Source organism: Phoenix dactylifera, chromosome 3, assembly GCF_009389715.1.
Source record: "Phoenix dactylifera cultivar Barhee BC4 chromosome 3, palm_55x_up_171113_PBpolish2nd_filt_p, whole genome shotgun sequence".
NCBI lineage: Eukaryota > Viridiplantae > Streptophyta > Magnoliopsida > Arecales > Arecaceae > Phoenix > Phoenix dactylifera.
This window is the reverse complement of record NC_052394.1, coordinates 5,090,893-5,359,254: the sequence shown is the minus strand read 5'-3', so window position 1 is coordinate 5,359,254 and position 268,362 is coordinate 5,090,893. Positions and strand designations below refer to the sequence as shown.

General features: G+C 39.6%; 17 protein-coding genes, 5 non-coding genes and 3 pseudogenes across 35 annotated transcripts; 18 read left to right on the top strand and 7 right to left on the bottom strand.

Moving 5' to 3' along the window:
• The first annotated feature begins 28,287 nt into the window (after positions 1 to 28,287).
• On the top strand, positions 28,288 to 38,131 carry LOC103702228 (annotated as a pseudogene).
• LOC113462420 lies at positions 35,741 to 35,825 on the top strand. Its single transcript, XR_003384693.2, has one exon. It is a non-coding gene; the product is annotated as a small nucleolar RNA SNORD34 (small nucleolar RNA).
• On the top strand, positions 36,202 to 36,286 carry LOC113462421. The gene has a single exon (XR_003384694.1). It is a non-coding gene; the product is annotated as a small nucleolar RNA SNORD34 (small nucleolar RNA).
• LOC113462419 lies at positions 37,138 to 37,220 on the top strand. Its single transcript, XR_003384692.1, has one exon. It is a non-coding gene; the product is annotated as a small nucleolar RNA SNORD34 (small nucleolar RNA).
• A 5,579-nt stretch (positions 38,132 to 43,710) lies between the features above and the next one.
• Positions 43,711 to 47,298, top strand: LOC103702153 (mannan endo-1,4-beta-mannosidase 8-like). 2 transcript variants are annotated; one of them, XM_039124364.1, is made up of 6 exons: positions 43,711 to 43,929; positions 44,044 to 44,314; positions 45,282 to 45,476; positions 45,983 to 46,105; positions 46,285 to 46,496; positions 46,611 to 47,298. In XM_039124364.1, the coding sequence occupies exons 1-6, from the start codon at positions 43,742 to 43,744 to the stop codon at positions 47,047 to 47,049; spliced, it is 1,428 nt and encodes a 475-aa protein (XP_038980292.1). In that variant the 5' UTR covers positions 43,711 to 43,741; the 3' UTR covers positions 47,050 to 47,298. The 2 variants fall into 2 exon arrangements, with proteins under 2 accessions (XP_038980292.1, XP_017697071.1); XM_017841582.3 differs by having other exon boundaries at positions 44,035 to 44,314.
• Positions 47,299 to 52,342: 5,044 nt separating this feature from the next.
• LOC120110332 (low affinity inorganic phosphate transporter 8-like) lies at positions 52,343 to 53,944 on the top strand. Its single transcript, XM_039125157.1, has one exon. It carries the CDS (start codon positions 52,343 to 52,345, stop codon positions 53,942 to 53,944), a length of 1,602 nt encoding a protein of 533 aa, XP_038981085.1.
• A 1,817-nt stretch (positions 53,945 to 55,761) lies between these two features.
• LOC113462408 lies at positions 55,762 to 64,206 on the bottom strand (annotated as a pseudogene).
• A 2,171-nt stretch (positions 64,207 to 66,377) lies between these two features.
• Positions 66,378 to 74,358, top strand: LOC103702152. 3 transcript variants are annotated; one of them, XM_039124363.1, is made up of 7 exons: positions 66,379 to 67,262; positions 67,632 to 67,712; positions 68,418 to 68,492; positions 71,004 to 71,048; positions 71,176 to 71,265; positions 71,355 to 71,456; positions 73,744 to 73,791. In XM_039124363.1, the coding sequence occupies exons 1-7, from the start codon at positions 66,540 to 66,542 to the stop codon at positions 73,756 to 73,758; spliced, it is 1,131 nt and encodes a 376-aa protein (XP_038980291.1). In that variant the 5' UTR covers positions 66,379 to 66,539; the 3' UTR covers positions 73,759 to 73,791. The 3 variants fall into 3 exon arrangements, with proteins under 3 accessions (XP_008782688.2, XP_038980291.1, XP_008782687.2); XM_008784465.4 differs by lacking the exon at positions 73,744 to 73,791 and adding an exon at positions 73,942 to 74,358 and having other exon boundaries at positions 66,380 to 67,262; XM_008784466.4 differs by lacking the exons at positions 67,632 to 67,712; positions 73,744 to 73,791 and adding an exon at positions 73,942 to 74,358 and having other exon boundaries at positions 66,378 to 67,262.
• A 1,242-nt stretch (positions 74,359 to 75,600) lies between these two features.
• On the bottom strand, positions 75,601 to 75,674 carry TRNAI-AAU. Its single transcript has one exon. It is a non-coding gene; the product is annotated as a tRNA-Ile (tRNA).
• Positions 75,675 to 79,038: 3,364 nt separating this feature from the next.
• On the top strand, positions 79,039 to 83,927 carry LOC103702151 (protein NETWORKED 4B). 4 transcript variants are annotated; one of them, XM_008784462.4, is made up of 4 exons: positions 79,039 to 79,229; positions 79,524 to 79,591; positions 81,724 to 81,876; positions 82,072 to 83,927. In XM_008784462.4, exons 3-4 carry the CDS (start codon positions 81,783 to 81,785, stop codon positions 83,736 to 83,738), a joined length of 1,761 nt encoding a protein of 586 aa, XP_008782684.1. In that variant the 5' UTR covers positions 79,039 to 79,229; positions 79,524 to 79,591; positions 81,724 to 81,782; the 3' UTR covers positions 83,739 to 83,927. The 4 variants fall into 4 exon arrangements, with proteins under 4 accessions (XP_008782684.1, XP_008782683.1, XP_038980289.1 ...); XM_008784461.4 differs by having other exon boundaries at positions 81,721 to 81,876; XM_039124361.1 differs by lacking the exons at positions 79,039 to 79,229; positions 79,524 to 79,591 and adding an exon at positions 80,041 to 80,172 and having other exon boundaries at positions 81,721 to 81,876.
• Positions 83,928 to 87,109: 3,182 nt separating this feature from the next.
• LOC103702149 lies at positions 87,110 to 91,688 on the top strand. The gene is made up of 3 exons (XM_008784460.4): positions 87,110 to 87,244; positions 88,672 to 88,960; positions 89,061 to 91,688. Exons 2-3 carry the CDS (start codon positions 88,843 to 88,845, stop codon positions 91,148 to 91,150), a joined length of 2,208 nt encoding a protein of 735 aa, XP_008782682.2. The 5' UTR covers positions 87,110 to 87,244; positions 88,672 to 88,842; the 3' UTR covers positions 91,151 to 91,688.
• Positions 91,689 to 94,245: 2,557 nt separating this feature from the next.
• On the top strand, positions 94,246 to 136,144 carry LOC103702148 (E3 ubiquitin-protein ligase SHPRH). Of its 4 annotated transcripts, none has more exons than XM_008784459.3 (20): positions 94,246 to 94,308; positions 94,877 to 95,757; positions 96,198 to 96,404; positions 102,264 to 102,325; positions 102,438 to 102,933; positions 104,337 to 104,537; positions 109,954 to 110,209; positions 111,939 to 112,182; positions 112,263 to 112,423; positions 112,538 to 113,140; positions 115,291 to 115,448; positions 116,844 to 117,057; positions 117,137 to 117,298; positions 117,874 to 117,990; positions 120,174 to 120,419; positions 125,410 to 125,614; positions 131,139 to 131,356; positions 133,831 to 133,982; positions 135,117 to 135,381; positions 135,492 to 136,144. In XM_008784459.3, exons 2-20 carry the CDS (start codon positions 94,940 to 94,942, stop codon positions 135,747 to 135,749), a joined length of 5,043 nt encoding a protein of 1,680 aa, XP_008782681.2. In that variant the 5' UTR covers positions 94,246 to 94,308; positions 94,877 to 94,939; the 3' UTR covers positions 135,750 to 136,144. The 4 variants fall into 4 exon arrangements, 3 of the variants coding, with proteins under 3 accessions (XP_008782681.2, XP_008782680.2, XP_038980288.1); XR_005510942.1 differs by lacking the exon at positions 135,492 to 136,144 and adding an exon at positions 134,575 to 134,831 and having other exon boundaries at positions 94,268 to 94,361; positions 135,117 to 135,305; XM_008784458.3 differs by having other exon boundaries at positions 94,268 to 94,361.
• Positions 136,145 to 137,224: 1,080 nt separating this feature from the next.
• Positions 137,225 to 138,508, bottom strand: LOC103702147. The gene has a single exon (XM_008784457.4). The coding sequence runs from the start codon at positions 137,879 to 137,881 to the stop codon at positions 137,420 to 137,422; it is 462 nt and encodes a 153-aa protein (XP_008782679.2). The 5' UTR covers positions 137,882 to 138,508; the 3' UTR covers positions 137,225 to 137,419.
• A 1,088-nt stretch (positions 138,509 to 139,596) lies between these two features.
• On the top strand, positions 139,597 to 142,883 carry LOC103702146 (high mobility group B protein 6-like). The gene is made up of 3 exons (XM_008784456.3): positions 139,597 to 141,138; positions 141,286 to 141,354; positions 142,561 to 142,883. Exons 1-3 carry the CDS (start codon positions 140,731 to 140,733, stop codon positions 142,633 to 142,635), a joined length of 552 nt encoding a protein of 183 aa, XP_008782678.2. The 5' UTR covers positions 139,597 to 140,730; the 3' UTR covers positions 142,636 to 142,883.
• A 4,524-nt stretch (positions 142,884 to 147,407) lies between these two features.
• Positions 147,408 to 148,771, top strand: LOC103702226. The gene is made up of 2 exons (XR_003384682.2): positions 147,408 to 147,576; positions 148,436 to 148,771. It is a non-coding gene; the product is annotated as an uncharacterized LOC103702226 (transcript).
• Positions 148,772 to 149,292: 521 nt separating this feature from the next.
• Positions 149,293 to 158,280, bottom strand: LOC103702145 (transmembrane protein 87B-like). Of its 3 annotated transcripts, none has more exons than XM_008784454.3 (6): positions 157,915 to 158,280; positions 155,956 to 156,889; positions 154,025 to 154,120; positions 153,350 to 153,486; positions 151,843 to 152,045; positions 149,293 to 149,650 (listed from the first exon to the last, which is right to left on the bottom strand). In XM_008784454.3, the coding sequence occupies exons 1-5, from the start codon at positions 158,139 to 158,141 to the stop codon at positions 151,889 to 151,891; spliced, it is 1,551 nt and encodes a 516-aa protein (XP_008782676.1). In that variant the 5' UTR covers positions 158,142 to 158,280; the 3' UTR covers positions 149,293 to 149,650; positions 151,843 to 151,888. The 3 variants fall into 3 exon arrangements, with proteins under 3 accessions (XP_008782676.1, XP_008782675.1, XP_008782677.1); XM_008784453.3 differs by lacking the exon at positions 149,293 to 149,650 and adding an exon at positions 150,362 to 150,986; XM_008784455.4 differs by lacking the exon at positions 149,293 to 149,650 and adding an exon at positions 150,362 to 150,731.
• Positions 157,053 to 205,395, bottom strand: LOC103702143 (probable inactive serine/threonine-protein kinase scy1). 2 transcript variants are annotated; one of them, XM_039124359.1, is made up of 23 exons: positions 205,203 to 205,395; positions 203,040 to 203,138; positions 200,892 to 201,043; positions 200,083 to 200,155; positions 197,144 to 197,266; positions 195,158 to 195,266; positions 189,932 to 190,011; positions 189,549 to 189,630; positions 186,271 to 186,410; positions 186,049 to 186,159; positions 185,840 to 185,956; positions 185,620 to 185,709; positions 182,644 to 182,697; positions 182,364 to 182,438; positions 182,030 to 182,105; positions 181,729 to 181,828; positions 180,257 to 180,326; positions 177,262 to 177,335; positions 176,231 to 176,340; positions 175,716 to 175,964; positions 174,959 to 175,355; positions 167,715 to 167,719; positions 157,053 to 157,063 (listed from the first exon to the last, which is right to left on the bottom strand). In XM_039124359.1, exons 1-21 carry the CDS (start codon positions 205,326 to 205,328, stop codon positions 174,985 to 174,987), a joined length of 2,481 nt encoding a protein of 826 aa, XP_038980287.1. In that variant the 5' UTR covers positions 205,329 to 205,395; the 3' UTR covers positions 157,053 to 157,063; positions 167,715 to 167,719; positions 174,959 to 174,984. The 2 variants fall into 2 exon arrangements, with proteins under 2 accessions (XP_038980287.1, XP_008782670.1); XM_008784448.4 differs by lacking the exons at positions 157,053 to 157,063; positions 167,715 to 167,719 and having other exon boundaries at positions 174,684 to 175,355.
• LOC103702144 lies at positions 163,267 to 164,186 on the top strand. The gene is made up of 2 exons (XM_008784450.3): positions 163,267 to 163,456; positions 163,532 to 164,186. Exons 1-2 carry the CDS (start codon positions 163,289 to 163,291, stop codon positions 164,027 to 164,029), a joined length of 666 nt encoding a protein of 221 aa, XP_008782672.1. The 5' UTR covers positions 163,267 to 163,288; the 3' UTR covers positions 164,030 to 164,186.
• Positions 205,396 to 208,202: 2,807 nt separating the features above from the next.
• LOC103702142 (trans-cinnamate 4-monooxygenase-like) lies at positions 208,203 to 213,227 on the bottom strand. The gene is made up of 3 exons (XM_008784447.4): positions 212,373 to 213,227; positions 211,909 to 212,042; positions 208,203 to 208,999 (listed from the first exon to the last, which is right to left on the bottom strand). The coding sequence occupies exons 1-3, from the start codon at positions 213,155 to 213,157 to the stop codon at positions 208,401 to 208,403; spliced, it is 1,518 nt and encodes a 505-aa protein (XP_008782669.2). The 5' UTR covers positions 213,158 to 213,227; the 3' UTR covers positions 208,203 to 208,400.
• Positions 213,228 to 228,346: 15,119 nt separating this feature from the next.
• LOC103702225 (WRKY transcription factor 55) lies at positions 228,347 to 230,834 on the top strand. The gene is made up of 2 exons (XM_017841568.1): positions 228,347 to 228,897; positions 230,363 to 230,834. Exons 1-2 carry the CDS (start codon positions 228,347 to 228,349, stop codon positions 230,832 to 230,834), a joined length of 1,023 nt encoding a protein of 340 aa, XP_017697057.1.
• Positions 230,835 to 232,162: 1,328 nt separating this feature from the next.
• Positions 232,163 to 233,978, bottom strand: LOC120110331 (phosphatidylinositol transfer protein 3-like). The gene is made up of 4 exons (XM_039125156.1): positions 233,833 to 233,978; positions 233,373 to 233,549; positions 232,828 to 232,926; positions 232,163 to 232,285 (listed from the first exon to the last, which is right to left on the bottom strand). The coding sequence occupies exons 1-4, from the start codon at positions 233,899 to 233,901 to the stop codon at positions 232,163 to 232,165; spliced, it is 468 nt and encodes a 155-aa protein (XP_038981084.1). The 5' UTR covers positions 233,902 to 233,978.
• A 6,196-nt stretch (positions 233,979 to 240,174) lies between these two features.
• On the top strand, positions 240,175 to 244,244 carry LOC103702224 (WRKY DNA-binding transcription factor 70). Its single transcript, XM_008784557.1, has 3 exons — positions 240,175 to 240,488; positions 243,199 to 243,303; positions 243,707 to 244,244. The coding sequence occupies exons 1-3, from the start codon at positions 240,175 to 240,177 to the stop codon at positions 244,242 to 244,244; spliced, it is 957 nt and encodes a 318-aa protein (XP_008782779.1).
• Positions 244,245 to 248,629: 4,385 nt separating this feature from the next.
• LOC120110172 (probable WRKY transcription factor 70) lies at positions 248,630 to 250,764 on the top strand. Its single transcript, XM_039124358.1, has 3 exons — positions 248,630 to 249,081; positions 249,941 to 250,045; positions 250,174 to 250,764. Exons 1-3 carry the CDS (start codon positions 248,750 to 248,752, stop codon positions 250,583 to 250,585), a joined length of 849 nt encoding a protein of 282 aa, XP_038980286.1. The 5' UTR covers positions 248,630 to 248,749; the 3' UTR covers positions 250,586 to 250,764.
• A 3,863-nt stretch (positions 250,765 to 254,627) lies between these two features.
• On the top strand, positions 254,628 to 257,220 carry LOC103702223 (WRKY DNA-binding transcription factor 70-like). Of its 2 annotated transcripts, none has more exons than XM_017841584.2 (3): positions 254,628 to 254,972; positions 255,222 to 255,326; positions 256,523 to 257,220. In XM_017841584.2, exons 1-3 carry the CDS (start codon positions 254,650 to 254,652, stop codon positions 257,013 to 257,015), a joined length of 921 nt encoding a protein of 306 aa, XP_017697073.2. In that variant the 5' UTR covers positions 254,628 to 254,649; the 3' UTR covers positions 257,016 to 257,220. The 2 variants fall into 2 exon arrangements, with proteins under 2 accessions (XP_017697073.2, XP_038980285.1); XM_039124357.1 differs by having other exon boundaries at positions 256,774 to 256,902.
• A 7,870-nt stretch (positions 257,221 to 265,090) lies between these two features.
• Positions 265,091 to 267,541, top strand: LOC103702139 (annotated as a pseudogene).
• The last annotated feature ends 821 nt before the right edge of the window (positions 267,542 to 268,362 follow it).

Genomic DNA, 268,362 nt, shown 5'->3' with positions numbered 1-268,362 from the left:
CACGAGTCACATAGTTTATGTATCTTGTGTAATAGTTCTGAGCATCTAGTGGAGTGTTGTCCTAGTTTACCCAACATTAAGGCTGAGCAGGTAAATGCTCTTAACTCATATAGTGCCTTCAAGAAGCCCACTCCAATTCATTCAGCCCAGTCTACCACCCTGATAATAGGTTCCACCCAAATTTCTCATACAAGCAAAATGAACCTATTCAGCATCAAGGTGGTCCACCAGGTTTTCAGAAGAATTTTCCTAGGATAGGTCCATCACAAATAAACCAATCATTGGCTCCACCTATTCCTACTATAGTGCCCCTATCCCTCAGCAATAATCATTGGAGCCATGATGGCTAACATGATGAAGCAGCAACAAGACTTCATCCAACAACAACAACAGACCAACATGGCTCAAACCCAGACTAACCAATCATGCGCAAGCGATTGCAAAACATGAGGTTAGTCTGAGCCAAATAGCCAATCTCTAGGGGATAGGGAAAGGTGAATTGCCCAGTCAGCCAGTACCTAACCCTAGTAGACAACAGAATCAAGGACCGAGAGGCCAGTTTCAAATTGATTCTAATGGAAACCCTACCCATGAAGTCCAGGCAATTACCACTTTACGGTCTGGCAAGCAAGTGAACAACAAAGTCCAACTTCCTGTGCAAGAAAAAGAAGAAAAGCATGAACCAAACCCCACCCAGAAAAAGACACAAGAACAGAGAACACAAGGAATAGAGGAGAAACCAATAGAGACGTACACACCCAAGGCTCCCTTTTCTAGTAGACTACAAGACTCAAAGAAAAAAACTCAGTACGATGAAATCATGGAAGTCTTTAAAAATGTCCAAATAAATTTACCCTTCCTAGATGCCATCAGACAGATCTCCTCCTATACAAAATTCTTAAAAGACTTAACCATGGTGAAAAGGAAAACCAGTATTCCTAGGCAAGCTGTGATGGTGGCACAAGCCTCATCTCTTATTCAACAACAGATTGCCCCAAAATACAAGGACCCTGGTTGCCCCACTGTTGAAATTAAAATAGGAGAAACTATCATTCGTAGAGCCCTATTAGACTTACGAGCAAGTGAACTTATTACCTTATTCTGTCTACACCGAACTAGGTTTGGGGGAATTAAAGCCCACAAACATTACTTTGTCATTAGCAGATAGGACTGTGAAGTATCCTAAGGGAATTGTAGAGGATGTAATTGTAAAGGTAAATGAGTTTTATTACCCTGTGGATTTTGTAGTCATCGAACTGAACCAGTGAAAAACCCAGGTAGTCACATTCCGGTAATCCTTGGTAGACCATTTTGGCCACTTCAAATGCTGTGATCAGTTGCCGAAATGGGATAATGACCCTAGAATTTGGAAACTTGACCGTCCAACTCAATGTCTTTCACAGTAGTAATCAACCATCTGAGATGGATGATTTAGAAGAAATTCACATGATTGAAAACATAATCAGTAAGTCCTTCGAGGAATCAAGTTATTCTGATCCACTAGAAAGATGTTTGGCCCAATTCAGTCAAGATTGTGAGGAAAGAGAGTCGAATCAGGAGGTTAATGCATTGCTAGATTCCATTCCTGTAATGGATACTAGCAGATGGGCTACTAAATTTGAATCATTACCTATACCTGAATCCCAGCTAGTACCTTCAAGTGTCAAACCTCCCCAGCTTGAACTTAAAGATCTGCCTGAAAACCTAAAATATGCATTTCTAGGGGACAACAACACCTTACCTGTTATTATTGCATCAAATTTAACTGAAGAACAGGAAGAGAAGTTGTTAAATATCCTTCAGAAAAATCAAGAGGCGATCGGCTGGTCTATAGCTGATATTAAGGGGATTAGCCCTTCTGTGGTCCAACATAAAATTCATCTAGAAGAGGATGCAAAAACCTCTAGAGAACCACAAAGGCGACTTAACCCAGTCATGAAGGATGTGGTTCTAGCTGAAATCATTAACTCTTAGATGCAGGGATTATATACCCTATTTCTGATAGCCAGTGGGTGAGCCCAGTTCAAGTCGTACCCAAGAAATCTGGAATTACTGTGATCAAGAATGACCAAAATAAGTTAGTCCCAACTCGAATCCCAAACTGGATGGCGAGTGTGCATCGGACTACAGAAAGTTGAATGCCATGACTAGGAAAGACCACTTCCCACTACCCTTCATTGACCAAATGTTAGAACGTCTAGCTGGCCACTCTCATTACTGTTTTCTTGATGGTTATTCTGGTATAACCAAGTTCCAATTGCACGTGAGAATCAAGAGAAAACCACATTCACCTGTCCTTATGGCACTTTTGCCTATCGCCGCATGCCTTTTGGGTTATGCAATGCACCAGCTACATTCCAACGATGAGTATTTTCTCCGACATGGTGGAGAAATTTTTAGAAGTTTTCATGGATGATTTTTCTGTATTTGGATCCAATTTTGAGGAATGTCTACACCACTTGACACTTGTTGTAGAACGCTGTAAAGAGAAAAACTTAGTTCTTTACTGGGAGAAGTGTCATTTTATGGTAGAATCAGGTATTGTTTTAGGACACATTGTGTCACAAAGGGGAATTGAGGTGGATAAGGCCAAAGTAGAATTAATTGTTAAACTGCCACCTCCTAAGACTATTAGGAAAATTCGATCATTTTTAGGGCATGCGGGTTTTTACCGCCGCTTTATCAAGGATTTTAGTAAAATATCAAAACCCTTATGTGATTTGTTGGCCAAAGATGCTGTTTTCAATTTTTCACCAACTTGTGTAACTGCTTTCGAAAGACTGAAGTCTGATTGACTTCAGCACCCATCATAAGGTGTCCTGATTGGAGTCGTCCTTTTGAAATCATGTGTGATGCATCCGATTATGCCATAGGTGCTGTCTTAGGTCAGCGAGTAGAGAAGCTTCCCCATGTTATTCATTATGCGAGCAAAACTCTGAATGACGCCCAACTCAACTATTCCACCACTGAAAAAGAATTGTTGGCAGTTGTTTTTGCCCTAGATAAATTTCGCCCCTACCTGATAGGATCTAAGGTTCTTGTTTATTCCGATCATGCCGCCCTTAAGGCAAGGCTCATCCGTTGGATCCTATTGCTCTAGAAATTTGATCTTGAAATTCGAGACAAAAAGGGATCTGAAAATGTAGTAGCTGACCACTTGTCCAGACTGATTGTTGAGTCATCTGCAGAATCATTACCTGTATCCAAAACTTTTCCGGATGAACAACTAATGATGATTTCCCATACCAATGTTCCATGGTATGCTGACATAGTCAACTACCTCGTTACTGAACAAATGCCTAGCTCTTGGACCAAACAGGAGCAATTTCGCTTCTAGCTCGTGTGAAGTGGTATTTTCGTTACTAGGCTCCCTTTTCTAGTAGACTGCAAGACTCAAATAAAAAAAACTCAGTACGATGAAATCATGGAAGTCTTTAAAAATGTCCAAATAAATCTCCCCGGCAACGGCGCCAAAATTCTGTTCGTCCGATTTCTGTCTACCTAAAAATATGCTAGACAGATCGTTGTTAGAACCGACGAACAAAAGTTAAATTTAAATTCTACTCTTACCTTTCCTACTCGAAGAATAGCGATTGTAAGAGGTCGATCTACAGGGAGACGATTGGAGTTGCATAAAAATTAGAACGTTCACTCGAATTCAAAATCGATTTTTGAATAATAAAAGAAAAATATTATGTTAGGGATGTTGACTGATTTTCTGGTCTACCAGAGAATCTTCATTATTTTTAAAATAAAGAAAAGACAAGTACTTAGAAATCGAAGAGGATTTATAAATTTTCATGAAATATTTAACTATTCAAAGGAAAACGTTGGTATGGATGAAAACAGTGATTAAGAAGATTAAAGCCTGGAACCTAGATTGCATGAGAGAGAATTTCATATATTGCATGAAAAGAAAAATTATAGAATGTGAAAAACATAAATTAAAATTGCAAATCTAAAGCTCTTAAAATAAAACTCTCCAGCACAATTGCAACAGAAAGAATTACAAATAAAACTCTTAATTAAAATTAAAAACAATACTGCTCTTAATTAAAATAAAACAAAAAAAAGTAAAAAGAAAAAGAAGAACAACGTGCTCTGTTTGAAAACAGAGCACAAACTCAAAACTCTTTTTTTCTTTGGAACAGAGCTTCCCTTCCCCTGTTTCTTTGGCCCACAACCGAGCGCTCCCCTCCTCCCTCTCTGTTTCCTCCCCCTTTCCACACCTTCCCGCTGGCCTCTTCTTATAGGAGTCTTGGAAACGCGTTGAAGACGTGTTGGAGATCTGCCTCGCTGGGGGAGATCTTTGCCACGCGCGGATGGAGTTGGATGCGGTGCGGGATGCGGTGAGATGGACGGTTGCGAGGCGGGGATGACTCGATCGGACGCCTGATGCGGAAGGCGCTAGGGCGTTAACCGCATGAGGAGCGCGGCTGCTGGCTTCGCAGATGGGCTGGCACGTGGTTGAGGAGCTGGAGATACTACATTTGCTCGGCACGGCAGCTGGGAAGCACGGTGATTGCGGAGGATTTGGAGACGCCTTGCAGCTGGGATGCGGCTTCGCCAGCGCACGCGATGGACGATCGCGTGGAAGACGGGGACGACTGCTGATGGCGGAATACTCGGGAAGAGCTGATATCGCGGTTGGGCTGGCACGCGGGGATACGCTGAGGCGTGTCGGCTGGTACGCTACATGGCGGGGACGCGGGCTGGGGACGCGGGGACATGTGCTTCGGTTGGGACCTTGCTGAGAAGAACCCGGGGAGTTGATGAAGAACTGTATGGAAATGACTGAAGAAGATGGCTTGACTTGAGCTCGGGCTGCCGGGCATTGGGCTCAATCCTAATGTTAATTGGTTTCTTGGATTACTGCACTCAAACACAAATACCACGTTAATTAGTTAATTTTATTATTAATGATTATATAATACACATCATATGTATATATATATGAAATTTAAATCGGGTTTAATTTGTATTGTATATATTATGTATATTATATATGTTATATTATATATGTTAAGTTAAATATGTTATGTTAAGTTAAATATGTTAACTTAAATATGTTAAGTTCTTCCTCTTCCTGTTCCTTGGAAAGATCGCTGCGGGGATGGAGCGACAGAAGTATTGAGAATCAAGCTTTTGAGACAGTTCTAAAATCGGACTTTTGTGCTCTCATCACACCTCCCAACCAGCTTATTGCTAGTCTCTAGCAATTTAGTGCGACAATGATAAAATGAGAGTGCAAAAGTTTTATTTATTATATATATATAAATATACATGAACTAAGATAAATACTCACTTTCGTAGAGCATTACGATTGCACTTAGCACGTGCAACAAGCCGTTAAACCCCTAGGTTATCCTAGAGGACGAGTGTTGTCTCGTGAGGGTTTGCAGTGAAGTTACCCACAAACTTCAATCCCAAAACAAAATTTGGTTTATGAAATAAAAGTCTAATTTCAAGTAAATAACTGATAAGAATTTCAAAAGCACACAAGGTTTTAATTACTAAGTAGCCCAATTTCTAGGTTAGTATGCAATTTAAGTTGAAGTCATTAAGTTTTCCGTTAGGAAGTTGTAATACTTATTTATACTTGAGTGCTTAGTGAAGTCTAAACCATGCACCAGCTAAGGTTTCGGATCTCCAAAATATCGCTAATATTAGTAGTTTCCAAGAATTGGTCGGACAAGACCTATTTGCTGATTCAAAATCATCTTATATGCAGGATTTCGAGAGCTGTGGATGTTTACTTTAATACCTCATGGGCTTTATCTGTAATATTCCAGTTTACTCGAATTTTTACAACGACGGCTTTCACACTATTGTCTTTCTTAAGGTCAATATACATTTTTTTTTCTTTTTTTTGCATTAAAGAGAAATGATAATGTATATATTGTGCACTTTTACTCCTGTGATGATTCCTCCATGTAGCGAGCAATTAGTCGACAATTCTCACGCCAGTTGGCATGAGGTGTCGGGCATCAAGACTCCCCTACGGACCTATGCTCGGGTTCCTCATCACAAGTCCGCTGACCTTTGACAATAGGTAGCCCTTTTCGATGTACCTGACTAAATCCACCATTTTTTTTTTTTGGATCAGAAAAAGATGGTTCATCAGGATTCGAGGTAGCTGTTGTCCGATTCCTGTTTACTTAAAAATACGCTAAACAGATCGTTGTTAGAACCGACAAACAAAGTTTAAATTAATTTAACTCTTACCTGTTCTACTCGAAGAATAGTGATCGTAAGAGGTCGATCCATAGGGAGGCGATTGGAGTTGCATAAAAATTAAAAAATTCACTTGGATTCGAAATCGATTTTTGAATAACGAAAGAAAAACCTTACGTTGGAGATGTTGAATGATTCTCTGGGCTGCCAGAGAATGTTTTCTAATTGAAATTAACTATAAGACAGGTAGTCAGATTCAAAGAGCATTTATGTATTTAACTAATTAAAGAAAAGCTTTAACATAAATTAAAATGGATGAAAATAGTGTTAGAAAAATTGTAGACCGGAATATAGATTGCATGAAGAGGATTTAATGGATTGCAGAATAGAAATTAAAATTGCAGAATAAATATAACTTTCTACCCAAATAAACTCTCAAAAATTAAAACTCAAAACAAAACCTAAAATAAAACTAAAAATAAGAACAATATGCTTTCAAACTCAAAATATACTTCTCAATAAAAACTTTCAACTAAAGTACAACTAAAACAAAAAAATAACATTGCTCTCCTAAATAAAAAACTAAACTCAAACCGAAAAACTGAAAAAAATTGCAATGCTCTGTTTTCAATGAAGTTGAAAACAGAGCAATGCTTCTCTCTTTCTCCCTCGTCCGCCTCTTCCCCTGTTTCTTTGGACAAACCGAAGCAGCCGAACTCCTTCTTCTTCCTTGGACCAGCCAACCACCACCCCAACCGAGCACACCCTCCCTGCTTCTCCTCCGTTCTTCTTATAGGCTCTTGGAGACATGTTGAAATTGCTGGGAGGAACGGTGATCGCGGAGCTCGGATGCGGCGTCAGAGGCTGCGGGATCGACGGGAGGAGCTGGCAGCGACGCGGATGGAAGGCACGTGATCTACGGAAGGATTTGGACGCATGTGGAAGGTGAAGACGCGGATCCGGGCGCTGGAAGGAGGCAATCGCACGCGGATGAGGTGGAGGGAGCTGATCTGGATGGTGATCCGTGGCTGGGGCACTGCGGGATTTTGCTGGGAGGCGAATCGTCCGGGATCGCACGCGGAAGAGGAAGGATGCTGGGGTGCTCTTCCCTTCTTTGGGTGCCGGATTGGAAGCGGGATCGACGGGAGGAGCTGTTTCACGGAAGAGCTGGGATTTGAGGGCGAATCACGAATTAGGGAGAGCCTGGATCTCGGGAGGAAGGAGAAGGCGGTGATGCACTGCGGACGGCTGGAGCGGCTGCTTGGATCACGAAAGATGAATCGCGAGCTAGGAGACACCAAGTTCCGTCCAATTAGTCATATAGATAAAAAATAGTATGATATGAAAATTTGGCTTGTAAGGTCATCTGTTCTGACTGGAGGTTAATTGCATGTCTTTCAAGTCATGGGTCACCCAGTACCTCATAGTTATGATATGGCCAAATTAGATTTACCCAAAATTCTTTCCCAAAAGCATAGAAAATTAGACCTGATTTGGACCCGAACCTGACTCGGACCTGACCCGATCTTCAACCGGGTCGGATCTGGGAAGGGATCCTTCTGAAGTCAAATTTGTACTCAATGTGCATTTTATCTCTAATTTATGATAATCTGTGTCAAACCCAAATATAATATTAATCCAGTGAATTTATCATTATCTGTTAACAATAGCACTAATTTTAGTGACATGTAGGTCGCACTTTTGTGCTCTTATCAGTTGCTACCATATTCTCAACACAATGTCGAACCTATACCTTAGAAATGCAGGCCAGATGTGTTGTGAAATTCCAAAGCACTAATTAGCTTACAACTTACTAAAAGGAACTTAATAAAAAGAACTCACTTTGCACTACTTCTGACTAGTCATTGGGCTCTTAGATTTTATATACCTTGTGTGTTGTAATTTAATTTTTTTTTTTAAAAAAAATTTAACTAAAAAACTTTTTTTTTAAATGCTTAAAAATACCCCCAAACTAAATCTAGCATTGTCCTCAATGTTAAAAAAAATTTAAAGCAGTAAGAGGACAGAGGTGAAGTTACCTGATATGGGTGGGTAAATTAAAAATTGGGGCAAAATCCCCCAATCCTGCATGTTAGTAATTTTTTTTATTTTTTATTTTATAGAAGATATTTATATGTTGGGTTGCCTCCCCAGAGTGCTAAGTTTTATGTCTTCAGCCAGACAATTCTAATTCATTCATGATAGACAAGGTCAGTCAGAAGTGTCTCCTCAACTTCTGGACTCAGATACTCAAGGTATGGTTTTAAACGATGTCCATTGACTTGAAAGGTCCTACCATCCTTGGTGTTGCATATTACTACTGCACCATGCGGGTGTACTTTCTCTACTGTGTATGGGCCAGTCCAGCGAGATTTAAGTTTTCCAGGGAATAGATGTAATCGAGAGTCATATAAGAGAACTTTTTGTCCTTGGTAAAACTCTTTACGAGTAATCATTTTATCATGCATGACTTTCATGCGATCCTTGTACTTCTTAACACACTCGTAAGCATCGTTCCTAATTTCTTCAAGCTCGTCGACCTGAAGCTTTCTATATTCTTCCGCCTTGTCGAGGTCGAAATTTAGGCGTTTGATTGCCCAATAGGCCTTGTGTTCTAACTCGACAGGTAAATGGCAAGCCTTGCCATAGACAATCCTATATGGGGACATTCCAATTGGTGTTTTGTAGGCCGTACGATATGCCCACAATGCATCTGTTAACCTAAGGGACCAATCCTTTCAAGATGGGTTGACAGTTTTTTCAAGGATGGTCTTGATTTCTCTGTTGGAAATCTCAACTTGTCCACTCATTTGTGGATGATATGGTGTACCGACCTTGTGGGTGATGTTGTACTTCCTAGCAAGGGCTTTAAAAATTCTATTGCAAAAATATTTCCCGCCATCACTAATGATAGCACGAGGGGTGCCAAAGCGAGCGAAGACAGACTCCTTAAGAAACTTGATCACTACTTTGTGATCATTGGTCTTACATGCGATAGCCTCAATCCACTTGGACACATAGTCAACAGCTAGGAGTATGTACTGGTGCCCAAATGACATAGAAAAAGGACCCATAAAATTAATACCTCAAACATCAAAGATTTCTACAATTAAAATCGGGTTCAGGGGCATCGCATTTGTTGCCCAGATAGACAACCCAAGAGGGGGGGGGGGGGTGAATTGGGTTTTAAATAATTTAGCTATTTAAAACATTGTGGATGACTAATTAAAACTATTGCAAGTTGTTTAATTAATTGCTATGTGCTGTGAGTGATATGAGAGTAAGAGAAAGAGAGACAATCAATCACAAACACCAAGTTTTATAGTGGTTCGGAGCTAACCCTTGCTCCTACGTCCACTCCCCAAGTCTCACTTGGGAATTCACTATAACCCCTTGGATTACAGCCGGTTGTTTTCCAAGCTCACAACCAAACTTGTTGTTTTACGAGCTCACAATGAACTCGGTCGGTTTTTCCTGGCTCACCGACTAGAACCGCCCCGATTGTTTTCCCGGGATCACAATCGAACCCTTACACACGTTGGTTTTACACTCGGATCACCAACCAACCTCAATACCCTTGATTCAATCCCCCGATTGAACCAAGTAAAGACCAGGTGAAAAATAAAAGGTACAAACAGAAAACACAGCTTCTCAAAAAGCAGATAAATAACAATATAAACAGAAGAAAAGTTAGAAGCCCTCAAACACGTTTGAGTTGGAGTTGAGTGGGGCTTCTCGAACTTCGGGTCTCCTCTTGAATGTGTGGTCGACTTGAATGCAGGAGGAGGCTTCTTTAATTACTGGGAAGAGGAAGTTGGATGGAGTTAATGCCGCTCTTCCCTCTTTTCGTTGAAGAACAGGTTGCAGAGATTGAATGCTTGATTACTTTGAGTGGAATAGTTGTTCTCTACTTTGCTACAGTCCTCTGTGGCTATTTAAACCAACCCCCATGGAAACTAGCCGTTAGAGACCTTTTTCTGCTCGTTCTGCACACTCTGCACAGCCTGACAATATGTCCGTTGGTGGGTTGGAGTCGACTCGCGCGATCAGGAGTCGACTCGGCTGTAGCGGGAGTCGATTCATGCTTTTCTGGAGTCGACTCGGCAACTGTTTTGGATTTGAATTAAAGTAGCCTCTTCGACTGGGAGTCGACTCGCCAACTTCTGGAGCTGACTTGGCATTTTCGGAGTCGGCTCATCCCATGAAGTCCACGGAGCCAATTTTCAACTTGGCCAACTCGAGTCGACTCGACTGTCCTGAGAGTCGACTCGGCGCTCAGAGCCCGAACTCCCGATCTTCTGTCTTTTGGCTCGTCCAGTCTTGGAGTCGACTCGAACTTCCCCGGAGTCGACTCGGCTCTCAGTTTCCGAAACTAAGTCTTCTGCCCTTTTGGTGTACCGCTGCCTTGGAGTCGACTCGAGCTTTCTAGGAGTCGACTCGGCTCTCAGACACAGCAGATTGGTCTTCTGTCTTCTTTGGGGTCGCGGTGTCTAGGAGTCGACTCGCGTATTGCGGGAGTCGACTCGAATCTCAGAGTCCGAAAAACGTTCTCGAATCTCAGATTCCTCTGAGAGTCGACTCTCACTTTCTTTGGAGTCGACTTGCCAACTATCGGAGTCGACTCGCGTTCCACTGGAGTCGACTCGAATCTCAGACCCGAAAACTGCTCTCTGACTTTTCTGCCTGTGACTCCTAGGAGTCGACTCATACTACCCTGGAGTCGACTCGGTGAACATCGGAGTCGACTCGCGCAGTTCAGGAGTCGACTCGCTGACAGGTTTTGAGTTGATGCTTTCTGTTCGTCTGTCTGTTCTCAGTCGGAGTCGACTCGTACTGATCCGGAGTCGACTCGAGCTCGTGCCAGTGAACTTGATACGCTTGGAGTCGACTCGTGATACTCTGGAGTCGACTCGAGTCTCAGACTTTGGTTCAAGCTGACTTCTTAACTTATCCAAAATATTATGAACCAAGTCTAGAGACACTTAGACAAGATTTTCACTGAAACACTTAATTGAATTCATTAGTAAACAAGAGATATACTCAAATGCTTTGAGCTCATCAAAATCAAATAGGGTTTTAATCAATCACTCCACAATCTCCTCCTTTTTGATGATGACAAAATATTGAGTATATGTAAAGTGAATTGCTCTATAAACAAGGAAGTAAAATCCATAAATGAATTCAGATGTCTGGTAATTTAATTTATCCAAGTTTGAAAGGTGTGAACAATAAATTTCGGAGTTAAAGCTCCCCCTTTCATTTGGAATTATATAAGCCTTCATATCATGCAATCAATTGTTTGGCTTATATATCTTTAATGATTTAGCTTGCTTAAAATTCAGATTCTCCCCCTCAACATATGCAATCTACTTTGTTTTGATTCTAAGAATTTTGACTTTTAAATTTTTGGTTTTTAGAGGAAAAATCTGTCAATTTGTTCTTGAGTAGGATTCAGCTAATCTCTGAATATCCCTTGAATAGATTCTGGAGATTACTCCATTAGGAGCCCCAAAAGAGAGATAATGAGCCTCGAGGTACCAATCCACTTAGAACAAATTTTTGTGTGTTTTAAAAGTTTTTCTTTTTTTTATTGATTTTCATTGATTTCTTTTACATATTTTATACATATTTCTCCCCCTTTTTGTCATCGTATCAAAAAGGAGGTAAGCACACACAATCAATCATAGATCAAATGGCACAGAATTGAAGAAGATATGGTTACTCATTGTATTGATTACTGTTGCTGGTGGTCCAAACCGAGAACGATTGGCACAGCGGTGTGAACGGGATTCCGTCTGAGTTGCCTTGGTTGGTGTTGATTGTGCTCCACCTTCCACCGGAAAACCTGCAAGCAAGCCTCGCACCACCACTGGGGTAGTGGGGGCCCTCCGACGATCAAGTCAGAGGAGATTGGAGGAGAAGGAGAGATAATTGCAGGTAGTAGGAGAATGCTCTGGAAGTTCTTGCTTACCTCCCCCCTTCTCCCCCCTGCAGCATATATACCAGGCTGGGGGGTCCTTCGGGGGGGTTGGTCATCGTGTGGCACGATGGAGTTGCCACTGACATGGCCGTTACAGGGCGTCGTGGGGCAGCGCTGGGTATGGCCGTGACAGGGCGTAGTGGAGCTCCGCCTTGTACGGCTGTTACAGGAGATCGTGGAGCAGCGCCGGATACGACCGTTGCAGGGACAGAGGGTCGTGGCGTGCTTCAGGGGAACAGCCTGTCGTTGTCGAGAGGTTGCCGACTCGGGATCGGATTGCCTGGATCAAGGGGCAGCCGACTCGGGGTCGGGCTGCGAAGCCGAAGATATCCGACTCGGGGTCGGATTGCTGGATCAAGGGGCAGCCGACTCGGGGTCGGGCTGCGAAGCCGAAGATATCCGACTCGGGGTCGGATTGCTGGATCAAGGGGCAGCCGACTCGGGGTCGGGCTGCGAAGCCGAAGATATCCGACTCGGGGTCGGATTGCTGATCAAGGGGCAGCTGTAGTCTCTTGGGCGCGCGTGTCGGTCCACGTGGGGCATGGTGGCTGAGTTCCCCCGTAACAGTAGCCCCCCACTTCCGAGCCTGGAACCAGAAGGGGAACGGGTGAAGGAAGTGATGCTTCGAGATTGCCGCCATCCCTCGGAGAGGCGCGCGCGCTTCGAGCTCCCCGCCTTCTTTATGGCGTATGGCGGTTGTTGCTGACCTGGCAGTCTGAGGATTTCGGCGGACATCCTTCCTTAATGGCGTCGATTCGCCTTTGGGGCGCGAGCGACCCTTCGGCAGCCAGGCGTCCTCTGGCGTCACCGAGGCGTCACCCACCTTTCCGCCTATTTAACCGGGGGTCCTCCTCCGTCCGCCTTTCTCTTTACAGACATCTTCGAGTTTCTCCTTTGCGCTGCCGTCATCGCCGTCGGACTGTTCGCTTGCTCCTCCTTTGACGCTCTCGGAGCTTCTTCTTCTCTTCCGGTGAGTTGCTCCATTCTTTAATTTAGGGCTCTCCATACTCTCCTTTTGTATTAGTGTACTCCAGTCGTTCCGGTCTTTCCCCCTTTTGACCCTGTCCTGACCGTAGATTCACTGGCCATTAGGGATGGGCGAAGTGAGAGCAGACCGCATTAAGTCGGAGTTGGCCGCCGAAGACCTAGATAGGTTCGTGGCTCGATACCACCTTCCCGAGGCCTGCAATGTTACTCCCGGGGCCTGAGGAGAGGATGTCCCATCCTCCTCCAGGGAAGGTTGCCATCAATGAGGGCATTCTTCAGGCCGGGTTCCGCTTTCCCCCCTCGGACTTAGTCGTTCAGGTGCTTCGGGGTTTAAGAGTGGCGCCGACGCAGCTGGTGCCGAACTCATGGCGCGCCCTGACGCCTTTCAGGTTCTCTGCCGCATGCACGAGGTTCCGCCACCCTGAATGTCTTTTGGGAATGCTACGGCCTGAGTGGCCACCCCCAGGATAAAGGGTGGTGGTGCTTTGCGGCGCGGCGAGGGTGCGGCCTCGTCAAGGAGGCTCCCACCTCCATTCACGGCTGGAAGGAGCGCTTCTTTTTCGTTGACGCAGATCCCTCTTGGGGAATCAGGGCAACCTGGGAGACGCCGATGAAGTCCCCGATTGGCCTATCGAGGTTGTCGAGGGAGGAATCCGACGGCGTCGCCGTCTTGAAGGAGTTGGTTGCCGAGGGCGGCTCCCCCCGGTGGCCCTTATTTCCGAGGATACCTTGGTGAACGTCGGTCTGAGCTCGGTCCCCACTGACCGTGAGCCCGCCACCATTTCTTTTTTAGCTCTTTTCTCCTCTTTCGTCTCGTTCCTTTCCTTCAGTTTCTCAACCTCCGACCACCTCGTCCTTTTTGCAGAGATCGACGACGTCATGCGGTCGGACAAGGCAACGGCTGTTGGTAGGACGTCCCTACTGGAAGCAGTCCGGAGGAAGAAACGAGCTCCTCCGAGCGGGGCCCACCGGCGAAGAAGTCCCGCCGGCAGGCGATCTCCGACGCCCGACAGACGGGTCCGGACCCACCGATCAGGGGGACGCCGCGGGCGCGGACCGGGCAGTTGACGCTGTATCAGCCCTCCGATGCCGAGACTACCGTTTTTCCGGAGGCATCACCCGGGCGCGCCAAGATGGACGGGTCGGACGTGATCGGTCCCCAGCCCAGCCTTCGACTCGGTCGGCTCCGGATGATACGAGGAGGGACGCGCCGAGGCCCCGGCCGAGCGGGGACCCTGTCAATTCCAGGGGCGGTCCCCGCCCCGAGCATGGTCAGCATGACTCTTCCCCAAGCGATGGGTAAGGGTAAGGCTGCAGGAACCACCGTCCGACTCCTGGGAGAAGTCGGGGTCGGCCCTTCACTTTCCGCCGCGCCCGAAACCTCATCGAGACGGTGCTGCTGGAGAAGGACCGCAGGCAGGTCCGGGAGATGAGGGTCCCTGACGTTGGGGCTGCCAGCTGCGTCTGTCTCATGTCGGTGAGTGTTCTTTGGTCGCTTTCATCATTTATAGGCTCTGTTGATCCCCGCCTGACGCCCCTCGTTTTTCCTATCTCTTAGCTCGCCCAGTACATGATCCGCCTGGGAGGAGTGCTACGAGGAACAGGCGAGGCTTCTGGCGAGGGCCGAGAGCCAACTGAAGGCAGTAGAGGAGGGAGGTCAGGCTGCGGCGGGGAGGACGACCAGGGACCTCGAGATGAGGCTCCAGGTGGCCGAAGAGCGGGCACTCGGCTTTCGTCACCCTCGAGAAGCAACTGTTGGAGGCTCGAGGAGCAACTCAAGGTTGCCTCGGGTCTCGAGGGCGAGATCAAGAAGGCGGAGGAGCGGGCCGAGAAGCAGTCCCGAAAGGCTGCCGGACTACCGGGAGAGGTGGGAGAAGGCCCAGCGGTCAGCCGACAACGCCCGCAACCGAACCCGGTCTCTTGAAGCCAAGCTGGGTGAATTGGAGTCGGCCTTGGAGAAGTCCCGCGCGAGCGACTAGGAGCTTCATTCGCGCCTGGAGGAGGCTGAGGCTGCTCGCATTGCTGCCGAGGCGAAGCACAAGGAGGCTCAGGCTGATCTGCTGAGGGTCTCCTCCGAGGCGGACGACCGGATTGTGGCGAAGGTCTTGGAGGCGAAAGCTCAGATTATGGAGCGGGCAGAGGCGGCGCTGGCCGAGAAGAGTGCGGAAATCGGGCGTCAGGCGTACAGGCTTATCGTCAGTCCGCCGAGTTCACCCGTGATATGTCGGAGGCAGTACAGGCCTATCGTCAGTCTGACGAGTTCGTCCGTGACATGTCGGACGCGGGGTCCGACTCCTTTATCTAGGCTTCGAGGAAGGCCTGACAAGGGTGTCGGCTAAGTACCCCGAAATTGACCTGAGTGGGATCTCTCTTCTAGACTCCTCTCCGGCGCCATTGCCTGCTGATTCTCCAACCGCCTCCTACCCCCTGCGGACGTGCCCGGCGTTCCCGACCCGGGGGTTCCTCCAAGCTGACCTTCTGTATTTTGTTCTTTTCTTTGTGTGTTGTCGTTTTGCCAAGTTGTATGGGTCTCGGCCCTGAAACAATGAAAGTTAATGCAAATAGAGTTTCTTCATTTCACTTTCGTCCTTCTTCTTTTTAAACTCTTGGTAGGCGTCTCGGCTGACTCCCGAACTCTTGAAAATTCTTCTGGCGCTAGGCCCAGGTATCTGGAGGGTTAGGCCTCAAGGAACTTCCATCCGGCGCTAAGGCCAGGCATCCGAGGGTTAGGCCCTCAGGAACTTCTTTCCGGCGCTAAGCCGGGCATCGAGGGTTAGGCCTCAGGAAAATTCCTTCCAGGCAGCTAAGCCCAGGCATCCGAGGGTTAGGCCCTCGGGAATTTCTTCCGGCCGCTAAGCCAGGCATCCGAGGGTTGGGCCTCAGGAAATACTTCCAGCCTGGGGGGGGGGGGGGGGGTGGCGGGGGGGGCGGGGGGGGGGGGGGCCAGGCATCCGAGGGTTAGGCCTCAGGAAAATTCTTTCCGGGCACTAAGCCAGGCATCCGAGGGGTTAGGCCTCAGGAATTTCTTCCGGCGCTAGGCCCAGGCATCACGAGGGTTTAGGCCCTCAGGAACTTCTTCCGGCGCTAAGCCAGGCATCCCGAGGGTTTAGGCCTCAGGAACCTCTTCCGGCGCTAAGCCAGGCATCCGAGGGTTTAAGGCCTCAGGAAATTCCGGCTCGTTGGTCGGCCAAGGCTGGCGCAAGCCGAGGCGACCGGTCGGGGCTTCAGGCTAGTTTGCTCCCGGGATGATCATCGGGTTTAGCCTGGCATCCGAGGGCCAAGCCTCGGGAGATTCCGCTCGTTGGTCGGCCAAGGCTGGCGCAAGCCGAGGCGACCGGTCGGGGCTTCAGGCTAGTCTGCTCCCGGGATGATCATCGGGTTAGCCTGGCATCTGAGGGTTGTCAGGCCTCAGGAAATTCCGCTCGTTGGTCGGCCAAGGCTGGCGCAAGCCGAGGCGACCGGTCGGGGCTTCAGGCTAGTCTGCTCCCGGGATGATCATCGGGTTAGGCCTGGCATCTGAGGGTTGTCAGGCCTCAGGAAATTTCCGCTCGTTGGTCGGCCAAGGCTGGCGCAAGCCCGAGGCGACCGGGTCGGGGCTTCAGGCTAGTCTGCTCCCGGGATGATCATCGGGTTAGCCTGGCATCTGAGGGTTGTCAGGGCCTCAGAAAATTCCGCTCGTTGGTCGGCCAAGGCTGGCGCAAGCCGAAGGCGACCGGTCGGGGCTTCAGGCTAGTCTGCTCCCGGGATGATCATCGGGTTAGCCTGGCATCTGAGGGTTGTCAGGCCTCAGGAAATTCCGCTCGTTGGTCGGCCAAGGCTGGCGCAAGCCGAGGCGACCGGTCGGGGCTTCAGGCTAGTCTTGCTCTCGGGATGATTCATCGGGTTAGCCTGGCATCTGAGGGTTGTCAGGCCTCAGGAAATTCCGCTCATTGGTCGGCCAAGGCTGGCGCAAGCCGAGGCGACCGGGTCGGGGCTTCAGGCTAGTCTGTTCCCGGGATGATCATCGGGTTAGCCTGGCATCCGAGGGCCGAGCCTCGGGAAATTCCGCTCGTTGGTCGTGCGCCTGTTGCTTGCCGCCCGACGGGATTTCTCCGTGGCCAGCTGCGATCGTGTTTCTCCTCCTCTCCAAGCGTCGCCTGGGGAACACCAGATGGGCATTAAATACTAATTGAGGGGTTACCTGGGAAATCGGATCGCCAGTTGCTGCTTGCGAGGAGTGTCAGTTAAGCGGCCGCGATACGCGCGTTCTTCGAGGCGGATGCGGCCTGGGCGCGAGCGGAGATATGTGGACCTAGGGTACAGGCCACCCGGAGTGTCCTGCACAAAGAATGCGATTAAGGAGAATAACGCTTAGGAAATCGCGGAAAGATACGCCTCGAGAGCCGGATCGGCTTCGGATTCAATGCGCCCGCATTTATTGGAGCCACCCGCATCGGAACGACCGGGGGGCCGCAGTTTGGCTATAAATATAGGTGCAGGTGCGATGGAGCCTGCCAAGCCGGAGCTGTTCAGGTTGCCATGGATCGTGGGCCTCCTCTCCGGCGCATGGTTGAGAGACCCCTACCGAAGGAACGGGAGGCGCGCCCTTCGCGACTTCCGCCAACTAGCCGTTTCATCTGGGATCAACAAGGAGGTTCTCCCCGGCGGAACTCCGCTCTAGGCGTTTCATCCGGGATCACGTCTCCCCTCCTTGAAGTTCAGCCTCCCGATTGAGCTCCGCGCCAGACGCTTGATCCGGGACCGCGCCTCCATATGCTCTTCTCCCTTGTATCCCTTCTCTCCCCTAACACTGGGGAGGACCGGAATATCCCTTGGAGGTGGCGTTCCCCTGGAGGCAGCGGGAGCTTCTTCTGCGGCAGCTCCTCGTCTTTTTCGTGAGGCGTGGATGGCGCCTCTGGGTAGGAGCAGTGTGGACTTCTCCTTCGTCCACTTCTTCTTCATCCGCGCCGGCTCTTCGTCTTTTTCGTGAGACGTCGATGGCGCCTCCGGTTGGAAGCACCCACTTCCGGTGGGATTGCAGCCGCTTCGGATGGAGGTTTCGGGATCCCAGATCTTCAGCTCCTCGGAGTCTCCACCTCTTCTTTACTTTCTTTACACCCTAATTCCCCTCTGGGAATTCCTTGTAATCACACGAGCACGCCATTGTAACCAGAAATTATTGAAATGAAAAGTGTTATACATTTTTGAACTGTCTTTCTGGCATTGTTGTTCTACTGGTAATACATCCGCAGGTTAGCGGAATTCCAGCTCCTTGGAATTTCTCGACCATCTAGGGCCTCCAACTGGTAGGAGCCAGGTCGGTTTACCCAGCGAACCTTATACGGGCCTTCCCAATTTGGCGCTAGCTTCCCACCTTCCGCAGGTTGAGATGCTTTAGCTCGCCTTAGCACCAGATCTCCGATTCTGAAAAGCTTCGGTCGGACCTTGGAGTTGTAATATCGGGCCACCTTCCGCTGATACATCGCCATCCGAACCTGCGCCATTTCCCTCGCTTCTTCCAAGAGATCCAGGTTCCCTCGGAGTTGCTCCGAATTGGCCTCGGGTCGGTGCACGGCCACCCGAGGTGAGGGGAGTCCGAGCTCCACGGGGACAACGGCTTCCGTGCCATAGGTTAGGCTGAAAGGCGTTTCCCCGGTAGGGGTCCGATGCGTGGTCCGATACGCCCAAAGGACATTCTTGAGTTCTTCGACCCAAGCTTGCCCCGTCCGACCGATTCGCGCTTTGATTCCTTGGAGGATTGTCCGATTTGTGACCTCGGCCTCGCCGTTGGTTTGGGGATGCGACACAGATGTGAACCGATGCTCGATCCCGAACTCCTCGCAGAAGTCACGGAAATGCTTGTTGTCGAACTGTCGACCATTATCCGAGATGAGGACCCGAGGTACCCCAAATCGGACAATGATGTTCTTCTTCACGAACTTCCGGACTTGCGCCTCCGTGATAGTGGCCAGCGGCTCTGCCTCCACCCACTTGGTGAAGTAGTCGATTGCAACAATCAAAAATTTCCGCTGGGCTGAAGCGACGGGGAATGGTCCGAGGATATCCATTCCCCACTGTGCGAAGGGCCAGGGTGCGGTGATCGGGGCCAAGGGGACAGAAGGGACTCTCTGGACGTTGGCGTGGCGCTGGCAGGCGTCGCATTTCCGCACGTGATCCTTCGAGTCCTCCAACAAGGTAGGCCAATAATAGCCTTGCCTCATGATCTTGTGCGCTAAGGACCTAGCCCCCTGCGTTCCTCACGGGCCGGGGGCAGCCTCCAGTGATAGTGTGGATCACGCCCGCGACGGGTCGATTCTGCTCCCGAGGCTCCTGAGGAGCCGGGTCGGCCGGACGCGGGTCTGCGGGGGGACGTCGGTCGTTCACATATCGACCAAGACGCCCTCGGCGGATGAGAGCCTCGATCTCGTCCCGAAGCTGGAAGCAGTCTTCGGTGTCGTGGCCGTGGTCCCGGTGGTACTCACAGTACGCCCGAGAGGGCCTCCTCCCAGGAATCTTCTTCATCTGTCTCGGGACCGGGAGGTCCTCCCGCCCCTTGATTTCCATGAGGATCTGGGCCCGGGGAGTCAGGAGAGGAGTGTACCGGTTGAAACGTCGGGGCGGAGAACGAGGGCGTAGGGCGCCGTGGTTCCTCGCCGGCGACAGGCTTCTGCGCCGACGTTGAGGCGTCGGGCTCCTCCTCTGGCGTGCCTCTTTTCGCCTTTTCTTCCCGAGCTTTGGAGGGATCTCGGCGGCCTCCTTGCTCCGGTGGGCGGCCGCCGCCTCGGCGTCCGCATACTGGTTCGCCCGGGACAACAGCTCCGGGAAGCTCCGCGGCAGGCGTTTATCCAGGGAGAAGGTGAGTCTGCCCTTTCGGAAGCCACGCTTCAGGGCTGAAAGAGCCACCTCCTGGCTCAGGTTTCGGACTTCCAGCGTAGCCTTGTTGAAGCGGGTAAGATAATCCCGCAAGCTTTCTCCCTCGTTTTGCCGGACATCAAAGAGGGAGTCGGAGACCAGTCGCCGCCGGCTACTGACGGCGAAATGGGTGATGAAGAGGCGAGTAAACTGGTCGAAGGACTGGATTGAGTTAGCCTCCAAGCCGGCGAACCACGCCCTTGCCGGGCCACGGAGGGTCGCCGGGAAGGCCTTGCAGAGGAGAGGATCTGATGCTCCGTGGAGGAGCATAAGGGTCCTGAAACTCTCGACGTGATCCCGCGGGTCCGCCGCCCCGTCATAGGGCTCGATCGCCGGCATTTTAAACCCCGGCGGATTCGGGGTCCGCAGGATCCTCGAGGCAAGCGCCGGCTGGGAGGAGATCTCCAAGTCGGCGAAGGGATCTTTGGAGTGGCCCTTCAGGACCTGGAGTTGTCGGTGGAGATCGTCCACCCGCCGGTCCAGGGAGCGCGACCGATGGGTGGGAGACAAGGAGCACCGAGAGGGGGACCGACTGGAGCGCGGGTTCCTTGAGGACTGGGGGGTCTGGGAACGCGCCCGGGCCCGCCTCTCGTACCCCGCGCAGCTCCGATGGGAAGGTCCCGGCAGAATGGACCGTGCTCGAGAATCTTCCTCGCGCCGGCGCTCCTCCCCATGGGAGAGGAAGGAGCGCGGGTTGAGGAGGACAGGTGAGCGCTCAGGGAGCAGCGGCTCCTGGGCCCGCTGCGGCGCCCGAGACATCACACCCTGCAGGTTCTGCACTGCCTCCGCGAGGGTGCGAACCTGCTGGGCTAACTGGTCGAACTGAGCGGCTTCGACCATCTGAATGGGAGGTGGAGCGGTGGAGTGTTGCTGAGAATGTGTTGGAGACGCAGCGACCTCCCGGCCGGAGGCGCGAGAGGCCCCGCGACCGGAGGCATTGGAAGCTCCACGACCACCTCGCCGTGCCATTACGATCGCTCTGAGATTCGGGCCCTTCCTCTAGCGCCAACTGTTGCTGGTAGTCCAAACCGAGAACGATTGGCACAGCGGTGTGAACGGGGTTCCGTTTGAGTTGCCTTGGTTGGTGTTGATTGCGCTCCACCTTCCACCGGGAAACCTGCAAGCAAGCCTCGCACCACCACTGGGGTAGTGGGGGCCCTCCGACGATCAAGTCAGAGGAGATTGGAGGAGAAGGAGAGATAATAGTAGCAAGTAAGAGAATGCTCTGGAAGTTCTTGCTTACCCCCCCTCCTCCTCCCAGCCGCATATATACCAGGCTGGGGGGTCTTTCAGGGGGGTTCGTCATCGTGGGGCACGATGGAGCTGCCACTGACACGGCCGTTACAGGGCGTCGCGGGGCAGCGCTGGGTACGGCCATGACAGGGCGTAGTGGAGCTCCGCCTTGTACGGCTGTTACAGGGGATCGTGGAGCAGCGCCACATACAACCGTTGCAGGGAGTAGTGGAGCAGGAGGCTGCGGCGTGCCTCTGGGGAATAGCCTGTCGTTGTCGAGAGATGTCCAACTCGGGGTCGGGCTGCGGAGACGAAGATGTTCGACTCGGGGTCGGATTGCTGGATCAAGGGGCAGCCGACTCGGGGTCGGGCTGCGGAGCCGAAGATGTCCGACTCGGGGTCGGATTGCTGGATCAAGGGGCTGCCGTCTCGGGGTCGGGCTGCGGAGCTGAAGATGTTCGACTCGGGGTCGGATTGCTGGATCAAGGGGCTGCCGTAGTCTTCCTGGGCGCGCGTGCCGGTCACGTGGGGCATGGTGGCTAAGTTCCCCCGTAACAAGTGGTATAGATCATGTTAATAATATATAACATTTTGCAAAGTTGCAGTCCCCTCCATGGTGTGGCAAAGCACTCGAAGCCCTTTGGAGGTGGACCAGGTGGTTAGCATCGCTCCTTGGACTGCATATCGAAGCTAGTCGCGTATCATCATGTACTTGCAGCAAAACACAGCAGAAATGGAGCTGTTGTTGTGAAGGAACCTCAGGAAGTCTCGTCACCACCGAATTAAAAACCTACCATGGAACGGGCATTGTAATGGAGATCATATAGCAGAGCCTTTTAGAACATGCCACGCAAGCACATTTTCGCATCTCGAAGCGTACCTGAAATGGAGCTTCCCGATGGTTTATCGGAAGCCCGACAACCCCGTCCCTTCCGTTGTTCCACGGCCCCTCGCCTCGCAGGGTCATCGTTTTCATGCCTCCCTCGGATTCCGACGACCTTGTCGCCATACGAGGTGATCCATAAAGAGAACTTCCGCTGCCAAAAATGCTTTTTGGCCTTCTAAAAATTTTTCCAAACGGAATCTAAAATAAAACACACTTCCGAAACCGTGGCATGCCTCATGGTAGGACCCAGCACACACACACACACACACACACACACGTACCTTAGCTAGATTGGCCGTTTGTTAACTGGTCTTCACTCGTGCAAGCTCGCGCCAAGCTCTTCTCATTCAGTGTTCACAGGTGCCCCGCCTCCGCCGGGTCAAGCTTTCTGTCAGCCGCAGCAGAAACAATAAATATTATATGTCCAGTTTAATCTGAATTTAGTTTGTTTTATAACAAAGTGTAGACCATTAAAACCATCATTACTGATAAATAATAAATTAGCCATGCTATATATTCTAACCGCATCCCTCATCTATTGCAACGTGTAAGGCTGCCATCTATATTCAAACATAGATAGTGTTGGGGGAAAAAATAGACCACCCCACACGTACAATTAAAGCACCCAAATCTGACAACAAGCCTGAGCTCACCATACAGGCCGAGCTCATCATGCAGGCCGAGCTCAGAGAGCCGTGCCGAGCTCATCATGCAGGCCGAGCTCAGAAGCTGCCGAGCTCATCCAGGCCGAGCTCATCTAGGCCGCCGAGCACAGAAGGCTGCCGAGCTCATCCAGGCTGCCGAGCTCAGAAGGCTAAGGCCCAGAAGGCCGAGCACAGAAGCTGCCGAGCTCATCCAGGCCGAGCTCATCCAGGCCGCCGAGCACAGAAGGCTGCCGAGCTCATCCAGGCCGCCGAGCACAGAAGGCTGCCGAGCTCATCCAGAAGGCTGCCAAGCACAGAAGGCTAATCATAGAAGGCCGAGCACAGCAGGCCGAGACCAAAAGGCTGAGCTGACCTCAGAAGGCCGACCTCGTCGTCTATATGCTGCGGCCATCCCCTGCAGCAGCCTCACCGCACCATGCTTTACTTGCCGGCCACGCCACGACATATTAATCAGGGACCATACCCTGCTACGACTGTCAACACCTCACCATTCCCAAGAATGTACTGCACTGCGCGCCACAAGCAAGCTCTGGCTACACGCCATCTCCTCCCATGATGGAAACGGGCCATCCACGGCAACTCATTACTTCACACGCCCACGTCCAATCGTGACGGTAACCCATTAATTCGTCTAGTCACATCACAGGTAACCCTGCCACTCTCCCTATAAAAGGGGAGCTTCTCCCTCTAAAAAGGGGGCTGGAGGCTTCTTCCTCCCAAGGGAGGCTTCGGACTTGGAAATACAGTCCCTCTCTCTTCTCCAAAATTAAGCCCCCCTCTGACTTAGGCATCGGAGGGCCGGCGCCGGAAAGCCCGGCCACCGGCTTCTTGCAGGTTCCCCCGGAAGGAGCCGCACGCCGACGATCCACCGCCTGCCGTTCTCGCTCACAGGCCACCTCCCGGAGGACGCCGCCAGACGACGAACCGCCGTCCGCCGATTCTCCCACCGGAGCTCCTCCTCCTCGGTTCGCGGCCGCCCCCGGGTCCAATTTCCAGCAACAGTTGGCGCTAGAGGAAGGGCCCGAGTTGTGGCCATGAAACTAAGGAGCAGAGGAGTCTCTGATACCTCCCGGCATCATGCTCCAAGCTCCGGGCGCTCAGTCCAGAATCCACCACCAAGACCTCCGGCAGATCAAGCTCCACAAGTCCAACCCGAGCACTTCGACGCGCTAGTGCAGCAAGTCCAAGCGCTAGCCATTGCAGCCCAAAGCCTGCAACAAGTGGAGGCTCCTCCTGTGCCGCCTCCACGGGTTCATGTTAAGCAGAGGAAGAAACTTTCTCCCGAGCCATCTCGAATCAGGCATGGCTCCCGCTACAACGACGTACGTGGGGGCAACTAGTGAGAAGTAGTAGCCCAAGTCTCACATCAACGAGTTGGAGGGAAAGAGAAATAAAAGCTGAGGTCTGGAGAAGGAGAGTTATGTACTCCCTCCTCATGGGTGTAAGTCCTTACGACGGCGCTCGTGACGTTGCTCTCCTTCAGAGCGTCGCCATCACCGAAGCCCCGGCCGTGCACAGACGGCTGCCGAGCTCATCCAGGCCGAGCTCATGCAGGCCGAGCCGAGCTCAGAAGGCCGAGCTCGTCATCCACATGCTGCAGCCACGACCTGCAGCAGTCTCATCCAGGCCGAGCTCATGCAGGCCGAGCTCAGAAGGCCGAGACCAGAAGGCTGCTGAGCTCATAAGCCCGAGCTCAGAAGCCCGAGTGCAGAACACCCCTCCCAGAAAATCGAGCCAAAGAAGGCCGGTGCTGAGCCAAGTCCTGAGGGACTTCGAAGCTCGAGAGCCATCAAAATATCTCCAAAAGGTACAGGATGCCACTTTGGCTTCAAATAATTTCAATATTTCATCTATTTTCAGGTCGGAGAATCCAAAAAACGACCTACGGGTATCCCTATCTCCAACGTCGCCCCGCTCCGAATAAGGGCGCACGATCGCCAACGAAATCCATCTCCTGCATGCATCTCCAATGATGCCCCGACTAAGTTCGGGATGCCCCGAGTGTCGACAGTGCGTGCCCAGACCCCTCGACACTTCGGGAAGACGGGGTAGTACCTTCGCGGCCCTCCGTGGCGCTCAACACCAACAACGGGGTAGTACCTTCGCGGCCCCCCGTAGCGCCTCCTCGACTAAGGTCGAGATGCCCCGAGTGTCGACAGTGCGTGCCCAGACCCCTCGACACTTCGGAAAGACGGGGTAGTACCTTCGCGGCCCTCCGTGGCGCTCAACACCAACAACGGGGTAGTACCTTCGCGGCCCCCCGTAGCGCCTCCTCGACTAAGGTCGAGATGCCCCGAGTGTCGACAGTGCGTGCCCAGACCCCTCGACACTTCGGGAAGACGGGGTAGTACCTTCGCGGCCCTCCGTGGCGCTCAACACCAACAACGGGGTAGTACCTTCGCGGCCCCCCGTAGCGCCTCCTCGACTAAAATCGAGATGCCCCGAGTGTCGACAGTGCGTGCCCAGACCCCTCGACACTTCGGGAAGACGGGGTAGTACCTTCGCGGCCCTCCGTGGCGCTCAACACCAACAACGGGATAGTACCTTTGCGGCCTCCCGTAGCGCCTCCTCGACTAAGGTCGAGATGCCCCGACGAGTCGACAGTGAGCCCGAGCTCCCTCGACCTCGGGATGACGGGGTAGTACCTTCGCGGCCCCCCGAAACGTTCGTGATTGACAACAAAGCACCCTCAAAATGTTCGTGGATAACAACAAAGCAACGCCCACACAGATCTCCAATGCTGGGAGAAGTGCGACGCGGAAGATCTGCCGCGTCGTCTCGACGTTCTCGAGAGCTGAGTCGACCTGAAGCACTTGACTCCAACTGCATGAGAGGTATACCCTACTTGGCACGCACATCTCCATATATATTTGGCTATATCACAGGATGATCAACGACTGGACTACTTCCTTCGTCCGAGCCAAAAAGCAGCTCAAACTCGGAAGTCGGGGGGTAGTGTTGGGGGGAAAAATAGACCACCCCACACGTATAATTAAAGCACCCAAATCTGACAACAAGCCTGAGCTCACCATACAGGCCGAGCTCATCATGCAGGCCGAGCTCAGAGAGCCGTGCCGAGCTCATCATGCAGGCCGAGCTCAGAAGCTGCCGAGCTCATCCAGGCCGAGCTCATCTAGGCCGCCGAGCACAGAAGGCTGCCGAGCTCATCCAGGCTGCCGAGCTCAGAAGGCCGAGCACAGAAGCTGCCGAGCTCATCCAGGCCGAGCTCATCCAGGCCGCTGAGCACAGAAGGCTGCCGAGCTCATCCAGGCCGCCGAGCACAGAAGGCTGCCGAGCTCATCCAGAAGGCTGCCAAGCACAGAAGGCTAATCATAGAAGGCCGAGCACAGCAGGCCGAGACCAAAAGGCTGAGCTGACCTCAGAAGGCCGACCTCGTCGTCTATATGCTGCGGCCATCCCCTGCAGCAGCCTCACCGCACCATGCTTTACTTGCCGGCCACGCCACGACATATTAATCAGGGACCATACCCTGCTACGACTGTCAACACCTCACCATTCCCAAGAATGTACTGCACTGCGCGCCACAAGCAAACTCTGGCTACACGCCATCTCCTCCCATGATGGAAACGGGCCATCCACGGCAACTCATTACTTCACACGCCCACGTCCAATCGTGACGGTAACCCATTAATTATTCTAGTCACATCACAGGTAACCCTGCCACTCTCCCTATAAATGGGGAGCTTCTCCCTCTAAAAAGGGGGCTGGAGGCTTCTTCCTCCCAAGGGAGGCTTCGGACTTGGAAATACAGTCCCTCTCTCTTCTCCAAAATTAAGCCCCCCTCTGACTTAGGCATCGGAGGGCCGGCGCCGGAAAGCCCGGCCACCGGCTTCTTGCAGGTTCCCCCGGAAGGAGCCGCACGCCGACGATCCACCACCTGCCGTTCTCGCTCACAGGCCACCTCCCGGAGGACGCCGCCAGACGACGAACCGCCGTCCGCCGATTCTCCCACCGGAGCTCCTCCTCCTCGGTTCGCGGCCGCCCCCGGGTCCAATTTCCAGCAACAGATAATAACATTTTTGGTACTAAAGAATAAATGCTAGTTTTGTATGACAAAGTATCGTTTTGACTTGGGATCGATTCATTGGATATTATTTTACGTATAAAATAATATTTTTGGTAAGTAATAATAAGGTTTTAAATAACAATTATTGTGCTCAAATTGTAACGTCTGTTGCTTTAAACTCTCCCTTCATCTTCAGAAATGGAGCTGTTGTCGCGAAGGAACCTCCTGGAAGTCTCGTCACGTCCAACCGAAAACACCCAGCAACCCACCGAATTAAAAACCTACCATGGAACAGGCATTTGTAAAGAAGATCATATAGCAAGACTTTTAGAACATGCCACGCAAGCACATTTTCGCATCTCGAAGCGTATCTGAAATGGAGCTTCCGGTAAACCCGACGACCCCGTCCCTTCCGTTGCTCCACGGCCCCTCGTGTCGCAGGGTCATCGTTTTCATGCCTCCGCTCGGATTCGGACAACCTCGCCGCCATGTACAAGATGATCCATAACCCCGACGCGGAAAATCAGCAAGCAAAGCTTGACGTTTTCTTTAATTGTCGTTGGTCGACAAGCAAAGTATGACACGATAAAGCTAAAATGTACGACCATGTGAGCACATTTATAGATGCGGTTGTGGGCAAGATCAAGTCCATTAAGAAGTTGCATAATATATTTGGCGAGGTTGGCTTGGCGGGTGCTGAGGTTGGTCTAGTCTCTCCGATTTCGAGGTTTGTTCGGTAGAGTGCCTCAAGCACGAAAATCGGGGTACGTTGTTGGTTCGGGGCGCGTCATCGAATATCAAGGATGCTCCGAGCTCGGATCAGGACGTGTCGGCGAATGTAAGGACGCCTCAAGCTTGAGTCGAGACGTGTCGACGTGTATAAAGACGCTCCGAGCTTGGTCGGAGCGCATCGGCATATAGTCCTGTGGTCAAAGAGGCTCTTCGGCCTGCAGCAAACGCAACAAGGTGTCCGGAGCTCGAGCCCGGGACGTCGTTATAAGCATAAGAAGAGATTGTTGCAGGTCGTAGCAGCGGAGAGATTCGACCGAGGTTGGTTGAGCCTTCGGCTCTTAGCAGAGCCGAGGTTCGGTCTGGTCGGTGCCGAAGTTTGCTCGACTGGAATGGGATGATCCTTTGTCCCGAGCAGGACGATCCATTTTGCCCCCCATCAATACTATATTGGTAATACTATATTAGTAATTTGAGATGCTCGATATCTACTATTTCTAAACTAATTGCACATTAAAACTCATATAAGTTAGGTATCTCTAATTTACATATGTAGTAGTAAAAAAACATATATTTTATATTATTGAAACTATCTAATTTTGCGAGCGCTGGTTAAAGATCTTTAAATCAAATAATTTTTGATGAATAAATAATTTCAAGCTAATAGATCGCATCGAACGGATCAGATTATTAATATAGTGTGACGGCCTGGTCGGGGCTCGGCCTGCTTGATCGATCCGACTATATAGCCTAGCCAAAGTTGGGTGTGCTGGCGCGTAATGGATGAAAGTCTCCCGACAGTGTCCCATCCTTTCTTCTCTCTCGACAATGCCGGCTGGAAGTCGAAGGTCCAGGGCGGCGGGAGCGCTGGGGCGGCGGGAGCCCTCGGGCTTCTCTATAAATAGAGCCTACCCCTCCCTCCAACAATGAGAATAGCCCCATTTTCTCCCTCTTATTCCCTTGAATTTTCAGCATCCTGTTCTTGTGCCTGCCGAAAATCAAGGCGTAAAGCTCTTTCTTCCTTTCTCTTTACCCTTCTTCTCCAAGCTTTGAATTGCCGCTGCATGCTTCGCTTTGCCGAAAATCAATCGAAAGGAGAAACCCCTTGTCCCACCCTTGTTTTTGGTCATCTTCTCTCTCTTTTTCTGACCACCTACACCACCACCACTCCTTATTGATGAATCTCGCGTGAGCCTTGATCCATCCATGAACCTCCATAGTAGAGCCATGGTTGCTAATGAGCAAGACAGCATCCAAATTTATCGAGCAAGAATCCCTTGTTTGCTTTATTTTTGGGATTCTTTTCTTCGTCAGACTTCCATCCCGGCCTGCAGCTCTCTGCCACCTACCATCGTCGTGTGCTGTCGCTTTTTAGACCACCATCTCTGACCTTCCCTCTCCCCTTTCTAAGAAGGATGCAACGACCCTCTCTTTCCCTTGTTTTCTTCCTCTTCCCCAGAGACACAAGATAAGGCCTTCCTCCTCCTCTATGATTGCCAAAAAAAAACCATCTCTGCTCTCTCTCTCTCTCTCTACCTAGTCCATGGGCTCTAGTGAAGGGTCCGTCTTCCTTTTTGTATGAATCCAAGTTGGCCCAAATAAAGAAGCCCTGAATCACTATAGTACCTAAGCAGCCTGTCAAACCAATCACCTTGGCTCTTGCTGAGCATCCCTGAAACCCACTATTGATCCTCATCAAACAATTTTAGTCTTGATCGAGTTCTTGCTTCATGATTCATTGATTGAATTAGCTAGATGTAACCCACCTGAAGTCATCGAACACTGTTACCCGACAAACTGTGCCCTTTTTTTTGTTGAAATTTTAGCACTATTAAGATTATTGAATAGAAATTAACTATGCCTTTATTTTTTTAAATAGGTTTAGCTAATTCGCCTAATGCATTTTGAAGGGACGATTAATATGGCTGAAGAAAACCCAGCTGAGATGAAGGAGGGGGTGCCGGAGGTAAATTTTCTGTAGTCCTTTTTTCATCAATTTTTTTTAAAGATATATTCTTTGTGTATCAGACATAGGCTTGCTTTGTTGTTTGAGTGCAGAACACATACTTGGTTACTGTAAGACTAGGGTTAATGTTGTACAATGGCAATAAGAATCACACTTGTGGTTTTTTTGTTAGTGCATCTCTAATAACTTGCGACAATTTTGCAGGGATAATTGTGTTTTTGTTTCTTTTTCTTTGTGGGGAAAAAAATCAAATGTCATGTATTCATGGTGATTTCTTGTAGGTTGCCCCCTTTGATCCTACAAAGAAGAAGAAAAAGAAGAAGGTGGTAATTCAGGATCCTGCCGATGATGTGGATAAACTAGCTGAGAAAACTGAAAATTTAACAGGTGCGCTTGTACCTGAACTGGTAAAAAATGTTTCTAGAGCCGAGTTTGGTGGGCAGAATGAGTATATTTCTAAATAATTATATGATTTTTTTTTAATGATGCATAAAGATGACAATTTATGAAGTTACCTGTGTTTTTCATGATGCAGTTGCTGATTCCGGTGATCTTTTGGAATTGGCTTTTGCTGTTCTTGCTATCATGGAATTGTATAGCTTTTTGTTAGCTAGTTGCTCCATTAATGTTTTAACATCTTCTTTCATATAACACAAAGGTTATAACTGGTGCAAAAGTACCTAGTGCTTAGTATTTAATTCCTAATACCATTCTTTGTATCATTACTAACAAACTAAATTATATTGATCATTTACAAAAGTGATTCAGAAACTAGTAACATGCTAATTTTTGAATTGCTTCATAGAAATGATCACAGTAAGGTATCTAGGGAAGCTAAATCAGGGTAAGTTTTGCCCTTCGCTAAGTAAAGAAACATCTAAGGATTTGTGCCAAGCAATCTCCAGCTTAGTAGTAATGAGAGATTTAGTAGTAACGAGTGGGTTTTCACCTTGAGTTCCCGACCAAGATATATATAATTGTTTCTAATTATAGTGCACTTAAAGCGGTTGGAATAGGTTTACCTAAACAACAAAAAGTTATCTAAAGCCCCATCCCTCCCCTCCTAGGGAGTTTTGATTACAAATGTTGTGAGCTTGCGAAGTGGGAGCGGGGTCGGCGGAATTGTCCCAAACCGTCCGGTTTGGGGCATCTCGAGCCGTATCGGCGGCAGACCGGGATGGCTCCGGCAACGAAACCGAGATGCCGTCACCAGAGAGGGAGAGGGAGAAGGAAAGAAAAGAAAAGAGAGCGAGTGAGGGAGGGAGAGGAATCTGATGGCCTCTGCCACCCTCAGCCAGCCTCCTCTCTCCCTCCCTCTCTCCCCCTTCTCTCTTTTTCTCTCTCTCATGGTCTGCGTTCGCCCTCTTCTGTATCGGTATAGGCCCAGCATGGCACAGTGTGGCCCGCATCGACTCGTGTCGCCAGACAACTGGTACAGTGCCCAGTACCGGTATAATAGATTGTGAGTGGGAGTATAATGTATGGTAGTGATTGAATTAGGTCTTGAATATGCATGATGGACCATGTAAAGAAGAATCTTTGATTTTTTGAGCATATATTTGAATATATGTATCTATATATTCAAATATTTTGACCAATGGTGTCAGGTCTCATTGGAATGACCTATAATGTATTGTGCATTGAAAAAAATTTGAGCTAAATCCTACTGATAGGATTCAAGATAAACTTTCTTTGGATATGTGTATTCACCTTAGATTGAAGTTTCACGACATTTGATATGAAGTTTTCCCAAATTCAATACATCTTACTCATTTATATTTTTTAGACTACAATGTGTTGATAATGAATAAGAACTTTGCGGTTCCTTACCTCACAATATTACTCTTACAAATACTCTTATTGTAATTCTTGGCTTCTAAGTATGAATCTTCTATCACCGTGAGAACAACAAAGAGCTACCTGGCATTACTTTTCCTTTTGTTGGTTTTTCTAAATCTTGGCATACATTTGATACAAGCGCCTTTTTGGAATACTTTTTTTTCCTTGTACTGCTAATGAGACAAAATGGAATTAAGCATGAACATCTTTGCCACCTATTCAAAATTGATATGATACCTTTTGTTGAACATTTTTGATGAAGTTTCGGGGCATAAATGCAATTTTGTGGTCAAGAGATATGCAAAGACTGGCCATCCTGCGGCACATGGTGCATTATGAAAAATTTTGGCCTTTCTCGGCCTTCATTATCAAGGTTTTAATACTAGTATTGAAGACTATGATTTTTTCATCTTACTGATATGGTACCGGTATCAACAGTAAGTACCGAAATTGATAACTGCAAAAAAATTAAAATCCATCAGTACCAACCGGTATGGCCAATACGGTACTGCTGATATGGATTGGTACAGATCGGTATCGAAAATGTATTGATATAGCCGGTTTCAACAACTTAGTACTTATACCAATGCCAATTTTGCATCAGAACGATATGGTATTGGTCATACCATCCTGCTCTGGTGGTTTTTGACGCAATATCATGCGCCGATTGGTGTCAAATTGTTTCTCATTATTCGTCACTCCTAAATCATGCGATATAGATTATAGGTTGAGATACAAGTCAGGCAAAATTATCTGATGTTGCATGACTGATGGTTGATTTTTCATAAACTAGATGCATTATTATTCTCAAAAAATGCTGCAATATCAGGAAATTGGACTCGGCTATCTAGAGTCATTTATGATTGCCATTTTTAAGCCAAGGTTATGTGGATTGTCTTTGTTCTACTATATGTTTGATATAACTTGATTGTTCTTGGTTGTGAACTACAGTTTTTCTTTGTATACCAAGCAAAAGAGAGATTCCTTATTGTTGTTATTTGAACCTTTGCAACACATAAACTGGATGCTTGTTTGATTGTTTTTTTAGATTTATTCTTCGTTTTTTCCTCTTTGGTGAGATTGTCACTTTCATATGCAGCACAATCTCCGTGCATAGAATCCTGAACATATTCACTAACCATGGATGAATATAACATGCTTGAAGGACAGTTGTTTTTGAATTTAACGTTTTGAAAATCTAGTAATTTTTTTGTCTTTATTTTTTCCATTTCTACATTTTTTTTGGTTATTCACATAATAATGAGATTTTAATTGGTGTCCAGGATGCACAGGCAACCTGAGCATGTTATGACTTTCTTACTTGCTGAGATGGGAACGAGTGGATCCCTTGATGGGCAGCAGAGATTGGTTATCAAGGGAAGGTTTGCTCCAAAGAATTTTGAGGGTATCCTTAGAAGATATGTCAGTAAGTTTACTATCCTGATGTTAAAACTTACATTTTTGAAGTGATATAGCACTGTTACATTTTTCTTATTGTCTATTATGACCTTGAAGGAAGTCTACTTATATATCAGCACCTTTTGATGAGTAATTTGTTATTGGCAGATTTAAGTTTTTTTTTTTTTGGGTGTGTGTGGCAGCAATTGTTTTCGTGCTGTGTGTTAGTTATATTCAGCCAACCGTTATTGTTATATAATGTAACTCTGGTTATTTTCACTATTCTAATGTATTGACAAGGCGGAGACATCAGCAGAACCAAAGAGACATTATGTTCATAGAAGTAATAGTTCATCATAAAAGACTTTTCCTGCCCAGTAGGAAGGGTAGATTTTCATCATGCTAGTTTTAAATTGCCATCCTCGAGTTGGTGCATTTTAGTTGAAATGGACTGGAGCCTAGAATAAAGGGCTCAAAAAATAAGAAATCTTGAAAAGCTATTAGAATGATATGTGGGGGATTATGATAAAAACTAAAAAACAAGGACACAAGCTTTTTCCATCATCTACTACAGTTTTAAAAGTGCTTAACATCCTCTTACCAAAAAAAAGTGTTTACCATCCATTAATATATTATAAACGATCGACAGATGATTATACATGATATGTTATGCATATATCCTTAAGGGCCGTTCTTTGGAGGGTAAAAAACTTACCCAGGAATCTGTATTTTTCTGGGTAAGTATTTTACACACAACATTTAGACAAAAAAATAATTTACCCATATTCTTTTATGCATTGAAAAATGGCTCCAGAATCTATTACCTAAGTTTTTTTGCATTATTACTTTCTTTGGTAAGTTACTAAAATCTATCAATATTTCTCATTATACCCATTATTATATAAATATTAATATATATGATAATATTATATTATATCATGTTACATATAATATAATATAATATGTTATAATAAAAATATATTATTGTTAATAATATGTTATATTATAATAGTAACATATTATTATATGATAATAATATTATATTATATTACATTTTAGGTTATATTATATTTTATATTATATTATATCTTATTATATTGTATAGTATAATATATAATAATATATAACATAATATAATATAGAGAATATAATATATTATGTTTATAATGTTATATAATATAATATAATAAAGAGAATACAATATAATATATTATAATATTATATATATTATATTATATTTTATTATGTTATATATTTTATAATTAATATTATTACATAGGGTTAGGGTTATTTTAAGAATAAAATAAAAAACTTATTTTTTCAGCTGATGGAAAATGACTTACCCACCTCCTAAGTGGATAAGACTCCCCCCCCCAACCTTTGGGAAAATAACTTACCTATACAGAGAAGCATAAGAACATGGGCAAGTTGGTCAATGAAAAAGGTGACCAACTTTCCTATGATATTTACCCACCAAAGAATGAGCCCTAAATGTGTTAAATCATGTTATTTTAGAAGTGTCTTAATGTTATCTTTTAAGTAAAAGTTGTAATGCCTGTCAATTCTGTAAGCAATTGTCACATTTTAAAATCATTATGAGTACCTTACTACCTTTTTACTTTTGCAAGGACTAATTATTAGTGATGTTATAATACTGCCTGGTCTGTTAGGAGAAAGATTTATGCTGCTCGACTTCTGGATTGGTCAGTTATGCCAGTTTGTACTTGTTCACACATATGATCAGTTTATTATTTCTAGTTATGGCAACACAATCATATGAAGTGTATAAAGTGCACCTAGTATTTGCAAATACTTCCGCACAAGTAGCTATCCAATGTGAAGGACAACATCATGAAAATTGAATGATGTGTGAAAATGTCAACAGCAATATCATTCGTGAGGGTTTATATTTTTATAAATTGACTGCTTCGCTGTTAATTTTGGATAACTCACACATAAATGTGATGCAAATTAATAATTTGCTTTCAAAGTTTTGGGTGCTTTCCATTATGGAGAAGAGGAAGCAAAGCCTTGTAATGTGATACTATCTAGGCTCCAGACTTTGAAGTTGACAAAAGAAACGGTATAAAATTGAAAATACCATGAACTTCTCCATAGATGCCAATAGTTTATTATGTTGGTGCTAAGTTTTTATAGAGCTTAAATTTTGCCAGAATGGTGCTGTTATGTTACACTTTAACACTACTTGGAAATTTTTCTGTACTTTTGGTCCCAAAAGGATGTTGGTAATCTTTAATGTGTAATTTTGATTCTTTTTTCCCAGATGAGTATGTCATATGCAATGGCTGCAAAAGTCCTGATACAATCCTTTCTAAGGAAAACCGTTTCTCTTCCTCCGCTGTGAGCAGGTAGCCACTTGAGTTATTGTTTTCTTTGTATATATTTGTTAAATTTTTGAAATTTGTTGTTCACACTCACTTGGCAATCAGCGTACTTGTTGCTGCATTTGTCTTGTTTTTTTGTTTGGTGAGGCCTGTTGTGATTGACCAATATAGTGCCTACATATCTTGAGGGAGTTTAAGGAACTGATATCATGCATGCACGTACCCCCTCCTAGCACACACAAGACACAAAAAGAGAAGGAAAGAGAAAACCTCAAAATATCCTAAAACTCATTTTGTTTTATATGGTTAGGTGTTTTAGAGGTTCAAATGGTCAGATTGGGTCTAGACCTCTTAAGACTAATATCCTATATCACTAGGATCAATATGAATGGATTTTAGTCCTTTCACTACCTCAACGAATTCGGTGGCTTTCTTTTCCCTTTCTGTTTTCTCAAAATGACAATTGGTCTTAAAGCTAGGATCCAACTATGTTTCAGTTCCAGTCGGTTTGGTTTTGGCTTTGGCAGAAAAGGGAATTTAGTAGTTCTGGGATTTTACTATTTCTATTTTTTTAAAAAAACTATTTTGGATTCTTTTTACTGCTTCAATCCTTACTTGATGAGGCCTATGATGATCAACCACTATATAGCCTACATCGGTTGATTCAATTGTATGATAAGAATCTCCTTTTACTCTGAGGCCTTCATTAAAAAATCAAAAAGAAAAAAAATCATTCTGTTTTTATGGGTAGATATTTCAGAGGTTCAAGAGGTCAGATAGGGTTTGGACCTTTCAATACTGATGCCCCACATCGCGAGCATCATTATTATTAGATTTTAGTCCTTTCACTACCTCAATGAATTGGGTGTCATTTTTCCCCTCTATTTCCTTCAAAAGTTCAGATTGCTGTTACAGATTGGACCCAACTATTTTTCTCATCCTTTCTGTTTGGTTTTTGAGTCCTTTGACTTTGGATCCGTAACTCAGAAAACACATTATAAATTTGGCCATATCCTATTTCTTTTTTTTTCTTTTTTAAAAATCAGTTTGGATAGTTGTGACTGCTTCTGTCCTATGTAATGAGGCCCATGATGATCGACCAATATGTTGCCTACATTGCTTGATTTATTTGTATGATAAGAATGTACTGTGATTCTGAGTCCTTCTTAAAGGGTATACAGCCAATTGATGCCCTAATCTGCCCTCTCTCCACCCCTATCCCCCTTCTCTGTGTGTGTGTGTGTTTCTCTCTCTCCCTGTGCGTGCATGCATGCTGAACGTGGGCATGTCAGAGGCACTGTCAGGTTTGGTGTCTCTCATGATTGTAATCTGACACCAGTGGGACATAATATCAGGTTCTTTTATTCCTGTCATTGCCTGAGTGTGTTAGGGGGGGTTTCTTTATGTCTTTTCCTGAAAAACATCGGTTTGCTGTTATCATTTGAATGCATTTGTTTTTAGGTCCAGTCAGTTTTATTTAAAGTTGGGTTGGGTCTGAATATTTTAGAAAGCGCTGACTAGTTTTTGGGACTTCCTGTTTGCCTATTAATCAGTGTTGGTTCATGTTACTGCATATAGCTCCTTTTTTTCCCCCAAAAAAAATAAAAGTCCTACAATGATCAGCTAGTATATTGCTTAGATCGCTTGATTTATTTGTTTGATAAGAATATCATATCATTCTGAGGGCTCTTGGATGGAATACAAGGCATGCATGTCATAATGTGTTGTGTCTTGCAACTCCAACATGTTGTTCATATGATTTAGACCTTCCAGATTTGCAAGGGTTCATGTTCCGTTTGGAGGATCTCACTTAGGTCTTATATCGAGATTGGATTTTCTGACAGTTTAGACTGCTTTTTTGGCTTTGATAATTTTTTTTCAGATTGGGTTGAGTCTTGGTATCTTAGAAAAGGCAGTATACTTATACTCAGTTTCCACCTTTTCTCATCCGTGCTTCTTTTTTGTTTTTGCAGAGATTGCTTTTACTGTTTTGCATGTGATCATCCCAGCCCTCTGTACTGGCCTTTAATGATTGCAAAATTATTGCCTACATTGTTTGACTAAATTGTGATAATTGTTTGCTACCCTCCTGAGGCCAGTGCATTGCTGACCTGTTGTGCTATGGTTCTCTTTTACAAGTTTGCTGTTCTGTTATTATGCAGAAATTGGGAGTTATTATATACATCAGTTGAGTGCAAACAAGTTGACTGCATCAGGCTTGTCATGGCAGTGGTTGTCTGGAGTACCAGGTTAAGTAGATATAAGTTTTCTTATTGGATATTTTGTAGTAGTGATCAGAAAGGTGTGCCTTCAAATTCCTCTAACATTTCAGTTTGATGTTATTTAAACAAGCACCTACATGAGGGCACCAAATCTATATTGAAAAAAAAAATGGTGAATTATACATGTTTTGATCCCGAAAAAAGTTGTATAGAGAAGCTGCCATGCATACTGTAGTTAATTATTGTCCTGTTCTTTTTTAGCTCACATAGCATCAAAGAACCTAACTATTGTATTAGCTTGTTTGAGCTTGAATGATTTACCCATCATTTTTGTTCCCCGTAAGCATAGGGTTCTTGTTGCTCAAACATTTTTTCTTTGAAAGAATCTGCAGTTTTTTCTTGGTTCTCTGATGCAATTGATGTTTCTGAATAGTGAATTGTTGTTTCTGTATTTTTGGCTTCTGAGTCTGATATTCAAATTCCTTTTTTTTCATTGAATCAATTTGTTTCTTTTTTTCAGTGTGGTTCTGCAAGGTCGGTTGCACCCATTAAGGCTGGCTTTGTTGCTAGAGTCGGACGTCGGAAGGCAGGAACATGATTATGTATTTTCTTTATATCTATTGATCCATGACCATTGGGAAACAAATGTAGTGGTGTTTCACCCGTATATTTTCATTCAAATTTGCTCATAGTTTTGTCCTCGAGTTTTTGCTATAATCTTCTCTTTATATGTTTTATGTACTTGATTTTAATTTTTAACCAGTTTGACTGGTGATGCATATTGCTGAAGGTGCCTTTTGGTAATTTTAGATAATTATTGCATGGTAGACCTTAGTTAAGATCCTTATGATGTGGAATGAGATTCAGAAATTCTCAGGCCGAGTTTCAGCCTTTTAGCTTCATTTTTGGTGTTTGCAACTTCACTGTTTGTGGGACAAAAGGTACCAATTGTATGAAGTCTCTTGTATCATATCTTTTGTGACCTGGTTCTCGTGCTTTTGACATTCTTCAGGAGCCTTGTTCAAGTATTTCTCGTAGGTGGATGATAGGCTGTAAAGGCATTGGAGAAGCTGTAGACTCGTGTGTATTTCTACTTGCTACCGCATTCCGATTTATTTCTTATTTTGGATGTTCCTGTGAGCCATTGGTGAATTTTTAGGATGAACGCAAGTGGTGTTGTTTGTTGTAAGCAAATTATACGTGAAATACCTGAGTTTCCATTAGACATCCCTGAGCAGAGACTCTGTGCCATTCAGGAGTTCTAATAGCAGACAAATTTGTTTGGCTTATCTTTAGTATGAATCCAGCAAACTAAAGATTGGATCATTCTGTTTGAGGACTGACATGCAATTGGGTCTTAATTAGAACTTCGATGCTGAGCAGTTGTAATTGCTGTACTTAAATTTGATCATATAAGCCTCACATTTCACAAGTTTGTAAGTTCGTTCCCCCTTTGATAAGGTGGCAGCATGTTATGCGGCTCTCCCTATTTGAACTGCAGCTGATGTTCATCAATTCCCCCCTTGAATCGCAGTAAGACTGCTGCTATTTGCGGAATTGGAATTTTGTACATTTGGTTGGAGGGATAAGTTAATTAATTGGTGTGGTCGCATTATTAGGCATTGGATTCCAATGGGCAAAAGAGAGGGTGTTAGACCTTCCAAACACTGCCCTAGTGAGTAACTGCTGATAAGTGAAACTGAAGTGAGAACAGCTGGAGAAAATGAACGAAGGCAGCTTCCAATTTCTCTCCCAACATTTTGTTAAATACTGTTGATAATGGAGGCTGACGCGAGAGCCGACTCTAAAAATGCATAAAGCAACTGCAGTCTCTTGCACCTGTTTTTTTTTTTTTTTTTCTGGAAAAAAAGGGAAGAGGAAGGAGAGGAAGACCTCTCCCGTGTAGCAATCCCACACTAGGCCCTCCCTCCGCAGAAGAATGTTCGATGCATGTAGACAAATTTTATTCATACCCTTCTCTATTCGTAGGTTACCCAATGTGTGAGTACGTCATACCTGTACCACCTAAGTACTGGTAGACTAGATAGCAATTTCATCGGATAAATCATACGGGGGACATCCGGTCCCTACATTTAATCGATGTTTGCGTATTTCGAACCTGAGCCACTCTGGCAAAATCAAAGCTCCGTTTCTACCGTGCTACCACCTCGGTGGTTCTCTTGCACCTGTTCACCGACTCGAGGTAGAGGTCTCTATGCTTCCTCGTGGTGCTCGTCTTCATCCTGTTTGACCAGGTCGCACCAGTATCAGCTAAACTAAAAATGGGAGGCTTTTATCCGCCAAGATTGTAATCGGAATGTTCGTTCAATTTTGCCCCAACAGTTGGTACCTGGTAAGTCACTATTCTTCGGGGTATGTCGTGTGAGGCATGCCATGCATGATTTGTGGGTCGCATGGATGTGGTGTTTGCTAGAAGTTGCGATGCAGGGCCTTAAGAGTAGATGACATTGGATAGCCTGCCGTTCGCCGCATAGATATATGGTTGGACAACTGAAGTGGTTGGATGGTAAACTGTGTTCTTCCAGTGGTCATACCCCCGTCCCTAGCAACAAGGATGTGTGTCCCTACACCCCCCACTAGTCCCCTGTCTCTCTCTAAAAAAAAATATTTGCAAAAGAAGAAAAAGGCCTGATGGTTGTGCTATAAGATTATCTACTACCACATATTGTCTTGTTTTATACATGTGTGAGTTGAGTGATAGTTGCAGATTATTTTTCATGAATCGCCGGGTGAGATCATTGCAGAAGGAAAAGATAAGATTAAAGTCGATTTGCTTTCTTCTTATAATATTGTATGTTTTGTTAAATACATAAATATTCAGTTGGCAGAATATCATCATCAAACCTCGACAACTTGGGTATTAGAAGCTACTGGGATGATATAGACTGGTTGATGCGACCAATATTTGCAGGTTCTAATATTGTATCTTGGTTTGCAGAAAACAGCACATAGGATTCCATTATGGCACTGAAGTAGAGCATCGTGCAATTGCTTCCACAGTTACTGGGATACAAAGGTTACAGCATATATATTTCATGGTACAACTAAATATTATTTGAATCGACATTCACTTTGCAGAATGGGTGAGAGATGCTTGCATCATGACCTCACCAACTTGAGTTGTTAGAGGGCCAGGCTTACCACTCAATCTCCACAAATAACTCTATGATAAGATGCAGAACATCAAGATATGCTTAGTCCAACAATGCTTTCCATAAAAACAAAACAGCTTGTTCTCATGCGTGTATCTAGCTACCATCCTGCCCTCATCCCAATTTTTACTTGTTTCGAGGAAGAAGAGCTAACAACCAGCTTCATGTAAATTTTCAACTAGATTTTCTCAAATTCTAGTTCTCAAAAAAAAGAAAAAAAAAAAGGGTTGGCAAATCTCTTGGCCATTGTATCAAAGATTGAAGATCAAATTATACCTCGAGGGAAAAAATTCTTTATCAAACTAACAAACTCCTAATAATTGTGGATCAGATCTATCCATTAGTTGCTATTTTATTTCTCGCATCCACAGCTTCAGTGTCTAATGGAGCCATCTGAAACCATTGCACTTGCGGCGACCGTTTCTTCTAACATTTTATCCTTTAGCGCCAATGCCTTGCACTCATCTGCCATCTTTTTTTTTTTGCTTTGAATGGAGCCAACTTAAGGCCAGCCTACTCGTTGAGAAACTGGCATGTGAGGACACCGGCCCAAGTACGTCCAAACCTTCTTCCTTTTTTTATTTCGTTCCCTTCCTTTTATTTCTTATTTTTGCATGGAAACCAAATTCTCCTTGCTTACACGTATCATGGCTACTTGGCAAGTCGGCATGCGTCTCCCTCTCTGCATCCTTCTTTTCTCTTCAATTCTCTCCCTTCTAATCAGCAATACAGGAAGAGAGGAAGGAAATATCCGGAGCGAGCATTGGATACCCTTTGATTTGAGCTATTTCATGTACAACTTCTTCTACTCTTCTCATTTTTTAATTCAAATATATTGATGTCCTTTTCTTCTCGGGTCTGCTCCTCCTTGGCCCCTCTTACAAGTAATATTTTTCACAGGGATTGGTGCGTGGATCTTCTCGACTGTTTGATGAAAGGGTTGACACATGGATGCAGGTAAGACGTATAGAACTAGTCTCCAATCATCTGGTCCTTCGTTTGGGACCTTTGGGCACGCTTAGAACTTAGAATATTAAGCGTAATTCGTGAAATGGGATGGGATCACTAGGAGGACCAATTTGCTTTGATACCTTCTATATATTGTCCTCCGTATCCATTTTTTTTCACTAAATAACAGTCAAAATTGCGTTTCGCTTGCGTGCGTGCGTGATCACGAAATCTCTCTCCGGTGCATGCGTTCTGAAAGAGTTGCCATGGTTATATTGATACTAGTGACCTCAACTAATAAGAATGGCTGCTTCCTCTTTCAATTCGTTGGTATTTTAATACGCAAGTTATATGGTAAAATATAAGAATGGTTGTTCCCTTTCTCTGTTGTGTTTAATTAAGTGGTATAATAAGATCGGTTATTCTTGAATTTTATTGTCCGTCGGTCCAGTTTCATGAGCGAGTAACAAAAAGCTCGAACTTGTGAGAAGATTGTGGTTCTCACCATCTTACATGCAAGGAGTAGCTACGATGAGTTGGCTAATACAATTTCGACAAAATGGCTAATAAGTATTGGTATAGAGCTAAACCAATTTGTGGTATAATTTTCGTGGGTGTGCTCGGTCATGTCTGAGTTAAATGCTTTTCCATTCGACGGATTTCATATCATATCTTCTGATCCGGATTTTACATGACCGGGCGTGGGTTGGAGGCTTAGAGCCTATAAGGTAAGAGCTTTATCTTGGGTTGGGCTGGAGTATGAGAGTCAAGTTTTCTTAGCAGTCATTGATCTCTTTTACTCAGTTAATTTGGTGATTAATTTGTTTTTCTTTTGTTAAATGGTAATTTATTATTGGGTTATGTTAGAATGGGTCAAATTGGATCACATCAAAAAGGTCAGGTTGCACTGGGCCACGTAGAGTATTGTAAGTTATGAGTTAATTGAGATAGGATCTCATCAGGACATGATTCCAACTTGCTGGTATACGTACCGAGTTTTGATTCCATATTGAAAAATTAAAGTAGTTTGCTCGTTAAAAGTTCACTTCTTATTATCAAATAAAAATTGATCCTTTCTTGAACATCTAAAGAATCAACTCATTCAAATTATCTTCAAAATTTTGCAAAACTAATCTCAAATGAACAATATTTACGAGAACCAGATATCTTAGCTCCAGTTTAAGTTTGATTTGCCTCTATCGAGTGCCGATGACCTTATTGTTATTAGAATATTATAATATTTTTTCAAATTTTTCGCTAATTTTCTCTTCTTCTTTTTCTTTTTCTTCTTGCTCTCTTGTTGACAAAATTTTCTTCTTTTTTTTGCCCTGTTTGTCTAAACAATTTATACAATGTGATTTTAGCCTGCCGATCTCTATCATTTCAACCCATTCATGCATTCAGAGAAATACTCGTAAAAATCTCACCAATTTTTCTCCTTAATACAGTATAAATTATTCCCAACCTATTATTCTCTCATAATGAACCATAATATCTACCCTAACTTTAGTTTAACATACATAAACCACCTCGGTGGACCTATTAGAAGTAACAACCACCATGAAGCTCAAACTTGCGACCAATGAAACCTACTTGCTTGGGCTAAATGGCTTGTGCATGCACTGCTGACCTTTTAATTCCTATCCAAGCATGTCTTGCTCTTCTAATACTTTAAATGCTTGCTTGTCTAACCAAGTTTCCCACCGTTCAGGGTGACACTTAAAGTGCCAAAAATAATAATACTAAAGAGGGGATGATGAGTGATGACATCAGAATTTTTAAAGGGCCTAAGTGCAAAAGAAACCTTTGCGTAAATCGCTAACTCCTCTCCCGCGAAGGCAGCCGCGACGTGAAAGGGTGATAAACTCGTAAGCTGCCACGTGGATTGGCGCCACGGCTGAATAGCGATGGGCCCCACTTTTTTATCTTACCTCCCAAAGACATCTTTCTTTGCGCGCAATTTTAAGGCCTGAAATATGACACGTCGGACGGTTAGATTCTCTAGTTGAGATATGGGTACAACAACATCGTATTCCTCTCAAAAAGGATCTCATATAACCCTGACCGGACCCGCTCCTTTTTCTTGAACCCTACTTGTTCAAATACTTCAAACAACAAGAGTGTGAGCTCACACGCATTGTCTTGCTTCCAACTGAAGTCCACAAATTTCTCCAACTACAGTGCAAGCCTGATCCCTCTTTGCGCATATATAAATAACTCAAAACCGAGAAAGTATTTGCGATCCCAAGAAAGCATTTAGTAGAGTGATTAAAGAACTATGGCCACCATGCAAGACAAAACAATCAAAACCTTCCTCCCTTTTCTATTTCGATTCTTCTTTCTAGTAATAAACTTTATGGCTTCCATTGAAAAATCAAATGCCCATATTCATGACGTTCATGAAAATATGGACATGGTGGATGACATGAAGGACTACCTTCCTTTCTCAAGCTATGGTCATGGGTGGTCAGTCTATCTTTTAACTCCTCTTATTGCTTCTCAACTCGCAGAATTTATTAGGCTTCAGTGTTTGGTGGCACTGTTGAGCTTCTTTAATTTGAAATTTTTTAGGACTCATAGCTTCGATGGCATGGAGGATGAAGGATGGGGGATGGTGCAAAGGAAAGGCAACCAGTTTGTAGTTGGAGGCCAACCTTTCTATTTTAATGGATTCAACACCTATTGGTTGATGATCTTTGCCGTCGACCAGTCCACCAGGAGAAAGGTCACTGAAGTATTTCAGGAAGCACTGTCAGTTGGCTACACTGTGTGCAGGACTTGGGCATTCAACGATGGCGGGTGGAGAGCTCTTCAGAAATCTCCTTCAGTTTATGATGAAGAAGTTTTCAAGGTAATATGCTATTCTACATGCATCAAATGCGCACTAATATGCAGCACGAGTATTAGAATATAAGTAGGTGTATCTTAAAGTGTGGCCACAAATCTTGTAGGTTGGCAGATTCAAATGGTAACTTGGAGCTGGTGGTCACATATATCGATATTTTATTTGGTGTTAGACTTTCTGAGAAGAATATAATCATAATTATTAAGATGGACTGCTAAGTGATAGCACTGCAATTTTTGTAAATTTATATTGTATAGCCAGTACGTCAGCCTAATGTCACATAATGGTGATTGGTCGGAATCTCTAGAAAAAGTGACTTAATGACATGGTGATTATTGATAGCCCACCTGCATAACATGAGAGCAGCCATCTAATATTGTGGAGGTCTTGGGATGCATGCTTATAAATGTACTGAATATTAGGGAAATTTAGGAGGTCCATGATCCATCTTGGATTTAGAGCATAACAAAATTAGGAATGATTTGTGGCTCTTAAAAGCACAGGTTTGTTTGTGTATGATATCTATTAATTTACAAAGTGATGATGTTCAACAATCATCTAATAACTTGTAAGCCACAGATTATATATGATCTTTTGATAGATATAATTTGCAGGGTAAGCAAGTGATATCACTGAATATGACAGCAAAAGCGACTTCTCAATCAAATATAAGCTGTTCGTTCCTTGGGAAATTTGCATGATAAGTAGTATTGAGGAGATAATAAAAAAAGAAGTTAAATACCTTTTAGGTGGGCTTTCCAGTCCTCTTCACTCAAACAAAAGAAAGAAAGAAAGAAAAGATAATAAAGATACTCTCTTTAAGAAAAGAAAAAGATAATAAGAAGGATATTAAGTTTATTTCTGATTCAGAAACTTTACAATTATCATAATTCTATAGTGATGCCAACTAAATTATGGATGGTTCTTTTATGATAAAAAGTTATTTTGCCCTTTTCTCCTCCATTCTATTCAGGCACTAGATTTTGTGGTTAGCGAAGCAAGAAAATATAAGATCAGGCTGATCCTGTCATTAACAAACAACTGGGAGGGATATGGAGGGAAAGCACAGTACGTGAAATGGGGAAAAGCTGCTGGCCTGAACCTAACTTCTGATGATGATTTCTTCTCCGATCCTACCGTCAAAGGCTATTACAAAGCTCATGTCGAGGTAGTCATTGCTTTTATATTTGATTTCTGGTCTACTAAATCATTCGGTGCATGATATTGCTTGCTGCACCGTATCCATTTTTTGAGGAACAAACTAATAATTCATTCATAAACGATAGAAGGAACTTTATAACCAAAATTCACCGTCTCAGTACCGAACTCTATACCGGTATCACACTAGTACAGTATCGGTACAATATAGGATGGTACGAAATTTTTGAATGTACCAAGTATCGATATACTACCCATACCGAATATTGATACCGAACTGGTATGGTACGGTACGCTCCGTACCACTCGATTTGGCCGTTACAGTATACCATTCTTATAACCCATGCATCCAGTAAATCCAAACCACCAAAGCATTCTCCATAGTCTGAATCAATTTCAGACGATTAATTACCCTATCATGATCGGTTAATTTTATTCATGAACTTGTTTTTTTTTTTTGTAATACTGTATTATCTTTCTTTTTTTTTGTTCTCATTGCTTGTTTATCTGAGTCAGGCCATCCTCACGAGAGTCAATACATACACGAATATTACTTACAAGGATGACCCAACGATCTTCGCATGGGAGTTAATGAATGAACCGCGCTGTCTCTCCGATCCCTCGGGTGATAAACTGCAGGTGTGTGTTCCTGCATCTGCATCAAATGCTACAGCTATTTCTCTTGATGGTGTATAGCTACCAATCCACTTGTTAGAGATCTTTCAGGCTACAAATATATATGCTCAAGTTTGTGCATATAAATATGAGTCTAAATCTTAAGAGCAGCATTATTGAGTGCAATTTTTGGGCTTTTCTAGGCTTGGATACAAGAGATGGCGTTTCATGTGAAGTCCATTGATCCACTGCACCTGCTAGAAATCGGAGCTGAAGGGTTCTACGGTCCCTCTACTCCCGAACGCTTGCAGCTCAATCCCAACACTTTTGCAGGGAAAGTAGGAACCGATTTTATTAGAAACCATCGAGCTTTGGGTATCGATTTTGCTTCAGCGCATATCTACCCGGATTCTTGGTGAGTTCTCAGACCCCAGCAATAACTAGCAATCATTTACTTAACGCATCAAAAACTTAAAAACATGCACATATAGCTTACGGATTTCTTATTTGAATTTAACCTCTTATGAAGGATATCAAATTCGATCACCGATGAGCACATTCAGTTTGTGAAGACTTGGATGCAGAACCATATCGATGATTCAGAGAATGTGCTTGGAATGCCAGTCATATTTGGGGAGTTCGGTGTATCTTCGAAGGATGATAGATTTAACTTGACATTTAGAGACAAATTCATCACTACGGTGTGCACCACCCAACTGAACTCCACAAGGAGTGGGGGGAGTGGAGGCGGCTGCCTTCTGTGGCAGCTCTTTCCTGAAGGTGCTGAGTACATGGATGATGGCTATGCTGTGGTTCCCTCCAGGTCTCCCTCCACCTCCAGCATCCTTTCACTGCACTCCAGGAGGCTTCAGCTCTTCAATTCCAGGTGCTCTTGGAGGTGCCACTGGGGTTGCAGGAAGAAGAGTTCTGAGGATTGGAACCATGTCCTCCCACATGATGAACTCTGATGTCATGTCTCATTACAAGAGGGAAGATGGAGAAATATACTACACATTATAAGCTATGGACTGAAAGATCAAAAGTACATGTTTTTGAATTTAATGTGACGATCGACTACAGGTGAATTGTATGTCTCAAATAAAGAGCCAGAGTGAAACATATATACATTGTTATTCTATGTGGAAGCTTATTTCTTTTGTGTAATATAAGAAAGATGAGGTTATAGGTTATGAAAAACAATGCTCTTAGAACTGCAACATCTGCTGAGGTCTTGCTCCCTTGAACCATTTTCGCATTGCTCACGGGGAAGGCTTTTCCAGTGGAACCAGTAATGGGAAAAGGTGCCTGCATTATGTGTGTAAAATACTTGCTCCTAATTTTTGGGAAATCGTGCTACTAACAAATTAGTGAACTATTTTTTTTAAAAAAGAAACCAATGAACTATTTAAATATGAATTAGTGTAAAATAATATCTATTTATATCAAGACTTATTTTTATTTATATTTTTACAACCTTACTTATGGGTCATCCATGGTCACTTAATCTCCTTGTTCTCTGCACCAAATGTTTGAACAAAAGACGACGAAGTCACGGGCTTGGTATCGTATTTTGGTCATCAAAACAAGCAAATGATGTAAGAAGTGTAAGGAGATTTTCATCAAAAAGAAGTGTGAGGAGATGACTTGGTCTCCATAAAGCCATTTAGAAGACGACCCCAAAAGCGTCCCTACAAAAGCTCCTCCTCCCTTCCATCTAACGACTATATATATCTATACCCAAAGCTTGCCACCTTTCACAAAACAAATTTATTAGAAGATGGAGTCGCCAAGTGGATGGATTCGTAGGCAAATGGTTTTACATTTCTAGCCAACTCTAAGTCATACAGAAAGAAGTTTTACTGACTTACCTCCTCCTGCATCACAAATCTAGTAGGTTATCAGAGTTGTTCCTCATCACTCCTTAGACTAAGGCTCCGTTTGGTAAGATTTTTGAAGGACCAAAAATTAATTTATATCCTCCAAAAATACTTTTAGATGAAATAGAAGTATTTGATAAAAATTTTGAAAAGCTGTTTTAATTTGGCCAAAAACTAAAAGTAGTTTTTTGAAAAAAAAAATTCTGAAAAAGCTGTTTTAGCTCCATCAGAAAACTATTTTAAACTATATATTTTTTTAAATCAAAATATTTGTGATAAAATATAATAAATCCAGACCGACGAAATCACCATGAGCTCGTTTGATCTCCCCCTCTCTCTCCTCTCTTCCCCTCTCATGCCATGACAGACTCCGGCCATCGCCCGGTCCCCATCTCCGGCGACGTCATTAATTCTGTCCAACAACCAGACGTTACAACTTGCGGGGCCCCATCCCTTGCTCTCCTGTTCTCTCTCACAAGCCCTAGGTGGCTCCAACCACGCCACGGCAATCATCTCTCGCGGCCGACGCCAGCAATGACGATGACCGTCGGTGTCTCTTATTCTGAGCGATTCAAGAAGCTCTGGCCCATCCACAAAGATGGAGACAAGAACGACAGCCGGCCGCGCCATCCGGCGTTGGTGGTGGGCGGTGGTGATTGATTCGGCTTTCGCCGCCGGCAATGGAGGCCGTGATTCTTCGTCTACCGCCAGAACAACTTCATCTTCGGGAAGAGCCTAGCCTTTGGCTTCAACCCCGGATGCCGGCGAGTGTGTTGCCGTCTCCCGCGTGCCTCTCCTCCCCCATCACCTTGGCCCGCCTTGTCAACTCCTCTGGCACCGGCGAATTCTTCGCCATCATCTTTCCTGGGACTTGGATGGTGCTTTGAGGTTCCCATTTAGGTGACGTGGCCTTCGAGAGAGGGTCCTCTGTATGATGTTGTATTAATATTATAGAGGACTCTTTATAGAATTTTTATTCGCTAAAATGGCAGATCCGTTCTTGAAGAAGACAAGGCGCGGTTCATTCTATTACCGTCACTCCCACTCCGCAGGATCAGTACCGCCGGCGACGGCGAGAACACAAGTCCTTTGGATCCTCAAAGCAGCACTCAGGTGAGCGAGTCCCCTCAAACCTCCTCCTCCTCGACCGACCCCATCATATGGAAGAATTATTTCCATCAATAATATTCAAATCGAATGCATCTTTCGTTCGGTATGCCATTTTTTTCCTTTTGGCTGCCAGCTGTTTCGATTATGCCGAACATTTTTTTTCCTTTTTAGAATCTGACATCGCCTAGCATTCACTTAATTGCTGTGTAAGGAAGAAAGACGTTGAAGTATCTTATGCAGTTTAACTTTATCATTTTTTGTTGTCTTTGAAGAAATTGGCTGTGCACGCTCATCTAAATAATAAGCTAATAATTATAATATTTTATATTTTTAATATTATATTATACTTTAAATATATTATATTATATTATATTATATTATGTTAAATAATTTAATATTATGTTATATTATTATGATATAGTATACAATATTATACTACTATATTATAATAATATTATAGTATTAAATATTTATATATTAATACATATTATATTTTATTATGCTTTATTGTATTATACTGTAAAATATTTTTTTTTTATCATTTTGTCATTTTGTCATACCAAAAGTATTTTTTAAATTTATTTATCAAACACATAAAGTTCAACAATACTTTAGGAATATAATTAACAAACATCAAATAGTTTTTTTGTAAAAGCTCTACTTAAAAAAGCTTTATTTTCGAAAGATCTGCCAAATGGAGTCTAAAGTTCATTGCAAACCCTGAATAAAGAGATATCATCATATCAAGTTAGTTACGGTCCAATCGAAAAATCTAGAGATTTAGATGGATAGGCCCAATGATATATAAGCACCACAAAAGTTTCTAATCTGCCTGATATGAAATTATTATTTTTCAACAATTATCAACTCTCTTGTCGAACCTGTAGAATGATGCTTGGGTCTATTACTTGAATTCAAACATAAAATATGTCATTCCCATGGTATCCCTTTTTTATTAAAGAAAAGAAAAGAAAAGAAAAAAGAAATGATAAGTTTTCTTAAAAGGATGATAGATATATTTTGACAAGCTCCGACGATAGATATAATTTGACATGCTCCCTGCTATGAAAACAAGACTCTGTTTCTACTTCACAAGAGGGAAATGACATGCGCGGCCTTCCATGGCAGCTCACCGGGGACACACAAAAAGTGAAGCCCTGTACAAGTACTCCTAGTCACGTAGAAATGAAGAAATATGGTAGAATGATGCCACGGGATGATTGAAGACCAAGGGCCGTTTGCTTAAACCATGAGCAGGTGAAGAGTTGCAGTGAAAACTACGTAGTTGAAGGCATACGGAACTTTATTTCTTATTTAATATGTGGACATAATGCAGTACAGCTTTATGTTGTCCCGAGGTGGGGATTCATCACATCAAATCACATTGTCATATAGGTTACGAAAAGCCATGCTGCTAAAACGGAAATGTATGTTGCGATCTTGCTCCCCAGCAGCGTTCTTGCATTGCTCGCATGTAGAGCTTCTCCAGTGAAACCTGATAGGAGAAAAGAGATCTTTATAAAATTTGTTCAAATAAACTATTTGTGTCTGCAATGGTGCACGCATGTATCTTTACATGCATGAATTAAATACCTGCATGTCTTTGCATACCAGTGTCAGACCAAACAAATGATTTATTAAATGATAGGATGACTAGTTTGAGCTATCAAGGTGCAAAAGAATTTTAAATTCGACTCCGAGTTGCAGAAAATTTTTTTTACCTACTGTTTCCGAGAGTAATGCAAATGCTTTTTTATTTTATGTTTAGAAAAAAAGGCCAGCTTGTTTACCATGCTAGTCTTCCGCATAATTTTGTAGGGGACTAATAACATTTGATTCAGCATCTGTATCTAGATTAATAATTTAATATGGTAACCGAAAGAATTAAATCTCTGAGGTAATCCCATATTAGCTCCATTTGGCCTCTATAAATAAAGCTAATTTCAAGTCATTTTTCTCAAATGAAAAAAGCTAAAATTAATTTCAAGACTTCCAGAATTTTTCGAACTTAGAGTAATTTTTTTTTCTATTGATAATTTGATTTCACTCTAGCAATCAAAATTCATCATCTAGGTACCGAATCTGATATTGGTACCATCCTATTAAAATGTTGACATGCGGTATGGTACAAAATGATGAGATGCATCGGTCAATACTGATACGGTATGATATATTCAGATACTAATCAATATCGTAAATTTTGCTAGTAATTCCCTTATATTGCAAATGAAGCAAGATGTAAGATCCAAACGGTAAGTTGTGCCAAATTTTGACCTTTCAAGCACCCATCTGTAATCGTAAGGCTGATGTCCGCCACTTTCTCGCCACTTTCGAATTTGTAGTGCTCCGTCCGCATCACATCTTCAAGGCACGCCAGAACAATTATCGTGTGATCTTTGCACTTGTCACAGTAGAGCCCGGTCTCGCCCTTGGTTACATTCACCCATCCCTTTGCTGTCAACTGGTATTTCTCCGGACAACTGGTTGAAGTCTGCGAGAACAGTCGAGAAGAACAATTGGAATTAGTAATAAAATCTTGATCTATGACTCACTAATTCTTATCACACACACAGAGAGAGAGAGAGAGAGAGAGAGAGGGAGGGAGGGATGGCAAGATAGCATAGCATACATTTTGCAGGCAATCATAAGCACTCCTCCATTGCTCAAATGGGGCTAGGTTGGGATGGGCTCTTGGATCCTTGATTCCCTTTTCCTTCAAAGCATCTGTTATAGAGGACTATTTAACATAAAACCATCACCCTCATTGGAAAGAAGGGCAGAAACATACCTTGGGCTCTGGTGAAACCAATCAGAAGAAAAATCACAAGAAAGGTCCCTGCAAAAATCCTCCTCCCTTCCATCATGTAGGAAGCCTGCCTCCAAAGTCAAAAGCTTAATCGCCACTTCTTCATAACATTTAACTATATATAGAGAGATCGAACCAACCAACTCAGATTTCTGGAGAGCTGCCACGATAATCCATAGGCGATATGGCTCCTGTGAGACCCGAAGCATATCCTCGGAATATATCTTGAGAAACCTAAGAACAAGAGAGAAAAAATGTCGGTTGGCTAGCAAACAGAAAGAGTAAAACAAAGCCAGCTTAGAAGCCACAGCTCAAGCCAAGCATCCATGCATGGTTTGTGACGACCACCGAGGAAAAACTTCGGCAGCCCCTAAGCCAGTCCCCTTTGTGGACTCAGTCCGGCAGCAACATATAAACTCGCGGCTCCTCTGCTACTCCCCCCAACCATCGCCACAGTTCTCCCCAAAGATGACTCAGGGGACGCCATCCGTCTTCTCGGCCCTCGACAATGCCAAGACCCAGCTCTACCACTTCAAAGCGATCGTGATCGCCGGCATGGGCTTCTTCACCGATGCCTATGACCTCTTCTGCATCAGCGCCCTCGTAAAGCTCCTCGGCCGCCTCTACTACTACGACCCTACCACCGGCAAGCCCGGCAAGCTCCCGGACGACGTCAGCAACGCCATCCAGGGGGTCGCCCTCTGCGGCACCTTCGCAGGCCAGCTCTTCTTTGGCTGGCTCGGCGACCGCCTCGGCCGCAAAAAGGTCTACGGCATCACCCTCGTCACTATGGTCGGGTGCGCCATCGCCTCGGGCCTCTCCTTTGGCTCCACCGCCCGCTCCGTCATCGGCTGCCTGTGCTTCTTCCGCTTCTGGCTCGGCTTTGGCATCGGTGGCGACTACCCCTTGTCCGCCGTCATTATGTCGGAGTATGCAAACCAGCGGACGCGCGGCGGCTTCATCGCGGCGGTGTTTGCGATGCAGGGCGTCGGGATCCTCGTCGCAGGGGCGGTATCGATGGCGGTGTCCAAATTCTTCCTCCTCGCCTACAATCCGCCGGCTTTTCAGGACAACCAAGTGCTGTCGACCCCGCCGCAGGCGGACTTCGTGTGGCGGATCGTGCTCATGCTCGGGGCGGTCCCGGCGGCCCTCACCTACTACTGGCGGATGAAGATGCCGGAGACGGCGAGGTTCACCGCGCTCGTGGAAGGCGACCACAAGAAGGCAGCCGCCGACATGATGAAGGTCCTCGACACCGACATACCCGTGGAGGAGACCAAGAGGAACCCCGAGAACTCCTACGGATTGTTCTCCGTGGAGTTCGTGCGTAGACATGGAAGGCATCTCATCGGGACTTCGACTACATGGTTCTTGCTGGACATCGCCTTCTACACCGGCAACCTCGCACAGAAGGATATCTTCTCCTCGGCTGGTCTCGTGCCGAAGGCGCCAGCAATGAACGCGATCACGGAGGTGTACAAGATAGCCAGGGCCATGTCCTTGGTGGCGTTGTTCGGGACCGTGCCTGGTTACTGGTTCACGGTGTTCCTCATCGACAAGATAGGCCGCTTCGTGATCCAGCTCGGGGGGTTCCTTATGATGTCGTTGTTTATGGCGATCATCGGGTTCCGTTACTCCAATCTCCGGGGAGAAACATGCAAGACCAGCAAGACCGGGTTCTGCCACGGGCACCCGCATGAGTTCATGGTACTCTATGCGCTGACCTTCTTCTTTGCTAACTTCGGGCCTAATAGCACCACGTTCATCGTGCCGGCCGAGCTGTTCCCCGCGAGGTTCAGGTCGACGTGCCACGGGATCTCGGCGGCATCGGGGAAGGCGGGGGCGATCCTGGCGGCCTTCCTGGTGCAGAGATTCACGCTGGACGAGGACCCCCACAAGATCAAGAAGGCGATAATCGGACTGGCGGTGGTGAATTTTCTAGGGTTCTTGTTTACGTTCATGGTGCCGGAGACCAAAGGGAAGTCGCTGGAGGAGATATCCGGGGAGGACGGAGACTTCGGGAAGGGCGGCGAAGGACAGAACGGGCTTCACAGCGATGGCATGGTTTGAGATGGGGTTCATTCATGCAAAGTTTGAAATAAAGAGTATAAGACGGTCGTGGGACATGGATGACCAACCAATATATAATTAGCGTGTGTATGGGGTTTAGGGGCCGAGTGTTTCAAGTTTCAGCCTATAGTAGTGGAATGTGGTGGTGTCCCGTTAGCGAGTGATCTATTTCTCGCGACTTTCGCGTTTTCTTTAAAGAATAAACTTCTCTTCGGAAAAAATGCCAGTATCCATTACACGTACATGCATTATTCTTCTTCTTCTTAACTTGCCAACAAGACAGCATGTATGCGAATGGAAACCATTTGCTGTATTTGATTCTAGAAAATATGCTTAGGTATAACATTACCCCCGTTTCCGTAGGCTTAATTTGCGCTAAACACAATTACGCTCAACCTATGGATGTTATAGCAATACACAATACACACACAAAAAAAATTCACGTACTCCGAGTCCTCCGCGCACAGCAGCACGGCAAACCTCTTCCTCCCCTCCATCTCTCCTCCTCCCATTTCTTCTCCTCCTGTCTTTCCGATTCTTCAAACTTTTCCTAAGAAAAAAAAGTTCCAGGGACGAAGAAAGAGAAGGAAAGGAATGGACGCCTAATCGAGGAAAGAGGGTCGCCCCTGAGGATTGTGATGGACAGAGTCGTGACCCAGGCTGCGGAGGTCTCTTCGGTGAATTCATCGACTTCATCTGAGTTGGCTAGGAATATCTGGGGCACATTTTCTGGTGTTGCAGCGCCTAGGTATGCTTCTCTTTCTTGGGTACCCCCACCTCTTAGTTATCTTAAGGTGAATTTTGATGGCGATATGGCGATGGATAGAGCTTTCGGTGGAGTGGACTTTGTTGTTAGGGACCATTATGATAGATTGATTGCAGCTGGAGGTCGGAGCACACCAGACTTGATTGTTGTTGGGGCGGAGCTACGAGCTGCCTGGAAGGGCATCCGGTATGCGAGATGTGTGCTGGGTGTCGACAAATAGTGCATCGAGGGAGACTCTGCCATGGTGATTGACTGGATACGGGAAGTGGATAGATATGGTGATGGTCACCCGTTGATTCGGGATATTTGCAGAATGGTTCAGGAGATGTTAGCTGTCCAGATTAGTCATGTGTATCATGAGGTGAGCAAAGCTACAGATTGAATCGCCTCATACGTGGCACGTCACTCTGAAGACGTCATCTGGACGAGTCTAGCAAATGTTCTCCGCCTTTTGCATGTACCAAATCTTTGACTTAGCAAGATGTACCCTATCTTGATTTATTGGAAATGAAATGCCTTTTTGGACCTTTCTTTTCCTCCTTTCTGCTGGAAGCAAGCATGCAAGAAAGAATGCTCCGGTGGAGGAGGGATGGAATGATGGGTACAAATAGAGATTGGAGGGCGCAATGAAGAGGGATGGGAGGGAAAGGGAGACGTTTTAAAGAGGAAAGGGTGTCTCGAAGCGGCCATGTTTCACGGATTAATTTACGCACGGGCGCACGGCGCCACCCATGGGTTTGCGTCCGGTATATAGTTTGGTCCGGTTTGCCGGAAATGCCCCTCTTTTGTGGTGGGTACAAAACGGAGGTTTTTTTGGTTTGTTTCCCACTTTGTTTCGAGGGTGGCGTGCTTTTGCCGCCGTACTGGGGTCGTTCTGGGAAGGAGAGTGGAAGGCTCAAACGCGGCCCATCGACACGTCGGTGACGGGGATATTATGGGAAGATGAGAGTGTTTTATTTCTTTGTAGTTTTTAAGTATTAGACTTCGGTAATATCCTCCAAAACACACACAATACACACACACACACACACACACACCCACAAAAAAAACGAGGTGGAAGAGTATCGTGCGTGTTTATTCACTAAATCAGAGTAAGTAGGAATAACTGAAGTGAAAGTGTCCAAAATTTCAACTGCCTAGCCTGTAGCTGCCATCTTCTACTCGCAAGCAATTTTGGCTGTCTTTCAGCCCAGAGGACTGGGCTTCTGAAGAAAAGGAGCAGGCCTCACATAAGAGAATCATGCGAAATCATGAGAATCTCCGGCAACTGGACTGGCAACCGGAGAATCCAATAACAGCATGCTGGTCCAACGCTCCTCAAAGTTGGCAACACAGTTCTTGCCAGCGACATTGGGTCGGAAGCTTGGTTGGACTTCCCGAGCCTCCAGTTTCGTCCAATTGATCGATTTGAACCACTTGTGGTTCTTTATCTCGTTGCCGCCACGAGGTCCGCTGCCAAGGCGTTTGCCCGCTTCTTTCTGCAACAACTGAGGCAAAAAGAACAGAGACTATGAAGGATGGAATACAAGTGTGGCCATTGAAGTTCTGAAGGGAAGAAACATATGATGCGGAATTACGCCTTTCAACAGGGAATGAGCTTCACTGGACAGGTATGCCGGCAGTTTTATCTTGTCCTTCACTATTTTCTGCTGAACCTTCTCCCGGTTGCCACCAACAAAAGGTGGCTGCACGAATATGGAAAAAAAAACATGACCAGATGAGAACATCAGGCAAATTATTAGCATCCTACTTGTAGTTGCTTAAATACATACCAACATCAGACACTACCACTTGTAGTTTGCTTAAATACGTGATGCAAATAAAGGACCTGGTAGGCAATATTATTAGCATCCTATTATCCTGAAACTGTCCCTTGTAATCGCTTGAATGAATGACGTGAATGAAGATCTGGTAAGACAGTTTAGTAGCTAGCTGGAGGCATGGATAGAGAATAAATCTAACCTTTCCTGTAAGCATTTCAAACAACAGGATGCCAACACTCCACCAGTCAGCAGCCTTATCGTGGCCTTTTCCGAGGACAATTTCTGGTGCCATATACTCTACCGTGCCGCACATGGAATTTGATCTAGTGTTTTCATCAAACTCCTTCGCGAGGCCAAAGTCAGTCAGCATGGCCTAACCAAAGCATTAGAAACATTTGATCAAGGTGATGTCAGACAACAGTAACAAGAGGGATGGAGAAAGAATGAAGACCACAAAATATTGATGCTCACATGTCCATCAGCATCCAGTAGTATGTTCTCAGGTTTGAGGTCCCGGTGCATTATACCATTTGCATGAAGGTGGGAAACAGCACACACTATTTCAGCTGTGTACATGCGTGCCAGATCCTCTCTGACAAAAAAAGGAGTAAAACCACAAATGAGTTTCATATATTTGATCATTCTTGAAATACCTGCAAAAAAAAATCAGAAAATAACATTCACCTGAACAGACCATGATGATACAGCTGAAAAAATAAGTGTCCCCCATTTATAAAGTCCAGCACTAGATATAATTGGTATTTTGTCTGCATGACATTATACAATAACTATCAGTTAGTACATCTCATCAAAGTAAAGCATAAACCTTGACAATCCAAATAAAAAACCAATGACTTCTATGGATATATGCTAGCTGCTGCAGCTATATGGGGAAATCGGCAGAATAAAGAGTGAAGCCAGAGCCATAAGGCCTTCAGTATCAGAATTTGATAAAGGCGTCACCAGGGCCAGGTGCTCTCCATAGCATGTTATAGGAAAGGTATGTTCAATTAAGTTGGCCTTTTTCAAGTGGAATTCCCACTAAAACAAGGTAAAAAGAATGCACTTCTTAATGTACTTCACCGCATAGTAAAAGATGTTAAGTCCATGGGTAATATACGAATGGTTTTGATGGGCGAGAGGTCCAACACAGGTTAGGCTCCTGGCTGGCAAGAAGAAAAGCTTCTGCTGATCAGAAATGACAGCTAAAATAGAATGGTTTTAATGGTCAAGAGGTCCAACAAAGGCTAGGCTCCTGGCTGGCAAGAAGAAAAGCTTCTGCTGATCAGAAATGACAGCTAAAATATGATAAGGTGTATGCACGCTCAAGAAAATCCATGCCTAACTGACTCAGCCAGCACGTCTAGAGACTGTTTGCAAGATATGTTGAGAGGTCTCACTCTATGCTAACATCAGCAGGTACCTTGAGAGTTTTCATTCTGCACCTAATATCTGCTGTGTTAACTCGTACTCTACTCCTTGTGTGATAGCCCAGCATCACTTGGGCTAATGGGCCAGCTTGAGAGGCTAGGACCCGTTGAGTTTCACATGCGCTGCACGTGAGGGGCGCAGGGAGGAAGACTCCGGTTGGGAGTCTTCTTCCTCCCCCGATTCCTGTGGACTCCGAGAGTCCTAGGGCGAGCTAAGCTTATCCAAAAATCTAGAAATTTCATCTATTTAAGATCCTCCTCCTCCGCCATTGAAAGCCATCACCCATAAGTCCAAGAATCGCCGCCGATCTCGATGATTCTTCTCCGAATCTCTTCCTTGAATCCTCGCCGAGAAGGGTCGCTAAAACTTGTCGGACTGAGATAAGGGGTCGGACTTCTTCTTCTTATTGGTTTTTTGGCTTGATGGCTGAGGTCACTGCTTGTTTCGGGCCAGAGAGCAACCGAAAAAGCAAGAAATAGGGCCATCCCTGTTTCCTTCTCTTTTCCCTGGGTTGCCCCGCCCCTAGCTGCAGCTCGTGCTTGGGACTGCCACTGTTGCCGTTGGGTGAAGGGATTGCTGTGGGCCACCGTTTTTGCTTTGAAATCCGGCAGGTGAGTCGCCGAAATGATTGTGAATAAGGTCTCCCCTATTTCACATTCTTTTCTTTTGTTTTGCCGGTCGTCACCGGGTGTGGCACACCGCCGTGGGTCGTTGGCCGCTGGGGGTCGCCGACCACGAGCGTTGAGAGCCTTCCTCTATATTGGGAAGGAGAGGGAGGGAAGGAGAAACAACCTCACGGCTCTCTTCTTCTTCTTTCCACATTTTCTCTCTCCACTCTCTTTTTTTGTTCTCTTCCTCTCTTTCTCTCTCTCTCTGCATGGTTCAACGGACGAGCAGGAGGGTCTCAGATGCTCTCTTGGTAGACCCAGGCTAACCACAGTAGAAAGTCTTGGACCAGTATTGTTGCGACCATCCGTCATAGTAGCCTTCACTCTGTCATTCGTCAACCCTCTTTGGACCCCCACCATCAGCAACCTGGCATGTTATCCTTGTCGTATTTGATACCTATTCCTTGATCTAATGATTTGGAAAACATTATTTTGACTGATTTGGGCAATCGGGCACCGCTAGACTCTATCATCACTAATCTCTATTATGTTACTTGTACGATGATCTGATTTTTGTTTCATGAGTTGACTAGTTTCATTGGCTAGAGCGGTCCGATCCGGATCGCCGGACACTGCTACCTAGTCGATCCTGTCTTTCCTTCACTCCGACTTTTATCGGCTATCATTGAACCCATAATTGATAACCCTTGATCTATTATCCCTTTCTTGATTGGATATATGTTGCTTGATCAAAAAAATTAAGTAACATTGTGTTGACCAATTCAAACAATTGGGCATTGTTATCTAGCTGGCCTCGTACTTCATTCTATATGTATGTATTTCCATTGTCGGTCCTAGTTTTATATGGAGGCTACAGTCATCCGGACAAGAAGCTCAACGAAATTCTACACTCCAGTTCTAAATTGAGGTAAGGTCCTGACCCTTTATTTATTTTAATTTTTAATTAAAGGAGGATAGAAAATATAGGTAATTCAAATATTAAAACTCTATAAAATTAGATAATTACCGAATAATTAATTCATTAATATGGTGAGTAATTGATAAAGGATAAGTTAGTTTTATATTGATATTAAATTAACTGGATATCTTAGGTGCGGATTAGCAGCGTTGTAGCTGCATTGGATTGCGATAAAGATAAGAATGCTTGTATTTGATCGCCAATATATTTATACATGTTCATTGATTTGTACTGCTAGATTTACATTGTGAGATTTTCATCGTGAAATTTACATCGATAGATTTAGTTGGCATGAGATGATACATTTTATATGATTTCTGGTACGAACATACTTGTACGATTATTATATGTATCAAATATTGAAAACATGATTATATAAACAATGATATCTTGAATTTGTGAGAAATATTTTGTGTAAATGAAAAGTTATTTGACAAGAATAACATGCAAATTAGACGGATAAAATATGGTTTGGACTAACCTCATCATGGGATAGCTTTTACAAACTTATGCGTGAAATTTTGTTTAGCAATCTTGGACTGGGTCATAATCTTAGTTAGTCCAAAATTGGAAAGAAAATTGTTATAGAATCTGAAATTCAGATAATGAGAAACGGATGATAAGACACATGAAACCAATGTTGAATAAAAGAATTTATTTGCCGGTATGTCGTAATTTATCTCTTTTGATAAGCTGGATATTTGATGCATGTGTATGCGGACATTTGTTGGTTTGATTGAGTTATATTGGATGTTTAAAAAGAGGTTTCATAATTTATATTTTTATTTTGGTGTTGCTTATTGCTATTTTCAAACTATATTATTATATTGGTGTGAATGTGCAGAGATTCTTACTACAATGTAAAGCTCATGACCCTCCTTTCCCTTTTCTTTTCAGAATTGTAGGTTGCAAGTTGCTTAGTACTTAGTTATGGTTGCTTGACTATGGTTGAGATTGCAGGAAAAAGGAATGAATAGATAGAGCATCATTGTTACGAGTTGGATGAATGGTTTTAATTCTATACAAGTTTGTTATTTGTCATGAACTAAGGTCATTATTGTTTATGGATACTGAGGTTGTGACAAATTTTCAGGTCTAGCAGATTCTCTAGAGCCCCGCCCTAGGGAGTATGCGGCCGTGTCACATGGCTAGACCCGAGTGTTGGGTTCGAAGCGTGACACCTTGGGATAAGTCAGTAGAATCAAGCATGCAACATACGCTTCAACCCTAAATAAAAACTTCTAATGATGACTCTCTAAGGCAAAAATGAGGAATCATGTTAGAAAGTGCTTTCTGGCTTTCCAAAAGCTTTGCCAAATGGAGCCTATATCAGTTTATGGAATGAAAATCAGCAAGATGACACTTTTGGTTTCAAATACACATGAAAGAACACACATAAACATCACCTCTAAGCATAAAACTTTTGATCATATCTCCAAGTGCAACCTATTTAAAGATATAAATGTGGAAAGAAATAATTGGAAAGACATAATACCTGGAAAGAGTATCTGAGCTGGACAATGAAAGGATGATCAATTTTTGTCAGTATATATCTCTCAGCTTTCATGTACTCAGCATGATTCTTTTCCATAATCTTATCCTTTCTCATGACCTTCATTGCAAATATTTCTGAGCAGCCCTTTTTCTTCACCTGAAACACCTTTCCAAATGCCCCTTGCCCAACAACCTTCAAAACTTCGAAATCATGAAGCCCTACATCCTCACTCTTCTCAGATTTGGTATCATGCTTTTCAGCACTGCAGATGGATAGCTCTCGATGTCCTGTCTCTGCAGAAGCACTCTCTCTGAGTTCCAATGAGCTCTCAGTCTCATGTAATGTGAGCTTGCTGAGCTGCAAGGACTGACTAACACGAGATGTGGGCCCCACCAGAGAATGTGATCACTTGCAAATGACCACCAGGTCATCATAAACTTCATCATTTGAATCTGATGCAGGAAGAGAATTCTCAGAGGTCAGTTTATTTACTTCAATCGAGGCTTGGACAGGGGCCAGACCAAATACATCAGAAAAATCGAACTCCATGTTCTCGGCAGGCACAACATCAGGGGGAGCCAGAGGAAGAAGTATCTGTCTCTTGACGGACTTGTCAACATGTGTCCTGGTTAGACCAGGTATCTGGGAGGAAACCATCTCTAAGAACACTAAGAAGATGGAAGATGTAATATTAATAGTTGCAGACTGTTCCTACTAAGGCTGGCTCCCTCCACAAATCTCCGAGACAACAACCGATGAAGAAGGAATCCTGACAATGGCCTTGACCAACTGGAAGGTCACGTAAACAACAGAAGCTCCCAAGAATCCTGGGAGTAAGCAAACCAAAATCCAGAAGTTGCCCTTGTTTCCCGATGTACAGGAAACAGTAGCTGCCACCGTGCTTCTTGAATTCATCAAGAACAAGTTGACTGGAGCTGCCGAGCAAAGCAAGAAGATTATAAGTTATATGACATAACGACATCAACAACTAGCAGAAGCACTCTAATGTCATAAATGCAACAGTAGGAGAAAACAGAAATGCAGCAAACACTACCAAAATCCTACCAGACTACAACATCAAGTATGACAAGGGCTCATGATGACACTACACAAATCACAATTACTACTTCTGATCATGTTGTCATTATACAACAACATGCACACATAGCAGGTTCCTTTTCTGCATCCATGTTGTATGTGAACCATGTTCATGGCCATAGTCCTCTAAGAATCAGATGTTTCATGTGAGCCATATCGATGGTTGTAGTCCTTTGACAATCAGAAGTAGGAGGCACATTTTAAGCACATTGCGTTTGTCATGGTACACACTTCGTTGGGGTACTTTAAAGAAAAATATGTCTACGATCATGTACAAAAGTGGTAAGTGAGTCATGGGCTGAACCAAACAGTGAGCTTAGTAAAGCATGCAAGTGTATGCAAACAGATACATGGAAATAAGAAGAGAACAAAGAGCCAAAAGCAACAGAAGAATGAAATAATAGGTAGAAAAAGAAAATCCATAATAAAATTCAAAAATATCTAGCACATGCTATGCTAGAGGTATATAACTCTTGTTCCATCAATATGAAATGGAATGATAACAACAAGGAGGGAGAATGAAACAAAGTGATGTTCAAACAAAAAATTGCATCATAGGTTATGGGAAAAACCACAAAACTAAGGCAATAATGGTCTCCTTGCGAATGCTAACAAAACAAGCAGCCTATATAGATCCGGGTATTAAAGAGTTTGTGAGTAGTTAAATTATGACAACTTAGAGAAATAAATGATTGCATGAACAAATAATGCTTTAACATAAGGATGATCAGATCTGACAAGTTTTTAAAACCTAATAAATAACTTCATGTTTGTTGATTTGCAAAGATATGTGCATTGGCGCCTCACTGAAATAGCAAGTATGAAGTGTTTATGGAATGCCCATCTATAGTTTTACTCCCAAATAACTTGATGGATGGAAAAACAAAATTTAGATGAAGAGAGCAGGGGTGTCCAATTTGGCAAGAGAAAGTCATAGGAAGAATCTGCACCACGTAGATAAGAGTCAGATCTTAAAGCATCTCATATGTAACTCAAGATCTAATGTTTACCTTCTATACCTCAATTTTTCACCCAACCCATGCTAAAAATCCAAGGTAGATGGAAAACCTTTAGAACTTCCATTGTTCCCTTATGCATAAGTCATGCCCTTATGCCCAATTTGCTCCACAAACACCTCACCAGCTCTGGGGTGAAGGAATAGCAACAAGAAGAAGAGGTGGGGAAAGAAACACACTAAAGCCAAAAGCCCTCTTTCCAACCGCAATATCTAAATGACCACGCCTCTATTAACGGTTAACACATGATCGCTCACACTAACGACAAACCTTCATCTAGAGTAGTCACCTTTGCTCTTTCCAGGTAACCAAAGGCCATGAACATTCCGTCCAACGGTTGGGCAAAAAGGGGCATGCCAAACCTCCACAGATGCACCCCTCTCTAAACTTTAACCTGAAGTGCGATCAATTCAACAACACTGCTTCAAAATCTTCCCTTTTCTGTCCTGATCACTCCTAAAAAAATCTACGGAAAGAACTAACCGAATCGCAGGGATCTCCAAAGAACAATTTTTGAGGAAACTGGAAAGAAGAGAAATTTTATTAAATAAAAGAGAAAACACCTTCTTTGCTCCATTCTTCATAAAGAATATACAAATTTTCCACGAGAATGAGGTTACAGAACCGAAGGCACCATTATGAACCAGAATTTGTGTTTCAACTGTGCAATCCGGGAAAAAACAAAGAAACCCTCAAGAGTAAACGATGCTATGAAGTATTAATCAAATTAGATCAGATCACAACAATTTGGGGAATTAAAAGAACAAAAGATTCAAAATTTACCTACAAGAAAGCAAAACAAACACTATTAGACCGATCAGAATATAAATCTCACGTATGTAATTGAACTGAAGGCCGTTTAAAAGCCAAAGATCCCGATCCGATGCCCCAAAAACCCACAATAAATAGCGACGAAACGAAGAGTGGAAAAGAGGGCAAAATTTCTAACCTTGGAAGGGAGCGACAATCGGATCGAGGAACCGAGCGATTGCTCGACGACCTCCTCCCCCGATCCACTCCGGCGCTCTTATTCGTCGTGGCGTCCTTCAGCGAATCGATTAGCACCAATGAAGGACACGTGGCGCGATGTTGCCGGAGAATCCTTACTCTCCGATCGGGCATTTCGTGAAATATGCGTTCGAATCAGCTCGCGGAATGCAACGCGAACATCGTGAGCCGTCCGATGGGGAATGCTAGACTAGATAATGCTGAGATACTTGGTGTACCCCAATTTGAAATCACTCAAGCCTACACCCCCGATGGAACTTGTGGGGGCCATGTTGGGTTGGGCCGCGTGCTAGTGAATGGGTATGGTATTAAGCGTCTTGAAGAGTATTTCTTTTTTCTTTAAAGTATCTTACAGCATAATATTTTTGTCATAGATAAGATAATTTATATAATTGAGTTGGATTTATGCAAGATAGTGGTTGTTTAAAAATAATGGCAGAGGATGGTGCAGTGCAACCATTTAAACTATGGCCCCCCTCAAAAGATCAAAGATGTCATTATCAATCATTATGTTAGCATGGATGCATTCAAATTGCTACGAGTATACTTGCTCGGATGAATAGTTTTATTAGACTCGTCCATTTTCTTATTCCATTTTCAAGTGATTTTTAAAATGTTAGCAACTTTGGTAAACGAAATAAGAAGTACGCCCCATTCATCTTTCAATCATATCCATCTCTTGTAACAAAATTTTGTGAGGATGGTTGCAAAAGACTGTGCTACAATACGTGCATAAGAGAAATTACTTCAATGTCAAATTGAAAGGATACTCTTAAAAGTTATAGAAGTCGAAGTAATGATGAATATTAGAAGACCATAAGCGGCTCTTGTCATGGGTGCAAAGCATCGGGAGTAGCTAGTTAATGTTCTTCATTTATTATTAAGTCCATTATGAAACATTGGATGGAAATGTATATTTTTGGAGATTCTATTCTAGCCCAAGTTGACTAGATAAGTTAATTTAAAATTAAAAACATGGCTGAATATGAATTACTCTACCAGCATGGTGATCGGAACCATGTCAAGTAATGTGCAGAATTATTCCTAGGTTTCTATTATCGTCGTCATTATTATCATATGTCCATTAGAAAAGAGATACTTCAATTAATTAATTAACATTCGTAGAAAAGAGATTCTTCAATTAATTAATTAACATTCTTAGTGTCTAAGACTAGGGCTATTAATGAATAAAGCTGCTCGTAAGCTAATAGGGTTTGGTTTGATATTTGCTCATTCAAAATCAGCTTTGCTGAAAAACAAGCCAAGCTCAATCATTTTTTAGAGTTGGATTTATAGGCAATTTGAGCCTCAACAATAGGTCTATCCAAAAAGAACTAACGGAAAAGCTAAAGTCAAAGCTTAGCCGAGGCAAGCTTGAACAATTTCAAAACGTGGATTGGGCTCAAGCTCAAGTTGAACCCTAAACCATACCATGCATCATACTAGCATGTTCATTAAAAAGGATGCTCGTAAAATATCATCTTCTTGATTACTTTTTTTTTTTTTCACACCGTTCATGTGCTTCACTATTCCAATTGCTAATAACCTAAATTTGTCATCTTATTTTCAATTATCTCAACTTGTCCATTTTGCAATGCAATAGAGTATTGCTCTGTCAATAGTGGGCAATGGTCAATTTATTAATTTTTCAAATATTTATAACTAAAGAGGTGGTCTTTTATCAAAAAAAAAAAGAAAGAAAGCAAAACAGTGGTCCCTATGTTGCATAAATAACAATAGCTACCTCTTGTCTTGCAAGCTGTTGTCAATAATGCAACAATATCATCCACTCGTATTACTGTTCATTAATGGAGGAATGATCCATACAATCATGGCTAGAGCTGCAATATGGTCAACATAATTCATATGGATCCAGTTCTCTACATGATAGTAGGTTATAAAACGAGGGTGGATAGAAGAGGAGCTTGCAGTAATGGAGTCCATATCTAGCAAAAAAAGTTTAATTAGATTACATTAGTAGAATTAATGGTCTACATAAGGGGCTTATATGCAACATATTCTTTCAAGGATTTCATATAAAAAATAGTTATGTCAACCTCGAGTTGCTGCCAGCAATTAGTTTGTCAATATCAATTCAAATATATCATAAGAATTTTTAAAAATAACACAATATATAAAGATAAGATTTTTATATAAATGTCACAGTTAATTCACACGAGAGGCCAATAGAAAGTCGGTCAATAATTACGTGACAAGGATTTGCATGGGCGTATAAGAAGTCTGAACAAATTTCGGCAAATATATGCCGATTAAAGTCCGCTGAACGGTGTACGGACTCCGGTGGAGGCTATCTTAGGTTTTTTGTCTTTCCGTCTCGCCTGTCCTGCGCCCAAAACCATTGCGGGGTTCAAGGGCTTCGTCACTCCACGGGGCTCAACCTTCCTCCGATCTCGGACGCTAGGATTTAGCGATGTGCGATTGCTATTCTCTAGCTCCTTTGTCGCACGAATTCGGAACCCTAGCTCCAAGAATCCGTGGAAACGAGCTCTCAGGACGGATCAATGATCGAATCCTTGCACACCGGTGGAATTCACGCGACTCGGATCGAGAAACCAATCGACAAGGTAGAATCTTGTCTCAATATATCTTGAGAGATGGTTTCAAGCCAAGAAGCAGTAGTACTGGGCTTTCAAGAAAGGCTTCTGGTGGATTTCTTGGAACCTCTAAAAACTGCGGTGCCGCGCGAATTAGATCGAATTCTGAAGGTATTAGCGGTAATTCAGGTGATAACAAGCCCAAGAAGTACGAATCATTTGACGAATTCGTTGACGGACGGTCGAGCAGTAAAGATGGCTTGAATCCGGCAACTGAATCAGGGGATAAGCAAGAAAGTTCGAATATTGGTGATTCGGTCCCATCAAGTTTCGATTTTCTTGAGTTGAAGAGGGAGTTAGAGAAAGAGGAAAAAGAGAAGGGCATGGAAGATCTAAAGGAGGATGAGTTGATTCGTTCTGAAGGTCCGGGGATTGACACATTGAATCACGAGGAAGTGGAAGGTCTTGTTGGGCAGCTGGGCGTGAAAGGTGGAAGGAAGCTGATGAGAAGATCGAATTTATTAGCGAAGCAGGTGATTAGCATTCAATCTGCTCGTAGTTTGGGATTTGTCTCGCAGCTCTGGGTGGACACGAGATCAGTAAGTGAGGTGTTATTATTCAAACAATTTTCGTGAAGAAACAATTTAGATCTTTTCATTTTTTTTGTCAACAAATGAGATGCATTCACTGGCTGGCAACAGGTGTGTTAATATTCAAATTCAATTAAAAAATGGTGATGGAAGTATTCCAACTTGTACACATGCTTTAACTTTTAATTTTCTTTTCCGAAACTTGTCATGAATGATGGTCATATGTCAGCAGATTTTTTCATCTATGTTGTTCTGTTATCTTCTTAGTCATCATATTTTCCTTCTGCTTGCAATACAGATTTATAAAGGAAGCCACTGAGGCTGCTTTTTGAGGTTCACTCACTTATTTTTTTTTCTATTCTTGAAAATTTAATTCAGTGGGTCGTAGTTTTGGTTGAAGTGAGGCCAAATTTGCTATCTGGAGAAATTGAAAAGTTTTTTCTTGAGGATATATGTCAGGTAAATTTTTAATTGAACACATGCTACTGCTTTGTGTGATGTTGCATGGAGCATAACTGCTTTTTTACCATTGTGTTCATAAAGAATCTAAAGGTCTTCCTTGATCCATTCATAAAAAATGTAATATTTCTGCACAGAGTTTCAATCCACAAGGACCTTCCAGGTCAGTCCATGATTGGTAGTTGGTTTGTTCCATGCTGCCTTAGGGACATGTTTAGAGTCTAGATTTATTTAAGAAAAGGTGTTATTGGTACAACAATAGTTTCATAAAAACAAACATGAGAATAGTTCCACTGGGTGACTTTAAAATAACAATATACTCCAAAAAAATCAATAAGATCTTCTCTAAGGGAACCTCAATGGTATTGCGATGGGTAATTACAAAGCTGTCAGTACAAGTTAATTGAGTTAGATCAGTCAACACATCAGAAGGATCATGAAACATAGATTTCATAATTTTTGCATCCAGAAAGTCATATAATTATGACAATTTTTTTAAAGCAGTTTTTTATAGATTGTATAGTTTTACATGATTATTTGGTTTATATGACATTGGTAGTTCATCTCCTTAAGCAACAGGATATGCGAAATCTGGGCTCTTTCTAGAGCATCTTGATTCAATAGCAGCAGTACATCTTGTCAGTTGTACAGACAGATATTTTTGTTTATCATATATCTGATATGGTCATGTTACATTATTTGCAGATAGGGGATGTTGTGCTTGTCAAGGATGAGAGCGTGATGGAAAATGAACTTAAAATGATAGGCCTGGAGACATTGGTATGTCAGTTTGTTTTCCTAAATAGAACTCAATATTTATGAGCCTCAGATTTTTTTTCACTGGCAAGTAGCACTATTAGATACTGAACCAACATTGTCCAAGGAATTCTGCAGTGCTAAATTATCCTTTGAGACTCTTTCTGATTTCATTGTATTTTGTAACAAAATTATCTTATGCATTTTGTGACTTTTCCTTGTGACTATCACCTGTCACTTCCGTAATTCTTTCTGCTGCATTTAGGTGACCAGGATATTCTTTGCCCAATTGTTGATATTGTTATTCCGTTACATGTTAATGGTATATTTAAGATTTTCTTCGGATATGATAGTTTGTGTAGTTGGACAGTCAAACCTGCTTTGGTGCTCCATCCCAGGGATTCATTCTGCTTCTCATATCCAATTTAGTTATTTCATTCCTGCTTCTGGTTGTTCCTTGTACTGATAAAGGGATGAAGTTTGATGCACTTATAAAATGGTCTACTTGATAGAGATTTAGCACATAGAAAGGAAGTGGATGCTTTTTGTCAAATAAAGTAGTATTAGCAGAATGGTTGAGGCTTGATGGATCGATATTCTGAAGGCTTAATCATGGCATTGATTTTTTTAGTAAAACAATGGAAAGACCTAAAGCCATGCATGTTGGCGTAACCTTTTGTCAGAGAATAGTTTCTTTTCTTTGATATCCCTTGAAATCAAATTTCATAATTCTGTATGGGCTGAACATGATTGGAAGGTTCTTTTCCTAACTGTATTAAATAATGATTGGACAAATAGTGAAATTTTAATGATGATGTCATGGATTGTTAAATAAAGGTTTTAATATTTGAGTTCCGTGTCAGTTTGGTCCAATCCCAGCCTAAAAAATTCAACAAAAGAACAGAAGACATCCACATAAAAACATGAAACAAGAAAAATTAAAGTGGGTGAATTTACTTAACTTTATGCGTCATGCAATGGGATAACCAAGAAGATAGTAATTTGAAAGTTTGAACCGCCTTTGTTTTTTAGGTTTTTCAAATGACTTGATCCAAGCTGATTTGATGACATCCATCTCAACTGAATTCTTACAATTATAACCTGAGTCGAGCTATTTATTTAGTTCAAACTCAGCTCATTCAGTTCCCAGGTCAAGATGGGTAACATCAGGCCTCTGCAGGTTTTGGCTTTGTTATTAGCCTTCACATGCAGGTGCCTGCACTCAACAAGATATCCATGGTTGGTGGATAGTTATGATTCCAGCAAATGCCAAATTCAAGAGGGAGCACTTGATGGATGACCATGATCCATCAAGCAAGGAAATGTTTTGTACGGGGAATGCACATGACTACTTTGATAGGAAAAGAATGTGGAGATAGTCATGAGGGGTGAGGAAACTCTTGTTATTTCTTTCTTTATTTCTTTTTTTTTTTGGTTCCATAGAACAGGGTGAGAGAGATTTTATTTTTCATAGAATGATTGAAAGAGTTGCTAAGCCTTAATTTTTTCCTTTTTTTATTTTAAAGCAGTATTTTCTCATCTTCCTAAATAAAAATAGATAAGATACAATATATTCGTTTTTTCTCTCCTCTATTCTTTATATATATTTTGTACATATGTTGAGACCTGAGTTAGTTCCTATCATTTGGGTTATTTCCTTGAACGGTTATTGGATCGTATATTAAAGCCATGTTGCAAACTGTTACATATCATCATTGTATAGTTGTCTTCAAATTTGTCATTTATATGCAAATCATCTTTCATGTCTATTTGTATCAAAATGCATATATATTGGAATTAGGCATTTAATTACTTGTTCGATACATAATTTCCAAGTGTGGAAGTTTGGTCCTTTGGTATATTCAATTACATTTCTGCTGTGGTATTTCTTCAAGGAAATTAATTTTTCTTGTCCTTATCAAAAGATATTGGTTTTGAGCCTGTGGAAAAGTCAATTTGTTCTGATGAATATTCAAATCATGTTCTTCAGTTTGTTGCACAGCTTTGTAGGATTTCTATTTTGGTACTTTAATAGCAAACTTTTCTCTAAAAGCCTTTAGCATATTGGCCATCTAGGACACTTCCTTATAAGAGAACTCCTTGTTATATCATATTGAGTTTTATGTAAAAAGATGAAAACCGTTCTATAATTTATACCATGGCCCAAACTTATAATTTAGTATAAAATTTCTGATAGCTGCAGCTTGCTAGGTAAAATGTTTGCTACCCTTTCTGCTTATATAATATTAGTACAAGAAATCAGAAGTAAAGAAACATCTAAAAGTATTAGGAGAATTAGATTTTCTTTATATTTTGCATAGAAATGCTCATAGAATTTTTATTTATTGTTTTTCATCCCCAGATTCAATTTTTTTTGCTATAAAGCCTGCAACTTTTTTCTTTCTTTATTAGGTGTTTAGCCATTACATTATTTAACATGACATTGTTGTTCCTTTACTTGAAAACAGTGTTGGTTGAGATGGTGTTTTGCGTTTTAGCTATCAAAAGAAATGCTTACCATGTGTTGTTTGTTAGGTAGGATATAATGTTGTTACGTCAGGTGGGCGCAGTGTCGGCAAGGTGCGTTTCAGTCTTTAATATTCATGTGGTGATGAACCATTGTTACATTCATTTAGTTTCTTGTGTATAAGAGTTGCAAATTTTCTTCTGCATTACTATTGTTTTAACATTCTTCTTTATTTTTAAGGTCCGTGGCTACACTTTTAATATAAATTCAGGATCTATGGAGTCACTTGAGTTGGACCCGTTTGGCTTTTCTATCATCCCATCTAGTTTGGTAGCTTAATAAAACCTTTCTTCTATTACATTTATACGTAAAACTGCATGTTTGAATGTAAATGTAACTGTATTTTCTCTTTCACGCAGGTGAGTACTTACTGTTTGTTTGTAGAGGATGTGCTTGAAATAGTGTCAGACACTGTTGTAGTGCATGAACATGCTACTTCTCGAGTACAAAGATTAACAAAGGTATATATTTCTTCATTTCTGCTCCCAAGCCTGTTGACTGAATGTTTTATCAGCATAAATAATACCAGACAAGCCTTTGACTGCGAAACAATGATAATCATTATTGAAGTGCGTACAGCTGCATCATACCTAATTCAGCATGATAACTTGATAAAAGCTCTATGCTTTCCGCATGATAACTTATAGAAGCTCTATGCTAGGTACCAAAATGATGTAATTCTCTAGGGAACATGATTGCTATTTGCCAGGAGAAATGGTACAGGGAATGAGGGAGTTAGGAAGCAGGTTGGTTTGTCTTATACACCTCCAAACCAAAGTAGACGAAATTCACTCTATACATAAAACATGTGTAAAAGTGTCTATAACTTGGCATGATTTTCTCATTTTATATGAATCTGTTTATGTACCATAAAAGCTTCCAGTCATTGTTATCTGAAGTCTGAACCTTGGAACCTACTTAAATTTAAATCTTCTAAGCATGCTTACACGTGCACTTCTAATCAGTCTAGATATCCATCAGCTTTGTGCTTTACCAAAAATTATTTAGAAAAGGGATCAAAAACCGCCCAAGAGAACTGATAATCCAAGTAAAATAAGTAGTTTGAAAAATTAATTCCATCAGTATAACTCTGGGCAATGTGCTCTACTACAAAATGAAAACCAGTCAAACTCCTGTGATGAAAAAATGCTGCAAGGATCCAATTTAGCTTCAAATATAGAAGTTATATGCTTTTCTTTAGTAAACATGCTTCCAGAAAAAAAAAACCTTAAGATTAATTTTGTCATGTCCTGAAATTATGACCAATTGATTGTTGATGCGGGCTTTTTAACATGCCTACAGTAGAATGACCCAAATATAATTCAAGATTGTGCTAGATATATTTGTATTAGGGTTTTGTGTTATTTAAATAGGAGTATTATTTATATTTAAATATGGAAAACTAATTTTAAACAGCTAAAACAGTCTAATCCCAAAACTAATTACATAAAATAAAAGAGCAGAATTTTCCTGCTTTTTCAGACTTGAAGCCATTGTTGTCCTGAACAATAAAAATATGATAATTATTTTTAAAAAAAGGAGAGAATGTTGAGCACTAAAATCAACTCCAAGCTAGATGGTAACACCATCAAAAGAATTTCTATAAATAAAATTACACCTTTGGAAAGGTAACCAACCTTGTCTACCTGAACATACCATATCCTTGATTTCTTACCTTGGTTTATGGACATATACCTGAAAAGAATATGAGGTATAACCTTATTCATCAATTACAGTGCTCTTTTTACTAAAATCAACGTAAAAGATAAGACTAGAAATTATAACTTGAGGTCCACTTGGACTGTGCAATGAATATCTGATCCTAGTCTTGTCTGATTCCCTTGGTTTTGGATTTTAATCCCATTTCAATTGCTTCTTTAATGCAGGAATTCATCAAAATGGGGGCATCTGTGATTTTTCTTTATTTTTTTATTTTTTGATAGCAGATTTTGTTGGCCATGATCATAAGCTGTCACATGTTTCTCGTCTTCACATGGAAACCTGGGAAAACCATCTTGCATAAACAACTAAATATTGACTCTAGATGCTTCATGGTTGGCTCTTGCTTGGTTGATTCTTTTGCACTCAGCATTAATAGATCTGTATGGATTTTGTTAATGTGATGGCAATTTTTGCTTTAAAATGATCGTCTTTCCATCAATTATTTTCTCATAGATGGCAGCGTTGTCACCATTTAGCAATCCTTTAAAAGTGCTTATTTGGATGAGTTGAATCTTATATAGGATTTTGTAACATTCTTGCTTGTCATATTCTTATTGCTGATGAATGAGTTACTCGTATGTGAGTTTAATGTCAAACAAATAAATAAATAATCATTCTCTTGTGATGACCCTAATGTTTCGCTTATGGAAGAGTCAGAGAAGTAGAAAAGCTCTGTTTCTTTGATTTTAGACTTTCTTGACCTTACGGATGACAATTGGAATGAAAATGGAAGAGAAAAAAGAATACTTGATCAGATGATATTATGCATCCTTTCCAATGCTTTAAATTATTGTTTATGGAACTTTTATTGTGTCACTATAGGGTGCAGCATAAACATATTTATCTGTTTCTGTTCTGGGGTGTTTATCTGCTTGAGTCGATCTAGGTGCCTATTTCTGATCCATGCACTGCTTTTCTGAATAGCAACCGTTTATCATCAGTTATTGCAGTCTCCATATACTTTTTACTTCTTGCAACAAAACGTGTTATAAGCATTAATGCAGTTTCACTGCTGTTTCATCCTAGGGGTTCCATTCCTAAGGTCTTAATTGCTCATGTAGTTGGCTTCTTATGAGCTGTTGAAGGGGCAGTATATGTGCTTGTTGGTAGTTGATGTTTCTCATTATTCGGTTGCATTGCTTTATCCATTGAGAGGAGCTGCAATAAAATTTTCACTTATAAAACCATTATTCAAAGTTTGAAGTGAAATTTTGTTTATTGTAGGGCATTTGGGATACTCGAAGGGTGGATATATCCAGAGATGAGATAGGTGAGGATCCTGATTTTGGAAGAAGAAGAGCATGGTCAGTTCACAGTCAAAGCAGTAACAAAACTTTTACCCGCCAGAAGTTCCCTCGGAAAATGAGAGATGTAGAGGATGATTGGGACCTTCCAATGGACTATTAACAAGGTTTACTATTTTTACATTATTAGATTTTTTTTCTTATCATCTTTTATCTGATGTATACTTGAGTTATTTTTTACATGCTTTGATAATAATTAACAAATATGATTTTCCATGTGTCCATTTATTATTGTTACAAGATTGTTAACTAATATTGTCTTGTATCAGTAGACATCTGTACTTATTGTACAAAATGTTTGATACTGAAGCAAAGGTGCTTGCCTTTTTCTTTTGTATTGCATGTCCACGTCAAATGTGATGGTGACTTGGCAGAAACACGAAATATTTTTCTTAGTATGATGGAGGAGTGACAAAGGGACCTGCCACTGAATCTTATTTATCATGTTTTGTATTAGGACACAGAATGGTAAGCGGTCACTATATTGAAATATGAAATTTAGATGTTATTATTATTAGGGAACTATGGAGAACATGTCATCTCATTTTTCATATAGGGACCTAACATGATTGTATGGTCACTAAATAAAATTTTAATTTTAATTCGATATCATTAGTGAGTTACAGACTTATTACTAAATAAATATGAAAATTTCGGTCATATATAATTAATGAATGATATAGGACCTTGTCATCGAATTCCATTTCTCATGTTTTATAGTGATTTCGAAGTGATTCTGTCCTCGCTGTGTAGAATCATGAAATTTGGACTTCCTTGCAACTAGTGAACTAAAGGCCATGTCATCATCCCATTTTGATTATAGAAGGATTCCATGATTAGTATAAAAAAATATTTCGGTCTTAATATAATTAATAAACCATAGTGAGACATGTCATAAATCTTATTTCCCATTTACGTAGTAACCTTAGATTGATTTTCTAGTGATTTTGTTTATGGACACCATATCGAAATATGAAATCTGGGTCTTGATATAATTAATGACCTAAGAGACGCCAACCAGCCTTAGCCTAATTGGTGGTTGGTACCTGCGACGTCTAAATCTCAAACCATGTCGGAAGCATTTTAAATAATAAATAATATAATAATATAATTTTGGTTGGTTTTTAAAATTTTTTGCTTATTAATTTAAAATATAATTATAATTCTTCATTCTAAACGTGCATCTGCACATAAATTGTATGGAGAGCATAGTTCTTTCGGGAAGGTGATTTTCCAATATTTAAATAATAGACGGGACTCATGAAATAATAGACGGGATATGGTGCTTCTTAGTAAATCTAGATAAGGACAGTATCAAGCTTTTGTATTTTTACATGAGGACAGGATCAGAATCTTGTGTTTTGAAACATGTTGAAAACCTTATGTCTTTTAATATTAATTATCAATTAATATAACATTTTGAAAATAAAACAGGTAATCACACGGAAAGATATAAAAACAAACATATTCTACATAAAAGGAGAATATATTTTATAGCCAACAAATAATTATATTCTATATAAAAAAATATTTTTTTGCTATATTTTATAACAAATAAATAAAAAGTATTTAGAATGAATGGCCCATGCAGGTCTCGAACCTGCGACCTTCGCGTTATTAGCACGACGCTCTAACCAACTGAGCTAATAGGCCAGGTTGAATGCTTAGGTGTGATCAAGATTAAAAGAGCATTTAGGTTTTATTAATGTGTAAATAGTCCATGCAGGTCTCGAACCAACTGAGCTAATTGGCCGTGTTAAGTTACAAAATGACCGCATCATGTAATCTCTTTTCAACTTATAGCTAGCGTACAATCTAACCCATCCTAGCCAACATGAAAATCCCAACTTGGCAACTAGATAACCACCTATCACATTTTATTGAAACCAGTCTTCAATTTAGATGAACCTTACACTTTTACGCATATTAGATCCCAATTTTGCAACTAGATGCCCTTATGCTTGTCACATTCTATTGAAACCAGAGCTTTGATTGGGATGAGACTCTTATAAACACGACTTTTTTTTGCTACTCAAGTAGTACGGAACTAAAGTGGTTCCTGCCCCATCCACCCCCTAATAGTACCCTCTAGTGGGAAGGGTCGTGCGGAGAAATTTTGGCGTGGCTCTCAATGAAAACACTAACTGTTAGAGCACAGAAATGGACGGCCCCCGTTACGAGATATTGTCCGCTCTAGAAAAGGGTCACGTAGGTACTTCACCCCCACACGGTTTTGTCCCTTCGGTGCGACCTTCGCCACTATCAAAAGGGCCCTCGCAAAGGAAATGGAATGAGATCCTTATAAGCACGACCTTTTTCCGCTACTCAAGCAGTAAGGGACTAAAGTGGTTCCTGCCCTATCTGCCCCTCAATAGACCTTATCATTTCTATTGTTATATTCCAATTGTTATCATACTTGTCACAACACCAGCCATTCTAGTTATAAATGTGGATGGTGCTCTAATATTAGGATCCTTTCGCCTCAACACTATTAAAGATGGAAAATTTCATGTTGAATGAACATAAAAGCATATTAAAAGCTTGCTTGTACAAGATGACTTGATTAGTAAAGTTTATGAAGGCCTTGGCTCTACTTTGGGACAAAAGAAGGATAACTATGCTGACCGACCAGAAGATGCTATTAAGAATCAGAAATTTCGAGGTACCATCTTCTGTATCCAAGTTTATAAGGTCTATCATATCTAGGTTTACTGTGCATGGTAGGGGAAGGTGGGTTTGGTTCTGTCAGCCCAAGTGCCCCCCATGGACGAGCAACCCATGTTGTGCCCCACCATTATTTCAATATGCCATCTTTGTGTTATATAACGATGCAACCAACCATCCGATGTTCGATAAAATGAACCTATTAAACTAAGAGATGCATAGGGTTTGATTCCTGATTTGTTGCTATGGATGCCTATCATTTCTTCCTGTTAGAGTTGGCCTTTGATGCTTGCAGAGGGAAAAAGAAAGCCCCTGCTGCATCTTGTGGGTTGCAAAGTGCAGCTATTGCGTTGCCCTCTTGATGTGTTTCTCTACTACTTTTGCATGCTTCTTCGCATTGTCTAGATGGCCAAACCTTTGAAAATATTATTGCTCCTCGGCAACTAAAATCGACTTTCAGGGTGCACAATTGTAGGTCATTAGCCAGTACAAACAATGAGCTGCATCCTCCCTTGAAGCACAGCAGCTAGGTCTTATCTTCGCATATTTGGAAACTGCTGCATTTATCCTCATGCATGAATCGTAAGCATTTCAATATATTTTCTCTCTTGAATCTCAAGCAGCAACACAAAAATTTGCAGAATTCATTTGTAAACTTCTTTCTTTAGCAAAATTCTTTTTTGAAAAAGAAAGTAATATGTGAAATTCTTCTGACTTTTTTTTTCTTTTTTTTGAGAATAAGATGGAGGCGCCACCAAAAAAGTGGCGCGAGAATCACAAATTAAAACACTTGGGGGAAGGCTACGATCGGCTAATACCAAAATCTCTCCCATAAAAAAGGATTGGTATTAGGCTACGTCCTACCAATTTGCTCTCTAAGTTCATAATTATCGGAGACCATAAAGAGATGGAGGAGTAGAAAATTCTTTGATGAGATTCATTTATGAAAAATGATCTTTCGCCGAGTCCCGAATTTGTTTTGAAAAAAGAAGTAAAGTCTAATAAATTTTCAGTGATGACATGAAATATTATCAATGTAGCTTCCAACCCAGTTTCTTTTGCATCGATGGTCACGAGTCTTTATTGAACTTGTCCAGATTGCATCCTCTACCTCTTGCATTCCATGAGATGGCTTGATAGGTGATGCTTCAAACTTGAGATGAAAAAGGTACAAGCATGATTTCTTCTGGTCAAAATAGAAAAGAAAAATTCTCAATTAAGTCTATCCTACGACATGTAGCCTTTTTTTTGATGGTAAGAGAAAGAGAGATTCACATGCGCTTTATTTATTCAGGTTTAAATGCTTAGAAATGCATATCCGGGATTTGATATAGACTATTATAGATGCATCCAAGACTCATTGATCATTCATTAATAAAGTCTTTTTGCAGGATGATTAGAGTACATGCAATTAAAAATCTCAACTCAAGATAGTGCAATTACTACTCATCTCAACGATTACAAAGCTGGTATGATAATTTAAACTCTAGGGAAGTACTTGGAAACTTGTTCAAATTTGCCAGGACCCGGCTAGAGAAAGGAAGCCCCCAATTCACATGGGATAAAACAATCCCCGGAGGTTTTTCTTTTTAATCCCGAGGGATCTCCGAAGTTGACAAACATGCCCCATTTTTTTTTTTTTTTTTTTTCATTTCAAGATAAGAAGGGAGCATTTCTTTCAATATCATTCTTCATTTGGTAATCTGGCAGGTCGCCAGTGAACCTTCGAGGCTTCAATCAATGCGTGGATGGGTCCATTCCATACCGGTCCATCCCCCCAATCGACAGTTCACCTTCCAAGTTCCAACTATCCCTCCCCAGTTCCTATCCCCATTCCTTCCACTGTTCCCAGTTATCCAGGATATATATATATATTCCGCTGGCGGCGTCTCATCTCGTGCCAAGCCGGCCCCGCCTGACGAAAGCCCTGGCAATTCCAATAATTTGTTTCGAAGTTTGAATCTCCCGCGCCTGCACCGCGCTACACCGCCGCTCCTTCCGCGCCACTCGCCCTCAAAACGCACAAAAAGCCGCGGGCCCCCCCGCCCGCGTGACCCACGGCGCCAGCTGTACTTTCTCCGAACTAACCCTCGTTAAATTTCAAAATATCTGGTCAAATTTGGGGCGATCGACGCGTAATCGGACGGTCGAGGCAGCACTGTTATCAACCGCATTGATGAGCCCGCGTGGGGATCCTGCAGGCGCCCGAGTTCCTAACAGCTCATTCCTTAATGAGAAAACATAAACACGGATTTGTTCTAAAATAATCACATTGGAGTTACAAAACCGACATTTAATGATGGGCAATTTGGTCATCATGGCTCGATTATATAACACCGACATCCCACCGCTTCAGGCGGAGTGCTTCGTTAGCTTTTTTCCTTCTCTGTGAAGAGTTGTGGCTCTTCTGGTCCTCGGTGTTCTCCGATTCCGGCTTCCTTCTTCGGTGGAGTGAGAGGTTGGAACCCTGGGATCGTCAGATCGGACGGTGGTTCGGCCCGGAAAACAGAGTTGAGAACCGTCTCTTGGATAGGATCATAGGAGGTGATTTCATCTATCCATTTTTCGGAGTTAAATCTTCGATTTTCTTTCTCCCTCTTTTTATATGCAGTGTTACTTGTTTTCTTACCCGGGTTTAAAATCCATACGTTTGATTTCAACCTCCAACGTAGTATTATTCAAGAAGGATTTAAGAAGGGCGACTATTTGCTTAATTTTTTTTTTTGATAACTTGATAACATGACCAAGATACTGTTTGTTTTTTTTTTTTAAAAAAATGTCGATCCTATTCATTAACTTCTTTTTATTAAATTAATAAATATATTTGCTGGCTTTCAGGTGGAAGCTCCTGGAATTAGCTGGATCTCTCTCACTACCGCTAAGCGTTTGCCGGAGAAGATAAACAGGTAATCAATCCATCCCATCAGGAGAGACGCTGTTTGCTTTCTGCTACCGGTTTAATTTATTAATAATTCCTGCATTTGACGCACCGAGATTTCCACGGGAGGGTATATTGGTAATTTTACATTATGGTCAAGATCATCCTTTCATCATTTTTTTAGAACATATCTGGATCTGATACAAGCACGTCTCATCATAATCTTCCATAAAATTTAAAGGTAAACCCGAGAGGGAGAGGGAGAGGGGGAGAGAGAAAGAGAGAGAGAGCTATTCATTTATTTCGACCCATTGACCAAGAGCTGCTCAATTAGGTCGGTGCACATGTGATCATGGATCATGAAACTAAACTCTCTCTTACGAAAGCAAGTCCATTTACTTGGATCTTAAATAAGCTTTTTGTACCATCATCGTCACCTCAAGTTTCAGACCTTCTCTTTTTAACAAGGATCCGTGTGTTGAATAAGGTGTCTTCTGATTTATACCTGATAACTGCTATTGAATAGCCTGTTTGCGGTGTAGCTGGACTAGCCTAGGATAGGAATAATTGGATGCCTTGTTTCCTGTTCTTGATCTCAAATTGAACTTGGTAATACTTTGATTTGGTTGTTTTAATATCTGTTTTCTAAACGGCTGGATGTGAGTTGTTTTGATTTGTTCTATCCGAGTCTTATCCTCTACCTTATTTTCGTGAATGTCTGCATTGTAATACTAATTTGGTAGAAGGTGTGCTTTTTGCCTGGTGCCGTTTGGAATTTTCTGAGATTTGGTAGCATGAGCACAAGACTGGGTTTTAATTTCCATTTGATATTATTTAAGTGTCATATGATATTTTCTTGAGCATACTGCTACCCCGAGGATAACACTAAATCCTTTAGCTGACCTATCAACTATGAGAGAACATTATCTGTTGTTTGATTTCAAGTACTGCTTTGTTTATTCCTTGAGAGCAGAGATCAATGAAATTCCATACCGCCTTATAGTTGCTGGCCGATTTTTCTTCTATATGGGTGGTCTTTGAAACTTGTATTTGTGGAGGTTGGTTTAGGTTGTTGTTAAATTTGGCTCCTTTTTCCCCTGAGAAAGTCCTTAAGTTTGGTCCTCTGGCTTATTCTATGTGTCTTGCAGATAATATTATAGTAGTAATTCCCTCTGTGAAATCTTTCCTTTTTCTTTGTCTTTTGGACCTCTTCTATGCATAGATGTTGCTGAAGGATTGCTCCTTATTGCATTAACAGAGACCATCTCAATTTTATGGATAAATGTCGCCTTAGTTTTTGTTGTGTCTTGCTGTTTCTATTTTTTATCTTTGTTGTTGTCTTGATTCATTGTGGTTACACTGTTGTAATTTAGGTTTGTCATGCTGTTTGTTTGTTGCACCATTTGTGTCCCTCGGTCAAATCAGTTTAACTTGTTATGTTTGATCACTTTGTTTCTAAGATTCTGGTGTGGATTACATGCTATGTACTAGTGTCACTGGGGCAGGTTCTGTATTTTTCTGGTCCACTACATTTCTTTCTTCTGTCATATTATGTGAGTTGCTTCTGCTCATAAAGCAAACTAAACTGTGTTCCATGGGTCTTTACACGGAAAAAATATACCTATGCCGTATGATTTCCTTTATGGATGCATATATCATTATTTTGTTACTAGAGCACACTATTATGCCTACTGTTGTAGAGAAATTTTGAGACTTTCTGGATACAACCTGCACACAAACTCATAAAAAAAATAAATTTTTATATTTAATAGTGAGATCAAACATGCTGGTGCTCTAAACTGTCTGAGAATGCACATGTGCTTGTGCGCATGTCTGTATGGTTTTGTATGTTTAGCAGTTATCATGATATCATTCTGTATTCATCTCCACTATTTTCACATCAAGCTAAGTTTGACCATCTAATATTAGCACGAAGCATGCCGTATCTACTCAGTTGGCTCAGTTACAAGTCAATTGTATGTCTATCCATATACATACAAGCATGTATACATATGTTCTTGGGAAAAAAGACCTTATGCCATACCATTGACCATTATGGTTAGCTGTGGTTGAAGTTAAGAGACTCATTTTTTCTAAATGCACTATTTACTCATTCTTCACATGCCAATTTTTATTGGTTATTATCATGTCTTGCAGCAGAATCTGCAGTCTTTTCCTAAAACTTCTGTTGAGCGAATCAGTCTTGCTGGTTGTTAAAGATGAAGCGGATGGCATCTAAAAAATCTCACTCATGGTGGTGGAATAGTCATATAAGTCCCAAAAACTCTAAATGGCTCCTGGAAAATCTTGAAGGTGAGTGTTTAGCTATTTTGCCTTTTCCTTCATGTGCTATATTGTTATAAAATTCTTCTGGTGCAAAGTGTATCCTGTATATGCTAAGGAAAATGGTTTAATAATTGTATTCATGTACTATTTTGAAGAATATCTGATTGGATCAAATGGTGCATCATCTTTGTCACTTAGATTACACTTAACCATCCTATGCAGAGATGGATAAACGTGTCAAGGAAATGCTGAAACTGATTGAAGAGGAGGGGGATTCTTTTGCAAAGAAAGCTGAGATGTATTATGAAAGGCGCCCGATGCTTATCTCTCATGTTGAGGACTTCTACCGCATGTACCGTGCCCTAGCCGAGCGTTATGATAATGTGACAGGTGAGCTGCGCAAGAATGTTCCATCAGAACTTCAATCTCAAGGATCTGGCAATGGATCTGATTTTGGTTCTGAACCGCCTGTGTCTCCAACACTCTCTCCTGAGCTCACTCCTGAGCGCAAGCCACCACGACCTAAGCCAAGCCCAAGAAGTTCTGGCTTCCATTTATTTGTTGGATCTGGTGGCAGCTCAGATGTCTCCAGAAAGGGGAGCGATGGGTCCTTTTCTTCATCATCATCAGAATCTGAATCTGAATCTGATGATGTGAAGGAAGTTAATGTTGACAGCATTTCTTCTAGGCTGCATGACAGGATACTTGAGCTAGAGGATGAACTCTCTGATGTGAAGGAGAAGCTCCAGATACAAGAGGAAAAATTCTCCAATGGCCAATGTGAACATATATTGAACGGGAATCATTTGGGTTTTAGCTCAAAGATCTCAGCATTGGAGGAAGAGTTGATAATTGAGAAAGCAAAACTTCAGGATTCAGAAGCAGAGATTGTGAATCTTCAAAATAAGCTTGAGGAAAGGAATGCATTTATAGAAACTAAGAACATTCAGCTCAGTTTGGAAAAGAAGCAGGTTGCCGAATTAGAGAAACAAATTGCTGTGTTAGAAGCTGAGATATCGGCCCATAAGAATGAAATCGAGGATCTAAAGGGAGCAATGGCAGCTTCCTCTCAGATGTTTGAAGCTGAATTATCAGATCGTGATCTTGAAATTGGGGAGTGCAAAACTGAGCTTATCAATTTGTCTGAAAGACTCTTGAAAGAGAAGTCCAGTCTTGAGGCTGATGTTGAAAATCTTGAAGGTGTCGTCAAGGGACTGAATGCAGAAGTTGATAAAATTTCGGGAGAGAAGTTGCTGCTTGAAGCTCGTCTTGCAGAGCTAGAGAATGTGATTCAGGAATTGGAAATGAGGGCAGCTAGTTCTGCTGAGAAATTCTTACAGGAGAAATCTGTACTAGAAGCTGAAGCTGTCAACCTGTCACAATCCAATGCTTCCCTTGAGGTTAAACTCTTTAAGCTAGAGGTTGATATAAGACAGCTTGAGGCTGAGAAGATGGAAGCATCTAAGGAGAGTGGTGAGCACATTGCTGAGCTAAATCAAAGTCTAGATGCTCTCAACCTACAACTTGAGATACTAACATCTGAGAAGGAGACTCTTCATGCTAAAGTGAACACCCTCATTGATGATGTGAAGTGCCGTGATGATCAAATTAGCCAGATGGATGAGCATTTATGTCAGTTACACTTGGAGCATGCTGAGCTGATAATAGGGATTACGGAGGCGCAAAAAGCTGCTGCGGAGTTAAGCAAGCGGGTGAGGGAGCTGGAAGAGGAGGTGCACAGGCAGAAGGTTGAGATTTCTGATGGTGCTGAGGGGAAGAGGGAGGCTATAAGGCAACTGTGCTTCTCGCTGGAACATTACCGTGATGGCTATCATCAGCTCAGGCAGTTGCTGCAGGGCCACAAGCGTCCTGTGGTGATGGCAACTTGAGCTTCTTATGAGGGTAATTGTCCTGTATATTTCAGGCTTTTTGTTTCCCTACTTTTCTTTCTTCTATCCGGTTATAGCTCTCTAGGGCTATTATAAAGTTTTTATTATGGATGTAAAATGACTATGCTATACTTTATTATATGATTACCCTCGGTAGTTCATGATTAATTTTAGTCGTTTTGCCTGTGATTGTTTGTCTTACAAGTGGATCATTTGATTCTTTTGTCCCCTTTTTCTTGCAAGAGATTTAGTTGTTCTCATTAGACACTTTGCTTTTTGAGAATGCTTAATGACTTTCCCTTTTTTTCCCCTTTCAAATAATTCGGTGGTAATGCATCTTGTTTCTGCAGCTAATTTAACTGGACATTGATCTGTGTTTGCTTTGGATAGTTGAATGAGTTCTTTCTGATCTCTGAACTCACTTTGCTAGTTCGTCCTATTTCCATAAATTCGATCATCCGTACTACCATATAAGTATCTTAATCATTGTTTCATTGAAATTCATAGTTAAAACATGGGGCATGAGATGATGTACACCATTTTTTGCTCCAGGTGATCCAAAGTAAGTATTGTTAATTTGGGATTGTTATGATTTTTGCTGAATAAGGCTGAAAGGAATTAGATCAGACAAATTCATGAAGGGTCTGATCTTGAAGGGGTAAGTTGGGTCAATTTCTGAATTTGTAGTTAAAGTAAAAAGTATTGTCAGCAGTTAGTGCTAAACTTTTGACAGCAGTCCAATGATATCATCTTTTAGCTAGTTTATAAGTGATCGGGACCTGAGGTCTGGTGCAGCCTCTCTCTGGTCAAAAGTTTTAGTTGCACATGCGATTTGTCATTAAAAATTAATTTGGTGTGTTCGTGGTTGTCAGCCTCCAATATGCTATCTATTATTCTTTTCTCTTCTTTCGTTTTCGTCGAGGATCATCAATGTGCCCTTGTCCTCTTTGTGGTCCTCTGGTGAATGAATGGTCGGCAGCAATTTACACGAAAAAAAATAGATTATGCATTCTCATCAAGATTTCGCAAGTCTTGATTGCCTCTTTAATGGTCCCTTCTATTTTTCCAATTATTTACAAAGGATTCCTTCCGCCCCCACCACCTTCCCATGGTGTACCTCTACATCAAGGTATATACATATCCGGTACATCTACACAAAGCCAAATATGAGACATTTTGTTTATATCAATGCTTGCAGAGCTCGACCTTTTTTTTTTTTTTCTTTTTATATGTGTTTAATGGTTTTTAAATTATCTATATTGCGTGTGTTTAATCGCTCATCGGTTATTTATTGAATGAATTTTAGATATTTATATAAAATTAAGAAATTTAAATAATACATTTTAGCTAGTCTTTTTTTTGTGAAGTTCTGAATTAGTACAAATTTAAATATAGATAAAAGAGCGGGGATAAACATGGTATCCGAGGTCTTGCTATTAATTCCAATGAGTGGAGAAACAGTTTGAACTAAATATGGGATTAATTAGGTTAATTTTTATCATAATAACAAAGAATGGCCGATATCTGCGAGGTCTATGGTTAAAACAATGACAATTATTGCAGCCATCGTACGTTGGGATGTCTGCATTGCTGTTTATTCCAATCACTATATTATATTTTATGGGACTTCTAATAGTACGCCACGGCCGTTATTTTATACTTTTGGTGCTCGTCTCACACGCTTACATCTAGAAAGAAGCATTAGTGCTGTGGCACTTGGCCCTGGACGTGATTCTGGCGTCAAGCTTGCATGACCTGAGATGCGAGACTTCACGTTTCGCGTCTCACCTGTCATCTAGTCGGCAGCTCTAGGCCCTAGTGGATAGATATCGGCATTAGACCGCGTCCATGGATGGGCATGGTGGGGCCAACGATCGGTGACTGAGATTGAGCCTTGTCGGGAAGTGCCCGTGGCATGGAGGGGCGTTTTCTTAGATGCAACTGGGAAATTCTAGGTGCCGTGATGCTATCCCAAAGGACCCGTTTGGTCCGCGAAAAGGGAAGAAAGCGAAGTATAGTTAACAAAAAAAAATAATGAGATGTTTTTTGTTTGGCCGAATTTCTTTTTTTTTAAAAAAATGAAAAAGTTAAATTTTTATGAAAATATGGTTTCCACATTTTATGAAAAAAAAATTTTCATAAGAAATATGGAAAATTTATTTTTCCATTAGTCGAGAATCACTCTATTTTTATTTTTTTCTAAAAAATATACTTCAGTATTAGAGAGGCATTAAAAACTTAATTTTTATTAAGAATATAATATGAATTACACGTAATTTTTCCAAAAAAGTGAATGGTCAACCAAACATAAGCACTCTAAAAATCTGTCATTTTTCTATGGTCAGTCAAACATACCAAAAGTACTTTTTCAGGCATCTTCTTCCTCGGAATCTGTTTTACAAGAATTATATTCCTATGAGGAAAAATGCTTTCCGCGAACGAAACGAGCTCTAATGATTTTGCGAGATAACTTCTTTAACAAAACTAGATGTTCTTTAAACTCTCTTTTCTATTTTTTTAAAAATTTATTCTGGCCTTTTTTTAGCTAAGCTGGAACTTAGGACTTTATGTACCTATCTTCTTTTTAAAGGAGAGAAAAAAAAAATAAGAAAAAAGTCAGATTCACTAAAATAATAATTAAAAAAACTCTCCCTCACTCTTTAGGGTAGACTCCTTAAATTAAAATTCAATTTCTGCAAGATGTACAGGTATAGATGAGTATTAATTGTAGCCATGCCATACTCAAAATATCGTATCAGAATTTGTTAACTATTATACTAACAGTAGAAAAGTTGAAGGAGTGGTATTTGATATCTTAATTAAATATTTATATGTTGTTATATATATACTTTTTAAAATAATTTAATATATGACAAATTATTATATGAACCAGAAACTGAATTATGAAGCATATGTATAGTGGATAACAAGCATCCCCTATTTGATTTTGAATTGTTTAAATATAAGAGGTAATATGGTGAGTGGCTATTGGACTGATCTATCTAATAATTAAACTTAAATCCGAAACCTCGGGCTTTGATCTATTTATTGATACTAAAATTGGAAATGCACCGGAACAACGCAACTGGCATGCTCATTATTCTCGTGCGAGTCGCATTAAACACCGGTGGGTGAGACCGAGTCCAACGCCAGGTGGTCGTCTAGAACGCAACTTTCGTTCGTGTGCTTTTTCCTCGAAGCATCCCTCCCAAGCCCTATCCGAGCCCTAAAACGTCAATGTGGACACGGAGGAATGGGACACGACTGGATTTTGCGGAACCGCCTCTTTGACCGACGTCTGCGACACGGTCCGGTTGAGACCTCACCAGTCAAAGTTATACAGTCAGACAGAGAAAAAAAGTCAGCCCACCTCCCGTGTCCCGTGCTTCCTTTTTCTCCATTTCATTTGCCTACCTTTTTGTCTACACTCCGAGAACTCCCCAGAAGGAAAAGGAGGAGATGAAGGTGAAGAGAAGAGAGGAGGTATCAGTCGTCTAATTTCTAAGGTTTTTCCCCCTTATCTCTTACTACATCTCTGGTTAAATTATGCTTATACTGATTCTGATTGTAATAGGATTCCCTTGCTTAGGATATGAATTGAACTATTTTGGTTGATTGCTTTTCTTCCTCTTGTTGGTTTTATTTCTTGCATAACCAGCATGAAATTTATCTCTCTGCTAGCTTTTTAAGCTCCTGGCACCTTTTCTTTTTTGGAGTTCTTAATTCGTTGTTGGTTTCCAGGTTCTTGGTGCATATATGCTTCAGCTGAGTATTAATTTGCTGCATTTGTTGGATTGCCTAATTGATATGGTTGTCATCTTAATTTAGCTTAATAGATGAGTTGGAGCTGCTTCTGTAATTCAGGTTGAATTTTTACATGTTTTGGCATGTTTTGGAGCTGAGTAGTTCGTTTTTTTTTTTCTTTTTTGTAAATTGTACATCTTGATGGTCGGAAAAAGCTGATAGTTAATGAGAAAAAGAGTGAGAGAGGAGCTCGTTTCTCGCTGTATAAGGTACTTCATGGGAATAATCCATTCAGCTGATAAACTTTCCCGGGTGTGATATTATTTTCATCTGCTGGAACGAGTTTCTGGACCTTCTGGCGGAAAACTACAGCTATTTCGTTATCCTTTTCCATTCAAGGACTGTTAGGAGATTTCTAGTTTTTACTCCAACCCTTTTCTTTTACATGATATTTTTTGTTCGAATTAGGGAGAGGGGTCAGCAGCTTGGGGAATTGGTGCTTTTGTTTACTTTGCTTCTTAGGCTTTTAGGGATTTCTTCAAATGAATGAGCTAGGCTTCTGATAATCCCTACTTCCCGTAACCTAATTTTAGGTCCCCTTTTTTCCCCAAGATAACGGTTGGGGGCTCCTTTATTAAATCATGATGAAATATTTGGCAATCTGTACTCTTGTAGCATTGGGCTGTCATGTTACCACTTTTCACCGGTCAATCTGATGTAACTAATGTGTTAGATTTTCCTGCCACTTTTATGCAGCCCTTAGGTTTTATTCTTTTTATTCTGAGAATCTGTAGTTTTTCATAAGTTGCTGACTTCGATCTTTCTTTCTCTTTCATGTAGTATTTGATACTCTCTTCTGTCAAAACCTAGAAGCATCTGGACCTGATGTTGTTTTTGCATTTATGTTCTGTATCATGGATTACATTTATCAATTTTAGCTTATGGCTTGAAAGCTTTTTTTGCTGTAATTATGGATTAAAGGTTTGCTAACATTTGAAATTGAAGTAAAGCATCTTTTGAACACACTTCAGACCAGTTTTACTGAAGAGGCTTGTTCGAAAAATTTTACAAAGTTTGCTGTACTTCGTTGGGGGACTTTTCCTTGATATAAATTTCAGAATGGATCTTGATAGATCATGTATTTCCCAGTTCATATATGTTGACTGCTCTTGTACATTTGGTGATGCAGAGAAACATATCATGATGGCTCATTAACTTATACGTTGGAATACGTGGTCTACCATCTTAATGTTGAATAACCATTGGAAGGGCTGAAAGAACAGATGGCACACTTCCACCGTTCCTGCTAGGCTTTTTAGTTTAAATCACTGAGTGGTATATTTAGCTTCTTCAAAAAACCATGGCCAGCACCGTCCCTGGAGTCCGTTTTGTAAGATGTCCGAAATGTCTTATGGTTCTCACCGAATTTGCTGACGTTCCGGTGTACAAGTGTGGTGGGTGTGCCACCATCCTTCGAGGTAAAGATTTCTCATCAATCAATTTTTGGTACTAGGAGTTGCTCTTTTATTTGTTCAGAGGTTTATTTTGTCAATTCTTTTTCTTTTTTCTGCAATGCAGCAAAAAGCCGTATTTCTGGTGGACAAAATGTGACTCTAGGATCACTTGGGAACACTTCACAGAACTTACCAGACAATGGCTTCTTGAACTATGGATTGTCCTCTTCAGGGAAGGATTTGGTTTCTGTGTCTTCAGAGTTGGACAGTGAAAGAGAGAAAGCGGTACCTGTAAATATTCAGTCATCTTATCCAAATGATTCAATCAATTTGCATGGGAATGTAGAATCATCAGAGCATGAAGAAAATAAAACTGAAGAAAGAGGCTTTGACCAACATGCCCCTCAGCCGACTGATCTTCTTGGGCCTGAAACAAATGACACAAATATCGAAGTGGAGAAGACTTTAAAGCTTTGCCAACAAGGTCGTGAAAGCTTGAAGTTGAGTGATAGAATGGAAGATTCCATGGAATCAACTGACCTTGATACTTCCTCAGAGGAGGACACAGCTGATGGAGTGTATGACGATAAGCATGGTATTATGTTGAGATCACCAACCAGAGACTCTCGTGCTTATGATGCCAGTGTCTCCTCTGCTGATGATGGCTGCAATGATCATGTTTGTAATAATCATCCCATCTTACCTGAAACCGGTTTTACACAGAAAAAGGTTCTGGACTCGATTGATACTAAAGGAAAGGAAGCTGAAGAAGATGACTGTGGGGAGAGAAAGGTGGCTGCTGATACTGGAGCAAAACTTCAAGTTCAAGATTTTCCAGCAAAGCCATCAAATGAGATGCTTGACTCAGCTGTTGTGGAAAAGTTTGATTCAAATATAGATGAATTTCCTTCAAAGAATAAGATCCAAGCATGCAAATGGGAAACTTCATTAGATTCTGAAGATTTCCACTCAGTGCAGAACACATTGGAACCAGAAAATGGAGGGTCTTTGAGAATGTCAAGGGATGCATTCTCCTGCGAGGACTCACTCAACCATCCATATGGCAGCTCACCAGCTAAGCTCAAGTCTTTTAAACATGCTGGCATGAAGATACTGAGGAAGGTTGATGAATTGAGAGATGAACTTAGTGAATTATTCGATAAAGCGGTGGAAGGGAAGGGAAGGCCTCACTCCAGAGGCACCCTGCAGGAAAGCATCACCAAATCCCTTAATCCAAACTTAGCTTGCCATCCACCTAAAGTATATGAGCCAAGAATACTTGTTCCCCGACAAAATAGGTCTTCTCAGATTCCTTTACCAGAACGACCCCCCTGTTCCTGTTTGCATTGCCATTATAAGGACTGCAAACTGTCCATGCAGTTGGCACCTAATATCTGCTGTCACAATGGGCTCTGCAGGGCTTGTGCCCATGGCATACCTTGCCAATCTTCCAAGGCTGTCTGTCCAGGTCTGCATATGTATTCTAGTTTCTCATCATGTCGTCACAAGGCTAAGGCACCTGGTGTTGAGTCAGAGAAGTTGCATTCCAAGGAGAAAAGGCAGCCGATGAAGCAATATTGCCGGCCTGTCTTTGGGGGTGCACCTTTTGTTATCTGCTACAGTTGTTTGAAGTTACTTAAGCTGCCAGTGGATTTTTCAACATCGAGGAAGAGATTGCATAAGCTGCAGTGTGGTGCTTGTTCTGAAGTTCTTCTGTTCTCATATAGAGCCAGAGCTTATTCTATTCCTTGCACACCTACTGAGGCACGACATCCACCGAGCGAGGTCGACAATGGTACAGAAACTTCTACTGTAAACGAGATTTCTGCTTCTCATTTTAATGATTGCCGTACAGGGGATCCAATTTCTTATTCTGAAGAATACGGGCCCTCATTTGGTATGTGCTACTCTACCGAAGAGCCTGCATTACATGTCTCAAGGAACTCTTCTAATATGATGGAAGAGAGAGATGGTAAGCAAGGAACAGTTTCGCGACTCCATCGACTCATGGGCTACTCTTCAGCTAGCGAAATATGCCGTCAACCTTTTGATGTTGATGATGAATGCAGAAGCTTGGAACCAACCATGCATTATCATAGACCTGAGGAAGGACATGTGAGAGTTGATCTTAAAGGGAAAGGAATTTGCATTCCTGATCATTCAGCAACTAGGATTTGGAAATGCATGGGGAATATGAGTCGCCAAAGAGAGTGAGAACAAGGAGGATAGGATCACCTTTGCACAGATTGTTCAAGAAGGGAATACTAGAGGTGAATCATGGATTAGAGATCATGAAGCTAACAGTCCTTTCTGATGGATATAACTGAGATTCATAGGTCAAGGCTGGGAATGATGGGTAGGTTAGCCTTGCTGAAGGTGAACCTGTCGTTTTGTATTTTTCTTTTTACCATCTCCAAACCCTTTATCTATTCACCAATCATCATTTGTTTACAAAATAAATCCAAATGAGATTGTTTAGGTGATTTTTCAACCATTGCCAACATCACTCTTTCAGGTGTCTAAAGCAGGGTACTGAGTCAATCTTCTTTTCTTTTGCGGGATGGATTGTATTATCAGCCTTGTACGGTAAAGGCACAACATGATTCTTTAAAATCTGAATTAGAGAGATCGAGTATGTAATAAAATAGTCCTGTTTTTAAGGTGCTTCGCTTTCAAGGCCCTCAATTTTCACCTTTTGGCTGATATTAATTTCTTTTGTCTTCGAATGCGAGTACAGAGATCTTTTCAAACATGATATTGTACTTGTATTGTTTCAAATTATCATCTCTTGTAACATTATTACATTTGATTCACTGAATATGGTGGCAGAGCTGAGGATCTGCTCATCTAGTTATCTATCATCAGCAAATTCCATTTCCACTCCTATGTTGGCAAGGTGTAAAATCGCCTAAGTTATTTCTTGCAGCATGTACTAGATTTTTTTCCCCTCATTGGTTTGTAACAGTCGTCTTTGGCTCTCATAACTATAGTTCTCTGACAAGCTGCTGGACTATTTATGGCTCCATCGTGCACTTGGATGCTACTCTTGTACATTAAATTGGTGAATTATATTGTGTCTAATGCTTAATTGTCGTATAAATTGTTCTGTTTTTAAGAATTATCATTACTTTTAGAATGATATGTCCTAGCTCTCGTGCATAATGTACACATTTTTAACTGAAATAACTCTTTGAAGCCTGAATAAGCAATGAGCTTCCCTTATAACTTGCATTAGAAACTATAGGCATAATGCATCAAACTTAGGTTTATTGTTGCTTTGTTCATTATCCCCTTCAAGCCAAACTTGAGAGGCCTTGTAAATATGGAAAGCAGCAGAGAGCCCAAATAACCATATACAGTTTCCTTTTATCAGCTGTATGTCGTCGTAAAAGGCTATCTGAGAACTCTACAAGGCACTGAACAATTAGCCACTGCATATATTGATCTTGAAGATAGAACAGATTGGAGGAGAACAGTGCTGCCATCCAAAGATAAAGTTCCTCCATTTCCAACCATCCAATTTAGTTTATCAAACAAGTAATCAAAATCAAAATTTTTGTATTTTTCTGCCAGATAATGGTCAAGAAATGACTGCACAGTGTTATTAATTGGAATACCAAACTCCCTACTGAGAGTACTTTGCACATCAGAAAGGGTGGAAGGTCTAAAATGAGTAGAATAGAGAAATTAAAACCCACATCACATCCTCTAATCCACTGAATGAATTTAGAGCTCAAGCCAAACTTATGCAGTACTTCTCGATCAGAAGCCCGCTCCATATCTGCTTCGATTGCCATCAAAGCCTTCCTCTTACATGCTTTCTCCAAAGAGTGAAAAACTTCCTGGGCCAGCATAATATTCTCAGATTTATTAGGACCCTCTACAAAGGCATCTTAACTGACAGATATCAATTTTGAGAGACTTCAACCAAAGTACTAATATTTTTGCCACAATCTTGTAAACTGCATTCCAAAAACTGAATGACCTATAATCTTTATGAACTAGACAAGTAGACTTCTCGGGCATTAAGGTTATGTAAGCGGCTTTCCAGTCTTTAGCCATGAGACCAGCCTCGAAGAAGTTCTTGATTGCTTCCACTACTTCTTAATGATAGGCAGGCCATACTCTTTAACAGCGGCTTAATTTTTTCATTTGTCACCGCAACCACTAAGTAGTCATTCTCCAACCAAAAAACAATATTATGGATTGAAGGCAGCTCAAAGGGCCCAAATGGCTTTGGAATATTCCATTTCTCCTAAAAAATCCACAAAGATTGCCAAGCTTGCTCATCATTCTCTATGATCGCACCATCTACCAGTTATATTTTATTTCTTCTTTTTCTCAATATAGTACTTCGAAAAAAGGAGGAGAATTAAAATCTCCCATCTTTACCTATTGGATTCTAAATTTTTGCTTACTCAATATTCTATTTTTAGTCTTTCTTGTAGCTAGACGGTTATTTTGTACACAAGCATGCTTGTTTGCACATGGTTACATTTGTATAAGACTAGGGATTAAATATAAAACGATAAAATTAAGGCTGAGAATTTTTTAAGTTTAGATCCACTCAAGTTTGAAGAGCAAATTTTAAAAACTAGATCTACAATCATAGCCATTCATGTATTCCACGGCAATCGCGATGCAGCAAAACCAATATATTGCATGGGTTGTTGTCTCATGTACAATACAAGCCTTGTCGTAACACGATCGTCGCACAATACACGGTTTCCTTCTAGAATTTGAGGAGATTCAAATTCAATTTTTTCTTAATTAATATGGGCTAAACATAAAATAACAGCCAAACAATGAACTGAAAATTAATAAAGCTTTATTTAATGCTATCTTTTTGGTCCAATTAAGCATGCATTTAAGGCTTAACCGGAAAAAAAAAAGGAAAAAAAAGACATGCCTTTAACCTCATTTATATAGGAGCTAGTACTTAAATGAAGTGTAATTGAGAAATTATAATTTCCCTTCCTTTTTCTAGTATATGGGATGGGGAATCCAACCGGATTACACCAACCAGTTATAGTGGATAAAATTTAGTTCGGATCCGCTTTCAATTTGGACCGGGCGCAACGTGGCTTCTTGGTCTACTCTTCCACATGGGTTTGGGTCGGCATCCGGTTCTTGCGGTCCGACCGGTCGAACTCGTATGATGGCTTTCTGGAGGCCAACGACACATGTCATAATCCCGCCCACGGGTCCCACTTGTGGCCCGTTGGTGGTCCTTAAACACTAAATGACTAAAATGCCCTCACACCTCTTTCCAAATTACCTGTTCCGACCTCTCGATATAAGGCGGACAAGTTCCCTCTCGCGGCCACGCCGACTTCGGAGCGCGGAGAAATCTCGCTCGCTCGGACGCTCGGGTCTGTTCTTTTCTCTGAGGTTCTTGAATCGACTTCGAGAATTCTTTTGTCTGGTACTTTTTAATGAACTTCTTGACGAAGATTTTTTTTTTTTTTTTGGCATATGTTTTTTTCTTTCTTTTTGCTTGAATTTGGCTTCGAATTATGCAAGATTTCGCTTGATTTATTTGTGCAATGTGAAGGTTTAGGGTTTATGAATTGAATTCGGTTTTAATTATTAAACCCTTTCATTGGGACCGTCTTCTTTGAGTAAGTCCCTTAATCGTTTAACATCGTTCAAGAATATGCTTTCTGGTTTTCTTTTTCAATCTTACCATGCATTACTTCGAAGAATTTTCGATATAAAGAGCATGCTTTGCACGGAGTTCATCTAATGATGCTAAAATCTGAAAATTTTATGAATCTCTGGCCGTTGATTAAAGATTAGATTTCTTAAATGGGGAAGTCCCGAAATTGCAACTCTTGTCGATATATCTAGTTAATTTTCTTTCCTCTTTTCATCATTTTTTTTTTGCTTTCCTCTTAGTTCTTGAGAGACTAATTGTATTTCTTTCTTCTTAATTTGCAGCTATCGATCGTTTGGTTCCAGGGATTTGAATCAAATCTTGAATATAATCCTTTATTTCAGCAAATGGCAAGGAAAAAATCCCGTCCAATACGGTCTGGAGGGATAATATCTGATTTTGGTGCCCCAAACAGCAGTAATAGTACATCCGAGATTTTAGTGCATGACAATGGTCTCAAAGAAGTAGATGTAGATAGCAGTCAAGAACTTCCTGACTTTAGGAAGCCGATTTATATTGATATAGATCTGAGTCATTGGGCTTCTGATGAACATTTTGACATAGCAGAAATCTATCTGATTGATGTGAAAATTTCTGATGGATTAATTGATTATGGGTTGATAGAGGATAGCTTCAGAAAATCCAAATTTTCTCTTCGTTTCCGCTTGTGTGATGTAGAGGAAGGTAGCTTTAGGTTAGGCAATTGGCCTGTATTGCCGGCAGATAGTATCATTCTAGAATACCTTGTTTTAAAAAACCATAGTTCAGAGGAAAGCAGAGAATGTACAGTGTCTTTATCCGGTACATTTGATGGCCCAGATGATAGCATCTCTTGTCTTGTCCACTTGGTTAGTCTAAAATTCTTGACACTAAGACTTGATTTAGAAGTTGAAGATTTGGGGATTGTTCCATCTTTTAGATTTAGAGTACAAATACTAAGAAGTGCTTTTGATGCATGTGAGTCCTTGTTGGAAACTGTGAGGCAGCCATGGAGGAGGAGTATGATGAAGGTTATGTCTTGGCTACGCCCTGACGCTACAACCTCAGAAGCCATATATGGGTTAGCGGGTTCTAATGTGCATCAGTATGCAGCTGGTAGGTTTGGGTCAAAGAAGCATGCTCGGTTTGATGCTGCTGGATTTTATGAAGCTATTAAGCCTTCTAAGTAAGTTGAAATGATTACCACAACTTAGTAGTGACAACATCTTTCTGCCACAACCCCTTATATGCTACACAATTGTTTCACATGCTGATTGAATTAAATTATACTATTGTATAACACCTCTTGAATTGTGTGAAGCACTGACAATTACATAAATACCGTGACCATTTGCGTGTATAATGACCATGCCCCTGCTTTCTTTCACTGGCGAAAAGCCTTCAACTGATCCTATGGTGAAGAGTGCATGTTTTTAGCAATTTCAATCTAGGACCACTCCAAGAAGTGGTACTTTAATTGACAGAAGAGTAGGATTTATTATTCAGTGTTGATTCAACTTTGTTATGATTCTTTTGTCTCTAAATGGTAAACTGTTAGTGGTTTTTCTTCTAATTCAAGATTTCAACACTGTTAGTGCTATATTATGTTTTTCTTTTGGCTGATAGGGAGGAGCAAATGTTGGAAGATGAACTTCCTGACTTGCTTCCTCGTCTAAGACCATATCAACGTCGTGCTGCTTATTGGATGGTTCAACGAGAGAAGGGGATTACAAAATCTTCAGGCAATAATATACAGTATCAGCTGTCTTCTCCATGTAATGTGCCGGTCATTTTTCTCGATAAAAATTCGAGAATGTTCTACAATCCATTCAAGTAAGATTTTATTAAGGAAATTGCAATTTTGAATCACTAGTTCTTTATGCATTTTTGCACATATCCTTTCAGACTTTGAAACAAAAAAGACATTTTTCCACATATCCTTTCCATATAACACAGCCCAAGTTGCAAACTTTTAGTGACAGTAAGTAGCAGAAGCCAGCTCACACATGAGAAATTATCAGTGGCATATATCTTTAGTCCCCAAATTTTTCTTCAACCCAAGCATCTTGAAGATTCTTAGCTTCTCGCCCCCCCCCAACCAAAAACAAGAAAAAAAAGAGAAAAAGGGAAATAAAATCCCGTGTAATAGCCTGTGTCACCACGATTCTTGCTTCTCTTCGGAAGATTCGTGTTGGATATGCATTTGTAAGTTGGATTTTCCTATTAGGTCAAACTAATTGTTTGCAACTCTTTGACGAGCAATTGGCCTTTCTAGCAATATTTTCTCACCATAGTGATGTTGGAAGGAGTTTTTCCCCCTTTCAAGAGCTAGCAGCCTAGGATAAGGATGTCATAAAATAGCTCTCCAAAATGTTGCCTTTCTTGTATTCTTGAGCTAATTTTTGGAACTTGGGTGATAACCTTGTACTAAAATACCTTAATCGAATAATGCCTTCTAGTGCTTTCTATTGAACGAGATTTAAAATTCACTTGATATATAATGTAGTCAAAATTATTTTCTTTTCTACATGTACCCCTATCTACTTCTTTCCCCTTTCCGAGTCAGACACTTAGAAACATGTTCAAAACTGAATCTTGCAATTGTACCTGTGCAACACTACTGATAGCTATTACAAGAAAATATGCCTTGGGTCCTTTAACAATCAGTCTCTGATATTTGTAATAGCCTATCTTTGCTGGACAATCACGCCTGACATCAAATATTTGTGTTTGATACATATCCAAGGCAGATACACTTGGATACTTAATGAAGTTCTATGGTTGCCAGTTTTAAGGATCGACGGAGAGTTAAACTCTTCTAACAATGAGTTTGACTTTCCATTTTCATATTAGAAGTGAGTATTTTTTCTATTAAGTGATTGGCCAAGGATGTAGGTGTTGAAATAATTTTGAAGAATGCTTGGAATGAGGAGTGGAGGGGCGATAGCCGCCCACTGCTCAGGGATATTCATAGGATAGCGAGAGATTGTGTCTCAATTTTAGGTTGCTTATGTGTATCAGGAGGCAAACAGGGTTATAGACTAGATCGCCTCTTTCGCTGCTCACCACTCGGAAGAGGTCCTTTGGACATGTTTTGTAGCCGCCCGTCCACCCTCATGCCATCTCCTTTCTCTCGATTCTGTTGGTTGTACTCACACTAGAGCAGTGTGAGTAGCTGTTATACCAAAAAAAAGAATGTTCTTTTTGTTATATTCTTAAGTTAATTGCGAAGTCTGAATAAGGAACATGTATAATAAAAGATCTTAACAAACAATATCTTCTTAATATTTATTTTTAATGTTTCAACAAAACAATATTAAAGGTATAGATATATATAATTTAATTAAAGTTATAACTTATCCTATGTATCCCTGTATCTCCCTTTTCTTATCTTTGGTTGAGTTAGACATTTGGATATGTATCCGAATCTGATTCTCTTATACATGTCCATGCAACATTGACTAGTAGCATATGCAGACATGTAAATAGATTAAAAGTCTTTTGTAAGGTATGCTGAACTGGCTTGTATTAGAAAACGGTTCCAGCTATGGGGCCGGAACCGGCCTGAATCGGCCAGTACTAGATACGTACCGAACGGTTCCGTCCGGTACGGCTTAAACTGGTGCAAACTGGTCTGTTCGCACTGATTCGCCTCAGTGCGCTGCGCGCCCGCACGTGCAGGGCCGGCCCGAGCCCTAGGCGACTGAGGCGGTTGCCTAAGGCCCCGGGCCAATGGAAGGCCCCCGGGAGGCTGACCAAAAGGAAGCAAAGGCCCCATATAAAACTAAGATCTGGAGCTGGCTACGAGTCTTCCCCCTTGATGGAAGGGAGGTGGAGAGTTTCCTGGCCTGCGGAGGGGCAATTTGGGAAGTTGGGGACAGTAGTTTTGTTTTGAGTGGGGAGAGAGAGAGAGAGAGGAGGGATTTGGTTGGCTTGATAGACGCCTGAAGCCACTCTTATCTTTCATCCCTTCTCTTTTTTGGTTTTGGTCTTGGTTTTCCTTCCCTCACATTACTCCTGATCCAGCTGGGCCATCTGGAAGAAAGGGGGATTGGAGATGGACTTCTTGGAGGGTGGAGATTCTTTTAGTTTTCTCCTCTCGGTTTCTTCTCCCCTCTTGGGTGGTAGAGAGAGAAAAGGAGGGAGGGGGTTGAATGGCTGCTGTGCTGTGATGTTGCAGTTGCCGCTTGGGTACTCACTTGAAGGGGAGATGGTGGGATGGGGTGAATTTCCCATAATGACCCTACTCTCTCTTATAGAGAGGTTCCTTTATGGACAAATTCTTTTCTTTACCTTGACCATGAAGTGCTATGGGATGACCTTTTCCTGTTCGGCTCTTGCTTGATATGGTAAACAGTATTGCCAAGCATTATCTCAGTTATTTAATCAGTTTCATGGCCCTTCATTTAGAGTAATTACTTTTATGTGCTTCCATTCAAGAATTATATTAAATTGAAAAAGCTTCTTGTCTATCTTTGTTAGATTCATGTATCTTTGTTGAAATAGTGTACTTAATAGCTATCTATTTTTATATATTTTTTTAAGTATTTTATATTTATTTAAAAAAAAATATTATTAAAAAAAAGAGGCCTCGTTCATTGGATTCGCCTTAGGTCCTAGAATGTATTGAGCTGCCCCTGCGTGCGTGTTATGCGGATCGGTTCGACACCAGTCTCGAACCGGTCCGGTAGGCGACCGGTATGCCTACTGGTACCGGTTCAGCGTACCTTGCTCTTTTGTTTCTACGAAGTTTAGTACCTTGGATGGATCATCGTGAATTTTGAGCAATAAGAGGTCACATCAGGGACACTATTTAATAATAATGCTAATTAATAGAAATAGAGTTAATCATATGCTATAAGGCATACTTCATCAAAATAACTCTAGGGTTCTAATTCTTGGTATGACAGAGTAAACTGATCTGATCTATGGCTGTGACCTTTATAGATATCAATACCAACAAGCTTGGGGTTGCAGATCAATGGGAATGATTTCTGCAGGGCTAGCTGCTGTTTCACCTTGCAATTCTTGAATGGAGATGAAAGATGGGGAATGGTAAAATAAATTTAGAGGGAATGATGAGGGAAAAAGAGATGAAGATGAGGTAGTAGAAGAAGGTAATGGGAAGAACAGCATAAAATGCTTGCTGCTAAGTCACTGCTTTTAACATATTCATGAAAACAAAGAAGAAAGAGAGGAGTGCTAATGATAGGGGAGGAGAATAAGGAAAAGAAAATGAATAACATAATGACAGAAATCAAGATTGCCATTGTTTATAATGAAGAAGGAAGGGTGGAATCGATAAGGTCAACTAGAAATTGCCAAAAGATTACCAAAATGCAACCCATAAAGTTCAGTCATGTGCTATAAAACGACCTCTTGAAGGAGGATTTCTCTGTGGGGAGTGAGATCCACTTGGCATTTTAAATTACTTAGTTTAGGACAAAGATCGCCGAACCGGCACCAATTGGCGTACCGGTCGGCCACCGGACTGGTTCGGTACTGGTACCGAACCGGCCAAAAAGATGCGCGTTGTAGCTATTTGGCCATAGCGTGCCGTGGCATTAAATGGTCGTTTTTTGTGGCCACAGCGCGTCGTTTTCTGTGGCCGAACCGACCCGGTCGGCGCCGGTACCGGTTCGGTACGGGCCGCTATTTTCTATGGCCGAACCGATCTGGTCGGCGCCGGTACCGGTTCGGTATGGGCTGAACCGGCCGGTACGGGCCGATTCAGCATTCCTTGGTTTAGGATGTTTTAGGATATAGAGCTCCAGACTCAAAAACTTAGAACTACTGCTTGTTAGCCAAGGGGTTTGACCAATGGGGCAATTCTCAGCTCACAGCATTTTAAGTAGAATTTCTTTGCTTGAAAGATAAGCCACACTATTAGTGACCGAAAATGAGTGAATGGAAGTGTCGGTACGGGGAACCAGCTCCGATTAAATTATAGTAGCAGTAGTAACAATAACAACGATACTTATACTAATAATAGTATTAGTAATAAGAAGAAGAATAAGAAACATTTAGGAAGCAGGTGCATGTACGAGTTTCCAAGGAGATTCTAAAGGAGATGTGCAACCTTGAATGGGAGATTTGCATGCCACTTTATTGTTGCAGGTGAATTTTTCAGCTATATGCTAGAAATGGGGAAGATTGGTAGAGTAGTTAACTTGTTTGTACGTTAGGAATTTTCACCTATTTCTTCAGTAAATATAAAATTTTAGTTACAGTGTAGAACTTATGGTCAAGGTTTGAAATTCCAACCATATTGCCCTGAACCATGCACCATACTGCCCCATTTTTGTGCCATCTCGACCCTTATCAATTCAATTCATATTGACACCCATGTATCATTCTGCATATCATCTTGATACATAATCGGCGTGCATTGTGTCACGAGATTTCAAACCTTGCTTAGGGAAGAATTCTATTAGAAACCTTTCTTCAAATATTATCAACTTTGAAAAGGACCATAGGAGTTGGGAAACTACACTCCCCCTTTATACCTAGTGTAGAACCATGTCAATTTATTTTTCCAAGCTAATTTGATTTTTTTGGAATTGCTGGATGTGACCTTCAAACAGCAGATATCCTTAATAATCAATGGTGTACTAGGTCAAATGAGAGTATTATTGGAAAATTGTAAGCTATCTCAATCAGGAATTCTCCAATGAATTAGTTTATAGAGCTATTATAGACAAATCAAGTTGAGAGAAAATCTGAGATCTCATTTTAAGGGTCTCTCTCTTGCTAAAGATAGTAAATCTCCTAGAATGAAATTTCATCTCCTGAAAATAATGATATATTTGACATATAGCAGAATATGTTAAAAATTTAAAATGTAACTATACAAGGAAACCGAAGCTGGTAAAGGTGAATTGCACCAAGTCTTTGTATATCCATTAAATTATGGTATGAAATAAGCACTTGAACACTGGCCATAGGGGATTGCTCTTGCTCATCATAACTTGATGGAACAGTCAACATTGTGGGGGAGTGCTGAATGCAAGGGTGAGTTTACATGTACACCTCCTCCAGGAGTTTATGATAAAAAAGCATTCTTGAGATCTATCTGATGGAGAAACTGGCCAGGAGACACCATAACGAGAGTCAGAACATGAAAAAAATGGTCATCTTTCCTATGTGGACAAAATTCATGTCTTTTATCATGCCTTAAACAGTAAAATCACATGTAATGACACAAATGTCATCGCACTTCAGAGAACATTTGAAGAGGATCTTGGTTTACCAGGCCCACTTGCAGTTGTTGATGATTTACCATACTGGATAGGCAACATGCTTTCAAGCTCCCCTGAGTAGGTACCTTAGGAAGTGTGCAAGTATCCCTGCTAGATGTGTAATGTGCTATAGATTTTCACATGGTGCCTGCCTCTCCTATTCTCTAATACATGGATAGAAGAATCACTTGATGGCACAAACCTTATCGTTCTATACCATGACAATTTGTTCATATGCCACGATCTTTCAAAATGATTGTTGTCTAGAAGACATTTTGTATATTCATCCATCTTGAAGATAGTAGCATATTTATCTGTTTAACCTATTTCACTCTCTTATTAATATGTTTCCAAATCATTTTTTTCGAGATATACTACACAATATCATATGCCTTTAACTTGTTTCTGGTCACCACCTGTACATTTTATATCTGTGGGTTGTTTTCCTTGTCAGTGGCAATATTTCGTTGCATCCGGAGTCCTCACCAGCATATGTTTCTGGTGGGATCCTAGCTGGTAAGTAGCTGCCTTTGCACTAATATTCACTTAAAAATATTGCAGATTACTAACTTGATGCTACTGCATCTATTTAATTATCCTCTTTACTCTCTGTACTTACCTATCAAAGATGAGATGGGCTTGGGGAAAACTGTTGAGCTGCTTGCTTGCATCTTCTCTCATCCCAAGCCATCCTTGGGAGAAGGCTTTAAATCTCTTGATGATTCACAAGATATAAGTAGTCAGATTAAAAGACAGAAACGAGAGCGTGTGGAGTGTGTTTGTGGTGCTGCAAGTGAAAGCTCCAAGTACAAAGGTCTATGGGTGCAGTGTGATCTTTGTGATGCTTGGCAGCATGCAGATTGTGTTGGTTACTCACCTAAGAAGAAACCTTTGGTTTCCCATGAAGTTGACAAGAGAGGGGGCTCTGAAGAGGTTCTGTCTGCTAAGTCAAAGGGTGGTAAAAAGAAGAAAGATATGAGCATCATAATAGAAGCAGATGGAAATTATGTATGCTCACTCTGCTCAGAACTTACTGAAGCTGCTAAAATTAACAGGCATACTGGCTCAACCCTTATTGTGTGTCCGGCACCTATATTAGCACAATGGCATTCTGAAATAATTCGGTATGATACTTCATCCTACCATCTTTGTTTAAACCCTTTAAGTGCATGAGTTTCCTTCTAGTAATCTGTTCATCTTCTCTAATAATCTCTTCATATTATAAGTACGGTTATTTACCTAATTCCATTATTGCCCTTTTAGTGACTCAAATCACTCTTCAATTACATCAGAACACTGTTAAAGCATGTATGATTTGGATGGCACATGTTATCTTGTATGAATTTAAAGGCAGGAAAATTTCATCATGTAGTATCTTGATCTTGGATCATGATATGAAAGACATTCGGGTTTAACCAATATTTCTGTTCAAATTACTCCTCCAATATAAAGTGCCAACAATCTTGGCATCTTTTGCATTAGTGTAAGTGGTCCCTTGTTTCTTTTGTGTGTGTGTTTATGTGTCGGACTGAACCTATTGTATGCTTTGATATATGAATTTTCTGCTTTTGACTTTTAAGTGTGTGAGAGTTATCAGCTCTTGATATAATGGAGCGTGGTTGACTAGTCCATATGTAAAACATGTGATCCTATGATCTCAAACCTTTGATGCACGAACACCTTCCATGTTCACATTTTGAAATCTATGTTTGAATGTAAGTGCCAATAACCATTTCACATTGTATTTGTCTTTGTGCATGTGTGGGTGCCAGTCTATAATATGATTATGGACTAGCATAGGATTAAGAAGCTGCCTGTGCAGGCCAAGAGCTATTATGGGAGAGATTGGTGCACCCTGGATTCAGGTGATCCAGGTTCAGACCACCTGTATCAGCCTGTAGCCCTGTACTGTGTGGATTGGGCCCAAACCTGCTCATACCAAGGGAAAACTGAGGGGCAAATTAGGTGGTACTGCCTGACCCCTTGAGATAGATTTCCTTTATTCCTTTTAGACATTGTTCTCCACCATTTCAAGGTGAGAACAAGCAGAGAGAGAAGCAACAACAGTCCAAAGTCATTTTCCTTAGAATTGAAGCCAGGATCATCAAGTTTTTATGCTGAACAAGCAATCTAGCTTGGTAAACTTCTCCCGTCTCCACACTTTTTTTTCTAGTTTCTTGGAAATTCAATGATTATTTTGTGTTTAATTGAAAAATAATTTGGGATGCTTATGTAGGTTGTTAGGAAATTTGTTGCTGAAAAAATAATTTTGTTGTTTAAGTTGAATAAATTTCTTTCAGTATATCGACTCTTTTCTATCATATGCATATTCTCTCTCTGCTTTACTTGTTGCTATGTCTAGGTCCCTTTTCTCTTGGTGTTTGAGTGGTGCATTTGTCTTGTATTGAGTATTGATGGCCTTTTCATTCTTATTTAAAAGTTGTGTTTCCTTGTAATGTGAAAGTACATTTAACAAGGTTGCTACATTTTTGATTTAGAGCTGATCTGTTAATCTGTTTTGCTTTAGTCATACAAGGTCTGGTTCCCTGAAAATCTGCATTTATGAAGGTGCAAGAAATTTAGACTCTTTGGCTGCTTTGACAAGGGATATATGTGAACTAGCCACTGCTGACATTGTCTTGACCACATATGATGTGCTAAAGGAAGACTTATCTCATGACTCTGATAGGCATGATGGCGATCGTCATTTTTTGAGATTCCAAAAGAGGTATAATTGCCAACAATACTTTTCTCTTTTCAGGGCAGTGAATTTTTTAATTTCTTTTTTTCTTCTTGCTGAAGTTTATTCTTGCTTATGGAAAATATTTCAAATGTAAATATAAATTGTATGGAAGGCTTAACATTTGCTTGTGCTAATGTCTAGCCTCCCAATATATGTCCAAGGAACCGGTCAACTATTTACCATAATAGTTTGTATCACTAATTATATCATGTTTGCAGAAGATTGTTAAAAACTGGATTATCAGATAAGCTGACCAGATTATGCTATATACTTTTTCCATCCAGGGAGCCAGTTTTCACACTAATAGTCTGAGTGATTAATTATGTCAGATGTGCATAAGCTTGCTAAATGTTAACGTAACTGGATTGTCCAATAAACTAACCATATTAAGCAATCTAGGGTTCTTAGGGAATGCTCTAGGACTTGTAAAATAAACCACATAAAGAATGTTTAGTTGAAGTATCAAACTTTATAATTATTTAATTCAGTAACATCTAATGTTGAACGACATGTATTAAAGAATAAAAAAATAACATTCAGAAAATAATAGCTTGATGTAGCACTGAGAGGTCCCCTTTTTTTGAAACTGCTTGCAACCCACCATGAACTCATCATACAATGTCCTGTTGAATATTTCTTATGTATGGAAACAAAGGATTGTGGTTTCATCATCTCTCAAATGTAAGTTGAAACTTCAGGAGTAAGCTTGGATGGGTTATAACCTGGCAATACAATACTCTAATGGGGGCAAATCCATATATAAATATGTATATGAGTAAAATATGCTATGCCCTTGTGCATGTAATATATAAAACAGATAATACTATGATTTACAATTTAACACTCCCTTCAAACTCATGGGTTGATCATATAGTTTGCCTAATGTAGCAAATAGCATATTGTAGGACAATGTTTTTTCATGAAGTCATGAATTACCTAGTGTATTAGAGTAATTGGCAGGACCAAGGTTCGCTGGACCGACCGTACCGACGAGCACCGGTACCGGTTCGGCAAATAACTAGATATTGCTTTGTCCACGTGCAAATAACTAGATTGCTAGCAATTTGACGAGCAGTCCAGTTATAACAGATAAATACAGTAGTAAATGTGACATCCAAAGGAACACGGTCAAATTAATTTACCTCGGTGGTAGTATTTGCTATTTTACTATTTTATGGTACTTGCGTTAAGGCTTAGTGGAGGGTTGGCAACTTGGCTTGATATGCATGTCATGTCATACTATGCAAACACTTCTCCATGAGTATAAAAGAGATGCATGTATGCCGAACTGAATGAGGAGTGCAGGCACACTGGCTCTACATATTCAAGATCATTTGCTCAATGCCCAGTCAAGGGATGGTCAGATATAACCTCCTTGACAATACTAAGTAAATTCAGAATGCAGCATTGATCATTACCAGGGTGATGGATATGCAAATTATTGTTCTATGTTAATCTCCAATGAGTGTTTGTTTGTAGTTGATGAAGGAGAGGGAAAAAAGGTTTGTAAATTTTTTTCTTTTCTTTAGTAATTTTTGTTGTTGGTTCCAGAAACATGCTTTGACTAGATTATTTTGTAGGTATATATTGGCTAAGCAAGTCCTAAAGTGATTATGATTTTCGGTAATTTCAAGTTGCTTTTGTGTGGAGTTTGGTGGGGATCTGAAATTTGTCACTCAGAATGGGTGGATATACTTCTCTTGGGCTAGGTTTGGCTACCTTTTCCTTCGCACTATGTTCTCTATTTCTTCCTTCTCCTCCTCTAATCTCTTCCCTCTTTCTTACCTAACCTCTTTAATATTTCTCTCTTGCCTTATTTTTTTCGTTCTTCATTAAACTGCATGTATTTACAAAATACATGTAAAATCTGCTTATATTGTTTCTGTGAACCAAGAAAATCGAGTTATTTTGCTAATATCTGGTGTCACCATATCATAATTTTCACTGAAATTCTGATTTCTTGGACTCCATTCCTTATGACCTGCTTTAGGACAATTTCTTTGCAATCTAAAGTTTAGTTATAACTCTCCTTTGGATAATATCTGATTGCCTAAAATTCTAGAGGCCTTTCCTAATAGCATTACTCTCTGGAAATTTTAGAACAGAAATTCCCTGAGATTTATTGTTAAACCAATAGATAAATCTCTTTCTTATTATTCTGTTTTGCAACAAGAAAGTAGGTGAATTGTAGGTAAATCTCTTTAGGTCTACTAGGAGTGGCAATTTACTCTGTCCCATCGGGTACCTGACTCGACCAGACCCAACTGGAGTGGGTTTTACCCGATCCATAGCAGATCTGCGACAAATGCGGGTAGTGTACGGGGCGGGTACTGGAAGTGGCCTACCTGACCCATACCTGACCCATTGCCATCCCTAAGGTCTAGCACTGCTTTGCATATTATTCCTGAATGGTCCTACGTCAATAATGAGTGTATGTACTAGGTTGTTGCCTCCTCAAGCGACATACCTAAGGCAACTAGCTGTCTCCCACAAGTTGGCTTTAAGGATTATGATGTTCAGGTTCATTGCTGCTCTGCAAACCATCCCCGAGTTACGCAGCAATTCGTGTATGTATTGGGTCATTGCCTTCTCACACGACCTATTTAAAGCAACCAGCTGCTTCTCGTTTGTGGGGTTCAGTTTAGGGATTGTGGTATGATTTGTCAAATATGAAAATGTTTTAACCAGCTCTAAACATAATGTGAAGCCTATCAATTGATTTGTAATTTTTGTCCAAAGTTAGTTGGACAAAAGGACCTGGTTTGATACGTAGAAGGCCATGGTATGCTGAATCGGCCCGTACTAGCCGGTTCAGCCCATATTGGACCGGTCTGGTTCCGCAGTGAAAAACGATTCCGGCCCCAATGAAGCCGAAACCAAGCGGTACAGAGCCCATACCGGGCTGCATTGGCTGGTATAAGAGCGTACCGGACGGAACTAAATCGGTTCTGTCTTGTTCGGCCTGCAAACCGGATGCCACTGAGTGGCATTTAATGCCACTCCGTGGCATCCGGTTCACCAAAGAGTGGTATTTGCCACAATAAATGCCACAGAGTGGCATTTGTCACTTTGTGGCCATAGTGCGCCGCGCTGTTAGCCGGTTCGGTACGAGTATAAACCGGTCCGAATCGGTACTGTATTGGTTCGGTAGACGATCGGTACGTTTACCGGTATCGGTACATCATAACTTGTAGAAGGCCGATAGACAAGTAGGCAGACATAAGTTCTTTTCATTTAGTTTAAGTGCATGCATTCAAGGAGTAGTAGCACTATCGTTACTTATTCCTCCTTAAGAAACAAATCTACATTTTCATACTTTCGACCAATGTTTGCCGAACTAGGTTGAATCGCTCGGTTCGGGTAGTGCCGAGCCGACCCGGTGTGAAATCGGGTCGGTTTGACTAATATTTTTGGTTCCGGCCCCGTACCGGCTGGAACCCTTACCAAATCGGTCGAAATTGGTCCCTTACCGACCGGAACTGGTCGGTAAGTGTTCGAATCGCCCGAAATCGGACTGGTTCGCACCGAGTTAACCTGGTTATGGATTTGGTTGATACTATTCCTTCTTAAATGATTGCCACCTGATGCTTTCAGGAAGGCCCGAGAAGGCCTTCCCAACAGCATTTGAAAGCGGCTCTGCCGCTTTTTCTTTCCTAATACTTCAAAAATAACGCTGATTTAGGCTATCAAAAGGCAAATCCAAAGCTAGATAAGGTGTGCTTCCTCTCTTTTACTTCATTCCCTTCTTTTTTGAGGATGAGGCTTAATAGCTCAAAAATTGCAAAATAAGAGGAGATCATGCCAAAATTTTTGATTTGAGCTTGATTTTTTTATATGTTGTAGATCTATGGACGATCTACATGTTGACATAAAAATTTTTAATTTTTAAATTATATTTAATTTTTAAAAATTAAAAATATATATTTGGATTAAAAAAATAAAAAAATATAAAAGACGGGCTACACAGGATAGGGACTACGGTGCACGATCTGGTAGAGCCCGCAAGGATATTATTACATATAGAAGACGGGTTCTTCGAGGTTATTCAGGAGGACGCGATGCAGCTGCATATGACCTCGCACGTGGAGTAGAATCCAAAGATGTATCAGGTTTCGAGTCATGTAATGGATCCTATTATCTGCAGCCACATGCAGCCTATGATCCATACAGATACGGATTGGATATGATGCATTTGAGGCATCTTTCGATGGTTACTACCTTACGCAGCTCGAAGCATCTTACAGGTTGGATTTTGCTGTTGGATGGGCTCCTCCATAGCCGTATTATTAATCAGAGGACACCTCTCAGAGCCAGAGCTTCAGCGAAAAATCCGAGAGTGCTTATAATCCGGCGCACGTTCCTTATGGGATGAACGTACAAGACTACAATGCCACTTGGTTAGTGAGGTGGGCTGATGTGCCTCCTTGCTATGTTGATGATTCTGATATCTACGAGACACATCATTACTTGACTCGATTTTAGATATCGGTATGTATGTTGGACTTTAAATGTATATAATTGATTGTATTATTTTTTAATTTTTACGTCACTACTTGATTTGAGAATATTTTATGTTGTTTATTTTATGATTGTATCATTTTAAAGCAATAAGATGCATCATTTAGGTTAAATCGAGATCATAGAAATATCAAAAAACATCAACATCAAAAGAATATCAAATTAGACATAAAATTATTGAGAAAGTTCAAAAAAAGTGATTACCAATTAAATATTTTTGAAAACTCCAAAAAAAGTGGGTGTGCTGGTCCATGAACCGGCATGCCCTACCCGTATTGGTTTGGTTTGGTATCGAACCGTACCAGACGCCGACCGGTATGGGTTCAGAGGACCTTGCTTTCAACTTTTAAGTGGATAAAAAAACTACATTATTGTTATGGTCTTGGCTATCTAGGGTCTTTTTTTGCACAAAGTGGCATCCTTAGGACTTACGCCATGGCGCTTGTCAGCTCAAGCCTTTACCATTGCACCCCACTCTCAAGTGTATATCATTTTTAAATATTACATCTTGACCTGGAATATGTCACCATTTCCTCAATGCAACAAAAATGACTGAGAAATATGGCTGAAATACCTTGCTTTTTTTAAAAAAAAATAATATCCAAAATGCAGTAGCTTTACCAAATAATATGTGCATCCGGTGGGTCTTATGTTTCATACTCTGAGTATATTGCAGCAACATTGCATCTTTAAGTCTTTCATTATTTATTGCATCTTTAAGTCTTTCATTATTTATTGCATCTTGTGCGTTCTTGGCCTAACCTTAATTTGGTCTTCTTTGTGTATCTAGTTTTGTCCGACTTAAGAAAATGTAGACCATTTTTTCACATCTTCGTTATTAACCAAGATGATGAGTTGTTCAATTCTGATTATGTATATCTAGGTATCCTGTTGTTCCTACTTTACTTACAAGGATACATTGGTGGAGATTATGTCTGGATGAGGCTCAAATGGTGGAGTGCAATAAAGCTTCCGTGACAGAGATGGCAATGCGATTACATGCTCAACATCGTTGGTGCATTACAGGAACTCCTATCCAGCGCAGGCTTGATGACATGTATGGACTATTACGTTTCCTCAGGGCTAGTCCATTTGACATCTATAGATGGTGGGTTGAAGTTATTAGAGATCCATATGAGGTATGGTCGTAATTCCTCTTTCTTCAACCCTCCTTTTTCTTTTTTTTTTTCTTTTTTTTCTTTTTTTGGGGGGGTGGGGGGTGGGGCGTTAGGGGGTTATCCAATCCTTGCACACTTTATGTAAGTTTGTGAATGATGAGAAAGGAAATGCCAATCAAGCATTGATTTCCAGTTGTACAGGTTTTAGTAGAGATTTCTTACGCCTTCCTTTTGCATTTCCAAATTTCGATGAAAGATTATTGGGTTCTGTTATCCTTTTTTCCCACTACCATCGGTTGACAGATTTACTTATCTTGGAGGAATTAAATATAAGTTCTTTGACTTCATTGGCTCTTCATCAAGGCTATCCTCAGTTTTCAGCTTTTCATGTTATTGTCACTTAGATCTTGGCAATAGTGGTAATAGGAAGGACTGTTTTTGCATCTCATTGCCACATAAAGCTACTGTTGGAAAGGTAAGAGGAAGTTAGTCCCAAAGTTAAGCATTGGATGTTGATGCAGACAGTTAAAGAAATGAAGCCCGATATACAGATTATATTTAGCAGTATATAAGGAAGAGGACCTTTGGTTCGAGAACAATCAAGAGAATATAGTTCTTAATTTTAATTTACCGAAAGTTTCTGCTTAGTTTAAAATTTATCTTAACCTGAATTGCAAAAATTAGAAGTTTATTGTAAAAATTATGATATATTGTTTGATCTGGTTTCCAAGATTTTCATGAAGGGATAAATGAAATCTTATGTTTGCTGAATATTTACAGAAAACCTGAGATTTGGTTGTGTTTGAGCTGTGAAGACCAAATATAATATGGAAGAGTTGCATGGGATAAGTAAACTCACATGGTTGCTGGAAATTTATATTAGACCTGTTATTTGAGCGCAATTGGGAGGTTTCAGATTTGATGAAAGAGTTGCTTGCAGATATGTGGGAGAGAATAAGGACAAGAGTTTGCAAGGGTCGTAGGGAGTGATATATAGGTACAGTTGCATGACCAAATTTTCTGGATGTCACAGGTGGGATTGATGGAGTCACGCCTTCAAAATCTGCAGTCACACATGATTGGAAGAAGTAAAACAAAAATCTCTTAAATTGACCAACTTGAACTTCTAGATAATAATTGGTCGGTATACCTTGTGAAGACCATTGAAAGTTCCCTATTCCGGGCATAAGTGACTATTCAAAGCAAAAACCTCTTCCAGGGACACAAGTCTCCAATTAAACCTAAGGTTTTGTGTTTTCGAAGAAACTGCTGGACATAAGAAAGAAGAATTAAAAAGGAAGGAATACAAGATAGCCATAATTTAGTGAACCAAATTGCCTCGTGTGGGCACGTTATGCATGCATAGGCACAAGTATATGCATGTGCAAAACAATTGTTTGGGATCGATTTTGGACTCCCACTCCCAATATCTTTATTTCTTCATTAATAAATATTTAATTGCGAGAAGGAAAAGGTTGATACATATGTGGGTCTTTTGGAAGGTTGGCAGTGATAATAATTTTAGTGTAGCAACTGGTTTATTCAGTAGGATATCTCTTGATCCAGCTAGATAGATATGTAGATGTACATATATATGTATTTCTGATCTTCTGTGGCCCATTTTGTAGTATTTAAGATGCATAATTCTAGATTAATCATGTAATCCAGAGTTTCATTGAATGCAGCCATTCATATCTTCTTTTGAATGAGGCAGAACATGGTCATAATCTTTCCATGATTTGTATTGCAGATGAGAGATGCGGTGGCCATGGAATATATTCATCATTTTTTTAAGCAAATAATGTGGCGTTCATTAAAAGTGCATGTGTCAGAAGAACTTGATTTGCCCCCACAAGAGGAGTGTTTATCCTGGCTCATCTTCTCACCAATTGAAGAGCATTTCTATCAGAAACAACATGAAACTTGCGTGAGCCATGCACATGAAATTATCAAAAGTTTGAAAGATGATGTTCATAGAAGAGAATCTCTATCTGGTATTTGTTATTTTGTCAATTTCATCGAAGTATTTATATGTTTCAAAGTTAACACCACTGAAATTCCAACACTTTTGCAGGTCCTGATGCTTCCCACAATGGCTTTCTCTCACATAACGAAGTTGTAAAGCTTCTCTGCCCTCTCTTAAAGCTTCGTCAGGCATGTTGCCATCCTCAAGTTGGGAGTTCTGGTATCTGCTCTTTGCAACATTCTCCTTTGACCATGGAAGAGATATTAGAAGTGAGCTCAATATGTTAATACTTAACAGTTAACACCATGTTATTTCATGTCTATGCTGTTTTTGTTAAATTTTCTCAATGAGTTCAAGCTTCTAAATTCAAGATTTTCTGTTAGGTGCTTATTGGCAAAACCAAAATTGAAGGAGAGGAAGCTCTAAGACAAATTGTTAGTGCACTGAATGGTCTAGCTGGTATAGCTATAATTGAGCAGGATTACAAACAGGCTGTGTCACTATATAAAGAAGCACTGGTTTTAGCTGATGAAAATAGCGATGATTTCCGTTTGGACCCTTTACTGAATCTTCACATTCACCACAATTTGGCTGAATCACTTGCAAACACTTCTGAATTTCTACAACAATGCCCATCCATGGGAGCACATTCCTTTGAAAACATCGAAGTGAAAAACAGAAAAGCAACTGGCGCAGTAGGCAAGTTTGATAAGTACTACGTGAAGAGAAGAAAAATCAGCGAGGACAGCAAGTCAGTTTCGGCTACCTGGTCTTCAGAGCAATATAAGAAACCGGACAATATTTCTTCCCATTTAACTGGTAATGATGGAGACAAAAGTTTGGGGGTTGATGGTCAAGTATCATTTAGATGTTATGCTGATGATTGCCTAAGAAAGGCATGTGAAGATATTAAACAGAAGTACTTGTTCGTGTTCAACTTGAAGCTGTCTTTGGCTCAGCAAGAGTTTAAAGATTCACACATGCAGGTACTTATCCTGATTATCTTTGCTTCTTTTTGGTTTTCCCTCGTGGTACTTATCAATCTGTGTTTATTTTCTTTCCCTCAAATATTTGAAGTGAAAGTGGTTATTTTAAGTTCATTGGAGCAACTTATTTTCTGCCCTTGCATCTAAGCTGGCAAATGGCACCTGTGAATGTGTCACTGACCATGCTTCTAACAAACCTTGACTCTTTCGGTTTTGTTCCAGATTCATAACCTAAGTGGCACTTGTGCTGTTATCATTCTATTTTTGAATTATGGATGTTCCTTTCTCTCTGATTTATGCCAATGTAAGTAGATCTTCTCTAACATTTTCATGGTTATTCAATGTTTGGGATTTAGAATACAGATAATCCAATAACAATTGCCTAATTTATAAGTTTAGTTTTTAAGCATTTGATCGTCCAAGTTTCCATGGAGATTGCTGACTTAGTTTGCAAGCAATTACAGAAGAATAGTGTTATCAAAATCTCGATATGAGTATTGCGAGATCTGTACTAATCAAAAACAATAGTTTCAAATTTTGGAAACTTCCTAAATAGATTTCATATGTCAAAATTTATTCTAGAAATAACCATCCCACTTTTATTTTCAAAATATCTCAAATCCTCTGATGTGTCTTTCCAATCTGCTGGGATTTTGTGCTGGACATCTTATGTTTTATAAATTCTCCAACTACATATATTTAGGGTCATATAGCCAATTATGTTATCTCTAATCAATAATCTTAGATATTGAAGTTCATAATCTTAATTCAAATTAATTCTTCTTTTCATACCCCCATTCAAATAAATTCCTTTATAGAGTAGGAAATGCCCTGCCCACACACCTCCTATTTCAATCTTGGAGATTTCTCCCTTGCCTCCATCTACTTATTGCCACCACCCTTCTAGAACCCCCATACTGAATCTGCAACCTCCAAAATCCACTTGGATTCTATAATCATCTCTTATGTTTATGCTTCCTGTCAATCTAATCCCAGTATGTGCCCCATTACTAATTCTTCAATCATCCCATAATTAGTTTCATATCACCAGTTACATTTCTATCTCTAATTAGTAGTCCGTAGTGCTCAAGTTAAAGTAAAACAGTTCGCAATTGGAATTAAAATTTAACTTCTTCCCTTTCAAATGAAGTTTATTTCTAAATTTGAAAATTATTTTACTAAAATTTGAGGTCTGTTATTCATATATATGTTTAAATACCTGTGCCGAACCTTGTACTGCTTTCCATCAGGATGATACTGAAACAGCATGGTACTGGACCTACTGGCAATGATACGTACCGAAATTAACAGCATCAAAAAGAATGAAAATCATCTGTATTGATGGGTATTGTCGGTACGGCACCATTGCAAGCACTGATATTATCTGATATGGACTAGTACGGCTGGTATGCGCTGGTATGTTTTGTTTTGGTGTCCCACCACCTGTATTGGTGCTGGTTTTGCATTGAAACTATACAGTACTGATGGTACCATCCCATTTCGGTAGTTTTTGAATCCATGGAAATTTGCTTATTATCTTAAATGATGTGTTAACATCTGATTGGAGCTCAAGCTAAGATTTCTATGACAAACAACATTTCCTAGTATAAACTACTAACAATTTTAAATTTTTAATATTAACAATTTAAAATCTGCCTATTGTGCTCCGCTAAAATGAACCTCTCATTTGAAGACAGAAGGAATGAGTGCAATAGACGCGGGTTCGGTGATTGAGATTGAAAGATTCTAGAAAATTTCATGGATCAAATATAGAGAGATAGTTGATGATTAAAATAGTAAATTTAACTGTAGTTAATTAAGCAATGAGACAATACATGTGATTAGTAGTAAATGTGGGTATGATATGCTTGCCCCATCGAGTGCTTCTGCTATTTCCATATATGTTTATATTTTATTTAAGTCAATCATCTATGATTCTATATTCATATTTTTTTTATCATTTTTTATCAAATGTACATTTTACATACTTGTTTTCTAGTTTCAGTGACAGTAAAGGAATTATCACCCACTGAGCATTTACCTGGTTTTTTCAAAGTCTCATCAGCATGTATTCTCTTTCTCATGTTATTCTTAGATAGTCTGTGATCTTTTACAATTTTTTTAGCCAATGTTCTTCCATGTCTTTCCAGGTTTGCGGTATCTCTAACGAGTTCAATAATCAGAACATGACATGGTGGTTGCATGCCCTTGACCTTATTGAGCAGAATAATGATTCCTCGAAGGAACTACTCAGAAAGATCGATCAATCAAGTGCTAGTACCTCCGCATCATTGAGAGTATCCAAGAAGTTAGTTCTGTTTTCTTGTTGCTGTTTAAGTTTTCATTGTTTCACCCCTTATATCCTCTCTATTCCTTGTTGATAATGATGAACATGAATAGTGTGATGCCACTACTTTTACAATATATATATCTGGATTCCTTTGTTCTCATTTTAGGAGGGTGAGGTTTTATGAAACTCACTAGAAATTTTTTCCCTTAGCTTTTTGTTGTTTAGAGAGACAAAAAGCAGCGATGTGTTAAGTATGAGTGTTGATTCTAATCATAATTATCCAATAAATAATAGTTTTTAACATGATGAATACATCATACATGTGCATAACAACTTTAAATTTTCTAGATTATTAATGAGGATGAAGTAGCATGAATTTGGTGGAGGTTCAATGGTCTAAAGATATAGGGAAAAATTTATGTACAACATTTTTTTTATTTTGTGTTTTGTCATTTTCAATGTAAGTTTTATGTTCATATTTTCTCTTGTTTTGTAAAATTTATTTCGTCTTAGGTTACTCCTAATTAAATGGGGTAGTGATAAAAGATGTGTTTGTTGTTGGAAGTATTGGAAAGCCAGCGCAAGTGCAAGGGCGAAATTCTTTAGAGCACATAGTTGAAGAACCAAATGGAAAATCCTACTGTTTATCGTCATCGATATTCCAATCTTGAGTATACTATATGGTAATTGACATAAACTGCATCATATGTGATTGAGTGCCTTGTGTGTATACACAAATAAATATCAGAAATTGTGTGAATGCACTCACAAATTTACTATTTGCTTGTATACCCTTATAAATATAGTGAATACCCTCACAAATTTTGCATGTACACCCTTATAAATTACTTCTTTTGCATGTATGTCCTCAACTCAATTAAGGTAGACATGCAAAATGAAATAATTTATCGGGATATGTACACAAATAATAAATTTGTGAGGGTACATATACAAAAAGAAATAATTTATAAGGGTAACATATAAATAACAAATTTCAAGGGTATACATACAATGTCGGATATGTATAAGGGTATATATGCAAAAAACTCAAATCTTTTTTATAATCTAATGGCATGAAATCCTCATTAGGGTTTCATGCATAAATGAATCTTATCAACTTTTCAAAATGCTTGCCTAATTGGAAAAGGGCATTCAAGACTAGCACAATACTAGCGAAGCGTGCAATTTTTTAAGCTTTTATTTGGTTTCAGCTTCAACCAATCCGTCTTGCCGAGTTAAACTTCCAGTGAAGAGAAACAAACTTGAGGTGTATTTTGTTTGAAAGATTTTACATTGATTCTCATCATTGACAAAATGGATTAATTAAGTTGAAGGGATAAGGTGTACTGCTTCTGTTATATTTATGTTTATATACTTCATTATCTGATATTATTTTTCTGTTTCCTTTGTCAGGTTTCAGAGTATAGGTGGTCTGAAATATACCATCCAGAGTGGTCTAGATTCTTTGGAGAGTTCTAGGAAAGTATTAATTGATCAACTTATAGAAATTAACCAAACAATGGAGAGGCCAAAGGATGATGATATTGAACGAGTAAGATACTGTCCAAACTGCAGTGGTGGGAATGGTCCTTTATGCACCCTTTGTGAACTAGATGGCGTATTTCAGGTTGGTTACGTAATGTCTTTCATGAATTCCTGCCAAGTAAAGTTTGAATGCTAGTCTCCTCAATTATAAAAACTTCCAGGCATATGAGGCCAGATTATTTCTTCTAAGAAAAGCAAATGATGGTGCTGTTTTTGGGTCATCCGAGGAAGTACTTGACTTGCAGAGGCAGAAATTTGAGCTGAACAGCTATTTTCGTGACAAGGAAACATCTACACAGCGACATTCTAGAGAAGCAGTACAGGTAACTAATATATTTCATATATAAATTTCTGGATGGTTGGAATCTTTGTGGCTACTGGTTACCTTATCTATGTTGTTTACTATGTTCCTAGCCTCTTCCTTTTTTATTTTCCTGCTCATGTTCATAAAGATCAACTAGTTTTATGAACTTTGGAGATCACATGAATTCTCATGCATGTGAGCCGCAAAGTGCTCAGGTCAAATAAAAGCAGTACTCATGCAGCTAAAAGCACATCTAGATAGTGAGATTCATGCTTTACTCTAATGGTAGGTGATTAAGTTGCTTTTGAGAAAGTGATAAGCAAAGCCTTCATGAAGGATTTTTTTTTTCCGCTGAAGTACTGCAAATTCTTCTGTTTATTTTAAACGTTCAAGATGTTAGCAGAGATAATACTTCTACACTTCAAGACCTTTGATCAACATTGTAGCTTGATTAGGTACTGCTGCTTCATTTTTCTGTAATTGTATTTTTTTATAGTATTAGCTGTAACTGTTAATTGATGCCTCTACTGAACTATATGATGCTTTGGGATAACATATTTCTACCTGCCTGATCTTTTGTTGCTTTTTGAATAGTCTTTCAGAAGTCCATCTTTGCTGGAGATTTCTCTTAGGGTCATAAAAAGTTATTCAAGGGCATTGCTGGGGAAGCAGTATATGGAATCTGCCAAAAAGCACTTACTTCTTTTTGAGGTACAGGTTTCTTTCTGCTCTTTGTGGATTAATACAATTAATCCATGGCCACTTATTAAAGCATTATGAAAAAAATAATGCCTCATTCACTTCATTTATTACTAGCTATTATATGTTTTTCACCTACTTAGCAGAAACATGTTTAAAGTTTTGTTCAATTAATTAGAAGCCATCTAGATATATTGTTAGATGACATAAAGTGCAAATGTTGATAATGTAAAATCGAAATGTGCCCCATGACACTTGTTTCCTGGAAACATGTTTGGCAGACGGGGCAATTAATTGTTTACGAATTTGAGAAATGCATTCGGAAATTTTTAGAGGACATAGGAAAGTTGACAAGACAGTTGTTTTGCCAAATAGAATCAAGTCTATGACAAGTTTGGCAACTCATCCAGATTGGAAAAGACAAGGCCAACGTCATTTCCCCTCCCACGAAAAGAGAGAGGTGAGAAATAGTGCAACCATCCTCATTGCTGCATTGTTGTTGGCAAGTTTAACTTGCTCTCCACTATTGTCCATCACTGCCCTCAACCATTCTGCTAGTTAGGACCTTGGAGAGAATAAAGGGAAATGAGAATTGAGTGAAAATGGGAACAATAAAAGAGTCACGTATAATTACTACTCTGTCTCAGATATCCACTTCCCCTTGGCTTCACTGTTCACAATAGACACAAACACATATCAAGAGCTTTATTATCAGATTTCACTGTAGCATCAGCTAGGTGCCTTTATGGTTTCCATAGAAGCCTAAAATATAGTGGAATGTTGCCTTATTCCTTATAGGTTTCTCTGTTTCTTACAATTTTTTCATATGCTTAAAAAATATTTTTCAGTTTATTAATGTTGTTTGCCATATCCTAGTTGTTTCTCATGTTTGTTTCCCATGTTGGTTTTCCAGTGGCAATAGTGGTTTCAATTAGTGATGAATGGAGATGTTCTATATGAGCACTCTTGAAACCTCAAGAAGTTTAAATTAATGTATAAAGTGAATATATTACTAAATTTTAGTTATAATATCACTTGAAAGCAAGAAATGCGGAACCGAGCCGAACCAGCCCTTTCTGAGCCATACCGGTGGCTTACCGGTACAGTTCAGCTATTGAAAATGGCTCACTGCCGGAGCTGGAGGAGAAGAGAAAGAGCGAGCGGGGGAGGGAGGGTGAATGAGGGGCGGTGGACGATAGTGGAGGGCCGACGGAGGCCATGGGAGGCCAACAGAGGCCGCGGGGGGACTAAAAAATTTGAAAATTTTAAAGTGAAGTCGGCAAATCGATTGCTAACTTAAAAAATCCCAATTTTTTTAGCCCCCCCGCAGCCTCTGCCGGCATACGCCGCCACTCATTCTCCCTCCCTTCCCCGCTCTCTCTCTTTTTCTCTTCTCCGGCTCCGGCACTTTTCTCTATCGGTACAGGCCGGGCACGGCCCGTATTGACTTGTGCCACCGAAGAACCGGTACGGTTTCCGGTACCAGTTCCTCCGACCTTGCTTGAAAGTAAAAGATTACTAGATATGCTACATTCTGTTGATGAGTATGGCCGACTTGGTAGCTTATTTGATTATGCATCATTAGGGGGACCTCATTTGGTGTGTCGCATTGTGATCGATTGTTAATCAAGCCTACATTAAGTTAATTTTGTGAAAGATGGCATAATGTCCCAAGACATCATCAAAAGGGCTAGCTAGAAGTTGTTATTTGAGATCCTTGGACCTGTATAAGTACCCTAGATCTTCTTAATGCAAACAATGTAGGACTAAACACACCCTCACGGGTCCTCACATATTCTCCTTGTTTAAGCTCTAGCATCCTCGGCAACCTAAATATTGTTTTTTATATATTTTGCTGTGTAGTGAAAGATGAGATCGTTATTAACCTAATCTCGTGGTGAAATACTCTATAGAAATGCAAGGTTTCTTATATGTATTAAACGTTCACAAATTAAATGACATATAAATATTAATCATTTGAGAAGCTCTATTACTGTATGTTTTCAACTCATTCTTATATCAATTCATTAAAGATATCTCAGGTATCTAGTTTCTAAATTTTTGTCTTTGTATGAACATGACTTACAGTACCTACTGTTTTCCCCCAAGTTATGTAAGTTGTATTTTAATTTGTTTTCACCAAGTATTTTTGATGTTATTTTATTAGATTGTTTCTTATGTGATGTTTTGCATAGGCTATGCGCAAGGAATTTTCTCAAGCAAGATTGTTGTCAATAGCTCAAGCTCAAGTATTGCGTGCTCATGACGAAATGAAAATGTCTTTGCAACGATTGCGCCTTAAGGAGACAGAGGATGAGACTGCTGCTATTAATGTGCTGAGTAGAGAAGAACTAATTGGATCCAGTATGCATAATTCAAGTGACAAGTTTTTGGGTTTATCTTTATTGGCTCGCATCAAAGGACAACTCCGCTATTTGAAGGTGAAATCTTGAGCCCCTATAATGTACTTCATCTTTCTCTTGGTAAGCTGTGTCTGTAAATATGTACAGTATTTTACCATTTCTCTGTGTGTATAAGAAAGAGAGAGGTTATCCTTATGTATATCACATATGGTCAAAAATAAAATTCCCAAATCGAGAAAGGATGTTATAGAAGTGGATGATAGATGGTTGCGAAATACACTACGTGTAATAGATTTTGAGTTTGCAATTTCTTGCAAGATGTACAGAGGACCATCTGAAGTATCCAAAATAATGGAACCAACTTGGTTGAGTAGTTAACGGATTTATTGATGTAGTAGCACATAGTATAGTGATTAGATTGTAAAACTTACAAATAACAATAGTAAATAGAACAGATACAAAATAAAGTAATAAATGAGTAATAAATTTATAAGTTATAAGATAAGCTAATGCTATATTGCCTCTTTGCTTTTTATTCCTTTCAAGCGTGTTTCCAATTTATTTTTCAATTATGTGCCTATATAAACATCTAATGGAAAATCAATTTTAATACAAAGGGTTAGCATATGAATAAATATTTATTTTAATCTGTACACTACTAGAAAACAATAAGGATAAATAAAATGTATAAATATATATGTTAATAGAAATTGACAAATTAAAAAGACAAATGACAATATTTTGCAATTAAAAATAAAATAAACCTGGTATTATATTATGCTATTTATATCAAGAAGTAACTATATGGTCTTCTTTGATCTATATAAAATTAAAAAACTCAAATTACGGAAAATAACAAATGGATAAACAAATGTAAGAACAAACAAAGAGAGGAGAATAAAGAAATATAAGATTTTTCCTTCTTCATTTTTGAAATTATAAAGTAAAATAGGAAGGATTGAAGATAAAAATGGACCTTCTTTTCATTCGTAGAAAGAAAAATATGAAATCAGATTATAGATAAATCCTATGGGAACTTTGTGAAATGGAAAGTTGCTATTTTTTTTTCAAGTTGCTTGAAATATGTTTTACGGATATGTTCTATCAAACAAAAATTGAGTAAATAAAAATAGCTAAAAAATGCAAAAATCAAAGAAAATACAAAAATTAATTTGCTACTTGTTCCGTGCGAGAACTAAAAATAGAATGGAGAAAAAGAAGCTGGATATACATCTATGAAATACTTTTCTTTTGAGAGCTAGGATGGGAGAAAACCCAACTAAAAATTTGGTATACATCTATAAAATATGAAAACACAATTTAGCTCTTCCTCTTTAATATTCATAAAAAAATAAAGATTAAATTAAGGTACAATATAATTTGTGATTACAAAAATTGGTTTTTTCCTGTTTCTTTTCCCCTATGTGATTTTAGATAAGAAACAAATTTTAGAAATAGGAAGAAAATAGATTTCACTAGCAATAGTTCTTACTTGTCCAATGGGAATTGGAGCATGTCACACATGTTGTGACACTAGGGAATGATAAATAGTCATCAGTAAGAAATAGTAATTTGGTAGGATGTGCCATTCTTTTTTTCGTTGCATGGCGAAGGGGGATTTGGCAAAGGAGAGAATTTGAGTTGTAAGTGGTTTGTCTCGCTACCAGTGACGAGCACAATTGTCCCACGGTGGTGGTTGTGGACAGCATGCACATGATGCATGTCCCCTACTAGTGCAATACATGGCGGGACGCGGATCATGCACAGGCTTGTTGTTAAAATCTTATGATTTATGATCTGGATCTTATGAACCAGATCAAAATGGTTCTAAAACGATCTCAATCCCATCCTTGGATGGATCCATTTAAATCACAAGATTTAGATCTATATGATGGAATATACATTCCTTTTGGATCACAGGATCCAAGTTGATTATGTCATTTAGATATTATATCATGTGGCCTGTTTTCTATAATTTCTTTGACTATGTGATTCTTAAGTTTCTTATCACTAATAATTCTCAAATAGCAAAATTAGCAAGTCTGTTCATGGAGTTAAAAATAAGATGCAAGTGTTTGTATTTTTATAGGCATATGTTAAAGTCTTATCATTGTTTATTCTAAAGCATTCTACATAAAAGGATAATTGAAGTAACAGAAAATACATAAATCTCTTGACTAACAAGTAAAGTGTTCATTTCATTATAAATACTAGTTATGGGTCTAAATTGGTGAAAACTAGATTTGTTGTATGTAGGCTTTTTATTTTCCTTTCATCCACTTTAAAGCATTTACATTTTCAAATTTCTTTTATATTTAGGAATTTCTGAAGATATCAGAAAAATCTTACAATCTACGATTATTCCAATCGGATCTAGCCATCACTCTAATGTTTGACTCAATCTCTATCTTAACAACATTGCATGTGCCCCACAGTCCCTATCTATTAGGATTGTGTAGTTGGGTAAACCCATTTCATTTGAGGTATACTTAGATGGAAAGAAATAATCAGGCCTAAATTTGTACACACAAAGGAGAGTTTTATTAAGGAAATCTGCCTCAATTGGATTTGTTGACACTTATAAGGGAGGGAGCCAAAGAGAATGGGGTGCATGGCTGGGCTTTAGTGTTACCTAGACAGATCAGTGTCTTGAAGTTCAAACATGGCCGTCTCCAAAAACCTAGGCACAGGGACATAGGATACATAGACACATATATACATACATATATATACACACATTTATGTATACATTTATATACATATACATATGTATGTGCATGGTTGGTGCTTTTTCAAAAAAAGAGAGACTTAGAATTGTAGATTCTGACAAATAAATTCAATGGAGTAACCATGAGTTTGCAAGTTGTTTAATTTTTTTTTTCTGGGTTTATTTAAAGTTACTTAAAATGTGTTAAGAATAAGATACTTGATAACTAATCATGCTACGTTGATAAAATCATAATGATATTTCACTTAAGCATTCATATATCTACGATAACTTTATATTGAAAATATAATCACACTTTGCTTAAAATGTCCATATACTTGATATCTTTGAAAAATATAAGGATACTTTCTTAAATCAAGTATCCAAAAGACCTTCATGATGGTTCACTTAAAGTGTCCAGCACTAAAAACTAAGTGTCTATTGCAGGACACTCTGAAAAGAAAGAGTCGAGTGCTGGAAGCTTTTTTTCTAATGTTACTAGGGCACTTTAAAGTGGAGTGTCAATCCATGTTGTGATGGCACTTTAGTTATCTTAAAAATGGAGCAGCTAGGTAATAAAGGTGCACTTAAAAGATAAGGAAATGGATATAATGAGTATAAAAATCTAAGAGTCTTTGATTGAGTTGGAAGAGTGCTATTGAGGGTGAGTTTTGGCACCATGGTTTACCGTACTGGCCCGAACTGGGCGGTACGGGGCATACCGTACCGATTTGGTGCCAGTATCTAGTACGGGTGGTCTACCGACATTCGGTATGCCGAAAAGATCCAGTATCGTATCGTACTGACACAGTGCTAGTGTGGCACCGGTATAAGGTTCGGTACCGAGACGGCAAATTTTGTTTGGCACAATGGTAAGGTTACTCCATTGTGATCTGGAGGTCATGAGTTTGAAATATGGAAATAGCATCTCCGCATGCAGGGGTAAGCCTGCTTACACTTGACCTTTCCCATACTCGCAATGGCGGGAGTCTAATGTATTGGGTCAGCCTTTTTTATATGGTGGGTGCTGTTAGAGAGAAAAATGAGTGAGATATTAAGATTGGATTTGGAGAAAGTTTATAATTAGAACAAGGATTAAGGTATCGGCATGTTTTGCCTACATGAGCTGGCATGGATCGTGGCATGCTGATCCGTGCCATGCCATGCATGTGCTAACATGTGCCATGTGTCAGCATGTGCATGGTGCAGCAGCACATAGCGTACTAACCCATGACCAGCATGGGCACCAATATTGGCTCCTCGATTTATTGCATAAACTGCTGAAAAAACAATCATGGGATTTTTTTTCAAGATTGATCTAATTTAAAGTGAAATCCAAAGAGGTTGATCTCCTATAGACTAGGACACAAGTGATGAAACACATAATGTATCACACCACATGCAAATTGGGGGAGCAAGAGAGAAATAAAGAGGGGGCAGGGCTATGGGGAGTTTTGGCTAAGGTCCTACAAAAAGTGGTGCATAAATGACTCAGCAACTAACATATGAGTTCTTATGTTCATGAAAAATTTAAATTATTGAATTGTTTGTACAAGTTTTGCAAGACTAACTGAGAAAGGATCACCTTTTGAAAAGAAACTGAAACTATCATTTTTCTTTAGCGAAATATAAGGGGAGTTTCAAAGGAATAGAGTAGAAGCATGAAGGTAGCATTCTATAATATTAGACATTGTTCATATTTGCACAAATTTCCACGAATTCAATCTTTCATATATAAATTATAAAAGAGGTAGTAAAGCTAATATGAAGGCAATGTGCTTCGAAAAAGATCAGAATGACTTCTTTTCCATAAAGGTTTACCATTTAAAATTGTTTCTGATCTATGCTACTAATGGATAAAGCAGAGTGAAAGTTTAACATGGTTCAATTTCAATATTGAAATAGCCTATGATGACATTTCGTGCTCATTTCCAAATTTCTGCTTTGTTATTTCCATCATCCGGTAGATTGATTATTTGCTTGCTGTTGAGGAAGAAATGAAAATATGGGAACTTTGAAGAGCAATCATAATTTTATGAACTGCTTTTAAGTAAAAAGACCATTGTCAGTTTTTCTCCCACCACAGAAATGATCATGCAAAGTTCTATCAAATTTAAGTTCTTGAATTTACAGGTTAGTTCAATTCCATGCTTTCTTACACTTGTATTTTAGATGCACTATTTGCTGATATCCGATAAAGAATCCGTTGTCTCATACCTTTCATTATGAAACTTTTACAGTTTTATGATTTGTCTAACAAATTGCCTTTTCTGTCTTTTGACATCTTATATGACAATTTGGAGCACCAACAACCTTGTTTAGTTTTCCTTTTCTTAAATCCTGAAAATACCTTTTTTCCAGGGAATGATGCTATCTAATAAGAAAACAGAGCATGAACAAGTTAATTCATTGCCCAAGCCTCAAGATACAGCTAATAAGGCAACTTCTTCACTTGCAAGGGAAGAAAGCCTTTACAAAACTGATGACGAGCCTTGCCCTATTTGTCAAGAGGGACTTGGCAATCGTAAGATGGTGTTTCAGTGTGGACATGTTATTTGCTGCAAATGTAAGTGTCCATATTTTTATTTTAATTGTGTAGTTTATGCTCCACAATTTCAATTTTATATTCATGCTTATGTGTTTGTTCTGACAGAGTATTAGGTGAAACTAAGAAGGAATCTAAAGTTCAGTTTTTTAGTAAGTGGGGCTCTTTGAAGTGAGCAATGTCAGTGTTTGGATGGTGAAACCACTGGTGGAAGATGTAAAGTTTCATGAATATGACTAATCTCGTTTATTTAGATTTTTTGAGCGCTAAGTTCTTTAAGGTGGGCAAAGTTTCAAATATTTAGTGAGGAATAAATTGTGCTACTCACCATGCTGAGAGCAGTTCTTGGTTATTTGAAAATCTCCTTGACCACCCACAACTTCTTCTAACCCTTAAGGTGAACAAAGATGTGGGAGAGCTTGTGTGCTCCCCTTATGATCAATAAAAACTTAGCATAATTAGTCTTTTATACATTTCCTCAGTTTGTTGAAATGCTTCCTGTGGAATCGGCCTGACAAAAAGTTACTCTCACTCTGATGTTGACTATCTTAGTAGTATCTCATTGAACTCATAATTTGTGTGGATTGCAATCTCAATCAAGAATCAAGATTAGCCCATGCAGAATTATTTTTTTGGGTGGATTTTCCCAATCATGCATGGATAACAGCTGAATTAGGTAACAACCATGCTTTAACTTTGAGTGATGCAATTAGATCATTGTTTTCCAATTACCATATTTGGATTTTTAGAACCTACTCCAAGATCCATTAAGAAGTTAATACTATAAAATATTGACATGATAATTGGAGAACCTTAAGCAGTAAGGATCAATAATAATTTATGAATAAAATCCAACTATTGTCTTTCAAGAAATTTAACAGCCATAACTTACAGTGGTTAAAAACAAAGACTATTTAAAATATTCTAGCTTGAAGGATTGTACAAGATAAAAGCATAGTAATTTAAAGATTTTTTTGAGTTGAGAAAGATGCAATAATGATATTACCGGATAAGTTGGATAACTGAATATTTTTTTTGTTTTTGAATGTTTACATTTTTGTTTGTAATTTTTGAATATTTCTAAAATACCAATTGCATGTGCACCCGCATGCCACTTATGCACTACGTAATAACCCAACCACTAGCATGTGGACATTTTTAAGAGCGTTGTTGTTTTTCATCTAGTGAAAGATGCAAGCATAGGGTAATTATGGAGCTTGAAGTTATTCTTGGAGGTTATCTTGACTCTTAAGCATGGAACAACCTTATCAAGGATAAATCCAATTAAGGATTTTTCAGACGAGGTTTGACAGCACAAAGGGAGGAGCTAGGTTTCACCCTTAGGGGGAGCTAACCAAGGAATGTGGAATCGCCTAGTTCGGGGTGTACCGAGCTGTGTCGGCGGCGGATCGGGACGCTTCTGACATTCAAAACGAGAAATCGGTAGGAGGGGGAGAGGGAGAAGAAAAGAGAGAAAAATAGAGAGGGGGAGGAAGGTAAAGGGAGAGAGAGGGAGGACCGCCGTTTGAAACAGGGTTTTGGAAGGCAGAGCCCCTGCTCGAGCCCTTTGCGGCCCTCTGGTGCCCTCCGGAGTCCGTTCTCTCTCCCTTCCTTCTTTCCTCTCCCTCCCCTCTATCTCTCTTTTCTTCTCTCTCATCCTCTTTGCTGTGTCGGTACGGGCCCAGCATGGAACGGCGCGGGGGCGTACCAAACTACATCGCCTGCTGACTGGCATGGGCTCTGGTACCAGCATGATGAACCTTGGAGCTAATTGTTCTCTAGGTTGTTAGCAGTTTCTGTTTGCCCATCTAACAATGAACAATTGATTTTGAATCTATTTTGCCATTGACGATTGTGATCTATTATGAAGTGGTAAATCACTTGGGATCAATTTTCTATTGTAGAAATTCATCATTAATTCTAAATGTGGCATAAGAAATGTACCAAATATACATGGAAGTTATTTTTCCTCCAAAAAAATTGGGTTCATGTTCATAGCGTGTGGCAAGATTTAAATTCATAAAAACTTATATTATTATATATTTTTTATACCACTTGTTCTGATGCGATCTATGATGATTTCACCAGCAAAGGAATGTTGTAGAAAGGAAAATCTTAGAGAGAGAAGGGACAAGCCTTCTATGTCTTTCAAAAGTGGTATCTGGTGGTTCCAATCTTCTGAATTTAACTGGGATTGCTAATATTTGAATATCAAGCAAGATCCGGCCATTCTCCTTTGCCTTTATCAATCCAGTCCTTCTACTCGGTCATGGGTGCTGGCAGGGAATTGGGAATATCGCTTGCCTTTGTTCTTGTGGGGCATCAAGACAATAGGAAGTCTTTGGACAAGACTAATAAGGTACACCGCTGCATCATGGAAGATATCAATTAGATAAGAAAAATATGGAATATGTTCATGAGTTAAGGAGGCACTAAGGGAAATATTCCAATTAATCAGTGACTCCAAGAGAGGTAAAGACATGCATAAGGAGGTATTATAGGAAAAGATTCCAATTAGAGAAGATTTAGAATATGTATATGTTGATAGGTTGGAAAGTGGAGGGTTTCTCGATCCTAAATAGTGGAAAGAGTTAAGTATCTTAAATAAATAACATTGTTCGCCCTTTTTTTTCGTGGGGGGAGGGGGGGGGGGCGGTGGAGAGGCAGGTGATGTAGGTAGAAAAGGCCCAGAAGGGTGGTTCTGATGGGGTTGTCTCTGACTTGGGGAGTTTTGGCTCCTTTTAGTGACCATCTCTTTCCACCCTTGGCAATGCAAAATACCAAGCCACCATGCTTTTGCCCAAAAAATATAAAGATTCTTTTATTAAATATTTAAGAATTTTGATGGAGATCTAAAGCAGCAAGTATAACATTGTCAATTACTTCCTAGCTTGGGAAGTTTTCTTCTCTTCTTGGTATGTATCCATCAAAAGTACCATAAGAGAGACATAATTGAAGACTGGTAACCATGGTTCCAAAATCTCAGACACGAGTTGGCCAGGACATTTGGACTTGAAAAGAAAAGGTTCTTCAGACTGTTTCTATATTGCACTTTAAACCATGAGAATATTAATAAAAGCGAGTTGAGTTGTATGACTGCTATTCCGAGTAGGATTTTAATTACTCAGGAAAGTATCTCAAAAGAATTGCTATGGAAATTGGATCAATTTGTGAAGTTATAATTTGAGCTATAATTTGAGTCAACTTGTGTTAGTTGAGTAACTATGATTCTACACGCATATATCGTAAAAAAATATTGGTTTTGCTTGAAAATTTTTCTTTCTGGACACTTACTCTAGTCCTTGACTCTGATCTAACGGGGGCCACGACCTGTTGAGCATTTTATGTTTTTTTGACTTATTGTTTCTACAGCCGTTCACTCGCTGTCATGGGTGCTTCAGGGACCCTGCATAACATCACAACCTGGAGTGTGATGAGTCCTGAAGATCATCTTGAAGGGCCCTCCTGCATTTCTTAGAAAGATAGAGGATGACATTTGATCCTTATTATGTTCATGAAATAACCTTGCTTCTTGACTTTAAGTTAGGATGGAGCCTGGAAATCGAGTGTTTCTTAACATTGTGATAAAGTTTATCTGTATCTTAAGGTGTAACAGTCATAAGAAGTCATGAGTAATTCAAATGTTGTGGTCTTTAAGAGAAGGTGAGATGCAGCTGCCATGCTATAAGGAATTCGTAGATTGGTAGCTCACTTTCTTGACTTGAGGTAATCATCAGAGCTGTAGTTGGGATACACCCTGGGAAGCACCATGTGTGTGTTCCCGGTGTCTCGTCTTCTTGTCCACTTGCAGAGAAGACATAGCAACCTCGTCTTTCTTGACCCCCCGAGGCGCCTTTCGGTTGGGGTCCGCCCCGGGGGTTAGACTGCTTGGGTTATATTTTATAGTATCGAAGGCAGTCAACGTGTCAGCTATTCTTCTCCCATTAGACTTGTAAATCCTTTGCTCTCTTCCAGTTCTCTCCCTCTACTTTATTTTACTGGGGCGGAGAATACCACTCTCTTGGTGTAATTTGTGGGCGGAGTTTGGTTCTTTCGATAAGGAATCTGCTGGAGGTAGGAATGAATGGGGATCCCTGATCTTGATCTGGAGGATGTCCTCCATTGAAAAGGATCTGTTTTGAACAACATCCGTGACCCTTGTCTCCCTTAACCCCTAGACATCGTTAATGATGTGATTGGCAAGCATATGAAAGACTTTCACAAGTTATCCATTAGAAGGATGATTACTTCAGGGAATAGTGAGCTGTAATCCTTCTTCATGGCTTCCTTAGACATGGAAGTCCTTGTTGGCTGTCAAATTTGCAGTCAAGGCTCAGAATAGCCATGAGTCCATGACACTGTCTAGCATATCTCTGATCATTCATTTAGAGGCTGGATTTGAGTGCATTATAAATATAACTGACCCTTCAAGAGAACACTAACTTGCGGAACTGATCCTATAAGACTGTATTTCTAGTTGGGCTATGTCTTTTATTCTTCTGTCCTAGGCTGGCAAAGAATTTTAACAGCAACTGATAAGATGGATTATCCTAGCTGCCAACTAGTCTTATAGATCTCATGGCAAACTTCTTTCTTGCCTAAATTTGCCTCAGCCTTGAATTTTTTTGGCACCAATTCTAGAGGGTTAACATTTGGTTGGCAGCTGCTCAATCCTTCCACAGAGCCTTCTTAACTTAGAATTATGCTCTATAGCTGATCTGATAGTGGATGAAAAAAAGGTTTGGATGTTGATAATGACAGCAAAGATGACAGCTGGAAATGAGCTGAAAATAAAGTTCCACGGGGTATCTGATGGTTCGTCAATTATGAGAAGTTGGATCGGAAGGGCTGCATCATAGACTGATCCTAGGCTCTTTTTAGAGTTTAATCTTAGCTGTTCATGATTAGAGTTATTTATGTCTTGCAAATTCTTTAGTTTGATTTTCTTCTTCAATTTTTGTACATCACTTTTGGATATCCTGCTATCTGCGGTCTATCAGTTGGACCCATATATAGGACCTGACTTGGAGGATCCTTTTAAAGTTTTAAGTAATACTTCTTATGACTCCATAATCATTATTCTTTAGGGCCATCAGCCCTTCTTCCTTCAACGGCAACCGCAGAAAGAGGTCATGCTAATTTACAAGAACAAGCCACATAGGCTGTCTCATACTTGGACCATGTGGAATTATTTTAATGTTCTTTTTCATATGGGAAAAAGGTTGTGCGTTAGATTTTGACAAATTGGATGTGATTTTTCATATAAATAAATTGATTTGGCAAATAATTGATATTATTACCTTGTTTACTATTAACCATCTATTTTTATTTGTTTTTGCACTAAAGTTGTGTCTCTACTGTTATGTATAGATATCCAAAACAATTATTTATTTCCAGCTCAATCTCTTAATTTTCTATTCCTGTAAGCATGGATATTAGAGTTGGATAACATGATTTGTTTTTTGTAAATTTACTTCTCCTTTCTGATATAACTCAGTTGCATGACTCCAAATCTTTCTTTGGCACCATGGTTGTATATTTGCAGGCTGTCTTGAACTGACAGAAGTGGCTGTTGTGCATTCTGGAAAGTGTCCTCGGAAATGGATTGTGTGTCCTACATGTCGTCAACGTACGGACATTGAGAACATTGCATATGTGGCTGAGAAACAGAGTACTGGTGATGCTTTGAGAATGTCAGATGCTTGCCAGATTGAAGATGCTTCAGAAAGATCTATTTTAGTTCAAGGCTCTTATGGAACAAAGGTCTTTCTTTTATTGCCAATTATACTGCTTTTTCTTTATCAAGGTGATAGTTAGAAGAAAAGATATATGAAGAATTAAAATAACTATACATTGTAGGAATTTACCAGTTTTTGGATATTACCATTTATGATCTTCAGTTTAGTAAGAGAGTGCTAATTATTGTGCCCTCAATATTTTATGATACAGTTCATGTGTGGATAAATGACGAAAGAGTGACTAACATTCTTGTGAATATCAGGTTTGCAAATTATAAATTCTGGAAAGACTTGGTTGTGTGGTTTGTGGTAATTTATCTATGAAACCATTCACTTGCTGCTCCTGGAAGAACTGGTTAAATCATTCAAATGGTTATATGGTCTTATTAAATCATTCAAATTATTATATGGTCTTAGCTATTAAAAAAACAGTAAGAATCTGATTATAGCAATTATCAGATCGTCAAATGGATCAATTCAAGAACTGCTAAGATACCATAAACTGATTTTACATTTAAACTGATGGCTGAACAAGATATAGAGCACTATGAAAATTGAAGGCAATATATGCGAACTGGGAAAAAAAAAAGTTAAAAAGGATTTGAAGGAAAAGAAACAAGAAGAAGAGAAGAAGAGCGGGAGAAGAGGTCTTTCTGCATGGCTGGGAAGGAGGGATGTGACAAAGTTGGATGGTTTGTTCTTTGGCACTTAAAAGCTTTCAAAATGGGCTTGAGCATCTACAGACTAGGTCTTTATACTGCCATAGGTATTCAGCTTAATAGCCCGGAACTCTTAAATGGTCCATAAAGTAAGACAAGGCTTGACCATCTGACATTCTATATAATATTAGTATGTAGTATATTGCATGTACTTTGGTTGTCTTCATCAGTAACATAATTTCTCTTTAATTTACTTGAAGATGTCAAAATGTAATTGGAAACTTCAAAGTTCTCGTAGAAATGTTAGCAACTCGTCTACTTATCACTATAGAAACTAAATCTATCTATAATAAAAGTAACATAGTTTCCCTTGCTTGTTTTCTCATGCATTTAGTGTACCTGGAATCATAACCTATCCTTTATAACAGCATGCCAGTAAGACATGATACACAGGCCAGTGCAAGCATGGTATGTAATAATCCTTCACAATTTGTAGTCCATGTCTTAGGTAGAAACGTTCTATATTATTGTTACAGGAGTTGGGAGCTCAGAATTGCACAAGACACTACAATTTAGTCATTGATATTTAGATGTATTTAGGTCATGGTCGGTGGAACCGTCCTGAACCGCCCAGTTCGGGGCGTCCCGAGCCATACCGGCGGCTAATCGGATGGTTTCGGCAACTAAACCGAGATGCCATTGCCGGAAGGGGAGAAGAAGGAAAAAGAGGAGAAGAGAGAGAGAGCGGGCGAGGGAGGGAGAGGGAGAGGAAGGAAGAGAGGCCGGCCCGGGGCCAGCTGGCGGAGGCCGGGGAGCCTTCGCGTGGAGGAGGTGGAGGCCGAGGAGAGTGGAGGTGGGGTTCCGCCTCTGGTCCCCTGTTTCGTTCGAAACAGGGGCCCCGAGGGGCTGCTTTTATTTGCACATTTTAAGTTGAAGTCGGTAAACCCATTATCGACTTTACTTATTTTTTTATTTTTTTTAATTGTGCAATATTTTTAATTTCGAACGAAACAGGGACCCGGCTGCGGCCTCTACCTGTTGCCCGGGCGACGGCCTCCGCCGATCCTTTGCTGGCCCTCCGTCGGCCTCCTCTCTCTCTCTCCCCCTTGTCTCTCTCTTTTTCTCTCTCCCGTTTGCTTTCCTCTGTCTCCTCTGCTGTGTCGGTATAGGCCCGGTACGGCACGACGCATGCCCATACCTACTCGTGCCACCGAGCAACTGATACGGTGCTCGGTACAGGCACAACTGACATTGATTTAGTTTGTACTTATTCTTAAAGTGTAACTTCTCTAATCCCCTACCTTGAACAAACATAGGTGGAAAAGCAGTGTGTTCCCATGGATTAATAAACAAGCCTGGTCTATCATATTGGGATTATGATTCATTTTTCCATTTTGTTAGGCACTGGATCTTCAATTGAAACTTGTTTTCCAGTAATATGGGTATGTGTGTATATTTGTATTTATATTTATATTTATAATTATATATATTTATATTCATTATTATATTTATATTTATATGATATTATATTTATATTTATATTTTTATTGTATTTGTGATTGTGTTTGTGTATGTGTTTATGTAATGTTTAATCCTTGGTTGAGAATTTGCATTCTGGTCACTTATATAGCAGAATTGATTGCTCACCTGTTGTTTTAGACAGTTGATATGATGATAGAATAATTAAATAATATTAAGCTTCGATACGAAATTGGGTGCAAATTGCAATTATGTTTTGCATATATTTGATCAAACACCAATACATCATGTTCACAGGTTTGCATAACAAACAAAGAGAGACTAATTCTGAATCCTTTTCTATGGCTTTTTACCTGTGCAGATCGAAGCAGTCACAAGAAGAATCTTATGGATAACATCAAAAAACCAAGAGGCAAAAATTCTTGTCTTCTCCAGCTGGAATGATGTTCTTGATGTAGTGGCACATGCATTGGCTGCAAACAATATCACATACATTCGGATGAAAGGAGGGAGGTAAACAATTGGCAACTGCATTTGTTTTGAGCATCACATTTTTTTTACAATGGGAACTAAACAAGTTTTATTCTCTCGAACACGAAACCTCTGCCTTGTATTCTTGAGAATCAATTCTTACACTATGAACAGAATAGGGCACAAGAAAGACAAAAAGGATGTGAGCCACTTTTCCACTTACATCAATCAGAAACTGCTTCCCACATGATTAACTCAATAAAGCAATTTGTTGCACTGGCTCCGAGTTTTTAAATGTCGTTGGACATGTGCTTCATACCTATGAGATCATTAAGATTGTAGGCATCATCAAACTATTTTTCCTTCTCTATATGCAAGACAAAATCATGCTTTATGAATATTTCTTCTGAAGCTTGATCATTGGTTTGCAGATATTCTTCTGGCTTTTGATAGAGTTCTTAATATTCTTATCTTCTAGATATTGGTTCCTTTCTTTTGAGTAGGCATAATTTTCATAGCCATTCAACCTTCAAATTCTAATGCTGTCTCACTCTTTCATTAAATGGTTTCTTTGGACAAATCCAAAACCTTGTCTGCACTTACATCTTTGTTTTTGTCAAATTAATGCCTGCAGGTAGTTTCCAGAAAAAACATTTCCCAGGGATAGGAATTTCCTAGGAAAGGAAATAAATTTTCTGGACTTACTAGGAGAAATGTATAGGTTGGTTTCTGAAACGCTGTGGAGAACCAGCCTATATTTTTATGAGAAAAAGATTTGAAAGCACTGGAAATCAATTTCTTAGGGTTTCCATTCGGTATATCATGTGTGTACCATATGTTACTTTCTGACTACATGGTTCCCATTTCCTGCAACTGGGCCATTCTTTTTTGGTAAACATCTGCACTATTCTTTACCAACCATTTTTCTGCTTCTGTTTCATGTGTTTCCTTATCCGATTCTTACAATGGCTGTATTGTTTTAATCATTTTTTAATACAAAAAATTTCTAAATTTTTCCTTTCTTTAAAATTCAAAAAAAAATCATCATGTATCCTTTTACTAGGCCACTCTTATCTTGTGCTTTCCTTCCATGAGAACTCCCTACCCACTAGCACATGATACACCAGTATTCACAACCAGATATATGATGTACTTAGGAGCATATGCTGGCTGCAGGAAATCGCAAGTTGCAATTGCACAATTTAAAGGACAGAAACACAGTTTGTGCGGAGCTGAAAAGAACAGAAAGCAGCTCATTGAACCAAAATCCATCCAAGTTCTTCTGATGCTCATCCAGCATGGAGCCAATGGTCTCAATCTATTGGAAGCTCAGCATGTCATTCTAATGGAGCCACTATTAAATCCTGCAGCTGAAGCACAAGCTATCAGCCGGATCCATAGAGTCGGACAGGAGAAGAAGACATTCATTCATCGCTTCCTAGTATGTGCAGTGCTGTCTCTAAGTCCAATTTCTGTATCTCAGTCCAGATACACCTTTTCTTACCGCTCTCTCTCTCTCTCTCTCCCCCACATTCTTTTCCTTTCTGACAGGTAAAAAACACCATAGAAGAGAGCATCTACAAATTAAACAGGAGTAAGGCTGCAAACTCCATCATTAGTGCTAAAGTTAAAAAGTATGAAGATGAACCTGCCCTGACCCTCCAAGATGTTGAGTCTCTATTTCCTTCAAGGAGACCAGCAGAAATTCTAGAACATGGGGATGATTTAGATGGAAGTTTGAGGCATTTGCCCCCAGCTGTTGCTGCTGGTCTGGCTGCTGAGAGGAGACTGATGGAGCATCATAATTAGTTATTTTGATAGGGCCATACTTGTTGCTGCTGATCTGGCTGCTGAGGGGAGAATGATGGAGCGTCATCATGAGTTATTTTAATGGCACATATTTGTTAGGTATTCAGGATGGTAACCGGTAATAGAAGAAAGTTGGAGAATTTAGATTCATCCAACTGGTCAATAACTTTTTCGGTGGTCTGAAAAGGTTGGGAAATAAATGACAGCTTCAGAAATGAAGGCTTCCTTTTTATTCCTCTCTCAAAGCCTGTATCATGTGAATATGGAATAATGGTATTATTAATTTAATTGTAGGGTCGACTTGTTTATCTCCTGTAAATATTTACATAACCTTGTAAAAAGGAAAGAAACTATTCAAAAGGTAATCAACTTCTCAGGTTCAGTCTTTTATTTAATATGTAGCATGCCTACTTTCATGTGGCCGCTACTGCCAAGGATGCCTCATCTTTCAGTATAATTGCACCCTTATCACCAGAAGATCAAAAGTTCCACAAAAAGGAAGAAATCTGGAACCAGACGGTCCTTTTGATTTTCTTCTTGCTTTATTGTCCGCATCTCCTCGAGACAGCTACTTGGGTTGTGGGAATCAAATGATGGTGCCATTATATATTCTCCAATGTGAAACTCTTCAAGGCATGGTGGATGCTCATGTCCCGGCTAAGTAATTCCAAGCAAAAGTTGCACAAATATGAGCGAAATGGAAGTCGTCGTTCTACTTCTCTCACGCTGATCTAATCCTTTCCAAACAAGCTCTCCATTCCCTCCCTACCTCAATTTTTTTCTTGTGTGTACTCTATTTACTGGGGAACCCTGTAATTACTCGAGTTTCTTTTCTGTAGTTGGTTGGATATTATAGGAGTCTCTAGTTTGAAATGTTAATTTCCTGCAGTTAATGATGAAATCTCTATGAACAGAGACTAATTTGGGAAATGCTGAGGTTTGTGTTTCCTATAGGTAAGCAGGCAGCATGTACCCAAGTTATTGTTGGAGATTCAGAATTGCCATCTATATTGGTGTATCATTTTTCTTTTGTTGATCTTCCCCCCTTTTCCCTCCTCTAGAAGGAGCTTGGCTTTTCACATCGAATTCTTTTGTTCTTTTTGTAAGTGCGAAGATGGGAAGGCTGGTCGAAATAATTCAGAAAGAAGAATAATTTCATCGATGGAAAGATTTTTCATGTTGTATAATGATGTTTCGGAAAATAGGCGGTTCAGAAATTTTGATCAAGTGGAGACAACCTGCGAATCAATTTCTTTAACAGAGAATGTATTCTACATTAAGAAAAATGCTTATGTTGTATAATTGATTCCTCGACAATCAATTGGCTAGATTTCTAGGCAGTGGAGGGCTAGATTTCTAGGACGCTTAAAAAGGAACGATTCCTCTTTCCTCTGATTCTCAATCCAGGCGGGGCTTAAATAACATCGGTTATGGTTAGGAGCGTAGGAATTTCCTTGTAGAGAGACAACAAGAAAGGGATCACAAACTGCAATTGTGTTACTTCGAGAAACAACATCCTTCTCTATAATGTACAGAATTATTTTAAATATCAAAAGCTACATTTATCTGTTGGGCCCGACGGCCCAGACGGCCAGACCCATCCACCGCCTTCCGCCTCTCTGCCTCGCCCCTCCTCGCCGTCGGGGAGGCGGGTCCGGGCCATCAGAATCTTATTCGGTACGGTGATTCTTGCTATCGGCGGTGGTGGGCCGGCCGTTGCGGTCCTTGAGCGCCCGGAAGATCCGAGAGCTCTCGGAGAAGATGTGGGCCCGCCGGTCGTAGTCGGTGGGCGCCCGCCCCTCGTCCCTCCCCGCCATCGCCTCCTCCTCCAATCCCTCCAACTCTTCCTCCTCCTGCTCCTCTTTCCCGCCGCGGGCAGCGTCCTCTCCCTCCTTCGAGGGTCCCGGATCCTCTTCTTGGATCCGATTTTCGCTCGCTCTGGAATCCGGCTTCCCGCTCCGCGTCCACGCCGTGCTGATCCGGTGCGTCAGCGGCCGCGGCGGCCGCGCGGCCACGAACGAAGGAGGGGCGTTCGACGTAGTGACTGGAGGATGAAAGGATGAATCGGGTTTGTGGTTAAATGGGAGAGAAGGGTAGGAGGAGAAGATCGTTAAACGGTGAACAGCATCCATGGCGGCAAACGAGGCCTCGACTGGAGCTCGAGACGGAGAACTGGAGAAGGGCGTTCCTTCGATTAGTTATTATAATGGAGTCGACGGTGGGCGGTGGGTCGAGATGATGAGGACGGAGGACCGTTGCAGCAATGGGTACGTGGCACGCGGCAAGACGCGTGTTTATTTCTTGGGGCGGTACACTTTTTCATGGAGACATGCACCAACGACATCTCACCACTGTCGGCTCCTTAGCTCGCGTCCGATTCCTGGGAGAGATTGGTCCTTCGAGACCTGTGAACGGAGACGATGACGGTCTCTGCTGGCGACAAAATCTGACGTGTCCCTAAACCATATGGATAAAGAGACCGAATATAGAAGACCATTGCGGAAGAAAGAATCCATTGGAGAATTTTCCAAGGATAAGAGGCAGGACCGGACCTATATATCCTCGGAACTCAGTTTGCTTCGGATTAGAGCCGTGTCACACCATGCGTCTCACTTCCATTTCAGATGCGTTCCTCTTCTTCCTTCCAATGGTACACTTACATCTGTGCTCCTCGTGGTTCGCTCTTCCTTTAGCAAGTATAACAGTAGGCTTGAAGGCGCCAATATATTCAGATACAAATACAAATACTTTTCCGATACAAAAATTTATATTTATATTTATTTTAAATAAATATAATATGAATTAAAAATTAGAAGTATGGATATACATATAGATATAAGTTGGATAATTAAAGTGAATAACTATAGAATCAAAAATATTACTAAGTAGATAATAAATCAAATAAATAATATATTAATGCGGTTATATATATATTTTAAAAGTTAATAAATTTTATATAAAATTAAATAAGGTTACGGATATTCTTATCTATTCATATTTATTTATATTTTTTTTTTGATGAATATGAATAGCATTTGATTCCCTAATAAATATTTGGCCAAGAAAAAAGGAAGGATAGAAGCATATAAACTAGGATTAGGATGGAGACTACATTAATCAAATCTATTTGGATGATTATAATGAATGAATTATAATCACCCACTAAACTATCATTTATGGCTGTACATACCATAGATAGTGCGCATGCTCATTACCAATTAATTCTTAGTCAGGCCCTATTGTTTGGTAGTTGTTATCAATCTAATTTATGGTGTGTATAAAATTTTTGGAGGAAGGGATGGATTCCCGCTTTCAAACCTTGTATATCCTTAATGCATCGTGATGAAAAATGAGGATATAATGCATATGTTATGGAAAAAAAGGCATGCATGTAATTCTTTTTAAAAAAAAATTTGGGGTTAAATAGTAGTGGAAGCAATGCAAAGTCAGAATTCTGTTGTCCAACTCTCAATAAAAGCACCTCTCAAGAGATTGGACTTGGAATTTTCTCCAAACGAAGGAGGGCCTCAATCATTAGGTTATAATTTAATTTTGTGAATTAAACATCGATTCTTTGCCTTCCACTCCATATTCAGCCTCATGCTAGTGATCAAGGCAGGCAGATCATACACCAATATAAGCACTCAAGACCCAAGGAATAGTTTCTAAAAGCAACTCAATGGTGTAAAACGCAGTTCTATCTACCATGATTTGAATTGGCATTCTTTTATTTTATTAACAAATTGGTTGGTTTTAATACCCCTCCTCGTCAGGGGATATAAAAGTTATTCAGGGTTCTGCATTTTTCTGGATAAGTGTTATCCACACAACACTTAGAAAAATAGTCTACCTATACTTTTTTATGCATCGAAAGTAGCTCCAGAATCTATTATCTATATTCTTTTGCATTATGACTTTTCGAATAAGTTGCTAAGAGCTATCCATCTCTTCTATAATACTCTTTAAACTTCTAGGTTCAATTTGCACACTTATTATGTATTGCCCCTTTGTGATTGAAGCCCAATTTACCCTCCCAAGTGGGTAATTATTTTTGTCCATGTTATAAGTAAAGGATGCCCATGATAAACTAATATAGCAACTTTACTTCTTCTTTTTTATGGGAGCATGAGGGTGTGAGTAAGTTGGTCTAGGCGAAAGTTGACTAACTTTTTCATACTATTTTACCCCCTAAGCAATGGAGCCTAAGAAGGAATTGTCAATGGCTCTAGAGGCCAACGCACAGGTAAGTATATTTATTTTATTGCCATTTCCCACACAAATGTGAAATCTAACATGATTCATCGTCTTTGAGAAACCAAGTCCTATCTAGTCCATGCGAGGTAGTGGACTGACTTCATATGTTTGTTTCTCTATACCAAGTCTCATGTCTACAGAATTATTTTGCCATTCTTTTTCAATGATGAGATGGAAATGGAGCCATGGACCCACACACCTAAGGTGAATACTTGGACCCACACAGGAGGAAATGAGAGTAGGTATTGGCAAAAATTTTGATATTAACATAATCATTTCTACTAGGCGCACTCTCATCACATCGCCCTGTCTTTAAACCATGCCATGTTCATAAAATTCTAAGAAATGCAATCTCATAATTAAGCCCAGCTTCAGGCTTCAGGTCAACTTTGGGCCCGACCAAGGAAGCAGTGCCTGGATCCAGATCAACCAATGGATGCCCCCCGTCCGCGTCGAATTCAAATTTAGATCGCAATAATTAAAGCAGCAGTCAAAAAAGCCATCCTGCCGGCCAAAGATCCAACCAAACAAAGCTCCAAAAGCACACAAGATGCCAAAAATACCTCCAACTGGGACAAGGAGTCGCCCTTTAAGTCATTTCATACATTCCCCAGCTTCAGCTACCGTCGCTTGAAGCCCGCCCAGTAAAATAGCCGTTGCCACCTCGCTCTTTCGAATTCAAACGTTCGCCTCCGCTTCTCTCACTTTCCGTAGGATTCCGGCTCCGATGGAGACTCCGGCCGCCGGAACCCCGGGAACCCTGTCGCTTCCCCGGAGGAAGCCCTTCCAGCCCAAGAATTCTAACGCGAGTCCGTCGCCCGCGAGCCTTCCGAAGCCGAAACCGATCCGGATCTCGCCGTTGATCACGGGGGAGACGGACAAGGAGAACCGTGCGATCCACGTGGCGGGGATTGGGCCGCTGGAGGCATCGCTCGCGGAGGAGTTGGAGGCGATCCGGAGGAGGAGGTATAGGCTCCGGGTGGAGAGGGGGAAGACGGAGAGAATGCTGAGAGAGAGGGATCGAGTGTTGGAGGCGGCGATGAGGGAGTGGGAGAGGAGAGAGTGCGAGCAGAGGAGGGTGGAGTTGGAGCTCCAGAGGTTGACAAGACTCAAGGAGCTGGAAGCCTCTTGTATGGTGAGCTATTGCTTTCTTTCTGAAAAAAACTTTGTTTCTTTTCTAAATAGAGGGGATCAAAAACTATGTGGGTTTTTTTTCTTCTTTGATATCTGTTTGGTGAGTATATGATTGTTGTCTTATTGATTGGGAAAAAAACAAATACAGAGATTTACTCCAGTCAGGTCTCTTAGAGCTAGAGAAGAAGAGAAGAGGAGCACCGAAGCTCAATCACAGGTAAGTTCTATTTATGGCTCTTCTTCTCTTTCTTTTTTTTTTTTGTTTCTAATTTTCCTTCTTTTTGGTCTCTTCCTTATGCGATATTGTTGTTCATGATTTTTATGTTATTTCTTGTGAAAAGCATTTGTTTAATGAGTAAGGGAGAGCTGGTATTTTTCTCGCAATTTACACAAATGAGCATATAGCAATAAAATTCTAAGAGATTTCAGTTAGCCAGCTTAATTCCAGGACTGATGACTTAGAGTCACTATATCTTGCAATTATAAGTTGGTTTTCTGGCTGAATAGCTTCTTCCTTGAGCATTATAAATCTTCTGAATCATAATGAATAACAGGAACCTTCGATTTAAATGCTTCATCTTTAATTTTGCACTGGAAGAATAGAGGTCTCGATCTTATTAACAAGATACTGTCAGCACACGTTATAATTTGTATTTCCTATGATATTTATGAAGTGATTGAACCTAGAATGGTACGACAACAAATCATACACAACATCATCAGAAGATATCATTGCTGATTTCTTCCTCTTAAGTCTAATGGTTCCATTCTCCGAAACCATGATTTATATGTGTTGCTTAGGCAACCGGTCTGAAAGAAACCATCTACCCTCGATCCTGTTGCGTGCGACCCTTGTTACTGAGACTTGCATAAATTTTTGTTATGAATCTTCCAATACATATCCCCTCTGTTTCCATCACCAATTTCTTGATACTCAGAAGCCCTGCTGCATGCAATTTCCATTCTACTCTTTGAGCTTGACTAGTTAATATGTTTGTTTTCTTTTTAAGAACAGAGGGTAGGTAACATAACGTACATAACATACACTAGTTTACTACTTCAAACTTTGAAAACCACCCCCATGAACCCTTGACCAGCACCCTACTTAGAACTATAATTTCTTCCCATACATTAATAACGTCAACACAAGTACACAACTCATATAACATAGTGAACGAAATAGAGCAAAATCCTTTCTTCTTAGCAAAAAAAAAAAAGAAGGGTTCTTTCTTGCATTTCTAGAAGATTCTATGAGCCATATGGATTGCACCTTTGATCATGTAATAGGGTTATAACATTTAGTGCAAGGTTCGTTCATGATTTTGATCAACTGATAAGTAATGCTAGCCTAGGCCTTCGTTTTGTTGGAGGCCGAACAAATCGCAACACAATTTAAAGCTACAGTTCCCAATTTTTTTTGCAGGGATTGAGCTGTGCAGCACAAGATAATGAAGCCACAGAATCATTGTCATCCCAGGAAAAAGAAGCTGAGAACTAGTCATTCCTCATAGTTTTTCCTTTCATATCTATATGTAATCGCTTGATAGATGTTTTGTCCTTTATTTCTCGGGGTACATGTAGTTTGTGCGCCCCTGCAGTGAAGACAAGAAAATCAAATTGCTTATTTGCTGTCTTTTGCAAAATATTAGCTGAGGCATTACACCATGTAAGAACAAACAATAAGATATACATGTTATCATACTTGTTCTAAGGCCTTGTTCTTGAGGGTCATAATTTGCAAAACCCAAATATTACATTATTCATCTACCCTTCTTCAGTTCCAGCTCTAGTGGCAAAATATCAGTATATTAAAATATCTGAATATGTTCTAACATTCAATAGCGGCATGCGCTTGTTCAGAGCATGTTCCAATGGTACATGGTTGGTACACTATAACATCTTAAATATGTTGTTACATTAAATGGTCATGTGTAGATTCTAACATCAAGCTTGTTTAGGCCCTTCCCTGCTTTAGTCACAAAAAGGCTGCACACTTAGAGCATCTAAGTAGATTATAACTTGCTTAAAAGAATACATGCAGTTGACAACGTGTTTAATCAATCAGATAAGCCATGTATTGTTTATTAGTTTGACACCAGTTTATGATTCTTGTATGAGTCATTTGATGAGGTTTCTATGCCTTTATGTTAAAATATTTATAGAAGAAGAAGAAAACAAGAGAGAAAGAAGAGAAAAAGGATATCATATATCTATTCCATCACATTCGGTACACCTCAGGAGTTATATATACTAGTGTACAGACTCCATACAAGAAAAATAATATAAGCTGATATAGGATTACGCCACAAAGAAAATATTACAGGCTGATATAGATTGTTATATGATCTCTAAATCATGCTAACAAGGTCATGCTAAGAAAAAAAAAATACAGGTCAATATAGGATCACATTAATTAAAAAATATATTATGGGCTGATACAGATTGTTACATGATCCCTAATGGTTGACTAATCAAGAAAATAGGTTTCTGTACCTTTATGACATCTCAAGGAACCATAACCGATCCCTCATATCAAAGCGAGGGAAACATTGCTCAATTGATGACTACGGGAGTAAAGCAAGTTTAGAATGGCTAGAATCTTGGAGAATTTGGGGGTGAAGGTAAGATATGGTTCAATCATCCACTTCTGAGATACTAATCAAAATACAGGGAATGCACAGAGAAGCCCAACCTTTATAGAGGAAAAAGGAGAAGAATATCTAATTATGGAATACATCCATTTCTGAGAATACTTTATTTGCATAAACACATGGAATCACATACTTCTACCTGCACATAGCTAAGTGTGTTTTCTTGTCTCAGATTATTAGCATTCCCTGGCCACTTGCACCTTTGGTTGGAAAAATCTTAAATTTAGTTGTCCAATAGGGAGAAGAATTAAACATGAGAGAAAATTTCGGTTATGACTGCAAAATTACCTGAATGGTCATGTCACAAGCACGTTCTCCATGAATACCTAATCAACATCAAGTTCTCATTATCCAACTTGAAGATGTTAGCCTGATAAAAAGATGATGCATCACCAACCATTCATCTCGCAACTTACATATGAGGAAGAGAGATGTGTGACAATCACTTCAAAATCGCAGAAAGATGGATCTTTGAATGCCTCCCAAATTCGAGCACCAAGAAAATGTGTGCTCCACAGCCTTGAGATAATAATGTATACAAGTATATAATATCAACATTTCAGATCAATTGTTATGCTTAATAAAGAAAAACAAATTATAACCTACAATAAAACATTTAGACACTGTCAAAAAAATTTAAAACAAATGTTCAATTAGTTCAAGAATTCTTCCAACCATGCAAGAGATGATACATCCAACAAATGCATAAATTATTTGCATTCAGTGGGACATTAAAGAAATACAGGGAGAAAGAACATAGAGGTTTTCTATAATTTGTTGATACTCATTCCAGTGTACATGAGAAACTCTTCATTCACATGGTTCTCATCTGAGACACATCAAACTAGCCCTAAGTACTGCACTGCGACATATATCTGCTAAGCAGAGAATCTAACTAGCAGAATACAAACAACATCTAGTCCAAAGTTTCCAGGTGTACTGCGATAAAATCCACATGCCAGGGACTGCATAGTGATGTAACAAGGGATTTGATGACCAAAGACTCAGTTCACTCAACCTAAGTTCAGAATCAGAACATAAAGTTGAAGAAGTCAAAAGATATTCCTGAAAAAAGAAAGAAAGAAAGAAAGAAAGGAGGGGAAGAAAAAGAGCCAGAGCCAGAGCCAGAGAGAGAGAGAGAGAGAGAGAGAGAAGGGAGGGGGCGAATTTCCACAAGTAGTTCTGCAATTAACAGAACTTACAGTGTTTGTTGCAGTTTAGGCATGTCCACAAAAGTTGCCATTATCCATTGTGGTATAAAAATATCTAATTCATCGAATTTTGTTTAGAAGAACCAAACACATGGCCGTGGAGAATTTGCTCTACATTTGTGAGTGACAGACAGTATATGGATTCTGGTCTTGCTGGATTTTGGTAAATCAAGTCATTCTTGTCTAAGTGGCTGCATGGCGGGAATGATAAAAATCTAGTTGTGACAACTTGAGACATGCAAGTGCATGCATGCATACATATACACATATACTTGAAGTCTTGAAATGATGATTTATTATAGTCAAGCGTAGCCAAACCTATGAATGGAACATGAATGAGAGAGAGCCGCCACAGCAAGGTGAGTTGGCTGTGAATTACAAATTTAATGAGAAAAGGTAAAGGTAAATTAAATAGGGTGTTATTGTAAAGGAAAAAAAAACGTGGACCGTTCCCCTTTCCTTCTCTTCCATTTTGACGGAGAAGAGCAAATTTTGCAAGAGTTTTTGGGAGCCTTGACGCGTCTTCCCATCAGAGCTACCAGACAGACACTCTCTACAAATTCGCTGAAAGAAAAATCCACACTTTCTTTCATCCCAGCAATCCTTGATTCCATTGCATACTTTCTGTCAATCCCTTTGCAAAACCTATGTTTGAAGAACATGATGGAGAACTAATATTCGCTAAACAAGATGATATATTTTACCAAAAAAAAGATGTAAAATTTTGTGAAAGGCACCAAACCAATCAGGAAGGGGAACAAGGGGAGCTACTGGCACAAAATATACATGTTGGGTGCTTCAAATCTTAATTCCCATAGTCTCCGATATCATGATTTATATATAGAATATATGATTTAATATAGAATATAAATTAGAATAGATGAAATTAAGGATGTTCTTAGAAATTCTTCTTGGAACCAGAGTGTGAGGCCCAATAGTTCCACATCGGAAAGACTCGTTTCAGAGCCTGGGTATATGAGGCAGGTATCTCCAAATCCTGCAGACGCGTTTTCGGATGAAAACAAAACTGGAGAGGGGTAAAGGACGCTTGCATGAAGCCTCGGAACCGGACAATATCTGGCAGGGGAGCCCCGTATTCCCCCCTCATGTGGCTCCCATGTGGGCACTGGGTGCCTCACGTGTCCCGCGCAGACAGAGGCGTGACATTTGGTATCAGAGCCGAGGACGGATCTTGTCTGATGGTGGAAAGAGTGTGAGGCCCAATAGTCCTATATCAGAAAGACTCGTTTCAGAGCATGGGCATATAAGGCGGGTGTCTCCAAAGCCTGCAGACGCGTTTTAAGGGAAAAATAAAATCGGAAAGGGGTGAATGATGCTTGCGTGAAGCCCCGAAACTGGACAATATCTGATAGGGGAGCCCCGTGTTCCCCCCTCATGTGGCCCCTACGTGGGCACTGGGTGCCTCACGTGCCCCGCGCAGGCGGGGGCGTGACACGGAGAATCTAAATAATCAAAAAGTTGGAACAGAAGCAGTAAATGAAAACAAAGTATATTTAAAGAGAGAGGATGGAAGAAGAGGATGAATAAAGTATATTTACTTTGCTAGTTTTGGATATATTGAAAAGAATAAATTAAAGTATTTTAATTTTAAATGTAAGATGAAAAATACTGTATTATATTATATTATAAAGATTAAAAATCAATAAAGACATATAAATGGATATATGAAATAAAGATATATGAAGTATAATAAGAATTGTAAGATATATTCAAAACAATAAAATAAAGCATGCTTATTCTTGTTTTCGTACGGAGAAAAATGATTAGTTTTTCATATGAAGGAATTAAGAGATACGGCAATGTTTCTGGAGTAACGCATAATTTTATAAGTAGAATAGTGAATGGTCCCAGCACTGTATATTTCTGTTCAAATCTTTCACTGCAGCATGGGCCCATATATTCCTTTCGATTGAATGGTCAGATATGGTTATCTTTCTCTTCAGAAAAAAAAAAAAAAAGTATCCCTGCAGTATAGCGCCATAAATGCAGAACAGTCAACCAAAAAAGGTATGATCATTTAAAATTGTTTCTCCTATGATGCAATCTATCAGGGTATCTCAGGTGATATCACGTATTCCTCTCAAAGATCTACCGTATCTCAACTAGCCAATGGTAGAATAAGGTTGATATCACTTTCTCTTCAGATATGGTTTTCTTTCTCTCCAGAAAAAAAAAAAAAGAAGAGTATCCCTGCAGTATAGCACCATAAATGCAGAACAGTCAACCAAAAAAGGTATGGATATCACCTATGATGCAATCTATCAGGGTATCTCAGGTGATATCACCTATTCCTCTCAAAGAATCTACTGTATCTCAACTAGCCAATGGTAGAATAAGGTTGAGCTTGAAAACTGTCATTCTATTTATTACTCAAAATCCCAACCTACAATAATAGAAGAAACAGTGAGCCAAACCTGTGGGTGAACTGCTCTATAAACACCATTACAAGAGATTTGAAGGCATCCGCACACCCATCTCCAATCTAATCAGGAGTATCATCTCTAGATTGCCGAGCAGATATGCTTCGCTGCACGATTTGTGGGCCTCAACTCCAAGGTATTTTCCTTTCAGATTTTGGATGAGTAACTCTATTTCAAATCTATGCATGTTGAACGTACAAGTGTTAATGGCAAGTAGGAGGCATCGATCCAACATGCTATCATAACTCCAGTCCTATACTGGCAGGCAAGCAATATGTTCGAATATAATTTTCAATTTTTTTAGAGGAACAAGTATCATTTAAAATAACGGTTGTCATAACGTTATGACTGTTGTTGCACCACATTTGGCACACCAAAGCATGCAGAATTACGATGTTGCTCGCTGCCAACGCTTCAAGCTAGTATGTTCGAGCACATCAAGTCTCTCGATAGCGAGAAATAGACATGGATGGCTGCTGGTCTCTGTAGTTCCATGCTGATGTATTTGTCATGCAGGAATTCTGCATGTCTTAGCAAGAGGATCATGCATGCATGTTTTAATACATGCGAGTGTGCTCGGATTACCACCGAATTTTAGTTCGGATGGTACGTCCTCTTGCCCTCCAAGAAAGAGGTTTCAATTCCTGACTAGTAAATCCCCTGTTCCATGAGCAGTGGTTCAGTCTGCTCGGGGTCCTCAGCTTCTAGCTTAGATGGGATGAGAGGAGCGAAGAGTAGCGGGTGGGGATTAGCTGCTTTTGTTTTCATTTTCTTTTTGTTTTTTTTTAAAGAAAAAACTATGCTCTAGTTGCCCAGAGCACTTGATAAATGCATGCATATTTGGACTGATCAAAATTCCTTGCTTAGAAAAAAGAAGAAAAGAAAGGGAATTGATCGAAATTCTCATCTATTATCAGAAAATTCTTTGCATTGATCTGCTAAGTGCGAACAGAACAAAGACAAAACTTACTTACAACATTACCCGTTATCTGCAGCTGATAATTTTAAGGTCGCATGGCCGGAGCTTGTAGGAGTCCCAGCTCTGGAAGCAGAGAGAGTGATCAAGAAAGACAATCCCTTGGTGGACACAATCGAGAAAAAGACTGCACCTGTTGTTCTCCCAGTCAAATGTTGCAACCGTGTGATTCTTGTGCTGGACTCACTTCCAAATGGCAAAGTCATTCAAGTCCCTCTCGTTGGATAGGTCTCAAATGCCATGTTACCAAGTTATGCGTGTGACTAAATGCCGCATAAGCTTTCTCAAAATGGTCGATCGGAATGTCGAAGCTCATATCTGATGATATAATAAAACAGATTTCGCTGTCCTCTCATGCTCAAGTGTGCTCATGCAAGACATTAGCGCAAATTATTTCAGCTACAGCAGTGACAACAGCATCCATAAGCTATCAACCTCGTCACGTAATAGATGTTTGCTCATGCTTGGCAGAACCGATAAACATGCACATAATTTATTGCTTAAGCTCCATCGACCCTAGCTATTAACAACATGCAGACCAGATCATGATCTGTTACAACCTCGATTGCTTCAATCAAACTATACCTTCTTGAACTGAAACCCTGCAGGACTTTAGCTGGGGAAGAAAGACTCAAAGACATCATCCGTCTTGCTAGCTGCATGCAAGCATACTGCTTTCATATATATTGCTGCATTCACCATGCACTACGGCAGATGGCTGTCTGCTAGATAATACCATGCATCGTACATGCAAAGATCTAGTTTTAGCAATATTGTAAAATGGCATGATGAGATTCATATTGGTGCTCAGAGTTGATGGAGTGCTTGGCAGTCGCGTACCAAGCAGAACTCATTCAGAAGTTTAACACGAACAGATAGCTCTGAGAAAAATGCAATGACGAGTGGATGGTGGAGTTTCATACAGGGAATGCACCGGCCGCAGGGATAATTACAGAACGTTCCTCTCACGATTTACAAGGCCGTTAATTACCAATGGGCATACAACATTGGTCATGCGAACACTTGACCATTACAATATACTTTTAACACTGGTAACATACTACAAGTCCTACGAGTTATAGTTCCTATGCTCACCCAACTATAGTTTTATTTCGAGCTCATTTTGTTCCAGAACAGGTACAAATGCTTCCCCAGCTACAGATGATCTATGGGCACCATTTAATCATCCATCCTCTTGATAAAAGACTACCAATACAGAGCGATAGAACTTTTCCTGGAGAGGAGGGGGGAAATCAGAAGTAAAATAATTTTTTTAGAGAATAGATTACAAAACATGAAACAATACAGCCCTCTGTTTATAAAGAAATAAAAAGACACTATTATAACAGCCTGCCCGACAACAGAACGAGCATATTTGGGTCAGGACTGAAGTAGAATTTCTCAACAGCCTGCGCAATCAAAGCTCCCGAGGCCATCAGAACAATGATAGACATGGGCTTACAATGGAATCACCTAGGTGATCAGCCTGTCCGCAATCAAGATCACCAATCAAAGTATTTGCTACAGGTCATCACCTAGGTGCGTGCTTAGGCAATTAAGTGAATTAGAATTCCTGGACAGATCCTGCCAGGATTTGGGCGAGAACCCAGGTTCACCTGGGGTGTGTCCCCATTGTTGTACATACATACATACACACAAAATATGCAGTCATTGGTTTTCTGTAAATGATACATGGATACAAATGTCAAGGTCCATCCCCTGGATTTTTTGCAGTCTCTCACACTGACCTCTATAACCACCATATAAGAAAGAGGAACCCAAGTACACAGAACAAGTTTGTTTAAAAGGACTCCGAGAACAGAAAAGGCAGAAGCTCTCGGTTTAGGTCCTTCCGAAGTAACCCCAATTCTTCATAGTTACATTTGTCAGATATTGCAGGAATTCTCCAAATGCAACTAAATCAACAAAACTGTGCAAAACCACATAAATAACGGAGGATTCTAATTGCTCTGAAAGGAAAAAGTTGAGCCGACACTATTTTCACAGACAATTCTGGAAAGATCAAAGATCTTCATTAATAAGGACCAAGTAGATACCAAAAATAATTTCCAAACCAGTCTGTCCATTTAGAGAACTCAATAGAGTTCATGTCGACGGATCCAGATATGCTTTTCTCCAAGGGAACAGCTAGTAGAGAAATTTCACTTAGCATATCCAACTGTCCTCTTCAAATTCTAATTCAGCAATTCATACACCTCTGAGTATGACCCTTTGACCAGTGGTTATTGCTATTTTAAGGTCAAACCAGAAAATTGTAGAGACTTCTAATTGGATCGTTGACCATTCATCCTAACCTGTGCAAAAAAGGTTGGCTTTATGGATCACAATATGATTCGCCAAGCCTTCATAATCTTCTATAGAGTTTCAATTCAACATAATCTTAAAGCATACAGAGTGTTTATTACAATGATGAACCACAGATTAATCTCATGCACACATTAAGGCACCAAATAATGGCATAGCTTGAAATAGGCCCATTCAACTATAGGTGGCATTCCCAGGTTGAGCTTATCCAACTAAATCATCCAAGTATCATCCACGTACCATCCCTATGAATATAATCAGCAAAGCAATCAATAACATGAAACCCTAGAAACGAAATAAAGAAGCTATAATGAGAAACCATGAACTTAGTAGAGTGCCCTAGGCAGAACCGGAAGGTCCCAAAATACATTAAGATTTCCTAGATGGTTGAACTCTGGAGATACCAAAAACTCTATAAAATATAGTAAAATACTTGTACATAATCAAATAAGAAAAATATAAGATAATCTGGGGAAATCCATACTGTTTTTTGGCACAATTTGAGGTACTTGGGAAAGAGATGTACATAAGGGGGAGGACCCCTCATTCATAAGAATTTAAAGAATTCTTTTTCTAGAATATATGTCTCTCTATAATAAATGTCTCTATAATTTTAACTCTCTTGCTGTCCAAAAACAAAGATACATGCTCCAGAGCTGTAAGGAGAAAGAAGGCTAATTGGTGCATAAGGGAGTATGCACAAGTGCTACACGGGTTTTACATAAAGAAATCTGCTGAGTTCATGACACTAAAACACATCACGTGTCCTCATATAGAAGTTGTATAATCAATAAGCCAAGTTTTTCTTCTGTGATAATAACAGCTGGAGCATCATCCATGGCTCACACAGAACAACTCCTCAGTACGTGGTGCTGGTACTTCCCAGCAGATACACTGGAAAGGGTTGCCTATTGGTGAACCCAAGTTTTGATGGTGACGATGTAATTGGGCCACATCATAGGTAAGATCAATGCATGTTCCATCGTTGTTACACAATGCAAGTCCATTGGATTTTCATGAACTCTAATTCTACATTTTGATAATTTATTCATTACTTCAATATTCTTTATGTTAAAAGAGAAGGCATATAACATAGCATACCAGAATCCACAACACCAGAATCACCGTCCCATGCAGGAAAGACATGTCACTCTCGTTTATCCTCCTCAAGGTCATCTCCCAGCCCAAATACATGATCTGCAGTTTTCCTATTCACCATATCTCCGATTCCCTTGGCGCCGCTGCCTGTGAGTGAAACTCCCTCCTCATCAAAGTCATCACTTATATCCTCAGAATATGCATATCTGCAGAGATAAGACAAAATGTAAAAAGATATGAGATATGGAAATCTAAAGCACCATTACTTGTTTATTCATATCATAGCACCATGAACAAAGACAGCCTTCCATCTTAACCACCGGGCTGATCCTGATTGAATGTGACAACTAAGTTCTCGTTCCCTTCATGCTCAAGTTCCAAAACAACTTCTAGCAATAAGTTCTGGCAGCATCTGAGGTTATAAAAGAAAAATCCAGGCTTACCTGTTACAGGTAGCAGGGAGGTTGGTAGATAGAAGCATAACTAAGATTTTATCTGCATATGGCCCGCATAAAATGGTACCCACAAGATTAGTATGCCATGTAATCAGATATCTGCATGACATCAGGACAAAAAGACTTGGACAAGTCATAACCAAGCGTCCTGGTGAGATATTTGACGCACACTGTCCTCCATTTCTTATAGGTCACTGGAACCAACTTGGCTAGTCAAATATTAATGCAAGCATCCATAAGTAACCTCCCAATATTTAAAGGCTGGTTTGACAAACCCAGTTCTCAAGAGAAGGAAACCAAGTTCCAATTCATGAACAAGAAAAACTTCCATCACAAGACCATCAAAATTACTAAAGAAAGCTTATGCCTGCCTGTGTATCAACTCTGACACGATGAGAATATTATCTAAAAGATCATCATACAAGAAAGAATGCAGCAATATTATATCAAGCTAATACTAGAAAATTCATGTCTGAGGCTATATTACAGAACGTAAAGAAAAGCTTGAAACTACGTGATGAAGCATAACCTTGTCCATTCCCAAACTGGTCAGCAGAAATGTAGAATTTCCATTACAGGGGGGGGAAAATAAAACCAGAAGATGATGACTTTAGTAAAGGAGAGTACAATGTTTGGTAAGGTAATGTAAGGTAAGGTAGAGAAAGGGTTTTTGTGAGAAGAGGATTGACCTTTTATTTCAAAAGCTTCAAATGAATGTGTCTAACTTTATGACAGGTAAAACACATTCATAAATTTAATCTTTGATTTAACACATTATTTTTACCGTGGATCTCAAATGATTGGCTGCTACAAAGCATAATTTTGAGGGGAAAGAAAATTTTTTGTTATATATGACCATGGTGATCATGTACTTCCCAAATATTTCGCTCAACCAACAGAAGCTTTGATCGGAATGTCCTACAAAATATAGAATCTCATCCTCAAATCTTAGCACAAGATCATTCCTTACCAGAGTACAACAAAAACCTTATTTTGAAACACAAATTCCTCAAGAATTTAATATATAAAAAAAGAAGCAAAGATCAAGAGATTACCTAGTTGGGTTTTGTGATGGGGCCCAGAGGATGCAGATAATTGCAAGAAGTGCATAGGAGAGGACAGTCCAAAAAGCAGGGATGATCCAAGCCCTTTGCCACAGCTCACTTAATGGATCCGTTGCATTGAAATATAGCTGCATTCTCACAAATTCAGAAGTTCAAATTATTAATATTAACCAGAAATAAAAAAATAAAATTTCTCAACAATTAGTGATTTTTTGAATCATGGAAAGTGATACTAAAAACTCAGCATCATTTATAAAAGTGCTTTAAGTACTTGTGCAACATTTCATAGCACAGATTATCTGACTGTTAAACTGTTCAAATGCTTTAAGTAAAATTTCTAAGATCACCCATAAAAGTAGGACGTCTGCTTGCTGTTACTGCTTTTGATTAGTGAATCCAAAATTTGGGTGTCAACTACCTACCGTAACCAGTTTTCCAGAATAGTATTTGGGAAGGGGTACACACACACGCGTATATATATATACATATATATACATATCTATATATATGTATGTGTATGTATATGCATATATGTACAAATATATGTATATATATTTATGTATATATATATGAACCAGATGTTTTCTTCTTTTTCTTTTTTTCTTTTTAATGTTTAGCATTGTTCACTTTCCTGACTGATGAAAAACATAGCAAGAAAGGAAATACCTCATAGCCAATCCAGGCAACAGAGAGAAGCACAGATATCGCCAGGGAGTTTGTGAACTTCCGATACAGCTCAAGTTTGGCAATACTTCTCCGCAACTGAAGCAACAATGAGAGAACATCAGCTCATTGATTATAGGGACACACAAAATGTAAATATTTAAAATAATTAGTAGTTTGATAAGCCTCATTTTGCTCAGAAATGTGACATGAGTGAAAGAAATTATCCATTTTAATTTGTTCAAGAGACAATGACATTTGCAAGTAGCAGGTGATACTATCTGTAGCATATAGCTTGTTTCAACTTTAACATCTCTAACTTAGTTTTAACAGTTGCAAGCTATACAAATATTGGGAAAGAAAAAGAAACAAGCATTAAAATGCAAATGTCAGTTCTCCATCATAATTTCCACATATGATTGCTGATCAAATGATATTTGCAATCACATCAATGTGCAGTTGACATCTGCAGATGTGTATAAAGCATGTCCAAATAAATTATGCAACATGGAGCCAAAATGGAAGCTTAAATAGATCACAATAAGAGCTGCTATCAACCCAACCTAAAATCCATGATTTATTATTATAGCAAAGAAGACGTGACAGAATAAGTCGATGAAAGATCTAGTCAAAAGCCTTACTCTTTTCTTGTAAAAGAGAAATTTTTGTATCATGCCTCGCCCAAATCATTAGTTCAGCTATCTTTTTGTTTCTTTGTCAAGCAAACAATCCTTCCCATCATAAACCAGACACTCTATCGTATTCCAATTGTTCATAGGAGGTTTCATGTTTAAAGTTTCATATTTGTTTTTTTTTTTTTGTTTATATTTCTGTCTGAGATGACCAGGTCAGATTCCATGGTTCCATGGCGACTTTACATAAACAAATTGACATGAAAAGATTAACAAATTCAAAACTAAATCTCAACTCAACAGGTAATAATGTCTGGTAAATTTTGAAGTTCATAAAATAGAACAACTGAAGAGCCAATGTGATGCACTGAGAGAGAGAGTGAGAGAGAGCAGAAAGAGGGAAAGAGATAACAATAGAGACAGAGAGGGGGAAAGAGATAAAGATAGAGACAGAGAGAGGGAAAGAGAGACAGAGATATAGAGAGGGAGGGAAAGAAAGATAGAGAGAGGGTAGGGAGAGGGAGGAAGGCAATTAAAGGCAAGTCATGGGCTGAACTGTGGATTTTTGTACAGGTTTCTTGCTTGAGAACCACAAGATCTCAATGTTTTAGAACTTGGCCTTTTCAAGATTTCAGATTGCTTGCTTAGTAGTATAGTGAGAATTTAATCCACACCATATCAGATTTTAATTGAATTTGGATTAAAGTCTTATATTCTTAATTTCATTATAATTAGCTTGCCCACAATAGAATAGGTGTAATCATTTAAAAATACAACTCAACAAGTCATGGGTTGGTTAAAATCCAAAAGGAAGTACATCCAAACATGTAAAATTTTGCATTCAAGTGAAAAAATTCAACTTTTTTAAAACGTCTATAATGTTCTTTGCCTTTTTCTTTTAACATGTAATTTTTACATTATAATTTATACATGTCTGCCTCCATATTGCTATTTGCAACTCTTGCCCATTATCAAAATAATTTCCAAATAACCCCTTGTTAAATTCTTTCACTATGAGTAATGAATTTTAATCATTCAGAGTTCTCCTTTCTCCATCTCTTCTCTCCCCACCAACAAGCTATTTTATTGTCCATCATGAAGCCTTTTAAATGTGCCTATTTCTCTCTCTTTCTTTGCCATGTCACTGAGAACTGAATAAAGATACAATATCCTACCTATAACAAATGGAAAATTGCAACATCTAATTTGAAAGGTTCTATAAAGTTTCAACTAAATTTGAAGGCAACTTAAAGTGTTTATGCATTCGTGCTTTTACACCACAACCATGAAATAAAAGTTTACCTGAAGCTTTTCTAGAGTTTTCGATAGAGATGAAAATATCCACACAATGAAGGTTGCATCCAAGACAGCCACAGGAAGCACTAGAAACAGTCTGGCTTTTCCAGCAAAGTCATTGATATTTCCCAAATGCTCAACAAGTTCAAGTGCCTCTGAAGCAACAAAATATATTACACCAAGAAGAGCGACCTTGAAAGTTATCCCACCCAATGTTGGTCGTACAACACCATAACCCATAGAAACTACTAAAAGAAGAAGGCGAGATACAGTCTTTTTGACAGCAGTAAAACTGACCGCCCATAGGGTTATGCCCATAGGTCTGGCTCCAGTAGAATTAAAGTTCGCATACTCAAAATACCAGAAAGCCATTTCACACATGCCTAGAGCAATTACAGCTGTGATATGGTAATGAAGATGCAATATATCTTTCCAAAATCGTGTAAATTGGAGAAACCACATAAGACCAAGCAAAAGATATGCCAATGACATGAAACCATAGAATGTCATTAATGGTGCCATTTTTCCAGGAAGATAGCCTTGTGGATTTCTCCAAACAGTTCTACCTGTGATTACAGTGCCCTTAAGTTGTGGATCACAAAACATGAAGTAAAGGTAGTACATTCCAGTGCTGTTTATGAAAGCAGTTTGGGTCATCATAGTTGCCTCTTCATTTCTCCCATCAAAAAATGTCTGAATTCGTTTCGGCCAGTCTGGGTTATCAGGATTTGGACGAATAATTACTTCCCCTACTTTACAAGATATCTCTTCATGTAGATCAGGGGTACAGCATATAGCATCAGAGTTAAAATATGTACCACCAATCTTATCCCTGTCTTGAATCTCAACAAGTATAGCTTCTATCAATCCTGTATTCTGTTGCATATCATGATGCCGTGATGCTGACTCTTTCGTTCGGCGGAAAGTTACAGATTCAAACCTGAAATAATAAATCCAAAAAAGAAAAGAACAAAAGTAAGAATATGAGATCCTGTTGAGAAGCTGATATATTTTACCAATGACAGTTGGATTTCTATTAACAGCATGAGATCATTTACAGAATGCAGACACGTGAAGGCAAATACATGAAGAAATTTTCTGACTCATTACATTCCTACCATTACACCAAGCACTTTTCAATTAATAACATCATATTGCATCATTGCGAACCCTCTATATTGTCTACAGATTAGAATAAAAATCAGTACTTTACCAGGTGTTTACACCAAGATACAGGATGCTGCATTATAAGATAATGTCTGTAGATAATCAAACCCCCATAAATTTAATATCCAAAGGCAAAAATTCCAGTACGCATAGTATATTGCTTCAGCATGAAATTAAAGGTACAGAAAGAAAGATGGATTACTTATCCTTCTATTCATACTGAATCAAAATGGAGAATCGGAAGAGATTTATAAGTGAAAAACTAGTTCTCGGAGTACAACAAAAGCATGTTATCTGTGCCCTCAACTCTGTTAGGTTTGCAGCTGATTCAGCATGCTCGAAGCAGATAAGAAGAAACTAATAAAATAGGAAATATATAAGACAGGAAAATAAGCTCAAAATCCAGACATTATCCCAGCAAAATTATCAGATGCCTAAAGATATCACGTAATAACCAAAACAACGACTGTATGCCTTCATCATCAACAAAACATATAAAATCTAAGCAGTAACCAAAACCCTAGGTCCAATCTCTCATCCCTATCGAAAAAAAACTAAGGCCCTTAGCATAAAGAAAACTCTTTTATAAGAAAAAAGATTGTTCTTGAACAAGAACCCTAGCAAGCAAGCCCACTAATTTGCAGGATTTGTGTTATGAATTTCTCAAACTCCAAATGGCCAAAAAAAAAAAAAACCACAAGAACGGTCGAAATGTCGGCAAATTAGGGCATATCGAACAATGCACACTTTAATCGAATCAACAAGGATAAAAAAAAGGGAAGGACATAGAGAGATCACCGGATGAAGGATTTGCCATCGGAGTTGGGGGAGCTGAGATTGACTTCGGAGGCGTAGAGGCCCTCGCTGCCACCGTGGAAAAAGAAGGAATTGGAACGGGGAACGAAGGGTTCGTTGGAGTACTCGTGAATCGAGGCGAAGACATCGCAGGGGGCGGTGGCGAGGAGAAGAAACCCTAGCAAAAACCCTAGATCGGGGAAGAGGGGGCGAAGCTCTCCGCGACGCATCTCGCTATTCCTCTCGAATTTTCCTCTCTACTTCCAGAATTCCACTTTCGAGAGAAATGATGGAATTTCTCTTTTTTTTCCAGTAAAGACACAGTGGAGTTGAAATCGGAGAGATGGATCCGAAAGGCGTCGAACGCGCCTGCGTGTTGAAAAAACGTTAATTTCGGGGGTGCAATTCGATAAAAATGCACTTCCCAAGTAGGTTGGGTCCAACCTTATTCGGACGATCTTGGTGCTACCGATTGTAATGGAATGACAAATGTCATCAACCGTGGAAATGCATCCCCTCTTCCTTCGTTAAGGGATAGATTAAACCAAGATGAGTACTGATATTAATCGCCCAACCATTCAAACATCACCCCATCATAGATAAAGATTGGAAATTAAAAAGATTTAATTATTTTGGATTGAAAATGTCTGTTTAGATCTGTTTCGAACGAGTTTTTGAGAAAAAAGAAAATAGTATGGATGACCTATTTTGTCATGTTCTTCACTTAAGGAGAGAGTTTAGTGCTATAGACTGGCATACATTTTCTATCATTTAATATGAGAGTAATATATTGGGTAGTGGGAAAGAAGAAATAAAAGGGATTATAAAGAGATAAGCGTTAACTGACACATTTTAGCTGAAATAGATATCATCTCACATCATTAGCCATGGTTTTCCCAAAAAAAACACTAAAGGTTGGCAGGTTTGAATGCTAGTTATCAACCAAAGAGTTCTATCTCACTGATCTAGGAATAGCATGAACACACAACAGTCTAAGAATGAATAAGATACCTGTTGTGGTTCAAATCTGGCCCGAGGGTGACCACACCAGAGGAGCCAGGGGAGCTGCCGGAGTGCGAAAGAAAACAGGAAGAGCCACCTCCTGTGACCGGCGGTGTACCTGCACAAAATCTCACCGGTATTTTCGGTGAGGGTGCTCCGACGATCAAGTTAGAGTGGAGCTTTTTGGGTCCAGCTAAGCGTCCCTTAGGCGTTACCTATTGGGGTCCTTTATAGTCTTGGTAGGAGCGCTCAGGTGGTGGAGGTATGGCCCGTTCCCATCATGAAAGGGAGTGGCGCGTAGCTTGAGCTTACTTATGGCGCGCGGTGGAGTCCGTTCTGGGAAATGGTAAGACGTTGACAGATAGCAGGGCATGGCCCGTTCCCATCATCAGTGGGAGTGGCGCGCAGTGGAGTCCGTTCTAGAGAATGGTAAAGCGTTGCCCTTGGCTGTCGTGGGCCGATAGGCGAAACATGGCGTAGTGGCGTTGCAACGCATAGCTTTATAGAAGGGCGAAGACATGCACATGGGTGCGGTTGCTAGCGAGGTCGAGCTCATCGAGAGATTGGTTAGATAGGTGCTGAGACCAACCTAGCATCCCGGATTCCGGGGTGTACTTGGCAGAGCGCACCGAGCTCGAGGGCCAGGGTGTAGTACTTGGAGAGGGCGCCTGAGCTTGGTCAGGCACGTCGGCGAATAAGGAGGGTGCCTGAGTTTGGTCGGGCGCGTCGGCGAATAAGGAGGGCGTCCGAACTTGGTCGGGTGCGTCGGCGAATATTCAAGGTTGAAGGGGCCTTTGGCGGAATCTGAGACTGAGTTGATTTTGAGCCGAACTGAGGATACGTCTGGTTGGCGTTGGTGTCTGTTGAGCCGAAATTAGGTCTCCCTTTTTTATGTGGGCTGGACGATCCATTTTGCCCCCATCAATACCTATACACAAATATCTTTCTTGTATCCATGATTTCTTTTTTAATTGTGTTGTATACTTCTTTGTCTCATAATCCTGCCTCCTCGATTAACCAAATTTCCACCTTCTTTGGTGGGTATGCTGTAATCTAAACCATTCATATAGAAAGGGTACGCAAGCTTGATTTTAAGAAATAAAAAAAAGCAAAAAATATGTAATAATCTAGATTTTTGGGCTTGTGGGCCGGCCCGGAGTGGTCAGGCCTAGCCCGACCCCGATTAGCCTAGCCTGTGGGCTTGTGGGTCCGCTCGAATAGGCTAGGCCCGAACCTGACCCGTGCTCAGCATGTGGGGATCAGAAAAGATGACCCCGACTGGGAATCTTCTTCCTCTCCGATTCCAGCGGAAATGGCGACTCTCCAAGGGCAATCTGAGTTCGATTCGAACTCAAGGATCTTGCCTATTTAATTCTCCTCCTCCTTTGATTTTCTCTACCCAAATCGTCGAGAATCATTGTGATTCAAGCTCTTCTTCTTCGAGCCTCCTCCTTGATTCGTCACCGAAAAGTGCTGTCGAAATCTCGCCGTACCAAGGTGAGAGCTCTTCGCCTTCTTCTCTTTCTTTCTTGGGCTTCTAGCCGTTGTTCTTGGCCTTTTTGAAGCCGACGAATCGTCAGGAAATCGCAGATTCAGTCTTCATCCTCCCTATATCGCCGCCGCTGGCCACCGGTTGGCCGAGGTTGCGGCCGCCGGTTGGCCGAGGTTGCGGCCGTTGTGGCCCCCATTAAGTGGGGGGCAACTACTATGGCTGCCACCCCCTTGGATTTGCGAGAAGAAGGAGAGGAAGGGTCGGGCTGTTTGTGAATAGATGAGAGAGAGAATTTCTCTCTCTTCTTCTCTCTTTCTCTCTCCTCTCTCTAGTTTTTCTCTCTTTCTTCTTCCTCTTTTTCTCTCTTTTGGTGTCTCTCTTTCTCTAATTGACCTGGTTAGATGGTAACGAGATCTCGGGGGACCTACTAATAGACCCCTGGTGGATACCGGTAAGCAGTTTATGTTACTAATCCACAGTATTATTTTTTTTAGATAATAGAGTTCTATTCTATAGAGGGAGAGTCATCTGCACAAGAAAACTCCGATCGAGGTACTCTGCACCCCAACTCGTAGACCTTGAAGTGGGCTAGTGATCATTATGTTAGTTAGTCATCGGTAAAAGTAAGAATTCCGGTACTTGAATTACTATATATTTATATATATATGTTTATTGGTTAGTATTGCTAGATTTGCATCAGGAGATTTGTATAGATTTGACATATGACTATTTGCTTTTATATGATTTTCAGTACAAATATATTTATGCGGTTATGATCTATTTCAGATGTTGAGAATATGATTATATGATTAAAAATATCTTGAATTTTAAAGAAATTTATTGTATATGTGATAATTGATTTGACACGAGAAATTGGTAAATTAGACGGATAAGTTATGTTTTATACTAATCTCGCCATAGCGCTATGAGATGACACATGGAAAGCCACTACGGGCTATAACATTAGATTTGATAGCCACCATGGGCTATAACGTGGGTTAGATAGCCACCACGGGCTATAATGTGGGATTTGATATATACCACGAGCTATAACGTGGGTTGGATAGCCACCACAGGTTGTAACATGGTACATTAGACTGAGTCATAATCTTAATTAGTTCGAAGCCAGATAAGAAAATTGATAAGAAATCTGAAAATCAAGTTAATAAGAAATGGATGACATGACATAAGAAATTATTGTTAAACAATTAGTTGTATATGAGCTATACTAGTCCCTAAATTCTGTGGGGGTTTCTTTATCCATATTACGAAGTTTTGCCTAATCTACGTGGCCGAGGTCATTGCCCAATCTACAAAGTTTCTTTATCTCTAGTCTTTACGTGGGTACAGCATGCCAAGTCAAAAGAAAGAATAATACAAAGAATGTGGAAGCTCATCGGCATAAGTCCAGGTAAACCCTTCGGAGTACCGAGCAACATAGAAAGCGATCCAGTCTGTCTTTCTATTCGCCTTCCGGTACATATGTGCTGCCTGAAAGAATGCCATCTTGCTGACCAGTCTGCGGGTCTCTCGAATCAATGGATAGCCGTCCTCTTGTCGATCTACTCTCTGTATCCAATTGATCACTATAGATAAATCTCCCTCGAGGAGTATCCTATCAATACTGCACTGCCGTTTCAATAAGAGCCTTCGGATTGGTGCGAAGGCAAGGTTGGGAAGCGAAACAAATGGCGCACTTGTTCCTGCACTGCCGTTTTAATAAGAGTTTGCGGATTGCTGTGCAGACGTGCTTGGGTGTGATGACCCTGCCAGAAGTAGTAGGTAGTAGGTGGATCCGTTCATGCCTTGCTAGTGAGATGACACAGAAAGGGAAAAAAAACGGATAATTAACTTCCCACCCTCCGGATGACTCGGCTATAACAAACCGTCTTTGTTGACCGAAAATGAAACTTTCGGTCCAACGGCTCTCGAAAGTATAATTCCCGGTCTCTGGGAGGAAAAATATCTCAAGAAAATGTGCCAAATATGCCCCGATCCATGCCAACGCCAGTATTTTGAAGGCGGAAAATTGAGACGTTTGGAGTTTCCGTAATCCCTGGCCAACGGAAGAGGAGTTTCGGTTTGAAGGCAGGACGAAGTAAGTCGTTTGGAGTTTCCGTAATCCCTGTTCGCGTGGCCAACGGAAGCCATATTCGGTTTGAAGGCGGGAGAAGGTGACCGTTGGAACTAGCGATATTCGCTATTCCTTATACTTTGGTCCAACACCGAACCGGTGAGTTTCCCCAAAAAAAAATCTATAGATAAAATTCTACTAGGGTGGAGGATCGCCCGAACTAGCGATATACACGTCAACCATAGCAGTTGACCCACTATGGCTGCGTATGAAATCACTACACTCTCTTCCCTCAGTTCCATTGTTGGATCTTTATGGATCTCCATAAAAGATTTCTTTCGGTAGACCTAACCTAACACACGGCATGTCTCTGAGCAATCCCGACATCATCCAATATCGTTCATGGAAGTATGGCAACACCTCCAACTTAAAAAGGATGCATGCTCCTGAACAGTTAATTAAGTGCAAACCAACACTAGTGACACTTGCTTAGTTGAAAAGTCTATATTATCTGGAAAAATCTTCCTTTAATCAGCCTGTGTGTTGTCTTCTCTACGTCACCCCTCTCGAGTTTGTTTCTCTAATCTCCGTTGATATGGTGCAGTGGAGTTTTCTCTGTACCCCACTTTTCTTTCAAGAAAGACAAGTGCTGAGGCAGACACCACTATGACGCAAAAGGCCAAGATCCTGGCAACTCCAACAAAACCTACCTAACTGCTACCAATTCCTGATGTCCGCTTCCACCAAAATGGACACTATAAACATGCACCTTTGCTGTGGAAATCTCCACAGTTCCAGTGCATTGGAGAATGGATTTGAGTAGGTATCCTTTGGATCTCATTCTGATGCCCTTGAGCATCTGCCTCACAGCAGGCTACCATGCCTACCTCTGGCACGCCTCCAATGCCAAAAACCCGGTCTCAAACGTTGGACTCAGCATGAAAAGGAGAAAAGCATGGGCTCAAACTATAGTCGACGTGAGTTATAAAAGAAACCGATCATTCTCTTCTCCCTTTGTTCTTTTTTTAGCTTATGTACATGGTGTCATGCAGGACAACAACAAGAAGGGCATTCTCGGCGTCCAAAGCTTACGGAATTCCCTCATGTCGGCGATACTATCCGCGTCGATAGCCATTCTAATCAGCACCTCCTTGGCTGCTCTGTCTAACAATGCATATAATTCGCGCCTTCTCCTTCGGCATGCAGTCTTTGGGTCACAAACGGGGCCTACCGTAGCTCTTAAGTTTGCTTCATCTTCGCTCCTCTTGTTGTTCAGCTTCCTGTGTAGCTCCATGGCGGTGTGGTGCCTTGTTGAGGCCAATTTCCTCATCAATGCTCCAGGGGAGTTATTCCAGGGGCAGGCACAGAGGATGCTGAAGAGGGGGTGGGTTTTAGGCCTTGTGGGGAGTCGTGCGCTCTATGTCACGCTTTCCATTTTGCTGTGGTCGTTTGGCCCTGTGCCCGTGGCTCTGTCCTCGGTAGCTTTGGTTTGGGTGTTTTATAACCTTGATTTCATCAATGGTATTGGATCCAAGGAAGTCCTCTCTTAAGCCCATGGAATAATTGGTGGAGGTGCATTATGAGGATACTGGAATAATATTATACCCTCAAGAGTTTCATATATAATTTTGAATTGGCCCTGAAATGATCCTTGCCCTATGATCACTTAGCCAAAATGTTCACAAAAGTAGTCTTCTCTTTCCTTTATGTTCCCCGGATCTCAAGTCACAGCACCGGCCAGACAACACATAATATAAAATAAAAATGAGTTTCTCTTTCGAATATAAAGTTTTTTCACATAATGGTCACCCGTAGCATATTTTAATCTTGCTATAGCAGTTGTTAAGAGATCAACACGATGTTCATCAAATTAAAATAACCTTTTCATTTGCTTATAGATATGTTTTCTTCGTTTTATCGTCTATATATCCAAAAGATGGTCCAACTTGGGTCAAATCATTAGTATTACCAATTATAAAAATTAGTTTCTAGTAACCAATATCAGAGTATGTTCTTCTAATACCTTCTCTCCTGTGGTTATTAAGTCGGTAATTGAAGTGCCAGAAGGACGCACGTCGTTTACATCCAATATAGATAGATAGATATAGATAGATAGATATAGATATATATAAAAAGTTTATTATTTTTTTTGTACTCAATTTCAGCTCAGATTGGGGCTGGAATTGACCGGGCTTTCAGGCTTTTGTAACAAACAAATCAAGTCAGACTTTGCAGAGTATGAAATCCAAACGGTGCCTACCTTTTTTTTTCTGGATGTGATCTTTCAGCCTCTTGGGCCAGCGCAGAAATCCAAACGGTGCCGACCTTTTTTTTCTCTACTCTCACCAAGCGGGCCCTGTAGAGGCATAGTGACCAGTACAGTGACAGGTTTCCGATAATTAGACATAAGAAAGTTCAAACCAACAGGTGGGCAGAAGTAATGCAAAGTCTTTCTTTCTTTATATATATATATATATATATAAGGAAATAACCCCCAAAAGCTGCTTGTGGCATTATTGTTACTTTTTAAAAAAAAATTGGAAAAATAATTTTTATTTTTATTTTTTTTAAAAAAATTATAATAAAAAATATGTTTGGTTTTAATAATGAGGGTCGGCGATGTGGTCCTATGACAAGGGAGGGAGAGGGGATGGGGTTGGCAATGTGGTTGGGGATAAAAAGAGTTCAATGTCAGACAGAAAGGTAATCAAGGAAGCAACAAAAGGAGAGAGAGTGGGAATGGTGTCAGCAATGTAGCCAGAAATAAGAGATAGCTCGATGTTGATCCAAACAAAAAGAGAAAAGATTTTCTTCAACCCGCTTAATTCAAATATCTCTATAAAAAAAAAAAAGGAGAACGCAGAAGAATTGCGCAAGTAGCGCTTAAGTCTTTTTTTCTTTTATTAATGATCCACCTCCTTTAAACTAAAGTATATTGCCCTATTTATAATATTAGTAAGACCTTTCTTTTCACAATTTGGGTTGGATTCCTCTCCTAGTTCGAATGGGACTAGATTTTTAAAAACAAATATGGCAAATAGAAATAATTAAAAAACTAAAATTCTAGGGAAGTTAGATCTTAACTTTTTTATCAGCTTTGCCTTCTATCGCTCCATCTAATTCTTTGCAGATTAGGAGATAACGTCCAATCAAAGTCTTTTCCAAAAAGAAAAGTGTCATTTGACTAGCATGTTTCGAGGCCCAAACGATGGAATTTTGGTCCATTTAACCTCCTAAAGGGTTAGCCCAAGTTGTAGATCTCAAAAAGTTACCCAATTTCAAAAAAAAAAAAAGATCATCTTAATCAGATGTTATATGACCAAGTTATAGCCTTTTGAAGTTTGGCATGGGACTTCTACACCCCGTCTAGCCCTACTTATTGTAGCCAAAGTGATCCATATAGAGTATGAGGATACTCTTGGATCAGATGTTGACCAAAGAGATAACCGATGAAGCATGGGGGGTTAATATGGTTGGGCGGGGTCGTAGGAGCTAAGGGCAAGATCGGGCGGAAGAAGAGGGGTCGAGAGAAGAAGGGTGAAAGTCTAATTTTTTTTAGAAATAATAGATGGGATTTTTTGTTTCTATTTTGAAAGAGAAGCAATAGAAAAAAAAAAAGTACAAAACAAGGCCTAAGGGTCCTTTTGGGAGAAACCTTGCAAGATATAGTGAGATTGCTAGGGAATGGGAGTTAGAAAAGATGAGATATTATTAGGGAGAGCTGTTGTGGATAGGGCTGAAATCGGATCGAACATGAATCAAATAATGATATATTCATATCCATATCCATATTTATTTTGTTTGACGAATAGAGATACGGATGTTAGTCGATGCAAAAATACATATCCATATTTGTTTTAAACGGATACGGATACCATCAGATACCGAAAGTATGGATTTAAATATGCATATAAATTAGATAATTAAACTTTATAACCACAAAATCAAATATATTAGTAAGTAGATAATAAATTATGTTAATAGCATGTGAATGCGGTCATTTATTTTTCTTAAAAAATTATTAGTGCTATATAAAATTAAATAGGTTTATAAATGAAATCGGATATTCGGATACAAATCGGATAATTGTCTATCCATATCCATATCTATTTCTCTTTGATGCATATGGATATGGATACGAATACGAATATTAGTCGGATGCTCAAATTTCTATCTATATCCAGATAAATTCAGATATGAAAATAGATCCAGACAGATATTATCTAATCCCCATAAGATAAAAAATATGGCATCGGCGCTATAAAGTCATCTATCACCTTTAAAACTCTACCATAGCTTCTAGAGTCTATTGTGCTAAGCAAAATTGGACTCCTATGCATATCCAGGATTGCACCTCACTTAGATTATCCATTGCTCATCAGACATCCCGATTTTTGCTGTCCTTACACCACCAATCTCACAAATTGCAGCATCAATCAACTAAATTATGACTTCCTTTATCTCAAAAGATCAATCCCTCCTGCAACCAACATGGTAAGAACTACCAAAATCCAAAATCCAAGGAAGTTTCCCGTACCTTCGAAGACTGTAAGAATTTCTTCAAAATCACTATCATCATTGTTCTCTGCTCTGACTCTACCGCACTTTCGAAAAACCATCATTATTCTTCTGATTTCGTGCACGTTGCAGATACAATCATCTAATATGGGCAACTCCTTGGATGATAACATTGTATTTTGCTCTTATCTCTAGACTTTTATCTTAATCGTGCACTGCCAAATCCTTTCTCTAGTGATCTTCCTCTCGCTATAAATGCATTATTTGAAGAAACTACCTGACTACTCTTTTGTTGAGCCTCCTCAATAAGCAATACCAACACCATTGAGTTCATATGCTGAGAACTTTGGCACCATTAAAATTCATGATAAGACCATCCCATGGATCAGGCATTAAGCTAAGCAGTATCGTAACTTTGTCATCGTCACCGATCAAAACCTCAATTGTTGCTAACTGTTTAATCAACTTATTCAACCAATTAAGATGCTCTTGCAATGAAGGTTCATCTTGTGCCCTCAAGATGTACAATTGCCTCTGAAAAAAAATTTTCTTGTTTGGCATAGAATTTCCCTTATACACGCTTCTCAGCCTGTGAACCAAATTACTGAATTTCTTATTAGATAAGTAGGGCTATTGGTTTTCAATCAATAATTGGATCTTGAAGCTCATCCATCCAACCAGAGAACCTAATTAAGAACTCAAACTGAACTAGAGAACTTGTCCAATTCGGCCAGTTATTGAATTGCCTTCATTTTTCTATAGTTAACCAAATATTTTTCAGCTTTTCGTTTCTGTATTATTTGATTAATATTTTGCATGCATTACGCATATGAAATAGAGTCTTTAAATGGGTGACTACATGCACCATCAATTCTCATGAGATGAAGGAAATGCTATTTGAACTTCTAAAATATGTTTTTTTTATTTTAGATTCTCCAAGGAGAGAAACAAAACCAGTGCAAACATTGAAATAAAAGTCTACATATGAAACCCCTAATAATAAAATGTTTAAGCAAAAGATTTTTAAAGACCAAACATTTTAAATTAATCGAACTGCAATCTCAATATATGTTAGCTTGATTGGTTGCTCGGTATCCTTCTTCTAAGACTTTGCCCTTTGAGGAGGTCCATCTTCAAACTCCACAATCACACGTTTCCATCACCATAATTTGAAAGAATAAAAAGTAAAAGATAAGACCAAAAGCAAAAGCAAAAAAGCAAATAAAAATAAAAAAACAATTTTTCGGATGATAAACATGTGTTCTCACCAATTAACTATCTAAATTCTTATATAATTTTTTTTTAATGCTCCACTAATAAATTACCGCAACAATATTACTCATGCTCATAGATATGAGAATGTATACATCATAATTAAAGGTGACAATTTATGACCCGACCCATCGATCCGTCTGGCAACTAACCTGTTTAAATTGTTTAATCCATTAAAAACCTGCTTAATATATTTAATATAATTTGATTCGTTTTAATAAACGGCCAGGCTATTAGATAAAATTTAAATCTAAAATTTTGACTAAATTAATAAATAAATTGTATTTAGATTGACAAATTTTTGATTCATGTTTCCAACCCGTCCCACCTGATCGCAGTTAGGGGTAGCAATCGGGTCGGGTCGGGTCATAAATGGGTCGGGTTGGGTCAAAAAATCATAAACCTGAACCCGACCTGTTTATTAAACAGGTCAGAAATTATAACCTGAACCTGACCTGTTTAATAAACAGGTAATCTGTTTACCCAACCCGACCCGACCTGTTTAACCTGTTTGCCCAACTTGACCCGTTTAATTGTTTTTTTTAGATCTGTTTTAACATGCCCAACCCAACCTATTTAACCTGCCTAACCCGACCTGTTTAGATCTGTTTAGACCCGTTTAACCTGTTTAGACCTGTTTAACATGTTTAACTCGTTTAACCTGTTTAAACCTGTTTAACCTGCCCAACAGTTAAACGGTTTAAACGGATCAGACATCTAAAACCTATATCCGACCCAATTAATAAATAGGTTAAACGAGTCGACTTGTTTACGACCTGAACCTGTTTAGGCCAAACCCAAACCTGTTTATGGCGGGTCGAACACGGATCGGGTTGGCGGGTCGAACACGGATCGGGTTGGCGGGTCGGATCATATTTTGCCATCCCTAATCGCAGTCCCTTCACAGCTGCTTCAGCTGGGCACGCTACGTACCTTGGTTTGTGTCGTTGGAAATAACGTGGCCTTGGGTGCTACGTTAAAGCAGTTGCGTGAGGCACAGATGATACCAAATATAACTTCTCGCTGGCTGCAAGGTATCGCATGAAATTGCGACGGGTATACTAGGATTCTTGGAAACGAAGTGGCCTGTGCTTCCAGAAGTTGAAACACTGATACAGACAAATGAACTAATTAATTGCTTCTCTTTTTTATTGTTGTCTACGTGGTGGTCTCAACATCATCAAGTTATTAGATTTAAGAGAGCAGAATGGCATAATGGAGTTGGCAACTCATATCAGAATCTGAACACTTTCGGTCAAACAGAGAAATTTATTCCACTTGCTATAATAAACAGGTTTCAAAGAGAAGTAGAACAGCAAGTTCGTGTGGGAACCAGAGTGGAAGGAAATGGGACAAAAATTGAAGGGGACTTGAACCCAGGCTTTTAGTATCAAACCCCACCATCTGCATGACTGCATGGCACGAGAATGCGTCAGGTTAGAAAGCGTTCCTGCAACATCAAAGAAACATCTACGTCGTTTTGGATGGGAATCTCTTCTCTTCAATTGGGCAAAAGATAAAAAATTCTGATCAGATTTGTGGGTGGGAGATCAATATAGCTAACCATCTTATTCCCATAACTGTTTTCCAACACTCCCAAGCAGGTGATATCCGTTTGCGAGCACATATGGAGATGGAGCACCAATGGATCAGTCTTCCCAATCTTATCAATTTATAGATTCATCAACCATGGTGGCATCATTTGCTCGCTGCAAGGCAACAGAACAACCTTGAAGAGTTTCTTTTATGATTGGAGAAGGATACCACAACTAAGGACCATCATCTCAGCCTGGAATTGTCCTGTCCTGGCCGCCGCCGCCTGTAGTAAGTATATGGAGGGAAAGGGACAGTAGACTAATTTTTCTGAAAAAAAAAAAGAAGAAAAGCATGCAACTGGCAGGCAGTTTCTCTCTTTGCTACATGGGAACCATTTGTCGTACGAAGCAAAAAAAAAAAAAAAGTCGAGTCCTTCTTGCGTTTATTCACCAAACTGTTGAAGTTGATGTGATGATTAACAATTAATTTGCTTTGTGGGAGAAGTTCAATTCCTCTCCCTTCTTCTGTAGATGCTTTTGTGGGCCTGGGGTCCGTAGATGGCAAGTGCATTGATTGCTGAGTGAACCGGTGATCAGGGAGAGCCATACGCTTTGATGGTCCAGTGATCCGAAGATCATCTTGAGCCGTGTTCATTTAATGGTTGAGTGTATCGGAGGCCCGCATGGGTCACACGCATTGATGATAGGGCGTGCCGAAGGCCTGCGGGGGTCGCGTGCCTTAATGGCTTGAGGACAGTAACAGAGTACGGTGGAGTTGGGTATCTGGTTGTCAGATCCTCTAGAGGATTAAGCGAGAGTTGGATATTTGGTTAAGGCATGGGCTCAGCACGGGTGCCGAGCCGAGCCAGTTGCTCAGCGGGGTGTCTCCAGCTTGAGCGTTGTGAGGGCGGGCGCCTTTTTGGTCGGCGCTCCCTGGCCGAGCGCCTCTCTGGCCGGCGCTCCTTGGTCGATCGCCTTCGAACTGGCATGACTTGGGTTTTTCCCCCTAACAGTACCTATCATTCATCTTGATGAAGCTAGATTGAGTTAGTCTTCTCATTTTTCTACAGAAATAGAAGAGAAATGCTATGTCCATACCTAATCTACGAACCTTTTTCTTCAAAGCTTCCATTAAAACAAAGCCTGTCACTAATTTTCTGCCAGGTGGACTTTGCTGGTTTTAGTTTCTTGACTTCGCATGCATGGGTTGCTCTCACTCATCAGCTTTAAAAATTTCAATAATTAAATGAGGCGTACGGCATGATACAAAACGTATAACAAATGATCTCATCTTTAAAATCCATGAAAATACAGAATGCATTTAGTTTTTAAATGCTGGGAGGCGATCTTGAATTGTTTTCTAGAGCACTATGAAAAGAGAAATAAGTTGTTTACTTATCAGATTCATAAAGAACAATTCTGGTAGTTTGAGTAATACTCCGAATCTAGATGAAAGGGGAGGATTGTTCACATTTTTCATATGCTTATCTCATCCTAGTAGAGAAATCGCTATCAGCTCACCAGTTGGACATCGTATATGACCTTGGATGACAAATAATATATGGATGCAGTAGAGATGGGTCAACGGATGCCGAAGTTGAAAGATACCCAGCAAAATACTAGACCAGAGATACCACGGAAAATACCTGCTCAGCAACAAAAAAAATCTCCGAAATGGTTCACCTCTACAGCTTGTAACTCGCAGATTCATATAATGATGATATCAGTGTTATAGCAATCGATGCTTCAAGGTGTTATTGAACGTCATGGATGACTTCAAAATTTTAAAAATTTTAAACAAATATGGAACTTAGCATCCTTCATACGTTTGCAGATAAAAATATCGAACAAGGGAGCATCGAACTTCTGATAGCGAAGAAAGTAAAATGAACAATGCTGTATCTTGGACATTTTTTTGTACCCTCTCCAATCACATGAACAGGAAATTGCCTTTAAAAAAACTGTGTTTGGGCTGGGAACTTTCCTTCATAAGAGCCACCATAGAGGTAACCTTCAGACTTGCACAGCTCATTTCGGAATCCAAATCCATAGCCTTCTCGGCGGACAAGGATGTCATTAGAGTTTGTTGGTGATGATGGTAGGAGCACCATCCAACCCCTCTTTGCCTCCACCAACCAGATTCGGGTTAGAGGCCTCTCCTCTGTTGCAGCTCTTTTAAAGTTAATAATTCTTGTTGCATGTTCCTTTTTAGCATGAAGAGTAGATAACGTTGTAGTGGCTTTAGACTGTCCGATTCATGCTAGGATCGACCAGGGTGGAGCTGAACTCTACGCACCATGCCGACGGCTCGACATCTTTAGATGTCCTCCTCCGGCAAAACCAGGATCCAGAGCCCTTTAAGGCAGTCCCTGCTGCTGCTTCACTTCCGATGGAGTCCCGAGATGGTGAATCGGCCTTGCCTCATGACAGCACTCACTGTCCACAACCTGGTGTCCGCTTGGGGATGGCACCTTTGGCGGCAGTACCTCCAGCTCGGGACACTTCTCATGAGAACAAGTCCATGGAACAGCGAGAAGAAGGTCGGTCGAGGGGCCGTGATAAAAGAACAGTCCTTGAGGAGGAAGGCAGAGCCAAAAAAGAGTGGGTGAAGAGGACACAGGGCTTTATGATGGTGTTCACAATGATTGTCATTTCGACGACATATCAAGCCGGGTTAAATCCACCTGGTGGTTCCTGGCAGAATGATCGAGTAGCCACAACAATTTCTGCTGGTGCAAACACTAGCATCACGTACAACAATAGCAGCAATGCTGCTGCTGCTGCTTCTCTGAAGAACGTCAGCGAACGCCAAGCTGGGTATCCGATACTTGCAGACAAGTATCCGACACGATACAATATATTTTTTATTTCTAATTCTATCACCTTTGCCTACTCTTTAGGTGTTGTTGCCTATCTGCTGTCAGAGACAATCTTCCACACGGAAGGTATGTTGATCGATGCAAGGAAACTGTTGCTCCTAGACATGGTTTTTCTTCTGTTTGCATACTCGGCAGGCAGTGCTCGGGATGCATTTCGATCAACTTTTCCATTAGAATTCCTTGCCTTCTGTGTAATTGTTTTCTACGTCGATCGCTTTAATGCAAAGAGAAAACAAGCGAGGCGTTTGTCGATCGTTGGGGAAGATGTGGAGTCCAAAACCAAACAGCAACAACCTGTCTGATGGACTTTGTGGTCTTCCTCAAGCATTCCTGCCTCATATCATATGCTTCTCTCTCTCTCTCTCTCTCTCTCTCTCTCTCTCTCCTCCATTTTGTCACTGTAACATATCCTTGTGTATGTAATCGGGTACTTCTACGAAGTTCTCCTTCGAAAGAAGAGTTGATGATACGATGATCATTGAATGAAGAACCTTCAGAATTTCACCAAATGATCACGGCCTCATGACTGAAACCTTTGTATCGTGCGCTATCTAGAATGCGATCTGGACTGGTGTCCCCTGAACTGGGGGCATGGCATGACCTTACTCAATATTTTTACTAAATTAGCGTAGCATGAAGCTAACCTGGACGGGCTCAGGCTGTAAAATATATATCATCCCGAGAAATTTAGTATCTTTGAACTGATATGCTTATTTCATTTTAATAGCAGACAATTCGAATCAGATGAGTAGTAGAAGATGGTACGTAGTTTAATTTTCATTATAATTTCGAAAGCTACAAGTTTATCCAAGTCAAATCCCAGGAAAACAATCAAGATTAGAACCTAGAGCAGCAGATCCTTTGTCCCTTTTGGAGCTGGCTGGAGAACCATCAAGATGATCTACGTGGCATTCGCTGATTGGTGAGCTCTTTTTGCTGTCACATCTGGTTATGAAGTACAGATTGTTCGACTTCATGCGAGTATAAGTTGTTCATTTACTTGAGTTCTGCTTAACGGTTCTTTTGGTGAACTCGTTTTGTTGCGTGCTATAAATATGCACGGGGTACCGCCTTTGTTGCAGTGATGCTGTAGTTGGCTTGCAGACGAATTTTTTTCCCGTCTCCTATCCTGGTCCAGGGTTGACGGAGACTGGCAGCGACTATTGCAGCGAGGGCAATGACCTGGTGGAGAGATCATGCTATCATATTTAGGTTGCTGACATCTGATGCCTCGCAGATGCTAACAATGATCTAGAAACTGCACGATTAAATGGTAAACTAGATGACCTGCAGATCGTTATAAAATTACGCATTCAATATGAAAGAGGGAATAACGTTTTGTTTCAGACGGATCATAATTGGAAACATCCTGATAGTCCTGCTGGCTTGTTCCTCTTGATGCTCAGCCGAAGCACGTAAGTTCATTTTTTTTTCCACAGCATCAACGCTTGGGTTTGTTTGTTCATGGCGTCGATGCCTTGATTGCGAAGAGAAGCAGCCGGTGCAAGGCGTTTGTATCAGGCGGCGAGGAGATTATGGATCTGTTAATATATATAAATGCCACCTTTCGACTCACATGTTATCAACCAAGATAAATTCGGATCCACGAAAACAGGAGGTGCATCACCAACGCTCGAAATTTTTCTTTGCTTTTGCTTTCTCAGCAATACGGCCCAAGTCAGGCTGCAAGTAACGGTCTCAGTGCACCTTTTAAAAAAAAAGGAATGGTCTCCGTAAATCGTATTAGTCACTCACATATATAATTCTTCTTATACACATAAATATTTTGACTGGAGCTCACTGATATTGAAAGCTGCCAGAAGATGTTAAGAAATGACCTTAAGCAGAAAAGTAGTCATTTATGACACGAGCTCCCCATTGCAAGGAAACCAACATATACTCACTATTCCATGGCAAGATTTGAAATGCTTTGAGAATTCAATTTGAGTAGCCTAGAATACACTGGACTATAATACACAATTATTCAAAAGCAAACATGATAGAAAGCTGCCAAGAGATGTTGAGAAACAACCTCAAGCAGAAAAGTACTCATTTAAAACACAAGTTCTCCCTTGAAAGGAAACCGACATATACTTACTATTCCATGGAGGCAAGAGGTCGTACTGAAACGCTTTAAAATTCATTTTAAGAAGCCTAGATTACAGTGGACTACAATACACAATTATTCAAATAAACATTTGAATAATATTACAGAATATTATATAAAAAAGGATAGCCATAAAACAAAAACAAAAAAAATCACCACTCATCAAATAATTTCTTGTCAATTCCATTCTTTTCTTACAATCCAGATGAGGAAGTCCGATCAATTCGCTGAGCCCCCAGCTTCGCAGAGGCCGGTTTTGCTCCTCGGCCTCGGCCCAAAGACAAAGGCTTGGCTTTGGTACTTGGAGGAGGGGCAGCAATGGCTGCCCATGGATCACTGTCATCACTGGCCATCGTCGTCTTCAGATTCAGAGATTTTGCAGTTGTTTTGGGTGGTGGTGCAGCAATAGAACCCCAGAGATCGTCATCATCTTGCGATGATGCAGGCTTGACATTTAGAGATCTTGATGCAGTCCTGGGTGCTGGTGCAGCAACTGCACCCCACAAATCATCATCATCTGCTTTTGATGGCTTCAGTGTAGTTTTTGGCCGCATTGAACTTGCAGCTGAAAACAGGGAGAAGAATCATGAAGCAAAATAGAAGGCGGCCTCAAAATAGTCATGTCTTTTACAGCTTAAAAGAGCATATGAGTCAACAATGTGTGCCAATTGCAACAAAAAACATCAACATAGAAGGATGGTTGCTGTCAAACATACATAAATTAATAAATAGAGCTAAGCTGCCCTTTCACAAATTAGCTGGAGAAGGTTATTCGTCTTTAAATTTGGCAGAGACGATAATGCAAGGAATACATTGATATCACCACTTAAAAAACATCAGCCGAAAAGGCACTGGGCAGAATTCATTTTCATCCCATTACATAGAAATAGACAGAAATAGTTGAAGTTAAAACATGCACGCTTACCCGGCTTTGGTTGCACTACAGGCCTTTTCTGAGCAGCTTGTATACTTGCAAGTGGAGGTGGTTTCTGCTCTTCGACTGGATCAACATCATCCCAACCTTCTTTATCACCATCATGATCTTCATGAAGAAGCCCATTCTCAAGTTCACCCCAACCACCATCTGTAGATGTTGGAGATGAAGGCTCAGGTTGATCAGAAGCGTTGGTGCCTGAACCCGCATGAACTGGTACAGCATTCTGGGCATCCATTACTGCAAACAGTGCATGACAATGATATTAAAGATTGATATACTTAATACTTCTTGACAAACTAAAATAGTAAAACTTAGGGACCCCAAACCTTGATATCCAGATGGCAAGAGTATATTGCGCAAAGAAAAAGGTATGTGTAATTCTTAGCTCATAATCATTATATTGAAAGTCTATTTGCACACTCAACCATGCTTTAGTAGTCAATTGGAAATGCACCACTAATGTGAGATGGGTCAAAAAAAAGGAAAAGAAAGAAAAAAATTACCTGAGTTGGCATTTGAGGTTGTTGAAATTTGTGATGCATTCACATTTGCAGAAGCAAGTGGAGCATGTTCAGAAGCTTTTCCCTTCAATGTCAAAGAGCTCATAGCCCATCTGTTTATTTCATTTTCCAGTTTTAGTTTTAGTTTTAGTTTCCATGCAAAAACAAATAAAGTAAATCCCAACTGCAAATTTATATATTCTATATGACAACAAATACATAGCAAAGGAAACTAGACCACAACCAAACCATCAAATAAAAAACAAAAATTGGAACATCTTCAGCCATGTCTATAATAAAAAGAGACATCTGAACCAGAAAATCTAGAATTAGTCTATTTTCAAGGTGCAATTGACATCTGTGGCTAAAAAGTGTCCATGGATTTTAGTCCTCACTATCACCATGTAGAGAAGGAGATCCAAATTCCTGGTGACCAGAATAACCTTAACCAGATTTCTATTATCTGCAGTCCCAAGTACATAGCCTCTACAGAAATAGGAAACAGAATTCGACGTTTTGAGTAGTACCCACGGAAACAATGAGAACCCAACTACCTCATGTCAACAACCCACTTGGTGAAAATGGTCGTGTTGGTTCTTCCTGATTTAATTATTTTTCTATGCTTGACTTTTAGCAATTACTGAATGGTTCAGCTTGTGCTGATTAACAATAAAACAAAGTACGAAAAATTTTAAGATGGAAATATACCATAAAATTAGGGATTATGCAATAGCACTTGCATTAGAATAAATGATAAAACAGAGACCTATGCCTTATTCGTGCTATAATAATTATGACCAAGGTACCAATACGACACAGGGCCCAATATGGTACCATACTGACACATGGTATATTTGTTGTCTCGTCTTCAGCAATGCACCATGTATCGGTATGAGTCCACAGGGTCCTGCTCTGAGACTGAAAAACCTTGATCACGACAACAGACAGCTCTACCATCATATGAAATATAATAAAATTAAAGAACAAATTCATGAACTTAATGGGTTAAGTGTGCCAAAAAAATGTTAACTCACCCAAGTAAGCTAGCATTTCCAGGTATTAATGGAGTCCCAACACCATCACTCTCGCTGGTATCTCCTGTAATGAGCTACAAGAACCAAAAAATTTGCAACTTATAATTACAGCAGATAAAATATAATAGAAGCGAACAATAATGCCAAAACTGTGTAATGCAGTATCTTAGTCCTCAATGGTATCCTCAAGTAGTACAACGATTTGTTAAATGATACAGATATCATACAAACTTATAACTTTGAAGCTTTCATTTGTATCGCAATAAATGTTACAAACTTGGTAAGTACATAGACAAGAACATATATGCACATAAAAACATACAAGGTATCATACAATAACTCTAACAATCCTGCCATGGTATTGGCTTTATGGATCCTCATGCACCACGCATTCCTCTTTTGGGTTACCTCTATTATTATTTCAAGTAAATAGGGGTTCTCCAGTATACATGAATGTCCAATTACAAGGTAGCATGTGCTAATTTGTTCATAGCAAGTTTTGTGTTTCCATCAAAACCAATCCAATTCATCTGAGACCAAACTGAAATTAGGGGCTGATTTTGGGCTTTGCTTTTTCTGATAGTTTTTGTCAATTTCCACTAAAATTGACCATTGTCAGTCCATTCTGTCAGTCCATTCCATTTTGCTAAACCTGGCCCAGAGCTAACCATGGATGTCTTTTTAAATATTTATTTTCGTGTTTATTGTGATATTGCTTTTATTTCCTTATTTATTTAAGTATACGGGATACATAATTTCAATTTTTGGTAGTTTTCGATTTCTTAAAAGAACAGATAAATGATGAACATAACCAGGAATAGGCCAAGGCCTCAAAATGGCCCTTACTACAGTACTTCATAACTACTAAAGCAAACAACTAACTAGAAGACACCATCATTCATAATATTTTTTTATGATAAAACAAATATAACATTCCAAAACTCTAAGTATTCAATTAACCTTAAAATATATGACAAAAAAATGCTGGAATTCAATAAAATTGTGAACTCTACAAATAAAAAATGATGGTAAAAATATTTGAACGCACAAGGCACTAGGCATTAAAGAGTTTCACAATTGCTAAATATATTGAATTTTTGAACAATTGAAGTTCGTAATCATAATCATTTAGTCTTTTCCTAACTATTTGGGATCTGCTTTATGGATTCTTTTTTTTAAAATGTTTTTCTATAGGGCCACCACGGACGTTACTCCCAAGTTTGTCATATCCTTCCTCACAACCTCTATTCATGTCAATTAAAGTTTTCTACTTCGTTTCTTACAACCTTCCATACAAACTAAAATACCTCTCCCTACAGGAGCCACCCTAGATCATGTCAATTTAAGTTTTCTACTTCGTTTCTTACAACCTTCCATACAAACTAAAATACCTCTCCCTACAGGAGCCACCCTAGACCTTCGTTGCACATGTGCATACCACCTCAATCGATTTTCCATCACTTTACCCTTAATTTGTGCAGCTCCTGCAGCTCCTCTAATATATTCATCTTTTAACCCATTCCTTCCTAGTTTTACTACACATCCAACTTAACATTCACATTTCTAGCACACTCAAATTGTTTCATGTACTTTTTTTATTGCCCGGTACTTTGAGCCATATAACATTGCAGGCAATACTGTTATTCTATAAAATTTTGCCTAAAAAAATCTCCAAGGCATGCCCCTATCATTTAATATTCCACATGCAACTCTCTGCATCACCCAACCAGCTCTAATTCTATTACATTTATTTTCATCTATTTCCCCAGTATTTTTTACAATAGATCCTAAATAACAAAATCAATCACCTTGTGATATCTGTTACCCATCGGTGTTAATTAAAATTAGATCTTCATTACCATTATCTTTACATTTTGACCACTGATTTCATGAAGTAAATAATATGGGTTCATAGTAAAAAATACTACTTTTATATTTATATATGTATATATATATACATATAATTTACTTCAGCCTAAGATAGTCTAATCGATATCCATAAACATCCTTCTGATTTAATTTCTTAGAAGTTCTACTCTATCACCATTACATTCAAGTGTTTTTTACTCGCCGGCTAAGCTTCAAGCATGAGCTAGAGCTTCACACGATAGTAAAATCAGATCTCTGACGATCCTGAAACCCAACCAGTACCGCATTATTTATATGTTTCCAAACATCCATATGATATCAAAATTCAACGGATACCTATAGTACAACAGGTAAGAAATATCTTCTTGACACTAGCTACTCAACCACATCAATTAGAATAAGTTGATGCATTTCTTAATTTCCTAAACCAATAACAAGTACATGCAAAAGAACAAACCAAAACACGAAAGAAAATCTATAACAACAAAAGCTCGGACGAAGTTATAAATATGATTTAATGACAAATGACAAGTACTTCATCTCAACAATTCTGACTTTGATTGTTCAGTAATTTAAAACATGAAATATTTCAAGATGCCTTAGATATTAGGATTTTTGCATGTATACCCTTCTAAAAAATCAAATTTGCGTGAATACTTTCTTAAAATTTATATTTATTTCTGTACCCTCATAAAACACTGTTTTTGCACAAATGCCCCTAATATAACGGTTCTTCTAACACCGTTAATAAAAACCATATATTATTTTAATTAAAACAAATAAATTTTTGAAATTACTTTTTTGTCCTCCACCGCAATCATCTTTAAAATGTTTTTTTTTGCACATCTACCCATTAAAGATTTTAGCCATTTTAATTTGAAAACCGTTAATTTTTTAACGGCGTTAGATGGCGTGGGTATACATGCAAAAACAAGAATAAAAAAAGGTAAAATAGCAAAAAAAAAGTGTTTTACGAGAGTATACATACAAATATCAATTTTGGAAGGGTATTCATGCAAAATTTGATATTTAAAAGGGTATTCATGCAAAAAACCCTAGATTTTAATATCTAATTAGCTGACTTGTTGATTGCCTTAATCAGAAGTAAAAGAAATAAATGCCATACCTTTTCATGATGCTGCTTGGCAAGAAGCAAAAATTGATCAACAGCCTGAAACGCCTTTGTTCTTACATCACTGAAGTGAAACAAAAAGCATAAAATGGAAATATTTCATAAAGAATCAAGATGAGAAAAAGAATTTTAAAAATTCCATAACAAAAATTATATCAAAACTTTCAGGCTTGAGCCCCAATTCATCAACTAGACCCCCAAAGATCTGGGTGAATTCCAAAAAATTCAATCAACATCAACTGAAATGGTCCCCAAAAAAAAATGATGAGATCATTTGCAATGAATCATAGTGAAAATAAATGTGGAATGTATTTCAAAATACTAAAATGATTAAAGAGCTACATGTCACATTTAACATGTGCATATAAGATCTTTTATAGCGTGACAATCTTTACATATAACAAGGGTGCAATTTAAACCTCAACTTTCTTGCCAGACATATAGGTAACCGAAGCCTGAACTGTTGGTTTTTGTTTCCAACATATAGAAAAGGTATGTGCATCAAAAGAAGGGGTTTATTCTTCACCAACAAAATAAAAGACAAATTAAATGTCACAGATGAGATCATGACCATTTTCTTGAAAGAAAGAAACCAAAAAACTGATGCAGTGTTTTGCAGGGCATGAATTCTAGTGCCCTAACCCTCATTCTTCTCTCCCCCTTCGATCTGCCTTGTTCCCTGTTTCCTTACCCAATACCTTGCCCTGTTTCCTCCTTCCCTACCTTCTCCCTCTTGTTCCTCTCTCTTCTCCTCCTGTCCCCTCTCCTTTCATCTTTCCTCATCTCTGCCTTGAGCCAAGGCCATAAACCTCCATCTGGGGCATGGCACCCGCAGACCAGAATCTGCAGCACACACCCCCCCCCCCCCCTCCTGCCCAAGGCAGCCCAAATTCCACCATAGCTGGGTCACTGCCTTCTCACATTTTCATCACTCCACCAAGCCCTTGATCTGTTGCCACCAGAGCCCACGACCTAACCATCCCCCACCACATTACAGCCCACCGTCTATCGTCACCTGGAATTGTTCCTCACTGTCCATCAACCACAGTCCACAGACCCTCTCCACCACCACTATTTCCTACCGCTTTCTTCTCTACCTTTCCAGTGTCAGGTTCCAGTCAATATAGTTGACCGCCCATTGGTTCAAGTAGAGGATTGTGACCTGCTGGCTAACTGGTTCAGGCTCAGGTCAAGCTGGTTGGGAATAGCAGAGGTTAACCAGACCTGACTCCACCTATTGATGCCCAGAATATAATAAGAATTTTCATACATCATAGCATCACGTTTAACAATTTTTAAAGCCTTCATAGTTAAACTTAAAACGCAAAGTATTATAATATTTGTTTAGTGAGAAAATATTTAGCACACAACATGATTTACCAATGTAGAGTCAATAGAGCATGGGGAAGGTCTGAAGGAAACCAAAAAAAAACGAACCATTAAAGTAAGCTCAGTGTTCAACTCACCCATCTGGATCAATAGTAAGTACAACAATATTAGGTAGAATGCGTGTCGCAATCTCCATCATGTCATAGTATGAACTAGTGGCACTTAAAGCCATGATTCCTGCCACATTGCAAATTAAGTATTAGATACCAGTAATATAAACAAGCTAGTGTATTTAGAACCTCAGAAGAAAAAAAAATGATGCACGTGATCTCATAATGCAGATTAACAAGAAAAACCACATAACAGAACAAAACATCTCAGTTCAAAATCTGGATCAAAACATAGATGCAGAGACATAGACCTCTGCAAATCACATGCCTGCTGCACGAGCTGGAGCAAAATTATCCCGCAAAGCACGAACTGTGAATGCATTAATTAAAACTCTCCTCCTAGTCTGTAGAATGAGTACAAATCAATCAGTAAACACTTCACAGAGGTAATATCTCAGTCAAATTCTATATCAGATTTGTAACAGCCCAAGTTCTTACAAATTCATGGTCACATTGTCTTTGTACAACCGATAACATGCTATTACTAATGCTGAAGTCCTTATACAGTCTCCAGAAATAACTTAACAATCACTATCGCTCAGAAACATTTAAAGGAATCAAAAGCAATGTAAAAACAAACAAATAATGACTTAAGGACACACCCCCTCATTAAGATAGCTTGCTATGTTTCCAAGCAAGATTGTAGTATTTGTCCTGATCGCGGGCTCTTCATCAACCTGTATAGACCAAATTATAGATGGTAAATGGACTCTTAAACTAAAGGGAAACAGCCTCAGTTTGTCTAATTAAGTACAAGAGTTTGTTAATTGGCATCTATGACATCATTAGCAAACAAGCAAAGGAAATTAATTAGTTATTTTAAAAAAAATCAAGAGGAGGAAATCTAGTTTCACATATTTGATAACCAAAGTTCAAAGATACCTGTAACTTTGAAAGATATTTTAACAAAGATCCTGAAATAGTTCGCTGAGACAACTGCAATATAGAAAATTTAAAAGTTTAGGAACGCCAATAGAAGCATTAATCAACTCCAAAACATACATGTGGTATGAAATGTTTGTGCCCGTGGTTGCCTCATAAAAGCATACCTTCATCAACAGAAATAAGTCATAATAATTTTTCTCCTATCACACTAAAAGCAAAAGCTCATTTCATCATAAGTTCAGGCTATTCCTTGAAGAAATCACAAGGGAGCATCCATTCTCGGAACATCTTAACCGTAATAATTGATTGACTAATTGAGAATTGCTCACCAACAATAATATGTCTATCAAAAAAATGAGTTACTTCAGTTAGTCCTCTTATACCCATGGTTAAAACCTAGTATAGAAAGTATCTATGTAACCATGATTATATGACCAATTGTATATTGTATTTTTTATTTAGTCCAAGTTAACTCTCTTAGGCCCCCCTTTTACAAATGAATTGATTAAGTCCAAATTCTGGAAAAATGAATAAACAGACCCATATAAATATATGCTATGAACAATCTGAAAATAGCTATACTTACTGAAAAATTGCACTTTTTAAAATTTTTTACCAATTACAGAATAACTTGAATATGGATAGAAAGGTTTGGGATGGCGTTAACCGTTTCGATAATATATCAAAATCCATTACACTTTGATCAAAAGAAATTCCTATTGATCCAACAAAAAAAGTAAATAGTATCAATACAAGCAGAAGAAACAACATTGTCTGATTGATGAGGATACATGGAAGTATATTAATTTCCAAAGCACTAAAGTAGTGTATATTATCATTATCAAAAAATTTATATGTATCTTTTTGAGAAGAAAATTGTAGCTTGTCTATAATTTCCCAGGAGCCATATTTCTGATAGACTGTCATAATAGAATAGTGAAGTATAAAGATAGATACACTATTAGTTATTGCCATGGATAAATGTATCGAATGTACAAACCAAGCATATCATACAAAAAATCAGGGAATCGGTATAGTACAGGGGCTTGACATGGTACCGCACCACTACATGGTATGGGTGTTCTTTCGATTTAGCAGCCTTACCATGTGTCAGTATAGAGGCATATACTATATTGTTCCGTGCCACCTCATACCAATAAAAGCACCAGTGCAAGACCCAGAACTGAAACGTAAAACTTTATCGATACACATCACTCCATATGGCATAAAAACTGAAATTTTTTTAACAAACTCATAATGTTTTTCCCAATACCATGTGCGGGTTGGCAATATTGAAGATGACAAATCAAATAATTCAGTAAGAGTTGAAGCTTCGACCCATTCTTGTTAATAATTTCCATAGCCTTTCATAGTAACATTCATCACCATTCCAAGCTGTTCCATATGATTCCACTTTATTCTCCTCTCATTTTAGTTATGCATAACTGTACCAGCTAAATCAGTACCTCATCATTCACTTTCAGTTTGTTCGCCTCTCAAGTTCCTTTATTGGAATTTGTACCAAGTACCAACTGTGCCCTCCAAAGTCTTATTATGCTTATAGCTTGGTAATCTTGTACCTCTCGTGCTAACCAACATAATTCATCCCTTTTGACAACAGTTCAACAGACAATTTTCATGTTTATAATAATTTCCATAAAATCTTCTATTAGGTCATGCCAAAAATCCAAGGAACATGACACCTCACCCAAAGCACATCAAAATTCAGGAAGAACGTCTCTACAACATATCTCTCCTCCGCCAACTTACACTAATCTAATTGGAATCATCATCATATACCTGTCTATTAATATTTAACTAAATTGTTCATAGTCATGTTAAAGATAATCAAGTTTCAAAAGCTGCAGCATATTTTGGTGCTCTTCTTCAGGTTGTAAAGAATTCTGATCAGTCTCTTGCTCGCTTGCAATAGTTCAGCTACATTTGGACCAAACTTGCAAATTTATACTCTCTTCTTTGGATAAATTGATGATTGTATTATAAAAACTTTCCTCTTCCACAGTTACTTCAGTGTTCAGCTATATACTCATTCAATCAACTCTACATCATCCACAAATAAAAAATGAAACGATCAAAACATGAACACCACACAGCAGAACCACCTTCCCAACAAGAAAAAGAACTCTTGTGCATGTCTCAACCTTCTTACAAGCCCTTTGCAGTTTGTAACAAGGTTTTAAATCCCGTGAGACAGTGGCGTCCCAATTTCTCCATGGAACGGGATGCCCCATTATCCCCCGCCTTATCCCAGTGGTGCCTTCAAGCATCCTGGTAGGTACCTTCCATCTCTCTCCCCTTCTTTCTTTTATTGTTTTTTGTTTGTTTGTTTGTTTGTTTTTCTTTTTCTTCCTTCCTTCCTTTCTTCCTTTCATTTTCTTCTTCTTTTTTATCTTCTTTGTTCTTTCCTTTCATTCATTCTCTTCTTCACTCTTTATTCCTTTTTTTTCTCCCCTTTCTTTCTTATTTCCTTCCTTTCTTTCTTCCTTTTCCTCTTCTTTTCTTCCTTTCTTTCTTTTCTCTTTCGCTTCTTCACCACGTGGAAGGGATTCGGAGTTCCACCCCCATTCTGGTCCCATTTTCTCATAGAATTGGGCGAGGACAGTCGGGATGCCTCTGACCTAGCTGGAACATAAAACCTTGGTTTGTACATTAATCCTCCACAAGACATGTATTAAAACAATTAAGCCAAATTTCTCTTACATTAAAAATACTTCTTAAAATTTCATAAAGAAATCAAGCATGAGAACAAGTACTTGTTATCATGATTAAAAGCAATTCAATAACCTTCTTAAAAATGAAAAGCCATGCATAGACAAAGACCATGATGGCATGATTATATACCATATGTAGTATCATGGAAAATAAGCATCACAAGCCATAGCAGTTTTATGAAAAAGAAATTAAACACAAATGTTTCAATAAGTTGGGCCGAAGAAGAATTAAGTTGCATACCTTCGGTGCTAAAACAAGCATGGATTTTAATGTCAGCTCACGAAGAAAAGCAGAAGTATCAGAGAAACCAGTGGCAACATGAGGAAAAACCTATAAAAAAGCATCCAAAGAAAATTAAGATCTCCAATTAGCTCGTAAAAATTCAATGCAAAAAAACCTTGGAACTCATGATAAGTAACAGCTCATGAATGGCATGCGGTATGTTCACACTGAAGCATACTTGCTCGTCAACAATTTGTGCTGATAATGATTCTCCAAACTGATCTATGTACTGAAGCAGCCCAACTCGAATAGCTCGGTCGTTAGAGGCAAAAAGTTTAACAATAGTTGGCAACACCTGTAAGAAGGAAGATTAGATGGTTTACAAGTGATCCAGATAGCAATAATTAGATTATAAGTTAGAATACTAAAGGAAAAGAGATAAGCGACCTTCACACTGAACTCTTCCACTGAAAGCCAGGAACCCATTTTCAACAATGCAGTCAAGGCAGGAGCAGCAGCTGAACCAAATTCCAAGGCAGAAGCCAACAACGGAAGCAACTGTAATAGCCAAAGTGCAAACTGTGTTAACTTCAATTGCTTAAAATGATAGAATGAGTTCTGTGATCTCTGAAAGCACATGTATGACTTATAACTGCCAGATTTTAGTACCTTCTTCAGCACAATTTGGCGAGGAAGCTGTTCAGCTAAGTTTGGAAGCTTGCGGAAAAAGGAATCTTTCTCGACACTATCTTTTAAATTTAAAATTTCCATAAACTGAATAGTCTCCACCAATTTATTATGAAAATATTCTGCCAACATGGAACCTAGGTCAGCATTCGTGGCAAACACCAAATTGAAAAACAATAATAAAACAGTTTGGTCTAACCAGGGAAAACCTTAAAAAATATGTGCAGAAGGAATGATATCTTTTAAAGACATCAGATTTTTTATGACTGCTAATAACCATATATAGAATAAGATGACAAAAAAAACAAATATTATATCTTGTAAATATAGAAAAGAAGCCATGTCATCTCCATGCACCCTATTTCAAGAGCTAGAAAGTTGAGAAACCAACTGGAGATTTGACACTTGTATCTATGCATAGTGGTTGAAACCCCTACATACCCAAGTGTTGCATCCAAAGGGGAGTAACATTAGCAAATGAAACAAAATAGTTGGCAATTATCACTTTAAGAAACAAAGGAATTAGATTCGTAAACATGATCAAGAGCTATTGCACTCCATTTCCAAAACTACTAGCTCGAATGTAAAGAAAATGAATAAGTGGCATGGAAGTCGCATATAGTTGTACCTAAGATCCGTAGTTTCGGTACTAGGTACCATATAGATATATGACCGGCACAGTATGACACTGAAACATACTGTACCGACTATTGACACTCGGTACACAAATGCATTACCAATTCGGTAGCTGCACAACATTTTTTGGCTTTTTTTTAAAATCCTTTTTTTGTTTTCAAGATTATTTTAAGGCTACTCAAACATTTTAAATCTTTTTAAGTTGAAGGTGGATTGTAAAACTAGAGTTTACCATGAGATGAACTAATTCATTATGTATAGTGCATCCACTGATGACATTCTATTGCATAGTAAAATTGGGATCAGGATAATCAGAGGAATGACCTAAGTGGTGAATTGGGATAATGCTTAACGGCAAGTGACCATTAATTAAAGGTAATGAGTTATAGGAGCTTTGATGTAAATGATATGTAGAAGCTAGTAGGGTGTAGTGTTAGTGATCATGGAGGTCAGCATGTGATTCAAGAAGCTATGAAGATGAGTTGCAGAAAATGTAATCAGTAGTTAGTGCACTTGCACGAGACAGGGATAATGATCAAATATATTAGTATAAATACTATCATCTGCAGCTTTTGTGTTGTCCGTTGTCTATTAGGTGAATAAATAAAATGCTATTTTCTTTTTGTACATGTATTTAGTAGCTTCAGTGTTTTTTTCTTGGGTGACCTAGATCTTAAGTTTGTTGTGAGATTCTCACTAGTTCCATTCTTTCCTTGAAAGAAAGGTAGAGAAGAAGAAGAAGAAGAAGAAGAAAAAAAGAAAGAAAAGTAGGAAGGGAGAAGAAAATTAAAGAAAGGAAGAAAGGGAAGAAGGAAGAAGAACCCTGTATCGAGCCGAACCTCCAAACTGATCTAAACCAACCCAATACTGCGCCAATTCAGGCCAGTACACCCCAAACCAAACGGTTCAGCGTACCTTGGTTGCCCACTTCCTAATTGCTAGATAGGAACCACGGATGCCCTCCTTTACCATATGCAGTTTTATGAAAGTAATAGACCTCGAAAATTTCACAGTTTTACCAGGAACATCAGAAGTAAGAACCCTGGACCAGTACTGCTTAACTTCAACCACAAAAGCTTCAATTCAAGACACCCCTTTCATCCAACGTTTCAACAACAGTGATATTTTGTTAAAACGGACCCCCAACAGTAACTACTATTAACCATTACAATGGTTACTTTATGACAGCAATTATAATGGCATTATAAAGTACAATAACGGACAATAACAGAAAACAACAGCTTTACTTTCCAGGCAACTTTCAGTTAACAGAAATATTATTTTTTTAGACTGTAAATCTCTTTTGCAGAGAAATTTGGTTAAAAATTTTGAATTTTAAAAAGGAACACTATATTATCTAGGAAAACCATAGAAATGAAGATAGTAGCCATTATTTGCGTTATAACAGACCACTATAGTGGCCTTGATCATTTACCATGTTATTATTGTAATGACAGAGGCCCAAAACCATTATAACAGCCCTTACAGCATTACAATGGCCATTGTTTTAAACCTTGCTTTCATCTCAAACAATAGATTGGTACACTCCAAGAACAAACAAAAAAGAGATTATCATGTCACTCATACAAATAGCCTTGCAAATTTCAAATAAATAATTAATAAGCAGTGAATATACTATCACACTAAACTGATGATGGGGACCAGATGAGCTTAGCACAAAAGGATGATAAGGGATGCACATCCATCCTCTCCCCCAAGTTTTAGATGCCTATTTGAACTATACAAAGTATTGTAAGTTTCTAAAATTCCTAACAATTTTCTTGATTCTCAAATTCCTTGTTCTTCAGATAAACCTCCAAACCAATTCCCAATTAAATGTCCAGCCATTCCTTTTTCCCTAACTCTTAAACAAAATAAACTTCCAAATCCAATGCTTGACTAAATTTGGTAGTTTGCTCCAATCAACACAAAAGTATCAAACTAAATCAATCCCACAGCATAAGTCAGACTGTCCCACCAGATTATAGCACAGAACTCATAGTAAGGTTCCCTCTACACCTTTTTTGACATATCTTGTCCACAAAGCAGTAAAAAAATGTCTAATTGAGCGAAAATTGTTTCAAAGTTGCCATGCTAACTTATTAAAATGAAGGAGAGGACAGAGATGAGGATTCCATTCGAATAAAAATTGCAAGGAATTAGCAGCATTAACACATTACCGCAAAAAAGAAAAGCATTAACACAAACATTTTGTAAATAAATTGTCGTGCATTTGACATGAATCAGTTGTGATTGCTGTAGTCCTTGCCGTCTCACAGAACATATATATTCATCCATTCAGGTCTTTTATATGTGTTATTGCTTTTTTGTTCTCCCTCCATTCTATTTCTCTAACCAATAAAAAGAACTTAAAGGATATTATCACAAACCGTTAAGAAATGATCCAAGGATTTCAGACAAACAGTTCGACAGTATTGGGTAGCCATATCTGGCTAGTCAAGCACTGGTACTTTAATAGAAACATAATACTTATTTTAAGTGGCAAATCATGCAAGAGAACAGTTGCGATGTTTTCCAGAAATTCCGGAATCTAACTATAATTTAAAGTTATGAACAAAAATGAAAAATGAGCTCTTAAAGATTCTGACAAGAAATGAACTTACCACTATTGTCAATAAGCTTTGACGGATTCATCCTCCGAGATGGAGCAGAACTTAACAACCTCTGATAATCTGGAAGTAGCGACTGGGAGAAAAAATATTTATATAACTGGATGTTAACACCAATAATATGATACAATACAACCAATGAGCACCTTATACTAAGGTTTTGAAGTGTGAAGTGGACTATCCCCCTCAAATACTCAGATTTGAAATATGAACAAGATGATTGGATTTTCATTATTTATAATTTAAAATTGGCATTTACACTATGTGCTAAAAAAAGTCATGCATAAAATTACTCCCAAACATCTAGAGAGAAAGAAAAAGGTACAGAGAAACATGAAAAGAAAACAGGAGACACTTCAGTAGTTACAAGCACCAACCTTGGGAATAAAAGCAGTGTTACGCAGCTCCTCTGTTTTGGCCAACTTCGTACCAGAAAATAGTTCATATATTAAACAGCCTGAGAAAATATTGTATGCATGCTATCATGTAAACCAGTCGAACAGGGAGTCAAAGTCGCATCAGAAAATGATAAGAGCAATAACAAAGAAGCAACTTTATGGGAAATGCTGCATATATTAAATTCATTCCTATCATCGTTAGCCATCACTCTCTAACACTTCAGTCCTACATTTTCTGACAAACTCCCAACGTTGGCTCAAGCCACCCCTCATGAAGCAAAGCATGCTCTACAAAAACGAGATGTCCATGTCTTTGGAGTGGTTACCCCATAAGATGGTAGACATACATGCATGAAGCATAATAATATTAGATATTGGCATTACGAAATGAACACATTGAACACAAGAAGTGTAGCTTTTAGGGCCTGTTTGGGTAATCTAGTGAGAACAACAGGAGCCAATCCTACTGGATTCATGGACTAGATAACCATTTGGGCTTCGCCCAAATCAACCCACTCCACCCCCAGAGCATATCCTGCAGGAAAGAAAAAAAAAACTTACGAGGTTTTTTTCTTCTCATGGAAACCGGGACCTATGGATGGTAGACAAACAGACACGAAGAAACACTATTACATGTTGGCATTACAAGCTAAACACGATAAGCGCAAGAAAAGTAGGCCCTTTAGGGCCTGTTGAGTTAATCCAACGAGAACAGCTGTGACCGATCCTGATGGATTCATATACTGGACGACCATTAGGGCCATGCCCATATCAACCAGCTGCATCCCTAGCCCCTATCCTATAGGAAAGAAAAAAAAGACTTTGTGAGGTCCTTTTCCTTCCCATGGCCTCTTGCACTCTCCCTCCCCATCTCATGCTCTCTCCCTTTCACTCTTTCCAGCCCATACCACCAGATCCAGCAAGATTATCCCAACTACGCCCTTAGGAGGAAAATCATACTTCAGATAGAAATGTCAATCCAAATGAAACAGACCAGAAGAACTGACCTTAGGCTTGGTGCCATTAGTTTAAACATAAAGAACTTTTTCTCAATGGAAAACACCCACATATACCTCTTTTTACCTCTTTCTAAAGGAAAAAGATGACTTGGGAAACAGACAGATAAAGAAATCTTGCATTCTTTGTATAAACGACTATGAAGTCCCAAAGTCTTTAGTATGAATTTTTTGTATCTTCACCACTCACCATGAAACAAACAATGTACAAAAAATAGTGATCCTACTAGCCTACATGGCCCACTTAGGTATGACAGCATAGACACCCTCCTCAATTTGCACCATTCAGGTATGAGGATGGGCAGGTTTATAAATTAAGGTCTGTTTGGATAATCCTGCCAGATCCATAGGATTGGGAATAGGATTTCCAGCATTAAAGGATAGCAGGCCTAGGGTAGCCCACATTAACTGGATCTCCCCAGCCCATTACTGCTGGGAATAAAAAAAAAAGACCTCTGTGGTTCCCTTTTCTTCATGCAATGTTCAATCCTCTTCTCCCCCTTGCCCTTTCTCTCTTTGATTTAATGTTCTCAATCCCACAAATCCTAGTGGATGGCATCAATTAAACAAACAGATCCTTAGTAGTAGATTTTGCCACATTGATACCTTCTTATTTCATCTTATTTGATAAAAGTTATATTCCATCTATGGCATTATATGTCACGCCCCAAACCCACCGTTGCCTGGGCATATGACACAGGCCCTCATTCCCTAGAGCAAGGCCCGAGAGAATATGCAAGACCTATAGATTGAACATAACCTCAACATTACTGGACAATATGATCCTTATTTCAAAACAAGATAAAATAATTCCATTATTAAGAAGTAACAAAATTTGTCCAATTGTAGATTTCGGTTACTTCACTAATATTAGTGACACACTAACTATTCCTCCTCTCACCAGCAATCCCAAACCATAGCCAAGTACTGAGCATGCCCCCACATACAGCTCTAAAAAATGATTGATATGATCTAATGGCTAGGTAAGAACACCCCCACATACATCATGTGTAATTATCATGAAATCATAAACCAACTATCCAACACTTGTAATTACTGCTCAAACAAGCCGATATATAAATATATCATATATCATCAAAAATAATGATTCTATTCAAAATGGATATATCATGTATCATCAAAATAGCTATTCTATTCAATAGAGGTTTCAAATAATTTATCTGCCATTTTCTAATTAGCACAATCCAGATCCAACAATAGTTAGCTTCCTAGCTTTCGACTAACCACGGTCACCTTCCAATCTATAAGGGGTTCACTATAATACCACATTCCTGCCCATGGCAAGGTTATCCATAAAGTCATTCCCCAACCCATTAGTGGCAATCCATAAAACCATGTTTCTGCCCATGGCAAGAATATCCACAATGTCATACTCCAGCCCGTGGCAGACAATAAGGGTGTGCACGGTTCGGGTCAGGTCAGTATGGAGATATACCTAAAACTGAACCGATTAAACATAGTTCCCTAAAATTAAAAAGAAATCAAAAAGAAATCGAACCAATTGTTAACAAAAACCGCTTGACATCGATCCGAGAAATTTGATTCAGTTCGGTTCGGTTCGATTTATCAGTTTGATGTTCAATGGATTGGTCTAAATGAGCTAGGCTAAGTCTAACATAAAAAACTCCATTTTATATGCAAGAGAAAATATAAAAAAATAAAAAATGAATATATATAATATATGGGTTGGGTCGTTTTGGTTTGAATCGGTTTTTTAAGAACTCAAACCGAAACTGAACCACATTTTTTTGGTTCAAGCCCTTCTCAAACCGACACCAAGTTTGATTTCAAAAAAGCCAATGTAAACCAAAACCGAATAGACCAATGAGGTCGGATTGGTGGTCCGACCGGATTTTTTGCACACTCCTAACAAGCAATCCATAGTACTACTTTCCTACCCAAAGCGAGGCTATTTACAATGTCACAATCCAGCGAGTAACTTGCAATCCACATTAACAAGGATAGTCCAAATACCACCAGCTCAACCAACCAATTATACAAAATTCAGTCTTATGCTTTCCAAATAAAAAGCAACGTACCATATTCCATGCAAATCAAAACATCAATAACATGACTCATATGCATAAAGAAGCATATACATATATATGTATGTATGTATGTATGCGTGTGTATGTTTTTTATGTATATACGTGTCATATATCAATGATTTTGGTTCGCACGGAATATGATACCTGTTTACATTGAACTTTGCAAGGAATATTGTATTAAATTATTTTTTATTTGGCAATATAAGATGGAATTTTGTATAACTGGATAGTTGATTAAGAGGTATTTGGACTAGCCACACTAATATAGATGGCTAATCACAAGCTGGATTATAATATTATATAGAGCCTCACCAGTGGCAGGAACGTGGTACTGAATTGCCGGTCATGAGATGGAGCATGATATTATGGATATTCTTGCTATGGGCAGGAATGTAGTATTATGGATTGTCTTTTTTTTTGAGAGAGATAGGAATGATACTATAGATTGTTAGTTACGGGCTAGAGCATTACATTATGGATAGCCTCGCCACAAGCAGTAATATGATATCATGGTTTGCTAGTCACGTGTTGCAGCATGATTGTGATTAATCCAAAGCTAGAAAGTTAATTGTTATCGGATCCAAATCATGTTAATTAGAAAATGGCATATATTTGAAACCACTGTTGAATAAAACATTTATTTTGATGATATATGATATATCCCTCTTGAACATATTGGTTATTTTAATGAATTATGATGTAATTATATATATGTGCTTGTTTCAATAGTAATTACAAATGCTCGATAGTTGGTATATGATTTCATGATGAATTCATTTATTTCGGTCTGATTATCTGCTAAGTTTTATTATTAGATTATTTATGCTAGTGTGTGTGGAGGGTGATTTTTACTAAGTTGTTAGCTCAACACCACTCTATTACTTTCTTTTCAAAGCTACATAATGCTTAGTACTTGGCTATGATTTAGGATTACTAGTAAGAAGAGGAATAGTTAGAGCATCACTAGTCAAATAATTGAAAGTTGTAATTGGACTTGTTAATGATGGAATTATTCCATCCTACTTTGAATTGAGGGTCGCATTGTCCAATAATGAAGAGGTTGTGTTTAATCTTGCATATTTTCTTGAATCTTGCCCTACGGAATGTGGCCCTGTAACATGCTCAGCACGAATAGTAGGTATATGAGAACCCATGCAAACATATGTTTAGTCCCACATCGAATATGTGTGGAGATGATCTTAGATACTTATACAGTGCCAAAGAACCTAAACAATATTTTCTAGCTAGCCTTTTGGGTACGATCTTGGTTTATTACAAATGGTTGAGTGGAATTAGCTCATAGCTCACGTGGACTAGGAGGCATTGCAGCATAGGCCCATTTAGGACTTACCATGAACCGGCCGTGGTACTTGTGATTAAATTTGATTGAATTGGACCATTAACCTGGCTAGGACACCAAGGCTTAAATGGAAGGGGTATATAAGAACCCGTGCAGGCATATGTGCAGTCCCATATTGGCTACTTACACAAAGCCAAAAAACCTAAACAATACTTTCTGGCTAGCCTTTTCAGGTGAGGTCTTGAGTTATTAATTATATCTTTGTAGATTTCTCACAATCTTTACTGACATTTTTAATTCATTTATTTTTGAGCCACCTTGACCATTGAGTGCACACCTAGCACTAAGGCAATTTTTCAAACCATAGGAAGCAATTTATTAATTTTAAACTTTATATTTTCTTTTTGTTCTTTTACTTCCATTGTAGCTTTTAACTTGTATTTCTTAACATCTTTCGAGTAACTTTGATTGGCAAGTTTATGAGGTCCCATTGTGAGTTAGAAGCCGTCAGTTATCGAGACCATCCACAACCTCCCAAATCCCTCCTACTTCTCCACCCTCTCCCACTTCCACTTTCAACTGATCAAGTACTTCATATTGTTTCTCATCCATTTTAGGATATAACACATGGAAATCCAAATGCCCTTGAAATGTGAATATTGCAATAAGCATCTGATAAAGAGGTTAGTCCGAAGAATACTAGATGTGCCATTAGTGAAGGCATGAGTAGCTCCAGGCTCTAGAACAACATGCAAAAGACCAGCATCACATGCAAGCAAACAGACTGACCAGATATAATAGACAAAAAAGTTGGACTTACCTAATCCCCATGAATCAAGTGCCCATGGAGGTGACTTTCTAATTGCTGCCCAGTCTGACTTTAACAACTCCATAGGTTTGTATTGTGATCCAACCAGCCACTCAAATTGCTGCAATAAGAACATAAAACCAAAATTATCAAATTCAATAGATATTTACCACCCAAGTTTAAAAAAAGACAATATATGATAATATGTCCAGCAAAGAGAAAACAGATACTTATCAACTTTTGAAATTCATCATGTTGCTGCATCTAGTACCAAAAAGAGATAAGTGGCAACTATTCAAAAGATTTCCCCTTAAAAACATTAAGAACTTGGACACCATAACCAGAAGGAACATAAATTGATATGCATATGGAGGTTACCAGTTTTTTGCTAACTGGACCAAGAAATCAAATCATTGACAAAAGGGAAAATTTATCGAATTAGGAGAACCACATACACCAAGTGCCACATAAATACAGATTATAATTACTGAATGACTTCCTTCAACAAATTCCTACACATGAAAAAGAAAACATAGCAGTACGAGCTAAATATAATATACATGTATGATGTATCCATTGGTCATATGCATGATTTTTTTTTCTCTTGCATTCCCATTACCCATATTCAAAGCTTATGAAGATATTTCCTATGATACTATCTTAGCCAAATATGCCAGCCTACAAAACTTGTAATTTGTAAACAATTGAAAAGACAGACATAGAAATTTGCTTAGCATACTTTGAGCTACAACCAAGGGGTTAAAATAATAGTACCACAAACATACAAGATTATTATAAATTTGCATAGAAGCAAACCTTGGCTTCTAGTTAATGATGGGGCTCAAAATTAGAATAATTAGTCTTCCCAAATTGCTCATGTAGGCACTAATGTTTGTGTCATACTGAGCAACGGCATCACTTTAACATCTTCTTTGTTTTTCTAGGATTTGGAATGCTGACATTTCCAAAAACATTGACAACATGACCTGGCACATCACTCCAAAGACACCACAAAAATTTGAGTTTCTAGCTTAACTTAGAAGTGGCAGCACTTGGCACAATTTTTGAAGTTTCTCATCAAAAAGTGCACTTCAGTGGAAGTTTTAAAACATAAACACATAATTGATTCAAGTATTAAACAGCAATAGAAAGTTGGATATCTCCAAAGAGTTGTCAAATTGTCACAAATTTATCTTCTTTTTAATTCGTGTAAAATGATATGAAATGCATGCTTTTTGTCACCATCAAAATGGAGTGCCCTACCTACAGCAGTCAGTAAGTGCCAAAACTTGGCAGCTTTCAAAAATCCTATCAAAAGACACTCTAGTGCAAATTTTGATCTATCATACCTTTTTATTTTCCTTTCCCTAATGCAATATAGATTGAAATGTTATTTTTTTAATAAGTACAATGGACTACTCAACTCAGTCCGGTAGTCATTACTTGTTGACATATCTATATAATATATTTGTGTATGTGTGTGGAAAATGTGTGCACACACACATTTGTATATATAATCATATTTATATTTGTATTCTTATATCTTCTTTAGGAGTGCCTTGTGTCAAGTTTTTTAGGGCCAGGGAGTTGGAATATTTAGAGCACCTGAAAATTTGGCATTATAGAAAGGTGACATCGTTAAGTAATTACATATAACTCCATCTGCAATACAATAACCTTACTTGAGCCACTAGAAAAAAACTGAAAAAGATTCGAGAACATGAGGTAGAAAAGGTTGGTGGCGGAGTGATCATACAACATCCAGAAAATACACCCAGTAAGCAGCTATATGCATATAATTTGAATATTTTGAATTTGTACTTTAATTTTCTGAAACTTTCTGATTTAGCTGCATTATAGAACCAGGTCAATTCCAATTCCCTACATGAATTACATAAACAAATTTAGCTAATGTTCTTATCTAAAGCATTCTGATAATTTGAGCAATCAAAAGTTGTGGAATGGCAGCAAGCAATGATAAAATAAAACAGAACTCACCAGCATAGAGCTGTTAGAAGCTTCACTGTTCCCATCAAACTCTGATAGGACGTCAAAGGCATGCAGCTTCCAGTCCAATGACTGAGTCACAACGACACTAGCCAAACAGACATTACCATGAACCTGAAATGGTAGTACAAAATTCTTTAGATATAGCAATTTTCGTACTAGTACAGTAGAGATAATGGCTCATATTCATATAATCAAACAAAAAGAAAGTGCTAGAAACTTTGAAAATTTTAAGAAAACTGTGATGGTTAGTAACGATGACTTGTGTAAGAGCTACATGTGCCACAACAATGAAGAATACAGTATTCCTCAACCCCTTGTTTTGTTGATAAGGAAACAAAGATCGATAAAACTAAAACGGAAAGCATTAACCTTACCTTAAGCACCTACATATATTACTAAATATATTTCTCAGAGTATTAGGACTTGGGAGATGAGAGCTTCTTATGCATGATCAAACAAAGATACTCGAATGATTTATAGGATAGCGTGGTGGTTGGATTTTCCTGTTAAGAATGGCACTTGCAATTTCCATGGACAGCTCAGAATGGGGGGAAAAGTATACATGCTCATCACCATAATTTTGTAGCAACAAAAATGCACAGGCAATATGTTAATTTCAAACCAAACCAACTCTCCATCCTATCATACATTACATACTAAGGTTCAAGGATCACATGATGGACTAAAGAGAAAAGGATCCTAGGAATAGGAATTACTTTGCCAGGATGTAACACGAGCTAGATGATGACATGCAAACTAGGAACAACATTGCTTGCTAATTAATTGCCTTCATCCAGCTGACTTTTTATCCATGGCACTTCTTAAAATATTTCTCTCATAGGGACAGAAGGAATATCATCCTTTTCCTAAAATATGGCATTTGAGAAACAGCTGTACATGCATCTCCACCAACTTGCCCCCGTGTCATAGTGGATCAAGTTTGATCTTCTCCAGAGAAGTTGGTGAGAAGTCTTTTTACAACAACAAGCACTGCAGTATATCGCCCTTTAGCATATTAAAAACTTGTTATGACACTGCAACAAGCAACATCCCTGGATCCAATCTCTGAATACAGTAATACTAATCTGACACGCAAAGGAGACAGCTCTCTAAGGGGCTCCACGTTCCTTCCATTTCATTACTCATACACAAAAGTGGAAGAGGAAGCAAAGCCTTCCTCTTCTAGAATCTGTTGAAGCATCCAATACATTCAAAATGTCATTTAATTGAAGCAGCAGGCCCATCGCCTCTGAAGATCAGTCATTTGAAAGTCATAGTTTCAAAGAATCAAACCTACAGGACCATTATAATAAGATGATTTATGATCAAAGCTTTTGACTGTGGAAGAGAGAGTTCTGGGCCACTTGGTGACATTACGAGATATGCCGTTTTATACAAGTAACATGTATAGCTACTTTAAGAGTTTATTCTACAAAGTCCCTTTTTGACATTCCAATAGGTTGCTTAATGACAATTCCAGTGTTATAAGATACCATTTTTTTAGTAATTTACAACAGTTCATCATGGAGTTTTAAAAGTGAGAGTTAAAATGCATATCCACATAAAAGGAAATCCTGGCCTCTTGATAAGTTCATATAAGCCCTTTGGACTGGATAACTGTGCCGGGATCTATTACTTGTTACTATGTCTGATTTAAGTGGTAGGCTTGAGATTCTAGGTAATAGGATCTTTTTACTGGATAGATGCATATTGGTTCCTGATGCAGTAGGATTCAGAATAAAATTTTCTTTGTCCTCCCTTCTCTTGTAAAAACTTGGATGCTATTTTTGCTTAACACCATCCTCTTCCTGCATATACTTAAGCTAGAGCTAATCAATCCCTGGGTCAGGCCGGGCTCAGGCCGAGTTCTATAGCAAAAGTTAGGCCCAGGCTTGACCCAACTTTGCAGAGCCAGTCCCAGGCCCCCCCGCCAGGCCCGATCGGGCTTAAGCAGATCAAAGCTGCCTCAAAACAGAGAATAAAAAGAGAACGGAAAAGACTGCCACAGAGGTGAGGGAAAAAAAGTGACCAAGAGAAAATGAGAACAAGCTGAAACTGATGTCTCAAAACGGGCCAAGAAGACACTTTTTTCAGAGATCAAACTCTTTTAGGGAAAAATTGAAAGAGAAATAAACCCACATAGTTAGACGGAGCATTTAAGCAGTAGATCGCTCTTTTCTCTCAACCTTCTCTTTGCAGGTCAAATAAACCAAGCGAAATCACATATGATTAAGCCCAAAAAAACAACTTTTTCTACAAATGTATCTAACATCAAATCCCAAATAACCCCCAAAAAAAATCAAAACCAAGAAGCAATAGTCCCTTACCAAGCACAAGAACTCAAAGAGGCATGAGAGAGGCGTGAAATCAGCCAAGGAAGAGAGAGAGATGGCCGCGGAGAGGTGCCAGTGGCTAAACAAGCATGAGAAGCCCTAGAGAGAGTAGAGAGAGGAGGGGCTTCAGCGGCTACCAAGAGGAGAGATCTGATAGAGTTAGAGTTTCTTAATTCTTATATGTATATACAAGCCGGGCCTGGCCGGGTCAAGCTGTCTTTTAAATTTTTTAGGCCCGACCCAATTTTTTGATCAGGACTATTTTTTGCCCAAGCCTGTCCCACTGGCCTATTTTTAGTGCCCAGGACCACTAACTTTCGGGCTAGGTGGGCCACATAGCATGTGATCAGCTCTAACTTAAGCATAAGCAAACCTTACGTGCTATTCGGCTGTAACCACGTCAAAAGATTTTAAGAAAAAGCAATTTAAAATGAACTCAAGCTACTGGACATTTGCTGACTAATAGAAGGAGAAACGACGGACATGATAAGTCTTACTTAGCAATGGACAATGATATTGACTAAATGCAGAAGGCATTATAAACTTAATATTGGATGACACTGTAACAAATTCAACAGTTTCAGAGTTACGTACAAGTTTGCAATCATTATTTAAAAAGCTCACAGCTTTAGATATCTGGTGGAGACCCCATGCAAAATACTCATCCCTGCATGTCAATGACAGATAACAAAACATGAAAACCCATAAAATAAAATGTATACAAAACTAATTCTATATATTAGAACAATGCACAAACTACTGTGCTTCCACATTTTATGTATAAACCCTTACAATTAAATTATAATGCCAAGCTACATGAGGAAATCATCATTAACATAAAATGAAATTCACTTTGATACTGCTAGTGCAAAGAAGTCGCAGCCAAACAAATCAGCAAAAAGATCACTAATGATTCAATCATATGTTACAACAGATTTCATAAGCATCAACAAGACAAAGTCATTCCAGTATTGACAAACTGAGATGGGAACATCCCTTCTACAATTAAGGAAAGGAGCAATGAGAAGTACTCACATCTTTAGTGAAAAAGGTTATAATAAAAGAGGAGAAATTATAGAACTTCAAACAATTTAGGTGTTGAAGGAAAAAAGAAACAACATATGCATGAGAATAGAAACAATTCAAAGTTAATTCATTTTAGCATGCCAAGATATTAATAGATGACAGGATTTTTTTTGCTTAATATGGATTAATGACAACAAAAAAACCTGACTGATGCAAACAAATGACAGAGATTGTTACTTTAAATACCAAAATGATCCATTAAGTATGGTGTTCGTGTAGTCTGCCTGAATGATACTTCTTACCAAAAATTAGTGCTTAGTTGATTCTGCAAAAGGAGTACAAACATAAGCATAGTTTGCAAAAGGGAGTTCATATACCTTTGGGTACCTTCTAAACCTAATTCTTTTATCTTTTCTGCAAGGGGTGTCACTGGTTCAGTTACAATGTAAATCGTATGTTTCGCAGTAGATCCATCAACAATTTCGGCCTCAGTGCTATGTAGGAAAGACAAGATATTTGGATGCCTGACCTGCAAGGTACCAAATAAAGCTTCTTAGCCAGCCTGTCATAATGAGTTAAGACATCACTGGCATGTGTCCGTTATAAGGAAATATAAAATTAAAATCTCACAACCAATATGCAAGGCAAATTCCAAACTGAAAAGCAAATAATTTGAAACTTAATTACATAACTCTATAGCAAAGACCTTTATTATGGATCCAACACAAATTTACATGAAGGTAGCCTTCCTAACTAGCCAAGTGCAAAAAAAACACTTTGTTATGTAGCTAACAACAGGTTAAAAAAAAAAATTGCAAACATCCCAATAGATAAACTAGACTCTAATGTTATGTAGTCCCAGAAAAAATGAAAATTGTGACTGAATCTGGTTTTGTTAAACTTTGGGTATGGGTTGGTTAAGGTGCTCTCTATTAGAAATGCACCAACGTGGCACTTGCAGTGAACAACGAGCAAGGACACTCACAGCAAACGGGACAAAGTTGGTTCCAACAAAGGAACAGCTGGTTGCCATTTGGGGCGACCCAACACTGAGACATAATGACAAGGTGGTAATATGAGCGACAATAAGGATGTTAACCAAACAAATCCAGTCCACAAACAGGAGGAACACCAAGGTCTACAAGCTTTATTATGTGGAGAAAAATATTAATACAAAACGAACTCAAATAGGGACAATAGTGATGATAGTGACATTGTTAGCATGGATGCACCAGATATGCACTTCAAAGGAAAAAATTGAAAGACTCATAAGTTAGTTAACACAAGGTAAAATAGAGACAGGTTTGTAACTTTCTTTCTATAACGGGAGAGACATATGGGCATTAGCAATTGCATAGTGGGTATGCGAGTATACATGGAGATCAAAAGTTTAGCACTAGGAATTATAAGCAGATGTGCAGATTGAAATAAGTACTAACAAATTTACCAAAAACAAAATTTCTTTTCTTAGGATTAGACCCAACATGACTGGATAATGCTTGTCCTTTAGGTGCATATTGATGTAGTAAAGAATAAAGGCTATAACATATCCCAGAAGAAAGTTGACTGCCCAAAATAATTTAGACTATATCAGTTCGCAGATAAGAAAATTCTAGAATAGCAAAAGTTATGCTTACAGTAATAGTTATGCCACACATTATATTGTTTCTTTGGCTACAATTCTTCAAATAACTTTTGGGTTTCTGTTTTTTCTTGTTTTCCCCAAAAGAAAGTAAAAAGTAGACACAACTGATACCTTTATGCCACGAATAGCTTATAACAACTTCCCGTTGGAATGGTGATGCCTGACATAAACAAGTTTGACCAGCATGACTATTCCTTACTTATGATTGTTTTATACAGTCGGTTGGCAGGCATAGGGCTTATTCCAAGACTTATGCCTGTTTTGTTCCATGACCAAACTCTATCTTACTGATTATGAATTTTTATTACAAAGCTGAAAAATAGAAAATAGCGATAACCAAACAAAAGAAAGACTTCATCTAAAGTCATAGCAAAAAAAAAAAGATGAGAAGCCACAAGATTCTGATCATCCTAACCAAGATTTGCCGTCTCGGTACTAGACTCCGTACCGGTGCCACACTAGCACTAAATTGGTACCGTACAGTACAGAGTCTTTTCGGTGTACTGACACTCGGTATATCGGTATGCCTCTTGTACAAAGTACCGGTACTGAACTGGTACAGTACAATACGCCCTATAACATCTAATTTGAGCCGGTACAGCCAACTATGATCCTAACTCTAGAGTCATTTCTTGACATAGTTTAGGTTCATGCTCAAAAAACATAAACTCGTTCCAATGTATATTTTAACAAGAACCATGTTGAAAGATATACTGAAACAAAAAAAAAATGAAAAAGATATAGAATTGTCATCTGATTGTACTTGAAAGCTCAGAAGCATTCCAATGATCCTCTAGTAGATAAACAAAATGAGACCGATATAAAGCCTGAATTCTAACTTACACACCCAAGCAACAGATACATATGATGCATAACTTACAGTTCTCAGGCGCTTAACACCATTACGACCAGCAGCCAAGTGACCATCTTGACTGTTACTTCCTGAAAGAGAAAAAATGGATACCATCGATCCGTCATCCTGGAAAAACAGACAACAGAATCTGAGGAGCAAGCAAAAAAAAGAACAAAGAGAATAAAACAATATAGTACAATCATGCATTTCTCAAGGCAGTATAGAACATTAAATCTTTCAATATATGCTTAAATACACCTATACAGATATGAAATGGCTGTGAGTGTGAAAGCTTAAAAAGAAGCCAATTACAAACATTAATATGGCATATCCATGACATTAGGGTGACTATCGGTGGCATTCCGTAAGTATAGTCTTTCATCTCTTCATAGTGGTAAGAAAAATAAGTGGCTTCTAAATCAAGGGAAACATCTCAAGTTGTTTGTTAATTCCAGCAGTTTGCAGGCATGAGCAAACTTATAGTAGATCCATGCTAAGATAGCAACATAACCATGAGCTCTATGATCCAAAATGAGAGGACAAGTTGAATGATTGGCAAAAAACAGATGCATTGGAGATCATGTGGTGGTAAAAGCAATGATAATGGAGGGTGCATGATATTTCTGAAACTATTAGAAGGTTAGAAACAAAGAAACTATTATAAAGGAGAAGCAAAAGTAAATGAAGATGAAGGCATAATTTTTTGATAGAATTGCAGCTAGTAGCACTAACTACTGGGGATCAAACGCTAGCTTGCTTTAGGATGGGTTGTTCCTGACTTCCTAATAATCCTACATGCAAAAAAAATATTGGCTTTGATCTTCTAGTCCCTCTAATAATCAAGAGACTGCCACGGGCTTCCCTTTATTAAATATTGGCTTTTTATTTAATTAAAAAGAAGAAGGCAATATTATCATCACTTTCCTTTCAAAGAGATATCAATGACAGTTAGATTGCAATTAGGATTTAACCTATTTTATAAGGACTTTAAGTTGTCTCTCTTAAACCTTACTGATAGAACTAAAAAATATTTTTCAATTTAGGATTGGGCTGAGAACTAATCACAAGTATGCAAACAGTGTTGCATCAAGGCAAAAGGAACAGGTATGGACCAAGGCTAGGATGCAGTTTTTGTGAAAAAATATTGTGTTAAAGAGGGTAATATGCAATGTGTCACAACCTAAGGAGCATGCTAAATGAGGAAACTTGGCACGTGAATTGTGGTTGTCAGTTCTTGTCACAAGTATGCAAACAGTAATGCATCTAGGTAAAAGAAACTCAAACAGGTAAAGTCCAAGCCTAGGAAGCAGTTTTTGTGAGAACATCATGTTAAAGAGTCTAATATGCAAAGTGTCATAATTCAGAAGCATGCGAATGAGGAGACTTGGCACATGAATAGTGGTTGCTAGTTCTTGATCGACGATAAAAAAATAGAAAAGCCTGATTATTTAGATTCAAGAACCATGGGTGTCTCATCAGAAGAAGATGTTCATGGCCACGTATCTGGATGAAAACCACAGACTAACACATTCATTCACTCCTCATATGATGTCATTCCAACAAATAACCAAAACAGTCATACAAAACAACCACTAGAACAATGTGTGGCCTGGCAACAGCTAACTTCCTAAGTTGAAAACAAACACGTCTGTCAAACTTCACCAACGCAGTCACACTGAAGCAACAAACTTTTATGAGTGCAAACCAAATTCTTGATTTTTTTCCTCTAGAATTATTATAATAACTCGAGAAAAGATCCTACACATTCACAAGAACTTCTTTGACAAGTAGTTTGTGAAGCAAAGCAAAATCTTTTTGTGCACTCATTGATCTCATCCTTCCCCATACTCGGATCAGAATCAAGAAACCCTACAATTCTAGAACTCCCTAATAATCCCAAGATCGCATATCTTTCCCGATTTAAAAATCAAAAAAGAGCAGCGAAGAAAAAGACGGAAATCAAGAAATCAAGAAACAACAAAAGGAAAAAAAAAAAAACTGAAATTCTCAACAAGTAGATTCCAATCGGTAAAAGAAAACAACCTTCCAACCTAATCGATTTCTTAACATGGTGACAAGCCAAATTCAACATTATAGCGCCAATCAAGATGCGATCTTTCCAGACATCATAACAACGATTCAATGAATAAATCAAGATAAAGAGAAGAGAGGGATGGGAAATTGGGGAACCTTGGAGGTGCCGCGGTAGTGAGTCCAGGATCCCCAGGCGGAGGGGTAGGGTTCGCCGACGTTGTACGGGAGATCCCTGATGCCAGCGCCGGATCCGGCCACCACACCCTTGAGAAATCTGAACATTGTTTCCTCGCCTCGGAAAAGCGGAGAGAGGAGAAGAGAAGAAGAGAGAGAGAGAGAGAGAGAAGGGAGGCGTTTCTCCGATCTGGAACCGGGGAGAATAGAAGGAGAAAGTACAGAGAGAAAAAAATTGCTCGATGAACGTATCGAGTTACCTGGGTATTTCTGTAAATAAATAAAAGAACTCGGTAGACTGGTCCGGCGGAATATTTAGATTGGGGCTGTGACGGCTCTATGACATGTTATGTATCCGAATCTTGAGGACAGGTTGAGGCGTGTTCGGCGTGATAGCATGTTTAGCGACGTGATCCGCATGTACCATGTATCTTCAGTTGCGAGCTGCGATCGGCCACCGCCAACTAGGGCAAGGAGAGCGGCCGTCCCGTGCTTGCATCCTTGAACCTGGGAAAGGTCTAATACTCGTGTCAAAGCCTGTATTTGGAAGCAGGATAAGCAATTCAGGGATGATTTGTTGTTATCCCTGGATACAGCAGTTTCCAAATAAAGTGAAATAACCAAAGATAATGCAAAATTTGTAGTTGAAACAAGCAATTTTGTTTTCTTTTTAATCATTACATAGCATTGGGATACCAATTGTTTTTTTAGATTAAAAAATATATCCTCGCATTTTTTTAAAATTATTTTTTTAGAGTGCAATTTGCTTTTTTTGGTATTTCCACTGATCAAGTGGAGATAAAACGCAGGGATAATGGAATTCTAGGGATGCTAGGAAATCATCAATCTAACAATTTTCTAATTTTGGTCTGGATTGGCATTTATCCCATAGGCATTACAAGATAAATGCCTCAAGCCACCTCTAATCTCATGGAAATCAAGCCATTCAAGTGTTCCGCATATGCCATGCAAGCAAAAGAAAGTACTAAATGTAAGGGTGCAAATGGGTCAGGTCGGGCTCACAGCTAAAATTTTTGACCCAACATGTCATTTGGGTCGGATCCACCTATAATCCGGCCCCAACCCAAAAAATTAAGCCCGGATCGGCTCTGAATCGACTCTGGGTCAGGCCTGCATCAGGATTGGATCTATATTAATCATTTTTATTCGGCAGTGATATCTCCTGAATTTGTTAGAATGTATCTACTACTATTTTTTATAAACATACTACTGAAAAAAAGTGTGCATAGGCCAAGACAAGGAATATAGTTTTGATAATGATACATGACAAAGTTTAACAACTGCAAAAAGACTCATCATGAATCTATTTTTTTTATATGGCAAAATTATACTCTATTTTGTCTTCCTTAGTCTAAATTTCTTTTTAAGATGAACAATGTTTCTATTTAATGTAACTAACCTAAGCCTTAATGTAAAACTCATGCCATTCGACAGTACACAAAAGACAATCTCTTCCATTTCCTTCGTCCTCAAACATAAGAAGAGATTAAAATAATAGAGAGTTAGAAACCCTTGCGCACTCTTTTGGGTCCTAACGATGTACCGGATTAGGGTTGGGTCGGATTAGAATTTAGTAAACTTAGACTCAACTCAAAAACTAGAATAAGTTTAATTTTAGAACCCGACTCAGCCCCACATATCCTTTAAATTGCGTCGAATTAGGTCTAAGCAGGTTGGGTCATGGGTCAACCCGACCCACTAGCAGCCTTAACTGAAGGGCTATTTTAATGCAAGAGGAACGATTAATAGCTATGACTAGATTTTATATATTAATACAGATTCAATTTGAGCTAGTGTGCTTTTCTTATCACCCTTATTTCTATTTTTTTGAGTGAAAGATAAATTGATAAATCAAGGTAGGATTGGGTTCGCCAAGTCAAATTTGGTCATGGTGTATTAAAGATGTTAGATTGGGTTGAATAAGAACATGAAGATATGCAAAAATTTTGGACATTTTTTATCAAAATAATATATAATGGATTGAGGTCTCAATTATTCATCAAATTGTATGATACATCATGCGCAATTTAACAAGGCCAATATATAATCATATAAATCTATAGGTAATTTATGTGAAACATAATATATATGAATTAAAATGTAAATACTATTTATTCATTTGTTTGTTTATTTGTTTATTTATTTATTTATTTGATTGGTTGGGTTAGGGTTGAGTTTGGTTAGGTCCAGGATAAGGTCAAGTTTGATTTGAGTTGAGGCCAATTCTAAGCAAACCCTTCTTAAGATTGGGTTGGGATCTTTAAACCAAGCCAACCCAAATTAATTTATAACACCTTCACCAACCCCGTTAGATAAATTTTGTATCGAAATCACTCACCTTGAATTGGCATCATGAAATGTGCTGCATAATGAAGCAACATGGATGGTGCAACATAGCTGTGTTACCTTCTCGAGCAATATTTCAGAGTTTCCATGTCTTTGCACATTCGATAATTGGAGCACTTGCACATCTAAATTTGCAGGATTTGTTGCTAGCTTCCATGTTTCAACTGTTGTCTGAGTTGAATAAAAATTGAAAGTGAATAAAACTTTCCATTGAAAGACCAAGTTTACCAAATAAATATAACTTAGATCTTTTATAAACTTTAAATCTTAAAGATGTTGAAGCCAAGCGACGATCAAGACCACGAAAATCCTAACCTTCAAAAGACTATACACAAGAATAAGTGCCAAATTTTCATGAGGCTGGAGATATGTAGAACAACATTATCAACATGCTTTACCTAATCGATCAGCAAAATATTTAACCACTGAATAGAAAAACATGATCAGTTCTGCTGTCCTTGCCGTGCTTACATGTCATCCTACAACGTCCCAAGAGTAGCATTCTCCTCACTAATTAATTCTCATCGCATGAATGTCTTAACATGACCTAGTTTTAATTAACAGCAAAGCAATAATTGCTTACATTATTTTATTGGGTTAACTAAGAATAGTCAATGAATAAAAGAGCTTGAATAAAACAGTAAACCCATGATTTCCTCAAATACATGTTGCAGTACAGAATGAAGAACAGCACAACCATAGATAAGCATACAATCACATCAACAGTCGCATGTTTTCAAATTACTCCCCAACCACTTTAAAATCCAAAGACAAGACAAATACAAGAACAGCACCAGAATAGGGAGCAACACTTCAAAACACTCTAGGCTTGCAGACGATGGTGGAATGCTTCAATATGTGAAGACTGAACTGCCCTCCCTTCTCAGAGGTATCAATCTTGCTCTGGCCCGGAGGCGGCAGTAGCTCAAAGTTCTGGACCAACTGGCCGATGGTGATGTTGAGAATCGGCAATGCGAGTATAATTCCAGGGCAGCTCCGGCGACCGACACCGAAGGGCAAGTATCTGAAGTCATTGCCATTGGCTTCCACCTTGGCTTCCTCCTCTAAGAATCTCTCGGGTCGGAACTCCTCGGGGTTCTTCCAGTTGTCGGGGTTGTTGGCGAGCCACCAGGCATTGACGAGGATCTTGCTCTCGGCGGGGATGTCGCAGCCGGCGAGCTTGGCGTCGTGGAGGTTCATGTGGGGGACGAGGAGGGGGATGGCCATGCGGAGGCGGAGGGTCTCCTTGACGACGGCCTGGAGGTAGGGGAGCTTGGGGATGTCGGGCTCGGTGATCTGGACGCCGGGGCCGAGCACGGTGTCGAGCTCCTGCCGGAGCTTGCGCTGGATCCCCGGGTGGTTCACCAGCTCGGCGATGCCCCACTCAATGGACCACAGGGTCGTCTCAATGGCTGCATGAATGGCGGTGGCAAAACGGACCTCAGGCCTTGGAACCACATAATAATAATATAAGACTGTAGAATAAAATTATAGTGTAGACTTGGTCAAAAGAAAGATAAGGCTGTCCAGCTCATGGACGTGGCTAAAAACTGCCACCTTCTTGATTCAACAAAAGATGTCGTTGGATTTTTGCTAGTAATCCTATGTGGCAATTGAGGATTGGTGCCAGGGGTAGGTGAGAGATGTGGTGAGCGTATTGCCTGGATATCATAATGTCAGCATCCACTAACCTTGGAAAATGTAATTTAAATTTTTCTTGGTGAAATGTCTAAGATTGAAGCCTCTTTTAAGGAAGATCATGAACATCCATTAATTGCGGTTATTCATATAGAAATATATACAGAGAGTACAGCTCTAATCACGTCCTAAAATCAAGCTAATAGAGTTGTAATCTTATTAAGCTGATTGTTGTTGTGATGAGCTGTAGTAGTATTATTATTATTATTATTATTATTATTATTATTATTTTTCTTGCTTGGTTGAGCTGATTCGAGAAGGATTAATATATTGGGGAGTTTGGTTGTAAGAAGCATTGGTCAAAAATTACATGCCACGGAATTGGATTTGGTTGTAAGAAATAATTTGTAAAAAATGATTTTAATATGCATCGATAATAGAAACTGCAGACCAATTTACCTTACCCGTCTGATTTTAGTGCATCACGCTACAAAAATCTTGCGTTTTCCTATTAGAAATATTATAAAAATGTTTATGTTTTCAAGTGTTCGTAGTCGTTTTGACATTTCTAGCTTCTGAGCTAGAATAGAAAATTGTGCCGCCTAAATTTGGTAAAAAAGAAAACGCGTTCTTCACGACATGTCTCATAGTTGTAGGTTTTTAGGTTTGCTAGATTCTTAAAATCCTTATCAACAAGTCCGGCTAGTTTTCTTCATCGACAAGTTGACATTTTTTATTTATAGTAATGGTTGGGTCGAATTCTAAACGAGGCTGACAATCGAGTGTCCTCTTTCTTAACCATTATCGGACAACTAGGATCATCTCCCTGGTTCTTATCACTAAGTCAAGTTACATAATGATCAATTAAATACGAATTATCTTCACTCAATAAACCAAACGCGGATGGCCATATCGAACATAATATTCTTTTCATTTAAACAACAGAATAATATTATCTTAAATTTCAAAAAATAGTATAAGATGCTTAACGGACTCATAAAACATTGTTCTAGTCCACATGGTGATGACTTCACCAGGTTGCAACTTGGACCAACCCCTATTGCACTGCGCCAGATTCTTAGAGTTGCCCCAGTCCCCAGATGTCACGCGAGACGAGGAACAATTTTCCCGTGACTGGAGGGAGCTTATAGCATCACTCCCCAAATTTTCTTTGCATGTTCCGTATACTTGTGCCCTTAAATAAGGCAGCATATATGGACGTGAACAAGAGCGGTTCGATGCATTGACTTGGGGCCTAAAGCGAATTCAAAAGCTCCAACAGAAATATATTTGAAGGCCTCAGTGCATAAATAAAGAAAGAAATACTAAATTTCTTTAGATAAGAGATACGTCCCAACATAAATACATTTGAAGGCCTCAATACATTTATAGCTATAAAAATATCTACCATTTGAGGTCCCTAAGGCTCCAAATGCATTAGAGACCTCAATGCATTTGGAGGCTTATCTTGAAATTTACGATAATAAATGCATTTGGGGGCTGGAGGTGCCCGCTTAAGGGTTGAGCCGGCCCCGGATATAAAGAATTAAAGATAGAATTGCACCCATATAAATAGATTTTGGCCTTCTTGTACAGAAGATACCGTCGGCTAGTGATATTTACCAATAAATAGGTTGTCTCCCTCTTTTAATTATAAATCGAGAAGTTATTGGTTGAACTAGGTCTACTAGCTCGGTTGCCAACCATGAAGCAATGCTCACATACATGGATGAAAAAGAAGCGTGTTGCTCTGGGATTGGGGTCCAACCAATAATTTTTATCTAAAAATATGCTCAAATCTAAGAGGTTGGGGAAAGAAGACTTTCCGTGTGCATCATATACGGAAAGACGGGGCTTAGTTTATCATCCACCACGTGACTCAACTACATGCCATGAATTCTATTCACCACAGTGCTCCATCCACCAGTCTATTATCTAGTAGGAGTAAGACCACAACCTCCCATGGCTCCATCCATCCAAAACTGAAGCCCAGTGGAATGCAAGGAGGCTCTTTTCCCAATTGGCTCCAAAAGAAAGCCTTGATCGTATTAGATCATATGAACACTACATCTCTCACAAGCTGGGACAACGCTTTAGAATGGCACCGTCCTTTTTTTTTTTTTTTTGATAAATCAGATAATTTAAGTTAATTGAGTACAAATATATCTATAGAAATCAAAAAATAAAATATGAAAAAAAGTAAGTTCTTTCCCTTTAATAAGAATATAATATGTATTTCTTACAACTTTCTCAAAAAAAAAAGTAAATGCTCGGCTTAATATAAATCACTCTTTCATGTTCAAAGAAATATACCAAAATTATTTTTTAGACATCATATTTTTAAAAAAAAAATTAAAAAAATATTTTAATAATAAAAAAATATTTCCGAAAAAACAAACCGCCCAACTTATCCTTCCTTAACTTTGCCGGCTTTTATGCTAAAAGTCACTGTAAAGTCGTTGATTCCAAAATTGCTCTCTTTTGTCTCGTATCCCCAGTAAAATGAACAATGGAGCAGACTGAATGGCTCCTTAGGTAGCCAACCAGAACTATTTTATGAAATATCTTGGATTAAGACAAAAATAAACATGGAAGAAAAAAGAAATATGGTAGACGTAAATAAAATAAACATAGAAGAAAAAGAAATACAGCAGGCGCAAAGAAAAAGGAGGTAGAAGAGTACCTGCAACGTTGATGTTCTCTACGATGTAGAGGACGTTGTCCTCATTAATCTCTCCCTTCCTCTCCGCTTCTAGGATGTGATCTATGGCACATTTGAGCTCCATATTGCTCGCCCCCTTGGTACTCGCCAGCTTCCTGTTCCATTTTCACCCACAGATCATATATGTCGTCGATAACAAATACAAACAAGCCAAGCAGTCTTATCAGCTAATAATTAGCATTACTTTCCCCAAGAGGACGTCTTAAATACGACTCTGGATGGTGGCGGCCCACCAACCACCATTCCTGGATAAAAAGCAGCGAGCCCACAGCATGATGCAAAAATTTAAATAAAAGAAAAAGTGAAGGCTGGCAACAGATACCTAACCCACGCAAACACCATGAATATCCCACAAATAACCAAACATCAGTTAAATCTAAAACCTTATAATATGATAGCATATATAATATAATACGAACACTTACTTTCTATCCTTGATGAAGAAGTCCTTGAAGAGCTGCAGCCTGCGGTCTTTGACCTCCTGGCAGATCTTAAGATACCCCCTCAAGAAGGGCCTCAAGATGGGGATGAAGTCCCCATAATTATACTCAAAACTCTGCGCCAACCTGCTCCTCTCTCCATTGAGTGCCTTGAGCTTGTTGAAGAGAGGGTCGTCCTCGCTCTCGAATCGCCGGTCGAACATAATCCGGTACATGTTGTTGTACATCATAAGCTGCAGCCTCCTCCTTAGCACGATCCCCTCGGTGGCGGCGTTGGGGTTGGCCTTGACGTCCTCCACCACCCGGCGGGCCTCCTCCTCCCAGCCGTGGCGGTTCTGCTGCACGACCTTGTTGGTGAAGAAAGGGACGGTCATGATGCGGCGCATCTTGCGCCAGTGCTCGCCGTAGACGGTGAAGACCATGTCCTGGCCTTTGCCGGTGAAGATGTCGAAGACGACGTTGCGGGTGCGGGAGCCGAACTCGACGCCCTGGGTGTGCAGGACATCGCGGGCCATCTCGGGGGACGAGACCACGACGAGGTTCCGCTGGCCCATGCGGAGGAGGAAGATGTCGCCGAAGCGCTTGGCGAGGGCTGTCAGATTTCGATGGTTGAGGTCGTCGCCGACTTGTAGCCAGTTGCCGAAGATGGGGACAGGGAGGGGTCCGGGGGGCAGCCTGAAGCGCTTCCCCCGGAGCTTGGACACGGCGATGGCGAGTGTCACTGCGGCGAAAAGCCCCAACAGGGACTTCTCCAGGAGGACTAGATCCATTACTCTTCACACGAGACCAAAAGCAGAGAGAGAGAGGGGAGCCGGGTGGGTGGCGAGGATTGGGATGGAGTGGATGAGAGGTGGGGTGGGGACTTGGGAGGGTTTTAAAGGGGGTGGGGTTGACGGAGGGCCGTTAGGGATGACGGAGTAGGTGGGAACTGAGGTAAGGTGGGCGCATGGCGTGTGGTGGTTGACATTTATAGTAGGCCTTTTGGTGTGGCCCACATTGGGAATAGCTTGGGTACGTTTCTGATTCGGGATCATGGTCCCTGTTGGTCAACTTAATGTTAAGTTGACTTAATTTGCAGCTTGCACCATAGCATGGGATGCCTACAATGTTACCATAATGTGGGAACTATAGAAAACACACAACTTGTCCAATTCCGGGACCAAGACACGTTTGGAATTGCAAACTACTAAGGGGATAGCATGGTTGTTGACATAGATACTTGAATTAGGTATGCAAATAATATGTTGGTTTCTTGGGATGGCCATTCAGGGCGACAATCATGGACGTCATTTAAATTCAAATGACATAAGCACAAACGCATGGACCACTTCATTCAAGAGCGACAATCATGGCCGCCATTCAAATTCAAATGGCCGCAATGCGTGCCAGCCACATCATCGACCACGCGCATGGATCACTCCATTCAAGAGCGACATTCAAATTCAAATGCTGGCCATGCACACAAGCCACACTCAAATTCAAATTCAAATTCAAGGATGACAATCAATGACGCCCAAATTTGCAGCCTTGATGTGTGCCGAGTGGAGCATTCCAAAGGGGCCAAGTGTCAACTTATGAGGTCTCTTCATGAGAACGTGATTCAAGGCTACATCATTTGAATTTGTCTTTCCGTTTGAATGTTTGAATTTGAAATTTGAATTGTTTTTGTCTTAGGTCTATATAAGGGATAGGTTAGGACTATCCAAGACATCTTGGAGCATTTGTATTTCCACCTTAGAGTGTGTCAGCCTATTGGCTTGGGAGGCCTTGTGTCTATGTATTTCGACTTTAGGATTGTCTAAGGCTTGGGCTAGTGTGGGATAAACTAATCCCCGCTAGATTAGGCTAGTGTGGGATAAACTAATCCCCGCTAGATTGGGCTAGTGTGGGATAAACTAATCCCCCCTAGATTGGGCTAGTGTCGGGATAAATCATTCTCCCACTAAATTGTTCTTGTTTTAATTACAATCGAATCAACAATCTTTCCTCTCATTGTTCTTAGCTTGTATATTGATTCAACTTGTACAATCATCGGGATAAGCTGCAGCCAGTAATTTTGATCATTGGACTTACAACAAATCTATTGACGTTGCTTAAGTTCGATTGAGGCATCATCCAAAACTAAGGAGGACGCCAAAGTCAGCGGCCAAGGTGTAGAAAGGCTTAGTGTGGGCACCGGCCGACCGACGTGCCCCACCACAATGGTCTTCCCTACTCGACAATCAGAAATTCAAAGTATGAGGTTTGGATGCTTCATCTCCAAATATTTGAGTCTGAGTAATTATGATATCGGCGAGTTTCCAATTCATTCTCTCTCAAATAAAAAAATAATTTATATTTTAGTAATTAAATATCGTTAATGATATATATATTATCACCTAGCTAGTACCATATGAAATGATATACTTTTATATCTTAGTAATTTAATGCGGTTATGGATATATTATCACCTAGCTAACATCTTGCGAAATAATATATTCCTCATTTCCATTTTACTGCAACCTCTAACAAGCTCTCCCAAGAGTAAATGGCGGAGCATTTGGGTAACCTTACCAAAGACTTTAGTTTGGAGATGCACGTCTACCAAAACCGAATGTTGCGTAAAAATATGCGATGATGTTGCTTTTAAGGATGTTTTAAAAGATATGCTAATATTACTATATTAGAGAGATCTCCAAGTACATCCCCATAGACATGTACGGTGTCGGTGGAATATTATATTATTATCTCCAAGCGAATCCGCCTCGTCCTTCTTTTTTTTTTTTTTCCCCTCCCCGGCAAGCAATCTGCCTCTTCCTCTTTTTTTTTTCCCTTGATAAGAGAGAGGTGTCTATTTGGCAGGTGAGATGGCACAAGGCCATTGTGACGTGGTGAACCGGGTCTTGTCCTAGTGGAAATACACCATCCCTTTAAGATCCCGTGGACCTAGGTTTGATTACTGAGCGGTATGTCTTGAAACAATCTGATCCTAGATAATTATAATACGGGTGGATCTCTTTTTCATGAAAAGAAAATATCAAGATGCGTGATGTTAAATCACTTGAGATAATAGTTCGATAATTTTACATTAGCATGAATTAATGGCAACAAATAGGAATATATGATACATGAGTTGGTGCCCAAGTGGGCATTCTACGACTTCAATCAAGCGCAACACTAGATGGCACTCAGCTTGTTTACATTTGTGAATCTCAATTATTCTAAGTGGGTAACTTTTCCAACCGTGGCATGATGATTCCAAAACATTATATGATAATCTATGATTTACATTTTGTATGTCCATTATATTTATTGTTTGATAACTATTCCAATCCAGTATACTATTCCAGGCACATTTCTAGTCAATATTAAAAAAAAAAGAGCTTTCGTACCCTAGTAAAATAAAGAAAGGCATAGGACAAATATAATTATTAAAATTCATCCTACTCCGTTCCTTGAACTTAAAACAAAAATGGTCGGCTGTTCACGAGATTCCCCGGTTGTAACTTTACATCAATGTTTAATAATGCATTACTAATTTAAAATGACATAACCATGGCCCGTTATGAGACACCATACCAACAGCAACTGCTATATTAGGTTTGAATTTGCTAGAGAAAAGTTATTAAGAAAAGCTGCAAGCTAACCATGGAATATTGTACCCCGATAATGATTTACCTTACATCGACTATTGAATCGTGCAATAATTATTTCAAGATTTAGGCAGGTAGATGAAAAAAAAGTTTGGAATATAATTTGAGATCTATGCGAGTTGCCATCCGGTAGCTGCATCGAAAAAAAAGATCGGTATATCTTGTACACAAATGGTACAATTTGGATCTAGAAACTTCAAACAAGAGAGGGATCCCTCGGTGTTTGATCCAGTCGAACCAATATGGGGAAAGACGAGGGGGATTTTGGACTTAGGTCCAAGTCCTAGCAGTACGATCCAATATATGTGGAGCCCGGGATTTAGACTATGGTGTCCCGGCTTAACGGAGACCGTAACGGGATTGTGGCGGTGGTAAGTAGGTGAGAGCCGTGCTGCCGTCTATTACTTGTTCCCTGATGGAATACTGGTCTCATCTTGGACGCATTCGTCCACAAATGTGGGATGAACTGGTCTTCTTTTTGGCAAAAAAAAAAGTTTGGTATGAAATGTTCTTAAAAAAACGCTATCAGTGGGGTTAACTTTAGCCGTCCTTGGGCCAAACTAATGAGTTCCAACGATTTTGACGGCCACCATACGCAAGTTCAAAAGATGGCAACTTAATCCTGGAACGATTTGGTTGCTAATGGTAATGGGGATCTTAATACATGATATACCGTATGACTCCCTAATGTTTAATTCTAGAATTTTTTTATCGTTGATAATTTTTTTTTTTTCAACACTGAGATGTCAATATATGGTATGAAGTTGTCTGCTCTGAATTAGTTTAGAGAATTTGTCCTATTGATCTTCAAAATCTATGTAATCTTTGGCATGGAATTGTGCAACATGATAGGAGTGGGTTCACATAGTAGAAGCAACTGTATTTAGTGAATTAATTGTGGCCTCAATTACTTTCTATACATATGAAGTTAATTACTATTGTGGTGTCGATAATTGGAGCTCATCAACTCGTTAATTTTGAATAATGCGACCTATTACGAGCAATATAATTTATAACTATCAAACTTTAATTCGTGTGGTACGACTTCTTGATATTGTCTCGGCCCTTGATGAACTTAGTGGACCGTTTCGTAAGCACCGAGCTCAATCTGCTTGTAGATCTAGCTTGAGCTCAAGAATATTTTCAAATAACTTAAATTATATTATGCATACCTACCTTACCAACAACAACAAGAATAACAGAGCATATTTTAACTATATGGTACAATCATATAATACCATTAACAACATGATAAATTCACGACGTTGAGCACAAAGTTACACTGGATATATTAATGCCCCGTACATGCACAAATTACTAAAGTTCAAACATGCAGCTTTGTCGCAACCTATGTGTACCTAATGCTAACAATACTAGCAAATACCAAATAGTGACAACCATGGGGACATAACGATTGAATGATTCAAAGTTAGAAACACTTGTAGGAGACCTAAGCCTCACACGTACCTCTCATGATGTCGATACCATGGGACAGATCGCGTTACATGCTACTTGTTGATGCAAATATAATATATACATCTAATTTTTTATTTTCAACAAAAATAAAATTATATTTTGTAAATCTTGCATCATTACTACCAAAAGAACAGCTACAGCATTTGCCAAATTAACTAATCAACGCCACTTTTCCACGTTAAAAAAAAAAATATATAGCCTGCTGCCGGTAGGTCGATCGCTGCATGATCAAAATACAAAAATCGACGAATCAAGTTGATAAAATAGTCGCATACATGGATGTTATCCCATGATTTCAAATTCTCCAAGAAAAATTTCTGGTTGGTGGCTAAGTCGTTGTCATGAACACCTTGGGACACATTAGTTAAATGCCAGTGTTATACAGTGCATAGATTCAATTTTTCATTAGCAATATGTCCCATTTGGTCTAGTCAAGTTATTAAGGCGGGTTCTCATCATTTTATTCATCCTCGGCTCAGAGCTTGGCATGATGGGAGGGGCTTATGATAGCTGTTTACTTCTACAATCTCAAAAGATTGTTCAAGCGGATTCTGCAACTGTTATTACATAGATCAAATCCAGGAAAAAAGAATCATCCTCTCCTTTATGATAGCCACAGCTGCCTTATCTCAACAGTCCTTTGAAGCTATTCATGTGTTTAGAGATAGTTACATGCCTGCAGATTGTTTGGTTTCAAGAGGATTTAAATTTGATGCAAAATAGATAAAATTACTCAAAATACAAGGTACTCAAAATTTTAATAAAGGTTTGTATAGAAATAAAATACTAAAGTTCTCGTACAAAATTCTAGCCACAGAGTCCATATAAAATTAAAAAATTTTAATTCTTAAGTAAAATAAATTTTTTAATTTTTATATTTATACATCATAGATATTTTTTATTAGACTGCAACTAGTTTTTCCATTTCATTTTACTTATTGAGGTTTTTATCTCCGATATTATCCGAAGAAGAGGAAGAAAAAGAAGAAAGAAGAAAAACACAGCACCATAAAAACTTGGAGCCATAAACCATAGTGGCTCTTGTAGCCGGTGCAATTTCCTGTCTCCACCAAAGAAGGAGTGCACCGTTGCCACTCGTAATCCAGGGCAGTGAGAGTCCTCCACAGATGAAGCACCCTTATGATGGGATAACCCACCAATTTGTGGGACATCATGTCTTGGTAGGAGGTCAGAGTCGTAGGAGTGCATCCTCCTTTTAGCTTTAAAAAGTCAGCAATCCGCCTACCAACAAACTTTCAAGTGCCTCTTTCATGTTATTTTATATCTAATCATCTACACTTCTCATGAAGCAAGCATGGAATGTGCATTTGTTCACTATTGCACCCTCCATGTATCCAAATCAAATCATCTCTCATCGATACCAAACAAATATAAGATATATATATATATATATATATACACTGGTCTAACTATAGCAGCGTAAGTTGGCTTCCAAGACGGGGGACAAGCTTATTTTCTAATAATAAACCAAAATCTCCTACACGGTTAGTTACAAAAGTTTTTTGACAAGCATTTACGGCAATCAGCCATACGAACCAAAAAATAATATTTTAACTAAATTCCATGTAATGATCAATAATTTTTTTTTAATTTTATATCTACATGTGTTGAATCCTAGCAACAATATATTCCCAATGTATTTATTGGATTGGGCTCGAGAACTCGATCCATATATCTAGTAGCTATTTGCATCTTAATTTTGGTGTTATCATGCAATGGTTATTTTTGTATATTGGAGACAAGGAGGAATATCTTTATCTTGATATCGTATAACCCGTTGTTTATATATTGCATACGCGAAACATATTCCTCCTGTAGGAATATCTTTATCTTTATCATGATGCAATGGTTCTCGAGTGCAACTTGGCGTAGCAAAAAAATATTGGCCCTTAACTCGGAGTTACTCCGTGAAGGGAGCCTTGGGCTAACAGTGGAGGTCGCCATCTCCGCCTACCACAATGGCTAAGGCGAATCGCTGCGGCGACCACAAGGTCCCAAATTCGAATCGCTGCGGCGACGATTAAATTGTGGACCGGAGCTCATTACTTTGGCCACTGCTTGGACTTGTGGTGTAGGACCGCTCTTGAACCGCTAGTAGCCGGGGTGGTGCCGGGTGTGACGTACTCACACGTGGGACTTGAGCCAGAGCTCAGAGGAGTAGCTGAGCCGGGCTTACGGGTGGGGAGGGTATGAGTAAAACCGGTCGGGGTGCCCAACACACGGCCATTTCTGTCCGCATCGAACATTCTCCTGCCGGGATGGCGGTCAGGGTCCCCCCCCCCCCCCCTAGCAAAAAAAAAAAAAAAAAAAAAAGAAAAAAGTGCTCCGAAATCCAATCCCAAACGCAATGGAACTAACCAAAAGACGACTCGTCGTGTTGACCGTGATTTGTGACATCATTTGTGTGTCATGTGACGTCTCTTCACATCTCGGCATTGGTGAACAAAGAAAATAAAATAGTGCATATTTATATTGCACATTTGCACTCGAACAAAACAAGCCCTTTTAAAGTTATGACATCACTATTCATAATTAAAATTTTTAAAAAATCATGGTTATTGAAGTAAATTATGTGAAAGAATATAATTATATAAAGGCTTTATTTTTGTTATGTCCCAATATTTTTTTTTGTTATAACAAATCATATAACACAAATGACAGGCTATTATCTTTCGTCATACTTTTCTGAAAAAATATTATTTATTTCAAATTTCAAAATTTTCTCCCTAAAATTTTCTTCCAGAAGAGATTGTACAGTTAAAGAATATATCATTTTATCTCAAAAATGAATGAAAAATAATATCATTATTTTTTTTATTTTCTTTTTAATTATTGCCTGTCATAATACCATTTTAATAGCTTTGAAAACTTGCTTTTTGAGACGATGACTATTATAACGGTTTAAGTGGGGAGACGGCATCACACGATAACATTTTATTTAAAACAATGATGACAATGACAAATAAAACCTATATAACAAAAATCATGCAAAACCTACTATCTGCTATTTAGGCTTTAGGCTCTCAGGATTTAGGATTTTTTTTTTAAGAAATAAAAATACTTATTTATAATATAAAAATTAATCATATTCTTTGTTTAAATGATTTTCTATATAATAAAATATGTTTTGAAACTATTAACAAAATAAATTATAGTTTTAAGGAATTTTGCTTCCATATATCTCTTTAGATTGATATAGAGTTCTGAATTCAGTCTTTTAATATAAAATTAACACTTTCATTTTTTTTCTTTTATTAAATGATATTTTTATGTTTTTGCTGTATGGTTGGAGCACATACGGTGCCTAAGCCATAAGCCAACATGCTTGATGGAATAAGACATGCCTAGTTAGTAAAATACTTCATGCAAAATTTTATACTCTCATCGTGTTACAAAAATTATTGTTTACTCATTATTTTGTTTTAAGAATAGTTATTTTACATTTCTGGTCGATTACTTTGCAAGGCATCATTATATTCTTACCAACCAGCAGTAATCCTCACCTACTGTAGGACATTTTTCTTTCCTTTCTTTTTCTTTTGGTAAGCTACTGTTTGATATTTTCAGTGCCACCTAATAATAAAACTAGAAAAACCAATAGGAAACAATGTAAAGCATCATCCAAATTTGATAAACAAATTAAGATGACTAACTCCCCACGTATTCGAGATTTGACAGCTACCTCCTTTATAATCTCTCTCAGTGATTCCCAAGACATATTCCAAAGTGAAGTTGGTGAGGACCAAGTCCATGCCTCTGGTCATAGAATGAAAGCGGCTTTAATAGCACTTTGATTTTTGAAAGGCCAAGCTCCCTCCAGGACATGGGGTTAGGAAGGCATTTTACAGGATGAACTTGGATTAATCCAGATGTTGTTGGAGTTTTTTTGTTGAAATATTTATATGGTTGTTTAATAGATGTTCGACATGATAGTATTGGAAAGGGTCATAATTTAATCTTAACAAGATAATGCTTACCTTTTTTTTATATATATAGATGTCTAAGAGATAGGGATACGTAACATAATATATAACATAATGCTTAATGTTATAATGTGCAAGCAAAGTCAACTAAATCACAGTCACCAATAAGGATAGAGGTGACACCTCCATGGACTTCATTTCTTGGCCAGCATTTTCTGAGGCATATGAGAAAAGAGTCAAAAAAAAAAAAAGTTTCAGCATTTGTCATTTTGATCTGGATGCAAACTGGTACATTTAGTGAAGTTTCTACTACCATGACTTGGATTTGAGTCTCATATTATCTCAATAAAAAGGTATTTGCCAAATTGATGCCATGCATAATTCCATCATAGACGAAGCGAAAATATGACCTGTGGGTAGGCATGCACGTGAGTTAGGCTGTCTATTTATGGTTCGGTACTTCAATTATATCTTTTTACCCTGGTAGTATGTACTTGGTCCAGAACACGCTTCCACCTTCAGAAGTACAAATGTTTACAGTATAAAAGTTCTGAAATTGCACATAAATCTCTCTCTCCCTCTCTGTCTCTCGGCGTGTGCAGGTTTAGTTTTATGGCACGTCAATTACAGCAGGCCCATCTAAGAAAGTATGCACAGATGGCATCAGGTCCAACTTGAGGAAGCCGATTAAATTATACTTCTCTTATCAGACACTAGATTGACTAGAAGCTAGCCATACTAACTGTTATCTGGTTTCCTTATCTCGTCAAGAGTCCAAATGTATTTAAAAGCAATCATGAACGGCATGATCAATCCATGATCGGTTCAAAGGACCCATGTTTCAGTATCTCTTAGCCCACACAAATTATAGGCCGGTTATGCTTGGATACTATTTCGTAACGATGTAGGCTCTCAATTAAAAGAGCTAGTTAGAAAGTATTATTTGAGTTTTTTGTTTCTATATAGATATTCACGATTTAACTATTGCATAACCAAAGGGGAACTAAACACATGCCCGTACTCGTTCTCACAACTCCAAATCGAATAGTGTTCTATTTTCAATCTCCAATTGGTCTTACTTCCTACTCAAGGTGGAACTTCCAGCCTCTAAGTTCTGATCCATCCATCTTGATCTAGTCGTCAATGTGCAACTCCACTCTCTATTTATTTTATTTGAAGATTATGTGCCAAAAGATTGTTTAAAGATTTAGCGCGGTGCTCTTAATATTTGAAGATGACAAAAATTTCATGTTAGCGCTATCCATATCAGTAATAAAAGATAAACAAAATTAAATGAAATGTGCTTATTTTGATAATGATTTAAATAATAATTAAGTATATGCTGCTTGTTTTGATCTCTGTCATGCGGAGTAAATAGCACTTAGTGCTAGCTACAATGATTGTTTTGATCCTAGGTCATTGCCCCAATCCATGTTGGTTGGCCATTGGTGGGCTGCATTAGTCAGGCCCAAAACCCACAAAGCATGCAACCAATGGAATCACATTAGTCCTGGCCAAGAAAGGTTTACGCTCCATATGATTTTTCATCACTTGTTGAGTCCTTCAAGGAAGTTCTCTAAAAAATCTAAGATTCATAAACCTGACAATTATGTATTTCTATTTTTTAGAATTGTTATGTGTGGTTTTAAGTAAATAAGTTCTACCATCATGTTTTTTTTTTTTTTTTTGATTTAAGCCAACACAATAATAACAAACTAAATTTGAATATCAACTAGGATGCTCGATAGAAATGAAAAAAAACTCGTGATTGGTGTGGATGGGAAGAACTGCCTATGCAATTTTTTAAGAAAGAGTCGTCTCATTTCCTTACTTCTTCGTTCTTTTGAATTCATTAATTATCAATATTGTTCTTGATTTTTTTTGACATTCGAAGATAACATTGTGAAAGACATGCATGCAGACATATTACTTTATAAATGAGGATATGAATCTCTTTGCAGTAAGGTTTTGGACTGACTCTTAAGTCATTCAACAATGGTAGAACATCTATGTCGAGTATTTCTCCCACAAAGTTGGAGCCATTGCCCAATGTTTGTCTGGGTTTGCATTTGTTTACCTCCGTATTGGCTCTTCACTGAAATTTCATTCTTGTATGGTGCACTCATCCTAGCTTTCTCTGCTTTTTACCTCTCCTTCTTTATTAAATTTTGGTTGCAATTGGTAATTCACCCCATTGCCTCCTTTTCCTCAAAAAAAAAAATAAAAGAAGAAAACGTTCTCTAATCGTTCTCATTCAACCCTTTTTTGGGGTTCTTTCTTCTCACGCAATATCTCATGCCTATAAGCACTAACGGGACTTAACGGAAAATAATTTAAAACCATGCTCAAAATCAAGTTTTGCCCACAAAAAATTGTGCAGCGTTTCTTCATAATTTGCCATGATTTTGGAAATTCTGTTCCTTCACTTAATCAACCTAATCCTCCTAGATTCTGAAAACTTGGCTACTTCTCTAAATTTACAAAGTTGCAACTTCCCCATGTTAATAAACCTATATGATACATCTTTTCATCAGTCAATATGGGACTATCAATATTGGACTCTGATAATCTCTTTCATCCAATTTTATGATGCCCCAATCACGATTGGCTTTTACTTAGACAAAAAAGCCCACCTATGGCCCAAGTGCTCCGGGTTCTTCTTGTTGGACTCGCAGTCCAAAAGCTTAAACCGTCGAAAGGAGGACCGACCCAGGCTAATAAACTCATGCGTCATCGTTTTTAACAATCAATATGGTCGGGATGCTAAGCGATTAAAGCTTAAGATTGAAGAAATTATTTCTTACATTGCATGCACCATGTGAATGTGCGCGCCACCGATCACAATCACTCCTCTGTATAACGGTGCATCAAGATAGGCAGGGCTCACGGAAACGAATGGTTATAATTGGTGGCATATATATATATATATATATATATATATATATATATATATATATATATATATATATATATATATATATATGCATGGGCAAGGATGTCGTGCATGCAGAGAAGGGAATGGTTTCTCCGAAGAAGACCGGCAGCCTTTCGTGGGTCCACCAAACGCAGCGCCGATTGTCGTCCTCTGCGCTGCATCTTCGCTCCAGTTGGTTTGGACAAAGCAAACGACCACGCCAAATACTATTCGCAGTCTTCCATATATTCCAACTTCACTGGAAGCTCCATTGAAGCCCATTCCCAGAGTCACAAGCATGAGACGTTGATGCCTGTCCCACAATCCTAAGAGAGTTCTCTGGATCGCCGAAGGTACGGCTGGAGTTCCCGTCGGAGAAGGGGAAGTGGATGTGGACTGTGGGGCAGGGGGCTCGGAGTCTGGGACCGAAGACTTTGTTTTTCCAGACCTCACCTCTTGCTGAGTCTTGCCGAAGGACGTTGACAGAGAAGCCCAACTTGAGCCCTCCATCTGACAGCCATAATCTGGGCCCTCTGATGCATTGGAAAAGTCTTCTCATTCTAAATGACAGCGATGCATGGTGATGGCAAATGCTCCCTGCTGTTGTTCTGTAACTCTGTTTCGTCTCAAGGGGACACCAACTTGGGGTGGACATTTCCTGTCCCGCGTCAACAGATGGACTTGGACTTAGTCCATTCCGTGTTGCATGCTTAAGTTTTAATTTCACATGTTAAATATGTGTGGATGCTTATATTTAGTCTCACGTCAACTATGCAATAGATTGATCTTGAATGCTTATACAGAATCAAAGAACCTAAATAATATCTTTTAATTAGCTTTTTTGGATGAGGTTTTGGAGTAGATGCAGTCTATGGTCTATATGGACTAGAGGATACCGCAGCATAGATCTATTGGGGTCGACCACGAGAGTCAAACGTGATGCTTGCGATTAGAAGAAATTATTGACAAGCCATCTCAAAAGAGAACCTCTTTATTAGAGGGCACTAGCAATCTAGATGGTGGTCCCTGATAGCTGACGAGCCATCTAAAAAGAGAACTGCTTTAGAGGGCGCTAGCCGTCTTGATGGTGGTCCCTGAATAGATGCATTCTACTACATGCATGTACTCTTTCTTAGCATACTCGCTACATGTATGTACTCTTTCTTAGACATTAGTTTATTCCACCACCAAGCCTGACAAGAACAATCTAATTGATCCTCAATTTTACTACTGTTTCTATTTCTAATGGGACTTGACACATCACTTGTGACATAACTTTGTATCCGCAAGATCTCTTATATTGGATAACAAGTGATCGAAATATAAAGCTCTTTGCAATACCATCACATTACTAGAGATTAAGTAGTTTGGCTACATGAGAACAAGATGTTTCTATGCTGGTGGAGAAGAATAAAAGCAAGTAGTTTCATCCACACGTTGCGCACGCAAAAACCTATGAAGATCTACAACCTAATAAAGTGGAGTGCTTGCATTATATAATAAGACGGATGGTCCATGGAAGAACTCATGCTTGTAACCACGATGTCACCTAATAGCAATGTTATTGGTTGGCTTGGGCCAGCCAACTTTGGGGTTACGCTAGGTCAATACCTGAAATAACAAATCCTAAAATAAGCTGATCAAATATTTTATATATAACTGTCCTCCCAAAAGAAAACATTTTATATGATAATCATCAGAAAAGAAAAGTGTTTGAACCCTAGCCTCTTAGGATTGTCCCCCACCTATAGAGCCAACAAATCTTAAAAAACATGAAATCACAACTGGATTCTTCCTTAGGACCAATATTTTCAAATGCTTGTGCAATAAAAGTACAGTGAGTCTACACCACTATGAGTCATACAAAATAGCTCGGATTGCATAAAGGTTTCATCAACCATATAGTTTAGAATATTTGATGTAATTAGTTTGCCTTACAAAATTGAAGGGGTTTGGTAGGTGTGGATTCTGCTAGCTACGAGCAAGCTTGCCGTTGACGATAAGAGAATACCGGGTACTGCCGACAACATCTTATGCATGCAAGGTCGCTACAATCTTAGCTCAGCAAGATTCCTCAAATTAATCTTAGTTAACCAATCCATCAGCCTGAGGTCATAATTTTGCTCATTTTTTCAGTCTAAACTAGCCATCTAATACATATTGAGTCTATTGACCATACATAGAAGAGCACGTCAAATTTTGGAAGACCACTGTAGATGAGGTTCTCTTTCCAAAGTTTCATGGATCATTAACATTGATAATGTGAAGGGCTTATAGGTTATTTCATTTTCCTTTTAATATTGTGGGTTAGCTTTATTAGTTATTCAAGTCCTTTATACACACACACACATACACACATACATACATACATACATACATACATACAAATCCGACAGGTATCTTGGTGTGGAGTTTTTAGAATAAAGACTTGAGTATCTTGGTGTGGTGCTTTAAGAACAAAATTTTATGTGACACTGCAGGCATGCAACAAGGGGGACTAGATCAAGCTCTTGTCGCATATACACAAAGTATTAGGGGGAATCAGGAGAGTTATAATTAACGGGAGTGCAGCACCACAGCTGTCTCGTTTCACACATGATATAAGGGTTTTTTTTTTCCAATTAATTTCTATAATTAATGCATATGACAAACTCTGGGCTGCATCCAATTTGCTCAACATTTGGTTTAGATGCAAAGGCCTTCTCACTCACATTTTCATGACCTATCGTATTATTGAAGTATGCTATTCATTCAAGTTGTAGGAAACATTATAATGACGCGGATTATAGATGATTTGACCTGACCGAGAGATCGATATTTATTTCTATTTTTGAGAATTCCACTCAAAAAAAACTATTTTGAGAATAAGATTAGTACTAATTAACATCAACATAGATAGATCGACATCTACAATTAGGGTAATCCCTAGTTCAGGCAGTAAGGCCATGTGCTTGGATGTGTCGTCTCTCCATAAGAACTAGTTTCAAATAGAGGTTATTTCCAATTTTTCAGAATGATTTATTCAGGTTAGTGACACAGCCTTACTTTTAGAAATGAGTAATGATCTTCTGCGGCGTATAATTTGTACCATAAAGTATTGTACAATACTCAATTACCATCATTAGAAGATGAATGATTATTAAACAAGATGATCTTATATGCTATATGTAATATATCATTGTTGATAGTCATCTATCTTTTGATGATAGCGATTCTGCACATTCAGCGCTAACCACTCATAGCAGAGGATTCTGAGCCTTTGCTAAAAGTTAACAGATGGCGGCAGGCGGCCGTAGTTGGTTCCACCAACCTCTCCAGCTGAAAGTATAGCATATAATTATGGCGAGACAAATCCAAATCTTAATTAGATGGGGCCAGACCCTTCTCGTATTAAATGAGTTAGCCCACTTGGGTGGGTATACGGTATACCAAGTTCTCTCGTTATGCCACCGTCCTCGCGTTCGGAGCACCAGTTCTTTGGTTCAGATGTGCATAAGCTTTGGCTATCAGATATGGGTTCCACTTCTGGAGTCTTGGAATGCGCCTAGTCCAGGATCCACGGTCTCCAATCTGGTACTCGGTACAGAAGAATCCAAAATAGAAAACTCCACGCAGTCATCAAATGAGGAGAGAAAAGTATTTCCAAGTTCAAAGAGCCTTTTCAACTAAGAAGGTCTTCCCTAAGACCAGAGAAAGCAAGACAAACCTTAATTAGGACCATGACCCAGTCCACCTTTATTTTTCTGTTTTTTTTTTTGGGCACAACCCAGTCCTCCCTTCCTCACCGCAATGGTATGTTTCATGACCTCCCTCCCTTGTCCCACCATCTAACGTATGAAAAAAGTCCCATAATCTTTGAAATACCCCTCCTCCCTCTATATATTTTCTACCCTTGTTTTCTCTCCATATACATAGCCCTACCATATATTTATTTCCTTCTCCCATTTTAGATGTAGTTATGCTGCAGTAACAAAAAGCCCACCACCAGCAGCCATGGATGACACCTTGAACCAAATCCTAATTCATGCATGCAAGCTCGCCAGAGACCTAGAAACAAAACTCCCACACATCGCAAACCATCCCCCACTCCTCTTTAGCTCCTGCGAAGAGGTTGCTGAGGCCTTCAATAAAGCCGTCCATGAGCTGCACTCTCGCAACGCGCCGCAGTATAACACTCAGATGTTCTTTGGGGAGACGTCGGGGTCTCTCTCCGATATGCGCACAGCGTCACCTTTGGATATACGTGCCGGAGAAGGGAGCTCCCATGGTGGTACCTACACGCCGGCAATCAATTTTTCCCAAGGGCAACCGATGGAAGAAGACAACCCATTCTACCGTCGCCGGACGCCGGAGGATCAAACGATTACACCGGATTTGCGGCACTTGGGGTTGGAAATCCAAGGCTCGGGTGGTGGTAGCACCCCTGATACGCATATTGAGGCATTCCGTAGGGGTGGAGGAGAGGCTCCGGTGGCCGCCGATGGCTCCTCGGTGGCCGAGAGAAGACCGACCGGGTCTTCGATTCAAAGATCTTCGAGGAGGAGGTAGAATTCAAATCCTTAGACTCTTCTAGATTAGTTTCCACCTGTATTTTTCCCTTTGGAAGGGTCAAGGAATTTTCCCTGCATGTGAGCTTGATAGTGACTGAAAAACATAGAGAACTTGCATCCATTCTTACCTACCTCGCCATCTTTCAATCCAAAACATCCCAAAAGAAAGTTTACATTTTTTTTACAAATTGACCGCGGCAAAAAGGTTCCAACGCTGAAGTTATATCCATGGTTAAGTCGAGCAATTTAAAAGTTAGTTGAGGTCGACCGTTGGATAACCAACTGCCAATTGAATTGTCAGGAGGGATAGCGGCGGGACGATCATGAGGGTGCCGGCCCTCCGAACAGGAAACATGGAGATTCCACCGGACGACGGGTACACGTGGAGGAAGTACGGACAGAAAGATATCCTCGGCTCCAGATTTCCAAGGTAGCCATCTCTTTTAATTAGTTCCCTCTATTTTTTCTTTCTTTCCCCTTTGGCAGTAAAAAGAAATTAACTAGCTCCCTTATGTCATACAAACTCATTAACAAAATTCCAGTATAACTTCGTAATGGTGCTTCTTTTACTCTTTGAGTTTCCAAGGCCTAGGGAGATGTGATGAGTTGGTATCTATAGGAGGTCATATATAGCTTCTGGTTAGGTACACCCAGATATGGTGAACTACACTACTAGCTTGTATAGGGCCTTTAGAATTGGAAATCAGGTTATTAGAAAAACGGAAACTTGAAGATTAATTTATAACAGAACTTAGCTATAACTTTAGGGTTTTAATTTAGTGATTAGCTCTATGATTGCCTTTTAGTATCATATGGTGCGCCGGATAAAATTTGTTTTAACCATGCTATACCATTGCCATAACCACAGGAATAACCAACGAGCCTTGGGTATTTTATTTGGCTGAAAAAGAAATCAAGGATTTGCTTGCTGGGCTGTAAATTAAGGAACACCACCTGGTCATCACTTCATGCATTTTCCTTCTTTCAACTCCTGCTACCTCTCTTCCTTTAACTTCTAGTCTGCTATATTCTTCTTCTGTGGGAACCTCTTTCATTTGCTTAATGGAAATTAACCTTTTTTTCTTCAAGGATTTGCTTTATGGTTCTTAGTTGCTCCTTTTCCTAGAAGTTGCCTCTTGTAACCAACGCTTTTCGAATTCTTCATTTATATTTTGTGATCCAACCTTGTCATATATTCTAGTCTTTCCTTCTCATTATTTATTAACACAAGTCCCAGCCCCTTCCACTTCTGCTTATTTAAATCGCATACATGTAAAGAAAACAGCTAGCGAGCTGCATGTGAATGTTCTTAAAGCTTAGCCCTTCCGCTGCTGGCTCCTTGCAGCTCAATTTGAATCCCAAAGATTTGGTTTTTGCACCTAAGAATCAAGCTACATGGTATCACCAAAATCGATCCACTCTCTAATGTCAAAAACCTATACGTGCCTTTGGCATGCAGGAGCTACTACCGGTGCACCCACAAGAGCTACTACGGGTGCGAGGCAAAGAAACAAGTCCAGAGACTTGACGATGATCCATACACATATGAGATCAAGTACTGCGGCACCCATAGCTGCAATACCTCGACCACACCACTCCTCATCCCCTCTCTAGCACCCAACGACAACAACAACACCAGCAGCAACACCAGCAACCCACAAGGGGAAGCGCCGATGCCCGAAGCCACCGCACAACCGCCTTCTTCCCTACCCACTTCAACCCAACTGGGTATCTGGTTCTCCAGGGAGCTCGAGCATGGCCAAAGGGATATCCTATCCCTCATGGATAGCAACACACAAGCCGGCCCTTCTAACGTGCAAGGTGGAAGGGATATTGATTCCGTCGCTGCTTTGGCGGATGTCATGTTCAATTCGGGCAGCAGTGGGAGCAGCATGGATGCCATCTTCTCGCAGCCGAGGCAAGACAATTGAAGGGCATAAACTAATGAAGCCATTAGAGCAACAGTGTCATTTCTAATTGTTATATTTAGCCATTAGAGCACCTGGAGTTAGATAGGATTCACATGATTAATTCTTTTTTGGCCACCCTTCTGGCTTTGTAATAAAGTCGCGAGTGCCGTGTACGTAGAAAGAGGTGTGCTTCATGGGCATAACAACCTCCGGGGTAGTAATTCGAACAAAAAGAAGCTATTTGTAAGATTTCCAAGTATGGAGTTTTTCGATTAATGGGGAGATGTGATGAAAATTAGGGATATTATATAAGTAAATTAAGGTACTCATTAAGAAAAAGAAAATACACCCCTTGTTGTTTCCTAATTTAAACATCAGCAAATAATATCATTTTTTGAACTCAACCTCGTCGTATCATGAAATTATACACAGTCCTTGTAAAGATCGAATTAGGAGCCAAATGTCCATAAAAAGTATTGAAAGGTGAAAAAAGATATCCAATCCTTTTTAATAAATTTGGTCATAGATATTAAGACTCTAGAGTTATGCGGGGGAGGCCACATAATTATCTCTCCTTCTATATATTCTGGAAGCATTAATTCAGAGTCTTGAACGTAGGAAACACTACCAAAAAACACGCGTATACCATGTTTCCGGTCACTTATACGGAATTTGTGACCGGAGCTCCCGTCCCTGAATTGGTTACAAGAACACGCGTCACTAAATTCTCAGTGACGGCGCCGATTCCCGTCACGAAACTCCGTGACAGAATCACCGTCACTAAACCATTACTAATCCAAAAATTAAATATTTAAGAAATTATGTATTTCCCGTCACTAACCAGTCATTGAGTTAGTGACGAAGGTAACTTGGTCACTGACTTTGTCACAGAATTCGGTCACAAATTTGGTCACTGATCTGTCACAACCTTCAGTGACAAATTTAGTCGTCACAGATATGGTCACAAATTTTGTCACTAAATTTGTTATTAATTTCGTCACTGATCTAGTGACAAGGTTACCGTCACTAATTTGTCACAACTCACTGAGCAGAATCAATTTTTAGTAACCAAAATTCTGTCACGAAATTTATGGTTACTCGTCACAATACTTGGTAAACAATTTAGTAACCAAATTTAGTCACTGATCACATTCTAATAACCTATTTGGTACATTGATTGGCTCATAATAATAATAATAATATCATTAATAGTAAAGGCATTCAACATTACGCAAAAGTTTTTTAATATGTTATTCAAAATAGGCATCAACATGTCCTAAATCCATCAAAATCAAAGTACAAAAAGTATGTCATAACATAGATTTCATTCCTCCTAGGAATGCAAAGACCTATCGTAGGATTGCTCTCTTGAGGGCATCCTTGCTCAGGACAAAACCCTTGGCCAGCATGCTGCTCACCACATCCTCTGCCTTCCTCACTGTAGACTCAGTTGACGAGAGCTTCCCTTCATTCTGCAGCACCAGAGAAAAAAGAAGATGGGAAGACAAAAACAGTGAAACCTTTTGAATTAATATAATTAGGTTGAAATTACAAAACTGAAACTGGAAAAACAAAACAAAACAAAAGAACCAACAATTACAAGCCTGATAATCTCACTAAATGGTTCCCAATCCCTAAGACAGTAATATATAAAAGGTCGTTATCTCTGACATGTTCCTTCTTGTTGAAACATAACATGCGAGCAAGACCTATAATCCCAAAAATGAAAGACACAGGAAAAATTTTGGTCCACCAGTTTAGAACTTTTGTTTCTGAAAATTATCACCACAACCTACTGGTACAATTATAAAGTAACACTCGAACGATGAAATGCTAATGAATGTGGCCCACACAGCTTTGTTTTTTCATTCATTCTTTTTTCAAGGAGAAAACCACCACGTATACAAAATTAAAAGCAAAAAGTCACAATATGGCTTTCATGCAGAAACCTGAGAGTCAGATGATGAAGAAATCTATTAAATATTCACAATTTTCTCTTATATTTCCCTCCCACCTGAAATCCAGGCATCATAACAAGAACAGATCTTCCATATTTGTCAAAGTAATCAGCCCGGTAAATCTTTCCAGTAGCAGCTTCATGGGCAACATCTTCCTAGTAGTCAACAAGAAATTACATCAGGAAACAGAAAGCTACAAACAAACTTGTAATCATGTAGGCTTTACCAAAATATCAAGAATGAGTGGACTCTAAAAATTCTATGCAGTTGATAAATAGCAACTTATCTGCACTTTCTTTCAAAATAAGGGCTTTGGAGATATAAAAATTTGATGCAGATTCTTCCTTCTTACAGTTGAATGATGGCACACTAATAAACTAAATGAAGGAGGTAGATCACTTAATCTTTGCGTTCTGTCAATTTTTGTTTTGCTCTTGCCAAATGTGGGCAAATGGTCATTGTCTTTTTGATTTAATGTTTTAATAAATCTAGCCTCTTCTTAGATTTGTGAGGAGTTAAAATTCAAAAATAATTTGATTGGTCAGTGACCAACTTGTGTTAAACTACAGTTCTTCAAGAACATAAAGAACTCTACCCATACCCAGCGAATGGCTTCTGGCTTGTATTTCAATCGCCATTTCACAGTCTCTTTCAGCATTTTACTTGCCTTTTCTGCATTCCAGTTTCTTGACCGGAGGTACCTTGATATTGAAGCATATGAACAGAAGTCTGGCAGTGCTTCCGACAATGGACCAATCATCCTTCGAACTTCATTTATCTGCTTGGAAAAGGCATCAACATTACCTATATATGATAAGCATGATACAACAAGAACCCCTTAACAATGTTGTGAGACATAATATTCCATAAAGATCTTAACATGCTTTCTCAGAAAAAGGAAGGAGCTTAAGATGCTCTTCAAGTGAAAACTATAAGATGCTTTTCAAGTGAACACTATAAGATGCTTCAAGTGATAACCAAAATTCGGAATAAAGATGTTATGCATAAAACTTAAGAGGCATAAATAGAAGCATTTAGTTGGTTAAAATGAGTATGTTTACCTTTGCTTGCTGTTCTTCAGGAGACAAGGCTTTCTCAACAGCACTCGATCTTGATTTTCTCAAAGGCATTGTTATATAATTTAGCAAACTTCTGGAAGATCTAAAAATTAAATTAAAATGAGTACATCTGTATACCAGAAAGAAGATCAATAACAAAGATTGAATTTGCCTGTGAGGGAAATTTATAGCTAAATGAATCAGCAGAATCAATATATTTTATTTCATAGAAGAGAGTCTAGCTCCTATGTAAATAACTTTAAATACCCAAATGTAGCCTATCTGGAAGAAAAAGAAATTAAGTTTCATTGATGTACATGATGCTGTTAGATATATGTTTTACATGATTCAGGGCTTATCTATCTTGTGCTGAGATTATTTTTCCAACAAAGTAATGAAATGTTTAGAATCAATTATAAAGAGAGAAAATTATACAACCATCAATTCTTACACAGATACAGTAAATTGACTAAAGAGAAGCATATTCAAATGACATGTTAGACAAATTAAGAAAAACACGAACATTCAATTAGACTTACATCTTGTAAGGATCGGCACCAGTGAAACCAGTAGGTTTTGGTATCGGAATCAACACCTGTGCACAAAATCAAAAGAAAAACAAACAAATAAAGAACAAATCATGAGGGCGGAAAACCCTAGAAGTATGAACTATAGCGCTAAACAAAAATCTCTGCTGTATATCCACAAATTGCAGCCTCCTGGAAGCGGCGGAGACCTTTTTCTTCAACCAAAAAATTACCCCATTACATCAAAAACCACAGAATCATCCAGATCTCTGCTGTATATCCACAAATCGCATCACAAGGAAAAAAACCCCCAATAAATTAAGCTTACGTTCCACCATTTTATATGAACCAGACACCGAAATCACCCAGAAAAAAATATAAAAATAGTAACAAAGGGACAAGCACGGGTACCTCAAGCAATATCACAAGAATTTATCAAAAATCCGAGGCGAAGAGATCTTATCAGAAAGACCGCCCCGATCTTGAGCATTTCACGAGAGAAACAGAACGAAATCCCGCGATGCTGGCCTCGGACGTGAGCTCTCGAAGCGAGAATCCGTATTCGAGGAGACTCGAAGAAGATCAGGTAGCTCTCGTCGGCATAGGGAGGAGGAGAAGGGGTTAGGAAATTCGGACGGTCATCCCTGCCGTGGACAGCCTTCCGGTTAGGGATTTGTTGGATTTTGGTTGGGGGGAGGAGGAGGGGTTAGGGATCGCCCGAGGGGCGGGGGGGGGGGGGGGGGGGGGGGGGGGCGGCGGGGTGTGGGTGTGGTGTGGGGGGGTTGAGGGGCGGCTGCAGGGGCTAGGGTTTAGGGGGATTAGAATTTTGGTGTTGGCATCGGGCGGGCGGGTGGGCGGGTCGGGGGGGGATTAGAAATTAAGCGCGGCACTTAGATTTCCTCCTTTTATCTTTTATCTTTTTTTATTTATAATTACTCAAAAATATTATTTTTAATATTTTTGGAATTAGAAATTAAATTTAGTGACAAAAATTTCTGTCAATAATCCATCACTATCAAAAATAATCTTTTAAAAATTTATAAACATTTGGGTTGCAATTTTTGTGACAGATGAATTTGTCACTGTCTCGTTGCAATTTCGGTTACCAGTTTTGTGACAGATATCCCGTCACTACAGTGGTCACTAAGTTTTGGCGCCCATCCTATCCACGTATTTTGTGACCGGTCGGTCGCTAATCTGTCACTAAGTTTACGCCACGGTGACCAAATTTCTGTCTGTCACTAATCCGTCACAAATAGTGACTGATAATGGGCCGTCACTAATTTTCCGTCACTATACGCGTGTTTTCTGGTAGTGAAAAACCCTACTAATTAGGGGCATGCAGGTTCTCTATGCTTGCAATGCTTTAGATGAATAATAAAATTATTATCAATTAGATAAGAATATCACAATCATTCATATCATGCATCCTTGTGCTTGCATCTCACATGCTGAACTCTAGTATTTAGTTAAGCAGCTTCCAACATTTTATTTGCTTTGGAGAGGGAATATTACAAATTAAATAATAATGACTTTATAGTTGAGATAATTCACACAGCAATAGGGGAGAACTTCATTGGTTTAGCATGCTAATCAAATGATGATAAGTTTGTTTATGATTAAAAGTTTGTTTCGTGGCTAAGTGCATTTAAAACAAGAACGACTATGATGGCAATGTGGCCGGACCCATGGGGTCCGTCATTCCAACGGCGACGTCCTAATTAACCGTATTGAGGACATTGGTCTGGTGGGTGGGTGGACTGTTTCAGCCAACGAGGCAGCTTCCCACGGACCCTCTTCTCATTCTGAATTCAGAGGGATCCAAGTCTTGAAGGATTTTCCTCGGTTTCTTCCAATGATTGGACGCGGGCTGGCCCTCCTCGTTCTCTAGTTTTCAATTCCTTGGCCCCTGGGGAAGGTTCGACTCTTCTTCTTAGCTAAACCCTTCTTTGGGTTTTCCACCAGCCAAGCTTGTGAGAAGCTGCCTCATGACTCACAAAAGGCTTATCGCCCATCACACACTTTCACAAGGCGTCCTGATGTGACACGGCGGCCCAAAAAAAAAGAAGCTGCGTCGAAATAGAGCGTATTTCTTCTCCGTGCGTAGGCTCGGGGAGAAGTTAAGACTTCAAATGTGGTTTGGGTTTTGCCTAGTCGCCAAGCCTTCCCAGCCGTGTCTCATGTGCTTTACGTGAAGTTGCTTTGTGTGGTCGCCTCGCAGGTTTGCCTCCACCGGGGCCAAGATTAAAAGTCTCCCCCCTGAATTTTGAAAGAAAACTTGTTTCCGATGGGATCACCTCAGAGATTCTCTAATTTTGTTTCAGGTTCTCAAGCCAGGTTCTATGAATTCTATTCTTCGATCTCCTCCATATATATATATATATATATATATAGCTAGCTTTTACTATAAAGATCTGTGCGGACGTATGTTTAGTCCTACATCGATTATTCATCGAAGAAAACTTAGGTACTTATATAAAGCTAGAAAACCCAAAAAAATACATTATGGCTAATCTTTTTGGACGAGGTCTTGGGCTGTGACAAACACTATCAGAGTGAACCCAGCCCATGTCCTATATGGACTAGGAAATACTATAGTACGGGTATAATATTTGAGTTGACCACAAGTTGATTATGGTGTTTGTGATTCGATTTGAATGGATTTAGATTCTTAACTTAGAAAGGATGCTAAGGCTTAAACGGAGAAAGTATGTGAGGACCCGTGCGGTTATTCGTTTAATAGATTTTAGGTATTTATACAAAATCTTCCAAGTAGCCTTTTTGGATGAGGTCTTGACTTGTTATAAATGATATTAGAGCGGATTCGGCTCATGGCTTATGTGTAGGCTTACTGAGACTGACCACAGACTGATCGTGGTGTCTGCAATTAGATTTAAATAAATTTGGAATTTTAGCTTGATGAGGATATCAGAGCTTAAACAAAAGAGGGTATGTGAGTAAAGGTGGCAATTTATGGCCCGACCTGCGAACGATCTGCTTTAAGCAGGTTTGAGTTTGACATAAACAGGTATTGGTTGTAAATAAGTCAACCCATTTAAACTTGTTTATTAAATGGGTTGGGTTTAGATTTAAACCTTCAACCCGTTTAACTTATTTTAACTTGTTTAATAATTAGGTCGAGTTACGACTGAACTCATTCAACCTATTTAAAATATGTTTAACTTATTTGAAACCTACTTAACCTGTTTCTGACCTGTTTAACCCGACCTGCTCAACCTGTTTAACCTGTTAAAAACTCGTCTAACCCATTTAACCTATTTAACCTGTTTAATAAATAGATTATGTGGATCTTGTCGGATTACCTATTTAATAAAAAAGTTTGATTCATGTTTAACATTTTGACCTATTTAATAAATAAGTCGTATCTGAGTTGATGAATTTTTGATCCGATTTGCATCCAACTCGACCCAATTGCCACCCTATATATGAGAACTCGTGCAAACGTATATTTAGTCCTGGATTAGTTATTCGCCGGAGAGGACTTGGTACTTATACAGGATTAAGAAACCAACCCCCCCACCCCCCCCCCCCCCCCCCCCCCCCCCCCCCCAAAAAAAAAAAAAAAAATTGACTAGTCTTTTGGGTGAGGTTCTGGGTTATTACACTTACAATCTTGTACGTCCGTTCCAAAGTTCCCTTCTTTATACAACATGTCTTGATTGTTTGCAGCTAGTATCAGTGTGTGGATAGCATACTATATATGCAGATAGGGGTTGTATCATTTGGGTTGTATCATTCATGCAAGGGAGGATTCACCTTCCTTTGCTTGAATCTACTATTGGATCATCTTGCACAAATCTTAAAATACTCCGAACTCCATCATTCATCCAGCTGCACTAAAAGCAACCAGCTGGTGATCCAAAGGAGGATCTTACCTCAGTCTCCTGGGGCGGTCATCCATTATTTACTTGTGAATAATCACAACATTTTAAAAAGATCTGAGAGACCGGTATTGATTATACCTAGGTGGTTTAATAATATATCATATGATTTTATATAACACAGTATAATCAATATAATATAATATAATGTAATTATATGTTATAATATTATAGTTTTATATTAAATTATAGTATAAAACATATAATATTATTATTCGATTCAATTTTATTATCCGTATTTTTTTGCCGTGCGGTGAGCGAGCTATGCTAGGAGAAGTCGTTGGCAATAGTTCTAGTTTATTAAAAAGACCTTGGGATGCGGATAGGTCTTCCATATATTAATTTCAACCATGAAAACGGTTCCAGCACAGCACTTCATTTTAAAGAATTGGTGTTCTAAGCAGGGCATTGATCATGGATCAAATTTGAGCACCCAAAGTATTAAATTTTAAACTAAAAATGAGTATATATGGTTTGGACCAAAGACTCGCCCATGATCAGCTCTACCGAGAATACAGTGGCACAGTGCAGGCAGACTCTTCAACACAGCAATTTCTCTCTTATGGTTCAGGTTTGGACTCCATGTCCTGTTTCTTCTTCTCCTATTTCAAGAGGAAAATAAACCAAGTTTCTTCACTCCAAATTATAAGGAGTTCCTCTCTTAAAATCATACCAATACTTTTCACAAGGAAAAACAATAAATAGAACAAGTTCACATGTGCTGGATGTGGAGACACACACACAAATATCAAATCGTAAGCAACCGGATACTTCTTTCTTAGTACTCAACATTAATCCTGGCTTAATACTGGTCGGTCAGCAATAGCAGTTGGTGCTTGCTCTGCTGTCAGATTAAAAAATTAATAAAGGCTTAGTTTAGGTAAAGCGCACTGCCCAAGTAATTATCATATTTGAACAAGTCTAATTCTGTGCTGTTTCCATCTATTCACCGTTTACATACTTTCAATACAACTCCTATCTGTATATATCACTTCTTTTTTTTCACATTCAATGCAAGAAATGAGTGTGGCAGCGACTGAATCAAGGAAAGGTATGGGTGAAAATTTTGAGCTGCCATTTGCGACCATGGAGAAGAAAAGAGAGAAACCATTCTGTACGTGGTATAATTTTTTTTTTTCCCTTTTGTTGTTAATCTCTGAAATACGTGAATGGCACAAATGAAACCCCAAAGGCATGCAGCATTTTCTAGTGAATTCAACCTTGAGTCGAACGCATTCAACGTCTTTTTTCTTTTTTGATGCAAACGCATTCAACATTTGAAAGTGGCCACTAGCCATGCATCCTGATGCGGGATGAAGACATGGGTATTGGGGTCAGAAGGAAAGCACTAACCCAATAAACAATTGCAATGAATCCAAGCTATAAGAATTTCCTATAGCTAAGATCCCGGTGGATTTAATTGAGCTCAATCTACAACGGTACGGATACCCTTAATCAAGTATCAAGTGACCGGTGTCACCTGTTTCCTTGGAACAAGCTTACAAACTAACCAACGTCACCAAGATGACGACTCTTGGAACCCAATCCGAGAAATCATATCCTATACACCTGGTGGTGTACTAGTGCAGCGATACATCGAGTGCACTGCAAGCACTATATGGCTAATGCACTCATCTCGATGATTGGCCCATGAAAATGAGACATCTTAATTGATATGGTGTACGATAACGTTGGTCCACACGGTGCACATGATATAATTTATCCGTGCATCAACTCTTCTGTAAAATTTCCATGCATCCTCGAATAGCTCCATCACATGTTTGAAACCTACGTATACGTATACGTATACGTATACTAATACAATCAAGACAGCGCTATAAAACTACCCTGCCATACAAAAGACTAAAGAAAGAAAGAAAGAAAGAGACTGAGAGGTCAACTTCGTCTTCTCCTCAATGGATCGGTTTCCAGGCCATGAAGCAGTGACAAGGGAACTGGTCCGAGGCCGTGAGTTGGCGTCGCAATTAAGAGCCGTCCTAAGAGAGCTGGTGGCTGGCGGGCGGTGCGAGCCAGTTGATGCTCTGGTGGAAGAGATTTCCGGGTCCTTCGCCAGAGCTCTCACCGTCTTAACCTCTGGAGAAGCCCGGGTTGTTCGTTCGGATCCCGAGACCTTCGCACCGAGCTCGCAGAACACACAGCAAGAAGGGGGGAATGGCAAGATGCTTAAGATTTCTGAAGCCAGATGTTGGAATGCCGGCATCAGGAGGAGGTTATTGTCTTTCCTTGGATGTTAGCCTTGCTTCGATGTTTTCAAAATGCTACTCTTTGCTCATGTTTACTCTCTTTTCCTACTCAGAAAACTAAGAAGGCTTTAACTTGAGTCAGATCACAGAGTTTCACCTCAAAGAGTTCTAGTGTTTAAGCTCCTACATATCCCCAGGAAGATCCCAAAATTTGCTTCCTTCTTTTTCTTTTTAGTTTAATGTATTATTATTATTATTATTATTATTATTATTATTATTAGCAAATGGAAGATAGCAAAGTTCTGTGTCCCAAAAATTATGAAGGCTAGAGGGGCGTATTAGTTGGTGTCTGGCTCCTTTTGTGGGTACTTGGAGGCTTGCTCCGCTACTTATATTGCCCACCCGTTTATGGACAATCCTACTTTCTACAAAAGTAAGCTTTATTTTATTTTTGTGACATCTCTCCCAAAGGTTACATTAATGTAGCTGGTCCAAGGAGTCTATATTTCTAACTTTTTGAGATACCAAATTTTTGATTTGGGTCGGGGACATTCTACTAGTTTCTCATGTCTCATTTCCATCATTATTTCTACCCAGCAGCTCCCATCTTGTGTGAGCTGGCACATGGATAAGATCATGATTGAGCTTCCAAATAAGCCCTTAATCAGAACCATGGCGTATTGACAGGCAAGAGAAGATTAATTTCTAGGACAAATTATGTCATAATCGCATAGTTCTGCCATCACTAAACCTCATAAAATAACCAAGGTGTAATGAGCTTTACAAACCACAGGTCGCTCTCTGCTCAACTACTAATTTTCCCTCTAAATCTGAAAGACAATAGATCACTGCTAAAAATGCTCTGGACTTCCATGATAGACTTAAAATGTCAGAAACTATGATATCAGAACCGTGTAGGTATGTGTTTAGTTCCACATCAATTATCCATTAAGAAGATCTTGAGTATTTAGATAAGACCAAGGAACCCATTTAATGCTTATCAGCTAGCCTTTTTTGGTTGTGAGGGTCTTTGTAAGTATGCACTTAGTCCTACACTGATTCCATGCTAGACAGATGTTGGGTAGTTGTATAGGGCTAAGGAATCCAAATAACTTCTTTTAGCTAATTTTTTTTGTGAGATTCTAGATTATTACAAATGGTATTAGAATCAATCCGGTCTTTAACTTATATAAACTTGGGAATACTGTAATTAATATGGGCTATTTTGGGGCTGATCACAGGGCACTTGTGGTGTTTGTGATTAGATTTAAATGTGCTTGAACCCTTAATCTAACAATGATGCCGAGGCTTAAATGAAGAGAGTATGTGAGGATATATGCACATATGTGCTTAGTTTACATATGTAATGCACTAGAAAGATCTCATATATTTATACAACACTCAGAAATTCAAATAATACCTTCAAAGTTTTTAGGTGATGTTTTGAGTTGTTACATGTGGACAGAATGGAGAAAATAAAATCCTTTGAAAGCCTTTCAAACATCTTGGATTTCTCTTAAAGTTCTTCCTATAAAAACAAATCTATCTTTCTTTTTATTATCATTCATATTGTCTTCCCTAATTTATTTTTTCACCTTTGTGATGTAGTTTTCTTCTTAAAGTTCTTATTCTTCCTCTTCTTGGTTTTCAGCACCTTCTTTGTATGCCTGCAGTGCTTAGATTTTCATTGAGCTACTCCCCTCTATTTTCTCTTTTTTTCTTTTTTTATGAAAAGAAAAGCTAAGATGTCATGCCAGGCCAATCCGCTACCAAATAATATGCATTGTGTTATGGAACTTGCTCTAATATACTTTTGAGGCTTCAAGAACTAGGAAGCATTAGTAAATTTAATTTGCATGATGACTATTTGGAGCATATTTGCTAGTAATTATTGGGTTAGAATTCTAGGCCATCATGCTTAAGTAAGAGCATGTTATTACTTTGGACATTGTAGTACTCTTTACCGGTTAACAAATTTATTGGTCAATGAAGCTCATTGACGAGTTTCTCTGGTAAGAAAAAGGATGATATTTTCATATTAATTCATGTGTATATGACTGCAGTGATATGTCAAGAAAAATAGGAAGGTCATACATCTTCTTCTTGTTAGGCAATGGAAGTTCAGACTTCGTTAAAACACTTTCAGAAAAAGGATCTCATAATATGAAGAACTAACGAGTTTTGATATCATTAAGAAAGGGTAAAGAAGGTGGAGGAAGCCAATCACAAGTTGCTAACCTTTACATGGTTTGGTCACCTGATTATGATTCATCTCTCGTTCCCTATAAGCACGACTTTATTGATATCAAAGATAGTTGGCTTGTCATTGTTATGATGTTCTAATATCCTATGGTGCTGAATTGAAAATGACCTCAAAATTAAAATTCCATGATTAATTACTTCCCTTAATGCAAGTGATAAGAACCTAGTACTGGGCGAATGAATCCCCAAACATTTTCTTCTCTTCCCGGCCATTTTGTCTGCCAAAGAAACATTTATTTTCTCATCATTCTATTTGTTAAAATATTGCAAAATCATCAATCTACTAAGATTTCATTATTTGTAACATTAATTTTTTCTTCCCACTTTTTAAGGCATTCTGATAAGAACATTGATCTCCTTTGATTCCTTTTACTTTTTAAGCAATCCTTCATTTGATCCTCCTTTTTCTTTTCCCCGCCCCATTTTCTTTTCCTGACCTGTTGATAATATTAACAGTAGTTTATTTGCTCGCAGAGGATATTCAGGTGCACAGAAGGTCATTTCAGCCACAGAATTAGAAGATGGCCATATATGGAAAAAATATGGGCAAAAGAAGATTCTTGGGGCCAAATATCCAAGGTACATAGCATAAAATAGGCATCGTGAGAAATTTATGTTTCTGTTATCAACAAATTATTGTTTGTATGCAGTCTGAAACCCTTCCAATCAAAGATGTTTGTGCCACTACCACTAAAAAAAATTCTCTGACAAAGTAACGCAAAAGATAGTATATGGTGCTCTACCTAGAATAATTTTCCATTGTCTTTCACTGTCCATTAGAATCCTATTTATCTAGAAATGCTAATTAAAAAGTCATTTCTGACCCAACTTTTGAAGCATGCAGTACTTCTGAAGTCACCAGGAAAAACAAGAATGCAATAGTTTTGAAGTATAAAAATTGAAATGCTATCTATTTGCATGCAGTGCAGATCAGAAATTCCATTAGGTTAGAAACTTGATCAACTCTTTTGATAAATCTTAGGGGCTACTTCAAGTGTGGTCAGAAAAAAGACCAAGGCTGCCAAGCAATAAAACATGTGCAAAGAATGCAAGATGACCCACCAATGTTTCTTGTCACCTACATTGGGCAGCATTCATGTACAGATGTATTTCAAACTTCGCAGTGGATTCCTGATGATTCACCCCCTTCAGACAAATGCATGCTTAGCTTCGAATCGGATCGATCCAGCATTAATCACCAAGGGAACTACTGGTCCTCACCAGAGGTGGTGCCAAAGTCTCCAACGCTTTGGGAACCTTCCCAGGCTACAAGCTCCAAGAAATCAACCATGGAGACGAGCTATGACGCCCCTTCCATCCCAGCAGCAGTTGATTTGCCTGAATGGAGTCCATTTTTAATGGATAGACCAGGCTGCAGCAGTGCAGTTCCCGGTATGCCTTCACCACCAGTCCCCCAAGCTACAGATGTGGACTCATTCATGGGTTTACTTGAATCATTTGCTGGCCTGTGTTCTGACAAGGATGTTGGTTACGAGGGAAATAGAAGTAAGGACCCGTAAAGATTTTACCCAATTAACAGTCAGGATTGACTTTAGATAGATAGAACTAATTGGTAATGGCAAATAACATGTTAGCTATCTGAGATTTGTAATATCATTTGCTCAACTCCTGGTTATGGAAAATAATATAATTATTTCCTACCATACAAGCAGGCTTTGGTTGGATGGGCAAGAGTTCGATTTACTTCCGGCTTCCTTGTGCAGCTGTTGTTGTAAGTGGTTTGAAGGGTGAGGGTATTAGTCTAATAATTATATGTCTCTCTTGAAATGTTTTGGTACCAGGTACAAATGTTGGATTTAGCCAGATCTAGAGCTGGTCCTGATCAGGGCCTGTTATCTTGGACGGTCTGAATGATGATGAGCAAGGAGATTTGCTCTTGCTAGATTGGTTATGTTTAAGTGCAAGTGTTCCCCAAGACCCATATTTAAGCTATTGTTTGTTATGTTTATTATTATTGTTATTATTATTATAAACATCTATCACTAGAAAAATTGCTCCATAGCATTTATTATAATACCAATGTATTGTTGGAGTAATTATTGCGTGCATATTGAACATGCACCGCCAAGCAGGCGCATGCCACCAATCGCCGAGATGCAAAAGTGTGGGTTTCATTCATCGAACGCTCATCTTATCTTGTAGTGATTGGTGGCATGTACTAATGTAGTTATGCATGCAGCAATAATTCTTCATATTATTGGGAGGAGATGCTCATGGATCACCACTCCGACGCAATTTCTTCTAAGTGAAAGGGCTAGCTTGGGCATTCAACGCGGCATGAACTGTACATTGTGCCCACCATTAGAAAGAAAATCCCAATCTCTGCCGACTTCTTGAATGAATGGATCAATGAAAAATATACAATGGATTATTAACTAATCCTCAAGCAATTTGTTATAACAAAACCTTAAAAAGAATAAGTAGCTGTCAACAGTCAATGAGTTGGAATTCTGGAAGAGGTACCAGGTTTGAGCTTTGTCGTTTTGTCGAAAGAGCAAACTGATTCAACAATTGCTATTCTTTTTCACATGAAAGCATGATTTTTGAAAAAAACGCAAGGAAGGATCACTTCACGAAAGGAAAGGACATGAGACTTTAATTAAAGACTCCTACATAGCTCATCTTTTGGAAGTAACCAGGGAGGAGACTGAAGGAGAGAACCTCCCTAGTTGGTAGAAGATGGCGATAGTTTTGTCCACCGAGACTCAACAAGCAATGAGTAGGATCCACCAGCGATTTGGTCCTCTTTGGTTGGCGCTGGACGGTCCTCCGTGCTTTCTGTGGGCGCCATGCATATTGTCATTGCATGGGCGCATCGTTACGTAATCATCTGGGACGAGCACTGCAACCTGACCTAAGGAGATATAAAGAGAGAGATCCACACATATTTTCATTATCAAAATTCAAATAGTATAAAAATATATTATCTAAGGTTTGAATTTAGAACCTTTATTTGCTAACTTTTAACACGATGCCTTTTAACATTGTTCTGTCTAGCTTCATTCTTCTAAATTAACCGGAATATTGTATAGAGAAGATTGCTCCTGATAAAATAAAAAAAAATACTAAATAGAATTTCATGTTTCGTGAGTTATTTTGAAAGAGTGAAAAAAATGAAACTCTTAGGTCCAACCATGTGTTTTTTCACTTTTGAAACACGCTCAACATCAAGTACTCAATCATAATGAAAAGAACACATAAAATCACTATTCAACTGCTTTTTGGTGCAGGAAAAAGAATGAAAAAGGGTTATATCCTCTACTGTTCTCTCTTTAGAACACTTCAATTTTCTAGCTAGGGAGGAGAGCCTAGGTGTGAATAGTGTTAAGAAACACAAATAAGAAAGGGAGAGAGAGACGACGAAACTACCCGATAGTTTCTTTTTTTTTCCCCCAACTATTTCTTCTCTTTTTTGAATATTAGATGATCTTGGTCGGGCTAGCCCATCATGAGCGGCCTAACTAGACCCCAAAACTAACGGTTCCAAATAAAATCCTAAATAAAAGCATTTGATCAATGGTTACATTTTTTTTTCTTTTAAAGAAACGAAAGAAGTCGAGCTCCACCTACTTTAAACAATGGCTATGAATTCATAATTCAATTCTTTTGAGAAAAGGCATACTAATACTCAACATATGCACCCACATCTAAGTAATGATTATTTTCTTTGGCAAGCTTTAGAATGTAGGTTCAACATTCCCCCCAATCCACAAGTTTAATCAGCTTTCTTTTCCCAGTGAATGTGAATAAATCAGCAACAAGCAGCCAAAAAGCCTACTTTTGCGGCTTATGGCGTAGTAAGAACTACGATTTCAGGAACTCTCTGAAAAAGTCCTTCACTGACTCTCAAGCGTCAACATATATATCTTGTTCAAGATACAAAACAATGTCCTCATGAAAGATATTGATTTGTAGTTTTTAGAAATTAAGAAAGACAATATCTGCAGCCTAAGTCTGAACTGAGACCTCAAATAAACACAACATGATTTTTGCGAAGTTTAGAAGAAAAAGAAAAGAAAAATGAAGATCTAGATGTTTCAATTATAAGTTCAATGGTTGCGACCACAAAGGGCTGGAAGATGCTGAAGCATCCCATCCTTTCATGTGGAAAAGAAAAGGTTATTTATAGCAACATGCGGAAAATATTATGGTTGTGTTTTGCCTACAAATAAGAAATTAAAACAGGAATGGCTATTCCTTCTAAATAGTTATTTTACAAATTATTGATATTTTTGATGCGTTAAAATTAATATTATTTATTCAAAGAGGTACTTCAAGAACAATGTAAAATTCGATCTTGGAACAGCTGTTCTTGGAATAAGCATGCTTGATCAGAATTGTTACACTCCTGATTCTTGCTTTATAGATAATCCATCTGCATCCTAAACATGTTTAGTGGATAATATATTTAGTAGCTAAACCATCCTGGAATAGCTGTTCTTGGAATAAGCATGCTTGATTAGAATTATTACTCTTCTGGTTCTAAAGATTTTATTTTGGTTCCTTAACCCCATATGAGTACCCATGATCTTTCCAATATATAATTGAGATGGGACTAAACACATATATGCTCAAATCCCCGCAATTATGTATAATGCTTTGATCGGAATAACTTCGTCGCATTGCCTAGTGATGCAACCCATCTTTTAGATGTAGGCATTCTTGTCGTATGTCAGTGTAGGTATAGCTTTTCTAGAAGACGAGCACATTTAGGACTTAAATTTTCCATGGAATCTTTTGCTTTGCCGAACGTACGTGGCACGGCATCGAACTCACACAAGCAATCTTATCTTCCTAATAATAAAATTTATTTTGTTAAGTTGAGAGCTAATCAAATAATTACTAGATATTCTTTGCACCTATTGCAAATTGGTTGGTTGGCTTGTACCTAAGGAGGGAGGTATGAACTCTAGAAGAGGCCCCAAGTCAATTTTTTATAAAATTAAGTTTATCATTTTGAATTAACAATCCTTTCTTCGATATCTTAAACCCTTCCACACTTGATCGATGTAGATAGCAACCCTAGATGTGGGATGCCAAGAAAAAACCTACTCCAAACTTAGCTGGCACCCTCTGCAAAAAGTTGCTCATGTTCCTAGTCCAATATGTTGACTCATCAACATTATAAATTTGAATAATTAGTTAAGCCTTGCCCCAAACATAAGCAAAAATCTTCAAAGATAAGGTTAGTGTGTCATTCTCCTCTTATTCCCTCTTTAAAAGTACTTAGAGCTAGACATATGCAATGCACATGAGAGATAATATGGACAGTGAAAACTTAGAACCACCATTGATAAATGAAAAAAATAAATAAAAATTTCATGCCAAGTCCTTTTCATATGCTGGGTCCATGATCAACCAAAAAAATGTTGGGTCCAAGCTTCTAGATAAAGGAGAAGAGAGATGCATGAAAGGATAATATTCTTTCAATAATTGTACCAAAGCAATTAATGCTTAGTTAACGTCATACGCGCGCCTTCAGTCCAAAATGCAACTTGCTAGAAAATACAAGTTAACATGTCACATCTAAGATTGGCATAATTGACCAAAAAGAATTTTATCTCTTGGATTTTATCTGATTAATTGAAGATATTGAAGAGAATTCTGAAAAAAAAAGAAGGTGTCGGGGAAATTATTCAAGGTCCCTATTTGTTCTTGTTTTGTATTGTTTTTGTATTGCTTTTCATTTTTATAATCTCATGAAATGAAATGACGGGCTGTTCCTTCTCTTTTAGGATTTTTTTTTTTTTTTTTACCTACCATCATGTTTATAAGAAATTTGGACTTGCTCATTCCAACTCATTGCAAACAAACAAACCCTCATTTAAATAATTGTCCCACCTATCTTGCGAACGTGCTAACTAAATGTGCATCTCTTGGAACTCCTTTCCCTAGCTCTTCCACTTAAAGTCCATATAGATCCAGACAGCCACACAAAATTAGAGATCTAAGAACGAAGCCATTTGATTTGCTCGATGGTCATTTGGACTTGAAGGTAAACAAGATGTTAAACCCTGAGGCAGAAAAATTGCCCACCCTCAACCATTCGATGGCGATAGAGGAGCTCAGCCGGGGGCGGGAGCTCACAAGCCAGCTAAGAGCTCTGGTTTCACCGATGAATCCGGCTAACGAGCAGGTGGAGAGGGCTGGAGTTCTCTTTGAAGAAGTGTTGAAGTCTTTTACTCTGGCTCTCTCGGTCCTCGGGCCCGGTGAGAAGCCAGGCAAGGAAGCCGTGGCTGGTGGAGCTAGCTTACCTGCCTCCGGTGGTGGGAAAAAAGGGCCTGGGGTGAAAAGAAAACGGGTGGTGGAAAGCAGAGGTGATCAAGGCCGCAGAAGGTAATGTTTTTTGTATATATATACTCATCACCTTTGTTTGACGAAGCAATGTTACATATCCTACTCCATTTCCCGTCTTGACATGATCCACCTTAATGTTATTACCAGGCCATATATATATATATATATATATATATATATATATATATATATATATATATATATATATATATATATATATATATTTATTTATTTATTTATTTTTCTCTAATTCTAGTTCCTTGGAGCGAGAAATTCACCTGTTTATTGAGAAAAGGTTATAGTTTTAGGAGTGCCTTATGTGTGTGTGTATATATATATAGCAAGAAAAAAATTATCGGTGGTGCATCATAACCCTCAGACTCATGCAATCAGTTGGTTAAACGAGAAAACAAACTGGATAAGACTAGTCATCTTGAGGTTCTCTTGTTTTTCCTTTTTTTTTGGGAAATGAAAGGAGGCTAAGGAGGGTGTTCCTCCGTTAGCCGCCTAATTCATCCTGAGGTTCATATAACCTTTTCTCGGTATTTTTTGCACTATATTTGCCTTATGGTAAGGGTCTATTTAGGAAATCCAAAAGGATTATGCTGGATTTCTTACAAAACAGCCTATATTTTTTTAAAGATCCATCCTAGTCTTAAGCCTAAACCCAATCTCCGAACCTGTAGGTCTGCAGGAAAAGAAGAAGATTTTTTTTTTCCCTCCCACAAGTTTTGGGTGGAGAGGTACCGAGTTGATATGGGCTTTTCTCAAATATACTGCCCACTTCATGACATCGTGCTGGATTTTCCAAACACGTCCTAAAGCGGCATGAGTTGAAAAAGATTGCTTTTGATAAAAAGAATGGCAGTTGATGTGGTATTTTTAATCAAGCATGCAGGAGGTGTACTGTATCATGGACCACTATTACATCCATGCCGATGGCTGATGGCTACCAGTGGAGAAAATATGGGCAGAAAAAGATCTATGGATCTAAGTATCAAAGGTAGCGTTTTCTTAATTATACAATGTTAAAATAAATGAGTCAAGGCCTGTTTGCATCAATCGATGACTTCAACATCCCGGGGTTCAGAAGTTCAAAGGAGCTAACTCAAAAACTTTCTTGATTCACAGAAGCTACTACAAATGTTTACGTAGAAAGGATCAAGGATGCCAAGCAACTAAGCAAGTGCAGCAAAAGGATGATGGTAACCCGCCAAAGTTTACCGTCACCTATCAGATGCCCCATACTTGCAAAAATTTGGATATCACATCTCAAGTTGGTATGGATTCTGGCCTCGCAGAAACTTCAGTTTTAGATAATGGATCCAAGTCCCTGGATATCCAACCTCAGCAACCCTTGCAATCTGAAATCCTCAAGATGGAAGAGCCCGAGAAACGTCTCTTCACTGATTTAGCCAGCATGCACTCCCCTATGTTATTTGATGATATGAACTTGATAATGGGCATGACTGGGCTTGATGGGTGGTGCATATCTAATGAAGAAGCACCTTGGTTTCAATTTCCGTCCGACGCAAGAGGATGACTTCAAGATCCTAGTAGGAACGGCACAACCAAGAGGCTGCATGCATAGAGTGGGTTTAGGAGCATGAGATGTGAAATTATGAAAGAATAATGATGGTGTGTTTAAATAATGTGTCTCATATGAAGCTTCATATGTGCTTCCATTTCTTTTCTACTTTAAAAAAATTAAAAAAATCGAGACAAAGATTTTTTTGATGCAATTATTCTTATCTTTGTTTTTTTAAAATTATTTTTATTATTTCTAAAAAATAAAAGTAAGATACTTAATTTTATTATGTTCAAAAGTAAGATGCGGCCATTGCTGCCACCATCATCACTATCGTTGCCACTGTCATCTCTATTGCAACAATATGATCATCATTTTTGCCATTGTTGCTGATGTCTTCACCACTGCTAGAATTGTCACCACCACCTCTACCATCTCCATCATATCTCTTTTTCACCATATCCTCTATGCTACACCACCGCTACCACCATCACTGTTAACATTACCACTATAGTTACCGCTATCTCCGCTACCACTATCAACGTCTTGTCTGCTACCATCATATTTTTACTTTTAAAATAATTAGATTTACCAAATATATTTATATTTCAAAAATTTAAAATAAAATAGAAATAAAAATTTCTACTTTTCTATTTTTGAAAATAGAAAAAGAAAAATGATGCTAAACAACACATTACATAACTTCTATTTTTCAAGTAAAAAAAAAGGAAACAAAAAGAAAGAAAAGCTAAATAAAAAATATTTTTTTCCATTGACGAGAATTTAAGATGGGCTTTCTCCGGCGAGAACGGAGTATACTGAACAACTGGACTATAATGGAAGTATGCTCCCAATAGTTAATATAGTAACTCATGTCATTTTCTTTAGCCCTTCATGCAAAACAATCCTATATTCAAGTTTGGACTCGGCGATGCCAAGCTATTTGCCTACATTAAATTATGAGCTTGGCCTTAGGCTATGGGCATTGTTTGGACAGTAGTGATATTAACATTAGGATTTTATCAGTTGCAATTAGGATATAGCCAGCATCCTTCTTCAGACTAAGATAAGGTTAATTATAACTAGCAAACCGTAGAAATTAACATAGAGTACTCATAAACAAAATTTTAGCTAAATAAAACAATATAAAATGCTTGGTGATAACTTATCAAGGAAAAAAGCAATTGGGTTCTCCCCTACTTTTCTCAGAAAAAAAAATCTAATAAGTACATGTACCACAGAAAACAATTTCATAGTGACTCAGCACTAGTCTTAGTTTATCGACATTTAAAGTTGGATTGTCCACTACGTACATTGCCAATCTACTTTAAATAGGCAATCTAAATTAAGTTTTTGAGTCGCCAACTTCTAGAACAATTAAGTGATAAGCAAATTATGAGATAACACACTGCACCACCAATCTTTGTACGTACCTCAGCACTCAAAAGTGCTTAAGTACAGTAGAAGGAAGGCCCACAACAAGGAACCTTATGGCCAGGTTTTAAGCAGCGGGCTGTGGCAGTCCGAATTCACTTGGAAGAGCTATTCCTCTCTCTTTAAATGGTTTTATCTGTGCTTCTTCAGTCTGGAAAAGGCCAGGCCCTGCCTGAAACCTTCAACAAGTCACAGTAATACCTCGTTCTAAACGTAAACAGATCGAGGAAGTTTGTGAGAAAAGGATTGCGAAAGGAAGATGGTCACAATTGCAATGAGGATCTTTGGAGGTAAGTCCAGTGCCTGGTCTCATCCTTTGAATACTATAACTAGCCGCTGGCTAAAATATAATTATTTGTTGCGTTTATTTAATTAGCCCAATTTAAATGTACTAATATGGATATAATCATATGGGAGTTCGACGGATCTTTCTAATCTATATATCAAACTAATATAAACGGTTGATCTGTGTTCGCTCAAAAGTGACCCAGAAAGGGAGACTTTGTTCACTTTAGGGTTCCTTTGAGTACCTTCATGATACCATATAGATCTTATAATCTTTTTCCAAATAAAACGCCTTGCTAGCTAAAATTTTTGTTTCTCATATTGGAGCTAATTAAAGATATGAAATTACGTAAACTTGAATGCATATACGATTTTCTGCTGAGTTTTTTCAATGCTTCAAGAAAGCTAAAACTAGACCAAATAAAAAGCTAATAAAACATTAGTTAGTATACACAAGGAAGATGTTTCTTTGTTGGATATAATTCTACAAAAGCTTACACTTTTCACTTTTGCAAGATGATGCATCACCTCACGCCTATCATAATGATCGACCTTATGTAATTATTCTTCTACATACCACTCCAAAACCCACCTCACTCATCCTCCTTCCACAAGTCTTGGCCTCAGTAACCTGGCTTATTAATTACTTTGAGTACTTCTCCGTTAGCCTGATCAAAAAAATCCGGAAGATGCCTTTCAATTGAAACCTAAGAGGAGACAAGATCAACCATCTTTCTAAAATAATAATTACCTCTTTATGTATTAGGTTAGTAAGAAGTCTAGTCATCAAAGTCAATATTAAAAAAAAAGGCAGTCAATAAGCCGGAGGCAACAATGCCGCGTAGTTTTAGGATCCTCGATCAGTTTTCTATACTGATCACCAAATTTCTAACCTACATAAATCCAACCAGGCTTCCTGTTTCTGGCGTCATTTTAAGCGACTTCGGCAGCTGTTCCCACCTTAGTCCAACCATGTGTTCATGTGAACCTTCTTAATTAACCTCATTCCGTGTCCTTAGAAGCCAATAATATGTCACCTTCTAACATCACCTTCCACCTGCCAAACTTGACGTGTTTAAGAAATTCTATTCAGCCAAAAAAATATGATTACATGAAATAGTTGTCATTAAAAAAACTGATTAGAAAACTCCTAGAAGAGATGTGAGCTATTTGGTGGACTCATCGTGTCCACCATAAATTAATTAAAGGCTTGCCATGCCTACAAAATGCTTGCTGCAAAGATTCCACTTTAGCCAATATCACTGCCTAAGGATTATCTTTGACACCATTATGGGAATAATTAATAGTAGCAAACCAAATTGATTGATCTGATGAGAACTCCGGAGCAAGTGTTCCTGCAGAAAATCGAGTGCAACTAACACAACCAACATAATTAGCTTGCCAACTGATGCGGAAAGGCCAAAAGAAAAAAAAACCTCAAACTTGTTTTTTATTTGGGCAACACTTTTGTTTCAAATTTCGTTTTTTAGAGAAAAAAGAACTTATATATGAACATATATGCCACATATTCAAGCTGTATAAACATCCTAAAACTTAAGTTCTAGGCATTTGCTTCCACCTAATATCTTATGAGGAATTTTTTCCCTCAAATGCTGCCAGAAAATAGTCATGACCTGTGTACGTATTTCGCAAGGTTTTCAGCTTTTTCTATAAAAAAAAAGAAACAGAGGAAAGTTGACAAGATTTTTCTTGCTTTCATCATAAGTCAAATTAGAAACTTTTTTAATGCATCAAAAAAATAGAAACTTTTAATACAAAAAAAAAAAGAAAGATAGCAAGAGAGACCTAAACTTTGAGCATGGATGAGCAAAAGTCAAGAAAGTTGATAAGAAATAAACAGAACGAGATGAAAACCAGTGAGATATGAAGCTCTCATGAGCATATAGTAGTGCACGTTAATTAACTGAAGCTTGAGGAAGAGGAATTCCGGGATGTCATGTTTGACTAACGATTTTTACTCTGGGAAATGGAAATCACCCCTAGAATAAATAATAAGTATGTATATTAAAAATACTATACGAGATTTATAGAGAGGCCAATAATATCGCAGTTTCAACGGCGAGCTAATCATACTAAATTTATATTATAAAATTTTTCTACATATTTTTCATTATTGTTTTAATATTTTATTTTTAAATTTTTATGAATATATTTACACTTGTTTTAAATAATTAATTCATCCGTCGTTCTGTCAGAGAAAAAAAAAGAAGAAGAATATGATGTCGTTTGGTATTAATAACTACGCAGGTACCCGGTCACGTTCTTATTATTCGCTTGACGCGTCTCAACTCTCAAGGTATTAATAACTCTTCAGCCACGAAAGGTGGAAGACTTTGGAGATGGCTTCCCCATCGATGAAGAAGCCAACATCCGACCGCGAGGCCGCAATCCAAGAGGTCGTCCGAGGGCGCGAGCTCGCTGCCCGGCTTCACTCCCTCCTTAGCGTCGATCCCCGGAGAGAGCTGGTCCATGGCCTCATGGAAGAGGTATCGCAATCTTTTACGAGGGCTCTGTCACTTCTAAAGCCTACCGGCATCTCGGAAGCAATCCAAGAGCTGGCGTCCATGGAGGAGGACTCAGTTTGTTCTGGCAATCAAGGAAGCGAGGCTTCTGGTGAGAAGGTGAGGACCAGTCCTCACGCTAAAGGAGTTCATAGTCGAAGGTATGAGAAGGGAGAATATTGGCTAATTATGTTCTATTTTCTTAATGAAATGTTTCATGGATCTCTCCATTATTACATGGAACAGAAAGATGTTAATCGGCTAGGTAGTAAGTAGGCTTGCGTTATGTTTTGATTTAGAATTTGGAGCGTTATAACGAAAAAATAGAGCATGAGATTTTGGTTTAAATGAATTCAACTAAAATAAAAATTCGGATTTATAAATTGTTTTTTTTTACTGCCTCGTAACAGGAGGCCTCTGCAGTCGTGGACAATTTTTACATCTACCCCCCATCATGACGGCCACGAGTGGAGGAAATATGGGCAGAAAAAGATCCTAAGCTCAGACTTTCCAAGGTTAAATCTCGCATCACTTTCTCTATTATATCGAATTCTTTTCTGTTTCCATGTACATGCAAATTTAATGGTGTCATCAAATGTTCAAAGAAAATATCTGCAGAAGGGAGAGGAGGAATAGTATGATGACCAGAACAACACGGACCCATGTATAAGTGTGAGGATACGTGCGGATGTGTGTTTAGTCCTACATTAGTTATTCGCTGAGTTGATCTTGGTACTTAATACAAGATCAAAAAATCCAAATAATACCTTTCAACTAGCTTTTTTATATGAGGTCCTACGTTGTTATAATAAGTGCTTGAGAAATGAATTAATATATTCCACGTAAGAAAAATGGTGCTACGCATCATGGTCACTTTAAGTTAAACATGAAGTCTAGAATTCCAAAAATTATTATTATTATTATTATTACTTTCAGAATGGAATTGATTTGGGGACTCCAAGTTTATACTTAAATAGTGATCATCCCTTTCACTAATATCCATACCTCCTTTCATTAATATCCATACCTCCTATCAAGCTACTAGAAAACAAGTTGGAATCACAAGGAAAGAAAGAATGTAGGATTTTGGTGCATGCCTGGTGCCTCGACACTTCTAAAATGGCCGGAAGAGATGCCATATACTTAATTAGAGAACACAACAACAATGCTTCATAAAATCGAATCAGCTATGAAGTTCAAATTTTTGTACTCTCCTTTGGAATTTTTTTTTGGGTACAAATATTGGCTGTCATTAAAATCATAACCTAAACATAACATGAAGATGTGCGCCATTTACAATTTTATGTGGAATACTTTATGTTGGTAACTTGCCATGCTTGCTTTCAGTTATATGAAAGAAAGTGTGCACAAGAGAATATACTTGAAAGAAATATATATATTATAATGGTCTCTGTGAATTGAATATTCTATGCCACTTCATGATTTTATGCTGAATATTTCACGGTCTTATTTTGCTGTGTTTCCTTTTTTTTTTCCCAATTAGATATCAAAGGGACTTTGCTTGAAACTTGACATTGGAAGAAGCAATATGAATTAATCAAATTATTGTAAAAGGTTTTCAAAAACTTTTCTCAAAAAATTTCCAAAAAATTGTCCTCTGACCTCTGTGGAATTAACAATTCTTGAATATCAAAACATTCATAAAAATCACCAACTCTTTCTGAATGAGCTTAGTACATACGATTGGCAGAAGCTACTATAGATGCACTCATAGAGACGACCAAGGGTGCCCGGCAGCTAAACTAGTGCAGCAAAAGGACTGTAATGACCCGCCCATGTATGTAGTCACTTACATCAGGCATCATGCGTGCAAAAAAGGCTTGCCCACTCCCCAACTTCCAGTAAACTGTTCTCCCAGTGAGCCATGCATGCTTAGCTTTGGATCAGACTGGAGTGGGATCAAACAAGTCCAATCTTTGCTTTCATCCTTCAACTCCACAGGTGAAGGTCATATGGGAGATGATGTAATAAGCGCAAAGTTCGATGCTATCTCATCGTCTAATGATCCCCCATCTCTGGATCTAACAACGCTCGAGTCATTGGACCCGGCAGGGGATGATATGCTTTCAGGCATGAGCTTCTCTCCAAATTCAGATGGTTTTGACAAGCACTTGCTGATGGATCCATGGAATCTTGATGGACTTGGATTCGGTGATGACTCTTGGAGTTTTTTGGAGGTCTAATTTGAATTGCATCACCTCATTTTTAGCTCCTTTCAACTGCATATCATTTGTTGCAGTTTGGGAATCATTGTCTTGCTCGCAGCTGAGAGGGAATAATTAACGGTGAGAAGGCGTGGAAAGAATTTACAAATAAATGTAAGCAGAGAACGTTTTATTGTGCAACTTTCTACTTTTTCTTTTTGCATTGTGCTGAACTCATATTCAACATCCAAACCTGATTTTTTTCATCCAACAAGTCAAAAATCGAGATCCAAATACATGTATAGCTGATACTGATTCCCGTTAAAACCAAATAGCCCTGAAAGGTATTCGACCCAAAATATTTTGGTCTAGGTCTGGACCTGAATTTGTGTTGACCATGAATAAGGCTTGTTTTCAGCTTAGCTTGACACAAAAATTACCCAGCTCAGGTTGGCTGGATTGAGCCTAAGGTATCAAGCCGAAGATATCATGCTATTTAACCAAATGTATAGCCATTTTTAGACCCTTCCATGCATTCAGAAGCTTCACAGAGGGTACAATATTGCATGATGGGAAGACCAAAGCAATAGCATATAGAGCTATTACATTATGATCTCTAGCAAACACAACCCTTTTTTTTTTTTTTTTGTTAAAGCGGGTGTTTCATACTATACCGGTACGAATACACCTAGAAGAATCTGCATACGAAAGGTCCCGGAAAGTACCAGGTAAATAGTCCTCACCAACTCATAGGGTGTCTCCTGAGTGGCTCGCAACATACGCCGCCACCCAGTCTGCCGCTCCGTTGGCCTCACGATATACATGCATAGCTTGAAAGAGCACCCCCTTCCTCATCATCAACCATATGCCACGGAGCAAAGGATGAACTCCTCCATCGATCGCTGGAAGGGCCCTTTTGGACCCAGCTGATCATTATGGCCGAGTCTTCCTCCAAGAGGATGGAACTCGCCCGCAGTACACATCGCGCATATCGCAATCCCATCCAAGCCACTCGCAGCTCAGCCCCTGGGACCGAGATGTCGAAGATCTGACAGTCCCCTGCTGCCACCGTGCTGGAATCCGGGCCCCTGATGACAAATCCGGCCCCTCCCCTCCTGCCTCCATCCTGGACTGAGCCATCAAAATTGACCTTAAGGAAACTCGGAGGTGGGGGCTCCCAGGTGAAAAACACCATCGAGCAAACAAAACCCATTCGCCATAAAGCAAGAGGGCAGATAGGTGAGAAAATAAGTTTCCCACGTGTCCTCAGTCAGCATGCTGTGAAGGCTCATTTGAGTTGGATGCTTGAATTTATTCCTCAGGAGCTACAAGAGCACAGTGGATTAATGGTCTTGGATCTACTTTAATATTACATTTAATGGCATCTTCTTCCAAAAAATAAATAAGTAAAAGGATTTTTTTTTAAAAGTTAAGTATTATCATCCATATTTTTTTATAAAAAGTATTGGATGTAACTTGTAGAGTAAATTACAAAACTTCCCAGAGGTTTACATTTGTTACACTTATATCTAATAGCTCATAAAACCTATACTTACACTCGGTTAAATTAACGACGCCAATGAAACTATTTATCTCATGTAAAAAACCAAAATTGCTCTAAAGTAGAGAGGAGGATACACACTTTTTTTTTTAATGTTCTTGGATGGCTGTTATGTCTTTTAAAGTTATTTTGGTCATTTTTGAATTTTTTTTCTATCATGGTATTTGGTTCCTATTTAAAGTTAATGATTCGACTAATATTTAAGTTATGAGTTAAAGTACTGGATAAAATAAACCTCGAAGTGGTAAGCAATATAGGTTTTTCAAATTATTGATAGTAAATGTAATTTACTCCTAATCTTTGAAGGATTTTTATAATTTACTCTAACTTTGATTCCCAATGGAGCCTTTTATTCCTGGTCTCCCCGCGTCGTGGGCGACCATGCATAAAGAATTCATTTGAAGCGTTGTATTACTTCATGTAACTACCTCTTGTATTATTTAGTAACGTTCTGAGCTAAGTCTTCTAACCCATTCCTCTTAAGATTCAATATGAAGGGCAGAACCTTAGGGCCTAATCTATCTACTACAGATGGGAAATTTTGGATTTAGCATCTCTCCTTCCTTTCTTATATATTCTCTTTTGTTTTTAAGTGATTATGACCAATCTATTTGTGATGTTGTTTTCCCTTTTCTCATGTCACCAAGAAACATACAATTCCACCCATAGTATTGTCCAGGCTGTTTTGTTAATTCAGCTCGTTAAGTTTAATTAACTCAGTAGATGGGCAAAGTCCAGATAAAGTCCGATTGGTACGACTATGGTGCTCCCTCATTTACCTTAAAATAGATAAATTAAGACGGTAATGCCTAACCATTTGATCCATTTAACCCCATCCAATTTGTTTTAGGTCAGATTAGGTTATCTAATTAACAAAATAACAAAATAATCATATTCAGATCTGAATTTTAAATCCATTTAATAAATAAGTCAAATTTGAGGGAACAGATTTTTTATCCAAACCGTATCTGGACATAATCTATATCTGATCCGACCAGATCCGATTGCCACCTCTAAATTAAATAAATAATTGAACACGGTGCTTCCTCAATCAGCTGACCCTCTTCTATTTTATACCAACTTTCAAACGTTCAAACCGATCACCTCTTGACATGTGGCATGCTAAATTTTTGATCCGACTAAATCAAACACCCTATAACTCAACTCATGTAGGAATCCGTATTACATATATTATATATATACTCGGATCATAGAACTGACTGTCCCGCGAAATCCCAGAAATTAACGGTGCGGATCATAGAACTTCTCATAAAAATGGGTGTTTGATGCCGCTGGATTGAGAGCCTATGGAGTCGGAATCAGCAGGAAATAAATACGAGAAAGAGAAATGCCCGTAAAAAATGGGCCACCGTCCTATTTAAAGCGTGCGAGATGCCGCTGGATTGGGAGTCCAGGAAGGTGGGATCGCGAGGGAGTAAATGCGAGAAAGAGGAAACCGCTACTTTGGATACTGCTAAATGCTAGCGTTGGGAACACGAATTCAGTGGACTCACCAGATGAGCAACTCGTCGTTTTATCCTACTCCCCTCTCCTCTCAACTTTTCTCTTTTCAATTTTCTCCAAAATGGTGCTAGAATCTTTAATGGCCATCAGCAGTTTAGGCTTCGGTTGACTGAATAATGGTATGTGTTGCTGCTGGAAACTGGCTGGATCTAGATGCTAAGTTGGTAAAGATTGTTGGAGATTTTAGCTCGTTTGCCGTTTAGATTAGAGAAATCGGATGAAAACGCTGCACGCCTCTACGGTGATGTTCCAGTGGCTACTATGCTCGACCAGCGGCGATCTTGATATTAAGCACCCATGAGTCGATGTTGGACGGTGGAGGAACGCTTTGGATGGTGCTCCGATGCTGGTTCCGTGTTGAAACAATAAAAACAAAGAAGTCCACTCACCGGAGCGTATCTGGCAGAGAACTTTCCAGTGCCTGAATCAGACGCAACTCTTTGAGAACATGAGGACGCCTAAGAGGGGCAGAGAGGTGGCACAAAAGAGTCGAAAGAGAATTTATCTGGAGAGCCTACAGGAATGCAATATATAGGCAAGGGTTGGAGCCTGTCACCGAGTAGTTAAGGGGCTATACGCTAGTTGATAAGGTCATAAACCTCAAGTCTTGCCTGTGAATCTTGCTCATGAATCTTGCTGCTAGTCTTGCCCTTGTATCTTGTCTGTGCTTCTCGATCGTTGGATTTGCTTAGGTATCACATTTGTTGGGATATAGTTAGCAATCATAGCTGAGTTGTTACTCATTATAGAAAAAATTTGAAATACAAAAAATTCTCTGCACGCCTTCTGGGTTGGCCATGTATCAAGTTTTGAATGGTTAGCTGATGGCTAAGTGGTTTATTGGTCGGTTCGTCGCGTCAGCAGAGGTCAGTTCCGGGATGTATGAATATGCATTGGCATATGGAATACATGTGAGAAGAATCAAAATAGATAGATTTAATTGAACATCTGAATTGACATTGAAAATGTATAATCTCAGCATTTTACTGAAGATGACTTATTTATCAAAATTTCCTAAGTTGTAACTTGTAAGGGTGCCCGAATTAGGGTTCAAAATAATGCTGTTACAATGGTCTTAGGCCACACTCCGTCACATTATTGAGGTAAATAATATGAAAAGGACCTACGATAGGGTCACCTTTAGTTATCTTCATACAGTACTAACCCATTTTGTCTTGGATGGAAGGTCCATTAATTGGATTGAGGGTTGTATTATGAATCCTTCTTTCTCTATCCTCACTAATAAAAATCTCCTTCACCTTGGTTTACATCTTATATTAGGGTTAGATAGGGATGTCCTTTGTCACTATATCTAATCTTAATCTTTTCTGGTATGTTGTCAAGATCTTTTCATGACGTTGTCGACAATGATCATCTTCATGTTTACCGGTCTAAAGTCAGAGGGCCAAGGATCATGCATTTACTATTTGTAGATGATTTGAGTTGGTGGCACAAGCGAGACAACATGACTTTGATAATCAAGGATGATATGATAGTTAAAGTCCCATGTCGACTTTAGCCCGAAAACTCCTAAGATTAAGCATAGGATCTGCAGTATTATTAGTGTTCATGTGAAATCTGATACCTTAACATGTCAGGGTGCGACTCTCTCTAGTGATAGTCTACATTCTGCTGATTCTGATGACATGTTTGATAAGTTCAGCAGTATACTTGGAAGTGGACTTATCTCTCCAAAAAGGATAGGGCTATTCTCATTCAATCAGCCCCTCTCTTCTATTCCAGTCTTTGTGGTGTCTAATTCTGCTGTTCTATTCATATTCTGGATAAGGTAAAGAGGCTGTTCAAGGAATTTCTTCAGGAGGGATGATTCTCAATGGAGGAGACTACATCTTATTGCATGGTAGCAAATCTGTCAACGTAAAAACAGAGGGCTGCCTAGTTAATTCTATATCCTAATTCCTTGTGAGGGAAATTAATGTCACTGGAAGATCACGTACATGATCATGTGGATTACCAAGCTGGAGACCTTCTGCCACCTGAACTTACTTAATTACCTCCTCTAGTTAGTGTTGACTCATGTGGTTGTGTGTTTAGGCAGTTTTAGTAGTTTCAGGCTTAAGCATCGAAGCGATGGGTGAAATATATTAATACCATAAGAAAGTGAGATAAATTAGCTGAAAAGACCTTTCTCCTAACTAATCCAAACCTTACTCCTGAGTAACAACGCCCAATCATTGACTCGGAACCACTTCCGCGTAGATGCCAGTATTTTCACCATGACTATTCACTAATTTAATTGGAGCTTCCGGAGCAAATTTAGAGATATCATTCACTATGCAAAAAAATATAAAAAATATATAAATAAATCTATTTTATTTTATTAATTTAAGTTTTTAGGACAAGTAATAATTTTAACATGGTATTAAAACAGATTCCTGAGTTTGAACTCTGTCTCCATACTTTTTAATTCTATTATTAAAAATTTCATATATTGGACTCAACCATTAAAAAATAGTCCGGCCCATGTAAGAAGGACCGTAAAAAAATATAAAATATAAAAATAAATCTATCTCATCTAATTAGTTTAAATTTTTGAAATAAGTAGTGATTTTAACATGGCATCAAAGACCATAGTCATTCGTCATATTATCTTCTTTCTATTTAAACTATTCGGGATGGTGAGAATTCATTGAATTTGGACTGATCCATCTAATTTTTTTATAAATTTGTGCTATTTTAGGGAGTCTAAGGCAATAGTCGCTATAATTTTTTAATGATATGGTGTGACCACGGTGCAATGAGAGGGAAATATTCTATTTACCACCTCATTGGTTCAAATTCCTGGCATGCTATTGAAGTGCTCACCCAGGTGGCGAGGTACCTTTGAGCAACTTGACAACGACCTGGACGCACGAGGCGTGGAAGCTGCAGTTTTCTTAGTCATCTCCCGCGGAATTCTTTAATTACAAAACATGGCTTTGTTTCGGTGCTAGATTTGGGCCCCACAAAAATCACTCCTTGGAGACAAGCAAAAGCCCCGTGGAGGATTTTTTGATGTCCGGTGATGCTGTACAGGGAAGAAAAGTATTGGGGCGCTGAATTGATATGCAACAACCACGCTCCTGGCAAGAGCAATGTTGAACCCAGATGATAACAAAATTGTGTTAGGTAAACAATGCATCGTTCAATTGGAAATTTTATCTTTCAAATACACGTATAGACATATAGACAATGATTTTTACAATCAACAATTCAACCAGGCTCTCATTCATCCAAGATCCAAAATAATAATAAAAAATTATTTTTCCTATTGAAGATAGTCTTGTTGGTTTTAATATGGTATTATGTATAAGAAAGAATGACGAAAATGAGACATTGATTGTACATGATAAAAAAGATGTGGTATTCTTAAGAGGGTTTTTCTACGGCACTCCAAAGGATATGTTAATTAGTCCTTTTGCCTCTACCCTATTCTTGGTCGTTTGATTGAATGCCCTAGGTCATCCATGGCAACGAAGATATGGGTGTCGTCATGGAGGAGTAGAAGAAAGAGGAGGAGGAGGGCCTCCCCTAGGTCATCCATGGCGACGGTCCATAACGACAGTGATGCGGGTGTCTTCACGGAGGATGCCGAGTTTACACGTGATGACCAAGGATAATAGGATCGGAACAGTGGAGGTGGAGGCAGCTTTGCCCCGCCCCATTCAGAAATAATCCGATTATGGAGAAAAAAGATTTTCTTCAATCTGCTCAACTCGAATCTCTCAAAAAAAAAATTAGAACAAGATGGAGGAATCTCAAAAGTAGAACTTTAAGTCTTCTTTTCTTTGATTGATGCTAAAAAAAATGAGCTACATAGCCTCTATTTATAATGTGAGATTCGCCTTAACATAATTTGAGTCGGATTCCTTTTCTTAATTATAGTAAAACTCTTTTTTCTTAAATAGATATCTCTAGTAAAAAAAAGCTAAAAATCTCGATCTCAACTTTTATATCAACAATATCTTCTATCACTCCACCGAATTCTTATCAGATAGAGAACTATGCTTGATCAAAGTTTTACCCAAGAAGAAAACTTTTGGTTTGACAAATCTATTTCGGAGCTTAAACAATAGAATTTTGACTCGATTCAACTTCGCAGAAATTGACCCGAAGTTATAGATCTCAAAAATATACCCATTTTTTTTTAAAAAAAAAGATCATTTCGATCGAATATCGTATGACTAAGTTATGGCCTCCACAATTTTGGCATGCGACTCGGATTTTTGATGTGGTGGATCTCGCTCGTAAACCCTATCTAGCCCCTATCCACAGTAGTCAAAGTGATCCGCATTGAGTTTAACGATCCGCCTGAATACTTATAGTGGTCAAGTATTCCACGTTGAGTTTGATGATCGCCTTGAATACTCGTAGTAGCCAAAATGATCCACGTCGAATTTGGTGATCCTCCTAAATAATTGTAGTGGCTAAAGTGATCCACAACGAGTTTAGTAATTGTTCTAAATATTCGTAGTAGTAATAATAATTCACATCGAGTCCGGTGATTCTTTTAAATCAAAAAATAATAAAATAAATTTTTTTATAAAAAAATATAAAAATAAAAAAAAGTTGTTTATCCGTTGTTAACCGGCTGTTAACCTCTTGAGAATGAAAATTTTCTAAATGCCCTCACAAAATGAACCCCAAAAATATCTCCTACTTTTTTATAAAATATTATATTAAAGAGTACCCTGGAAAATCCTTCTTTAGATGAGAACAGTCTGGACGTAGCAACCCTAGACTAGATACAGAGCACCATTGGGCGCGTGCACCATGAGCATGGAAAAGTTTGCTTGGCCGCCAAGTCACAAGCCAAGCAAAGGCTACCCTCGTCATTTCATTTGCTTGATTTTATTACGTTTTCCAAACGTATTGGTGCGGGAACATGCAACTTGGCACTTGATTCTATATTTAACGAAGATTCCAGGCTAGCCAGCGGAAGCGATGACCTCACCCATCTTGTGTCACGAAGATGACGACTGCTCCTTTGTACTCCTGGTCTCCTTCCATGTTACTTCCCTCCTCTATTTTTCCTCATGCATCTACTCAAGGTCCCCTCGCCCCTATATAAAAATAGCTCACAGATCTCTACCCCTTTTCCACTCACACCAAAGCCTTAGATCAAGATAAGAAGCTCCAAGGGTGCCAAAGAGGAAAAGAGGAGGAAGCAAAGGAATGACATCCCCTAGCCAGGGAAATCCCTCGACGGAGGCGGCGATCGAGGAACTGATCAAGGGGCGGGAAGCCGCCACCCGGCTTGGGGTCTTTCTGCAGGAGGCAACACTAGGGAAATCGGCGATCGAGGCCTTCAAGGAGGTCTTGGACTCATTCTCTAGATCACTCTCTGTGTTGGACTCCGGCCAGCCACTTAAGAATCCGGCGATCATCGGAGTTGGTGGTAGGAAGAAAAAAATAAGTCCGGTGGGAGACAAGAGAGGTGGCTGCCGGAGAAGGTGATCATGCTTTTCTTAGTCTTACTGATTTTGAAGTTAAACTTTGTTACAAGTTCATTGCTAGGGGTAGTTTAGTTGTTGTAACAAAAGGGGACAAATGTAACCTTGCTATTATTGCCATAGGATCCAAGGTGACAAATAAAACCTTGCTATCTTGTTCATTTACAGATAGAATTTTGAAAAGCTATATAGAAAAAATATTTTCTTGCTTGAGCATTAAATGGCTGATGAGCTTATTCAGTTATTCTTAAGCCTTGCAGCAAATATGCACATATTGTTAAATTCTTGACTGATCTTGTTTGTATTATTTTTGCTTGCAGGTCGCAACCAACTTCATCGAGGATAGTCAAATCCAAGACGCTGGATGATGGCTACACATGGAGAAAATATGGACAGAAGGAGATCCAAAGCTCCAAGTTTCCGAGGTACCTTTCTCTAGCATCTATTCAAATACCAAAATATTTAGGCTCATATACTATTACCTTGCAGTACTACTTAATGAAAGCCTTATTTGAACCTATTCAAGAGCCAAAGTGATTAATCATCACACAGAAACTCTATTTAGATTTTCTTTATTTTGAATCATCAAAGGCTTTACCTTCATTTAATAATTTCAGGAGTCAGTTTTATTTCCTCCTTTTCCCCTCAAACAAAGGGGCAAAAAAAAATACCATCCGTCGACATACTTGTTAACCAGAATATAAATCCTAACAATAACTTGTAAACCAAATTCCCTTTTTTCCACTATTATAACATAAGCATATATATGTCATGATGAATGGAAATCTCAGTTGCTTATATTCTCTTTTAGACATCTAATATATACTTAATTGCACCAACAATTAGTGACTTAGCTAGCTTTCTTTCAATATATAATTTCGTTGTGCTGAGGAAACTAATTATATTAATACTAATCTTGCAGGGCCTACTTTAGATGCACCACAAGTATGATCAAGGTTGCAAGGCTATCAGACAGGTGCAGCGATCGGAGGATGATGAATTTATAATCACTTACATGGGGGAGCATACATGCAGGGAGCCAGCCATGCTTCCCCATATCATCTCACCTTCCTATCTCGAGGGGTCTTGTCTAATTAGCTTCAGATCAAATCCCACTGATAATAGACAAGAAGCCCCACTGCCCTCTTCCTTCCCTTCTTATAAGCAAGAATGTCATGAAGAGGTGCTGAGTAATCTGTCCCCAGGTAGCTCATCATCGGCGTATGTCACGCTATCAGCAGCCTACGAAGGGTCCAAGCTAATGACACCATTGGGCTCTACATCCGATCATGGCGATGTGACCTCGGGCTTCCACTCTTCTACCAGCAGCCTCCACTACGTGGGCTTCGGGACAGACTCATTTGAGGATATATTGCTTTTGATCAGGATGGGTTCCTCCAAGACTAGGCCTGGTGGAGGGGTCGGTGTCTCTTTCTTACCTTCGTGTCTCTGGGGTATCCCATCTTGGCCATTGATGGAAGTTGGTGTACAGAAATACAGAAATCTTCTCCGCTGTAACAAGTAATTAGTCAAGGAGTTGATGATATCGCCAGTTACGGACCAGTACTGGATGAGAGGATGAGAGAGAGAGAGAGAGAGAGAGAGAGAGAGAGAGAGAGAGAGAGAGAGAAACTTGGAGTCCTGATCCTGATGAAATTTGGATGCTCCTTGTGCCAACGGAGTTGGATCAGCTTCGTTGGCAGTCCTCTCCTTGAAGAAATCACAAATTGAAACCTAGATGTTGGCATCCTAATTATATTTGAAGGCGATGTTGCGGTATCTTAGAGATGTGGCATCTATGTTATTGCTGTGAAAGAGATTTAATTTGTTTGAAGATTGTTGGAGCACTATCATTGAGCGCTATTATTGCTTAGAGAATCCTGTTCTACTTTGTACTTTAGTGGAAGCCAATGATCCATAAATGCTCTCAGTTTCAGCATTTTGTAAATACATCTGAGATGCGTTTGGTTGATAATTGGAATCTGAATTCGAATCGGAATGGAATGAGAATAGATTAGAATAAAAGTCAAAATAATTATATTCTCAAACGTATTTGATCCGTGACTGAAATCGAAATTAGATTGAAATTTAAATACTAGAGGAGAGTCAACATTAAGTTTTGGAAGATTGAGAAATTTCCATATCCTTCCAAAATTGAAATGGAAAGGGGACCCCTCCATTGCCCATCTTCCCCCAAACCAAACATACCCCTATAGTTTTCTCTTTAGGTCCGTTGCAGTACTTAGTTTGTCCTTAGATGGCTTGTCAATTAGCAAGGTTAGGACACTATGTAAATACACTGTCCCCATAAGACCATGGAGCAAACAAAGCATGTGATCATTAGGTGATTTAATTGGAGCCAGTGGTTCATAGTCACTCCTAATTTAGCCTTCTTTGTATATCAATAGTTTGTTCTTATACATTATATCAAAAAAGTAGTGGAGCCCATTGGAGAATAAATTGTACATGATATTATAATTTACGGAAACAACTAATCCGTTTGTTCACCTAGGGTCATTGTTGTTAGCTGATAGGTCAATTGCAACAATTGAAATGAGAGGAAATTGACAATTGGGTTTGTGCTCTCACATTATACACCCGTCAAGAGTTTCACGTGCGCATTGTACTAGTTCTATAATAACTGCATATTAATAAAGTTGGTGGACCTTCCTCCTTGTCCTTCTAAGAAAAGTCATTTTGATGGCATGCTATGAGCACTTTCTCTCTATTTATTAGATTCAAAAACAAAAAACTAGATTTTTTCATGCATTTTAACTTCACTAGATGGGACCAATTTCATCGGATGTGCACAACGTGTGAGGATCCATATGGATATATATTTAGTCCC

What these genes read in the sequence shown, in the direction of transcription:
- LOC103702143 (XM_039124359.1), bottom strand. Translation starts at nt 205,328, where the DNA reads ATGTTCAGATTTCTCAAGGGTGTGGTGGCCGGATCCGGCGCTGGCATC. An exon ending in AAAGCTTATTGACAATAGTG is followed by an intron (nt 186,411 to 189,548) that starts GTAAGTTCATTT and finishes CCATGTTGGCAG; the next exon opens with AATATTTTCATAATAAATTG. An exon ending in CTTACTATTGATCCAGATGG is followed by an intron (nt 180,327 to 181,728) that starts GTGAGTTGAACA and finishes GTTTCACTTCAG; the next exon opens with TGATGTAAGAACAAAGGCGT.
- LOC103702225 (XM_017841568.1), top strand. Translation starts at nt 228,347, where the DNA reads ATGGATGACACCTTGAACCAAATCCTAATTCATGCATGCAAGCTCGCC. An exon ending in CAAAGATCTTCGAGGAGGAG is followed by an intron (nt 228,898 to 230,362) that starts GTAGAATTCAAA and finishes TTTGGCATGCAG; the next exon opens with GAGCTACTACCGGTGCACCC.
- LOC103702142 (XM_008784447.4), bottom strand. Translation starts at nt 213,157, where the DNA reads ATGGATCTAGTCCTCCTGGAGAAGTCCCTGTTGGGGCTTTTCGCCGCA. An exon ending in TTCTTCATCAAGGATAGAAA is followed by an intron (nt 212,043 to 212,372) that starts GTAAGTGTTCGT and finishes AAAATGGAACAG; the next exon opens with GAAGCTGGCGAGTACCAAGG. An exon ending in AGAGAACATCAACGTTGCAG is followed by an intron (nt 209,000 to 211,908) that starts GTACTCTTCTAC and finishes CCATTCATGCAG; the next exon opens with CCATTGAGACGACCCTGTGG.
- LOC103702148 (XM_008784459.3), top strand. Translation starts at nt 94,940, where the DNA reads ATGGCAAGGAAAAAATCCCGTCCAATACGGTCTGGAGGGATAATATCT. An exon ending in CCATGGAAGAGATATTAGAA is followed by an intron (nt 112,424 to 112,537) that starts GTGAGCTCAATA and finishes ATTTTCTGTTAG; the next exon opens with GTGCTTATTGGCAAAACCAA. An exon ending in TCATTGAGAGTATCCAAGAA is followed by an intron (nt 115,449 to 116,843) that starts GTTAGTTCTGTT and finishes TTCCTTTGTCAG; the next exon opens with GTTTCAGAGTATAGGTGGTC.
- LOC103702153 (XM_017841582.3), top strand. Translation starts at nt 43,742, where the DNA reads ATGGCCACCATGCAAGACAAAACAATCAAAACCTTCCTCCCTTTTCTA. An exon ending in ATTACAAAGCTCATGTCGAG is followed by an intron (nt 45,477 to 45,982) that starts GTAGTCATTGCT and finishes TATCTGAGTCAG; the next exon opens with GCCATCCTCACGAGAGTCAA. An exon ending in CATATCTACCCGGATTCTTG is followed by an intron (nt 46,497 to 46,610) that starts GTGAGTTCTCAG and finishes CCTCTTATGAAG; the next exon opens with GATATCAAATTCGATCACCG.
- LOC103702144 (XM_008784450.3), top strand. Translation starts at nt 163,289, where the DNA reads ATGGATTTGAGTAGGTATCCTTTGGATCTCATTCTGATGCCCTTGAGC. An exon ending in GGGCTCAAACTATAGTCGAC is followed by an intron (nt 163,457 to 163,531) that starts GTGAGTTATAAA and finishes GGTGTCATGCAG; the next exon opens with GACAACAACAAGAAGGGCAT.
- LOC120110332 (XM_039125157.1), top strand. Translation starts at nt 52,343, where the DNA reads ATGACTCAGGGGACGCCATCCGTCTTCTCGGCCCTCGACAATGCCAAG.
- LOC103702147 (XM_008784457.4), bottom strand. Translation starts at nt 137,881, where the DNA reads ATGGATGCTGTTCACCGTTTAACGATCTTCTCCTCCTACCCTTCTCTC.
- LOC103702152 (XM_008784465.4), top strand. Translation starts at nt 66,540, where the DNA reads ATGTGCGATTGCTATTCTCTAGCTCCTTTGTCGCACGAATTCGGAACC. An exon ending in GTGGGCGCAGTGTCGGCAAG is followed by an intron (nt 71,049 to 71,175) that starts GTGCGTTTCAGT and finishes TTTATTTTTAAG; the next exon opens with GTCCGTGGCTACACTTTTAA. An exon ending in GAGTACAAAGATTAACAAAG is followed by an intron (nt 71,457 to 73,941) that starts GTATATATTTCT and finishes TGTTTATTGTAG; the next exon opens with GGCATTTGGGATACTCGAAG.
- LOC103702224 (XM_008784557.1), top strand. Translation starts at nt 240,175, where the DNA reads ATGGATCGGTTTCCAGGCCATGAAGCAGTGACAAGGGAACTGGTCCGA. An exon ending in AATGCCGGCATCAGGAGGAG is followed by an intron (nt 240,489 to 243,198) that starts GTTATTGTCTTT and finishes ATTTGCTCGCAG; the next exon opens with AGGATATTCAGGTGCACAGA. An exon ending in CTTGGGGCCAAATATCCAAG is followed by an intron (nt 243,304 to 243,706) that starts GTACATAGCATA and finishes GATAAATCTTAG; the next exon opens with GGGCTACTTCAAGTGTGGTC.
- LOC103702146 (XM_008784456.3), top strand. Translation starts at nt 140,731, where the DNA reads ATGGAGACTCCGGCCGCCGGAACCCCGGGAACCCTGTCGCTTCCCCGG. An exon ending in AGCTGGAAGCCTCTTGTATG is followed by an intron (nt 141,139 to 141,285) that starts GTGAGCTATTGC and finishes AAACAAATACAG; the next exon opens with AGATTTACTCCAGTCAGGTC. An exon ending in GCACCGAAGCTCAATCACAG is followed by an intron (nt 141,355 to 142,560) that starts GTAAGTTCTATT and finishes TTTTTTTTGCAG; the next exon opens with GGATTGAGCTGTGCAGCACA.
- LOC120110331 (XM_039125156.1), bottom strand. Translation starts at nt 233,901, where the DNA reads ATGCCTTTGAGAAAATCAAGATCGAGTGCTGTTGAGAAAGCCTTGTCT. An exon ending in CTGAAGAACAGCAAGCAAAG is followed by an intron (nt 233,550 to 233,832) that starts GTAAACATACTC and finishes TTTTCCAAGCAG; the next exon opens with ATAAATGAAGTTCGAAGGAT. An exon ending in AGCCAGAAGCCATTCGCTGG is followed by an intron (nt 232,927 to 233,372) that starts GTATGGGTAGAG and finishes GTTGACTACTAG; the next exon opens with GAAGATGTTGCCCATGAAGC.
- LOC103702151 (XM_008784462.4), top strand. Translation starts at nt 81,783, where the DNA reads ATGAAGCGGATGGCATCTAAAAAATCTCACTCATGGTGGTGGAATAGT. An exon ending in GCTCCTGGAAAATCTTGAAG is followed by an intron (nt 81,877 to 82,071) that starts GTGAGTGTTTAG and finishes CATCCTATGCAG; the next exon opens with AGATGGATAAACGTGTCAAG.
- LOC103702223 (XM_017841584.2), top strand. Translation starts at nt 254,650, where the DNA reads ATGGCTTCCCCATCGATGAAGAAGCCAACATCCGACCGCGAGGCCGCA. An exon ending in AAAGGAGTTCATAGTCGAAG is followed by an intron (nt 254,973 to 255,221) that starts GTATGAGAAGGG and finishes GCCTCGTAACAG; the next exon opens with GAGGCCTCTGCAGTCGTGGA. An exon ending in CTAAGCTCAGACTTTCCAAG is followed by an intron (nt 255,327 to 256,522) that starts GTTAAATCTCGC and finishes TACGATTGGCAG; the next exon opens with AAGCTACTATAGATGCACTC.
- LOC120110172 (XM_039124358.1), top strand. Translation starts at nt 248,750, where the DNA reads ATGTTAAACCCTGAGGCAGAAAAATTGCCCACCCTCAACCATTCGATG. An exon ending in GGTGATCAAGGCCGCAGAAG is followed by an intron (nt 249,082 to 249,940) that starts GTAATGTTTTTT and finishes TCAAGCATGCAG; the next exon opens with GAGGTGTACTGTATCATGGA. An exon ending in TATGGATCTAAGTATCAAAG is followed by an intron (nt 250,046 to 250,173) that starts GTAGCGTTTTCT and finishes CTTGATTCACAG; the next exon opens with AAGCTACTACAAATGTTTAC.
- LOC103702145 (XM_008784454.3), bottom strand. Translation starts at nt 158,141, where the DNA reads ATGCGTCGCGGAGAGCTTCGCCCCCTCTTCCCCGATCTAGGGTTTTTG. An exon ending in GATGGCAAATCCTTCATCCG is followed by an intron (nt 156,890 to 157,914) that starts GTGATCTCTCTA and finishes TTATTATTTCAG; the next exon opens with GTTTGAATCTGTAACTTTCC. An exon ending in AAACTCTAGAAAAGCTTCAG is followed by an intron (nt 154,121 to 155,955) that starts GTAAACTTTTAT and finishes TTGTTGCTTCAG; the next exon opens with TTGCGGAGAAGTATTGCCAA.
- LOC103702149 (XM_008784460.4), top strand. Translation starts at nt 88,843, where the DNA reads ATGGCCAGCACCGTCCCTGGAGTCCGTTTTGTAAGATGTCCGAAATGT. An exon ending in GTGTGCCACCATCCTTCGAG is followed by an intron (nt 88,961 to 89,060) that starts GTAAAGATTTCT and finishes TCTGCAATGCAG; the next exon opens with CAAAAAGCCGTATTTCTGGT.